General features: G+C 39.2%; 3 protein-coding genes and 1 long non-coding RNA gene across 9 annotated transcripts; 2 read left to right on the top strand and 2 right to left on the bottom strand.

The window, feature by feature from the left end:
- Positions 1 to 77,116: 77,116 nt before the first annotated feature.
- Positions 77,117 to 110,896, top strand: OSMR (oncostatin M receptor). The gene is made up of 19 exons (XM_075079850.1): positions 77,117 to 77,345; positions 79,969 to 80,100; positions 84,350 to 84,446; positions 88,473 to 88,636; positions 91,294 to 91,453; positions 93,020 to 93,301; positions 93,924 to 94,053; positions 95,358 to 95,515; positions 97,650 to 97,786; positions 99,015 to 99,174; positions 99,699 to 99,775; positions 100,201 to 100,417; positions 101,040 to 101,222; positions 102,407 to 102,508; positions 102,959 to 103,138; positions 105,182 to 105,346; positions 106,899 to 106,977; positions 107,262 to 107,334; positions 108,345 to 110,896. The coding sequence occupies exons 3-19, from the start codon at positions 84,374 to 84,376 to the stop codon at positions 108,777 to 108,779; spliced, it is 2,775 nt and encodes a 924-aa protein (XP_074935951.1). The 5' UTR covers positions 77,117 to 77,345; positions 79,969 to 80,100; positions 84,350 to 84,373; the 3' UTR covers positions 108,780 to 110,896.
- Positions 110,897 to 114,567: 3,671 nt separating this feature from the next.
- RICTOR (RPTOR independent companion of MTOR complex 2) lies at positions 114,568 to 210,392 on the bottom strand. Its single transcript, XM_075079849.1, has 38 exons — positions 209,935 to 210,392; positions 209,711 to 209,758; positions 191,960 to 192,057; positions 183,673 to 183,737; positions 171,251 to 171,382; positions 170,169 to 170,232; positions 165,769 to 165,895; positions 164,843 to 165,012; positions 164,527 to 164,594; positions 163,525 to 163,592; positions 160,841 to 160,923; positions 160,116 to 160,203; positions 159,085 to 159,175; positions 158,881 to 158,947; positions 158,697 to 158,777; positions 156,231 to 156,331; positions 153,681 to 153,843; positions 153,167 to 153,268; positions 150,643 to 150,689; positions 144,243 to 144,378; positions 143,469 to 143,668; positions 142,386 to 142,512; positions 135,448 to 135,612; positions 134,874 to 134,950; positions 134,679 to 134,757; positions 133,711 to 133,820; positions 130,475 to 130,562; positions 129,610 to 129,702; positions 128,630 to 128,736; positions 127,755 to 127,984; positions 125,951 to 126,980; positions 122,520 to 122,697; positions 121,205 to 121,286; positions 119,590 to 119,823; positions 117,970 to 118,122; positions 117,113 to 117,236; positions 116,090 to 116,228; positions 114,568 to 115,923 (listed from the first exon to the last, which is right to left on the bottom strand). Exons 1-38 carry the CDS (start codon positions 209,981 to 209,983, stop codon positions 115,849 to 115,851), a joined length of 5,139 nt encoding a protein of 1,712 aa, XP_074935950.1. The 5' UTR covers positions 209,984 to 210,392; the 3' UTR covers positions 114,568 to 115,848.
- Positions 210,393 to 219,645: 9,253 nt separating this feature from the next.
- On the bottom strand, positions 219,646 to 287,790 carry FYB1 (FYN binding protein 1). 6 transcript variants are annotated; one of them, XM_075078525.1, is made up of 20 exons: positions 287,701 to 287,784; positions 270,054 to 270,160; positions 264,239 to 265,385; positions 247,511 to 247,691; positions 245,714 to 245,763; positions 244,570 to 244,589; positions 243,738 to 243,784; positions 242,179 to 242,296; positions 240,355 to 240,511; positions 238,002 to 238,146; positions 235,113 to 235,141; positions 233,198 to 233,267; positions 232,502 to 232,642; positions 231,773 to 231,804; positions 230,586 to 230,694; positions 229,106 to 229,211; positions 228,617 to 228,779; positions 224,061 to 224,094; positions 222,475 to 222,506; positions 219,646 to 222,359 (listed from the first exon to the last, which is right to left on the bottom strand). In XM_075078525.1, exons 3-20 carry the CDS (start codon positions 265,356 to 265,358, stop codon positions 222,337 to 222,339), a joined length of 2,577 nt encoding a protein of 858 aa, XP_074934626.1. In that variant the 5' UTR covers positions 265,359 to 265,385; positions 270,054 to 270,160; positions 287,701 to 287,784; the 3' UTR covers positions 219,646 to 222,336. The 6 variants fall into 6 exon arrangements, with proteins under 6 accessions (XP_074934626.1, XP_074934624.1, XP_074934625.1 ...); XM_075078523.1 differs by lacking the exon at positions 270,054 to 270,160 and having other exon boundaries at positions 287,701 to 287,790; XM_075078524.1 differs by lacking the exons at positions 270,054 to 270,160; positions 287,701 to 287,784 and adding an exon at positions 271,166 to 271,319.
- Positions 247,185 to 251,641, top strand: LOC142050159 (uncharacterized). Its single transcript, XR_012657934.1, has 3 exons — positions 247,185 to 247,472; positions 248,452 to 249,135; positions 250,862 to 251,641. It is a non-coding gene; the product is annotated as an uncharacterized LOC142050159 (long non-coding RNA).
- Positions 287,791 to 288,358: the final 568 nt, after the last annotated feature.

Here is a 288,358-nt window from a genome sequence, read left to right as displayed (position 1 = left end):
AAAGTGCTGAAACATAAGTTCCAGCTCACGCTGTCTTGGTGAGCTGTTCAGAAAAATTTATATAGGCTTTCCACTTATGAAGTAATATCTGTGAAAGATTTTCATTTGCCTTGTGAGGAGAGGGGATAGTACCCTCACGGCTCAGGCAAATAGGTGAGATTGTGATGAGAATTTCTACTGATGTTTTAGAGGCACCAGATTTTTTATGACACAGTTTATTCTTTTTCATTGCTGTCATCATCAAAAACTTCTACTCATATCACATGTAAAGCAAAACCTCCTTAAATGTAATTTTATTTTTTTTAGAAGACTATTCTGATAGGGTATTTTTTTCTTAATTTCATGCAGAGTAACAGAAAATATTTTATGTTTATGATGGCTGTCTCTCCAGTCTGCTTCCACAGAAGGCAATAAAAAACTTCGCATTGTCATCATATTGGTACTGATAGAATATGTATTTAAGAATATCAAGTTGCCTTCAGGATTTGATGTTAGTACTAAAGGCTTTGTTCAAATCCTCAACATGGAAAAGGTCCCTTTTGAATTCAGTGAGCTTTAGATAAGCTGCTTGGACTCTGAGGCCAGAAATTTTTCTTCACTAACATGGATTCATTAATTTTGATAAGTACCAGCAAAGTAGGCATTATGTGTTCTCAGTAGGTGAGAAAAGTTGCACAAAGAGAATTTTTAGTGATTTATTGAAGGTAACAGTGTAGATAACAAGTCTGTGACTACACCAAAGCTCAGCATTTTCTGGTGAAAACTAGGCACCTAATTTTTTTGAAATTAATAAAGTCATGTCTCCTGCAACACACTGTATCTTGAAATCCATCCAGAAGAGAAGCTCTGAACTATAAAAGCAAATGTGCTGCAAAATATTCCTTCTCTTCAACTAATACTTTACAGGCCAGGCCTGTAGTTCAGACACCCATTTCCAGGGTGACCTATGTGCAAGCTTTCCAGTTGTACATATCCTTCCCATATTCGTTATGATTACAGCACTGAACAGTTAACGTCTTCAGTAACTTTTTCACTTTTTCAAAGCGTAACTTTAAAACACAGCATTTTGTTTAAAGGGTGTGTTTAGGTCTGCTAAACCAACAGAAATTAAAGGTTTTGGAAACCATGTCAAGCTCACTGTATAGACTGTGCACCACTTTGTGGCTACTTTTGCCTCTTCAGTGACTCACTCTGAGTTGTTTTTTATTCCTAAAATATAGATTTAGCTTCAAATTGAGTTCATCTTGTATGGTCACATTTGCTGTACTCTGTCTTCAAATCTGGAAAATATTTGTAAAATAATTTCTCTTTTCTCTGTGTCACCAACTCTTCCCAGAAAGCATTAGTGTATCTTTTATTTCTGTTTTCAATTGTAGATAGAACTTAGAAGAGAACTGTTAGTTAAAAATAACTCTGTTATGAAATCACTTAGAGAATGGAAATACTCTTGTCTTGATTTCCAGGCCCAATGGTGATGTTTTCTTCATGGTTTCGTGTAATCGCACAGAATAAAGAGTTTGGGAATCACCAGTGGTTAGCAGCATCATAGTGAACAAGGACAGCTAATGCACACCTGCTTTAGATACATTGGGAAGTGCCCTCAAGCATGAACATCAGAAACTTAGACATGTTCTTTAAGGAAAAAAAAAAACTATTTTCCTGATATCAGGAATGTGGCTTTGTTGTATTAGGAAAACTACAATGTAACTGCTTCTGTAATAGTTCAAATTGCTACAGAGGTATAATTGGCTCCAGGTATAATGTTTTAAATGCCAGAACCAGGAGCATTATTATTCACTGCAATTCAGGTCAGCAGCAGGTGCATTTTCAAATACTTAGCCAAAAATATAGAGTCTCCAGAAAATAAGTGGGAAACATTTTTCTTTCATAATGGCAATTAAATCTGTCTTGAAATCCACAGCCTGCTTGACTACTCTGGGCAGATTAGCTCCTCGCACAGCTTCTGCAGTATATTATAAATGAGCAGTAAGCTACATCTCAATTTTTGTTATTACTTTCAATATTGTGTGTGGCCAGCCCAGCAGTACAGTATGCATTATAAGCACCTATATCCTAGCTCACTCTCACCTCAGAGGCACTGGCATCAGTGGCAGCTGGACACTCTCCACATCTTTTTGGACTCAGGGAATATGTTCAAACTTCTGTTCAAGCTGAAGCAGTACCTCTCAAAATATGAGGTTCATCTTGTGTTTATTTTGACATCTAGATGGCTAAGTGCAGAAGTGATGTAAATACTGATACGGCTTACAATTGGGTTTGCTTACCATTTGGCAGACCATAATCGCAATGTACTTGTCTGTTACATGGCTGTCTCTTACTGCATGTGGCTACGCCTGCAAAGCACAAGCCTCTGCTGGTGGTCCGTTTCATTCCCACATACTTGCTTCATTCCCCCCTTCATGGTTTTAGAGTTCATAATGACTCACAGCTCCTCAATTTTCCCCAAACGCCTCTGTTAGGGCATGTTTTGTGTGTAGCTGGTCACGCATATTAAGAACATTGTTTCCACTTACAGTTTCCACTTCATTTTGATTGACCAGCCTCAAGCAGCAATGGAAAGGCTTTCCCCAGATGCTTCTTGATCTGCCTTCTGTCATTCTAACCACACACTTTGCCCACTGAAGCTATGGGGATTAAATCACTAGCCATGTTCTTTATTGACCCCCCCATTAAATCTTACCCACATGTCCTTGAGCGGTATTTTATTTCTGAAGTTATTTAGCTTCTTTCTTTGTCTTTTTAGTAAGTGACCAAGTGTCACTTCTACATAAACCAAAATATATTAAAATGGTATATCCTAAACTTTGGTCTTCTGATTGTAAAATAAAGGAACACACATTCCTATTCCATTTCCCTCCTCAGATTGGCATTAATGTCAGTGTTCTCACTGATATTCTGTTTGTCAATGCTCTGAGGTAGTTCAGCTATCAAAGTTTTTGTGGATACCATTATCAGCTGCTAGAAAAGCTTGACTAAAATCCTCTTGCAGATTAAAGCAGTAGCTGGTTTTATCTTTATTTATCGCAAGCCCCACTTTTCTTTCTACTTCCTTGAAATCTGCAATTATCCTTTGTATCATATTTTCTTTCTTCTGTAGGCAACAAAATCATTAGTAACATCGGAAGAACAGGTGAAGATCATCTAATTTCATTCCGTCGAGCAAATTTTATAATAGTGCCATGACTCCCAGGACACCTTAAGAAGACATGAAGGAGTCAATCTTTCTGTCTACTCCCACTCTTATTTTCCAGAAACCACATTGCTATTCAGCTGTTATCTCTTCTGTGTAAGGGATGGCTATATAAAAAGCCACAAATGTGAATTTATAAACTGTAATAAGCAGGAAGTTTTGTGATTCTTATTACTATCTATTTCAACACTTTCTAAAAAATGCTGGAGAAACATTATTTTCGGTCCAACAAAGTCAGTTTGCACAGTTTCTAAGATATCTTATCCCACCATCCTGCAAATTCCTTTCCATCATCCTCTCTACTTTCAATAATTCAGTTCTAAAATTCCCAACATACTGTTCTTTGTAGTTACTGAGAGTTCAGACCACCTCTTAAATCTCTTTTAAATTTATAACCTACAAACAGCTCAGCTGTCTGTTACATGTCTATACTGAGAAAGTCATTAAAGAGTTCCCTCCCTCACTCTGTCCATAACAGCATTCTTGCATTCTGTCCTTTATCACACTCATAGTTGATCTTGTCTCCATGTGTTGTAGCTCTCATAAAATACTCCCACATTATATGCATTTTCCTCCTGCTCGACTTGGTCTACCAAATCCTGGAAACCCTGCATGGTCCTACAATCCCTTACGGTTTTTTTTCTGGCCTTATCACACTTAGCATGAGACCAGCTTGGAAGTTGTATTCTCACTGTTGCATGTCTGTGTCCAGTTACATTCCCATGAGCTGTTCAATGATCCCTTGTTCATTTACTTGGAATTCTCCTAAATTATCTTCTGTGGTTCAGTCTGTCATGAAATCTCCTGGAGCTTGTTTTTAATTGCTACCTATTCCAGCCTGTCTTTTGGTATCTCCAGGATGATGTGTTATATCTGTAAGTTGTCTACTGAATTTATTTATCACTTTTGTTCTATCATTCTATGATCAGCTCTTATGCTTCTAATCTTTGGCTTGCATCTTGAGACAAAATATGCAATCTGATTACGAGGAACCACCTCTATAGATAAATGGATATGCCTGAGAACATTTTTATTAAGAAACTTTCTGTGCTATTCAACTGTATGCTTAACTGTGACAATTAATCTCATGTCATTGTTAACTGTTACATGATAAACATTAGATTCCTCTCACTGTCTTCTACATCTTCCTTTTCTACTTTGGTATTGCAGCCACCTTTGCAAGATTCTTGAAGACTGTATCACAATTAACACAGAATTAATACTTTATGTTTTTAGGTATTTCTTTGCCGGGAGCACATTTATTTATTCCTGATGTACTGGATGTGGTTAGAGATACAGCCAGTTTGCTTGGTTTTGCCGTCAAAGCTTACAAAAGTTGAGAATGTCATTTCAGTGGGTTAATAATATTTCAGTGGACCTATAGACAGACATAATATCCTCCTCCTTGACCTTCTTCCAGCACCCTTGTTGCTACAATAAACAGTAGTACTGTTTCCTAAGAGGCAGCAGTAGCCTTGGACATCTTTCCCTACATTTGGTATAGCCCTTAAGGACCACCTGGGAGGGTTACCTTTTTTTCCATGGCCGTGGCACCACTCACCATGAAGTTTATTTCCATTAAACAGTTGATTGTCTTGTCTGAGTAAACCAGCATGGATTTCATAAACTTCATAAATGGCTATCATGCACATGTCAGTCTATATTTGCTGCACTATAGTTTGGAGCACTCCTGGCCTGGATGACAATGTTCCTTGTATGCCTGATAAGGATTACCATGCACCAAAGAGTATTTCTTGCAGCAAACAGTAAGTCTAAGCTTGAACAAAGGCCCAAGTTCACAGAATTTGAGCACCTACATCCTTGCACTCCTTTGAAAATTACAGCCAAATACAGCACTGAATGCAGTTGTCAGAGTCTTCGAGACATCTCACAGAAGATGTACTTCTATGCTCTTTTCTGTCAGCACTTATTATGTCAGAATAAGAAAGAGATTGTCTTTTACAGCAGATGCTATTACAAGGTTCTTTTTTCTTAATAAAATCAATTGCAATTGTTTAGGCAAGAGACAGCATGCTCTCATCAATGTCGCGTCTAGAAGTCTGTGGGAATTCCTGTAAAGTAAAAAAACCCCTATGTGTCCTTTCAAGAAAAAACGGCATGAATGCCTTTTTTTCTGGATATCTGTCTGTATATCTATTTCTGACTATGCATATATGCAGGGTGATATTGCCAGTGCAGGTCTAATTTAACTATTAAAAGGAAACTGTGACTTAGAATTTCTCCACAGAATGTTTTTATCTCAAATTCCATTGTTTGTAATACTAAGGCACAGCCGTACTTTGCTGCTGTTGAGATGCCAGGATCACAGCTACAATGAAGTAGGAAGTGAAGCACTGTGAAGAAAAAGGAGGCTGCCTGAAAAGGATTGATTCAGCAAATTATATAAACAAGTTTTAATTCAAGTGGATACTTGGTTTCTTTGTTGAACACAGATGGATTTAAGAATAGAGTTAAAACATAGCTCTATTCTGAAATGCTTTTTTCAGTCAATATCTCAAAGCTGATAATGGTTCTGTGGGATACAGAAGACTACCAATTCTTCCTACAGTAGCCTGAACCAAGTTATACCCCAAAGTTGCACATGGAGAGTGTGTTTGTCTCCTAGGCTTGAACTGGAGAGGATGTTGAAGTGTTTCCTTGGCTCTATCTCCACACTGCCCAAGTGCACAGAGTTTTGCAAGACTCCTACAGGTAAAAGTAAACAGGCCAGCATTAGCACGAGGGGCAGCAGAAGGAAAAGCAGCTGCCTGAAAAAGCCTTTACCTCACATGCCAACATCTGAAGTTCCCAGGGAATATGCTCCGCTAACATTCTGTACTACAAAAGCTCTCAGATTTTAAAGGAGAGAAACCAGTGAAACTGAGGAAAATTCTGAAATGGGTAAGTACTTGGGATGCTTCCTATGCCATTTTAATAGGTGCATTTCTAATGGATTCTTATTGTAAATTATTATACAGTAATACAACCACAGGATATACTTGATTGCAAATCTGGCCCCTCCAGTTTCAGAATCATTTCCATAGGGCAACAGAGGAGTAGAGAAAAAGAGACCTTGTAAAGAGTAAGACACTAGCATGGAAATTAGGTCTGGGCTCTGTTTTACAAACTTCCACAGCTGTAAAGCTTTGACAACATCACTGATGGCAAGTACTACAGCACTCATCATTGAGAATGTGTAACTCCTTCACCTAGACAGAAATAACAGGTTTTGTTTGAAGACCCAACACCTTTTGCTTGCAACAGACCTAAGAACTGGAGGTCCAGAAGCTAACACACAGAGCCATTACTACTGGAGCTGCTTAGAGCTACCTGAGAGGAAACAATGAGAGGATTTGTATTTACCAGGTTGGTCACAGCCTCCCTCTCCCAATACTAGTACCATGTAGTGGGACATGTTTCCTGTCACATGATGGGGGAGTCTACGTATGTTTACCTCCTATTTCTGCTCATCAGCGTCTCAGCTGGATCCATTTGTGTCTAGAACAGCTGTTCTCATGAAAAAATGGTCTCCATTAATAACTTAACAGCCTTAAATAAAGCACCCAGCATGTGACCTGGGAGCTCAGCTCATTCAGATTTGAGGACCTTTCCTATGTCAAATGGGGCAATTTTCTTCCATTTCTCCTGTAGAAGTTATCCCTCCTCATACAATTATTGAATAGTTTTTGGGCAAGAAAAAGAGAATTGCTTCTGTCTCTTGAGGCTTTTGACACAATGCTGGAGCACTGGGATTCCTGTTCCATTTCCAAGCAGGTATTTCGGTATTTTATGAGAAGTAGAAAAACTTGAACAGTTTAAAATATCAACCAGTGTAAAATATCTTCTTTAGAGAGCAGTGACTAGACTGCTTAGCTGGGGAATGGCAGGACTAGATTTAAATTCTTTCTTTAAGTAATTTGGAGTAAGGGCATAAGACCAATTCTTCCATTTACAGGGACCTCCTCTTGCTGTCTTACTTTTGAGTGAAGCCCAATGCAGAGGCCTAAATGCCTAATGCTAGACACTTTAGAAATGTTAAAGGCAGCAAGTCAAACACAGAGATTTTAGGCAGCTAGACAGCTACAAAGCAACTAACTCTGCTGTAGAAGTTCTTGTTGGTAACATGGTACTGAAATATGGGCCCTAATACATAGGCACCTACTTGTCCTCATAAATTTAGTTGCTGTGACTTCAGAGGCTGTGCTGAGACCTTTTCCCTTATGCCCCAGTGAGATTCTGCATTGTGACAATCGGATAGTATTTTCTATTGAGACTGAAAATTTTCTTGGTGTCATTGTCTGTTTAGTGGATCATGATTAAAGTCTCAAGGTGTTGCTGAATGCAAAATAATCACAGGGAATGAACGACACTCATTGCCTTGTGTGGCAGTTCAGGGCAGGCAGTCTTGAGATACTGGAAGATAATGGAACTGCAGCTTATGTAACTACGCTGAAATTGTTTTCTCATGTATGATATAACTAAGACATATGTAGTGTTATGGCTGTAAATAGTCTTATTAATAACTTATTGGTCCAAAAGTTTGAAGGTAAGATTTTTGAGTGAGCTATTCTTTTTACATGCCCAAAAAGCTTATCTGCTTTTTCTTGGCTGAATCAAAATGAGATATTACTTTCCCCTACAATTCTTGCCCCATTTAGTGTAGAAATTCTATGACAACTATTGATGAAGAATTATGGTATATAACTAACTATATTATCACTTTTGGAACTGTATAAAAGGAATAATTCAGAAATTTGTAAGCCTATTGTGCTAAATAGGGTGTACTGAAGTACATTTGAAAGTTATCACTTCAGAATAAGATTATCTGATTAAAACAACTCAGGAAAAAGGTTTGTTCACTGTCTAGGTCATATAAATAAGCATAAAGTCTTCGTTTTCCTTGGCACTTTTCACAAATACTAAATAAGGAAAACAAAATATAGGACGGATATCTGTGCAAATCCTCATCAAGTCAGGTATGCTATTGTTCAATATAATTAGCACTTAACAAGGTAGATAGGTAGGCTTAGTTATGATTCTCACCTTGCTTTACAACTGCTGTTTAGAGTTGTTTTCTGTGTGCATGCTCCTAATGCCTGTATTCACCTCAACAACCTTTACATGCTTTTAGTAACCTCATTAAGAGCCTCTAGGCACCAAAATATACTCATGATTCGTTATGCTGTAGAAATATCCTGGATTAAGTGAATCTACCTTATTAAGTACCTTAGTAGCCAAGTACCAAAAATATATGTAGGCAATGGCAACTTTGAATCTTTACTTTGTAGCCCATAAAGAAACCTTATAAAAGAGACCACTTTTTAGAGTCATAAAAGATCATGTAAACTCAAAATGTCATCTGAGAAGCTTTAATAGCTTCAGAATATTGCAGTTATGTGAACTGAACATAAAAGAGCTACAGCTAATATTTGTGTGCTGTTTGGCTCAAAGAATATATTTATTGCAAGGGATAGGGCAGGGTGCTGAATCAGATGAGGCTGGAATTACAGCCAACAAACAGGATAAGCATTCACTCTCAAAGATTTCTAGAGAATATCTCCGAAATAACTAAGGGAAAAGAGAAACAGGAAGAAAAGGGAGCTCTGCCAGTCACGACAAGATTGTTTTGTAGAAGGAGCAAACAGGATTAGCTGTAATGAGATTATCAACTAATTCTGTGAGGCAACACCCACATAAATCAACAGACAAAGGGAAGGGAGCTGGACTTTGCAGTAATTGTTAATAGGAGCAACATATCAGTAATAAGACTTCCACTCCCCCAGCCCCCATGTGGAATACTGTTCTAGTTGTAGGACTATAATTAAAACTATAATTAAATATGGTGTCTAATAGTAAGAGTTTTTCTGTCCAGCATATGAGGGATATTGGAGCTCAAATTCCTGAGTTTATACAGGAAACTTCTTTAAAAAGTAGCCAGAACTAACTTTTTAACAACTTCTATTTTGTCAGTCTGCTCAAGCAAGACAGAAGGACAATGTTCCTGTGTTGTTCCTTTTCTACAAATCACCATTTGCTCTCTGCTTATTTTCCTTATACATGCAGTAAGCCATCAAAACAAAGGTAAATGTGGTTTCTATCGGTTACCACAGAAACAGCTCCATAATCAGGAGTGTAAAACCCATGATAGTAGAATCTCCCCTTTTTAGTGAGAGTCTACCTGTATCAGAGTCAAGCATGTGATAATCTCTGGAGGAATAAATTATCCCACCATCATTCCTGCTACTGAAGTCTTATCTGATCTCTGGCTTTCCTTTTCCTGTGTTGCCACTGGTGGACTCAGAGTTCATCATATTTCCTGTGCTATTTAAAGAACTTCTTGGGCTGGTACATTATTTTAAGCCTGCCTCTGTATTCTTTAAAATACCAGCAGAAAGAATTTACCCTGCACAATTCATAGTAACTTTACAGTTCTCAGTTCATACAGAGAGACCAGATTTGGCATATTACATAAATATATACAAGATTAGGTTTGAAACCAGAGGACTCTAGGCCACATAACGTTTTAATTTTCTGCCCACTCTTCAAACACACTTTCCATATTAGGGAATCCTGCCACAACTGCTTGGGAAAGTCTTTGAATACAACTTGGGATGTAGCTTGCGTAGCATGCTGAAAAGATCCTGTTGTAGCAAAGGATGTAGATATGATCGAGGAACATGAAAACTGTACCTTCTGAGAGCAACTGACAGTGACAGCAAGTTGTGCCAGGACCATTTGGGTCCAAGACCTGCAGAGTTATTTCACCCATGTACACCTGAGATCTTCCACCACAGTTATTCTGCTTCTGCTCAGTAAGAAAAATGTTACACCCTCATACCAGGGCCCCAGAAATTATTTAGCCCTAGGTCATTTTCACATGATCTATTTTCTCCTGTTGAGTCTAAACAAATAGAATGTCAACTTATGAAAACTATTTTTTCCTATCAGATAGGCAGAATTATGGCTCATTATTTATCTGATGAATTTGCAAGGGAAAGGCTATGGAAAAGATGTAAGGTCACTCAAAAAAGCCAGCAGGACTCCTTAGTGCTATGTGTCTTGGATCACAGGCTTCCTCTTTTGAGAGAGAGTAGCAACCTACATCCACAGGGTTTCTCTCAAGCATGATGTAGTAGAAGGATATATGACAGGTGTTTACCAAACACACTTGGTTATGAACTTTCCTCATATGAAAGAAAATCTACTTTACCCTTATTCATCCTTGTATTAAATTTGTTTTCTCATTTGCTCTTTTAACCTTCTGTATCTATGGCATTTAAAATAAAAAAGTAAACAAAAGAGCAGCTGAACCCAAATCAGGTCCCCGGCAGCTGAGTCCCAGAGTTGGAAAGAAGCCAACTCAAGCAGATTCATGGGTGTGTAAACAAGTATTGGTAACAATGAAACAATTTTTCTCAGCTATTCCCTTTGCCTAGGAGGCATGTGGTTCAGCTCGGTCCACAGACCCCACATCCTTCAAGTGTTAGCACAACCTTGCGTGTTAATTTCTCAAAAATTTGCAAGGACAGTGATATCCAAAGATAAGCTGTAAGTGATCTCTTCCCCACTAACATCTTATATGTGCAGGGACAGCTTCCTTCCCTTGAGCTTTGACAACCACAAATCCATAGATGCTCTCCAGGCCCACATATACAGAATCTCAGAATGGCCGAGGTTGGAAGGGACCTCTGGATGTTATCTGATCCAGCCTCCCTGCTCAAACAGGTCACCAGTTGCCCAGGACCATGTCCAGGTGGCTGTTAAAGTCTCCAAGGTTGGAGACTCCACCACCTCGCTGGGGAGCCTGTTCCTGTGCTCAGTCACCTTCACAGTAGAACAGTGAAGTGTTTCCTGACATTCAGATGTCACCTCCTGTGTTTCAGTTTGTGCCCATTGCCTCTGGTCCTGTCACTGGGCATCTCTGGAAAGAGCCTGGCTCCATCTTCTTCAAAGCCTCCCTTCAGATATTGATGAAATCCCCTCTGAACCTTCTCTTCTCCAGGCTGAACAGCCTGATCTCTCTCAGCCTTTCCTCATAGGACACATGCTCTAATCCCTTAATCACCTTAGTGGTACTCTTCTGGACTCTCTCCAGTAGCTCCATGTAGGTTCTACCAGCTATTGCACAGGCTTTTTATTTTCAGCAATAGCTAATGGCACACGATGGGGTCAGTGAAATGCTATTTCCCATCACAAACATGCTGAAAAAGGTAGGGTTTCTAGAATTCCCTCTTAATTCATCTCAGCAGTGGAAGGGAGCGTTAAAGTGCCTTCCAGTCCCTGATGGAGTGGTCTATTCTCCAGCACTGCCGAACCCCTTTGAAAAACTAACCAACCAACAACCCTCCCTCCAAACCGCACCAAGCAACCCCACAAAAATACCCTCACAGAATTACCTCTGAGAATATTCTTGCTTTGAAAAGACTGTTTTGCAGAAAGTTCACCTACTTCTTCATTCTGAATGTTCGTTACAAAAACTCCAAGAACAGAGGAATCATGGTGCACGTTTCCAAGTAGGATGCCTTACCCTTTTGATTGAAACTAGCTATAGCATTTATCAAAAGGGAAAAATGTGTTCTGAGGTCCACCGTATTAAGTCCTGCCAACATAGTAAGCTTCACAAGTCAGTCTAGTAGATGTGACAAAATCTCTGTTCTTCGCAATGTTAGACAGGGTAGCATTATCTTTACTTTTTTGCACTGCACCATCAAAACCAGAGGCATGAAAGTAGGACCCTGCAGGTTTGATCTACACATTCCCAGTGCTACAACTTGAAATCTTCCCTAGCACCTGCACCAGGTTTGATCTGGCGAGCTGGATGTCATGGGCCCTTTTTCAGAGGACAGTGTACTTGCATGTCATGCTTCTCTTTTTAAAGGGACAAACCCTTTTCTCTTTCAAAAGCTGACTCTCTCCTTCCTTTCTGTTTAGGATTAATCCATTCCTGCCTCCTAGCAACCACTTGCCATTACAACTCTAGCCAAGATGGCCAGTAAACATCCACTGTGTAAGTACCTAACGCAAGTGGAGTTATGAACTGTTTGTAAGTACTGTTCTCTCTAGCTAGTACACCCTGAAGGTCTACACCATGTAACCCCCTGTCAGCATTCTCAGGAAAGAGATCTTGAGATTATCATCAAACACAGCAACATGCTGCTGACTGATAAACCTGTGCTTGAGTAACTAGGGAAAAACATTCTCTTCCCTTGACATACCAAAGGCAGATCTGAATCTGGACTTGCTGTGGACTCTATGAATGCCATACAGTGACTGTTAAGGAGCTGGCAGAAGTAGCACCTATATTCATTCATTTAACCAGAGCACCTACATTTGGTGCGTAGTTATTCTAGGATCCTTCTATAGTCAGTGGAGAGAGGCACCTATGGAGAACAATTTAAACCTAAATCTGAATTGGTCTCCGGGGTTGTCAGTTTCCCTTTCTCCCCTAATTCAACAGTGAGTTAAGACAGCTAGATATCTGACTTGGGCATCTCAGCATCTGAAGCTAGGTAGGGGTGAATCTGCGTATACCTCAGGAAATCCTTGTGTTTCACCTATGTCATTATCTCCATGTATGAATAAGTAAAAGATATATAACTAGGCTGGTGTCATCTGACATTTTCTCTGCATAATTTGAACCTGAACTAAGCAACTCAGAGATGCAATTTATGTCATGCAAAATTGTGGTCAGTGTAGGTGCTACTGAAATGTGAACATTTACATTACACAGTTTATTTAACTCCTGCTGGGAAATGCCCTCTAATGTTCTAACCATGTGTGTATGCAGGAGACCGGTATCCACTCTGCTTATTTTACTGATGAATTAAACTCATTCAGATAATGACAACTGTGTACCAAAACAGTCCTTTACACTTTGTCTCCTAACAAAACTTTCAGCAGAAATATTGGCTTAAGAAATTCCTGTCCCTTGCCCCATAGTGTAGTGCGGAACTCTATTGTGCTAACACTACTGTCTGTGCAATCGTGTTATAATCTAGACCAATAAATAAACTTAATTTGGAAGAGAAGCCTCCAAAAACTGAAGATATTTTAGGCTGAAGACTGCATTTGAGAAAGCACTACCCATTGTAATAAATACCAGGGTTGTTGTGTGGACAAATCTTACACTTCTCAGCTGGATCCAGATTAGGTTTACTCATTGGTTTTTGGCAAGTGAACACTCAGGTCACACAAAAAAACATTGTAAGCAACATATAATACGGTAAACTGTATGTGGAATACTCTGGAGAGCTCAGACAGGAAAGGTGGGATTCATCTCACTTCATGTTACACCTCTGCAGGATGGATGTGTGCAGCTGAAGATGTTGCCCTATGCCCCTTTACAGATAATGGAGAGAAACAGACTTTTAAAAACATGATTAATTTCGGATGATAAGATGAATTGTGCTCTGCTAAGTGCCTGTTTCTCACCATCGACTGGAAGGAAATGTGGAGTGACTGGCTCAGCTGTGGTCATTTGTATTGTAGACGGCTATGAATTCCTCCCTGTTTTTCCTGGAAGACATTGTCACACTGTTGGTTTTATGTGTGTCCATATGCACATCACATGCATATGTGTATACATATGCACACAATTTAATTCATAGACAACATACATGTCAGTATGTGTTTGCCCCACGTATAAGCCCATTCCCCTCTGATCTTCCTGCCAAAGAAGATTTCTCTTTATAAAGTGGCCATGGTATGTGCTACAAATCATGTATGTTCTTCAAAGCTGAGAAACAACAAAAAACCAAATCAGGCTTTCTTCTCTTGCCCAACCCCTCCATCATCCTGCCAGCTAGCAAACAGTGGAAGATTCAATTGCTAGCAGCAGCTCTCTCCTTGCACTTAGTAGTTGGAACTGGCTAAGCACAAAATCAAAGGAGCACCAGGTGTTTGAATTAGCATAAAATCCAGCCAGTCCTTGGATGTCCATGCTCCACAGGCAGTTTAAGCACACCTTGTAAGCCCTGTTAATGATGTAAGAATGTACAAATTCCAAAATCCCAATGTTCTCCCTTTAACTAAGAGGAAATTTTAAGTTAAAGAAGTTAGCTAACAACCATGTAGTGAGTCAGAGGTTGTTTGCTGTGGACACTGTGTTTACTGTATATTCTCCTTGCCCAAACATTCATATCTCTGCTCTACACACTAGGTCAAACTAAGTATCTTTTCCTATGTCTTGTGGATTAATCGACTCATTGCAGTCACATATATCTAAAGAGGTGAAGGTGCTAGGACTTAGCCAGCCTTGATACCTAGTGGCATCTCTTCAATTTGTATTATTCAGCCTGTCCTTCACTGTTGCTTCTCTCTCACCTTGCAGACACTAAATGTGTTGGACCTGCAAGAGTTAATGGCATGAGAAAGATTCTAATACAGTTTCAAAACCAGTAACTCATCATATTCACAGGTTGTCCAACATATGGACATTCCTGGGCCCACCTAGCAGCATTCTACATTGCTTCAGAAATACAGAGGATTAAATAAAATTCCAGTCTCCTTCCTGCTGCTTTTCTGTTTCTTTGGACTAAAACCAAACTCTGCAGCACACAACGTATTGCTTGTCAGAGTGTTTTCCTGCCAGAGCAATTTGCAAACTCAAATTATGCATCACGACACTCTTGCAAGGTGGAAAGGAAATTCAAAAGCTGGCAACAAACCATCACTTGTTGAAGCAATCTCATGTAGGTCAAAGCTTACCTTTGGGCCTAGGGATTTTAAGTAACAGGCTGTGGGAACACTGAGGCAGAGGACAGGATCTCCGTACCCCCACCAGTGTGAATGCGAATGGAGGCTACTCAGTGCTTACAGAGACTTGGGCATCCCTCAAGTTTGATTATTTCATCCTGCAGTAAAGCCATCTGCTTTTGAGAAACCAGTCTCAAAAAGCCAGACTTTTGCAGTATTTAAAGCAGGAGAATGGCACCTACATCTGCAGCTCCCATGTGAAATCCCACAGATACCAAACTGACTCTTTGGATACATAAATACTTTTTAAAACATGACCTTAAATAGGGCACATCGTATACAAATCTCAGAGGCCGTGATCCTCCATCCCCTGAACAAATACCTTGCCTCCAGAACTGTTTTCTATCCCCTTGTATTGTTCCCTGTCGTCTCCCTGCAACTTCTGCAGACACTGTGGCACCATTTGGGCAATCTCTAGTGGTCGTCTTCTCTGCCAGTCCAGTGTTTCTAATTTCTATTTCTTCCTGTTTTTGAAGTGGCTTATCTGGCACAGTGTTATTACAAAGTTATTATTTGCTGGCCCAGTGAAAGTATGATTAAAGCAAAGAAAATAAGCAGGCTTTGGAAAAAGATGTAATTTAAATCCTTGCTGATTAATGTCATTCCTCTGTAGACTATCATTGAGTTTAGAATGAGAGGTGGGCCTCAGTCAGCTTTAACATCTGGACCCAGAGCCACAAGATAAATTCAGAATAGTTTCTGTCTTTTCAACAGAATAATCACTCAATTTTTTAACACTAATTCCCAGAAATTGGTACATCCAGATTCCTGAGAGACCTGTGAAGTAAAACTCCATCTCTGTATCCAAGCAAGAGTCCAGAACCCTGCAGCTTTGCAGTCATATGATGCTCAGCAGAATACTACCTCCTGAGAGGACCCTAGGTGATGATGCTTCCCAAAGTTACGGAGCATATCAGAGGGGCAGTCAGGAATTGCCTGCTGGTGAAGATGAAGTGTAAAACACCAGTTCTCCTACTACCACTACCTCACCTGAAACTCACCTCTCTCTTTTAGTCAGAGTTTTAAGCAGAAGGAAAATCTCTGAACTGACTGAATACAGTCCTTTGGGAACTACCAAGTTTATTCATCAGGAATTATTCTCAGCTTCCCTTCCTGGGAGGAGCAGGAGGGAAGAACCTAAAGGCTTTCTGTAATTGATTTGTGATGGGTCAGGTTCACAGAGCATAAAATAAAGAGCCTTCTATTAGACTGAATTAACCCAGTCACTAGTCCAAGGAAAAGCAAACAAAGAGCTTCCCTTAGCTCAAACACTGTGGTATTCTCAGCCTGTGAACATTGACTAACTTGATATTATGCACATATAGCCAAGCTCTGGCCTTCCCCACATTTGCCCTTTCAGTGGCCACATCCTGGCTAGCCCTTAATGTGCAAACCCAGCACGGCCACCCAGGCTGGGAGTGTGAGAATAGCAGATGCAGGAGGGAGAACAGCAGCTGTGGGCAGCGTGGAGAAGCACACCCCACAAATGGCATAAAGTGCTGGACAAAAAATGCAGACTTGGAGAGACCTGGAATCCTCCAGGTCAAGGGAATTCTCTCCCCACCAGCTTGGCTGGGAGCCACATTCCTACATTCCTGGCTGTGCCATGAAACAAGGCAGTGTTGTAGAGGCAAAGGCCGAATGCTTTGTTGTGGGTAATGTATGTCAGGACAGCTTGAACAGAAAGCCAAAATTTTACAGTTCCTCTGCTGGCCATATCCTGGGACCTGAAATTAAAAACACTTAACAGATGATTACTAGATTAAGTTATTCTGTAGTCTTTTTTGATATAGCCCACTGAATATTAAACAGTTTCTCTTATACAGAACTGAATTTGCTTGGATTAAACTACAGCCTTCCTTCTTGAAATATTTCTGACTGGATTTAAGAATGAATGCCAAGACACTGAAGCATCAAGAACAATTTTCTGCTGAGACTGCTAGAGAGATATTACCTTGCAAACCAAACCCTGAGGATCACAATTGCTTCACGCAAAATACGACAAGAGACTCACGCTTCCATCAGCAGTTTATATGGCATTAAAGCTGGTTTCTTTCATGTGCTGAAACAGCAGAACAGATAAGAAGTAGGAACAGACATAGTGTACTGGTATTTACTATATTTTAACCAATCATGTCTTAGGTGAATTACTCACCCACCTGTTTTCCAAGAGGTGATAGATATGGGAGTTTGACATTTGGGGATGATGTTTTCATGCATTGATGTGATGGCTCAGACACACAGGTAAGGGAAAAATGTAGAGTCTGGATGCATTGCTTCAATATCTTCTCTGAAAAAAGGCCTTTCCCTCTTTCTTTATAAGCCAAGTGTGCACTAAGGAATACATAGCTTTCCACCATCCACCCCCCTCCCCACCAGCATCCTACCATATAAGTCCTTCCCTGGCTAGGTATGTGTAGGGGGAAGAGGAGATACATCAGAGTGTCATGGTAAAACTTTCTGATTACCACACAGAGAACCTGGAACACAGAATATTTTATAATTGGAACTTGAATTGCACTTTTTCTTTTGGTATAGTGTCCATAGTGGTTACAGTCCAGGGAACAATTAGATTATGTTTATACTGTTAAACTACATAGTACCAGGAAAATTCTCTGCATGTTGACAATCAACTGTCTTCACCATTCAACTGTTAAAGCAGTTGAATGGTGGGGTATGGCTTTATCCAAGGCCAAGTAGGGCTCTCCCAAACAATTCCCAGCCATGCTTCCAGGAATCAGTCCCAACTGGTAGTCTGGATACAGCTAACCCATTTTGGAGGTCAAAAGAGCTTAACAGCTTGGACACAGCTATGCTATGCCAGTTAAACTCAGTGCCAAAGAATGCGTTTTGTTTCCTAGTATAGCAAGTCCCTAGTATACATTTAGCCTGAGAAGCCTGGCCTTGCTATGCTGAAGACAATTGATAGACATGAAATATTAAAAGGTTTAGCTCTCAGCTGCTTTTTTCCTTTCCCCAGTTCCTTCTATCCCTCTCCCTGCAAAATCTGTCTATATGCTCATGCAGTGGTCCCAAATATGCTAAAATCTGTGTGTTGTTTGGGTCCTGATGGGGAATAGGAGGTAGATTTAGGTCCAAGGAGGGAAAAAGAGAAAAAGAGAGACAGGGAGAGAGAACTGTTGGCAATGGCAATTCTGAAAGAGCATGAGTGACAAACAGCAAAAATCAGAACGGATGTTTCTGGGTGTGTGAGAAGTACAACTGCAGTTTCTCTTTAGAAACACATCCATCAGAGGCTCATTTACCATAAGCTGAGCCAGCCAATTGGAAATCTCTATAATAATTCATTTTTGTTTTTCTCATGAAGTGGACAATACAGGACAACCTCCAAACTTATATGTTTTTTCAAAAGATTCCCTTCAGTTTTTCAGTCTGAGGTGACTGGATCACAACTTTTGAAGAAAGTGTGTTTTCTGAAACAAGAGATAAACCAAAGGCCATTCAGAATCCTTTTCTTCATGGAAACCATTCTATTTCTGTTAAATTTGATAACAGCTTGTTTTTACAAAATAAGACATTGATGCCAAATTGGAGCTAGCAATATCATTTAAAGAAGTGTCACTCTGGATATAAACAGGAAATGTTTAGAGTGCTGATCCAGTGATTAATGAATGTTTCCACGTCTATATAGCAGCCAATTTTCCCTTTCCTTGGAGATTACTCTATTACATAAGCTACAGAAGGGCCAGAACTTTGGTCCCACATATTGAAGTATATGAAAAATAGCTTTTCTGTGCAAATGCTGGCATGGTTTTCTCTCTTTGAAATCAATTACAGGCATTCTCACTTACTCCAGTGGGAGTGGGAAGGAAGCCAATGTCTGAAAGGTTTTTTGCTCACACCTTTTTTTTAGGACCAAAGCAGTTTTCTTTTGTAAGAATTCTCAGCCTTCCCTAAATTCATTCATAGACACCACTCCTTAATAGTCTGGCTATAGCTTAGTGAGAAACCCCTTACTTTCCTCTCTCTCAGACATCCTAATATTTTTTCTGGCTGGGGAAAGAAGGTGAATTTGGCTGAGTAGCTCTGAACCCTATTGTATGGATCTAGCCAGACATCCACAGTAGTCTTTTTCGGCTGCCCATAATCTAAATACATGTTAAAAGGGAGCCTAACAACAGAGCCCTCTAATTGTCTCATCTAATTGTCTGACCAAAAAGTACCAATTTATGATAACAATAGCACAGGACAGAACTTGTTAGCTAGTACATGCTGTCCCCAGATCAGCAAACCATTGAAAAGAGAAAAATAAAGGAGTGTGTATTTATGTCGCCTTCTCTATTCTTTTTGCAAGGACATAGAAACCTCAGGGACCTAAGGGAGCCCAAGACCTTCAGGACAGCTGCTTAACTTGGCACTTTAAGTTGCAAGCCAAGCGTATCAGCATTTGTTTGGTGGAGTTTCTGAGAAACAGAAACTGCACTGACCAGAGCCTGTCTAGGCAAACTGAGAAGAAAAATCAGGTGGAAAAAGAAAAACATGCTAGTGCTTTTCTAGTGAACTCATAGACAAGTTTAGACTTACCCTTGAGAGCCAGCCATCTATTCCTGAGCTTCTGCAAGGTGTCAAGAGATCTCTGCTTTAGCTGGAAGCAGCAGGAGTGAGGAGGACTCCAGAGGAGACAGGTTTACAATTCAGCATTTGGTTTCCTTTCCTCTGTTCTTTTTGGAGAGGTTTTTCTTTGGTTTTATCAAGCACAAGGCTTCCTTCTTCCTGCTTTTGCCATATGCTGGGCATCCAAGCCTTCCAGTAGCCCTTCGTTGTGTGAGGAGGAGAAATCTCTGTAAAAACATTCACCTATAACATAAAGACCATCTGAGGTAATAACTTGGCAGAAAGACTCTCTTATGTAAGAGGAGTTGCCCCAACCTAAAATGTCTTTACCACATAGCTTTCACAAATGAAGGGTGTTTAAAGTTAATAACTCACTGTGTAATAGTTAACTTGCAAAAACGGGATTGTTCATATCTGAAACAGGTTGCCTTAGGGGAAAAAAAATAAAAGGTGTGGCATACTTAACCTTCTTACCTAATGTTTAGTAGACAGGGAAAAGCAATATGTAATATATAGCTTTATTCTGTGGAAATACGTGATCATGTATATATTGTGTATTTATTGTGTATATGTACATAGCAACTAAATACTTTCATTAAGGATATGATCTCAAGTTTGCTAAAGTCCATGAAACTGCTATTGACCTAAATGACTTTGGATAATTACTAGACCCAAACACTTAAATTTAGAAGTCTCTAGTAATGCCCATACTATAAGGACTTAATTAAGGCTTCAGGCTTAAGTGAGGCACAAGTACTCTGAAAGTCTGGCTTATTTCTTAAGACTCATTGTCTCAAACCACTACTTCTCTTCTAGTTCTAACCAAAAGAGTACCTCACCTATTTGAAAACAATCCAAGGCCTATGTTGTTCTTTGCTGTGACACTGACTTTCATTCACAACCAAGTAAATAAACTGAACTCAGTGTTTACCCCCTTCTTTTTTTCCTCGTTCTGCTTGTGTGTGTGTGGAATGTGTGTGTTTTTAATTTCTTTACTTATTTTCTGATCACTTTGTACTCCCTGAAGCCACAGCTTTCAGACACAAACCTGTGTATTTCCATTATAGTCAGACACTATACAGGGAACAGGCAAACTTTTGCTCTCCCTGTTCAAAGAGATTAGCTATGTTGTCATGTTCTGTATCATAATATGTTTTTGAAGTACAGACAGTAGTTTGCTCAACCACTTGCCAGTAGATAGCCAACAGTTTAATCTTGCCCTTCTCATTTGAGCAACTTGTGCTATCCTGCCAGCATAGTTCTTAGTATCACAGATGTAGGAAAGACTACAACTGTAAGAGTCTGACTATAAGAATATGGCTGCATTACTCTATATACAGACACACATAGAGTTATATATTTGGGAAAAACAATAAAGATAAGTCTAGACATCTGTGCAAAATTTACAACCAAGCCCCAACATCTCAATATAATTAGGTATTTAGGTATCAGTTATTTCCTTAATAGTGCCAAATATGGGCAAATGATATATATATATTAAGATTGGATGCATTTATTTGGGTCCTTTCACAGTCTAATTGTAGCTTGATGAAACTTGAAGCATAGACTATAGAGGAATGGCATAGACTGTAATGGAAACAATTTTATTTTTGAAAATCAAAACACTACAAACTGTCTGCAGTCCCAGAAGTCTGTTTGAGGTCTAATCGAACTTAAGAAGGTCTTTATTCTGTCATTCCTTAAAACAATGCTAAAGTGGATTTTGGGTTTTTTTCAGGCCTCTGGTTCAACTATTTAACTTTCCTTTCTTACAAGAGGTTTTGGAAATCTTTCTCCATTAACAGATCTAACTTTTAACGTGAACAGAGGCAATAATGTCTCTAAAGTTACATTCTTTGGGAGAAATGAATGAAATTTCCATTCACTCATGAGGAGTGAACGAGGATCATTCATTCACAATCCACAGTTCATGAAGATCTATGCAGGTTACTCTTCACTGCAGGAAGTCATTCATGTACAACTCTACATCAGATCTGTTAGCAAAGAACGTACATCTCAGCAAGTACGTCCTCCCTGTGACTGCCTTTGGTAAACACATGCATTAATATAACTGTGTAGAGAGATCTTCACACTAAAATACTGATCTGACACCTATATCTATTTGTAATATGGAAGACCTGGGATGTCAAGTTTGCCTAACGCAACATACTGCTAGAGACCTAAGCTAGTTCCATTGAGCTGATACATGAAGTCTATGTAAAATCATCTTGGGAAACAGATTTGCCAATTTCATACCTCCTAGCAGAGTACTCAACCCAAGTCAGGTTTTAGCTCCATATGAGTTAATGAAAATACAGAAGTATTCTGTGTTGGAGTATTTGAATATATTGCCAAGCATTAAAATATTCCACAATTAAGTCTTTACAGTACTTTATGCAGAAAAGAGATTGAAAGCACATCCTTTTAGAGGGTCTTTGAAATGTATTATAGGTATTTTGAGTTTTCCTGTAATTTGAACAGTAATTTAGAAAAGCAAAAGTGGTAACATAACAGTGCTTTGGATATATTTTTCAGGGTACAGTGAGGGCTGCCTGATCCCTAAGGGAAGGGGATTCAGGACCTGAGCACAATAAAAGGATGACAGAGCAGAGGCCTCATTAGCCAGAGCCCAGACCCTACATTGCCCAAGCAAGCTGAGCAGGAGAGGCTCAGGGATGGTAACCGACTTCAACAAAAGATCCAGATTGTCACGTGAGTTCATGGTGATATGGAAGATCTGAGGTTAAGCCAGGAAGTAAATCCACAGGTCAGGACCAGGATTGGATGTGCTGAAGGCAACCCAAGGCAAGACACAGATCACAGAGCAGGTCCACAGTGACAAGACAGGTCTGAGAACAAACAAGGGAGTCAATCTGCAGATCAGGATCAATGGGATCCACTGCTAGGCTGGGCTGTGGCTGAGTCAGTATTCCTGCAACATACCTCCAGCAGGGACTAAATCCCTGACATTAGCTTAAATGAGGCACTTGGCTCCAAGGGCAGGGTGTGGGTGGACGCCCCAGGTGAGGCAATTAAGGCCTATGACTGACAAGATCCAGTCTCTGTAGCCACAGTCTTGAAGATTAACTGAGTAATTCAGTCTGTTACTCCTGAATCTGCATGTATGAAGAGATGGTTCCTCCTAAATCCACCATCTGCTAGTATGGTATATATTATATGTATAATATTTAAAATCTGTATATTATCAGTACTTATATAATGAAATTATAATGTAATTTTAATATAATAAAGGTCTAATCTAATTTTTCCTTAATTGTTTTTGTACTGAAGCTTTACTAACTGCTGCTCACTCTGCCTTCTCCTCAGCCTTCATTCACTCTCATACTGACACTATTGGAAGACAATTAATTTTCAGTAGCAAAAGAAAACATTTTTTTCTCTGTGCCCTTAGAACACTGTTCTTAGACCATACCATTGTTACCAGTGCATTAAGCTTATCTGATATATTACTGTTCATGGTCAATCAGCCATGCATCGCACAAGAAAGCTCTTCCATCAGTGAATACTTGGATGGAGGCTCCAGCCAAAAACCGGTTCAGAAATAGAGGTGGTACAACTGGTCACAGCTATTGCATGCTCTGGTTTTGTTGTATGCTCTAAAGAAGTGGGTTATGAAGGTATTCAGCCATGACCCTGATAATGAAACAGGTTCTCCAAGACAGAAGCACCACATGTAACACTACAGCATGGATGAACAGACAAGAAAATGAAGGCTCAGAAATAAAAAATTTCAATGAAAGATTATTTTAGCTTTCTCTAAAGTTCAAAGAATTTAAGAACATGTTTTGTGTGTATACAGCTTTGTAACCCTTGGTCCTGTGTTCTTCCTAGCATGTCTGGTTTGAGTCTCCAAATAATTAAACAGCCTGCTACTTCACAGTAGGATTTACAGTCAGCACTCTCATTTCAGGCTCTCATTCAGATTTAAACTGAGTACCACGAATGTAGAGTCCTACTTTGGAACTGTTAGAAAGATTCCATATATATTGACATACAGATACACACCAAGATGCTTCCAGTTATACCAAGCACCATCTCTCTTTAGGCCACGTGTTTCTCTGATACACACACATTAATCTAGAAGGCTCTGTGCCATGCCAGTATGCACGCAGGCTGAAGGTTCTAGGAACAGGAAAACTTGCAGATTTGTAACAATAAGAAAACTTTTTCACAAGATAAATGGTGGAATTGAGGAACTACTATATTCTTCTGCATGCTAAACCACTCAGAAGGGGCACTGCGGAAAGGTTACTGACCTAGATACCTATAATAGTGTTGATTTCCACTTACACCACAAACAGCTGAAGAAGGATAAGCAGAATAGTGTAAGTGCACCTTAGTTAGCTATAGCCACCCATTTTTCCTGTTGAATAGGACCATCATTTTCAGTGGATGGTTTCAACTCTGGAAGCTGGTGGCATTTTGTATGACACGGAGATCACAGCAGCCTTCTGTTGTTAATATGTCTCTGAAGTAAAATGATATTCCTGATTCCTTGTTAGGAAATGATCCAGAAAGCTTGTTTGTTCTGGCAGTGCTTTGCATGCAAGTTAAAACTTAGCTACCAATCTCCTCACCTTCCTGTCTCAGCAGATTTGGTATCTGGAAAGAACAATAGCCCATCAGTGGCTACAGTCTGACGCTCTTTTCTGATCTGGAGAAATTAGACTTGAACCCACCAGCAGAATGTTTTTCCCACAGTTATGCCTTTTATTTCTGTACTTGGTTAGTCTGGTGATTACGTTTTGAGCATGCCCAATTTTATTAAGTACAGTTAGTCATGCTTTGTCTGTGCTTAGTACCCCAAAGTTAGGTGAACAGTTTCATCTATGTGTATACCTCAGTTTCCTATCAGTATAAAATAAAAAGGAATTAGACAAAGACAGGTTGTCAGCTAACACCTATACTCCACATAGAGGTTAAAAAAGAGACCAAATACTTATGCTTCTTTGCATTTCTATGAAACAAGTGGAGAGGAGAAAAGTTAAGTTTTTCCTGTATATGCTGTTGAGAAAACCACTACTGTTCCCTACTCTGAGAGCGGAAGACTACAGAGGCAGTAATAATGGACTTTAAATTGCAGCTGCAACAATGAAGCTTAAATCTTAAGGAAGACTTTCCTCTAAGAAAAACAGTGAAGCTCTAGCATGACTTGGTTACAGAATCCAAAAGTGGAATCTCCACCTTTGTAGACTTGTAAAAACAGGCTATGCAAATATCTGTTAGGAATGATAAATGTTCTGTCTTGAGGAGGAGATGATCTTACCCTGGGAAAAGGAGAGGGACCAAACAACCTCTAAGGGTCTTTTTGCAGGTTTATTTTCTGATTCTTTGTATTTCAGCAGAGATTATTCATGTCCTGGAAAATACGGTTTATTAATGGAGGTTAAAAAGAAGTTGATCCACTAAATTTGTGAAAGAGATTAGAAACTCCACAGGGTCACTGTCTTTTAGGATATACCACAAGGAGGAGAGTTCACATTTACCTAACTGTCGGTTTAATCTATCAAGGGTCCAGGCAAGTATTTGTAGTGGGAAGATATACTTAGAAAAAATTAAAGATAAAATGTGGTATGGAAACATTAGTCATTAGAGAGCTGATGGCATATCTCCACACCAGCACTTAGGGTGGCATTTACTTTACTATTATTCCATATGAAAATCTGACCTCAGCTGATGTGTAGGTCTCCTCTATAGCCAGTGGGAGAAACAGATGGCTCTTGGGGGTGACAGAGACCATCATTCTTAGACATGTCAGACTGCTATGACTACTCCTCTGTTGACTGGAGAGGAAACTGACACAAACACCGACGACTATAGCCGAAATTATGTAAGACGAATTTCACCCTTGAGTTCTTTACACTGATGTGTTTTCTGAAGATCAGAGTATAGTTAACTGCAGCGAAGAGTCTTTGTCCTTCTTTAACTGTATGAATCAAAATAAATTCCCCCTGGTCTTGGAGAGCTCCATTTATCAGTCAGTCTTCTCCAAAATATCAGATTAAATAATTACCGTGGTCCCATCCAGACTTGAATTCTATTAATAAGAAAAATTTGCAGAGGCCAATTAGGTCTCATAGTTTCTACAAATGGGAACTAATGCACAGAGATATTAAAGATCAGATTTTCAAATGTAAGGGCCTACACTGGCAGTAAAATATTTTTCATAACCTTATAATTTGTGTGTGGTAATACATACACAAAAGACTGAATGTATATTCACATTTCCGGGGGTTGATTCAGATAACACATTCTTTGAAAGACTTGTTATTCGTACTGCCTTCTTGTACAGATAATAAGCTGAGCAGGGATGCAAGATATTATAGATTTACAGGAAGAACTTAAAGTGGCTAAAAATGCCCAGAAGATAAAATTAAAGAATATAGAGCATTCATATTAAAAAAAAAAATTCTATTAAAATAAGCTCATGAGGAGAAGTCTCAGCTTTTTTTCATTAAACAAAAGATCCAAAAGGCATTTAGGGAAGAGCTGTTGTAATGGTTCTGACTTACAAACACATGAAAATTAACCTAAACTTTGCATGTTCATTTATGACTTCCATTTGTTCCATTTTGCTTGTTTCTTTGCTTGTGGGTATTGATATGTAAGCTTGGAAACAAATGCTTTTAAAATAAACTTTTGTCATTTTTTTTATGGACTACAATCATAGCACTGGAAGGAGGATAGAAAGAACTAAAATGATACAAATCCCATGCAGAAAGCTGCTGAGAAATGCTCTGTGATAGTGAACTCCAGCACCTTTGGCTCCCTCTTTCTGTATTAATGAGTTACATGAGATCGTAAGTACAGCCAGTGCCTGTAAGCCACTGACAGTAAGCTGTCGGTGAACCCTCTCTCATCATTCTTCACATCCCTGTCTCACAAGTGCACCAGCTAATGATTTATGAGATTAAATCAGCTGAGACTGAAAAGATGTCTACCCCCAAGAAGAATCTAGCAGGTACTTGGCTGAAGTTAGTATCACCAGCTTGACTGGCCAGAATGTGTTTGTTTAAAAGTATATTTGAAAAGACCTAATATGCAGCTCACCATTTTGTAGCATCTGAATGAAAAAGACTTCATACACTATGTTTTGTCCTCTCAGAGCCAGATGTGCTGTAGTTATGATTAAAACCCATCTGGAATTAAATGCTACCCAAGACAATACGGCAGTGACACAGAAGTGGATGCCTTTGTAAAAACCCTACCAAAACACTGCTCATATGTTCTAAGTAATGCCTCCAAAGTACAAACACTTTTGCCTCTAGGTTGGTATTGTCTACAAGTTTCCTGGCCCTGAAGATGCAGGTATCTGGATAGGGAGTACAACACAGTGGAGGCTGTGGGCATAAGGCCAGAGTGGAGGAAGCTTCCCAACATTTCCCAGCCAGCTAGCCTCAATTGACATTTCCAGTGCCAGGCCACAACGCTGCCTTTCATTCACCCTATGAGCAATAGTTTGTTCAGAGTACAGTTTCCTTTTTGCACTGTTTGAGGCCAGCACAGGACAGAATTGGCAGAACGTACTGTCTGTATGGGTGGACAGGCTGCCTTTACAACCTGTCCACCCAGGCACACTGAGAATAACTAGAAACAGCAAGGCACACGTGCTATAGTGTGCCAGGAGGTCAACAGAAGTTCACATGATACAATGCAGAAACAGGACAGATTTCTTGTGAATCATGCTTTTATTTCCCTTCATGGTGTGGCACATGCCTTACTAGAATGTGGACTGCTTCCCTTCCAGCAACCAATGCTTCTTTAGACTTGCTGATGAGAGCAAGTTTCTGTTGCTTTGGAAGAAATGGGTAAGAAAGATGACAAGGTAGCATGTTAACTTATCTCAGCATTTTATTTGGCTTCATTTTCCATGGGAGACCTGTTGTACTCAAACATTCAGAGATGAAAATGAAGTGCCTTGCTTTTTTGTTGTTGTTGTTGTTGTTAATTGTGGTATCTCAAGAGAGCTGTACTACAGACAGAAACCAGCTAGCAAAGGGCAGAGACAGCAATCAGGAATGATTACACCATACAAAAATGTCCGTGGCATAACATGACTTAACTGTGATTCCACAAATTACAGATGAATACAGAGGCAGAAAAATCAAAAGCAGAAAATACACTGTACCCTTTATACTCAAATCCCCCAAATTTTACCAAATTCCTCAGACCAATTCCAGATGTTTACAGAAACTAGCTGCTGCTTTTTGCACTTCATCCCCTGAGAAATGTGTTTAGGGTAGAAAAGCTGACTGGAGAACTTCAGATTAAACATATACTCGCCTTAAAAGTTCAGATAGGTCATATTTACTGAGACTCAGAAACCAGATTCCTACACCAAATGTGCTGATGGAAACAGGTTGGCAGGTGTGTGTAATGAAGAACAGAACATTTCAAAGGACGTACAGAACATTGAGGTTCAAAGGGCTGGAACAAAATGACCTCTAAAACTCTACTCCTACTGAAAAGGGTCATGTATGCAAAGGCCTGGAGGAGGAAAAGGGAGGCAGGGAATTTTGCTCTCAGTGTTTTATTAGCTGACTCTTCTTAGTGATGGACTATCAGCATGTGCTTGAGCTGAGACCCGCCCAAGTGCTAGACACAGTACCAGAAATACAGGGTGTCCTGCACCTTCATGCATTTCCCAAAGGCTAGGGAGAGCTGGAGGCTCTCTGCCTTTGCTGTGAAGCAAGCTTATGTAAGACAGGAAAGAAGTTTGCTCTTGAATTAATGAAAAGAGCATCCAGACACAACTTGCCTAGTCTGTTGTACATGTTGGACACAGTTTCTCTTTGGAGAAAAAATCCTGGAGGTTTCATCACTTGTGTTTGATCCATCTAAGAAGGAGAACTACACTGTCATATTTTTCTTATAAAAATAATCAAAACCAGCAAACAGCCCAACAGAAACACTAGTGAATTTGCTTTACCTCCTCATTTTGCTTTAACTTTCCTGATAGATTTGCTTTATTTTAGTGCTGCAAGCAAAGCAAGAACATGCCTGGCCACCTCACAGCCTGGGGTAGGGTGCTGAGGTGGGAGCCCACAGTGCACACCCATAGTCAAAGTCAGGCAAGACAAGCAAATGCTCTCTCAGGCTTTCCCTGTTTCAGGTTGGGATTGTGCCTGGCTTCAACCTGGACTGTGGCAGTTTTGTCAGTTCAGAAAAAAGTCAATCTTTGCCTTTAAACCCTGCTATTGCCCATCCAAAACCATTTACTACTGCTTGAGAGAGCCAAGAGTCAATCCTGTTTTAACATTTTCCCAGGATCCTGCACTGGCATGTTGCAAAGCATTTACATAAAAGGAACAGATGATTCTTCATACTATTGAAAGGTAGAAAAGCATTGCAACCTTTTGTGTACAGACAGTGAAGGGTGGGGTATCTCAAGTAGTAGCATCACTCTAGAGTATATACACATCTAGAGTATATACATATCACCTCTAGAGTATACACATTAGATACTACAAGAGGCTTAGAAATCTTGCTCTGAGGGCAGCTGGGTACTACTGCTGCAAGTATCTTCCTATACACCATCTCATGTAAGCCTTGACACTCAGAGGTACGTTGCCTCCTTCACCTTCTCCATGTCTTACTGAAACCAGCCTAAGTACAAAGTCACGTCCTTGCCAGAAAACTCTCCAAGCTCAAGGGCTTGAGGTTCTCATGTAAAGGACAAATCTCAGACAAATCTGGTCCCTGAAAGGTAGTTGCAGGTTTCTTTCAACTCTGTTTTGTTATGGAAACAATTCTGAAATTGTACTTCTGGAATTCCCCCGAAAATGAAGAAAACTGTTCCCACTCAACAGCAGGGCACATAGAACGTCTAGTAAAATACTTTGCAATCCCTCACAGCCTACACAAAAAGCAAATACATGATGTGTCTCTCAACAACTGGTAAGGAACATAACATGAAAACATATTATGATTACACAGCTGGACATGACAGGGCCATAAGTTTCCTAAGCAAGCTATTAAAATTGTAAGGTCAATGCTTGTCTCTTCATCCTGTCATACTGTTCTTTCACCCCAGTGTTTTGTCAACTGAGCCTTTTTTTTCCCTTGAATAATCTTATTGAAAATAAAATGCATTAAATCTAGGTGTAGCCTTGTCTGCAGTTTAAGAAAACCTTTGAAGAGGTCACAGAATCGTATCTGCTTAAGAACTGCATGAAGTATCAAGACCAAAAAACCTTGGCCAGCCCAACAAACCCTGCAAACAAGCCCGATGCCACCTGCCAGGAAATACATAGTGGCCAATTAGGTTGCTACAGTAACTGCTGGATTTTTAGCACTTGGCTCCCGTACTCGTTTTCAAAACAACCACTGCAACTGCATGACACTGTGAGTCTCCCCAGTGACACATAAACTCCTCTCAGTCTGCAAATCCTGCAGTTTTTCCTCGGAGGTTCAGAGCTGATTGTAACTGGGCCCTTTCATCAGCATCAGGGTGTGATAGACAAATGGCCTAATTCTCACTTATACCAAAGTGCTTATGCTGATATAGGCCCTAATATAAGTGTGATGATAAAGCTACTTACAATGGTATAACATTGCCCTCTTCTAATACTGAAACAAGCCTTAATGATACAGCTGCATTCACACTACAGCAGTCTAAACTTGGAAGTTTTACTGGCAGAGACATGCTGGTTAAGAGAGTGGGGAAAAATCATCACACACCTCTCTGAGAACTGTGCTGGCAGACACCCCAGAGGTGTCCCTAGAGAGACAAAACAAGTTTCTGCAGGATAACTGTAGCTGCCTGTGTATGCTCTCCCCACATGAGAAGCCAGGTAGTTGAGTTTAGCTCCCTTTCACTGAGATTCACCCAAGGTCTGAAGCCACAGTCGTACCAGCCTAAAAGTCAGCAAAGCTATTGAATTCCAGGAACCGGGAAAGGCAGTAACAGCAGAACAATTCTTGCCAGTGTACATGTCTTTTCCCCAAGGAAGGAAGCATACCACTATACTATAAGTAAGGCCTGAAGACCCTGGGTTATACCTCTTTGATTATAACAGGAAAGTTAAAATAGTCCAGAAGTTGGGGTAGTCTGTCGCTTTACTCTCTGAGTAAAAGTGATTGCAGTAAGAGGTGCAGTAAAAGATCAAAAAGATCAAAACAGTTGTTAAGCAGATCACTTGGATATATTAAGCCATAGGGATTTATTAGGTGGTAGCAACAACACTATTGTAGGAGAGAGTAAAATTTCAGATTCAGGCCATGTCAGGGAAGCTGTCCTCGAACAAGGAAGGGGACTTTGAAAATTGGAAAATTTGGACACCCCTTTGTGACTCAGAATCTGGGGAGGCTGCAAAAGCCTCCCTACTGCCTCACGTACAATACTCTGTCATGTACATTTTTCCTCCCTTTGTTTTACAGGGCTAAAATTAGTGCAGAGAGTGACTGTGGAAAACATGTATGGAAATAAGGAAACTTGGCTGAATATGAACAAGTTGTTTGCCCACTTGCCTGTTGCACTCTCAATGAAACAAAATCAGAAACCATTAACTTTAGGTTTTGATCATCCTACTAGACACTCTATTTCTGCAGTATCTCTTGGCACAGAGGAGGGATAACTTTTACAGACCAAAGTCAGGCAAATAAGATGTCCAGTGTGGAATAGCCATAAACTTTATGGTGGTGTTTCATTTAGTATTTCACTGATGCTTTTTTATAACAAGAAGTTGAGCATCTGAAGATTGCAAGATCTCATCATAGGATTATGTTTTCCATCCAGTTCCCCCTTGTCTTCCTACTGCCTGCCCTCCACAGCACTTCCCAAACACATCACTTTCCCCTCTTCCCAACTCACTCTTTGCCTTCACTGCTGCAACAGTCTTGCATGGCTCCTTTCTCCTCAGCACTCACTACTACCATAATATTCCTAGAGAGCTTTCAGGGCCATGAGTGCACAAATAGGCCTTAATTAGCCTGATCAAGGCTTTATTCACTTCCTAACAGATATGTTCTTCCCTTCCACTCCACCTTTTCTGTTCCTCTGAAATGGTCTTCATCATCAGATCCCTTCTTTTTCCACCTATCCCAGTGTCCTCAAATTCAATGTTTCCTTCTCCTTCCCAATCCCAGAGCAGCCAAGAGCTGAAAAGCCATGTTTTCCCCACAAATGCATGCAGCTTAGATTGCCTGGCCAACCTTGGGCTAAAGTTAAGACTCTTAAGATCTTTTGTGGACTTCAGAAGCACTGCTTGGAAGACACTTGCTGTTGCAAACTCCCACAGTAACAGCTGTACTACCATTTGCTTCTTTTTTTCTCTGTCTTGGCAGATCTTATAAAACCTGCAGACAGGAGCAGCTTAGTTCTTCCTACTTGTTTTTTCCTCACATACATCAGAATGATAATAGAGCAGGCCAGCTTTCTTTCAGCTGCCTCTGGCATTAAACACAGCAGCAATCTATGACAGCGTTTGTCATTGAAGACACCTGTGCAACTAGAAACACATGAGAAGCAGGTATGAGAAGACAGCCATCACAGAGCTTTTATTCAGAGGAGTGGAATCTTGCCTTCTTCTAGAAGTGCCTAGACTATATACAGGGTGCTCTACCCTGTCTTCAGTAGAACAGAGTTGAACGTAAATTTCTGATCAAAACCAACCAAACAAAAACTGAGTAGTACCTTTTCAACAAACATTTTTGTTTTTGAAATTTGCCAGGTTTAAAGCTACCAAACTGGCTATTACCAAAAAAGCTGGAGGGTTAGAGGAGGAGATATGGTTACTGAAATGCTCTCTGGCACCAGCAAAAGAGGGGAAAATCCCTACATTGTTGGTTTTACTTTCCTCCTCCTTAGTCAGTTCCTTCTTGCTTTCCACAATGAGAAAAAAAGGAATTTATTCGGTGGTCTCTTATCAGGACTGGGATAAAAAATAAAAACAAGAGCTGAATAGTCTAACTAATATATTGCAAGCCATTCTTGGACAACCTAGGTATGGCAGTCCAACAGTAGCTTACAATATACTAGTTCTTGGGAACTCCTCTACAGTTCACAAGAAAGTGACTGGACAATGCTCTTAGTGATATGAGTTAGTTTTAGGTAGTCCTGAGAGGTGCAGGGAGTTGGACTCAATGATCCTTATGGGCCCTTTCCAACTTGAGATCTGCTATGATTCTATGAAACATAGGAGCCTAGAAGTTAAACGCTACATTACAGAAACCACATAGGCTAAAAGGCTTTGTGCAGCCTCTTATCAGTTCTGGTACTTGTGGATTGGGAAAAGGAGGAAATTAATGACTGCACAATCAATCAAAAGGTGCCAGACAAGGTTTCAGGGCAAATACACGTCTGTGTTACAGCTCTGGGCACACAAACCAGTGGAGACAGGGAATGTTTGTGCAGTGTTTCACTCCCCACCAGCCCACAGCTCCCAAAGGCAAGTTCCACTGGGGAAAAGCTGTTTAACAAAGGACACAGATTGACCCTGTTTCAGCACAGATTTCTGTGAAACTATCTGCAGCAGTCAAAGGAAAAACATGCAAGGCAGAAGCCCAGGAAAAGAATGCAAAGTCAACATGTGGGTTAATTTACTGGGGGGTGGAATGGGTGGTTTATGAAGTCCCAATATACTGAAGTTTGCACTTAACTGCTCAACAAACACAGCAGTGCAGTGCTTTTGCATGCTTGTTTGCCAGTAAGTGTCACAACCAGGATGCCATATCTCAGAAGGGAGGCTGAATATATATTCTTTTCTTTATATCTAGCTGATGGCTCTCCTGCAAATTACGAGAAATGCGGCACTTTCCTTTAAAAGCAAAGATGGAAATAGGCTTCTTGTCAGCAGAGAGACACTAGAACTCCCATTAATCTCACTTTCTTGCCACTAAAAAGCAGAGTTCAAACATCCTGCAACCTCTACTGATAGCTAATAACTTGGCTTTCAGAGAGCTGAGAATAAAAAAAAATAGAATTCTTACTGGAAAAATCAATGTGGCCCTTCCCCTTGATTGTAGCTTCTGTGCAGTGTATATATTGAATGTAAAGACTTGCACCCTATTTTGACAGCACTCTATAAATTAAAAAGCCCACTATAGGCATCTGCAGTATCTACTGCTTAGAAAGTAGACGAGATTCTATTTTTTGTGTACTGCAAGTTCTTAGAGAAGGGTGTCTCTACTGCTCCATACATAACAGTGCTTTATTAAAAAAAAAAATATGAATAGCGTATATATTACATAACATTATATATAAAGAATATATACAAAACTATGTTATGTATATGAAACTATAAAAAGCTATAAATAGCTTTCATGTGCCTGTCCAGTTGTTGAACATTAGCCATTCACACTGAGTATTTGCGAAACTGATCCAGTGACAGAAGAAAATCCTTCAGTCCCACTGTTAAAAGTGTTCCTGATAACTTTTGTATGTACTTTCTCTAACACGAAATCATGTCAGTTAACCTCAAAAATGCACTTCTGCTCTAATTATGTAGGAAGAGAAACTATACCAGTAATTATTTGTAATTCATATAGTATGTTTAGCTTTACAAGTGTAACACAGCACTCTCAATACACACATAATTCTTTAAAAAACAGATCAAAGGATGATGGTAGTGATACATGAGAACAATAATAAATGTAAATGCTGACAACTACATCTATAAAAAACAAGTGGTGAAATGCTCATAGGAAACAAGCACAAAAGCCATGGGAAGGTGGCCTGACCAAAGCAAAATTATTACAACCTGGAAAACCCTGGATTTTTGTTAATTATTCTTTAAGCCTTACTGTCAGTTCAGAAAAGGCGGGTTTTTTGAAAGCATGATTTGATACTGATTTGTAATATGTGCTGTGACCCACAGGGTAAAGATTGATTTATAACTCTGGCTTCAATTTTGCTAGCCCTTCACAGAGGATTAGGTCTGACTGCCACCAGTGGGACAATAGCATTCAGTCAGGAACACCCCAAAAAAGGTCTGTACACCCAGAGCATCAGATCCACTGATCTGTGTCTGTGGTAGCTTTCATTCCTGCCAGATGGGAATAAAGTGCATTTGCTGAACAGGGTCGATAATCTTTCAAATACACACACCTGTATGTGCTTACACACATTTACCATGCTTTCTCCAAGGTATCAAATCTAAGCCTTGAACTGAAGGCAGCTACAAAGAACCAAAATAAATATCAGAAATTAAATTTGTGACATTTATACAAAAGCATTAACACCTCTGGCCCAGAGTACAGTCAGCTTCTCCATGCTACACAATGCACCCTTTCCATATGATGTCCCACAGCCCCACAGCTGCCTGGTCCATTAGCTTAGGCATGTTGTTTTCCCATCACACAGCCACTGGTCATAGGGTGTTTCTGGAGGAGCAACATTTGCATCGGCTCTACACTTGACCTGGATTGAAGAAGTGCTACTGGTACCATGCTAAATCCTTTCAACCTCCTGGCTGTCATCTGCATAGCTTGAGAGGACACCTTTTTTAGAGGCATGCCCTGGAAATCCCACCCAGGCACAAGCTGCCAAAGCAGGTCCTAGCCCCTCAGTGGGAACCACGGGGCTGGACGGGGCCAGCTGGTTCAGGTCTCCAGAAGGTACATTGGGACGCTTTAGAGGGTCACAGAATAATTCCACATTTGGAACATATTCCATAAATACTAGGAAAACAAAATTATTTTCCTTTTTTTCTAGGCTGCTGTGGTACCTTGTGCATCCTCTTGCCAGTGTACACTGAACGGCCCTACCCGACTGCTCTAGTGCTTGGATTATGTAAAAAGGATTATGCAAATTCTTAGCCTGTGCCATTGCCTCACCATCCATTTAAAACTGGGGTTTAAAAATTTTTCCTTTTAGCCAGACTTACCTAAAAATCAAAGTCATGTTGATGCAAGTTTGATTTTGGAAACCTGCCTTATTATCAGACATCTTTTTCATGCAGACAGCTGTAAACTTTAATGTAAATGTCAATGGAAAGTTCATTCCGGTGCATACTTACTTGTTTCATGTACTTTTAATTTTATTTATCTGCACAAGGTTCATATTTTCCTTTATGCACTTAAGAAATAGGCATTTCCTTGTTTTCTTTCCCTTCACATTAAGTTATACATACATTTGTACAAATAATTTTTTTTGTAATAGCTCTTCTTTTTCCCATAAAATTCAATAATTTCCACTTTAAAAATTAGAAAAAAAACCCCACTGAAAACAAGCTTTAACATATTTGGAAATAAGTGTTTCTTTTATTAGGTAAAAGCATTAGGGTGTCTCCAAGGTACTACAAATAAAATAATTTATAGTAAATGAGATTATTATTGCTGGGAAAAGGACCACTTAATGCCATTCTTCTGTGGGAAAAACCAAATCAGAGTAACCCAATAGGGGTGCTCAGAAACATACAGCAAATACTTAAAAGCATCAAGGATCCAAAACAACAAGTGAAAAATACATGGTGAGGCAGCATTTTTGAACAGGATATGTGTGTTCATCCTTATCTTAAGGAGGTAGTCTCAGTGTCCTGAAAAATCACAATAGGAAGCCTGTTTTATCATTGGGTTCTTCCAGTTTTATACCAACTTGTCCAAAGGAGTTCTACTAGCATAAATGTGGAGTAATGCAGTGTTGAGCTAAGCCTGGATACACAGACCTGAAATAGAAAGTATTCAGCATTAGGAGGATGTGAATTGCTGTCTGGAAATCCCATAAACAGACCTGTGTGGCTGCCCTGAGCAAAGCAGTTGTGTCAGGGTAAATTTGGCTCAACATACTTCTGTAGCAATCAGCTAGTGATTGCTCACCTTCCAAAGATAGCACTACTACAAAATTAGTAACTCAGCTATACAGCCACATAGCTGAACTGTTAAAAATCCAAAATGAGCCTTGAAAATTACAAACAGGTGTATAATATTCACTAGATACAGACATCAAGGAATAAGGTTGATCGGTATTCCCTTTCCTTTTTGCTTTCAAAGTATGACAGTCTCCTCCTCCCACATATGTCCTCTTGATGCCCTGCCAAATGTCTCAGCTGCAGTTCTCAAGTCAAAGGGGATGATGGCATTTGGAATCTGCAAGACCAATAGTGCAGTAGGTTCTGTCCCCTGGACGTTGAGGACCAGTCCCTACCTATTACAAAGTACATTCAGTCTGAACTCAGTCCCATCTCATATCTGTGCTTTCATGTGCTCTCTTCTGGCTGTCTTGGATGGTTCATGAGGCACTGTGTAGATTCAGGCTATTTATTACAAAAAACTACAGATCTGTCAAGCTTCACACATCTGAGGTTCATGCTTCCTTGACATTGCTCCTCTGTCTTACCTACTGAAGCATTAGATGGAAATTTCTCTGGTTTTGACTTTCCACATGCTTGTTAGTGCAGAACAAACTGATCAAAGCACAAGAACATGGAGGTGGAGAAGTCTGAATGGGTTCTGCTGGATCTCTTCTATTATTCAGCTTATATTGTGTGAATACCTATTCTAATGTTAGGATTAGCATAAAAGTTTCAGTTTGCAGAAATTTTTGCTCTTTGCATGCAATACAGAAGTGAGCTAACTAATCCCCATGAGAACACCATCTTAAAGACAACAAAGCTAAGAGACAGAGGGATTAAAACTAAAATGCAATACAAACATTTGCTGACTAAATAAATGGCCTTACTGACTTTAGGGATGCGCTTGAAAGCTTCTCAGGTGTCTAACAGCTAAGTATCATTTGCACTTATAGCTGGGTTTCTAAAGTCATTTAAACAGCTCATTCGATTCTAATTTTGAGGTTAGGTAGGGTAAGGATTAGATGGAACAGTTGAAAAATCTGGCACTAAGAAATTAATCCAAGACCACACTGTCAGGACTGTGAGTGTACAAACAGGTCTTAATTGCTCTGACCATGTTCACCTGGGACCTCTACCCTTTGCCCAAGACCCAGGAGCTCCATGTAAGCTCAGACCTGGGCCTTTCACTCCCTGTCTGAGCTATGATGTTAGTGTACCTACCTTCAGCCCTACCTCCTAGATGACTCTTGGACCTATGCTGTAGCCTGGTTTACAGTCTTGTCTCTGGTTCTATCTCCTGCAGCTCCTGACTTGACTCCCTGGATGGACCCTGGGGGTCCACCCCCACCGTGGAGCTGTGTTGAGCTGTTGATGGAACCAGTTATCAGCAGCCTTATTCTGCTCAGCCTGTTCATCTGTGATGGACCTGTGCTCTGGTGAGAGCACAGCCTGTGTTGTCGTTGCTCTTAGTTTGTCCTACCTTGCAGAGTGGCCTACTCTTCACAGAATCACAGAATGGCAGGGGTTGGAAGGGAACTCTGGAGATCATCTCATACAACCCCCCTGCTTGAGCAGGCACACCTAGAGCAGGGGGCACAAGAATGTGTCAGGTGGGTTTTGAATGTCTCCAGGGAAGGGACTACACAATCTCCCTGGGCAGCCTGTTCCGCTGCTCTGGCACCCTCTGTCTTGCTGATCCTTGACACACAAGACAGAGCCAGATTTTAGGGATCCTTCCCCTACTAAAACAAGTGCATGTAAGATCAAAACCAAAACTAGTCTTTTTTATAAATGTTTGCTCATTTCTGTTCAATGCATTGGGCCAAACTGCAATCTCAGCATCTGCATTGTAAAAGCAGAGAAATTTCCTGAAATTCTCCTGTATGTAATGATACTCACATGAAGTCAGAATTTGTCCAGAATAGCATATAATCTTATGTAAATAATTAAATGAACAAGGAATATGTCACTGATAAAATAAAAAGTAACAGCTCTATTTTGAAGGCCTGTGATATGGCTTCCCCACACATTTTTTTCAGGTAAAAAGAATTGATACAAGCTTTGGGAACATGCAGGCCACTAAAATATAATGAGAAAATACTCTCTGTTGGTTATACAGTTGAGAAGAAAATCAAGGTAGTACGTAGAAAGGAGGGAAAAGAAAAGCACTTACAGAAAACCAAGATGCAAAAGATGATCAGAAAAAGTGAAGGCAGTAAGTAAATTAATAGAACCTGCCACAAATTAACAAAGTCAGGATCTGATTTGGCAGGTGGAGACAGTAGTGGAGATCAACGCAGTATGATAACACTTTCTGCCCTGTGCATCAGAGCATGCAGAGTAATTGTGCTGAAATTCAGCTGATGAAGAAAAACACACAGAATATGTGGACATAGTGACTGCAAAACATGCAAATTGTGCCACAGTTCTTTCCAACATAGAAGGTAAAAAACTTATAGAGAAAAGCAAGTTTAAACACTATTAGAAGTACATTTTCACTGAGGGCATGTGGGAATTCAGCTATAGAACTTTCATTAAGTTTAATTGGTGTCATGGTGTTAAGTCTTTGTGCATCAGGTTACTAATGCTCTCTATGAAGAGTGGATTTATGCTTCTGAAGGTGCATTGAGGAAGAGAGTGAAAACAGTGAATTCACCAGTAAATTCATATCATAGGCTCTGAACACCTAAAATCTTTTTTCTTGGAGCATATATTATTACTGTCACTCAGCTTCAACCTACATGTTACCAAATGCCATTTACAAGACAGAAACATATTCTGTATGTTGTTAATAACTCGGAACCAGGAAATTAGTCAAGAAGAAAATTCTGGTTTTTTCCCTTTCATTTTTTACTCAGAGGATTCTTTTTGCCTTTTCTTGTCATGCTCATGAATTTTATTAATGTTCTCCCAATGAATATTCCCCATGTGGAGTAAGAACTCAGCTGAACACTTCAAATTAGGCCCCAGTTTGTCTAGCTAAGTTCAATATGTTGACTCCTCCACTGTGACAACCTAGGGGGCTAGTGATTTACTGGCTCCAGAGGATGCCAGTGGAAAAAAAGGAACCTTCCCAAGTTAGCATTCCATTTCATTCTCCACAACAAATAGATGAAGTGTTGGAAAGCACTTTGACAGGGTTGTAGCTTCAGAGAAAGAGCCATCTGAAGTGATTTATAGGGTGAATATATTTAGCACCATCAAGACTTCTTGTTTTTCTCAGGTTACATATCTGTCTTTATCCTGGCTGTCTTCATCTATCCTTTGCAGGAAGGAAGTGTCTACTGAGCAGATGAACGAGAAAGTGTGAATATGTGTTATGCATATGCCCAATATGCAGTGTTTTCAGCAAATGTCTCTTCTCCTTTTAAAAGCTTGTACGTTTCTTGTGTTTTATTTCTGATCTGAATATTTCCTTTTAAAAAGCTGAGAAGTCAACTTTTATGAAATGAATTATGAAACAAAGTATGTGAATTCAGTGACAGAAGACCATATTGTTACAGGAATCTGTCTGCTGAGAGATAACTTTTCCATTTCCAGAAAAAACATCTTCAGATTTCTGAAAACAAGAAACTGTGAAAAACAACATAATTTTAACCACATGTAGTTAGTGCTAGCCAGTGGGAACAGTCTGGAAGATATGTAGTTAAATTCAGTGTGTCAGACTGAGTTGTCTGAAAATGGTACTTGGCACAGCTCGGTTGAATCAGGATTATGATGAGAGATAATTTGGAAGATCAATGCCCTTTTGAGGAGAAATTTATGCAAGCCCCTTTATGGTTGATATACCATCAGCCTTCAAGACTGCATTACTGAGGTTGTGTGGCACAGACACTATTCCCGAAGCCCATGCTATATAAGTTTAATGATGACTAAAAAGAAGTAGTATAGATGACAATTTACACAAAGGAGACACTGTAAAATTTTACTGATAATTATTTTCTGTGGGACAAGGTGAATGTCCTGTTCAGGATTGCTGAAATGTAGAGCTCACATCAGTGTTTTATGAACGTGTCAGAGCAAGGGTCTAATGGAGACTTCAAGATGCCTCTGTGGAGGCTTCAGGAGTTTGAGTTTGGCTAAGCTTTAACATTTTTAAGATGAAAGGACATAAACTAGGAGAATAAAATTGTTTTAAAGTAGATAACATCATATTGATACAGAATAGTTATTAAGAAGGTTTATAAGCCTTCTAATTATCTTGATGTTGGATTCAGGCTTACTGTTACTCCAGCAGCGTAGTGGATTTCTGACATGCAACCAGTTCCACACACTCCTCAGATTCATAAAAATGCACTCTCTCTACCATCTCTGAGGTCTAGCTGGGGGTGTGCTTCGTCCTTTTGTCATCAGCTTTCTAGTCTCTCTGGATCCCTTTGTTCTGTAGTGACATAAGGGCAGGAACTGGTCCCATGCCCTGGGCCAAATGGCAGTGTCCACACTGTACAGAGCTGGCTCTGGGTCTCCTTTGTGTTCCATGTGGTGATTATGTGGTTCTACAACATTTTCTGCATGTTTTTTCTTTCAATTTAAGATATCTAAGAATAGAAAAAGGTCTGTGTTTAGGGGTAGGGCTTCAGCATACAAATGCCTATTGAGAATAGCCTGGCACATGCTGTCGCCTGAACCATAGCCAGGCACTATTTCAGAGGTGGCTAGCTGGCACAGGCCAAAACTGTACCAGAGTGTGCTAGCAACTAAGCAGCAGCTCAGTGTTTGAGCTCCTCTCCTAAGCCTGTCTTGTTTAGAACAGAAATACAGTCTTAAACCCTCTCTTTTGCCTGCTCCACCCCATACTGCACGATTTCCCCACCTTTCTGTCCTGCTCCTGGCAAGCACATTCAGGTGCTTTTTGAGAAGGGGGGGCCATCAAAAGCAGACATTATTTCTGTTACCTGACCTACTTCTCCCAGGAGAATGCTCTGACAAGACATAGTAAACTGCAACCCATGTAGGCTCAAGAATGGACTGAAGGATATTACATTGAATCTGTCAGTGGCTGTTAGGCACTGTCCAGATGCAATGACAGGCTCAGGAAGTCATTAAGCTGCCAAAGACCAACAAATAGGACAGTATACCAGGCAGAAAGTCACGTTGTTCTAGCTCTTGCTAGGCATCTGTTACTAGCCCCTGTCAGAGACAGGATACTGGGCAAGAGGTCTTGTCTGCTTAACAGGCTTGTCAGCATGACAGTTTGTATTCAGAAGTCAGAGTAATGATTTGACCTTCAAGGGAGGAGGAAGAATGGGAAAATACATTCTTCATCTCGCATACCACGTTGGTTTTGGGTAGCAGAATGCTGAAGAGATGTCTTGGGAAAGCTTGGCTCCCAATTTCACCCAGTGGATAAAAAATTAAGCTTTGGTCTTATTATCAGGCACATTCTTGGGATTTTCATGTGTTTATAGACACTCTTAGGAAACAAAAGGGTTTTAAATACATGAGAGCCGTAATCTTAAATTCTCTGTTATAATCTAATTATTTCTAGGTGTTTTGCATACAAAGGATGACTAATTTCTAGAAAATCATAACCTTTTTACAGACAATCCTTCCCCAAAGGCAAAATACATCAAAGAAATTACATGTCATAATTTTTTACTTGCATGCACTCATGCAATGATTCTAAGATATTCACTTGGTACTGGGGCACAGCAGAAAAGTGTGCATACAATAATCTTTCACCTTATAATAATCCATGCATTTATTTTTCTGCAGAAATAATCTACATTTTTTACCTGAGATATTTAAAAAAATTGTCACTTAAAAAAAAAAGACATGAGATCCACCCAAAGTGACATATTGCTATTAATTTATAATAATTTTGCCAATACAGACTTAAGAAAACCTACATGAGAGTAAGCTGAGGTTTATTTATTCTTCACTAGGTAGTTGTACTTCTTTAGCTGCATAACATCAGGCTGCAGAGCCACAAGTAACATCTGTGGCTGACATGGCCCATGAAGCTCATATTTAATATGGGAACTTAGCCCAATATACAATTGACTTTGCAAAGTCAGATACTGGTCTTATTTTAAACTGTCTGAGAGAAGAAAGGAAAGACTCAATATTTAAGAAAAACAGCTGTTCATTATAGCCATTTGCAGACCTTGCAGGTGACTTTATCTTCAATATTGACAAATGGAGGCGTGCTATGACACATGATGGGGAGTATTTACTTTAAAAACAGGGGTCAACATGTGGCACAGTGGGGCAGGGACTGGGTGCAGACCTGGAGTGTGCCTCTGGCAGGGCTCTGTTATTTCAAAGGCAATGCTATGAGGTACAAATACTCCCTTCTTGCCCTGGCTGCAATAATGTAGGATGACCACTATCCTGCTCAGGGCCACATGTGCAGATGCTGCTGATTAAGGGAGCACAAATGAGACCAACTAGCTGCATGTGGTGTGTGGAGCAGGAGAGAGGCCACAGTGCTAAGCCCAGTTTTATGAGAATCTGTTGTATAAAACTCGTGTATTTCTGTAGTTGGGGGACAGAAAGGTAACTGTGTCCTTGATGGGACTAGATAGCCTTGATCCTGCAGTGTAAACCAAAAATGGAAGAAACTGGGGCTAGATTTTTAAAAACATTTTGGTGACTTACTTTCATGGTCTTCTGTATTTTTCAGAAGGCATCCATGCACTGAAGGCATTTACCATGCTCCAATTCTTATGCATTTTAAGAGTCTAGCAGCAAATGTCACTGTCCCTTTGGTTTACGCTCTTTCCTTCTTTCCCATCTCTGAGTCACACTGTCATAGGAGTTGCTTTAGGTTTTGAATTACCAGCTGCAAAAAAGGTAAAAGGAATTGCACTTAACCTTTTCCTTTAACTAAATTCTTAACAGGGCTAATGATTAGGGAGGAATAAAAAGCAAGTTAGAACCACAAATAGTATAGGCAGGTGTTTGCTGGATATCGTGCCTGTCTATCTTCAACACCGCCAGCTACCCTGCTCTTGTCCCCAGATTATCAGCCAGAGGTCTCCAAGCGTGCCAGCTATTTAATTCCCTAAGAATGTATGCAGGAGAGAGCCAACTGATAACACACTGCACACCACTTGTCAGCCCAGAACTAGAACAATGTTTCCAAATACTTTGTTATTAATAACTTGGGGTTACCTGGCTGTTATAAGAAATGCAAAGGTCACACAATGTTCAGAGCTTAGTTTTCAACAAAGCAAGATTTAAACTTCAAGTTAAAAGTTATCAACTTTTCTAACACCCAGAAATTGATTGATTCATCATTGTCTTTTCTCTATGAAATAAAGATGATAAATGATACTGATCATAAGCAAGATATCTGGCAATTTTAAGTTGTTTCAGTCAAACTATTACACACCTTCATTTTCATTTGCTGCACATTAACAATTCAAGGAGTGTTGCCACACCGCTGTGGTTTGTTCCTAGTTTTGGCGAAATGCCACCTCCATTCCTGAGAGTAAAATAAGGGGAAAGCAAATTCTATTACATTCAATAACTGATTTCAAAAACTTCAAGATTTGGACTAAATCTTGCAATATGATAGTGGGACAATCCTAGAATATGAGACCTTGTATTGCTTGCGTGAAAATCTGTCCAGATTTGGCCAAATTACAGACTAATAGAAATACCATATATAGGAAAGTTTAGGAACATTTAAGCAAGGTCTGAACACAATGCAGTACCATGCAAACACAGTTATTTGGATCCCAGTGCAGACTCTGAGTGGCACTGCATTTGCTGGCACCCTTTGATTATTGCTGCCTCAATTTCTGCACAAGCTATGTAAAGCAAGCAAGCACCGTCTTGTTGTCCACCTTCAAGCATTTTCCCTAATCAGAGCTGGCAGAAAGCCTCGTTCTTAAGCAAAAAGACACACCATTGATTTAAAAAGTTTCATAAACATGCATCAGAGGTTCAGAAGGGAAATGGAGAGACAGTGCCACTTGAAAGACCAGCTCAGTACTGGAGGAGGAAAAGACTACAGGGAACAGTTGAGAGAGCTATTTCTCTCTACTAAAACACTAACAAGTAGTGATAAGTAAGCTGTCTGTTCTGTACTGTTGGTATGTTACTTTACTACAGAATTAGACAGCTCTTTGGCTCCCTCATCACTCTGCTCCCTGTGAACCTCTACACATTTGGACTAGCTGCCCTTGGCTGCGCTTAGGCAAGGCTTGACTATAGTAATGGCATGTTTGTTTTTCACATACAGTCCTGAGAATTGGGAAAAAAAACCCCTTATGAACAAACTGCAGCCAATGATATGGTGTGATGAACAGCTGTCAATGTTTTACAAAGTTTATTCTGACTCTAGCTTCTCTGCTTTGAACATGGTGACAATGCAAGTTAACAAAACAAACTCAAGAGACTGCAAACAGAAGGAGGGAAACAAAACAATAAACCTCTTATCATGAGTACTAAAATTGCAAAGAGCTGCCCTCAAATATGGGACATTGAAAAAAGGTTGAGAGGGGAAAACACCGTTTTTCTGTGCAAAATGTTCAGTGCAGCTCTCTAAAATCAAGCAGCCCTAAAGATTAGGAGAGGCCCTTCACAAACAGCTTCTAAAGTACACAGCCTTCTGTGTATTTTAAGTACACAGAGATACCACAAAAATTACTGAAACTACTGCCAGAAGAAGGCATGAGGTCATCTAGGTCCTTTCCCTGCCCATCTATAGTATATATGTCACTCAGTGATACTTGTCTAATTCTTTCTTCGTTTCACTGATAGGGATTCAACAGTGTCCTAAGCAACTTAGTCCAGAGACAGACAAACAAAATTTTACCTAACGCTTTGTTGTGGTTTAGCGGCAGCTCAGCCCCACACAGCCGCTCGCTCACTCCCCCACCGGCAGATGGGGGAGAGAATCAGAAGGGTAACGCTCGTGGGTTGGGATACGAACAGTTTAATAATTAAAGTTAAAAGAAACAACAACAGAAATGCGATGGAAAGGAGAACAACGAGAGGCACAAAGCCCCGGGGGAGGGGGGGAGGGAGGGGAGAGGGGGAACGAACTGCCGAAATGAACCCCACGCACCGCAGCGGCCCGACACCCCTCCCCCAGCCGCCACTGTCCGCCCCACCCCCCGCCAAATATACTGGTCACGGTGTCACGTGGTACGGAATGAACCTGCCATTGGCCAGTCGGGGTCAGCCGCCCCCGCCATGGCCGCGCCCCCCCCAGCCCCCCCCCCCCCGCCACGCGGCAGAGCGCGGGAAGCTGGAAAGGCAGCCGACCCCCACGGTGGGGAGAATTAACCCCTTCTCAGCCAAAACCAGCACATGCTTCTAGCACATATCTCCATTGTTGCAATTCATACCCACTACTTCGCGTCCTCTGTGCGACATTTTATTCCTTTCCTCTTTTCTGCAAATTTGAAGCTGTAGCATGTCTCCCCACAGTCTTTTCTCCTCCAGACTAAACAACCACCTTTCCTCCCATCTTTCCTAACAGGTCATGTTTCAGACCTTTTGACCTATAACTTTACTGCAGTACTAATTACTCCAGGACAATATTCCCTGAAATGATGCAACTCAGATACAAGGTTAGGCAGGTTGCCCAGTGGAAGCAACTAGTCATTAGGTTAAAACCATGCTCATGTGCTGCTGACTGTCATCCCCAGCCTGCCAGTTTATTTGTTTTAGTCATCTATTGCATCTCATCAAGAACTTCTCAATCCTCAATAGATCTGAGCAGCACGTAGTATTGAGGGGCCACACACCTCCTACTGGGACTTCCCATAGTCCTTTGTGTAGACTTCTAACAGCACTCAGTTGCAGATGAAGCACTTTGCAGGCTTGACAGGTACCTAGTACATTCTGACTTCCAATGGACCTGGGTTCATATGCTGTTTGTGTAAAAGTGCTCAGCAGCAGTAAGGTGAAAAAGCTGATCAAAGGATGTGTTGTTTGTTTGGGTTTTTTTTTCATAATTTCTCCCTGACATCTTCCCAGCTCCCCAAGAGAAGAGTTGAACCTCACTGTTGTGGTTTGTCAAGTTCAACAGCTTTTCTTGTAGTCTTTGTCCTTTTCCATATTAGCACACTGACATTTTTCATTATGGATAGAGATCAGGAATGATCACTACTATAGTCTTAGGTAGTTCCAGTCATGCAAGCAATGAGTTCAAATGGGTTGAAGAGGGGAAAGAGAAACACACAGAGTTATGAGAATGAAGCATAGGTAGTGCCATGTGATAATGAAAGTAACGGATTTATGGGACGTGTTGGATTTAGCCCTTTGGTTGGTCTGACAGACCAAATAGTAGAAACTATGTGCACAGAGTAGAACCAGGACCAAAACATGTGGGGGCTTTCTGCTGTTTCAAGCACTGCCTTCTGATTCATGCATTTTAGGCTGTCTGTGCATTCAGAAAATGGGAAAGCTTCTTCTGACTTCAGTGGTGGAAGACTTTGAGATCATTGGAAGAGTAGGTGGATAGAAGATATTTTTTGTTGCACAGGTGAGATCTTACTTGTGCACTTCTGTGGTCCAGTACATAACTGCAATACAAAGCCAAACAAAACTGCTCTGAGACGGTCAGCTTCTTTTTCTTACCACTCAGCTGCACTGAAACATTTTCTAGAGGGAAGCCAGACCAAAGGAAAGGAAACATGTTATTATACATTAAAACAGAGTTTGTTTTCAGTGGCTGGAACAAGTCTTTCCCAGGAGACCTTCCCACAACCTCTCTTCTCTTTTACCACACTCATTTCTTCATGACTTTCACTTGCTTTGTGTTGGAATTTCTAAGCAAATTATTACTTTCAATTTTTCAGAAAAGAAAAATTGTTTCCAAAGGTGATGCTACTTGAACCCTCAGACTCAGTTCTCTGTTAGTCCAGATGCAGAACAAAATCAGAAAACTCTAGTTATCCTAAAGGTAAATGAAGATGTTCCCATATGGTGGCTACACTGTATTAAGTATACTTAATCATATATTGTAAGGTTTCTGCACAGCAGAAAATACCCAATGTTTTATGGGCGATTTCTCCTAGAACAACAACCTATGTGTCTGAGCTTTCCAGAGGAAGGAAAAGGTATTGAGAATCTCTAGATATCCTGAAGTCAAAGCTCGTCCTAGATTTACTGTGTGACAGCTCTGACAATCTTGCTTGAGAACAGTTCTGCATGTTTTGGAAAACTCCTGAAGCTTTGAGCTTTTGGAGGGGGGAATATGCTCAGGGAATTGAAACAATTTTGAAGAACTGTTTCATTCTCTGAAACTTTTGAAGCTTTCTGAAGCTGTTTAAGGGCAAGACAGGCTTTTGCTGGGAGTTATGTGTCTTCTAAGCATGATCTGAATCTCTCAATTGTGGTCAGAAGTGATAAATTTAATGTTCAAGTGGGAACAAGGCAGCAATGCTTAAGGGCATTCCATTTGGGAAACAGCAAAAGTCCAAAATAGATTAGGAATCAAGTAGAGCTGAGAATTGGTACTGGAAACTGTTGGAATGTAATGCACATTTTTACTTCTAAAATAAAAATGGAAATATTGCAGGGTTAACTTTTATAGCTTCTTACTGTCTTACTCCTCAGAGTCTGTAGGAAAAGAATTTGTGAGTGTGTGAGAATCAACCCCTTTGCCTCCACCCACTGAGTGGAAAAAAGCAAGAAATATGGCTTACAGAAAACACCAGGACAAGGAAGTGAAACCTGTATTAGTAGCTGATGGGAGGGCTCTGATGTACCTTGGAGGAACCATGAAATACTACCTTTCTGTAGGATTTTCTCAGAAAGCTTCAACTCCTCCTAGGTGTTTTCTGGCATGGGGAGAAACCTGTAGGGATAAAAGCTATGCAGGTGCCTACATGCAATGGGAGGACATGGTCCTAATTATACCTCTTCCCTGAATTTGTATGCAGGCTAGCTTCACTAGCATTATGTGGTCTGTGGTTTCCCTCTTATCGTGCACTAGGATGGAAAGTGGAATCCAACAGAAGTCAAAACAGGCTCTGTTCTACGTGTCTCCCTGCAGTGAGGCATCACAAGCTCCAAACTTTTCCAAAAACAAAAAGTCCTTTAAACAAAGCCATCTCACAACAACAAAGGACTTTGATTCCTTGTTGTGACAAATTTCCTGGGATGAGTCAGTTAATGTTAGTGCCAGAGCAGCAAGAAAAAGAAAATGGTGTAGGTACCTGCACTTATCAGCTGTAGTTTAATATTCTGCAACAGTAATTGAAGAGCCTTTGACTATCTACAGCCAAAAAAGTGCTCCAAGACATAAGTATAATAATGTGATGTTTCTTTCACTTTTCAAAGGCAATATATAAAGGCTTGCATTAGTTGTACTCTAACATGGGATCAGGGCTGTCATTTTGGAACAGAGTGCTCAGAAGTACTTAAGATTTGTCGACTTATACTTCAGATATTTGAAAGATGGAAAAGGTAGTTATCCCTAAACTTTGCATTATGAAACCATCATTTAGCAAATTAAAACTCCTCCTTCTCACATCAAACATTTAGAGAGAGATTAAGGCACTGTTATTTCACTATATCAACAGTAGCATTACTGTTAGTCACAGCAGTGCAAAACAGATTCTTCAAAGTTTCCTAATATTCCTAAAAGTGCTTAACAATCTCTCAGAAACCAAACATTCTGTGCCATCTCCTCCCTAGATTGTGCTGGTTAGCCATAACTTAGCAGGCCTGGACAATAGAGACACAGAATTGGTGTTCAGTCCACCAACTAAAAAGTCATGAGCTGAGCTCCTAGGAGTTGTGGAAGGTAAGCTGCATGGCAAACAACAGGTGTTCAATAAACTCTGAACACTCAGACAGCAGTCATGACTGTGAATATGTGGGTTCCTCCTGGCAGAATATCACACATAAGAACTCCATCCCTAGAAACATTATGTGGCAAGGCAGAAAGCATTTCTAAGCACCAGCCCAAAAGAAAAGACTCAGTTCAGCTCTAGAACCAAATGAAATATAGACCTCAAGGTTTGTTTTAGCAAAGTCTCTGGATACGGCTTCTCAATACAGCTTCAATGGTTGATATACCTGGGCTGGTACAGTACTCTCTGCATTTCTGTGCAGAAAAAATCAGATTTCAGAAGTAATTCACATGGATATTTCTTCAATGTGCTCCACAGTACTGTGGAGCTGAAAGCCCACAGAAATCCCATGTGTATGTTGAGAACTAGCCCAATCCATAAAATGTCCCACAGAAGTCAATGGGACAAAATGGCTTCTATGTTACTGTAGCATCCTCACTGATGGCATTACTTCCCCCTGTTTATATGGGAGGCCTTCTGAATTTCAGATTGGCATCAATGGATATGGATTGTATAAACCTGGAGGTAATAGAAATGCAAGTATATTCAAAGCTCCTCAAAGCTCTAAATGAGGCCCAGGGATTTCAAGAAAACATTTAATCCTGTGTTAAAAACCTGAACTCCACCTTTTCTAAACAGCTGGGGAATTAAATTACATTCCTGCACGAAATCACTCCCTTCAAAGCCAGTCATCATTAGCCCCAAAACAGCTGAGGGATTTCAGCAGGTCCCGCTGCCATAACCCTCCCTTCACTGCTTCTTCTTGGGGAAATCTAGTCAAACTCCCCCACATTTACCAGATTAGCCTTTTTTTTTTGTTGGTTTGTGTGGGTTTTTTTTTGTAGGCTAGTGCATAATACTTATCCTCAAATGCTCAAACAATCCTGAAGTGAACAGTAGTGTAAGTTTACACTGAAATCTTAAATTGGTCCTGGTGGACAGGAAGCTCAACATGAGTGCCCAGTGTGCTGCTGCAGCCAAGAAGGCCAACAGGATGCTGGGTTGCATCAAAAAGGGCATCACCAGCAGAGAGAAAGAAGTCATTATCCCACTCTACTCAGCGCTTGTCAGGCCACACCTGGAGTACTGTGTACAGTTTTGGTCCCTGCTGTACAAAAAGGATGTGGACAGGCTGGAAGGGGTCCAGAGAAGGGCCACCAAGATGATCAAAGGACTGGGAAGCCTGCCATATGAGGATAGGCTGGGAGAACTGGGTTTGTTCAGCCTTGAGAAAAGGAGGCTCAGAGGGGATCTCATCACCATGTACCAGTACTTAAGGGGTAGCTACAAAGAAGATGGAGAGTCCCTTTTTACACGGAGTCCCACAGAGAGGACAAGGGGGAATGGACACAAGTTGCTCTTGGGGAGATTCCGATTGGACACCAGAGGGAAATTTTTCACAGTGAGGACAGGCAACCATTGGAATAATCTCCCCAGGGAAGTGGTTGACTCGGCCACATTGGACACCTTCAAGAGTTGTCTGGACAGGGTGCTGGGCCATCTTGTCTAGACTGTGCTTTTCCTAGAAAGGTTGGACTAGATGATCCCTGAGGTCCCTTCCAACCTGTGATTCTGTGATTATCCCCTTGTGAAGACCCAGTCTAAAGCATGAACCACTAGGTGACTGTGCCCAAATGGCATGTCTGCTCTCATTCACAACTTTGAGGCTGATGACACTACTTCAGTTCCCAAGTAGGGCAGCCACAGCCTCCAACAAAAGACCAAGAAAAGGATAATTTTCTTCAACACTAAATAAATTTGACACAATTAAAGAGAATTCTTATCTTTATGGACAAGAAATTTTTTGCTTCTGGATGCCAAGGCCAAATGATGAGTTATCTTACTGCCTGCAAAAGTAAAACTCCACTCACTATCACTTGCAGCCTAGCTTTGGTATCAGAACTAAGCTGTTGTATCTTCTAGATCATGTTCACTTTTCCCCTTTGCATATCATATCCCATTCAATACTCTTCAATTCAAAATATACCATCTTCAAAGAATATCAGTAGAACTGCCTATTTTAAGTAGCATTGCTTCACTGGACACAGGCTGAGTTTCTGAAGGTCTGAAATATGGCATGTTTTACTGCTATTCAGCTAAGGCTCTACAAAAGTGATGTATGTCCTATTTCTGGCTAGCAGAGCCAATGTCAGGGATCCCACCAACCTCAGGCAGAAAAGGCACTTAGAGAACTCCCTGTTCTACCCCAGCTGTTTGCTGTACATGTACGGTACAAGCAGACTGCTCTCAGGTCCTGGAGAAGCTACACATCCCACATACAGGCTTTGCTCCTTTCCCAGGGAATCCACTGGAGTTTCTACTATCTTTCCCCAGGCCATCACTTTCTACCCACCTGTAGGGAGATCTGTGCCCAGTACGAGGCAGTGGTTTTAGCTCTGTTTAGATACATCCAGAATTCTGACCATCCCACCCCACCCATCCCATCCCATCCCATCCCATCTCATCCCATCCCATCCCATCCCATCCCATCCCATCCCATCCCATCCCATCCCATCCCATCCCATCCCATGCATTTTTTCTACCCATTGCCTTCTTATATGTGACAGTAAACCGTTTCTCGTCACTTCAAAGGCTGTTGCCTCCTTATTTATCATTCCTTCTACAGAATCTAAAGGCTGACTAGTTTGAAATACCAGTTTCCATACATCTTACTCCATTTTCAGATGAGTGTTCTGAACTTACATGTGCAACTATGCAAGTCTGTTCAAATCCCTTTTAGCAAGGTCATCTGCTGCTGATGTGTTGTGAGTACTGTTCACCAGTATGGCAGAGCTTTTCAAGGGATAAGAAATCATCCATAACTATTGTGTTAGCTTATTTTACTGCTGAAAATTATATTTAATTGTCAGCAATGCAAAACTAACCCAGCTACAGAAAAAAACATTGAATTCTGTTCTGCCTCATATGTCATCAATAAAGCTGTCATCTAAATCTTCCCTTTTTGATTTTCGTCCCTGGAGATCCTGACTGACCTAGAAGGAACTTAGCTTGGCTTTTAGAAATACTGGTATGTTTGAAGTTGTGAAGAAGGGCAGATGGAATGAGAAGAAAATCCCACAGAGCTCTTTTTATAAAGACTTTTCTAGTGACAGCTGGATTTAAAGCAAGCCATTGTCCCTGTTTCTGAATGTTGACAGCAGCAACACTTAGCACGTACCTGTATCTGCTCAGATGATAATCTGCAGAACAAATGCTATTAAATTCAGATTCAGGATCAGAAAAAATACTGTTAGGTAGTTATTACTCCTTTTTGAGACTAATGTCTGTGCTTCACTTCAGCAACAAAATAAAAAACATATTAGAAAAAAATAAAGCTGTATTTGAAGGAAAGAATGTAGGGAAAGGAGGATGTGCTCATGATGTAAACACAAGAGACTATTCTATAAAGAAGATTTTGTTATAAAGGAATGTTAGAAAGAAGATGAGATTTTGTTTAAAACCTACATTTTCAACACTTATTTATAGACACTTGGCTACTCCCATGCAGGCATCTTTCCTGCTGCATTCATATGCAAGGAATAAGGCTTGGGTGTTGGGTCAGGCATCGTCTAAATTTATTTTTTTCTTTTGGAATCACAAGCATTCTTAATCTCTTCAGACTTGAATGGCTTCGTCTTTGGAGCCATTTTCCCTCCTCTTCCCTACTACTGAGTGCCCTCCTGCTTTTAGATTTTGCAATAGATTTTTCAGGTCTCCTCTCCTCTCTATGCTTCTTATCAGAATGCAAAGTGTAAATCTCACTTGCTGCCAACTGAAATTTCAATTAAGCCACAGTTGGGCTTTTCTTTGAACAATTTTCTTGTATTTCTTATCCCAAAGAGTCTCTTACAAAAAAAATGCAGGGGATAGGATAAGGATTAAGAAACATTAGGATCTCTGCTGCTGCCCCTACATTTCATTGACTCTTTGTCCTTTGCTTGAGCCTTGTGTGTTACTCTTCAGGAGAGTGCTGGTTCCTTGAAATCAGTCCAAACTGAGAGATATAAGAACACTATCAGAGTGTCTGTGGAAAGCTATTTTGTCAAGATCTTTGTATAAACTTCATTTTCGTTATATTATTTAGATGTCCTGAGTGTTATAAAAGATCTTTAAAAAACCTAAGGTTCTCAGGAACCTCATTTATTTCAGTTGGGTTTCTCCTGGTTGTCTCTTTGGACAATGAGAATGATTTGATTTTGCTGTTCCATAGAAAGTTTGTAGCCATTTAAAGGTGTTCCCACATTTCTTTTTTGCAATTACTCTGATGAATAAGGAAGGCCATCTCCTTCACAGAACAATTTGAGAAAAACGGAACTATGACACAGTCTGAACAAGTCTACCCAGCTCTAGTTAAGAGGAAACTGAATGGTGCTCATTATATCAAGAGTAAATTGGCAAGACTACAGCAAAGTAGTTCCATTAACGAGTTTAGCCTTGCAACACAGTTAAGCTGCTGGAATGTGCATTTGTGCTATGTTGCCAAAACAAATTACACTCTGGTATAAAAGTGACTATTGTTTTTTCTGGTACTGAAAAAGATTTAAAGACTTCAAAGCTTAATGATCACAGTCCTTTTCAGATAAACCTGTCTTATGACAAAAGAGAGAGAACGAACTTGGTTGCTGGTCAGAGAAAAGGTCCGGATCAATCAACAACTTTCTCTGAAACCTGTACTAAGTCATTTGATCTATTCCAGTGAATCTGACTGCAAAAAACAAATGGCTAAAGCCTGGTATTTAGAACATTTCTAAATCCTGGCTGCTCCAGTGTAGCAAAGTTTCTTCAGTATAAATAGAAGATTAATTTGTAAATTTGTAAGAATCAGAAGCTGGAGGCTATTTGTCAGAAATAAACATTTCTCATGCTGAGAAGAACATAACTGAGCCTTCATGTTCATAATACAGACAGCCAGTGAAGAAATGCTGAAGGAAGCAGAGCTTGCAGAGACATTCACTAGCTGGAAGCTCAATGTCAGGTCTTGCAGTAAAACCTACACTCAATGCTTGTCTGATCTGGTATGAATGTTGTTTTCCAAGAACCTTAGGTCCCACGGACCTTAGTACTTTATAGAGATTTTGTTGGTAAGTTACAAAAACTTCTTATCTACAAAGATTAAAATTGAGAAGGAAGGAAACTTGCTCAGGGTCATGTAAGAAAGCCATATCTCCTAGAGTTGAAGCAAATCCAAAAACCATCAATCCTTAAATATAACCCTGATTTCTCCCTCTATCCATAAGAAAACACAGGCAATAAGGTGAAAATCAAAACACCTGCACAAGGATAATTGAAATTAGACCATATTTGCTTATTCAAATATCAGAAAGGTATTGTGTATAGTAGTCAGCACTCAAAAAGGGTTAATAGGTACATTAAAGGAATGATAGAAATATTTGGTGAATGAAGACCACGATTCCACTGCAGAGAGATTTATGCTGCATATTTAGGTGTATTATTTTCATGTTGGTACAGGCAAGGAAATTAAGACCTAGGAAAAGGGAAAGTTTTAGTAATGCTGACTACCAAAAAAGGTTATATTTGTATGGTTAAAAATAAAATATGAAAAAAATGCTTCTAGAATGAAGATACAAAAGAAACTCATGTTTCTAAGGAAAAAATGGAAAATAAACATGACAGACTTGTATCTTTATAATGGGGCAAGGAAGTTATATGGCTTTACATAATACATAGGCCTTACTGCATAGAAATAGTGTCTGCCTAATGCTGTAAAATTAGAAATAAACTTCAAGTCAATTTCTTACAGGAAGCATTTTAAAAAGTGAATGCTGGCAGTATAATTTAAAAATTAGCTTACCTTTTGCCTTCTCCTATAGATTAAAATATTTCCTATATGTATTTTCTGGTTTTTCCACAAAAAAATACATGAAAAGAAAAACAAACACTTGTCATCAGTATGTTTGCACTTTTCTCATTCAAGCCCCACATACTAGTCCTGAGTGCCATGTACTAGCTGAATGCCATGTACTGCCCTTCAGGAGTGCTCACTTATAACTGGCTTACAAGTACTAGTGCAAAACCAGGAAATTAATTCATTCTACTATGGTCTGATGCGTAAATGACTTTCCTTTTTTCTTTAAAAATCTCACACTTACTCTTTTATCAGGTTTTAAGAGGTTCATAGCATCATAAATCTCTTCTACTCTATGGCAAGTGGGGAGAGTGGCTAGCAGAAGGATTTTGTGACTAATTAAACAAAAGCAGATAATGCCACGCCAGCCAAAGTTTGTCTTGGGTTCTGCTGCTTTAAAGACAGCCTGTGGTTATAACAAGGCTGCAGGCTGCATTTCTTAAATAGTGGCATTGACTCATGCTGAAAAAAATCTCCATTCTCAGCTCAGCCTCAGAAGAGAGAACAATGGAGTGATCTCACATCTGTTTATGGCAAGAAATTCTGCATCTTAGTGTGCAGCATGCTTAGAAGCAAAAGCAAGCTCAGTAACTATAAGGCTACCATTAGAACAGGGCTTTGAGAAGACTTTGCCCCACTGCAATCTCAGATCTGACACACAAGTCCCAACTATTACATGTATTTCTCCTCCATGTGCTCCTAAAAGAGAGGTCCAGGTACTACAGTGAAGAAAAAGTCTTTACAAAAATCATAATTCTCAAAGCTATTTTCCAAGCATAAAGATTGGACCAATTAAGAACAAGACAAAACTGGGTCTATGCCACATGGGACTTTGAGAACTTGGGCAGTTTCTCCCTGTTCCACCTTAACCATCCCTGGACCTGGCAAGACCTGATTATGTAGAAAGAGGCTGCAACCATTTTGTCTTGTGCTGAAGATAGATAACAGCAGATATATCTTTCATGGCTGTACATTGACCTTCTACCTCTGGCTTTCCTGTCTGCCTGTGACTGAACCTTGCAAGGAAAAATTGTGTAGGCTTCTGCCTATTTCTAGAGAGTTTTGTGCTGCCCTACATATGAAACTGTGATTTCATGTGTACAAATGCATTTTCTCATAAAGCAGAAATTCTAAATTTGGGTAGATGCTGAGCTAGGTAGCCAAAGAGCTGCTGTGAAGGTGCAAAGTCTGAGAGTTACTGAGGAAATCTTATTGCAGAGGGCAAGGGATCCATTCCTGCTTGATCTTGATTCTTGTGTGACTGCATTGAGTTGCATTTTTCTTAGATAAAAGGAGAGAAAGGCTGCATTGTCCCTGTTGGACTGAGATAAAGACCTGAACACAATTGTCAGAAGGCTTCAGAAGCTTGGTCAAATGCACAGAAATCCTGCTGTGACTGGACAATTTGTGACAACCCTGCTGAATACACAAATGTCATGCAAGATCCACAACTTCTGGCAGCACTGCTCTTCTCTCTTAATGTTTTCAGTTTAGAAACAGTCATATCCTGTAGCGTCTTCAGGTTCATTTTTATCTCTCCTAATCACTCAGGCACGTGCAGATAAAGATGAGACTTGACATTTGTGTAGAGGAGTTTTACTGCAGACGGAAAATTCAATCATTTCTGGCAGGCCTTACTATTCCTAGCTTCTCGTAAGATTTGCAGGTGACCTGTTACACTTCCTTCAACCCTACTGTGGCAAATAAACTGATACAATACTTCCCGCTTTAGCCTGGGATTACTAAATGCTTGCAGTGCTGATTTGTGGAGACAGACCTGCAGTTATTAAAGGTCAAATTAATACCTTATTTGAGAAGCACAATCAACATGCCCTCTGTATAGGTTTGGATTTTCAACTCTTAAAGAAAGCTGATCAGCTCTAGTATCACTTTCCTTCACTATTACCAAGCTGTGTCTGCGTCAAAGCACAATATGGCCATTGGAAAACTCTGCTTGCCTTGTCACTTCATCTGTGTACTAACAGGAAGAAACTGCAGTGTCTTTTGCAATTTAGCATCTCTAATCTCACACAGTACAATCAGACTATTGTTTATACAGTCCTGACTGTGGGTATTTTTTGTTCGTGCTTGAGTTTATAATTACAGACAGAACTGGCTTCCCTGTGCTTTAATGTTCCAAATGCCTTCAATGAAATCCAAACACAGCTGCCTTGTTCCAGTGTGCTTAAAAATCCTTCTGGTCCAAACTGCTGGTAGCATCTGATACATTTGTTAAGCACTGAAAAGGGCAGAGATATGGAGAATGGGGAAAGAGAATCAGGTGCTGTACAAGCTAAAAATCCTTACTTAATAGGCTGAATCTATGTGGAAAATTATATAAAGGAAGTCCTTTATTGCTCACATGATAAAGCAGGCACTCCAGGTAACTAATAAACAGGACTGGAAATTCTCCTGGATAAGAGGGAACAATCCAGTCTCTGATGTTCATTCATAAAACTGAAATATAAAATGACCCTATAACTGGTAGAGCAAATTGAAAAGGCCTGTGCAGAAGAGATCAGCCACTCTGGAATTATTGAAACCTCACACACCAAGGAAAAGACATATGAGAACGTTCACTATATAACACCGTAGAAGGTACTAGTGAAGGTCCATAAGGAGTACTCATCTTGGAAAATTATAATGAAACACTTTGTAAACATTCAACCTACTAAGAGATTGTTTTAATGGTTAGGAGATGTATCCTGTGTTAGAAGATACACGCTGGATGCCTTCTGCAGATGCAGAGAAAACATTGTCAGAATTTCCAAAACTTATACCAAATTGTTTTCACCATGAACTAAGTCCTTTTATTTTAAACAACAGAGAAGATTAATCACTAAATTAGAAGCAGAAAATACAAGCCTTTATCGGACCTGCTTATTTTCCAGTATGACAAGCATTTGTCTGTCAAGATGAGTTTTATACCTATAGACATACATAGAGCAATACATCACAAGTACTATTTTACCAAACTTAAAGAAGTTATTATTAGAAAAAAAATACAGAAGACTAAAGATTAAGAATGCAAATTATAAAGTTTCCAGGAGCTATTTATTATGTAGCAAAACCCCCCATGCTCCCATAATGATGAAGGATGAACTACTTTGCTAAAAGTCTGGTTTAACACAAGAAATAAATGAAGAATGATAATAAACTTTAAAAGGGGACTAATTAATATCAATTAGAAGTTAGCAAATACATACAACTGATAAGGAAAGCAGAAGACTATAGAGATATCTGTAGCTACCAGGATGAATAACATGGAAAAGAATTCATAACTGTATTTGAAAGAGAAGAAACTCTCTCAGTGTAATAGTTCTAGTTCTGGATGGGTTTAATCCTTCTAGAAGACTGGTTGAGGAGAAATCCTGCCTCCTGGTACTTGTTTCTAATAAAGCTTGGAAGAATAGGGGAATTTCAGAAACTGGAAGAGAGACAATGTTGAGCCAAAACCACCAATAAAATACATACTTACTAGAGATAAGAACTAGCCACTTCCTAGGTTTCTAAAAGCTGCAGTCAATAGGAATCATAACTGGTTGAGGACTTTTTGATGGAAAATCGTCAGTCATCAGTTTTCCAGGACTGGATGCTATCTCCTACTTTCAGAAAGAGTTTTCATTTAAAAATAAATATAAAATCACCTTTGTGGGTTACACAGAATTAGGGGTGTGGCAAGTAAAAATGAAGGTAAGCAGAGAACAGCCACAAATCACTTGGGTGAGCTGTATTCCTTCAAACAAGAAATAGAAGTGGGTTCAGATGAAGAAAAGCAGGGAGAGTTTCTTAGAAACAGCAAGTTTGAAATGAACATGGGGACAAGTAGACAAGGAACTCCATAGAAATGTCAGAGTCATATAGTGACAGGGCAGTAAAGCTGATGTGACAAGGAGGAGAAATTCAAACAGAGGGAAGTAAATAGTAGTACTGCCTCTAGGTGCAAACTGCTGAGATCAATGTCAAAATAATACAGTTCTACTGTCCACATTTTCAAGAGATTTTGAGGGACTGACAGGCTATAGAAAGGTAGCTCAAAAAGCCTTTGACTGGTGGTGGAAATACCTCATACTGAGGGAGTTATTACACCATGATAGGGCAATTCAAAGCAGCCCAGAGCATGGATCCATTCACTTCTTACTCCCAAAGGATTTGAATGTAGCGTACAAGTCATTTACAGATGTCCTGAATACCCATGGTCATAATTACAGCCTAATGGTTCATTCGCACTGAAGGGGATTAAAATGACATAGAAAAAGAAACAGAGATGACATCTTTTAATATCCTCAAATTGTGACTGGTGATTGTGACAGCTGAAGACGTATTTTAGCCAAAATACAAATCATGCATCAGCGAAACCTGGATCACACAAAATTAAGAAATTTAAGATTTTTTAACCCATTAGTTAATACATATTTTGAAGTTTGAATATAATCCTGCAGATTAAAATCTTTCCTGATATAATGATACTCTTTACAATTGTTAGTTCAGATACCCCAGATGTTGTTCTCACTGTTTGCTGGTCATCTTAAAACATCTTTATTTCTCCTGTCTCTCATCCATAGCTTCCTCCTTGTCCGACATTCACACAACTACACTCCATTTTCACTGCTATATGGTGAAACATCCACCATTAGGTATGCCATTGGGCAAATTTCATAGTAGCTTTCAAGGCATTTGATTACTGCACATTACCACAAGGAAAATGTGCAGCCATGGGCAACCACAACAGAGTTATCATGATCCTCTGATCCCTTCCTGTGAGTCAAAATGAGCCAAACCCAGTGCAACCACAAAATCTTCAAAGTACATCTAAGCATCTAATAGATGCTCAAAGGATTAACAACATCAACTACACAAGAAAGAAATAATTTGTCTCTCATCATTTCTTTTCTCCTCTCACATAGGATGCTTGGGATAGCTACAGGATAACATGCACCGAGGCCAAAACAGAAAACTGATATCATCAAGTTGTCACTCATGTATTTTCATGTTGGATTTCTGCATCCTTCAGAAGATTTTTTGGTGAACAGAATTGTGTGAAAGCAGATGAAGTGGCATTATGGTCAGAAACAGTAGATAACACAGGTTTACCGAGCAGTACTTTCCTTTTATGTGGACTGATCAAATGAGGAGTTCTCATTTCTCCTTCTGGGATAATGCCTCACAAGCATGAGTAAGCAAAAGACACATTTTTTGTGTGTTTTTTTAAAATTTATTTTTTTGCTGTTGTTCTGGTTTTTTTAATACAAAAGCTATCACTTGCAATGATGTAAAAAGGAAATTACATGAATTTGAGGGTACTTCCTGTTTTCTTTCCTATGGCTGCTAGGAATAAGAACAAACTATTATACATATAAAGTTATAAGCTGGTAATTGGAAGGTCATTCAGTGTCTGGGACAGGAGACAGAAGTTGATAGTGAAGCAGTGAATCAGTAATAATACACAAAGGATTGCCTAGCTGATCAGAAAATCATATGGAGTATCAAAGAAAAGAGGGGGAAGATGTTGAGGAGAAGTGAAAGAAGAGCATCTTCCACATGGTTGTGTCATCAGTGAGTAAGACTTGGTGTTTCAGTGATATCAATGGGTTTAACAGGTAAGTTTTGAGTCATAAACCACGGTAGCAGCAATCATGAGCTCCTTGGCACAATCTTGATGCTACCATGTACCACAGAATATGAACAATTTCTAGTGGAGATAAAGACCCACTACCCAATCAGTAAAAACAAGCTCACTGTGTGACCCATTCAGTAGAAAAAACTCAGCTAAACTAGTAATTTGTCCAGTTCTTTTAACTGATATTTAATTCACCATATTACTCATATATTTTCCCAACCTTAAAACATTTGCTGGTAAATTTGATGGCACTCTTAACCTTCTCAGAAATTCACTACACTTGCCATGCTCTCTTTTTCTGAGATAACATCACCTAGTCTTTCAAGTCAATGACCTAGGAATTATCATTGACTACATTCTCCTATTCCTTTACCTGGAGGTTATGTCTAAATTTTAAGCATCATCTCCACATGACATTTCTACAACTTAGCCTATTCTAGCTATATAGGTAGCTAAAACTCTTCTGAAGACTGCTGTCTCCCATGTTAGCCACTAAGAAATTCCCTTTCCAGCCTTGCCCAGCTTGGCCTGCTCATATCTATCCAGTACACTATTGCCAGCATTTTGTCTTTGTCTTTCATTTTGACTGGTTACCTTTCTTTCTGTATCACAGCACTGACTTCCCTTCTTTGTGATATCAAATATCTTTTCTTTCAAGGCCTTTCAGGGACTAACTCAAGCATAGACAACCTTGCTGACCCTTAAACTAGAGGGCTAGGAACCACAAGACACTTACCATATCCCTCAGAGAGCTAAGTGGAGAAAGAGTATAGTTCTACAAAGATGACAGTGGCTCCCAAGGAGATCCACTATTCTGTCTGTGGTTTGGGGTTAAGTTGGGTCCTAGTATTATCTCACAGTGCCAGCTTCAGAAACCCTTGCTGGCTTTCTTTCTCCCACACAGAGGAGCCAAGACTGCTCAGCAGCCTGTTTCAGCCCAACCCTGATGACATGATATAGACTGAGAATGGAAGCCACGCTTGAGCAGCTTGAGAAATGCATCTGGTGTGTTTACTTCCTCAAAGCACCTTTACACTCAATATCATAAGATTGTTGACATTTCAACCATAGCTAGACTGTCATATAATCCTGCTACTGCTATTTATCATGTAACAAATATTGTTTCTTCATGCTTCCCTTTCTGCATATAATCATCAGCTGTCTTTCACTTTAAATTTCCATGGCTGTTTGGAGTTTACATTTATTTTGTCTAATATTTGTGCAGGACCTGGCTTAGAGGAGATTGAGGTTCCAGGAGAGAGCTTCCACAATAATTTAAATACTTACCTATTGCTGACTTTTTCATCAGGGTGTCTTACCACTCAAACTCCAGAGTACTTCCTTATGCAGCTTTCTGCATGTATCTCTTGTGATTACACTGCACAACATGTGTGGACACTGGCTCAGTAAAACTAGCTTAATAAAAAAGCTGAAGTAGGAGTTATTTGCTGTTCTAAAGCAACATCATCTTGGTTCACACTGGTATATCCACCCAGTTCCTTTCAGTTGCCATTACTTTCTTGCGGAATACTACTGTTACCTTTCTTCTGGTCTAAACATACCAGAAACAGTTTTGTAGGGGTTGAAAACGCCATAAAAAGCTGGCATAGGTCTGGCAATTTTAAGAGTAGGAACCCTAACAGAACACTACCAAAGTAGATCTAAACCAGCTCCTTGCTTAACCCCGTGATGGGACAAGCAGATTATCCTGGAACAAGTTACACATATGAGCTGTGAATGCTGATATGAGCTGTGTGCTGTGATTCTTGGGATTTGGGCAGAATTAGCTTGCTAAGCGATTGCACTTCTAGCTCAGGGCAGAGCCTGGCAGCAGCAAGCTAACACAAACGTTCCTGCACACAAAGGAGTAGGCTGCATCACACTGAGATGCCTGAAGCTGCCCTTCACTATAGAAATAGATTGTAGTAAAGGGCTTAAATCTACTACATAAAGGTTTTCATGGCCTCTCACTCTCTTCAATTTCCCTCTGTTGTCTTCAGCTTTTGTGCTTACCCTGTGTCTCAGAGCAGACAGGAGGTGTTTTGCTTGCAGGCACTCAGCTCTCAGCTGGTGTTTACAGAGCATTGGTAACTTCTGCAAGCCATTCAAGGAGTCAAAATCTACAAAAAAATAAAAAATTAAATAATTGAAAGAAGGAAATGGATTTTTCCTACTATCCATTACTGCCTGGATGCTAATAGCTTTATTCTGCCAGTGGCTGAGAATCTCCTGGAAGGAAGTGAGTTCCCTCATTATTTTAATGTAATTTGAGTGCACTCAGTGCTTTGCAAAGGCACTTGACACCTCACAGGAGCAGATGCTAAATGCTCAGTACATTAACCATCTGACTGTTACCCTCAACCTTTTTGATAATTGGGGTTATTTAAAATGGCACATCCTGCTGCCCAAATATTGATAACTCCTCTCCTGACCTCTTCTAAAGAATATAAATAACTTATTAATCATCACTTAGTTATCTTCTGCAAATAACAATACATGAGACAGACACTTATCTTGAGCTTTTTATGTAAACAATGTTCTCTGTCTGAGAAACTAGCAGTCTGCTACAACCTAATTTGGCAACAAGAAATTATTCCATTTAACACTTACTAAGTAGCTTCACAAAATTGTCCAGGTAGTTCTGAGTTTTTCCAAGTGGAACAGCAATTTTTCACTACTAGACTCAGCTTTCTTTTTTATGGTAGACGGAAGAAGGAATGAGGGCACATTAATCATGTATTTTCAGAAATTTTTCTTTTTCCATGGAAGAAAAAAGCTGACATTGAGGATTTCTTTAATGTTTGGTAAGTATTTGGAGACAGTGGTTTATTGGTATACAAAACATCTATAAACACACCCCTGTGGTATTCAAGAGTGCAGTAAGAATGAAATAAACTCTAATTTTCCCAAATTAGAAGCAGCCAAACTCTGTTTACCCTCAGCTACGCTTCTGAGGGCAAGGCAATGTACAAAAAATAAGAAAAGTATTTATGTTGTTTTGTCCAGAAAGTACCTTGGAAGCTTTTCTATGTTGACTTTTACTTGGTTGAGTATGAAAAGTCATGAATCGGAAAAGCCACAAAAAGCAATGAGATTTTCCCACATTAATCAATGCATCAATGTGTCAATAAACATATGAGGCTGTGGAAATTTACAGGAATTTGCAGACCTCAAAGTCTGAAAAACTTTGATGTATTAACCTACTGCGCCACCTAGCCTTGCCTGGAGGACATTATCCCCTGGAATCTGTTGTCATGGAATAGTGTATCAAGTGTATTTAAATATTGGTTATGCACTGAAATACTGCCCTGGTTAAAACACTCTAGTATGAGGGTGACATTTTTCTAGCTTGTGTTTCTTGTCTTGGAAAGCTTTATAGCTGAATCAGAAAAGCTACCCTTGTAGAAAAAGACTTGATCTGCAAGCTGCTTATATCAGCAGAGAAAAAAACTTCATATTGCTAGGTGATACAAGTCCAACCTTGTGTGTGGCCTACAGCCCAGTGCAGACACACCCTACATCAGCAGAAAAGCCACCGGTTGGCAGCACTTATTTTCCTCAGGGAAGCAGTGTACACAGTGAAGACGACAGACCTTTCTCTAGTATAACATGTATCATCATCAGAGGCTTGCTGATACAACACTAGGGCTGGAAGAGCTGGTGTATAAATACCCATAATCCCCTGAAGCATGGCCAATGCTTGTGAGTATGCTGACAAACAGCCCTAATGACGTATTTTTTTGGCTGTTCCTTCCATAGAATGCCTCCTCCCTAGATAATGGTCATTATCTGGCACTATCAGCCACAGAGATCCCAACTGCTGGCACTCCACAGAGCACCTGATTGCTGGGTGCTCTCAGTCAACTACTACAGAATGTGCTTCTAATGCCTCCCTTCCACAAGATAGCCTTCCTCAGCCTTGCCTAGATGCACTGCTCAATGCAACACTGGCTTTGCCACAGGGATTCTTTTATTCAGCATGGCAAGTAGGAAACACTGCCCTAAACATCAGCCATCAAACCACTGAGCCTAATGGTCCAAAGAATCCAAGCTACAATCGTCTTTAAATAATATAGTCAATCTTTTATACTTTACATCGTGCATTCACATTATATAATCTTCTGTGAATTTATTATTAATATCTAATTGATTATTTACTTTATTCATTCACTAAATACACATTCATGTTTCAACCAGTAATAGCGCTAGTCATGGTGTATAACTTTAATGAGGATCTCAGCTTTCTGAAGAAAGAATAGGTGACACTAATGTACCTAAAATTTCAAGACCTGCACTGCAATTTGTTCTTTCTTTAAATCTCATGTATCCTAAGCCAGACTCTGAATTTGGGGGAAAGAGGGAAGAGGTAACTCATTAATTCTCAGTGGTGGGAACTTGGGTTTCTCCTTCTGGCACATCCATATAACACCCAGCATTTTTCATTTTTGCATTAAATGCATTAGGTTTGTCATCCAGGATGTCTCAACACCTTATAAAGAAAGAACTGTTGTTGTTGATGAGGTATTTTGAGTTATACAGCATCTGAGAAACCTTACCTCCTGTTCTAGCGCTTGATTATGCTTTCCATGAACTTTCTACTGAACAAGAATTTTCAGGAACAAGGCTTGCATACAGCAATCCAAAGCCAAGACATGGGACAAAACAAACACCATTTTTTCATTTACATCACCAAAGGGCTTACAAGCCCATTTCCAATTCATTTTATTGACTATTGTGAACTGACATATAAGCAGGTATACAAAGGCAGAGTTACCATTTGAAGATGCTGCTTTCAGTTGCTTATTCATTTGTAAAACTCAGTTGGGCTGGAATTTTCTAAGCCAGTTGTCTCTTCTAGGCTGCTGTGTGTTTTGTTAAACTTCAGTCCAAATGACTTATCATCTGAGAATGATATTTAAAGGAAGTCTGGAGACTGTTTAAAGCTGTTCCACTACCCCCAAAACAGTGGAAATCCCCACACTCATTTTAAATAACTAGTAGAAAAGCCTGAAAGCATCTGGCTGCAGCAAGACTGTTTAGCCTGCTAGTTCAGATTTCCCAGTTTGGTCTACAGTAGACATACCCTGAAAATGTGTGCAAACCAAATAATTCTTTTATGGGTTAGAATAGCATAACATTAATTTGGGAAAGTGGAAGACCTGTGGAAAGACTACTTTTTTTTTTTATTAGGAAGCCAACTCATCCTGTGGGAAACAGTCCTTTGCCTCAGTCTCAGTTGTGTAACATTCTGGCAGAAAAGCACGCCTGTATGCTATTATGTCCTGTTGGTGGCTTCTTGTGTCCCAGAACTCAGGAATGGCCTTAGGCTAGTCCCATGCCACAAGAGGAACTTTTGTAGATGGGTAACCTATGTGTCAGCTCTTGCTATCTGCTATCTCCAACTGGAATGCTGGATTTTGCACCTGGAAGTGTTACTGTCCATACACTGATATGGCCCCAGAGTTCATTCTTACATTCTTGATTTTTGCTCTGCAAATGCTGGGCAAAAGGAACCTCATCCTACTCTATTACTGTATTCTTGCACTAGTGCCTTGTCTGGTTCTCCTCTGGTTACCTCAGTTTCATCTGTGATGAATAATAATAGGTATAAGCTAGAGGTCCTTTACTGTTAATGACTTCAGTGGGAAATACCCATGATTTCTCCATCAGATACTTGACAGAAGAGTTTACATCTGCTCTTACACCAGAGTGAAGGTCCATAGCACAGCAAGAATCCACAGGCAACCTCCTTCTTCCGGATATGCCAAATTCCCTTATACAGCCACTCAAAACAGGCTCCTGTATCTGGACATGAGAGACAGTGTTGTATATATGGCTGGAATAAGTGCAATCTTTATGTAACCATAAAGGTCACCAAGTAGCCTCGCTACCATTATAGCTGATGTTCTGATCACACAGACAGAAAAAAAAGCACGTATCCAGGATATTTGAGCACAAATCTCAGTGTGTGACAGTGGAACAACTACTTTGTTCCAGCACACTGGAACTGTGTTCCATCCTATCCTAGAATGTCCCACCACACTCTCAATATTTTATTAGTCCAACACTCGAAATACGGAATGAATTTTAACCTGCGACTCCCACATAAGTAAAAATGTTTGCTCTTACTGTCTCTTCCTCCAGTTTACCACAAGAGGGTAGCAGAGAGTTTCTCGTAAGTAAAACTAATCTGAAACTAAACCCCAAAGTGTCTCAAATTTGGGACTCAAAGAGTGGATGTTTTTGACCTTAATCTCTATGGGATGAGCTAGTAAATCACACATTCATCTAAAGAACCTCTTAGGCAGAAACTAATTCCCTCTCTGGATTCCCATCTAGCTATCCATTAATCTGAAAGTCTGAATAGACTTGGCATCTCTTCAAATTCCCTGAGCATCTAGACTTCATATGCACAGAATTGTTTCAGTGTGAGGAGCATACAGCCTGCACAAATGCTCTGAGGTCAAAAACTGGGTGGGTGAATTGCCTGGAAGTTCATTTCTCAGGGTACAACCACTGCATGATGCACATATTTTTCCCTCATGGGAAGATGTTGAAGACACCCTCTTTTAAAATATGAAGCCACACAATCCTTTTACAGCCTAGTGACCAGAGTGCTCAATCCTAAAGTAAAGAGAAGGATTCAATTCTCTCTTCAGCTGAAACAAGTTCAAATGCATGCTTGGAACCACCCCAAAGAATGACTAAAGGCACAGATTTAAGGACGGCGTAAACGGACACAGCCAGAGTTAAGACTATGTCATTGTACAGAAAGACACAGGAGCTCATGAGAGTTGGAGTGGCAGCCTTCTTGCGCCTTGTGCAATCTGGCAGGAAAGAATAGTTCTGGGAGATGAGCAGGTCAGAATTTGTCTATTCAGAGGAGAAACTAGGACTTTTAAATGTATTTGGAAGACGCTGGTCTCTAGATGCCAAACCACCTCACAGGTTAAGTGCCTAAATGGCGTAAGCAGTCATTAGAGATTAATTTATTACTGTGCTCAGCTGAACCCAACTGCATTTCTAATACCACTAGAAAATTTTGGTAGCATTGGCATCTTTAGTTTCCAAGTAATTTAGGTGGGGGAAAGAAGAGAGATTGTTATTAAGATTAAATTGATGTACATAAATTGGGATTATATGACATCATGGATAAGGACCATAAGCAAAAAGATTATAGAGAAAAAATTTGCTAGCTTCTGAGCTGGATTTGAATACTGCAGAAAAACTAAGCAGCCTTTCCACTTGATAACTGGGAGAAAATAAATATAGATGATCTACAGAAAAAGTGAACTTTCATGTATCTCAGTGTTCACTGGGGAAATGGGCCTTGTGAATAAAACCAAACTGAAATAACGAAGCACTACATAACAGTGTATATAAATAAAAAAGTGACTTGAAGTTACATATTATTCCTAATGTTGATATTTCCTTACATTTCACTGCTTTTTCATCTTAGTAATAATTGTTTAACATTTGGATTTCTATGCAATTATTAGTTAATGGCAAATAACCAATAACTTTTTCTTCAGTAATCCCATAATTTATTTATGCTACTGTGCTTTTAATTGTCTAGAATGAACCTACACTGTTATATATTAGGTGAGATCATATCGGATTATACATATACAACACCTGCACCATCTCTTGTTAGGAACTACAATTATTACTTGATCAAAGAGATATGCCTGGAGAAGAGACTGTTGCTGGAACCACACAAGTTTGTGTACAATACAGTGCAATTCAATACAAGCTCAAGCCTTGCCCTTTACAGTGACCTACCACAGGCACAACAGAAATGTCTACAGAAAACTCAAAGCTTATTTGTGTAGGACATTCAGGATGCACCCACAAAACAAGTGTGGACAATTATGCCATTCCTCCCTCCTACATTTCATGAGACATTTCAGGCTGGCAGTGAGGAATCCTAGCTTGACTCCAAGCTGAGAAGCCTATTGAGAAGCAAAGGATTTTAGCTCAGTGCAACACTAACATGGCTGTACATTTTCAATTATTTTCCTCTGCCGCTGTGGGATGACCAAAAGTATTCTGAGAGGAACTCTATGGATACTGCTGAAAACCTCTTGTCATTCTGGTTGCACTAAAAAGTACACCTGAAATTGTTCAGTCCAGTGCAGTTCAGCTCAAGAACACTTGACCATCCTTTGCTCTGAAAGAGTATTTCTGCAACTACTGACTCTAAATAAAAATTGTTCCTGGCTGGAAATTAAATCTTGCATGAGGAACACTGTTTTTGGAAAACAATGGTTTGCTTTACTTTGGGTTTGGAAGTTGCTACTGTGCAGTCAGAAAGCAGTTTGAGTTAAGAAGGAGCAATATCTTGAGTGGAGTTGGAAAGATCTGTCCTGGCTGCTAGCAGTCAACAATCTGCCTGAAAGAACAGAAGATGCCTAGGATTTCCAAATTACATGAAGCTTGAGAGATAGCACATCAGAAAACAGGATTAAGATTCAAAAGCATCTTGACAAATTACAGAAATGGTGTCTTAATAGGGAAAGTACAAGGCTGTCATCTTAAGCAGAAATAATTGAATACACAGGAAAGAGAAGAGCTGGCAAGATAAAATGATCTGTGGCTTACAGTCCATCACAGGTGGATCTGAAATAATGTTCTGCTTCTGAGGAGATGGCAAATACACAGACCGGTAAGAACAGAAGTGTCATCTGTAAATAAATAAAGGCTCCTGTTGGGAGTGCCGTGTCCTCCATTTCTTTAAACGACTGAGAGAATTGAGCTTGTTTAGCCTAGAGAGAGCTGACCGGGTCCTGTTATTAACCTTCAATATTTCAAAGGCTACTGCAAGACAGAAAAGAATAATTTGGTCTCAATTAGTTTGTAGGCAGACAGTAGTGGGTACAAAGAGCTAGTACGGACTTTTTGTTTACATATGAGCAAACTTTTTACCACTAGGGATAGTTAGTTAGGTCCTAGCCAGAGACTGCCTTAGAAGGCAGTGGAAGTTTTTAAGAAAAAAATCTGAGAATCAGGATATGGATGTGATTCATCCTGCTATGGGAGTAAGGATGGCCTCTTTCACACTATGTTAAATATAAATTTACAACTGAAAGGACTTCAGGCTTTTTAATACAAATTATTGTCTTTTAATAAAAGAGTCAACATCTCTGGACAAACTGTCCAGAAACTAATGCGTATGATGACTAACTGGTACCTGAAACTCTTGAAATACAGAATAATACTTCTGCTTCTACTTTAAATAACATAGTAAAGGAAAGTCTTCCATTGCATTGGTTAATGAGTAACTTTTAACTACCCTATTTCTGTTGTTTCAAGTCTTTAATTCAGTGCCCGACAATGGGAATTCCCTTTCGTACACTGTTTCCAGATTTTTTTTGTTTTCCTTTGAAATGGTCCTGTTAATGTAGATTGCATTGTTCCTTGTTCCAATGGCTTAGTTTCTTCCTGGAAGGATGGAGAAAACAGAAAATTACCCTTTTATTACACATAAGGGGCACATTTATTGCAACACATAAGTCAGCATGGGTAAAAATTACTAGTATACCAACATCAGTGGTAGATTTTCTAAATGCTGGAAGTAGATTATGTAATGTTACAAGCATATGGTTGAATACAGATCTCAATAGAGAGAAATTAGTTTTATATGCCAAGAGGCTACAAAAACCTGACCTGTGAAAGGAGAAATATTCTATTTTATGTACAGGTGACACTAAAATATTGAAAATATGTAATTTAAATAACTTCTAAAATTAGTATGGCTAAAATGGAGAAAATTTAAATATAACTTCAAGCTTAACATTACAAGCAGCAGCCTCTCTCTTCTCTGCTAGTCAATTTTTTCATTCATTTATCCCTTATTTATTTAAAATAAACAAATAAATTAATTAATAAAGTTGGGACTAAAATATCCTGCTGGGTTTCATGTCCAGTTATATTATATAGCACAGCAGCAAAAGCTAGAGACAGTCTTTGGTCTGAAAACTTACAAGAAAAAATAGAAAAAAGCAAAAAGGAAACATTATTACTTCCAATTAATGAAGGAAAACTGGCTCACAGAGATTAAGTGACATGACTTTTCTTCCATTCAGAACACTAACCAAGCTATTCCTCCCTCTTAGGCCAGGTTATTTTCTCTGTCTAGCCAAGTATCAGCAAATAGGATTTGCAAAATATGCAAAAAATCTTAATATTTTCCCAACTTGCTTAATTTTTTTATCCCAGAATTCTGCACATGTGAATTCTTAGCAAGTATAATCCTACTGAATTGTTGGCTGAATTATAGGCTCCAGCTGATGATGGAGGATGCTAGGGAGAGGCCTAGTTTAGTGTAGCTCACCAGAACGCCAAGATTCTACAGATACAAAAGCTTGAAACCACAACTGTGCTGAAGCAGGAACACTGGGTTGGGAAATGGAGAATCCCATGATAGTGAAGGCTGGAATTTTGTGAATTCTGCTACCAGGAGCATGTCTCCTTCTCTGCCTGCAGATCTGCAACTACAGAATAGATTCTCTGTCCTGGAAGCAGATGAGGGCCTGGGAACTGTTTAACAAAGCATCAAAAGGGCCAGCTAAGCCTAAGCATGCATATGGTAAATCATAGTGGGAGGGTCCCTGTTATGGGGGACAAAGGCTCTTATCCACTGACCTACTGCCTAGGAAGGTCTTCTGCTTGCTGGGGACTTGGATCCAGGGTATTGTGGAGAGACTACTTAGGCTTGCCTGCCACTAAGACTAGTATCCCACGCTGATCTTCCATGTGGGCACCAATGATACTGTGAGGGGAGACCCTGAACATATTACATGTGACCACCTAGCTCTGGAGGTTAGATCCAAGGGCAAGGGAGCTCAGGTGGTATCTTCTCAATCCTGCCAGTGAAGGGGAAAGGTGCTCTCAGTGAGTGGAGAATTTTGTGGGTCAATACACGTTTGCACACCTAGTGTCAAAGTAAGGAATCAGCTTTCATGACCAAGGGGCACTTGCTGAACATTGACTGCTAGGAGGAGATGAGAGCAACCTGACTAAGTGGAGCAAAAGAATCTTTGCCAACAGGTTGGCCATTCTGACAAGGGCTTTAAACTAGGAATGATGAGGAGAGAGATGATGACTGACAATGAAGTGAGGGAAGGTGGACTGGGTTGGCAATCAAAGGGTGCCCACCCCAAGCTTATGCACACAAATAAGGCAGCTGAAAGGACAGCGTTAGAGGGGAACCTCTCATATTTTGGGGGGGTAGTTTTCACACCCAGTGTCCACCTGAAGTGATGCTATGCTAATGAACAAACAGGAGGCATTAGAGAGCTCTGATTGATGATGCAGCACTGTGATACTGCCTTTAATTAGCAGCAAGGAGACTGTAATACTGTGTCTAGTTTTGGGCACCCCAGTTTAAGAGAGGTGTTGAGAAACAGAAGATACAGCAAAGGGGTACCAAGATTGTCAGTGGCCTAGAGAACATGAACCAGAAGCCTGGTTAATTTTTGAAAGAGGAGGTCAAGGGACCACCTAAGGGCAACCTAGAGCTACCTGAAAGACAGTTACAAAGCAGACAGGCAACTCTTCTTGGTAGTGGCAGATGGCACAGGATAACATGAGGCAACAGTCACAAATTGTGGTTTGGGATGCTCAGGTTGGCTATTAGGAAAGCTTTTCCCCTAGGAAGGAAGTGCAGCACTACAACAGGTCACCTAGGAAGCTTCTGAGATTGCCTTTCTTGGAGGGTCTCAAGACTTACCAGACAGGTTAAGTCCTCCTTTGGATGGGAGGTCTGTTATGGCCCCTCTTTGTGTTGCGGATGGATGATTTAGACCACTTAAAGAACCACCCTCAAAAGTATCAGCAAAAGTGGATTACTGAAATATGATGTTGTAAAAGTGCAACTTAAAATTCAATGGCCAGGTTCATTCTACGACTTCCTGCACAGAGGACAAAACAATGATTCAAAGTTACCACGACAGAATTAAAGTTACCAATATAAAAATCTTCGTGCACTACAATACCAGGTTATGCACAGTACTGGTCACTCACCAAAGATCTGCAGTTGGTGGGAGGTCTCTCTGCCCAGAGGAGCAACCTTGAAAGGTGTCCTAGCTTGAGGGGAGATTGCCATGCAGTCATCTACTTAGCAGGGAGAGCTCAAAGAAAGCTCACCTAGGCTGTCCTACTTATGGCATAAAGCGGGTGGCTTGTAGTCAAATTACACAGATGGGGAAAATTACACGAGACTCCTTGTACGCACAACTTTCTTTGTTCCATGATAAATGAGTCTTGGAAAAGTTACTTACTATTCATGTGTTAATCACATGATCAGTGTTCTGAGTTCCCATGCATTGATACTCACCATGTCACTCTGTTCCTTTGTGGGTTTTCAGAGAACAGATTGGAACTAGAGAAGTTCTTGGCCTAATTACAGCTTAGGCCTTCACCTCATCTGGAGCCTGTACCCAGCTACCACTAGTTTGGTTAAGGAGTTGAGTGCTCTGCCACACTTGGTCATTTTGTTCAGGTACTTCTAGCCAGGCACAGAGACTCTGCAAGAATATACATAATTCAAAATAAAGCAGTTAATTATTGTTTAACCCACAGAAGAGCTAGCTAGGGTTTAATGAGCTATTAGGCTAAGTATTAGTATACTTGCCACTCATGTTAAGCTACTCAACAAGTATTTGCTGGGCAGGCAGGCATGAGTCAAAAGGGGAAGGGTCACTTCCCATGGATCTCTGGAAAGGATTCCCAGCACCACCAAGTTGCCATCCTTGACCAGCTCCACCACACTGATAACATGACACAGCGATTCCCAGCTAGTCCCCAACTAGACTGGCTAGCTAAGCTTCCCCAGGTGATTTTTTCCTTTAGGATTTTGTAGCTTTATATGCTGGTACTTTCCCTCTGAAATCCTTGAACTACCAATGGTTCATGTCAACAGCCCTACTTCTGTCTGTATGTTCGACTTTCTTATCTCTCTAGAGATGTTCTCACAGCAGTCTGGATCAAGGTTATGCAGCTGTGCCTTGGATATATGTACACAGACAACTAAGCACCTAGGAGAGGTAGAGCAAAATTCAGAGCTATGGTTACAGAGAAAAAGGGTCTCAGGTTGGATTAGATGTCTTCTTCTAGGCCTTTCCAATCTACATTGCTATGATTTGGTATATCATAGAATCATAGAATGTCCTAAGTTGGAAGGAACCCACAAGGATCATCAAGTCCAACTCCTGTCCCTGCACAGGACAACCCTAAAATTCACACCACGTCTCTGACGGTGTTGTCCAAGTGCTTCTTGAATATTGCCAGGCTTGGCGCTGTGACTGCCTCCCTGGGCAGCCTGTCCCAGTGCTCCACCACCCTCTGGGTGAAGAACCTTTTCCCAATATCCAACCTAACCCTCCCCTGACACAACTTCCTGCCATTCCCGCAGGTCCTATCATTGGTCACCAGAGAGGAGAGATCAGCGCCTGCCCCTCCTCCTCCCCTTGTGAGGAAGCTGCAGACCGCAATAAGGTCTGTCCTCAGTCTCTTCTCCAGGCTGAGCAAACCAAGTGACTTCAGCTGCTCCTCATACAGTTTTCTCCTCTAAACCCTTCACCAACTTCATGGCCCTCCTTTGGACACTCTCTAGAAGCTTTATATCCTTAATGTACTGTGGAGCCCCAAACTGAACACAGGTGAGGCTGCACCAGTGCAGAGCAGAGCAGGACAATCCCCTCTCTCGACTGGCTGCAATGCAGTGCTTGATGCACCCCAGGACACGGTTGGCCCTCTCGGCTGCCAGGGCACACTGTTGGCTCATGTTCAACTTGCCGTTGACCAGAACTCCTAGGTCCTTCTCCGCGGGGCTGCTCTCCAGCCTCTCATTGCCCAGTCTGTCTGTACATTTAGGGTTGCTGGGCCCAGGTGTAAAATCCAGCATGTGCCCTTGTTAAACTTCATGCAGTTGGTGATTGCCCAGCTCTCCAGTTTGTCTAGAGAGTGTCAACAGCTCCTCCCAGTTTTGTGTCATCAGCAAACTTAATTAGTATTCCTTCAAGTCCTGCATCCAAGTCATTTATGAGGACATTAAAGAGTACTGGCCTTAAGATGGATCCCTGCAGAACCGAACTTTTGCACCTGACTTAGGACTTTAATTTCTGTAGACACTGTGACACTCAATACATTGCAGTGCCAAATTTTTTTTGTGGATTTACCTTTGTTCTTTTCTTTCTGTTTCAGTTCTCCTGCCTCAAATGAGAAATCTTATCATTTGCTTTTTGAAACCCCTTCTGACTAGGTATGAAAATTCCTTCTAGACATTATGCAGTACCTTGTTAGGTTTTTGAGTATTAATTAGTAACCTGAACATTTTTTCTAGATAGCAGTGCTAGCACACTAGCTAGATACCACACTTCATCATATGTTCTTAAATCTGGAGCATTCAAAGGATAAGCTATTACATTGTTCACTCTGGAACTTCTGGATTATGTGGATCAGCGTGCAAAAGCAGCATCAGAGATTATTGCTGCTACCCAAATAGAGAGGCAAGAGAGGGCTAAACATCTATAATCCACAGCCAAGTTGAAATGATTCAGAAAATGTTAAATATATTGATAGATTTTAACAGGTATCTCCAGTAGAGGCCTAAAAGAAGAAGCATTTTCAAACACAGATGAGGGAGCTTAAAGTAGAAAAAAGAGTTAATATATTACCTTTAAAATAGTATATGCAAAAAGTTTCCACCTCTACATTAAAAGTCAAAAAGGAATGCAATAACACCCATTCAAAATTTTAAAAGTGCTAGAACTAAGCTGTCTTAATTTATTCCATTTAGTTTTCATTACATTATATGACATTTTTCCTGTCAGATCCCTTAATGTACAACTCCCCTTGTTTAATTTATTGCATATTATTCAAATTCTACTCTCAAACATAAAATTGATAAATTTCCAGTAAGCTTTTCTAATTATACTGTCTAAAAAAATTAGAGGTAAGAACTTATCAGCCTATTAAAGAGAACTGTTAATAAGCATAGGGGGGAGAAAAAAACCCAAAACAACAAAAAAACACTATGCCAAAATTTTGGCATCCAATTTTAGATATCTGTGATTTGCATTTTCAGTAAAAGCAAGCAGTTAGATGACGTTTCATGTACATACTCCTCTGAGTTCTGACACAACACTAAACATCTGGTTCTAGTGCCTACAGACTGGCGTGCAGGCAATGAAAAATGAGTAACTGGTGACCCTTTGTGAAAAGTTCAGTTTACATGACTCACAAAACATGCACAGGAACTCTGTGGAAGAAACAGATGTAATTCTCAGAATAAGGTCTCGAAGAATAAAATTATCCTTTGACTAGAAATTGTTTGCTTGACTAGAAAGCAAAAGCATCATACGAAAATGGAAAACCTGACTAAAGAAGCAGGATGTTACTCAACACTGGGAAGCATGAGATACCACTGCAATACAAAGAGGCAGGGAACAACTGGCTAGACAGCAATTCAGAAGAAAAGGATCAAGGCACTGAAGGGGATCACAGGCAAAGTGAAAGTCAGCAACACTATGCTGTTACAACAAAAAGCAAACTATATATCATAAGGTACAAAAGTAACATAGCCTGTAAGACAGAACACTTCCCAGCCCACGTTAGTTCGAGGAAAAGCAAACAAGCTTTGATAATTTGAGAAAATCCAAAGGACAGCAAGGGAAACAGTGTCTTAATAGATATGCTAAATTTAACCTACACATGTAGCTTAGGAAAAAGACAAGAGGCAGAAGACCTCTTTCATGTAAAAGTGCTATAAACTGGAGAAATCTTAGCCACAAACACCCTGAAAAGAATAAGTAACAGTTCAAACCAAACTTTGTCACAGCTTCTGATGGAAGCAGTGACCGAGGCAGAGCTTGCAGCACATAGCACCTCTCTGAATGTCTCACCGAGGCCTGTCAGATGGGGCCCCACAAGCCTGCAGGGCAGGGCAACAGACGCAGCAAACTCCTCATCTCCCTTCCTGCCTTATGGTCCTACGACTTTGGGAGCGGAGAGTTTGACTTTGTGAACCATAACCTGCCTTAACATAGTTTCTGAGTGGGATTTCGTTGGACAGCTGCATCCGAGATGGTGGTGCAGCACCAGGCCGGTTATGGCCTTGACCCTGAGCCCTCCTGCAAGCAGCAGGCCATATCCTCGCTGCGTCTGCCTTGGTGGCCAGAGCGACCCTCCCGTTCCCCAGAGCCACGCCGAGGAGAGGCGGGAACCCCGGGGCCACAGCCCCAGGCAGACAGGCGTCTTGGAGACATCACGCCTAGGTGCTCTTTTTGACCAGCGTGGGACTGGGAGGAACGGGAAAGCGTCTGTTTGATCAAAGTGCCCGTTCTCTGCTCCTCACGGTCCTCTCAGGCAAACCCTGACTGTCCTCCCTGCTTGGCCACCCCAGGGTCGCCCCCTCTCCCCGGCTGATCCCCGGCCCCGCAGCCCCTTCTCGCCCTGGCAGCACCGAACCGGCCCGGCCTCTGCCGCCAGATCCCTCCTCGGCGGGCACCGGCTGCTCCTCAGAGGGGGCAGATGGCGGCAAGAGCCGCGGGAGGGCGGAGAGGCAGCCCGCGCCCTGCCTTCGGGAGGGCTGCCAAGGGAGCCGGCCACGCTTCCCGGAGCTGGGGAGAACGAAATTCCCGAGACGCTGCTCCGCGAGGTGGGAGGAGGCACCGCCCTGCCCGGGGAAGAGACGGCCGAGGAGCAGCTGTAGCTCTTCCCGGCACTGGCGGCACGTCCCGCTGGCCGCCAGGCGGGACCTGTTTCCCTCCTGTTCCTGAGGGAGCTCCCTGCTCGGCGGCTGCAGGTGAGTTATGCCCGTCTCTCCCCGTCGCGGCAGCCCCTCGTTCCCTCAGTAATCCCCCCTTCCCCTATCCTCCCGCGGGGGAACCCCGGCCGCCCTCCCCGAGAGGAGTTTAGCCTGCTCCGCTGCGGAAAAGCCCTCTCCTCCACCCCGGCGCCTTTTCTGAAACGCTCTGTGGAGTTTTTACTTTGCATTTATGCCTTCTGGCGCCCGTAAAGCCCTCCTCACCCTTTGCCTGCCCTTCAACCCCTTTTTTTTGCAGGCATCCGTCGGCACGGCGGGTGCGGGAGCGCTGCGGGAGGGGAAAGAGCCGGCACCTCAGCACCGGCGTCCTCGTACTACTCCCTCATGCTCCAGAAACAGATTGCCGCGGCAGCGCCATCACTTACTGTTGAATTTAGCGCGTTTTATGACACACCCACACACCCCCAACCTTCCCTGCTATCAGGGTGTCACTGCTTAACTACAGCGTAAAAGCTGCTGGTTTGACCTGAGCAAAAATTACCGAAGTGAGGTACATCGTGGGATGAGGATGCTGCTCCTGCCAGTGATTAGGTTTAGTTTTAATGTCTCCTGTTCATGCTACTTCGAGAGGTGTTGACTTGCTCTGAAATGCAAGCCCAGACCTTTAAATCCAGCATCATAGAGAGAAAAAGTGTCACTCTTGCTTTCTTTTAAGAAGCTGAAATCTGTTTTTTAATCTCAAAACCGTTGGAGTAAATGAGAAAACATGGTAAGTTCCAGCGTGGTTCCTGCATTCTTTGGAGTTTGACTGGTTTTTTTTGGCATAACCTTTTTATCTCTCTTTTCATCTAAATATTGCATGCCTGGACCAGTCCCTACTCCAGCGGAGTAAACCAAATCCTAACAGCATTACAAATAGATCATGCCTGAAAACATGGTAAAATTGTTCTTCCTGTTGGAATGAGTCATGCCACCACGCTATGTGATTCCTTCCCTACAATGGTTAGCATTTGCTTTCAGATAGAACAGGAGTAGTCTTACACAGTTTGTTGAGCACTTCACATTTTTAGACCCTTTTTTTTTTGTTTAATTGCTTTTTTGTTTGGACTGCAGCCTTCACGGGGCCATGAAATGAATGATGTTTTCCTGTTTTGGCAAAGGTTTTTAGAAAACCAACAGCATGCATCAAAGAGCTTTCTATTTATCAAAAAAAAAAAAAAAAAGGATAAAGCTATCCCTAAGTGATCAAATGGTTACATGCCTGTCAGACCTTAATTATAGAAATTCCTTTCTTCCATGTGCAGCTTTTTAAACTTGTTGCTCACCCATTAGATCGTAAAGGCTTATTAGGAGCTTTCAGTGTTTTATATATACAGACTTATTTTTTGTGCTAAGTGTAATTGAAACTATCTTTAAAACTGCTTGGGAGAAGAAGGCCTGAGTACAAGGACTGGAGGAAGGGTGCATCCGCTTTAGAATTTGGTGTCTCAGCTATTCATTTTTTTCAGAATTCAGAATTGTTGCAAATTAAATTTTCTATAAGGTGTGATGTTATTTTAAAGAGGGATATATTTAGGTGTAGGATGCTTTGGCAGATGCTACTTTACCAACATTCAATAGGTTTCCGATGGCTTGGTGCTGTTCCTTGTTTCAAGTAAAGCTGCCTCAGTTGGATGTCAGCTATGCAAGGTGATTTTGCAAGGGATGTCATATCGGGAACTGCATTAATCAGGAGAATGGAGGCACGCTTCAGTGCAGAGGTTTTGTACAAATCATTGACTTAGGGCATCCTAGCTCATTTTGGCACTTACCTAGTTATCTGTTTGCTTAAGAGATAAAAACACCTCCAGAGGATGAATTAGTCCACCTATGGTCTGGCTTACCTTCTAGGGGTGCCTCTTTCACATTGGTGGCTGTGGAAGGGGTTTATTAGGTTTTGACACCAAACACAGCAGTTATGTTAGCGAACTTGTACTGTGTGGTATAAACTTGAATTGTGATTACTACCCTCAGTCTGTCTGTCTATGAAGCAGAGGGCATGAGAACATAGGATGAAAGATGTGATATAGTAGTATTATTACTGCACTTGCCTCTCTGACAGTCCGCTTCCACATTTGGTTTAGGAAAACTGGTTCAGTCAGAAATGTTTATGATTTAGTGTCCTACGTAATACTCTGCTTTAAATGGATAAAGTCATCTGCATCCTAGCAGCTGAAAAAAATTCTTTTCTTAGCCTGTGTACAGGCTCTCACTCATTTGAGGATGTGGATTGCAACTGGCAGTTGTTTTAAATAAGCAAAGCAAAGGGCACTGAGAAAGGAAAGTTGTATGAAGTATGATTTGAAATATGTTGCTTTAGGAGGGTTGATACAAAACAGATTGACTCTGTGGTCAACTAATTCTAGATGTTCATAGCAAGGGCTTCCTTTTGTTACTTTTTTTTTTTAGTATTCCAGGTACTGCAGCAGTATGTGCACTGTATAGCTCCAGCTCCCAGTCAATGACTCCTGAATACTGTGAGCCTGATCTTGAAATAGGTTTCAGTTGAATTTTGGTGCTTTAATGCCTTTGAAGAGAGGTTGTATGAAAAGTTTATCTTAGGCATGTTTAACAGATGAATAATGGGATTTTCTTTTTCCTCTCATCTACGGCGTCACAAAAGCATTGGCCTGGATGGGACTTCAGAGATCATCTAAGCCAGCCTTTAGCTCTGCAGGAGAAACAGTTTACCTGGAGATATTTATTTAGACTATTCACAAACTACCTACTAAAGGAGATTTCATCTCTTCCCAAGGTAATTTGCTCCTGTGATGTCTCCACTGCTTGAGTAATTGCTTTTAATTGTCACGTCTCTGAACAATTCCTGCTGCTGCTGAATATTATTGCAATTGCTGTCAGGTGTCTAAAATGGTCTGTTCTATTGATGTATCTATCAGTACTGATTAATTTCAAGTTAGGTCTGGGAATCCACCTGTATGTGTTTTGTCATACCCCAGGTTACATTTTTCCAACAGGAAGAATTACAAGTAGACTATATATTAATGAATTAAAAAAATCCTATCAGTGATTCATGCTACAGACTGACAAGAGTAAGCAAGTCTAATTTATTTCCCCCATAGATGCTGAATTTTTAGAAGGGGGAAGAATATAGGGAAAAATGAAAAATTGCTTGCTTAGCTAAATTCTGTAGCTCTGACAGATCATTTTGTGTCCAATCATCCTCAATTTGCTGCTTAGTATTATCCTCCATTTTATAGATCATTTCACAGTGTGCCCTAATAACCAGATTCATCCCAGAAATTAGAACTGTAACTACTGTTGTTAATGATGGCAAAGAACTAGTGCTTAGGGGAGCGATTATTTCCTTCTATTTGGCACTTATGAGGCCAAATCTAAATTCCTGTGTCCAGTTTGGGCTCACAGTATAAAGAACGCTGTCAGACTGGACTGACTCCAGCAGAAAGACACCAGGAGGCTTTGGATGCTGGAGCACATGTAAGAGTCACTGAAGGAGCTAAGTTTGCTTAGCCTTGAAAACAGAAAGGTAAGGGCAGCTTTAACTGCAATCCTTACCTGACTAATGGGAAGTTACTGAGAAGACAGAGCTAAGCTTTTTGCAGAGGTGTACAGGAAAAGGGCAAAAGGAAATGGGTGCAAATTATAGCAAGGAAAATATAAGAGAATAATATAAGGCAAAAAAAGAATATATTCATATACGGAGAATATAAGGAGAAAAAAACCTTCACAGTGAAGATGGTTAAGCACTGGAACAAGTTGCCTAGAGAAGGTTCTTCAGAACTCAGGTGGGCAGACGGCTCTGTGATTCTGTGATAGACCAGAGAAATGCCACTGCAAAATTATCTTAATGACAAAAGTAACTAGAAACGGAAAAGTACTCAAATTACATGTCTGCAGTCCATATTCAAAATCACTGGCACAAGAGCCTCTTGTTCTTACCTGCAGTTCATGGAAACAAAGTACACAAGTGTTCCAGGTTGGAGCACGGTGACAAAACATGACTTCTCTTAGGCTTAAAAAAAGAGTAGGGATTCATCCTCAGATAAAGAATTTTGGCATATCTAAACCAAGCTATTCATCAGAGCAACGGTCGTGATTGTCACTTTTCTTGTGGCATTTGATGGTTGCTTACTATTTTACAGAGGTAGTACTTTGCCTCTTTTGGGTGATGAATTATTTAGATACCTAAAAACCTTCTCTGGCTTCCTGTCTTTGATCCCTTTGTTGTTCAGTTATTTCACTTTTGGCAAGGCTATAATTAATCTATTACCGTCATGGGATTTTTTTTAGATTAAATTGATATTTTGTACAACTGTTTTGATTCTCTTTTAATCTTTGTAACCAAGACAGAGATTTTTAAATTATGATTTTACAAAAGTACTTAATTATTGATAATACAGAATAAGTGCTTGATGTTAGTTGGTAGTAATTACTCTATGTGATTAATTTGTTAGTCATAGGCAGACATTTCTGCATAAGGATGATTTAAGTCAAAATATTACTTGTGTATTAAGGACAGTATTTTTTTTTTATACAATGTTTCATTAATTTAAGTTTACTTCATATTCTCTTTTGTTAGAGAGTTCCAGAACTTTTCCCATGAAAACTGGTTCGATGCAGTTGTGATACATTTATCACAGTTTATTTTACAGTATTAAACTAGATCATTAACATACTGAATAATGAAAAGCTTTGTAGCTGTCCAAAATATGTTTCTATTCTGATGGTCATTTATTATATTATACTGCCCTTTAGTAGCCACGTCATTTGTACTGTGCATCAATAAAAATGATCTAGGCTGTGCCATTAGCGAGTTGACAATGTAAATGACTAGAGAGAGAGAATTAAGTTAGACTTTTTTTTCAATACAATAGTTGAAATTGCCTCTTTGGAGCAGAAGAGAGTTTAGATTTGTTTTCCAAATAGGAAGTAATTTAAACAAAGTCATGACTTCCACAATACTTTCCCACTGTATTTAATGTTGGATTTAAGTGATACATGACAAATGAGGCAAATAGCTTTGTGTCCAACCCCAAATATGTTTACAAACTCAGGAGTCCTGTGGGACCAGGTTTTCATCACTCTGATATAATTAAGTCAGGAGGTATTCCACTGAACCTAACTGACCACCCTTGTATTAAATTGGTGTTAGAGAGTCAACTCCTTTGACTTTAAAGGCAGTTTTATTTTAACTTTTTTTTTTTCTGAAAAAGGGTATGCAAGATTTGGCTTTGTGTCTCAATATTAATTTCATATAATTCAAAAGAATAACAGTCTACTAAAGAGTTACCAGAAGTTTTAACATAATCTGCGTTCGAAGGATGTCTTTTTGTGACACTCACTTGCCACTCGCTGCTCTACAACAAAGAGCCATTCTATCATGTTTATTCCAGACAAAATATATAAAATTATTTTCACTTTTAGATATTAAATTTGATTGGGTGATTTAAAAAGTATAAACTTAGAAAATCTATAAAGAAGCAGGTTTCGCCAAGTCAGTTCTTGGAACAGTCTATTAGTTCCATGTGAATTATGCCTAGGTTCTCAAAAATATTTTGATTCTTTATTCATGTTGATTTTAGTGTTCTCCAGATACTTTTGAGGATATTGGTCTAATGGCAAGGAAGACTGCAGAAGCCTATGTTAGGCAAGGCAATGCTTACCTTCTAAATACGGGGCCCTCCATGTGAAGCATTGGTGCTCACAAGGAAAGAGTTGGTATACACTGCCACGAGGGTAGTTGTTGTGAGCGTTGAACCCTGGGTTGCAGTGCTGGACGCAGGACTTTTCTACATTTCCCAGGTGACCTTTAGAAACATGAAAAAAGAAAAGGTTGAAATATTATCTTTTGAAATTTCATTGGAGAAATTCAGAGCTTCTTAAACCCAATGAATTTAAGGCAGAGTCATTCAACCTACACATCTGTAGCTCTGAGGTATTAAATTTGAGGCTTTCTGCGAGGAATAAATTCTGGAGTGAATTCCTGGCCCTTCTGAAATCAGTAAATGTTCTGTCCTTGGCTTTAGTGGGGACAGAAGGTCATCCTGGTTATCTGTCCTGCTATGCAGTTTCAACTTCTGTTTTTGAAGCAGTAGAAGACTCCCTTTGTCAGTATTCTACACGATCTGCAAATTTAAAAAGTGGAAATTAAAAGTTAAAGATAGTTTTATCAATAGTCCTTTTCCTGTTGTTTGGACTCTTGTACCCTCTGTGCCTGAGTGCTTTTAAACATTCTGCTGCTGAATGTTTAGGTCTCCCGTCTACACAGAGGAGTTTGCAGGTGATTCCTGTCTTATGAGATCTGACATAGGATCAGCCCCTTGGGACTAGGCTGTTAAGTCAAATGGAGTTTTATCCTGTGACAATGTGAGTGTAAAAGCTGTAAAAGGAATGCTACATAGAGCTATGTCGTGCTTGAAATGACAGTCCTAGGAATGGAACTTGCTAAGACTTCGATATGTATATTTCAACTCCAGTCTAACTAAAGCCCTCCATACAGCTTCCTGAGTGCTGGCAAAGGGCAAGTCCATGCTTGCCAAAGTTTGCTGGATTAGTCAGTCAGGCTCCAGGTGGAGCAGAAACCACAATGCCTTTTGCATCTTCAGTGCTTCCCCCCCACCCCCCACCTTGTTAGGATGGATATCGAGTTACGTGAGCAGGAGGAAAGCCAAAATCTATCAGGAAAAACTTTTGTTTAAATATTCCTAACTTTTGTTTAAATATTCCTTAGAAATAAGTGGAGGGAAAACTTTAAAGACAATGTGTGTTGTTTAGATTAAACTGAACTTTTTAAGTGTGGTGTATTTTTCGCTATGCTGTATTCAGGTCCTAAAAACAAAAGAGTTTTTTCATTCCTTATCTTTCTTTGTCTGTTCTTCCTGAATTTCTCTTAAACTGCCTGGAGTCTCTGTGGTTGGGCTTTTATTTATTAATTCTTCAATACAGTAATATTATCTGGACTATTGTCTGACATGCATTTCTCATAAAAGAAACAAATAAATAGAAATGTCTCCTTTCCTGGTAAGTCTTGTGCAGGAAAAGGCGGACGAATGATGAATCACTTCATGGTTCTGGCAGTACTGCTTCTCCTGAGGACTTGCTACACTACATACTCACAGCAAGGTAAATGTCTGAATATTTGCTTTTTTATTTGGAAGCAATCTACAACAACTGAAGCTTTGGACTTGCTCATTTATAAGTCTCCTGTGATTAAGCAACATGTTACACTCTTAATCAAATGATTCTCTTTGGTAAGGTGATGAAGCAACTTGTATAATTACCTTTTGTAACCCCATCATGCAAAATTGCCTATTGAATCAATAACTTGCAATGATGTGAAGCCAGAGTGTGTTTATTTATCTGCTCCCCCTCTGTCTCATATGTTTTTGATCTATAATCTGTTGTCTTCAACTGGTTTATTTCTTCTTTGATAACTTTTATGCTTTTCTACCTCTTCCCTTCACTTTCTCTTTTTTGTCTCATCTATGAAAACTTTAGCACTTCAGTTGTCTCTTCTGGAACCACAAGGTTCCAGGACCAGATTTCTATTTCTTACACTTCACATATGTATCCAATATAAAGAAAAAAGCAAATATGCATACTTGGAAGGATCAAAGTTGAATATAAGGATAACTTTCCAGAAGGCTGTGTATTTCAAGGTGAATGTACTGCTTGCGCACTTGCTGCTCGCAATAGCATTGGGCGTGACTCCATTAAAAGAAAAAAAAGGAATTAATTTTTTAAATTTACTTTTCTGTGACCACTGTTAAGAAGGCAGAATTTACTGGATTATAGTCTGTGTTATAGAAGTTGTATTGCCTTAATTAAGTTGGTGAAGGAAGGAGAGGGGTGGCGTTTTGTATAAATGTTCTTGTTACCATACTGAAGGTATATCTGTTTCAGACTTTTTTGCCTCTCTTCAACCTTGAAATTAATGTATTGACACTCTATTCCCTCAAGGTGCCTGTTCATGAGTTTTGAGACTCTATATACCAATGCCCCTAGAGTGGCAAAACTTTCTAATGCAGGCAAGTCCGAACAGTTACTGCATTACAGTAACTTGGTCACTTGTTTTCACATGCAGTTGTTCAGGAATAAAATTAGTTTCTCTTGAGTTAGCTTTCAAGTTAAAACAAGTCTTGAGATGCCTTGATTATTTAACTTTGCTAGGAGGAGAAGATTTCTACATTAGTAAATTATACTATATTGTTTCTTCTGTTTGTTGATACTGTGTGTAAGCCTTAACTGGTAATCAAGACTGTCTTATGCCAGGCTGTGAGGAAAACAAAATTGTGTGAGTTGTGAAGTGATATGTCATTCAAGTAAAAGGAGGTAGTGGAGGGGCACTTGTACAGATGGAGAAAAAACAGAAACTAATGAGATCTTTGGGTTTTTTTGTCACGTTAATTAAATGTAGCAGGAGAAACATTCTCCATGGTGGGAAAAGGGATGAGATTTTAGCTTGGACAAAAAGAGGTAGATGTAGAGAAGAGAAACAAGTTCATCACCAATGCAACAGGCATAGTAGTGACACTTGCAATTAGAATTGGCTAGGGAAGGAGCAGAAAAGAGGATAGGGAAATTCGGAAGATACACGGGGGTTTCTTCTAATGATGCACCCTGAAAAAGGAATGGGTTTCTGACAACTGGCTGGCTTTTCTTTTAGGCTTATTTCTTTCCTTTCCCTGGGACTCTTACTTTGTGCCTGTGAGTTTCTTTGAGAGACTAGCTGGGTCCCTTCCTTTAGGTTTGTTTATTTGTGATGGGCCCATCTGTCTCCCCCAGTTGCTTCAGCACTGTAGAAGGAAAACAGAAGAACAGCAAGGGTCAGAGCTTTAGATCAGCCACCTATTTGCATTTGTGCAAAGAGATCCCCTCAGAGGCTTGATACATGGTGCTTCAGGTAAAAGGATGGAACATACAGGTAAGGTTGACCAGAAAATGAGCAGCTAAGATTAGATACTGGAGAGGAACAACAATACAGTCAATTCCTTAGCATAACTGGGATTTTAACAGCCTTTATCTTGTTGTGTTGGTGAAAGCTGGTAGAATGTGGGGAGATGAAGTGTGTCTTACCTTCCCAAAATAACATGAGATACTCAGCTGGCACATTTAATTTTATGGCTCACTTTGTTGCTTTGGTTGTTCTGGCTCCTTGCCAGGTCAGTCCTTGGCAGTGAAGCTAACAATATTTCTGTTTTCCAGTAAAACCTAAAATTGCTTCTCCCTCATCGTTTACGCAAGTGAAATTTATCCCAGGCCTCCCACTTTGTTTATTCAGTTCCAGACATCTACTAGTTGTCATAGGTGCTGGATTTCTTTCTGGTAGTATAAAACTGATGGCCATTATTTTTCAAAAGCAGCAGGTATGGTTTTTAAGGACCATGTCATAACCATAGTTAAAAAGGAAATTTTACTTCTGCACTTGAAACATCTTTCCATTTACCTTACAGAAGACACTAACACTGTCAAATTCTGCTTTCATGTAATTTACACATGAAGGTGATTTTCTGAAAGAGAAAACAATCCTTTCTTTTAGCAGTTTTTTGTAAGTTGTTATTAATGGTATGATATGTACTTTCCTCCATTTATTCTTTAATAGGTTGGACTTGTATAAACAACTAAGCTGCTAATAATTAATAAATATGCTTATAAAGTATTATTTGCTTCCTTTGATCAGGGATTGTTATAACTGCTGCTTATCTTGAGCCTTTCATTTCCTACAGTTAATATAAAGATTCATACATAGGGAAACTGCTGCACAGAAGTTAGTGAAGAGTAGGAACCATAGGATAAATTGCAAAACAGTTTGGATATCTGATTGGTGCCAGAAGCACCTATCAAAATGTAGACTCTCAAACTGAATTTCCTGAATGCTTGCATTCTGCCAGTAATATTCTGTAAAAGTCACATATAATCATTGGGTCAGTGGGTGAAGCACATCTGGGAGAAATGACTGGAGGTAGCAGTGTTGTGAGAAGGAGGTGCTGAGTTATCTTAATCCAGAATGTCCCTGAGGACTGTGGCTGTAGTGGGGCTGGAATGCCCAGAATGAGTTCTGTTTTATTAGAACATTCAGTTATTTCTGTGATTTCTATATTCTGCTCAGTGTAAGCATTCTGGCCATTTAACAAGCAGAAGCATCTTGGAAAGCAACTGTGGCAAAAGCAAAAGCCTCAGTAGTTGGCCATTTCAGTTCTCTGACTTCATTAACAACCAGACAAGTTTAAGGCATTTTCTGTTGTTTGTTTGTTTATTTTTAGGAGAGAGAGAAGGTACAGATCAGTGAGTGACATATTTCACCTCTTCCAATAGTTAGTTTTTTTCTGAGAGGGGTGACAGCGAACATCTGAAACGAGGGACCACTTGTAAGGTGGTCTGTAGTTTTCAGCAGCCTAGTCTTCTTAAGGGGCCTTTTCTTTCCTGACACCAAAATGGACTTCAGTCTGACTTTTAATTTTATTTTGAGTATTAACTCCAGACACACAAAAGGATGGAGGTGCCATTAAAACTAGGTGTCTAATTCCAGAAGAATCCACAGCCCTGACTAAAGTACCTAAGCTGTGTAGAGCAACCAGAAATGTGCATAATACTAGACTGTCTTCTGAGCCAGCTAGTGGAGGGAAACTATTAACCTATCCTGTTCAAATATGTCATTTGCATTAACTAATTTAATCTTAATTAGGTGATTTGCATTAACTAATTTAATCTTAATTAGGTCAGAGAGCAAAACTGATCCAAGATTTTTCTGCCTTGATGATGAGGCAGCTTGCTGGGGTAGGGGTTTCTTGGGATTCAGTCTCTGTTAATACATTATGTTGTCCCTCTTCATAAGACTATGAAGGGATGGATCAATATTCACATAAAGTAGCTAGCAAATTGAGGGCGTAAAGAAATTAAATAGCATACCCAATGTCATGGTGGGGTGCTATTGAGTAGATACAGGAACCTCATTTTAGCCTGCTGATGCCTTAAGATGAAAGATTATCTTTACTTTTGATATCAACAGCATGGGTCTTGATTGCTTTTTTTTTCCCCCTTCAGAACTGTCTGGTGTGGAACCTATCATACCTCTAACCACTGTTGTTTCAGATCTGCTTTGTAGCTTCACTAAACATTAATATTTTTGTGTCCTTTTTGTGCTCCTAGAATCCACTGTGTTTCCAGTAACATACCTTAACATTACCAAGGATTTGGCTCTTCAGCGGCTACTGGTGGAATGGGATGTTGGCAAGCCAGCACATGATGCTGGGCTGGCAATGTCTTTTGAAATACAAGTTTGTCGAACAGATGAAAATACTACTGTGTGGACAGTAAGTGTATCTTAAAAAAAAGTATATTAGTTATTGACAGTATAAAGGAAGCTAAAGGAAAAGAAAATATTCAAATGGATATGCATCTTTGCTGTATAGGCTTACAATGTACAACATAGTCTTTACAAAACTATATAGAAATACCTCTGTATTTCGCCATATGCCGGACTTGGTCTAATGTTATGCCCAGTTTTTGTGCAAAAAAAAATTGGCTCAGATGAAGTAATTTCTACCCATGCAGAATGTAGATATGCCTTGCATATCCTTATTGAGGGATTGTGGTGGGCAGACTTAAGAGATCTGATTCTGAAGGCCTGTTCCCCTTTCAAGGTGCAGGTCCCCTAAGCAGCATCCCAGAAACATCCCTTCCATTGCATCTAAAGGCAGTCTTTTTTGTAGCACGATTACTGCCCTTCACTAAGCATGAGTCATGTTGCTGCAACTCCTCTCACCTTATTGTCTCATTGTGACTGAACCCTTTTAAGCCCTGTGCTTGGCCCTTGTTAACAGTTACCTTATACCCACCTCTTCCAGTTAAAAAAGAAGTGATGACTCTTTTGCAAAGTGCCTATCCTGTTAGTTTTCCTTAATACCTAAACCAGGCAAATTTTCTGAAGAGGTGGAGATTAACTAAACCATAGACTTAGGCCTGCTCTTGATGTTTTCCTCAGTTTGTGACTTCAGTGTGAGAACTTTTGTCTCTAAAGAAGTCTCCAAATACTCCTTTGGGTTTGACAAAATCTTTTGGGAACTAAATGCATGTTTTAGGCATATTATAACCTATTCTGAGTCATCTACTGATTGAACTATGGAAGACTGTGAAATTCATATGCTAAAACTTAGTAAAACTGGAAAACTTCTCTAGCTCATTTAAAGCTGCTATTTGTGAAAAACACATAAAGCACAGAAAGGCTTACTTTTCTCAAACCAGCAGTCAATAAAATAAGATGGGTACTGTTAAGAATCACAACTTACTCTGATCAGCCAAGTTGACATTATTTTGTCTCTAAGTTTGAAGAACTGTGTCTTCACTGCAGATGAGGTCTATGCATTCAGATTTTGACCACTTCGATATGTGGGGTAGGATTTTTAGCACTCCATGGGTAGACCTAACACTGAAGTCAGAAACAGGGGCCGTATAGCTAGAAATAATTAAGTTGTTTTTTGCAGTATCCTTCTAACAACCTCTTACTAACTTGTTGGAAGAGAGGAGGTGTTTCTTGAATCCAAGGATATTGTCTGTCCTGTTACTCATAGTAAACACAACAAGGAAAACAAACAGGGTACTTGGGATGCCACTACCACACAGGAATGTATTTGCTTCTGTGTTTTTCTGAAGAATGTGTACTATTACAGAAACTCTGTGAGTCTGCTCATACCAAAGCACGGATTATATAACTTGCAAAGCAGGGCATGATCAGTGCTATAACTAAGAAATTAAACTGTAAACTGATTGCAAAGATTTTGTTAGAGTGGTGGTATTACGAAAGTGCAGGTGCTGCTGATGGAAAGCAGTAATAGAGAGCAGTTCTCCGGTTGTCAGTGTGAGCCAGGGCTCTGGTACAGCTCATACAAGCAGCATGGATCTATATGCTAAGAACCTGGTACAGTTGCTTTAAGTAGTACTGAAATATATGTTATGTTCTAAAATGTATTCATAATTACAGGTGATTAACAGAATTTTTTGAGCCATTTTTTTTCCTGCTTCTTATGGGCCCTCAAGCCAGGGGGTGTTCACACATAGGGTACACTTTCATCTGTCTGTCTGTGTGACTACATGGTACCCTAGTTAGTTTGAGCTGCTATGCCTTGTATTGCTGCAGCTCATTTAGTGCCCAGGTGGGCCTTAGTAGGTACATGTTGAGGGAAATTTGTAGGGTATCTTCTCTTAGAAAGCAGCAGAACACTTTCTATTTTTTGCTGTTTGTCTGCATTTATATAATTCAATATAAAAATATCTGCCAAATTACAGAGCATTTAGGTCTGTATTTAGCATTTTTGAACTCCATTTTATATTTTAGGCTGTCCTTCCATTACCTTCCTGGAGCTTTAACAGTTTTGGATGTATTTTTTCATGTTTCTTGCATGTGCATATTACAGCAGTCAAGCATTTTTGGGAAATCAGCAGATATTTCCTACTATGCCTGTCACTAATGGTAGTACTGTCCTCAGATGCTGTGCCTCAGAACTACAATGAGATATCTGCATAAATCCTTACTGTCCAGTGCAGATTCTTGCTGTAACTCAGAGCCAGGGATATGTAACCCAGACCGTTAGGCAAGGTGCACTGGCAGGCAGCAGCAGCTCTGCATGCTATTACTCATGTAATAGCAGGCAAAATAACCCACTGAAACTCTCTGAGAGGGAATCCATTTCATGAGAGGCAGGGCCTGACTCACAGATATGTGGTCAGAATCAAGTAGTCTTGCCAGCACATCAGTCACTCCACTACTGCTAGTACGGATTTGTAAGCAGTTACTTAGCTTTTTTACTTACTGTGAGATCATATGTATCCTGTAGGATTTCAGTGATTCATTTTTCAAAAGCATTTTCCTCCTTTGAGCTTTCTCTCTCACTCGCTGCTTTTGATTGTACTTTCAAAAAGACTACGCATCGCTGTGTTTTCAATACTTTGCCTTACTGGCCTTTGTTTGTAGGGGTTTCATAATGTGACACTTGGTAAATCAGCAAAACCTCTTCATTGGATGTGGGATTCAGACTTACCTTTAGAGTGTATGTCACACTTGGTGAGAATCAGGAGCAAAGCAGAAGTGTCAAAAATCTGGAGTCGGTGGAGTCTGTGGGAGGCTGTCGTGGGTAAGCAAAACAAGACTTTGCAATATTGGTTTTATTTTTGTCAGTACAAAGCTAGATTGTAATTCACTGGTGACTGTAATAGTGAAGTCCAGTTCAGGAGAGATGGCATCAAATCAAGAATCCATTTTGAACTCTTTCATCTCTAAGCACTAACCAACTCTTTTTTTTTTCTGACAGTAATAGCAATGCTTCAGCCATTGTTTTAATTTGCAGACCATCTTCCTAAGCTAGTAGATCAAAAGTTTTAGAGGTTTTCTTGCTCACACATTAAAACAATGGAGTACACAGAGTGGCATGGGGTTTTAGATGGGCTCTAGCACAGACTATCACCAGGTCAGATGCAGCCCTGGCACAGACTTGGGGAGAGGAGGGGAAGTGCATAGCTATGGCTACATCATCCAATACATGTGTTGTTTTTGTCTGGGGTTCAGAGCTTTGGTTACTATTAAAGAAGCAGAAAGAGAGAAGCAGGTCAGCTCCTTATGTCACTTGGAATGAACTTCTGTGAATTGTATGAGAGTAAACAGGGAGTAAATCAATAATGTAATTAATGATATCAAAAAAACCTTTTTTTTAGGTTACAGTGTCTTACTAGAACAGTTTGGTTTCCAGATAATTTGGTTTAAACAAAATATGTAACTGCTTTAACAAAAATTACTACAGGGGTTTTGTAAAGAAACACTTTTCTTGTTTGGAGCAGCAAGGGCTTTTAGTTATGGGAGATATAATGGGTTCTGGGAGAAGTATCACAGGTCTGTATACTTCGATTGTGGCACATAAATTGCTCAAGCCCCCACATTATGTAATGGGAAATGGGTGCAAGACTCTCTTCCTCACTAACATCACTTTTGGAGATTTTTTTTTCAACTGAAATTGAATAGGGATCAGAGATATTTCTGTGTCCAAACTGATCCTGCATTACAGACCTGATGTAGAGCTCTCTGAAAGATAGTGACTCTAGACTTCAGCAGATTTTTGGATCAGATTCTTGAAAGCAGTTTTTATCCAACCTATGCAAAAGCCTGTGAGCCACTTAAATCCCACTAATTTTTGCATCAGGCAAGGAGTCCAACATTGAAAGCCATAGGGGTGTGATTCCAAGCTGAGTATCCCCTTACTGATCTGATTCATTCAATGTTGACTCCTCTTAGCAAAGCTCTGCATGAACTTCAGAACATGGCTTTTTCTAGACCCCTGCTCATAATCTTCAAGAGCAGGCATTTTGGCTGTAAGCATCAACCTGTTCGTAGGTGCAGGAGGTAGTGTTAACCTGTAAAGGCAGTTCTTGAATGCACACTCTTTGTTTCCCTTAAGTGAAAGGCAGTGAGGTGGATTTAGTCTCTTAGGTAGTTCGTTGGACTGCGTTATATGATTCTGGGTTTAAAAGAAATATAGGTATGATTATATGTGAAGTTGATCTGTGTATGGGGAAGAATACCAGACAAAAGTCCAGGAATGGAAAATGTAATGTTAGCAGATTCTTGTATGAATGCTTAGTCATGTGTTCTGGTTGAAGACTGCTGCCATGAGCAGATTTGGAATGTTTTATTATGTATTAATTTGCAGGCATGGACACTTCAAGTAACAGTGAACCACAGATCTTTCCAAATGAAAAAATTGTAGAGGAAGGCTCTGACATCACTCTTTGTTGCATTGGAAGAAAAGGTCGAATCATAAAGGAATTCTTTCTAGTCCCAGCTGTTCATGTTTTCAGTCACACAAACAGTCAAGTTGGACTTCTCACTGTGAAAAATGTGTCACATCAAGGGGTGCCTCACATCAGTGTGTACTGTCAAGAGTCTTGCAATGAAGAGCAATGCTATGCTCATTCAGTTTTCTTTGTGGGTAGTAAGTGAATGATTTCTTACAGTTCTATTTTTCCTGTTGTTATGAAGTCAAGAATGGCTGTGGGGAATGGGGGGAGAAAAAACCAAAAGCTTGCTGTAAATTGTCATCGTCCTGTTACATCCAGCTGAACTCTGTTTAATATCTGACTTCAGATCTGTACACTTGCATATACAAAGCATTAAAGAATAACATTAAATATGTTCAGATTAGTTTCATTAATTGATCCTAGGACAAGTGACTCATTTTTTAAATATACCTACTCATTTAGGAATTCAGCTTCATTGGTAAAATTCATGTGGTAAAAACTCAGCACAGTCCTTCTTTTGAAGGCTAGTAGCAATTTTTACAGATATAAAACAAGACAGATTAAATTAATGAATGTAGGAATACAACAAAAAATAAAAACATACAGAAGTGTTTGGATTGCAATTAATTTATGGTGTTATCCTGATTTTTATCTGCAGGGTGGTCATTGAATAAGTATAATTGAAATAATATCTGTAGTAAACCAGACTTTGTACATATCCATTATTTCTAGTTTGTTAACCTAGTAAAATGTTGATGACTTTTGTCTTCACTGCTGTGCTGTTGGTGTTTTTTGTTGTTTATTTTCTCTGACAAGAACAACCTGATACACCTAATGATTTTTCCTGCCAAACTCAAGACATGAGAATACTAACATGTACTTGGAGCAAAGGAGGAGAGACCTATCTTTATGGACATCGTTTACCAAAATACACATTGTTTGAAGAGTAAGTCTCCTCATTGTTATATTAACTCTGCCCTGTGCTGTACAGAACAGTCAAGTTCTTTCCTTTAAAATCTGTGGAAATGTTTTTTTATCCTTGTTGCAATTAGCTGCCTGCCTCTTTCCAGCTTACTGGTCAGCTTATTTAACAAAGTTTAAGCAGTGCATAACTGCTCTGAATTAGACTACCTATAACAAAGTTGTGGGTCCATCAGACCAGGTTCTGCTTGATAAAGCTTGTTCTAACCATTCTTTTGGGTTAATTTGTTTGGATAGCTTTAGTAGGTGTGAAGACACCTTGCAATCAGGGTTTAGGTAACTTAAAAGTATCATGTAATTAATAGGTAACACACACAACAGATAACTAGGATTTAATCAGCTGGTAGGCTGAGCATTAGTGTGTTCACAATCCATTGACACTAATGCTGACTAGAACTGATGATTCCCTGCTAACCCTCCATTAGCATGATTAACCTCCCCAGTTCTTTTTTTTTTCGGGTTTTATAAATTTACATGCTGGTGTTTTTCCTTCTTGAGTCCTGGAGCTACTGAATCCTATCTCAAAAATCCTACTTCTGTCTATAGTTTCTATAATTTCAGCTTTTTTTTTTTTCTTTTTCATAAAATCTCTCTGAAGACTTTCTCACAGCTTTTTCTTGGCAGTCTGAGCCACGGTTACACAACTGTGGCATATCAGATCTGGCCCTGGACTCCTTGCTACAGAGGTATCTAAATGGAAAGGAGAGGGGCTTTATGGCAGGGCCTGCAGAGAAGGGGGAACTCATAAAACATGACAGATGCCTCATCTTCACCACAAACTTTCATCGAAAGATCTCAGCAGAAGGCAGATTATTGTTGTGTATACCGTTATGGTCTCTGCATCATTCACTTCCATTAAGACATTATGATGGTGATTTAAAAATGGAAGGTTAGAAGATGCACTTGAAGTTACTGCTTCATTTAAAAGCATAATGGTAGACATGTGAATGGCTTAATTCTCGGCAAATAAGTCCCTAGTTTAGAGTTTCCATGAGGAAATCACTAAAAGCACTTTATCTGTATCTTGAAAGGATAAAGTAAACTTAGACTTTGAAGAAAACTTTCTTCTAATTTTAGAATACCTATATTCATCCTACTTCAGACTAGGGGAAAGAACTGGGTGGCTTCTTATAGTCCCCCTCAACCTTATTTTTTATGAGGCTTTATTGTAGTTGGCCATCAAAAATTTCTACATCTATGTCAATTGTACTTTATGGAAAAATGTCATTTGCTCTTTTTTCCCCTCTTCTCCCCCCTCTTCTTTGACAGGTTTTCCCAAAAAATGGTTCCATGCACAGTAAGTTGTTCTGAGCAGTGCTCGTGTTCTTGGAATATAGGCCAGCAGAGGATATGTAATATCACAGTGACTGTGGAAAACCCACTGGGAAAGAAAACTGCCATGGATGTTTTTGATGTAACTCACAGAAGTAAGGTCTTTTCTATGTCTTTGTTGAGAGTTTTTGTTGCAGGCCTTGTCCTCCTTTTGATCTTAATACTTGAGTGCCCCAGTTTAAAGTATGGAAGTCCTTGATTTTTACCTTCACAGTTGGTATTAGTTATCTGTCCCAGTGCTATAGTTATCTGCTGTCTCTTCAGTTTCAGCTTTGCAAAGTTGTATTAATGGCATAAAACAGCTTCACTCTAAAGGTCAGATTTGGTCATTGAAATGACCCCTTAACGTTTCAAAATCTGCTGCTTTGCTGAAGCTGGTTCACATATAGGAAGCAACATGATACAAGGATATAAAATGGGGCATTCAACAAAAAGCTCTGTGTAGGTTACTTGGGACTTCAGTCCTTTCTCCAAAATATTATTGCTGATGTTATTGTCTTTCCAAAATAAAATAGAAATGCACATTTTGAAAAGTGGGTAAATAAAACTATTAACACCACTCCAAATGAGATGTGATACAGGAAGAGTAGTTCATCATCAGTGAAATAAAACAGGTTATTCTGTGAGCAGTAACTGATGGCTGTGGTTCCTTCTTCCCTATTAGTTGTGTCCTTTATCACAGTGTGCCCCAGGTCCCGTAAGTTCCTACCTACTCCTGCCTCAAAACACCTGGGTATTTCCTGTGTCTCCAACAGTATTTCCAGTTCTCCGTGTGCCCTCTAGCCCCACCACATCCTGTTCCCAAGGTCCTGTGACCACCTTACCTGTTTGAAGAAGCAAGAGATAATATGTGCTTCACATGTTTCTGAAGCTGACAGGCTGATGGACAGGGAGGCTGCTGGTGTAACTGCTGCGTTCTGGCAGCGCCTCCTTCCTCAGAGGCACTGATTACAGTTTTGCTAGACATGCTTTTTCATATGACTTGTAGGACCATATGTTAAATGTCTGTCTCTGTTAAATTTGTCCCAGAGAGGCATGAGAGATCAAAAAGTTGATTATTTGATTGTTTGGCAGTGGAAGAAACAGAGCAGGAAGAAAGTGGAGGAGTAAACTGACAGGTTGTGTGAGATGACACAATATTATAAATGAAGTTTCATGGGAAATGAGGCTAAAGTAGGTTACATTCAATGTGCCAAGTACAGTGAAGTTTTACTACAATTTTCTTTTTCCAGTTCTAGTGATCGTTACGATTTAAAGAAATGATACATAATATTTATGACGAGTTAACCTTTTAAATAGTGATTGCTGTAAAGTCCTTTATGTTTTCTCTGATCCTGGACATACCTGAGATAGAATTTTCCTTCCTTTAATGGATGTCAGCAAGTAAAGGACAATTGAAGTCCATCATTTCCAATTTTGCATGTGGAGCTGGGACCTTCTGTATCAAAAACACTCCTTTGAGTCTGGAAGTCTTCAGATTGTAACTCGTGGTTCATGAAGTTCTAGGATAATGGCCAAAGCTGTGAACATACCACTCACTTGCATGTCTTTATTCCTTACAATTGGACTGATAGTATGGGAGAGTTTGAGTTCTGCTGCTCTTGCTTAATACTGCTTATGTAGCAGTAATGATCTCAGAAATCTTTTGGAAGTAGCAGCATTGGTACTGTTTAGCAGAGAGTAGCTACTGGCAGGAGTTAATGTGAGAGTTGTGAATAAAATTTTTGGTGAAGAAGCTGGATTCTGGGGTGTAGAAATGTGGCAATCGTTACTCACTGTGCTACATCAGGATCCTCCACCAGGCCCTGAATTAGAGAATTTTACTGCATTTGCAATAAAAGCCTCTGACTCTTTCTTTTGTTCTTGCTGTTCTAAAATATTTCCAAGTCAGTACAAGGGTTTTTTTTTTTAATCATGTGTAACAATTACTTACATTTACATTCTGAAATTAATGTTTTACTAATTTATATCTTCTTCAAGGCCAGGTCGGATGGTGCTTTGAGCAGCCTGGTCTAGTGGAAGGTGACCCTGCCCATGGCAGGGAGGTTGGAACTAGATGATCTTTGAGGTCCTTTCCAACCCAAACCATTCTATGATTCTATGATTCTCCTAGACTGGCAGAAATATCTGTATTTCTGATTTGCTTTTACTACTCAGCTAAAATACCTTAAAATACTTTTGCATATATTTTATGTTTTACAAGAGCTAACTCAGATTTTCCATTGGCAGTTTATCCTGCTGCACCTTTCCAGCTGTGGGAAGAATGCACAGATACAGAAATCACATTATATTGGAAACATCGAAACAAAGGAATTGAACTCTTTTGTCAGACTGAAGTGCTCCAACCCAATGGGAAAGTAGAACTGGTATGAAACCTGAATTTCATACACAAAAACATAGCAAGCATCTTTTTGACATGAGATTAAAAAATAAGTCCCCAGCAGTATGAATACACTATAAATCTTTGAGCATGTTGATGTGTCTGCTGGATTTGTTTGCTCCCAAGCTCTACACTGATGATGTAGGTCATGTGGGCAGCCATTGCTGGCACGAATTCATACTCCCAACACTTCCTATACTGATGGCTGAAGTGTACAGTGTGACTGGTCTGCATATGTGGCTCTGTCCTCTGCTGGATGGGTTCTGAGACTTGCTGAAGTAAATTAAAATACTTATGGGTCTTATAAATACTGTTAGCTATTGCTATTCTTGATTTGTCATGTTTTAATACTCATAATCTTACGCACAAATGGTGAGAGGTGTATTGAGAGCCTTTTTTATATTAGTCCAGAAGGCTTCTGCATACTGTTGACTATACTTGATGGTAGTATGTCTGGTTTCTAGTCAGGGAATCCTGAAACAGTTTTTCTTCCCATCCTCTTCCATCTCCTTGAAGATTATTTGAGTAGACTCCTTGTCTTGTTCTGCCTCTTTCACAAACGGTGAGGCTGACTAACTCTTTGCATGCACACTATAGTTTCTCTGTAGCCTTTTTCTTATGAAGGCAGCGTGCCTCTAGCATATTAAAAAGCATTTTGAAGGTCAGGGTCAAGCTGCAATCTGTCTTAAGTATTGCTCAAGAGCTGTTAGATCAAATGGCTGCACAGTTGACCACTGCAGGAGGCAGTTCAGAGGAGATGTTTAAAAGCATGCTACTTTTTGCCTATTACCAGAATTCACCCTGTCTCTTAGCACAGAGTGGGAGAAAGGTTGGGGAAAAATGTGCACAGATCTGGAACAGCATCCTACCTACATGAACTGAGTAAGAGATCCAGACTGTAAGGAAAAGATCTCAGTAAATTCCTTCCTTGATGTAAAGAGTAGTCAGTTGACAGGTTATGAGTGATTCCCACTCAGACTTTTATACAACAGCAGCTTGCAGACCTCCTTTTAGATCTCCCAGTCTTTTGATCTTGTGCATATCTTTTCTTTCTTTCTTTTTTTTTTTTTGGACTGTTGTTCCATGATTATGTTTTCCAAGTCAAGCTTAACTAGCTTTCATAGGATCTAGGGGAAGAACTGTTTTTTTCAGACAAAAACCTCTTGCTAACAAAGCTGAACTGAGTTTTGATTGTTCTGTTTTTGGTCTTTCAGCATAATAGTTCAGACACGCATCTCCATTATGCCAGCATCACCCTGGGTGGACTGCAGCCCTACACCGAATACACAGTTAGGGTACACTGTGGTGCAGCTAAGCATTTCTGGAAGTGGAGTGAATGGAGCGAAGCCCTGACCATCAGAACAAAGGAAGCAAGTATGACTAGCCTATTGAGAAGGGAAGCCTGAAGCATGTTCTTCGCTTGCCACCTCTGTTTGCTATTTGTTGCTACCTGTCTGGTGTGTAGCTACAGCAGATGCCTGTTACATGCATGAAAGTAAAAATGGGCTAAGGGAAGTTTAAGAAGGTGGCCTCTTAACTCTTACCCTACCTGCCAGGCTCTGCCATTTCAACCAGTGGATGCAGTGGGAAATCCAGATGAGTGGGAGGATGGACAGACATAGTTACAGTGGTCTGTGAGGGCTGGAGGAATGGTGCAGAGGTGGCAATAAACACCTGAGAACTGCAAGCAAAGGAAGGTTTTCTAGAGAAATGAACCAGACATTCAGAAAAAAAAGAATGAAGGGAGAAAGAAGTTAAAGGATAATGTTTTGACATGACCTGGGAGTGATGGAGAAAAAGGGCTTTTGGTAGCAGAATTTCTTCAACTGGGAGGAAGCAATTAAATGTTTGTTCCTTTCTGCACCTAGAGCATCTTTGTTTTGCTATATTTATTGCAGCTCCATCAGGGAAACTGGACATTTGGAGGGAAATTACACCAGTTCTGGGGGGCCGGAATGTGACCTTGTTCTGGAAGGTAAGACATAGGTACAGAAATTGGAACAAAACCTTTCATAAGGGGGTTGGAAGCTTCTCCTATGAACTTTGCCAAGTTTGTGGGCACTTAACAGCAATTCAGTATGAAAATGTCTTTTAAGAATCTAAGACAATTATGTATAATGTATTTCAGAATGTATGCAGCTGTATGATGGTGTGCTGTCCTGGCGTTTCAGACATATACTTCTGTTTTTCTAAGTATCGTAACAAGACAAATGCTATTACTAAGATTTCTGCATTTCTATTTCAACCAGTGTATGTATCTGTGTATGGAAACAATTGTTTCTATTCTTACAGAAATAATATATCCAATTAATTATTTAAAGTTCTAAATGCTCTTTTCATATTTTTTTTTTGCAAAATTCACTAAGTAATTGGTGTCTACCCCCATAACTTTTTCCCCAGCAAGCACCAAGTTTTCGAGCAAATGGAAAAAGTGTTTCATATGAAGTAACCTGGGAAAAAGTAGAAGGTGGCTCTAAGCGTGAAAGTATCTCCTTTTCACCAGTCCACAACAGCACAAGGATTTCCATTGATAACGATTCCTACAGAATCAGTATCATGGCAAAGAACAATGTTAATTATTCACTTCCTTCAGTATTGATCATCCCTAGAGCTACAGGTAACAGTAGGAGTATTTTCAATTAGATTTCCATTATGAGAATTTTGTTTCTATTTAATTTAAGTGAAGTGATAATTTATCATTTTGGGGGAACAAATTAACCTGGCCTGGTAACTCACATCACTGATATCTGGAAATTATTACTGTATTTTTGCCTACAGGGTTATAACTGTATGTATGTTAAGCTTAAGTGCCTTGAACCATCCCTTACAAGGGAAAGTCTGTTTTGCACAGAGTCTCTGCAGAGCAAAACACATTTAGCCTTAAATTAGGGCCTCAGACCTGCGGCAGGTGCTGTGAAGGTGCAGCTAGTGCCTCACAGGGAACTCCTGTGTGTGATTAGCCTCTTGTGACTTCCTGTGTTTGACTCCAGGTTTCTGCAGCTGAGTACTTTTTATGAATTTATAGTAATAATTACTGGATGTTTTTTGAGTTGTCAGCTTTCAGCATACAAAGAGATCAGCTTTCAGCACATGGAAGATCCCATACCTCTGATAGTGAAGGAACACAACTATTTTATTATTGTTTTAACAGCTTAGCATAGCAACTATATTGATCTTCATTTATGGATCTGAGGTCTCATGCAGGAAAATGATAGAGATTCTGTTTTGTTCATTCCTAGGCACTGAAGAGCTTAAAGAAGAACAGGTCAATGGTACAGATGATGGCATTTTTATTTCCTGGGAGCCCAGACATACATATGACAGTTATATTATCGAGTGGTGTAAAGTTCCGATGTTGCAGCCATGTGATTTGCAGTGGAAGAGATTTGGACCCAACATTTCCAGTGCTCTGATCAACTCAGGTGAAAGTCAAACAATTTTTCTTTCTGATGTATGTGCAGCAGTCTTTCCTGATGTGGGCATAAACTGAATTTAGGAAACAAATCCTGTGGAATATTGAAGTCTGTGCAGCGCAGGTGTAATTCTTCAAAGGCATGTGGCATCATGTTTTGCCTAGCAAATGAATTGAAACTACAGATGTGCCAGCACCATTAAGCCTTGGAGGTCAGCATAGTATGTTAGAAAAGTCAGCATAGTATTGTAGGAAAAAACTTTTCTGAGTAGCTTGTAGTAACATCTTGAAGGAGGATGGTGAAGTTAATGAAGTTAAAAATCTTTTAGCAGGAGAGATGCAAAATGGAATTCTGCCTTATCTATAACATGGGTCAGAAGTTTGGACTCAGGCTGTTTAAGACCCACTGTCCACTGAGAGATTTAGTGCTGTTAGGGTGCCACAAATAACATGTCTCGGCACCAGTCCTTGCTTAGGACCAGTTGTATGATTTTTGTCCCAGTGGTGGACATTAGACTTAAATCCTTTCTGGCTCTGTGAAATTTGCTCTGATACACTTCCACAGCTGCAAGAATATAGCCTTCTTAGAGTCTCTCAAGCCGAGAGTTCACTTTGGAATGAAACATGTCTGAACAAAATGTGACTGAATGCATTTCAATATGCAGTAATAGAACTGCACTTCAATTCACACAAACACATGGGAGCCTGCATTCTTACTGAAGCAGAGCGTGGTAACACATGGAAAAAATGTTGTCCGATTCTTCAGTGGGTGGCACTTGGTTAATCCGAATGGGAGTGGATGTCAGTGAGGATAAAGTGGAATCCTGATGCATGGGTATGTGTCTACATTAAATGGTCCAAAACACAACCTTTGCCTGTACCAGGAACGGAAATGAAATTATCTTGCTCTCTGATGAATTTGGGGTCTATTGTGCAGTCATCTTGAATACTTTAGGGCAACAAAATATATTAAAACCCGTCTTCGTTTGTCTCTTTCAGACAGTAGTGTTCAGTTCACATTATGCACACTAAGAATTGGTTTACCCTGTGTCTCCTTCAGTTGCTTTAATAGCACAATAGCATACAAAGATGATTTCTAATGGATTATAGACCTCTGTAGAAAGCAGTTAAGTAAAATCAAAACCAAAAGACAAACCATAGCCTATTTTTGTAATCATTTCCACTATTTTCTAGCTGCTTTTGTTCCGGGGGTGAGATACAACTTCCACGTCTATGGATCTGTTGCTAATAGAGCCTCCTTACTGGAGAAGAAGACTGGTTATCTCAGGGAGCTACGTAAGTTGGCAACATATTTAGGGCTTGTGTATTTGCTAAATTCATCTGTCACAAACAGAAGAATGCCACAGCCTTCCGCCTGCAACTAGCTAAAAAGGTTTTTGCTGTGTTGTTTCTGTATTATTGGTGAAGCATTTAAAAGTTGTACAACAATGTACACGGCCCTACGTCAGGGATGTTTGACTAGTGCGGTGACCAGGTAGAGTCCATGTTAATTAGAAGACCTAACTAAAGCTGTGATTAGCAGTCAGGGCTTTGTGTATAACGTGGGCTGTGTGAAGGCTCTGTGAAGTTGATAGTTTTTGTGGAGTGCTTTGGCTTTGTTCGGCTTTTAAATACCAATGAGATATGAACAGAAACACCACGTGGGAATTTAGACATTTTTCAAGTGAGATGATGAACACTTGTGAAGAGTAATGGCATGTTTAACTTGAATTTCCTTTCTTCCAGCTCCTCTGCTTGACCCTATTGTGGAAAAAGTTGAACTCACTTTGAATGCGGTAACACTGTCTTGGGATTCTTATACCACAGATGAGTCACAATCTGGTTTTGTAAGAGGCTACCATGTTTATGTGTCGCCTATACAAGAAGACTGCCTTTTGAAAGGATCCAAAAAACATGTTCTTCCAGGTAACTGAGCTCTGGGATTTAGGAAGTGCTGTCCCTGAGACAGGTGAAAGACTTGGTGCTGATATTGCAGCCCCTTAGAAAGCGCACATTAGGCGGGCAATTGGCTTATTAGGCAATATATAGATTTCAACACCTGCTGCTTTTGATTCCTCTCTAATGCTTGACGTGCTAATGGGCAGAAGTGGGTCCTGGCTTTACACAGCTTTACAGCCCCTGTCCTGTTGTCTGTAGCTCCTTTAAACTCCAGCGTGAGCTCCAGAAAAGATTCTTGCAGTACTGTGGGAGGAGTCAGGTTTCTGCCTCTTGTGATCTGAGTTCTGGAAGAATTTTGAAAAAATCTGTTTGTGGTCTATTTGGATGGGAGTCATAGGAAGCATGTTAGTTTTGCAAGGATTTGGGGTATTTTAGAAACAGATGGGATACAATTTATTTCCTTCAGAACTGGAGTATTGTGTAAGTTCCCCATTTAAATTCTTTTATAGTGAAAGTATTCGTGGCTGTGCTCTACAGTGGAGTTTGTTCAGCAAAACCGAGCTGTGGGGTGGCACAAAGCCATGTTTAAACTTTCATATCTGATTTTCCTGCTCCATACTCAAAACTGCTCCAGATGATTTTGCTCCATTATAATTTTCAGGTGTTTCTAACATATACAAGGATATACATTTTTTTTTTCCCTTGCCTCTTCTTCCAGCTGGGTCATGTCCTGTATCAGATCATTCTGCTGATTACACTACTACCAGGCTGAAAACCTTAATTTGAACTGAAGGAGGCTTATGTAGGGGTTCCTGTCAGAACTAAACTAACCATAGAAGCACCATAATTCTGCAAGTAATCCCAGTTAGACTTTAAAATGTTTAAATAAATACCTATAAATATCTAAAGGGTGGGTGTCAGGACAATGGGACTGGACTCTTTTCAGGGGTGCCCAATGACAGGACCAGGGGCAGTGGGCACAAGGTGGAACACAGGAAGTTCCAGCTAAACATGAGAAAATATCTCCATTCCTGTGAGGGTGCCAGAGCAGTGGCACAGGCTGCCCAGGGAGGCTGTGGAGTCCCTTCCCTGGAGACATTCAAACCCCGCCTGGATGCGTTCCTGTGCCCCCTGCTGTGGGTGTGCCTGCTCAAGCAGGGGGGTTGGATGAGATGATCTCCAGAGGTCCCTTCCAACCCCTGCCATTCTGTGAAATCGAAGATTTCCTGCTCCCCAGTTTGAGCTAGCAGACAAGGGGTGTGGCTGGGAACAGGAGGAATAAGTGAACCCTTTTCTCCTTGCGGTCTGGGAATTGCACAATAGAGAGGCAAAAGAGGAGTTTTTCTGGCAGAGATTTCTTGCTTTCGATTATTTTCAAAGAACTTGACCTAAGCTCAAGGGCTACACGATTCTGGTGAAAAAGGAAATGGCAAAATCCAATAATTCTGGTTAAAAAGCTCTAGTAAAAGGAAATTAAAATAAACAGTTGCAGCTTTTAACACCAAGTTGTTAGGTGGTCTGCCAGAGGATGGGCAATGCTGTGGACATTCCAGTTAGAAGGGATGTGAGTTCAGCCCAGTGGCAATGAGTCAAGATGCATCATCCTTCTCAGAAGACAGTATGCAAATTACAAAGAACGCGGGTTGCAAATGTTCTGTTATTTCAGTGATCTAGCAGTCTCAATTAAGCTGATTTTTAACATTTTGAGGACACCTTTCAATTCTTAGAGGGGGCTTATAAAGGTGGAGAGAGACTTTTCACAAAGGCCTGTAGTGACACGACAAGGGGTAGCCATTTTAAATTGAAAGACGGTAGATTGAGATTAGAGATAAGGAAGAAATTTTTTTACTGTGGGGATGGTGAGGCACTGGAACAGGTTGCCCAGAGAAGCTGTGGATGCCCCATCCCTGGAAGGGTTCAAGGCCAGGTTGGATGAGGCTTTGAGCAGCCTGGTCTAGTGGAAGGTGTCCCTGCCCACGGCAGGGGGGTTGGAACTAGATGGTCTTTCAGGTCCTTTCCAACCCAAACCATCTGTGGTTCTGTGATTCTATCTTATCTGTTTCATTTTAGATGATTCAGTGCTATGTAAATACACAATTGAAGACCCAGAAGAAAAGAGATACACCGTCAAACACCTGTCGCCAAACACAAAATACAAACTAGCAGTTAAAGCATACACAGGTGGAGGAGAGACTCCCATTGTTAACTTCATATACATAGATACACCATTTAACTGTGAGTATTGACTGTGGAAAAATTCTCTTCTAGCAGAAAGATGGGATGATTTAAAGGGTTAGACTAGTATTCCTTTCTCAAGGGAGAACATTTAATTCAATGTTACACGCACTGGAGAAAGGAACCAACTGAGAAACGAAATGTGCATACCAACATGGCATTTTGATCCTTTTAAGTAGCTATGTGTTTTTTATTTTAGAATGAAAATAATTTTACATCCTTATTTAAGTCTTACTTCTTTCTGGGAAATAGCTTAATATATGCACATTTGCATGACTAGTGAGTCCTGTTTGCTAGAATGCGTTGTAGAATTGCATTTGGATTTAACTAGTTTTCTAATATGGGAAAAACTACAGACCTCTGTGCAATTGGGTTATTTCTGTATGGACTCTTGAACTTCTAATGTTGATTCTTATTCTCATCAGTCTTTAAATCCATTGGCAAGTTAACTGCTTCATAAGTCAGTAAGAAGGGATTGCTGGTTTGAGCATTGTAGTTTGCTAACTGGGCAGATTTGATCATCAAAGCAGAACAGGAAATCGCTTGCCTGTAGTTCTGTTCCCTTGAAAATACCACTCAGCAGTTGTGGTTGTGAAACTTTCAATGCAAATTGGAGGTGCTTGAAAAATGTTGGGACTGAAGATGAAGGGGGAGGAGTAGGAAGGGGTGAAGCATTGGTTCATGTAAGGAGACTCATGTTTTAGACTAACTAGCAGAACAATGTCTAAACCCTCATGCTATCCTCACAGAGGCAATTCTGCCTCTTACACTTGTGTTCCAGCTCCCACTAGCCAGCATTCTCTTGTGCAGGCACAGACATTTGTACAGCCATGCAGAGAAACAAAATTGAGGCTTCATTAACCCAGAAAAGATAAAAGGAGAATGTAACATGTGCCCCTTCCCTGCTGTTCTGTGTGGTGGGGATACAGAAACTCGCTGGCACAGGGCAAAATGGCACTGGCCAGGGCCGAGGGAGAGCGAGTACTAATTAGTGCTCCCCCTTGGCCTTGTTATAGCCTCAACTGTTTGCGAAAAAATGTAGCCCAAGGCTGTGCCTTCCAACTAGAAGGAAATGCTGAGATTCTTGTGTCAGCATAAATCCTTGGAGGGCATGAACACTTGTGTAGTGTCCCTCTCGCTATAGTCCATCCTTACTGGAGGTACAGATGTTCTGTCAAAGTCGCATGGTAAAAATCTGTTGTCTTTGGGGATCTGCGAGAAAATGTAAAACAAATAGTTAAGTAAGGTTATCATTGTCTTAACTTTGGGAAATTTACCATGGTAGTTAAGGTGCCAGTATGAGGGCTAATGAAAAACAATCTAGTAATAATTCAATTTTGGTAAAGAAAATGAAGGTCCAAAGACTTACAGCTACATCCCAGAGCTTCCAGCAAAACTGTCTTGCAACCATAGACTACACAGATTTACTGCTGAGTTGGTGGCAGGTGTCCCACATAGGCCTGATGTTATTTTCATACCAGAAGCTCAGGCTGTGTTGACTTTAATGGGTGAGAAGTTGAAAACAAATTTTTAAAGTATTTTTCTTTCACAGCAAACCTGCTGTACCTTCTAGTCCTTCTAGTGATAGTACCAGCAGTAATAGCAGCTATATGCCACTGGAAGATGAAATGGTAAGTTATAATCTATTTTTCTGTTGTAGACAGAGAACATAACTAGCGTAATTCACAAGCCACAGCTGCAGCTTGTTGCTTCCAGCCTGTTGTAAGGCCTCATTCATTTTTTTCCCTTTGGCTGTCCAGCTGTGTGGATATGTTGTAAGTATTTGGCTTGCAGCATTTCTGAGACACTCATCATCTGCTGCTGTTTCTGTACACATCTACGTGTGGCTTCTGCTGGTAGCTAATGCTTTGATGAGAGAACAAAAACATTATTTGTTTTGCTCTTTTATTTCCAGGGTGAAGGAGCGCTGCTGTCCTGTAATACCTAGTCCTAGCAAGAGCAAAGTACTGTCATTCAAAGCGTTTAAGGTAAGATCACTGAAAATCTAGTATTTTTAATTTTTCCATTCTTTGATTAGTAAAGTTTCAGAAAAATATTTTTCTTGTGTGGACTACATTTAAAAATGAGTGACACTCATTATACAGATATTAACAAAATTTAGTATCATTTAGTTGAAAATTCTCCTTTGGACATTCACCACTCTGCTGTGGTCAGTTTGTGTTTTGCAGTCTGTTACTGAAAAAAGTGAAAGCATAATCGGAGAATAGATGAAATCTTTCGATACAGTAGCTGATTCTTCCAGTATTACTGTTCAAAACCCAGCACCATCTAAACACCACAGACCAGACAATACTGCACTTCACTGCAGCCTGTGAATGGTATCCACCCACTCCTCCTGCCCCACTAGCCTCTCTGCTGTAGGGCACAGCAGAGTGATCGCTTGCTGGCCCTTGGGAGGAGGCAGGGTGTTCTGCCAGGCCTGGCTGGGAGGAACGGATTGGCAAAAGGCCTTTCACTTCTTCTGTAGGCCCTTTGACCTGTGAGCTGCTGCTTCTGCGCTGCGTGCAAGGGGGTCACAAAACTAGGAGCATATCTTTACCCTGGCACACGTGGGGCTGCTGCTGTTTTTGCTGCTCGTGTTCACTGAACACTGGTACCGGAGGGAGGGGTCCGTACAATCTAACAGGCCATGCCGCTGCCTTCCAGATGCTAGCGGTTCAGACTAAAAACTGCGCGCATCAAAAACCCAGCGAAGTCTGTAATTAGAGGGAGATGGTTCCTTCTTCAAATGTAGTGATATTGAACTTACTTTCTTAACAAAGCAAACTCAAATAGTTGGATAAATTCCACATAAAATACAGCTTCCATTGAACATTCTGTACATATGTTTTCCTTCAAATTCTGTTCATGTATTTGAAAAATCCAAACTGAAAAAAATTATATGACAACATTAAAAGTGCTTGAAGCAATCACTCCCTTTCCTTTACTCTGGACTTCTTTCACTGAGTAATTTTTTTGTTTTGTGATTCTCTTGTAGAGCGGTTCTGAGAAAGTATTGAAATTAAGTGACTGCATTCCTGACATGCTAGCCGTGGACACTAAGGCCGAAGCCCAGAAATTACATCCATGGAGCCAGTTGCCTTCAACACCAACAGAAAATAAGACTGATGGTCACAATTCTTCCCAGATCTGCCCTGATGAAAAAGAAGAGAGAGACTTTACACCTACGCCTACATCTCAGACTCATACTTGCTTTGAAAATTTTTCTTATTCTTCTCATCTTGCTGTTACATTTGATTCCTATCAAAGACCGGAGATGCTAGAAGCAAGCACGCCAGAAGTGTCAGTAGTGCTGTACCAGCCACACTACTACTTTGATATTTTTAATGAAGATGCTGCCTCAGCACCCAGAGAAACAGCTGGCAGAAAGGCCAGTCTGAGATACATTTCACAAACAGATGTGCATGCCTAGGGGAGAGGCTTTGGTGGACTCTTCTCCATTGAGTCCATCCAGTGTTTGGTTACACAATATAAATAAGAATTTCTAAAACCACAACAACTTCTCCTTTTGACGAAGGCTTCCACAAGCCCAGCTGCCCTACTTCTGTTAACACTGAAAAGCTCTTGCTTCAGGACTAGTTTAAAAATACTGAGTTGTGCACAGGAATGATGCTTGCTATGGTTTCATCACAACTTACTGGCATTAAATGAGATTTACAGGCTGTTTTGTGGCCTGTATTATGTAGGAGGTTAGATCACAATAGTTTCTCATAGCCTGACACAAAAAACTACCATATTTTGCAGAGATCAGAAATTTATTCAAGAAGTAGAGAAGCAAGTGTCTGTGCCACTGTGTGCTCTGGCTCCCCCAGCAGCTGTGGATGGAGCGTTACCCAGCTTCGGAGCCTGCCTCAGCTCAGTGCCCCTCAGTGGAGTGGGTGGTATTTTCTCTCTTACATGGTGTGAGGAACCCAGATGGAAGCGTTAACCGCATTCAATGTAGAGTATTACGGAAAGATTGGAAGGAACCCTCGGAGTGTAGCCTGTGCACCAAAAGCCAACCATTGCCCTGCTTTTACGTCATCTGTCTTCTAACTACTCGTGGTGGGTGAAAGCACAGAAAACAGACTGTTATAGTCCAGGCCCCTGTTGGTGGCCTGTACCGTTACCCCGTCGGTGGGCTGCCACTCCCACTTCTAGTAACTGGGGCTCCTCACACTTCTGCCTTCTCTGCCTGGAAGACTGAATAACCCTTTAAAATCTTAAACAAAATCCTCTTAACTAAACAAAAACACAGGGAGTTAAGTGGAGAGGAGTTAAGTGGAAGGGAACTGTTTTTCCAGCAGGGCAGCTGTTTGCAGTGGTGTTGCCATGGCAGCGTGTCTCAGCTTGTGCACATGAACTTCTTTTGGCATTAACCCCTGCGCTTACGTAGCAAGCCCCAAAGAGCCAGGTAAGCAGACAGGGTGGTCAGATGGGTAGGTGGATGAATCCCTTTTTGTGAAGAACATCATATTCAGGCTGCATATCAGCTAGAGCTTCAAACAACAGTTTTGCATGTACTTAAAAAAAAAATATTGCAACACTCAGAATCCCAACTTTAGGCAGCGGTGAATTTAGCCTTCCATTTCGAATTTGAAAAATTGTACATTTGTAATGAAGCAGAAGTTGGAATTGTTTCTGAAAAAATCTCATCGGATTAACCTTAGTGCACAAGGAACCCTTTGGTTTTACCTGATTATGATGCCATCTGGAATCTTTCACAAAAAACTTCAGCTTAAGAGCATAGAATAAGCAGTTCCCAAAAGCGAAAAATGAAGTTTTTTGGTTTTTTTTTACAATTTGATATTCAGCTGATTTGTTAAAATGCAGTTAGTCATCTTCCCTATGTTTAACTAGCTGATCACACTTCTAAAAACTAAGCTACTGCAGGCAGACATGAGTTTTGATACTGGAGTACCACATCTAGGTTTTATACTGTTGCTTACAGATAGCGTTATAATGTCTATGAGCTGCGCTGCAGCCGGAAAACCCACAAGACCGTACGCAGACTTTGGCTGAGACAAGCATTGATTGTAGACGGAGAGCTCGTGGGGCAGGCAAAGGTGGAGCGCAGACCCTGTACTGATGAAACTTCGTTGCCCGGAAACAAGCAAACGCTTTACTAGGTACCAGACTGCTTGGCGAGGTGATGAGAAGTCACGTCCTCTCTATCTATAAACCCTTCTGCTTGCTGGCTTTGGTGGGTGGAGTTTCATGAAGCTACCTCTGTTTTAAAAGCACACAAACAGGATTCCAAGGAGGATGACATCTTTGTGACAGTCCGGGCACTAGAACTGAAGATTAGAAAAGTATTTTCGCATGGGTGGGGAGGCATGTATGATTTTTATATATTTTTAAGTATTTTTCCATCTCCCATTAATGGTTGAATGAGTTCAAAACTGCAAAAGTTCTATCATTTTTTTGTTTATAATTCAACTTTCACAGCTGCTGTTAAAATGCTAGTACTTAAACCATCACATAATGGAAAATTATTAATTCTCAGTATCAATATGCTAAATTTTAAAAATAAAAATGGTGTACCAACTACTAAGGGGTGCCCTTCTATTTTTATAAGGCATCTTACAAAGCATTAATGTAAAATATATTTTTTACAAAGAATGCTTCAGGTTGTTTGTTCTAGTTAATTAGTAACTTATAAATAGAATTCCAACCCAGTTCTAGTGCCAAGAGGTACAGATGAGACCAGAACTACTATAAGAAGTTTAAGTACATTTTATTAACAACGCATCCCTTTGATAAGATTACGCTTCAGGAGGCTTTTAATGCCCATTGACATGAACTGTACACACTATACAAAAAAAGAAAAAAAAACACACACAAAAAATCAAGGTGGGCAATACCATTTTGGGACAAGCCTCTTTAAATTATACACAGCTCAATGCAATATTCTTACGGAAAATATATAAATACTTTTTTCTTTCTATGTTACAGGTATACAATATAAATCAGATTTCAATGTCTGTTCAGTGACCTACAAACACTAGAACCTCCAAATATGTAGCAGCGTTTTACCAAATAAAAAAAGACCACGTGGGACAGGGAGAATAAGTCTTGAGATTTTCCTTGATCCCTCCCCTCCTCAGAATTATTAATTTAGATCACCTCTTGTAATGCAGTTTTAGGGATGCTGACAGCCCAGTATTGGAACAATTTTTCTATTAAATCTACAAAATGTCTGTCTTTCCCTCACCAAGACATGGCATCTTCTGCTAAAACACCCTATTCAGTGGCAAAATGGCATGTTACGCTTTTTGGCATAAATTACATGTCTCAAAACAAATAGTGTATTTTACAAAGCAACTCAAGCGAAATGTGCAATTTCTGCATGCTGTGGCATTGCTATCCATTTATGTTACAAAAATAGTCCAAATAAAATCACCATTCTTTAATGAACATACAAATCTCTTGAAAACAAAAACTATCCATAGAACTAGAGAATCAGGAGTTAAACTAAAACCAAGGAGATGGGGGGCTTCTAGTGAAATGCAGACATGGCTCCTGGCATGTTCCTGAAGCTCTTTTGCAGTTCTCAGATTTTACTCTCACCTAGCATACCTTTAATAAGCACATGATGACAGAAGCATAACTTGAAGAAAATTACAGGACCTGCTTTCAGCTGGCCCCAGTGAAGCTCCGAGTAAGTTGCCTTCTGTGCAGCACTGCCAGGAGGTGCGCAAAAACCTCAGAGATGCTCCAAAGCCTGGCAAGAATTCTACTGCGACTGCTCAGCTGGAGCTCGGGTTCACTTACAAGGTAACACCAGCTTCCTGCAGTCCAAAAAGCCAAATACCAAGTCCGGCACACAGACTAAGAAAAAGCAACAATATCATCTCTCACTAGGCTTTGATAATTGCCTGTTTCTCAAATAGCTACCTTTCTCTTCAGGCACCTAGTAAAGGTCATACAGGGTTTTTCAGTCTCTCTCTGCAAATTACAACTCTCATTCAAGACTATGACATATGTTTCAAAATCAAATAATAACAAAACACAAGCAGGATTCTCACTGACACCTTTTTAAATGTTCATAAGGGTAGTTTCCCTCAGCGTGCCACGCCACTGTGCCCTGAACTACTGAATACTTCAGCACTTCACTGGGTCTTGGGAAAAAACAACAAAACCCCATGACAGCACACTTAGGGTAAGTCTGTCAGGTAAAAGACCTGTCAGATGAGGAAAAGTGACTGTGGTTTCAAATAAAGCATGCCGAGGGCCCAACATACAGGTCAGGCACCTCAAAACCTGGCCATCTCCAGCTCCAAGTGATGTCTACAACAGCTGCCAGCATTCAGCATCTCTGAATTTTACACAACTGAAAAGGTCTCTCTAACTACAAAAGGACACTCACAGCACCCAGCTTTTTCCTCCTCCCCACTCAGGGGAGAGAAACAGGCCTTCAGGGAAGTAACTGGGAGCCCTTCAGTTAGCCCTCTGCCCTCTGGAGAGGGCTATCCCCATCCACTGACTGTAAAAGCAGACTAAGAAAGTTAGCCAGCTAAGGTAGTGGACTAAATGTGATTGGCTTCACAGCTAGCCTCTCCTTCCCACAAACGCTTTCACCCCAGAGGCGGTATTTTGTGTTAGCATGCTGAATCATTCAGTCTTCTTTGCCACAACAACCAAACTGTATTTGTATATAGTGTAAGTGAACCCTATCAGCTTTAGCAGTTATTTGACAGTACCCCCAGTCATTGGGATTGCAAAAATTCTAAGCAGCTGGTCTGTCAGCTTCCCTTGAAAGCCCTTCTAGGAGAACTGGAAGGATTCTTTATTAGGGTTAATATAAGCACAATTTTTATTCACTACTGTTTTCTTTTGAAGTTTTATCATGAAGCAAAAAACCCACCAAACCCAAAATAAGAACTTTGTCTGGGGTATTTAAAAAAAAAAAAAAAGAAATTGATAGAATTAGAAATTCACAGTTTATAACTAGGCCAATATAAAACTCTTTCAGTAACAGTATCCCCTTCACTTGCCTACTAAAACAAAACATTAATGTGAGCTTTATGTAAATTAATTCTAGAAACATTGTTATGTACAGTAGACTTTACATCCTTGATGCATACTTGTTGAAATCTACTGACACTCAAACTTTCAGAATAGAAATCAGGTTTTATAACTGATTTTGCAGCCCTAGTTAGTACATCAAGTTTCTGCTGTCATGGATCCCCACACAAGCAAGTCCTTCAGGACACATACGCGTTTCAGGATGGAGATTCTTTCAAAAGTATATTGACATAGTTTTTGCTTACCATTCTGTAATCAGAGGTCTTCCTATGGTGCTTTCTACATTAAGTGCTATGGGTTAAACCAGTAACAAATGAACAAAGGTGTTTTTGTTTTTTTTTTAAATACAGGTGATAAAACTTGTTTATTTTGCTTTAACTGCAGAAAAATGACATGGAGTTGTCTGAGGTAACCCCATCTAGTTATTAAAACAAATCTCCTATACTCTAGCCTAACTGAGGTAGTGTTTGAAGCTATTGTATGAGATATGCTAGCCCCATTTTTGGGAAAACTACATTATTTCCTTTGGAGTTTATACCACTATTTGGTCTACTGTGATTGACATTTTGGTTTTACAGAAGCATTTATTTCTTATGACCAGAGAAGTCCAATAGTTACTGGTGTGGTATGTTTTCAGAGCATTTCAAACATGCCTTGACACATAGATACATTATTTGTATCGCTGACCATAGAAGAGTAGAATTGGTTTCTTTTTGCTCCTTCTTTCAGTGGGAACTCATGAAAAGATGATCTTAGGAACTAAATTTGACTATGAGCGGTGACTTGCAATCTGTTTTATGAGAATCTGATGGTATGCAGTGCACACAAGAACTCAGTGAAGTGATAGCTGCAAAGCAGTGCTCATGTAGCAAGATGAAATTTTGGCTAAGAACAAATAAATTCTACTTTTCACTAGGAATCGCATTTCACTGTTCACAGGACTACTTAATGAAATCTCCAGTAGCATAGCTAGTAAGAACAGAGTTATGAGCATCAGGATAAATTTCACTTATCTTCACTTAAGTATTAATCTGACAATTATAAAAAATGGTAGAATTGAATGGATAAAAATACGTTCTACTTAGTACAGTCCAGCTGAATTATTCACCTATATCAAAATCAAAGGGTAACCCCTTCTATTACAGGCATTCTAACAAAGGTGGCCATGCTACTGTATGTACACATTTGCATATATTTGTATTACCTTTGTATAAAGGCTTCTGAATCTTTAGGTCCATGATTAAAGGTGATGGGGATTCTTGCTTTTTTCTTTTAAGCTTGCACTCATTAATCTAGAAACCTCACTAGTAAGGTGACAGAGGCAACTATTTCAGTCATTAACAGTCACTGTATCATTCAACTTTTGCAACACATCTTAAATACCAGTACAAAATTATAGTACTGCTGCTCCAAAACATGGTACTTAAGGCTTTTCACTACAATTATTAGTACTATCTGATACTTGATCACTCATCCACTGGAAATTCAAATAAACCTTTGCTTTTATAAAAGGCTGTTTCCACAGAACCTGGAAAACACTCATATTATGTCTTCTCACAAAAGCAGCAATGATTAAATGTCTTCAAGTTTAGTTTATACGATATTCACTTATCTGATACAAATCATGCTTTTTAAAGGATTTTAGTTAAGAGTAAGACCAACATTTGTACTACATGAGCATGAGCGTAGAAACTGCAAACACATGCATATCATTCAGGGAAAAGAGTCTGATTTCAGCATTTTAAGTTTAAATGATTTGTTATTTTTAAAAGCAAAAACTGTAGTGAAAATCCTTAACTGGTTCAGATAAGATACATGTACATAAGTGTAATGAGATTGGAGAGACTGCTAATAGAATGACTCAATAACTACAGCAATATTAAAATAACTTAAAAGAAACCTCAGATTCAAAGAGGCTTTTCTTTCTGTCTGAAGTTACAAACCCCAAAGTAGTGTTATAAACAGTACAAAAACCAACAGAGAAGGGCTAACATTAATCCCCTGGTGCCCATGATTACAGCATGGCTCCCCATTGCTGGCAATGGAATGCACCCCCATCTCTGATTCCTGGTATCCAGGGTTTAAAAAGCAAGGCATCATTCTGCTTCTCTGGAACAGAATCGAAGTCAATCAAAAAAGATGTCTCTGCATGTTGTCCTGGCTTTTTTTTTCTTTTTCTTTAATTTATGGTAGAAAATGAAATGAAAACTTGTGGAGGTGTTCAGTGCTTGGCTCTTGCATATACTGGTAATTACTATTATTAAAAGTATGGTAATATTTCATATCTTCCCAAAGGGCTCAAAAGACTGGGGCAGTAACTGGTTGAGGAAGAAAAAGTTTTCAGTTCGGTCTTCAGGTACCAGTAGCTTCTGGAACGGTCTAGATCATGATGCTCCAAGCTTTTTATCCAGTCAGTCTGAGGTTGTCCGAGGATTTCAGAAAGTGTATATGCAATGTACTGCATGAGACAGAGGTCAGGATTCAGCTGATGTATCGATTACAGGCTGTTTTGTTGGTGTTGCTAAAATAGCCTCTGCTTCCTCATGCATCTAAAAGAAAAAGACAGATTAATATTAACATTGTTACAAATTCTACTAGATAGACATCACAAAATGGTTTCAAGACATAGCTGAAAGCATCTTCTATTCAGAATACGAAAGCTGCACCCAACTGGCACATTTTGGTGCATTCAACCCATCTGAGCCCTTCACTTACTTGTAAGAACTGTACATCTTGAAATAGCTCCTGAATGAACCTTCGAGATGGAAGTCGAAATGTACAATGTGCTAACAAATAGGACACCTCAGAGTAAAGGCATATGTCATCAAATGCTTGGGGATACTTCTCCTTAATTCTGAAAAACAGAAAAAAAAAATTTATAAGTCTGAACAGATTTCCATCGTATTTTAAAAAACTGTTCAATTATATTTTGTTTGTCATCATAAACAAAGTAGAACTCTTCAGTATACGCACTATAAATTCTGGATCTGACGAAGCAAAAAAAAAGCGCACTATTTATTTTGTACCAAACTGGAAGAAATCTGTATTAATGAGATGAAACAGAATTATTATTTGAAAGTTGTACAGAATTGCTGAGATCACCTTCTTAAAATAACAGATGTAGGGAGAGAACAGTATATCAAAGCATTGGCATCCACATGTATAGCAGTAATAAAAAATATGGAAAAGCTAACCTAAATAAGCATTTTTGAAACTAAAGAGCATTTCTGCATTTTCTTTTAGCAGTTGCATGTCAGTTTCCAGTATCGGTAGCCCAGAAACCTACAGGTTTTACCATAACATTTGGTCCTTGGATTTATATAAATTCCTATATTTTCACATGATTTTTTTTATAAATTAATTCCAGTAGTTGTACTCTTGCTCAAAGCAGATTTGTGTTTCTCAAGAAGTTACTTTCAGTTTCTTGTTGTGTTTATCTGATATATTTGGCACAAATAACAAAAAATAATTATAATTTCTTTTTTAAAGATACATGATATACTGGGTATGTAATGAAATATCACTACAGTTGAATTACTGATTTTAAAAAGACTGCGGAGGAGTAAGAAATTGAAGACAGAGCAAAAATATTAAAAGGAGAGTTCTTTGCTTAGCTTATACATTACATTCAATCATATCTGCTTGACAACTTTTGGAGATGTCAGAAATAAGGTTAGTCACTATCCTAGAAATCTTAGGGCTACATGTGTCTAAAACATCTAAATGTATTGAACTTACGTCAGGAGTCCAGTTTCATGGCCCTTCGTTCCTACTGAACTACTCAAATTGATCACTAAACGTAAGACCTCTTTCCGAAGAAGTATTCTGCACACTGGTGTATCATCTGGGATTGATTTTACTCCTGGAAAAACAAATTATGCAATATGGATTTTAAACAGTCTTTGATTGTGCTGATCTTATTCTACATAAGTCTGGTTTAGCATTCCATAAACACACACGCAAATGCCTGCACATGTATTTATGTACGTGATCTGAACTATCAGCAAACAATTCCACTGAAATTAAAACTTAAAACCCCACTATTTTCAAGAATTTTAACAGAAATTAAAAAAATGTAAACTACCATTTAATTGTACAGGAAAAACCTGTACAATTCAATTACAGTGCTGTCTCTACCAATAAATCATGTTGCAAAATGGGCGAGTGATTACCTGCCCTGTTTCTATCAGATGCTGAAGAAGTTATCAACCAGCTACTTTGTGATAAATGATGAAAATTCAAAATGTGAAACACAAGCCCAAAAAAGAAGTGTCTTTCTCTTTACAGAAATTCACTAATTTTTTTTTTTAATTTTTTTTTTAAAGCAACACCAGTGTGGGAAAAAAGGCAATCAATTTGCTTGTAATGTCAGATACAGAGCTATTTAATTACCTGCAGAAATGCTGTACAGCAAAAAAGAAAAGAGTTTAAAAGTTGTTCTCTCATCTGGAAATGGTTACTGTTTTTACTTTGTTTTTTAAATAAAGAGCATTACTTTGTTGCAGTATGTATAAATGAAGTATTATCTTTCCACAATACCTAAAAAATACTCTAAGAGTTATAGTCTTTAATAATCATAAGGCTTTCAAACTTACCTAGTACAAGCTCTGTACTCTTGGTGCTGCTAGCTGAACCATGGGATACTGCATCACTACAGCCTGAAATTCCAGAAAATTTGGAGGAATGCACATCTAAGTGGTTGTGTATGGTCTGCCCACACCAGTCAGTATATGGAATGTCTGAAAAATCTGACAAACAAGATGTTGCATCTTTGTTATTCACAATTTTCCTCACTTCAGATGCTTTTCTTATTTTTCAACGATGGCAAGCATGCAAGACACTGATGCACTAAGTACTGTGCATATAAACCACCTGGAAACTAGATGTTGGATTTTTGAAAAAATCATACTCAAAATGTCTGAAAATCAGGTTTTTTTAATCTTAAAAATACTTGAGTGAAAATAAGCAACTCCTTTGGACAGTGCCGGAAGCCTGAAACCTGTCATCACACATAAGCTCTTATTGGTATGTCTGTGCTCTATTTTATATAACTTAATGAAGATGCTCTTGCATATGGGTTTTTGTTTTGTTTTGTTTTGTTTTTTCATAAAATTATCACAGGCATTGCAGAAAGGGCTCTGATTTCATCAATAGAAAGATGTGACAAGCAAGATACTTCTGGGAGGTTTCACTATCCACAGCCTTTGGCATTTTTTATTTAAAGAGAGAAATATAAAATGCAAGTTTTTAATTGCTGCACAGTTAACACAATCACAGAACAACATAGGTCTGAAGGGACTCCTGGAAATCACCTTGCTCAAAGAGAGATTAGGTTACCTGGAGAGGAAGCTAGGTTACACGGCGAAGAGTTTCCTCTTATGTTCAACTGGAATTTCTAGTCTTACAGCATATGTTTGTGGCCTCCGTTCCTTTGGCTGTGTGCCTCTGACAAAAGCTTGGCTCTGCCACACCTGTAATCCCCTTTTGCTGTTTGAAGTCTACAGCTGGGGTTTCATTCGCCATCCCTTCTCGATACCGAACTCAAGCTCCAACTCTGCTCTCTAGGCCATTCATTACATTTTGTGCACCACCCCCCCGCCAACAGTACTCTGTGTGTTACTACCTGTATGTAACACTGTTGTAAAATGGTGCAGATTCCTACTAAGCATCCATTATCTTGAGTTATCTTTTTATTACAGACACTGCAAAAAGGCATGTAAAACTGCAAGCTCTACAGAGGAGGTTAGTTAAAAATACTTCTGAATCTGATCTGAATCTCAAAGTATGAAGGAAGATTATTAAATCCCAGAAATTGCAGCTCAACTTCAATGGACTCCTCAGATTTCCTTTGTTTTGTTTATAGTACAGACTTGCTCTGAAGTCAGACTTCTCATTAGTTTGACAGCAAGCAACAGTTTTCAGGATGTGGATTTTAAGTACTAAATAAGGTTTCAAATTTTACATTTTTATAAGCTCTCAGAAATATTAAAAAAAACCCATGCAGGCACCTAGTCATACTAGCACCACTAGAAATCAGAAAGATGGAAACGACCACAGAAATACCACTGGGGTGTTCAGTGAGCTTATTATGGAGAATTAATTTCAAGGTCAACAGTCAGTAAGAAAAAACCCTTACATGTTTAACAATTTTAAAGATTAACAAAATTCAATATTTTCATTCAGTTTTATCACACTTCCCCACAAGGATCACTAACCTGAACAACTATATGAAGAGTTCATTTTGTTGTTAGGCTGATAACCCAGTATTTGAACGCAGACACAGTAAAGGCAGTTCTCATCTGTGTGCTCCTGTAGCCCTGTATCCTCTGTATTTTCTAAAAACTGAGAGGCATCTGAACGGCTAGTATTCATTATTTCTGTGAGACTGATCTGCTGTCGGAGCATCTGAAAGGGGCTTTTGACAACATCACCTGTACCTGATGGAAGACCTGTAGATAAGCAATTAGACATCAGGAAAAAAACAAACCAACAAAAAACACAACAACCAACCAACATTATTTCAATTAAATTTCCCCTTTTAAGCTTTCCAAGGCTGGGGAGGGTGCATGTGTGAAGATCTAGAAGTTTTTCTGAGTAGTTAAGCTCCCAAGGTTGTTCGCATTCAGGAAGCAGACATCACTTTTTAGTCTCGGCTTATCATATTTAACAAAACATTGCAAAGGACAGAATTCAACCTCCAAACAAACATACTGAAGGAAGATATGTGGTAAAACCTGGCATTATATCAACATTAGTAATAGTAATACACATGTAACACTAATACTGTACCAATTTTCATAGTGTCAGACAAGATCAGTACAACAATATATCAGATGTTTAAATGACACATGCACCAATGCACAGAGAAACACAATTTAAAAAACTGTAACTTAGTGCCTTTAATAGGTATAAACTAGGCTCAACAATGCAGAATCAAGCTGGAGACACTTTAGAGGCACGCTCCTCCCTCAGTGGAAAATATCAGTGAATACAATTTTGAACACAAGTTACTTCACACTGAAACTTCGTAAACTACAGAAACACACTTTCAGAAAAATCAGATTTATGTATTAGATTAACAACACAAAGGAAAAAAAGTAAAATCAGTAAGGTGTGCCTATTTGCATGTTCAAAGTGCTTGTAATAAAGTTCCAGTTAACTAGGAGGCAAGACAACAGCTACCCTCTACTACTTTAGGACCAGTTTCAATGCTGCTTTTTCAGTTGTCCTACCGAAAAGGCACATATTGGCACCCTACAGATGTCTGACTGCTCTGGAGTAAAAAGGAAGTTCATTCCAGAACAAGCCAGGCATTACAGAGCACTTGAAGCAATTCTCTTGTACTGATCAACTGTCATGGAAACATCACAGAAGACAAAATTTATTTTCTGAAGTACACGCTTAGCTCCTTTATAGGTTCCTATAAGGGAAGTCAAAATATAATAGCTCAGCATGTGGCATACATATTATCTTAGCTTAAATTTTGTTACTTTCTTTAATGCATTATCACTACAAGTCATTGATTAGTGTTAGCTCATATTCTAATAAAAGATATGTAGACTTTCCTCCTTCATTTATCAGAGCAGGAGCAAGCTTATGTTGCTTTGAAGCAACATTACATTATGTCAGAACAAGTAAGACAGGGAATTAATGGTCTGCTATCTCTATCCTGAATCCAGAACATAGCTGTCAATAGTGAAAAAGCTAAAAATAACCTTTTCTATAAAGGAAAAAAATATTTTTTAAAAAAATCAACAAATAAACCAACACCCCACCCAATGTACAAATAAACAACTGAAAGGTACAGGAGAAGAACAAAATCAGTACCACCTGCATCAGGTGCAAAGACCCTAGATCCACGATCATCAAATGGAGGCGTGGTTTTCTTCTGGAAATACGGAGTTTCCTTTACCTGGAATATTCAAGTGAAAATTAAAATCAGCACAGATGATAATCATACACAAAGGAAAAACAGATTTTATGAGGAAATAAAATGTTGTCCATTTTGTACTTCAGGAAAAAGATCTAATTAGAGGATAAAATTAAGAATGGGGTCCTGAATGCTAAAGAAAAGCCAATGAGAAAAACATACATTTGTGAATGAACACTTATTAAGCAAGGCCTATGAACAGTAAGTAAATGCCAAAACAATGGTGACAGGCTGTAAGGAAACCAGTGACCCAGAAATGGCTATTAATGATCTGTCCATGATCACTATACACCACTGGAGATCTCAGGAGACGTGTAAAATGTTGCCTGTAAGATATCGTAGAGTTAAGAGGTGTCTCAACTCTACAAAAAGAGTTGAGAGAGAAGAAGTGAGGCAACATAAGTATGCCACCAACACTGAATAAGGAAGAAAAAGTAGTAATTTCATAAAGGGGGAACAGAAGCAGGTATGATGGAAAAATCTCACCTTTGTAATTTTTTGAGATTAGCAAGAAAGTACTTCAAGTTTGAAAGGCAAAAATTAAGTAAACTAAAGATAAGGAAGCCCACTTATTTACCTCTGACACAGACCATGTCCTGTTTTTGATAATTAAGTAACAGAATATTAAACCCTGTGATGCAGCAGTTTGTTAGAAGGGAATGTGTTTTAACCAGGTAGAAAGATGAAGGCAATTGGTAAGACAATTAAAATAATCTGTTTTAACTTAAATATATACATCTGTGAGGTAAAGACAATATAATTTAATGCTATGATGATATATATACAAATAAACTAGTAGTTATTCAAGATAATGGTAGCAGGGAATTAACTGTGCAATTATGCACATCATTTATGGTTGACCAATGAACACATCAATTAGTTGGCTAAAGAGGTATTAACAAATGTCCACAGGCTATGCTAATTTTAGTATAAAAAATAGCTGTTAACTAAAAATCTTATGACAGCATATTTATGCTACCATTGTTTAACACTCGCCTTACCTGGTCTGTGTCATTACTTCCCTAATCATACAAAACAGACTAGCTATTTTCTGTAAAAAAGGTTAGAAAAGAAACTCTTGTTCTCTAAAATGCATTCATTGGAAGTACATCTGTTTTTTCTCATTTTTCTAATTTATTTGGATGAAAATGCAATAGCTGACTAGCTTTCATTATGAAAAATGCAAATGAACCCAATAAGTTATCACACACATACCTGAAATATTTCATTGATATCCACTGGGAGAGCAAGGCCAATGTAATCATCAGAGCTACCATATGTAGCATTAGAAACCATGGAGCGAACAGAAGAGGAACGCTGAAGTGTGTTTTGGTTAATAGGACTTAATAAATCTTCTTTATCTAATGAAACATAACTTAAAGCTTTCATGAACCTGTAACATTGAAATAAAAAAATCACAATCTTTGTAAAACTCTCATTCTGGCATATTAAAAGTAAAAACGACTTCTGACACAAAGACTATCCTCATCTTCCCATTGCAGACCCAGAGCTTTTTACTCTGTCAAATTACAGCTGTAGGCTCATTGCTTTTTTCTGTCTCATATTGTACCTTTTGCCAGTTCCTCAGGTAAAAATTTTTTATTTTCAAGTCCTGGGACAGGGAAAGGATGGAATGTCTGCTTGAAGGACTGCCAACTCTGCAAAACCACAAACTTTCTCCAACTTATCAGTCTTTGAACACTTAAAACCTAGACATGGTCAGTAAAGATTTAGGCTTTTAAACTACTAACTGCCTCATTTTGAAACGTACCTATACACTGAACATACCTTCTCTAGATATTCACAAACTCTGAGCTGAGCAGGCACATCCCTGCAAACGCAAAGCTTGAGCCTGCTAAGGTACCAGTGATGCTAGCAAGGAATATTTTTTTTTTCCTGTAATCTAAAGGAGCCACCCATTAGGTCACCCAAGAACGAAGGAAGAATTTGCTCAATGTAAATGCACAAACAACAAACCTGAACCTGCATGGTGAGCAGAGCTGACTGTGACAAGCAGCCCGAGAACAAAGAAAGAAACAGGCTGCGAAAATGAGACAGGAAAGAGGAGGCTGCAGAACACGGCCTACGTGCTGATCAGAGTCCTGATGATGGAAATTTCACATTTGGCCATCTGTCATTTTACCTCACATTGAAGATAAAACCCTATAAATTCTTATGTAGATGGTCTATATGCAGTAGATTAAAGCTTCCTAGTAAAAAGAGACATCGCAGGAACAGTAAATTATGTTACTGCGAATTATTATGTATTGGGAGGAAAAGTACAGTAAACATGATTTCCAAGATAAAAGTCAAGAAATAAATTTCCTATCATTTTTTGATTTAGATGGGCAATTAAAATTTCTTCTTATCCACCACAGGTTAACAGGTATATACTGAGATAAATTAAATTACCAAGGTTTGACCATGTATGATTCAAGACATTATTATGCAATGGGAACGGGCAGAACACAACTTACAGGTTGTCATTAGTTTTCTTGTTATAACTAATTCTGACCAATACTAGTGACAGAAACAGTGGTCTTAAAATAAATGTCAAGCCATACTTCAAAAGCTTGTGCCTAGGGAGGATTAGGGTGAATATTAGGAATGATTTCTTCACCAGAAGTGTTATCAAGCATTGGAACAGGCTGCCCAGTGAAGTGGTGGAGTCACTGTCCCTGGAGGTGCTCTAGGTGGTGCTCTAGGGACACGGTCTACTGGTGGACTTGGTAGCTCTGTAGAGCTGCTCTCCCACCTCTTGTTCCCTAGTCTGTCTGTACATCCAGGGTTGCCGGGCCCCAGGTGTAAAATCCGGCACTTGCTCTTGTGAAAGTTCATGCGGCTGGTGATTGGTCAGCTCTTCAGTTTGTCTAGATTTCTCTGCCCTCAAGAGTGTCAACAGCTAGTTGCTATGAACACAACTTTGCCAATGAAGCATGAACCAAAGAACTTTTTCCAAAGACTGATAGAAAAATAGCCTTTGCAGACAAAAGGGACAGTGTATTTCCAATTTATTACTTAAACAGCAGTTAAGGACAATATTAATCTGGAAGAGTAACATACTCTGATATTAAAAGGACCACAGTTACAGACACTCAGCTGTAATATGTTTTTTACGAAAAACATATATACTAGTAACTTTGTAGTCTTTCCAATCAACTATATTGGTACCAACACAATCTGTAATATATACTCTTGTAATATATACTTCTGCAATTTTTTAACCTTCTCAGAGATACGAGCACTCCAGCCATTTCAGTCCAATGTTAAAGAGGTCAGCTCAAATACCTGAGCCTAACCACTGATACAAGAGACCATGAACAACTAAGCACCAGGAATACTGTTAGTATTATGTTGTACGCAGAGTCTCAGGATGCAAGTCCACTGCAGCAAGGCTGCTTTGCATATCAAGGGATGACTGCAAGGAATGGTACAGCATGACTACAGCCACAACAGAACCTGTACTGCCACTGAAATGACACTGATTTGTTCCTGCATTAGCACAGGAAGCCAGTGACAGAGCAAGGAACTATCCAGGATAGTTCAGCTTAACTACTGAATCATCCTTAATTTAGTTTAGAACTAGTCTGACTGTGCTCATTAATTGAACAAAGGGAACAAGCCTTATCTTTTATGACATCTGTGCAGAATGGTGAAAGTATCAACAAATGAATGTTGCTCTTAATCAGGACAAAAATGCATAGTAATAAACAGGCACTGTATACACTCAACTGGGTATGTGGAGTGCAGTTCAGCAACTGGGCATTTGCTGTTCTGCGCAGTAAGCAGATGACTAATGCACTGGTAGCTTCTTCCCTTTGTCTCATCTGAGAGAGGATATTTAGGTAAGAAGAGAGAAAGTGTCTTTTCCCTTTCAATAGTAATGTGAAAATTCAATACACTAGCTAAAAGGAGGAATTTGGTAGAAAAGCTTTTAAAATAAAGTTATTAAACACTGACTGCAGGGAACAGTGTCAATGTCATGAGCTAGCTATCTTATGTAACTGTCCCATTAGTCTTCAGAACATCTAATATTACTCAAAAATAAAGAGGTGACACTGCCATCTAAAAATAAACACTTCAGAAAAAATCTCTGCCCTGTTGTAGCTAAGAAGCCAAACTCACATTCGTATCAGAGGTACCAGTATCTCACCACTAGCCTCAATGCCACAGTGAGCAGTAATATAGCATATTGGCATAAGTCCCTGCCCTAAAACCTCACAAAGTGGCACTGAGAAAATTCTCTTCTGAAATACAGCTCTGACTACATGGGCAATTTTGTGTGATTGCAACTTTAGTAATGTTAGCAGTGTAATTGCATTTCAAAAATAAAAAAGTTAAAACAGGAAGCAAATGTGATAAAAGGAAACATTCTCCTTTGTCACTAACAGCATTAAAGGGGCTGAGCAGAGCTATGAAAGGCTGGCTTCTCTGACAGCACTTAAAGACGAGAATTCTCATTCTAGTATACTATTCTCCTAATATCAATGCGGCTTTCAGTGAAGTTATGAATCATCCTGCAACAACTGCCACTTTCAGGTGAAGCTGGAAAAATATTAGAAAGATACATTTCTTATTTAATTGCTCAAACAGCTTTGAAGTAAGAAATAATATTAATATTAATAATACTAATAATAATCTCTTACCGGCTTGGGGTTAGCCGAGAATCCAGGCTGCCAGACTTCATGGTAATAGTGTCAGTAAACAGCACGTCCTTTGCTGGAGATGCTAGGGCTTCTGAGTGAGACAGTGAAGGATGCATCCTCTGCTGTTGTAGGCGTTTTAGTGTAGCATAGCCAAAGGCATCTCGAGAACTTGTGTAGCTAAAGTTATAATCAGCAAGACTTTTTATTGTAGCAAGAGAAGGAGCTTTAAGAGACTGAGCTCTTCGAGGAAGTGTATGAGAAGACCCTGGCGGTACCAGGGATACAGAGTTGGATTTTGAGAGAGGCAGGTGGTTAGACTGCGGTGTTGAACAGTGACTTGGTTTAACTGTTTTTGTGCTTACCACAGTACTCAAACTTCCACAGTCAGTGTCTACATTTGTAGTGTCCACACCTACAGTCTCCCTTGAAGGGCTAGAGCTCATTGAGCTTATGCCACTTGTTGTGGTATCTGTATTAAAACTTAAGCTACGACTCTTGAAATGTGTTTGTGTAGCACCATCTCCTATTAGCCTTTCTCTGCTTGTGTTTTCCCGGTGAATTTCATTTCCAAGACCTTTTGGCAGTTTCAGATCATTTTCTCCAATACTTGGGGTACTATCAGTATCTTCCATGTGCTTACTTCCAACAAAAGAAGTTTCTAATCGTAAAGTCTGGATTTTAGGAACTTTGAAAACGGGGTTGAATTCTTCCCCAGCAGGAAAGTCTATGCTACTGGAAGGTTCTGTTACTGTACGATTTCGCCTCAGGCCTGATTTACTGTCAGATGACGCCAGCTTTCCTCCTTTTGGATCACTGCTACTTCTGTGTTTTTTATTAGGTAGAGTAAGAGAGTTTAGAATACGATTTTTCACAAGTCTGCTAGAAGAAAAAAAGGGAAAGGGACTACGTTCTTTGTCCTTTGAAGGTCCAGGTCTGTCATAAAATATTTGTTCCGCATCCTCCGTAATATCTAGGAAGAACGTACTAGTGGATGTACTACCAAAACGGTCATCCTCCATGATGAACATACCTGAAATTATATGAGACTGTCACTGAAAATGGACATTCCTTCGAAGTCTATAAACTATGTTGCGAAAAAAGTAAGCAATTCTATAGAAGCCAAAGTGGGACACTACAATTTACTGCAATTTTAATTCAACATTTTTTCTGTAAATTAAATATCTTAAGGAATACCCAAGTTGACGTGCTATTGCTTCAAAGCAAGCCGTGCTATCTTATTTCAGTGCAAATATCCAGCTACTAGGATTACAACCAAAGCTATCCTTTAATGATATCTAAATACACTATATTTCTGGATTTAAATTCCCAATATCCACAGCAAAGTTAAAATGTATTAGATACTCAAAATATACAAGAATTTAAATACAGCGATACTCTGTGTGTGCGTGTGTGTGTATACACATAGAATATGTGTATTTATAGTCTAGAATATTCCTTTGAGGACAACTAAGTATACCTACATACCTAAGCATGGATATTTCCGCAGGGTATAAAAACAAGCTGCCAGGACTTGATATAAAAAACTACTAACTTAGCCTGATGTTAAAAGTTCTTACTTCTACACCAAATGCAAACCTAAGACACTGTTACCTTCCCTCGTGCTTGTCTACATCTCTCTGAATGCAACTGTCTCTTCTTTGTTGGCAATAACACCTCTATACCATTTGACTGAACTTCATCTGGCCAAAAGGTTGGTAAGAATACCAAAATGCTGTTTTGTCATGGGTTTTGGGGGTGGAGGGTGGGGGTTGTTATTTGTTTTGTTGTTGTTGTTCTTACTTACTTGAAGGAGCAGATTCACTTTCACTGTTATGCCTAGAGCTGGTAGACTCAGAGTTCAAGCTAAGAGTGCTGGGTATAGAAGAAAGTTCATTGCACAGCTGCTCCATATCATCAGGGACCACTGGCCAAGGCTGTCTACGACTGTGTCTCACTGCATCCCAGTTGTGATGCTTCAAAATGTCACATCCTTGTTTAGTTTTGGCTATTAGACCAAGCACGTAGACACAGGTTCTGTATTTAATGTATATATAGAAAAAAGAGCAACAATAATAGCATCTCATTTAACTAAACTTATTTCTCTTTGGAAAGGAAACAGTTTCAAAACAGTTCAGCAGAAACTTCACAAAACTGCCAAGTAGCTTTTTGTTCATTTTTATTTGTAAAACAATGGAAGTTTAAGAAATGCACTAAAATATCTGAGAACAATGCACTATTCAAAACTAAAAACTAATTATTACAAGACCCTGGTTAATGAAGTAGAAAAGCCCTTTCAAAAAATAAAAAGGACAAACATTAATGCAGCAGCAATATTAGGCAAAAGAGCATCAGTTTATGCTTTTAAAGATTCAAAAAAATCACGGAATAGTAAACTGATTCCAACAGAGATGTAAGTAGCATATATTTTAAATTTTTTGTAAAGGAAGGAAAAAAGTAGTATGTATCTTTTTTCATAGGTTTAATTTGCTTACTGCATGTCCTTCCAGACTTCCTGTACAAATCTGTGATTATACAGGACTGAGATTATAGTTATCAATTATCTTAAACAAGTGATTTCCAAGTGAGTGCAAAACTATATTAATAAAATGAGGTAAGGCTATTTGAAAACCTATGGCAACTACCATCTGTAAATTTTATGTAGAAATCAGATATACGTACCCTCTAACAGAGAGAACCTCACAATGTTGGGCAAGTGCCATTATATCAGGAATTACATTCTCCTCTTGAAGCAAGTTAAGACCCCAATTTGATGATCCAATATTGCCCTGGAATAAAAGTTTGTCAAGTAAGTTTTGATTTTGATGTGGTCTGCAGCACTATCAGTGTAAAGCTTTCAACATTTTTGTTTGTTGGTAATAGTTTCAAGCCACATTTTCTCAAAGAAATTAGAGATATGAGGACCCTTTTTGGCATTTCTAGCCATGCAAATGCAGAAAAGGAGTCAGCATACTATGTATAATACCTAAAACTGCTCACAGTTAACTACTATGTATTCCTCATTTTACCAATTCTACTACAGCCAGCAGTCTGATCTTGGTTTACTCATTTTACATTCCTCTTACACAGGCTTTTTATTGCATACCTACAGTATCTTCCAATAATAGTCACCTTAGACAAATGTCTCCCCAAAGTTTATTTTGGAACAAGAAAGAAGCAGATGAACAGTTGAGGTGGCAAAGCATATTTAGAAGTGTAACTTTGATACGCACAGACACGAGGTTTTTGCTGATCCCAAGTACCAGGGGTGTCATGACCATATCAATAGTGGCAGCTAATTTGAATTTGGGACTACCGCAGTAAATACATAAAAATCAGACCACAGTAACTTCTAACTACTGGTTCCACACTAACATCATTGTTACATGTGACAATCTGTTCTTTTTATTTGTTAAAAAAGAAAAAAAAAGAAAACAAAAAGAGCACAACTAATTAAAAAAACTCAGAACAAAAACAGTGCAGTGAACCATTTTCAACTGAAAGTCCAGTTAGAGTACAGAATGCGAACTTGGAAAAAATCACACACATTCTATGACAAAAAGCCTAATTAATGATTCTATGGGATTTTGCTTAGGTATGTCAGAATCAAAAGTAATAAAAGAACTCAAACAAGTGCAAAAAATTTGTAATTTATTACTAACCAAGGCCCAAAGGGCTGCTTTCAGCTGCTTAATTCCTTCCCACTTATCCAACATTGGGGAACGAACAGTGTAACTTAGATCTGTAACAATACTCTGAAGGAGAAAAACAGAAGAAAAAAAATCAGTTGAAAATGAAAAGGAGACCTCAGTTAAACAGGTTCTCTTGCATTTTTAATAAAAGTTAAAGTACTAATTTAAAGCATGCACCCTAAAATGAACAGTGGTAGTTCTGTAATAATAAGCGTAAATTAACAGCAATGGTAATGCAACTAGAAAATTTTAATGTAACCACTGATTGCATAAATTCAATTCAGATTTTATAAAGAAAACAGATTAATCAAACTAACACTGCAATATGTACGCTTTGTCTTGAATTTTCAGCTATCACATTCAATTCATCACATCACCTTGCAAACCAACATTAAAAGTGAATTCATTTAAGCAACCATGAACTGAATTAGGGTTTGTTTTCTTAGCTTTTCAGGATACTAGAAAGACTATTTTATTCCCTCATACCCACATTTTTGTATGCATAAAAAGACAGGTAGAGTTTTACTTGTCAGTATACAATTCACTCAGACGCAAAAATTATTTCTATTGGTGAGTTGCTTTCCATTCTAAGATTTTGCTAGCCATTTCAGAAAAATATTGCAAAGTATTTCTCTGATATTCCAGTGTCAGGAAGGAATTTCACGTGAGACTAGATGGCAAAGACTGTCTTCACAGCTTTTTGGCTCATATAACTTAAGACATAATCAACTTATTTTGCAATGACTGTTTAAATGCCATCTTTTTAAAAACATATTCAGAAAGGGTTACAGTACTCTTGAAAGATTTTGAAGTTATAAATAGTTGTTATCCTCACCTGAGACTCCAGTAAATGGCAGCCCGTTTTATGGTGCACCAGTTGGCCATACAGGTGAACTGGCAGGTAGACATGTGGCCGCTGTAATCTGGCAGAAAGAGAAATCATATGCTTTCCCAGCAATTCTGACACTTCCTTTCAAAATAAAGTACACTGTAGTGTAATGCAATGAGTTACTCTTGATTTTTTTCAGACAAAGAGGATTCTTTTGGACAATTTAGAGTAGAATAGACTAGACTATTTCAGCTGGAAGGGGCCTACAATGATCATCTAGTCCAACTCCCTGACCACTTCAGGGCTGACCAGAAGTTAAAGCATGTTAAGGGCATTATCCAAATGCCTCTTAAACCCTGACAGGCTCAGGGCATTGACCACCCCTCTAGGAAGCCTGTTTCAGTGCTTGACTGCCCGCTCAGTAAAGAAATGCTTCCTAATGTCCAGTCTAAACCTCCCCTGGTGCAGCTTTGAACCATTCCCATGTGTCCTATCACTGGATCCCAGGGAGAAGGTATCAGCATTTCCCTCTCCACTTCCCCTCCTCAGGAACCTGTAGAGAGTGTAGAGAGTCGCCCCTCAGCCTCCTTTTCTCCAAACTAGACTAACCCGAAGTCCTTAGCCGCTTCTCACAGGACATTCCTTCCAGCCCTTTCACCAGCTTTATTGCCCTCCTCTGGAGGCATTCAAGGACCTTCACATCCTTCTTAAACTGTGAGGCCCGGAACTGCCCACAGTGCTCAAGGTGAGGCCGCACCAACGCTGCATGCAGCGGGGTAGACACCTCTCTTGACCAGCTGGTTATGATGTGCTTGATGCACCCCAGGTTGCAGTTTGCCCTCTTGGCTGCCAGGGCACACTGCTGACTCACACTGAGCCTGCTCTCAACCAGCACCCCCAGATCCCTTTCTGCAGGGCTGCTCTCCAGCCACTCCTCTCCAATTTATACTTGGGCCTGATGTTACTCTGTCCTAGTTGCAGAATCCAGCATTTGGACTTGTTAAATAATTGCCCAATGCACCAACCTATCTTGATCCCTCTCTGCAAGGCCTCTTGTCCCTCAAGAGAATCAACAGCTACTCTCAGTTTGGTATCATCAGCAAACTTTCTAATGGTGCATTCAACTCCTGCATCCAGATTGCTGATAAATGTCTTGAACAGAACTGGCCCTGGAATTGAGCCCTGAGGAACACCGCTGGTGACCGGCTGCCAGCCAGATGTAGCCCCATTCACTACAACCCTTTGAGCTCTGCCCCTCAGCCAGTTCTGTACCCAGTGCCCTGTGAACCTACTCATCCCATAGTTGGACAACTTGTCCAGAAGGGTGCTCTGAGGGACAGTATCAAAATCCTTACTAACACCCAGAACAACTACATCCACCGCCTTCCCTTCATCCCCTAGGTGGGTGACCTTATCACAGAAGGACATAAAATGAGCTAAACAGGACTTTCCCTTTCTGAACCCATGTTGACTGTGCCTGATGATTGCATTCTTTAAATGCCTTTCAATAGTACCCAGTATAAACTTCTCTACAATTTTTCCAGGAACTGAGGTTACACTAACAGGTCTGCAGTTTCCTGCATCTTACCTTATGCCCTTCATGGAAATTGGAATAACATTAGCTAGCTTGCAGTCAGCAAGGACCTCCCAGAATTCCAAGACCTTTGGTAGATGATCGAGAAGGGTCGTGCTGTAACATCTGCCTGCTCCTTCAGCACTCCGGAATGAGTCCCATCAGGCCCCATAGCTTTGCGAACATTCAGCTGATACAGCTGGTCCCTTACAACTTCAGTGTTCACAAATGAAAAGTCACTGTTCCCACACTTGTTCTCTGACTCTGGGGACTGGGCAGCCCAAGGTCTATCAGTATTATTATAGACGAAGGCAAAAAAAAAAGCTTCTGCTTTTTCTTCATCCTTGTTAGTCAGGTGACCATCTTCAACAAGTATTGGTCTGATGTTTTATTTAGACCTCCTCTTGCTATTACATGCTTAAAAAAGCCCTTCTCATCTGACACAACACGGGCCAGTTTCAGCTCTATTTGAGCTTTGGCCTTTTGGGTCTTCTCCCTGCATATATGAACCACAGCTCTATAATCTTCCTGTGAAGCCTGGCCTTGCTTCCAGAGATCATACAATTTCTTTGTCCTCTTGAGCTCCATGAGGAGGTAGGTCCCTGTTCAGCCAAGCTGGTCTTCTGCCCTGTTTGCTTGACTTGTGGTACAATGGAATCACCTGCTCCTGTACTTTTAGAAGGTGGTTCTTCAACTGACCAGCACTTGTGGACTCTTAAGCCCTCAAAAGCAGATTCCCAGGGTTCTCTGCTAATAGCCCCCTGAGTTTGCTCTCCTGAAGTCCAGGGTAAGAACTCCGTTATCCTTTCTTCTCATTACACTGAAAATTTTGAACTCAATCATTTCATGATCACTGTCACCAAGTCAACCACCTACCATCACATCTGCCATGCATGAGTCCTCCTCTATTCACAAAGAGCAAGTCTAGGAGGGCATCTTTCCTAGCTGGCTCACTGAGTACCTGCGACAAGAAGTTCTCCTACGAACTTCAAGAATTTCCAAAACCTGCTTGTCACAGCAGTATGGCGTTCCCAGCTGATGTCTGAGAAGTTTAAATCTCCCATAAGAACAAGGACTATTAATCCAGAAATTTCTCCTAATTGCCTACAGTATGATTCACCAGTGCTAACATCCTGGCTGAGCAATCAGACGTAGACACCCATTGCAACATATCCTTTTTTTCCATCTCCCTAATGCTCACCCAGAGGCTCTCAAACACATCACCACTAACTGTAAGGGCTGTACAATCAAACCTCTCCCCTACATGGAGTGTGATACCTCCACCTTGCCTGCCCTGCCTACCCCTTCTAAATAGCCTGTAGCCCTCCATTCCCAGCACTCCAATCATGCGACTCAATCCACCAAGTCTCGCCAATACCAATGGTATCATAGCTGTGGGAACTGACCAAAGCTTCCAGATCATCCTGTTTATTTCTCATACTGTGTGCATTGGTGTACAAGCACTGCAGATATGGTCCTGAGCATGCCATGCTCCCAGGAACAGGGTAAGTGTTCCCACTAGCATTGCCACCCTCAGGCAATGCCATGCCAACCCTTGGCTTACCTAATGCAAGCCTGTTGGTATTGCTTTTGACCATTGCTTCTAGTTTAAAGCTCTCTTGATCAGTCCTGCCAGCTTATGCCCAAAGACACAGTTTACCAAATTTACCTTTGGTTGCTCCGACGGACATAGTTATCACCATCAACAGGTTTGCGGTATGTTGTAAGCGCTTCATTAAGTTGTTCTTCAATCAGTTCAACATACTTTAAGTTATATTCCTAAAAGACAACAAAGGTAGACACAATACATTTAGTGGTTTGTGTTTTTATAGTATGGTACTTCACAAGGAAGGAATAATTCAAGTGATCCTTAAGGAAGGCTGGATTTCTTTATGATCTGAAGGTGGGGCTCACCAAAATTGCTGCACTTCATACACACAATGAGTCTCCAGAGTTGACAATTGTTTCCATAATTATGTAAGCGAATTAGTTAAAAAGGAAAGAAGGAAATAGTTCACATCTGACAAACAATCTCAACAGACCACCAGGCATTTCAATATTCCTAGAGAAGCGACAACTTATAAGTTAGTCAAGAAGTTGCCAGCAGAAATGAGACCAAGCACTTACAATCTATTATGAAAACAAAATAACAAATGAAGAGTCTTATTCTAGTCATGACAATGATGCATCTTTCTTAATGGTCTTGTATTCCTATTTACTTCCTAACAGCATAAAGCTAATTCTATCTTCATGAGCTCTAGATTTAACTTTAATTAGCAAAAACCAAAGGTAAAAGGTATCTTAAAAAGTAGTATTCCTTTACACACTTCTCCAGCTAAGACCTTACACAACCACCTGTTTATAAAGTCACTACACTCCTGAATTATTTGCTGAAATACCAAAATTATATAAGAGGCCTGGCTAAGTCAAAAGCACACATGTACAGAACAACTATAGACCTGTTAGTCCCTCTTGACCTTTTTCAGCAAAATCATAAGTTGCTGACGCAATAAATGTATTGAGATTAGTAATACACATATATGGACATGCAATACTTTTAAGAATTTTTGACCTCATAAACCTGCATATTCACCCTTCCCCCTCCTAATATCAAGCACTTTTTATTCTTAGCATTACCTTTTGCCACTTTTCCATTTGTTTGGTTACATAACCTCTTTCATTGAGATATGAAAACCCCTTTGGGATGGACAGAAATCTGTAAAGTAACATCAGACAATCAGTGCTCCACATAAACAAACCACGTAGTTGGAATAAAAACAAACATTTATTTGTTTCCACAGTGTAAGGTCAAACAGCGTTTTCAATGTTTACCTTAGGAGTAGAAGCAAACCCTTGTCTCCAAGATGAGAAAGAGCTGGTTTCATTTGGATAAGGGCATGAAGATTGGCCTAAAATATTTAAAAATGCATAAGGAGTATCTGAGCACTATATAATTCTGAAAACTACAACAGTTAAAACAATCTGCCAGCAATGAACAAGCAAGTTTTTCACAAAAGGAGGTATCCAACAGCACTAACCTCATCCCAGTATTATCCACTTTAGGCACCTTCTGTCATTAAATATATTTTTATCTATCTATATATAAAAATATATAAAATATATAAAAATATATTTCACAAAAAGTATAATGATCTAAGTGACTGAATTAGTCTGAATTAATATTTAAAAGTAGGCATTATCCAGTAGTCTAAATTTTCTTGTCATTAATACTGCAATATTTTCAGCAAGGGGTCTATAAACTATTACGAAGTCCATCAGTGACAATCAGGAAAGGAAACCATCAGTAGCTTCTTGCATGCTTTTAGTTTGCTACTGGTGGAGGGGGTGGGGAACAGCTTACAGAGCAGCATACCAAAAAGAGGTTGAAAAGGGAAAGGATGCTCACCTTATCTTCACATGCCTCATCTAGAATATCAAGTGCCTCGGATGAAATAGTTTTATTTTTATCATGTAACTGGGTCACCAGTAACTCAATCCCCCAGTTGCTGAAGAACTCTACATTTGCTCTCAGTAATACTCGTAAGTGTTTTGTGGCGTACAACCTGCAGCTCTGCAAAAGCAAGGAAAATGCTTTTCTGAATGAAAGAAAAATAGCTAGTGTAGTTAATGATTTATCACTTTAAGAAATACATTTAAATTATAATCTTTTACAGCAGGTAGCTGTGAATGTGCACCTTATGTATTAAAACTAGCCTATTAGAGAGCTATTTCTATCTTATCAAATGAGAAATTTAAGCCTGAGATCTCAAGTAATCCAGTTACTGCAAGTCTCCTTGAAAAGCCCTTATCAATTTGTCATTCACTGTGATGGCATCACACATTCATCAGGATTAGCAGGAAAAATACCTTGTAAATGCCCAGTGCAATTGCATTTACTTTTATGTATGCAGTGTTTTGCAAAAAAACTTTAATAAGCAAACAGTAGAACCACTGGGGAATTTATTTTAATGTATTTTAAATTGTTTCCCAGAAGTATCTGATCTTCAAAGCTTCTTAGAAAACCTTCTAGATAGAAAAATGCTATTTTCTGTAATAAGACAGTTTCCCAACACCTAGTTTACTACTACAAATTTCTCCAAGTGACAGCACAATGCAGTACTTTGTCAGTGCCTGTACTGCTGATCACAATTTGCTAAATAAACAGCATAAACTGATTAACACCATTTTCTATTAGAAGAAGTACACAGAAAATAGAAGCAAACAGGCTTAATCGACAAGATTTTGCAGTGTTCTGGAGTAAGCACAGAATAACCCTGACAATGTATGCTTACTAGGAAAGGTGTTATCCATACTTAGACAAGCATAGCTGGAAGAGATAAAATCAGGTGCCCACACCTTTCTTCAAGTGTTCAGTCCCTACACCTTTAAGGCTACGATAGCTATAAATCAAGTAAATTTTCTATATGTTAAAATAGAAATTATCTATGTTGGGATGCATGCGAATATCTGTACTCCAAGAGACAGGTGAATTGGTCCAGGTTGGACAGCACTACGTAGGTTAACAAGATCTTCCGGGTTGTTTTTTTACCTCCAGAAATACTTGGCAAGCAGGACTTGGAAGAAAATACGAGGAGGAAACGTGAACATGCTCGGTTCATTTCAAAAACCTTGTCTCATTATTTCAACTTCAAATATCGTCTGCACATTTCTACTTATTCGATATACAGACACTTATTTTTTGGAGAGGAGCCAGGAATGAGATAACACACGTACCAAGACAGACTGTGGAACAGTGATTTGCAACTCTGATCTAGGCTGCACAGCTGTTTTGAAATGGCTTGCATCCCATTAGTGGTATGCCTTGCATGTGGAATAGACAACTAGCAGCATATTTATTAAAGATGAGAGCAAGAGCTATTATGCTGAAATGATCACATGATCTAGATGCTAAGCCTACAGAATAACACAACAAAATGCAAGCAGAATTCAGTGCCAGGTAGTTCAAGTGTTAAATTCTGTCTGTGAAGAACAGTCATCACTGCTGTAACTACACTGTGGTACAGAGAACAAAAGATAATAACGGTCACTATCTGAAGTACTTCCTGAACATGCATTAGTCTATGCAAATAGCTTGTACAGAACAAGAACAATTTTTATTTTCTGTTCGGAGAAGGAAAAGAAGGAACTCGTGAATCTGATGGGACAATAAAATGGCAAAAAAATTCACTGCAGATAAATTTGAAACAATGAGCTAAAGTGAAAAAATAATCCCAGCTTTATACACAGAACATGCTGAGACAGCTCTTTCCACCCAGGGAAAAGATGTTGGGGCTAATATTAGTTAGTTCTGTGGAAGTGTTAGATGGAAGTTCAATAGCAAACCAAAACCACTGAAGGTAAACAGAACAAAATGCATCAGTACTGTCACTAGGTAAATCCATTGGGTGCTGACATCTTGGACACTGTGTACAGATCTGGTTTTCCTACCCTGATCAGAAAAAAGACTAACAATTAAAAGGGTGTAAAGAACAGCAGAACAGGATTTTAATTAACTGAAGGTATAAAAGGGTCTTTGAAACAAGGAATAACTCAGAGTAAAGACATTCAAACCTCAGACCTGGGGCTGCAAAACCACTGCATGTATTTCCAACAGTTCTAAAGTCTTCAAGCAGGGCCACAACCTTTGTACAGCAAGATCACCTGTATGCATTTTCCAGATCAGAGGGGTAAAGCCCTAGAATGTTTTTATTTTTGATGAGAACTCATCTTCTACACTGGTTTTCCTATATTTGAGGAAACAGACATTCTCTTCATGCATGAACTACATGAAAACATAGATAAAGCCCTGTACTAAACCCGTCAGAATATTCTTACTTTTACTATTAAAGGTCTTTGAGATATTTAGAAGTGAGGAAGCAAGTCAGAGGCCAGTATGCTCAGCTGACTACATACAGTTCAGCATAGATGCTAGTAGATGTACGTCTACCCCTTAGCCACCTATAAAGATAAAATTTTAGGTCATGAACTGCAGCAGTTGAGGACACACTGGCTACTCTGCTGTTTCTACCATAAGCTGGCAGAAAGGCAGCTGAGGCAGTATTAATTTGCTTTATTAATTTGCTTTAGCATGAATGACCAAAGCACATATGGAAGTAGGTTAAGATGTGCTTCTGCTTCATTATTTTGCAAGGCTATTGCTCTGTAAATGTTTTTGTTGTATGCAGTCACCCCAAAATGCTACTCTCCCCTTCTAACACTAGGCTGGCTACAGAAATTACTTTTTCTTGTTCAGAGACACTCATTAGCAAATGGCTAACAAACCTGCTTCACAGCTCTGGGTAGCTTTAAAAGATGTATGAGGCTATAAACTCAGTTAACCCAAGAAAAAGAGCATCTTCAGCTTTTGAAAAAAACATATAAGGTATTTCATTAACAAACATTTCAGGGAATTAAAATTTCTGATTGGAAGAAGACGGAGATGGTCTTTCTCCCTTACAAAATGCAGCTTTTCAGAAATTATGTCCAGTTCCGTAAATTTTTACTGCTTTTAAACAGAATTTAGAAGACAGAAGCAGCATATAGTATCAAAATATAATTTGTCTTCTGGATTATAATTAATACAAACCCCTCCAGAGGCTCTACTCATCCTACGAGGTCCTCATCAGAAGTCCTTGAAAAGAGAAGGTAGAAGGGCTTGCAAGTGCCTTATCTGAATTGAACTGCATGTTTGTTTTTAATCTTAGGAGTCATTTGTCTAAGGTGACAGAATGTCAGTTCTGTTAATATTTAAGAATATATTCCCGTTATGGGATAGAGCAGCGGGTCGTATAAACTGCACCAAGTTTCAATTTTTTCCTATCATGCTTGCTAAATACAAAAGAGTAAATTTTGTTTTGGTGTTGCCAATGATGCTGTTTCATAACTCCAGAACATAAAACCCAGGAAGCGGCAGGTATCTTCCCCCAACATCTAAACAGAGGTACTTCGAAATCACTCCTCAGTCAGTGGGGTACTGCCTGTGCCAATACCTGTCAGTTCAGTATTTCCATATTCTTTCAGGTGTCTTATCCTCTTGGATTTGAGAACTATTTCCACCTCACATGAACATTTTGATTTCTGAAAGAAACTTGTAGTTTTGCCAGTTGCAGTTGTTCAAAAATATAACTTACACCACTAAAGATACTGTTAATACCAGAATAATCAAAAGGTTTTATTCTTTGGATTAGCTTTTTACACTCTGATCTTCCCTTGGGAGCATAAACACCAGAAACACTGACGACAAACATTTTGTCCAAGAGATGATACCAGCAGTATTGTGTACACCAAGCACTGCCAAAGGGTTCTTCAACAGAGTCAACATCTTGTCTTTTTGTCAAGTAGTGTTAGTGAAATTTTCTCTTCAAAATCCCATCAGTTTAGTTTCCACCATAAGAACGTATGTGGTTGGGCACATGGTAACACAAGAAAAGAATTTCTTAAGGAAGCAAATAAGTTTTATCCAAGTATAATCTGTAGTTGATGCAAACACAGACCCATTTCTGCTGGTTGAGACAGCCCATTCTATTTGTGATTTTCCTTTTTTAGATGAAATACACAAAATATTACCCTATGAATTCCAAGAATTCCAAGCAGGTCAACTCATTCAGGAAACAAAACAGCCTGAAGTAGTTTTATCTATCCCTCAAGGTTCCATATGTTTCACAAATGAAGTCAAGCTCTATTTAAGAGGTTCAAACAGTAAATTTTCCTTCCTTCTTGGTACCCTGATTCATTTGGTAAAAGATTAATTTAAATTTGTGATGAACAAACAAGATTTAATTTTTTAGTATTTCTTAATATATCATAAATTCTTTTAAAAAAAGAAAATATTGAAGGGATTGTCACAGTATTGCAGCACACAAAAATCAGGGTACAGTTTCATCCAGTGCAACACTGAACTCTGAACAGTAGAACTTAAGTCACAACACATCTCAGCTATGAACTTGCCTGGAGATCACTCTGGTTAGAGACCTAGTATACCTGAATACACAACACATTAGGGACTATTGACCCAGACTGTGCATGTATGAGAAAGATTACACTTACTTATAGAGCAAGTCAGTGCTCAGTTGAGAAGACAGATCCTAGTCATTTCTATTCTTTTACACTTTGGGAGACTGCCAAAACCAGTTAATCTCTGCTGTTTCCCTAGACAATGTTGCTAGATCCATACATTGATGCGAGACTGGGAAACAGAAGCATTAGAACTTGACGGCCACAGGCTACTAATGTGGGCTCAGACCATAAAGCATCATGAATGTATGAAGCTATCAGTGTATCTGGCAAGAAAGATCTCTAACTCTAGAACTAATTATTCAGGTTGGAGCTCCAAAATTTGCGTTCTTAAGTTTCTGAGCATGCAGGATGTCCCTTAGCTTTGCTCAAAGAGTTCAACATCTGTCAGGATCTGGCATTAAACAGTCACAGTAATGCCAGCAATGAGATTATGATCTCTAATCCTTTTCACAACCCCAAACAGACCAGAACTGAAATGGGTAAACTGGGGGGCTCTACAAGCATTCTTAATTTCTAAGGTGCCAGAGAGTGATGTCTATCCTATTCACATATGAAGTGCAAGTGTTTACTACCTAGTGTTCATTAAGCTGAATTACAAATAGGTGGAAATTTTACTTTTAGTTATCATCACTAAGGGCAGCAGTAGCTCTCAACTGCTTTCTGGCTTTGTATGTGCTTGGCACAGTATGTTAAGACAATATCTGCACCCCACTTCAAGCAAGCCTGCTTACAGCTAGTGATACCTGTACCAGAGTTGAATATTGTTGTTCCCCCCTGCCCCTGTCAGCTAAGATTAAAAAAAAAGTAGAAAATCAGGTCTTTCTGAAACATTTGGCAGGAGATCAACCCATTCCTACTTACATAAAGCTTCTGGTGTAAGCAATGGATGCTTGAAAACATTTGGAAGTATCGATCTCAAAATAGAATTTAAGTCTTCATACCTTAGATATCAGAATCAAGAAAACTTCCCCAAAATCTAAGCCACAAACAATAATTAATAATAAAATGCCTCAGATTATTAGCGTAACTGTATACTTCATTGAGGAGATTATGACAGCATGCCTGGACTTTTTCCTAAATGTTAGCTAGCTGCATTGGGAAGAAACTGAAATGCTGGAGTGCTCTTCCCCCAGGTATGGCCCTCTTTTATGAGGTAAAAATAGCTGGGAGGCTGTGGAGGGGATAGTACCCATTGACACAAAATCTTAACAGAAACAGCTCAATTGAATTCCACAATCTAAATTGCTTGTAACTAACAGTCATCTATCAGGAGCTTAGAGGTCTAATAAAGACGCAGGCATGTGTCCTCACAATAAACTAATTTCTATTTCCTTGCTAAGACTAGGCATAAAACAACTTTGGAGAAAGGGTATCAAAGTCACCACTTTATTGAAAGATTACTCAAAAATTATTCAGTAGGGAGCTTCACCCTCTTTCAATGAGGCACTCCTTCAACCCCAACTGTCTTCATTACTTTTAGACTTCACTCTTTACCCATAAGAATCATGTCTGTGATAGTCTCAGAGAAATATCCTCCATTTCTTTCTTTCTCTCTCCATTTCCAAAATACAATGACACATTTAATGCTAGCATATACCTTATTCCCACTTGTGTACACTATAGAATATATTCTGCTTTATCCAGGTGATGGAGGAATAGATCTCCCTGAAGTCACAAAAGGTCTTTCCTAGTCAAGATTTCAACTTACTGTAATTTCCCCGACTTCAATGTTTGCTTGTCTACTATGTTACCGCTGATCGATTTCTCTTTTCTTAGAAGTTCAAAAGCTTCCTTTCCCAAGTCTATGTAAGTGTGTGTTTTATTTCCACTCACCTTCTTTGATTTTGAAGTATAAATCCCAACACCTATTTCTGAATCATGCCCTTGTTCTAGGAGCTATAGCTTGTACTCAGTTCCACCACAGTAACATCAATCATTAGCAAAACAGCATCTACTGCTGGAAGGTTAACCTGTGTATTACTGCTAAAAATACACATTCTGTTTGTGAAAACAATGCCTTCACAATTGATTTACTGACCTAGACAATAACATTACACTTGGTTTATGCATTTGAAGACTTTAACTGCCTTCCTACATGACAGAAACCTCTACTTGAATGACTTAATTTCTTGAGCACAAATAACAATACACTGTGTGAAGCTCACAGCAAATTCAAAAGCTACATGAGTAGGAGTTTCATTTTTCTGGATACAAAAATAAAGACCTTTCTGGATATATAATAGCTTAAAAATAAAGTTGTAAACCTTGCATAACAAAATGAATGTCTAGTGTCAAATAGCAATGAAACGTAAGTTGAATCGAACTTACATCTGTAGCTGCTGTCAGGATTTTAGAAAGGATGACTCTTGCTAACCCATCTCTGCTGTAATCCAAACTAGAAACAGTCAATTTCAACAAGTGATCCTGGTTCTTCAAAGAACAAAGGTTAAGAAGACTGAGGGGGGGGGAGGTGGAGAAGGGGAGAGAGAAGAAAAGAAAAATTAGTATTTATTCTATCAATAGTTTAAATTTAAGTACTTTGAATTAGCCTTTAATTTAATGCAGAATAGAAAGTTCCCATATGAAATTGAGTAACTTTAAGCTGTTACAGTTGTCAAATGGGGACCAAATAATGCACTAAATTGCAAGGGAAAATCCCCAAATGAACATTTTTTATAATTTTTCCATAATAATTTTATCAGCATTTTTAATTAGTGATTGTACGAAAATTACTGTTCATAAAGCTCTGTGAACTATTCCTCATTGTAAAACATTCTGTGTAGAACGCTTGCCGTAAAGTTAGTCCTATTAACTGTCTAGATTATATTGTAAGCCAAATTTTATGAAGCCAATTAAAAAGTTGCATCCTAATAATGAAAGAAAACAAATAAAAAAACCAGAGTACAACAAACCACCTTATTTTTCACTTAAAGTTTACTGTATTTAAAATAAACTTGTATTAGCCAACAGCCAATTTACTCCCAAAGGAAGGAAAGTTCATTTGTACCTGAAAAAAATTTTGAACTTCATAGCTTCACTCAGAAATACTGGACTGAATTTTAGGTACAACATGTATCACCATATTTCACAAAGAGTGCCAGTTTTTGGTGGTTTTTGTGGTTTTTGGTTTGGTTCCACCTCTGTCCCCCCCCCCCGTCCCCATCCTCTTCCCTCCCCAATCTTACTATTTTGTGACACAATCACTCTTATCTGCTCAGTAATGACAGACTAAAACACTCCTTGATTAAAAAAAAACACTGAAAACCCCCACAACTGGGGACATTTACTTGTAAGTAAATCAAAAGAACTTTAAAGTTTTCAGCTTCACAGATGGTGGTCTTCATGCACAGTTTACAATTTTCATAACTATTGTATCTGTAAGCACAACTCAAGCAGAACAAAAACACTCACCACTGAAACACATTACATTTTTCAAGCATTTTCACTCCATGGGGGTGACAAGACAGAGTACCAAAAAAGAGAAAGTAGTGCTGGCTAAGGGTATTTAGTAACCCATTATTTTGAAGGCTACGTTCAGGTTTCATTCCTGATGAAGAGTTGAGCCAATGTACAATATCTTTAACCAAGTCCTCCAGGTAACCTTGTCCATCCTAACAAAATGAAGAGTAATAGCATTTACTAGTAACAGAACCAGGTGTCTCCTCTTTACTGAAATCCATAATTTTAAATATCTTAAAATGTGTAAACACAATACAGACACAAAATAGAAATGCTAGCTGGCAAACACAATTCAGACTAAAGAAAAAGGTTCAAGGCAAATAAAAGAAGTTTAGCTTGGAGACATCTTAGGACCAATTCTATTCTTACCAGGAAAAGGATTATTCAGTGACATTTTCCTCTGGCCTGAGGCATAACACTCTTTAGCACACAAAATGAAAGGAGTTAGAGAAAGGAAGGATATACATAGCAAAAATTTAAAAACCTCCAAACCCTAAGTTGTATTTAATAAAGCTGCATTCAATAAAACTTCTACTTAAACACAGTCTTCCTCAGCATCTCACCTGGACAATTCACGGTATTAAGTTTATTTTTAATTACACTGATCAGGTTAGATTTAACACCCAAAGTCTACGTAAGTCTTACTAAAATTAGAACTTTTCCTCAAAGTGGCAAACAGCAGCACTACTCATTCTGCCTCCAGTCTTGTAGCTGAAAATTTCTTACCTCTTCTGATTCAAGAAGAAATTCGGTAAACTGACAACCCACCACAGTGAGCTGCTTAGCCTTGGCATAGTCCAGATCCAGGTTGGCATACAGTTTACTGCTAGGCTTGTAGAAATATAGCAACCTCCTTACAAACCTACGGAAAGTAAAAAAGATTTTGCTGTTTTTCAGCACGACAAGGACAGTCTCACAGTATGCAATGATGCTGGTAGAAAAGGTATGTTATCACTAAACTAGCTTATTGGCAATAACTCTTCAAAAGGTATTAAAAGAGTAGCAGGTAGCAGTAGTGAGTCTGCCCAGACACGATTTCAGAGATGCAGCAGTACTGTGCATTATAAAGGGTTTTCTATGCCATGACTTAAAATAAGCAAAGGAACTCAAAATCTTATCAAGTTAGAAGCTATAGCTTCCTTCTCATGCTTGCAATTTATTCTGCTGTAATTTATCCTGTGGTGAGTTTCAAAGACTATACTATCTAGACTAACAGAGAGCTAAAAAGGAATCTGTGACATAAGTTTTCTTCACCTATAATAGTTAACACTGCTGTGAAAAATACCTTTTTCTGTTCTGCCACGAAAAGGCCATATTTCTTCAGCAACAGTATTTTTTCACCTCATGTAAGCATTTCTGAAGCACAACAGAGTGACTGCAAATGCAGACTCTCATTCAGACTTTCTGAAATCATGATGAGCAATATAGCTTGAGTTTTGCACTGCAGGAATATGTCTTCAGCAAAGAGCTTCCCCTCACCAATTCTTAGCCAAAAAACAAACACATATTTGTGCTTTCAAATAACACAGAATGTTCTGTCTGAAGGTAGTTATGTCAAGCATTATGAAAACTTAGCCCAGCACTGTGCCTTTAGTTAAAAAAGTGAGACTAAGCCACTATCCCCAACTCCAAACGCAGGACCAATTATGAAGGAAATCTGAGGGCGTCTTTAAATTTTATCAAACAGAATGTATTTTATTCTGGGTTATTAGCAATAAATGTATATTACATAGGAACACACACATTTATATGTGTGTGCATATGCGTTTATACTTACGTGTGCATGTATGTATGTACATGTACACAGCTATACACACACATTGCGTTAACTGTATCTCTATGAAACGAAGGAATCTCTATCAAATCTCCATCAGAAATATCTAGAATTTCAATTTAAGAGTCATAATACCATCAGAACAACACTAACAGTAAAAAAAACCCCACAACTTATGGACAAATAAATGTACTTACACTTCAGAAACAAAGGGGCTGAAAATCTTTTTATGATCAGTAGTTAAACTAGAGAGATTCAGGACTTAGCTGTAATTAAACAAGAGCAACAGCACAAAACCAGATGTTGTGGTTCAGCCTCAGCTGGCAACTAAACAACACGCAGCTGCTTGCTCACTCCCCCCACCCCTCTGGGATGGGGGAGAGAATTGGAAGAGTAAAAGCAAAAAAAAAAACCACTCGTGGGTTGAGGTAAGAATAGTTTAATAATTAAAATTATAATGATAATAATTATTATTATAGGAATAACAATAACAATGATATAATAAAAAGGAAAAGGGGAAAAAGAGAAAAAACCAGAAACACAAACGATACAACCACTCACCACCCGCCAACTGACATTGCCGGTTCCCGAGCCACAGTTGCTGTCTACCCTCCCTGGCCAGCTCATCCCAGTTAGCATCCTGGGCACGACGTCACATGATATGGAATATCCCTTTGGCCAGTTTGAATCCGCTCTCTTAGCTGTGCCCCCTCCCCTCCTGGCTTCTTGTGCACCCGGCAGAGCATGGGAAGCTAGAAAAGTCCTTGACTAGTACATCTGTGTGTTATCCACACTCTTTTCATACTAAGTCCAAAGCACAGCACTATGTCAGCTACAGTGAAGAAAATTAACTCTATCCCAGTTAAAACCATGACAGTATCCACCCCTTATTCCATATCATTTACATCATACTCAGGTCCCATACTATCCAATAAAATTTCAATAACCCCTACCTGCTTTCTCATCCTTTAATAGAATATACAGATTTCATTTATCATTCCCCTAGTCTACGGACCACCCCTGTAAAATGTCTGTGAAATGTCCATTGAGTTCATTTAGTCCGTGACTTTGGGCTCCATCTATTGTAGACTCTTTCAGAGAGGTGCTGTGTGTGGTGCTGGATTGTTGCATGCTTAGGTCAGTCCTTGTTCCATCGCCACTGCACTGCTAGTCCTTGTTCTATCACTGCTGCACTTTGCTAGGTTCAATGAAAGATCATTTTTATATTAATTTGGGATATTCCCACCATTATACCATTGATAGACCATATAGCAACCATAGTAGTAACAACATACAACATTATATAGCAATTAACAACATACTATCCAGTTCATTGGCTGTTTTCACCCAAAATCAAATCCCCTAGAGGCACACATTGGATTTCTCCATCCTCCGACTCCAAAACACTAGGGGTTGACCTTTGGTCTCCCCTGGTACTTTCTGCCAGAGGCTCCAGGCAGGGCCATTCTCCCCAACTGTGGTGTAGAGCACATTCTTTACATCTTGTCCTGCCCAGACTGGCCCAAGAGCTACTGCATGAACTATCTCCTGTTTAATTTGTTCGAAGGCTTGTTGTTGCTCAGGGCCCCATTTGAAATCATTCTTTTTCCGGGTCACTTGATAGAGAGGGCTTACAATCAGACTGTAATCTGGAATATGCATTCCCCAAAATCCCACAACAACCAAGAAAGCTTCTGTTTCCTTTTTGCTAGTTGGTGGAGACACGGCTGCTATTTCGTTGATCACATCCATTGGGATCTGACAACGTCTCCACCCTCCGTTAGATTTCCGCACTGGCTATATGGGACTGTTAAAGGGTGAGTGGGTCTTGCTGATCGCTGCTTGGCTCTTCAGTCAGTGAATGAGCTCATGGATGGGAATCAGGGAGTCTCGGTTGGTGCAATATTGCCGCCAATGCACCGTTGTGGTGGCGATCGGCACCCGTTGTTCTTTGACCGTCAGCAGCCCCACAACAGAAGCGTCCTTCGAGAGACTGGGCAAGGTAGACAGCTGTTTAATTTCCTCCGTCTCCAAGGCAGCTACACCAAAAGCCCACTTGTACCCTTTTGGGTCCTTGAAATACCCTCTCCTGAGGTAGTCTGTGCCAAGGATGCACGGAGCCTCCGGGCCAGTCACGACGGGGTGCTTTTGCCACTCATTCCTGGTTAGGCTCACTTTGGCCTCCAATACAGTTAGCTCTTGGGATCCCCCTGTCACTCCAGCAATGCTGATGGGTTCTGCCCCTATATAGTTTGATGGCATTAGGGTGCATTGTGTACCGGTGTCCACTAAAGCTTTATACTCCTGTGGGTTGGACGTGCCAGGCCATCGGATCCACACAGTCCAGTAAGTCCAGTTATCCCTTTCCTCCACCTGGCTGGAGGCAGGGCCCCTCTAGTCTTGATCATGGCATTCATAACTCACTTCCTGTAAATGTGACTCAAGAGTCTCTCTGTTAAGCTCAGGAACAAAATCAGCACTTCTACTCCTCTGTCTGGGGACCTGCTCACTGGAAGTTGGAGCAGCAGCTTTCCTGGAATAACCTCCCTGAGTGATTGTTCTTCCTTGCAGCTCACGTACCTGTGCCTCTAGGGTCGAGGTAGGCTTGCCATCCCACCTCCTCATGTCCTCTCCGTGGTCACGCAGGTAGAACCATAGGGTGGCCCGTGGTGTGCATCCCCTCCTTTGAGCCAAAGGACGCTTATTCCTAACAGCTGAGACACTACTCTCTAAAGGTGGGGAGCAGGACATACCTTCTTTGAGTGGCTGGACCTCTCGGGATAGTTTCTCCACAGCACAGGCTAGCGAGGAAGAGATATTTATTTCATAATCCCAAAGTCTGTCAATCACCTCCACCACTGTTGGTGCCTCGTCCCCTCTGCAGGACACTACTGCCAATGACTTTACATCTGATGGTGGTGCGCTCTGTACAAACTTCTGCCACATGGGTCGTGTGCACTCGGCTTCATCTGGATCTCTGAATGACTGTTGATCGTCCAGGTCACCATAAATCACCTCAAGCACAGCTAATTCCCTTAGATACTGGACGCCTTTCTCCATGGTTGTCCATTTTCCTAGGCGACATACAATATCTTCCTTGAAGGGATACCTTTCTCTCACACCGGACAGGAGCCGCATCCAGAGCCTGGGGGCTTGTTTCCCTTTTCCAATTGCTTCGTCAATGCCCTCTTCCCCAGAGAGGGATCCCAGTTTTTTGGCTTCTTCTCCCTCTAATTCCACACTGCTGGCCCCATTATCCCAGCGTTGGAGCAGGCAGGTGACAATGTGCTCACCTGAACGATGGCCGAAATCTTTTCACGTTATCTCACAACTCACTCAAGGATTGGGTAGTTTCTGTTTCTTGTACGAGTTCTTCCTCTTCCTCCTCCTCTACTCACGATGGCCCTGCTCTTCCATCATCTCTTTCTAAACAATTTGACTTTCTCTTCCAAGGTTTCTTCTTGTGTATGGGAGCAACTGATACTGGCACAGGTTAACCCTCTGATTCAGCTGCAACGCTTGTCACCGGAGTTAGAGTAGCTGCAGTGTCTGTCATGAGGGTTTGAGTGGCCGCAGTGCTTGCTGCTTTCCTTGTCTTTGTCTTTTTAGATCCAGGGGCCTTCTCTTCCCCTTGGGGGTACTGAATACTGTTAAACAGGACTCGGTAGGCATGGGCCAGGCCCCAGCACATTGCAGTGGTTTGTATCTCTCTAGAATTGCCTGGGTGACAACATTCTTCCTCCAAATATTCTACTAGTTTTTCAGGATTCTGCACTTGTTGAGGGGTGAAGTCCCAATACACTGGGGGTGCCCACTGTCTTAGGCATTTGCCCATACTACCCCACATACCCTGCCACGCATAGCTATTGAGCCTTGGGGCAGATCTCTGGATGATATTCTTAAATTGCTTATTAACCTTAGACACAGCTGAAATGGTCTGCCAAAGCAATAGCAACAGATTTATCTTAACTACCCAAGGATGTTCAAGATACTGAAAATTTGTTGTAATGAAGGAGGAGGCATTATAGAACATGGTAGCTAAGGTATCATTCTATATTTCCTCCATAAAAAACCTCTCAGAGGAAGAGGTATAATTGCTAATTGTCTCCATGAAGTGGTAGCCGAAGTACGGCTTCCATGCAAGCCCCAGATAACCGATAACGCTCATGGCCAGTGTTTTAATAACAAATCTCCTAGTCAAAACATCTCTAATCACTGCAGAACACAGCAAACTACAAAAACCAGCAGCAACAGTACTTCACAATCAGCATGGTATAGACTGGACAAACCAATATTGAGAACCGATGAATCAATGCTGTGACCAGCAACTGTTATTATCTCAAACCCTTCATGCCCCACGTTGAGCACCAAAAAGGACTGTTGTGGTTCAGCCTCAGTCGGCAACTAAACACCACGCAGCCGCTTGCTCACTCCCCACTAAGTCCAAAGCACAGCACTGTGCCAGCTACAGTGAAGAAAATTAACTCCATGCCAGCTACAACCATGACACCAGGGAACAGGAACACTGTTCCAGTGGGTAGGTAGAAAGGCGGGTGTGGGCATCACAGCCAAGACTGCAGACACTGCTTTAGAAAAAGCTATGCTACAAATCACCAGGTTTGGAAAATAATCCTTTACCACAAAGCACAGATTGGCAATTAATGTTTAGGGAAGAAACAAAAAACCAACCAGAAAAAATACAAATGAAAAATTAGATTATGGCTATGATTACAACAGGACTACCACTTACACTGGGAACACTTACAAAAGTAGCCTGATTACTTTTTAGAAAAATTTAAAATGGAGCAGTGTGAGCCTTTCAGCATATGTTTTAGCTTTAGCTTTTTACTCAGATTCATGCAGAAGTAGCTTTCCACACCTATGCATACAGAGCTACTGTTCAAAATAATCAAACCAGTTTCTTAAATGGATGTTAAAAGGGACATCCAAGAACTAATTAGTAACACTACTACCACACACACAGAAGAGTAATATTAATGCCAGACATGAAAGGTAAGAGCGCTGTATGGTTTTCTGGTTTTTTTTTTCCAAATCATACATGCTTCCCTTGCCATTAATAGCAACTAGAAATAACTTCCTCTTGATTTTTGATGAAAGCTCTAACTATATAAACTGTGTAACTGTAGACCTGTCAAAATTTGTCAAGTGCTGACATCAAACACTACTGTACAAAATATCAAAGAGGTAATACTTTAAGGTGGTTTTTTTGCTGCTTATCTATAGATTAAGTTTTAGAACTGTAACATATCCAAGGAATAGTTTATCACAATATTAAAAACCAGTTTTTCCAAATTTCTTTCTTCAAAAGAAGTCTAAATAATTTTTACATACCTGTGCAACTGTTCATCTTTATAGTTCCTTAGATTTACATTTGGCCACTAGAAAAAAACATCAAATATAGCATTATATGAAACTTGTACATCAGTCCTTGATTAGTCACTAAAATTAACTCATTTCTATTATAGTTATATTTACCTAATAATTAGGAGCGTAAGTTTTCTTGCATCTAATGTTACCTATGAATAAACCTTTTTTTGTTGAAAAGCCCACACTTCTTGCTCGAAGAACTGTTGAATTTTTTTCTAGAGAAGGACAAGGAATGTTGGTCACATGCTATGTGTACAAGGGCACAATTCTAACGAAAACAGCAAACTACGAAGAGCTAATGAAAAAAGTTTTGCTCAGTTTCTTCTCTGCAAATGGCAAAAAAGTTTTGCTATGCATAATAGGGAAACGTACTTTTTGTCGTTTTTACTATTAATCAGTTTTGTTTTAAAAATAACCATTATTCTGTTATAGCTCACTGAATACTGTTTTAAAAAGCAGTATTTAAAACTCCTCTGTTGATACTTCGTAAGATGTTTTAAGAAAGATCAGATGAAGTCATAATACTCTCTTCCGCACATATCCTTTCTTCCTACATTTTCCTCTGGTTTTACAGCCATCTGTTGTCTCTACGGTTTCAGGTTTGTTTTTGTTGCTACTAATAATTATCTTCTTGGAAGGGAGGGAAAAAAGTGTATCAAACATTCTTCTTTCCTACCAAAGTGATAGAGTTCTAAATTTCCAGTTGGTGTACTAGTATTAAGACAGACAGAGCACTAATTAGTTAGTAAAACTGACTATACCAGTAACAATGCCAGATCAAGTATGAAGTTCTACTGCCAACAACAAAAAGCCCCAATTCCTCCATCCTAACTAGTGCCACTTTTGCTGCTCTTTTAGCAACATAGACAGTAAGCTGAGCAAGTGAAAACAGCAGTAAGGGACCACATGAGATACAAGTAGCGAGTTGGTTAGAAAGCTGATGCTCGACAGCCATAATGCTGTGACAGACGTAAGAGGGAGGCGAGCAGCCACATGAGAGAGTGAAGTCCAAACACTGGAATCTGGATCCTGCTCATCTGAGGACTAAAGGTGGACCACTCTGATAGCATTATCTCAGTTTATGCTAGTGCTGTGTAGTTTAATAGGAATGGAGGTGGTTAGAATTAAACCAGAAAACACACAAACTTCTCATTCTGAAATACAGAAGTCCCTGATTTTGAGACGTTAGCAACCATTTGACAGGACATTAGAAAATATACTGCTGTGAAGGTCTGAAATAGCAGGAAAACTCAAGAGTTTGACCTAAATTCCAGGTAGAAAATAACAGGAACAACGACAACAACAAAACCACAAACAACAACAAAACCAAAACACCTCAGTGGTCAACTACATAAAACTTCCATTGTCAAAGTACTACACAGACCAATTAATAGTGAGATTCTGGAAAACAGTGTCTTGATAATACCTTTAATACTGAATGAAAAGGTAAAAATATCTATGATTAATAAACATAGGTATCCAGTAACCCAGCAAATCCAGTAATTGCAGTAAAAAGCCTGTAAACCCAAGAATTTGGTGGAGCAAAGCTACTGTCATATATATATTCAGGTCTTTATACCAGACAGATTATTGCTCTCTCAAGTTTATAGGTCCCTGAAAAAAATGCACAGAATATTTAGTTTCTTTTTTTTCTTTTAAAATAATCTTGATTATGATTGTCACCATTAATCCTTTTTTGTACTTTTACCATCTCTATAACAAGACAGTAAGAAAATGTTACTTGGGGGTAACAACAGAGGGATAGCTTTGATACACAGCACGACAGGAGCTATTCTGGTTCGAAGACTATACTGAGTACTCAGAAAGTTTTCTTACTCAGAGAAAGCAAGTTTTCTGCTTAGAAAGGAAGCAGTCTCTTAAAAGTTGTGCGTTAAACATAGTGAAGATAATACCCACCCTGTCAGAGACAGTTTCTTTATTTTGTAAGAAAAATTAATTTTGTAATGAACTTGATACTATGGGAGTATTTGTACTAGTTTAACACATACTAGCACACTACTGAAGTTTTCCTATGTGGCTCAGTCCAAGCATCTGAAGTTTCATCTATAACATATCTCCTCCAGCCTTAATATTCAGTTCACATTATATAAAAAATTCTGCTATTAAACTGAACAAGGCAGTATCCTTGTGTAGTTTGGACTGAAGTCTAAAGTATTAGCAGCTTTAAACTCATTACAGCTAATTCTGTAAAGTCTTTTTCAATACAAATAAAGCAATACAAAATCTAATACATGCTTATTAAGAAATTTGTGAATTTAACTGTAGTGTAGTTTTGCATATAGTTTAAGGGCTGTATACACAGACTATATCAGCACATTAAACCCAAGAGATGCTAATTTTCTGAAATAAAACAGATTATGGAATGTAGCATGGAATTCATATTAGAAAGTCAAAACTCACATGTGAAATGGAGACTTTTTTTTCAAACAATTTCATAAAAATAATGCCACGCCCTTTTTAAGCTCACCTTCAGTATGGTCCCTATTAGATTCCAATTCCAGTCAAGGTTCTCTTTATGATTGAGAACTTGGCTGTCTCGAAGATTCATTACAAGCGCTTCTTCAGTATCCTTGAATACAGACGTGAAAAACTACAGTAAGTTTCATGGCATCATTTTCTTCAGTCTTGTCACACGATATACTTGCTGTTTATGTAACAATCGTTAAAAGGGCTATGGCTCCACAGTAATTTGCATTTGAAGTGAATTGCATGGTTATAATACTGCATTAAGAACGCAATAGTAAGAGATCACACTTGGTCCTAAAGAGCATTAAAAGTTATTGTAATTTCACTCAATTTCTAGAAATGCAATATAGTATCCAGAAGTATCTAGAAGACAACTTAAATGAAAAAAATACTACAAATAAATCAAATAAATGGGTCTGAAGTAGATGAGAGAGTAAAGCTCAGGGGGTACAGGATCTAAGTTTCCAAAATACAAAGTCAAATCCAGTTTTGGAAAAAATCAATAGTGATAATACCTTTAAAATAAAGATGTCTTTCTGCACACGGTACTGATCCCTTTTTTGGTGGGTTGAGATCGCTTTCTGAATAATATGATCTAAATGGAGGCTGTGAGGTTTAGGTCCTCTTTTCTTCATCTCATGAAAACGTTTTAGGCAGTTGAGAGCAGCACTTGCTCGCCTAATAGAAAAAATACTCTAATCAGTATTTGGGAACTGTTACCCAACTAAAGAGTGCCACTACTATATCTTAAGTAAATAAACACAGTTCACGAAAGAACTGACCAACGATTCCAAGGCAAATAAAAAGGAAGTAATTTTCCTGATACAAAGTTTCATACATCCATAGGCCTCAGTCTTGTACTGAAATTATACAGAAAATTATCTTTCAGAATTTCTAGTACTGAAGAATGAGCCTCATTGATACTTCTACTCTGTAATTAGTGATGTCTATCACAGTTCACAGAAGACACTGTAAAGTTTAAAGTTGATAAAGTATTGTGAGATGTCACAGTAGATCAACATTCTGCAGTAAAGTTGAGTTTAGAGGGCTTGCTCCAACTTTGACTAACAAAGTACTTCTTGTAAATTCTCTTCCTCCCCAGAGGGTGGCAGGAGTATCAGTAGAATATTTCCTGCTTCCTATACCTGAACAGTTCAGCAACAGAATGTAAGAAGTTTTCCTGGAAAAGATAGGAAGCAACAGAAGTGACAGTTGACAAGGGCAGAAACAGTTAATTACAAAATAGTGGTAGCAGGAAAAACAAAACAAAACAAAACAAAAACCAACCAAAAAAAGAAAACCAACCAGCCTGCTGAGCAACTAAAATACTGAAGTGTAAAAAGGAGGCAAGTATTATGTAAATTTAATCCATAACAGGGTTTACTGTTTTTCAGAGTATGGAACAACACAGACTGTTGACCAAAACCAAGATCCCCAAATAGAAAACCAAAACTACTTCTATAAAATCACCTTCTTCCAACAAAACCAGGAATTCTTACTGCTCTATCAGGTATGTCCACAAATGCCAAAAAGCAAAAAAACCACAGGTAATCCATAAACGTATCCCTTCTGCTCTTCATCCTTCCTCTCATCCCAGAGCTTTGACCAAGCAAAATATACTGCGATGGAGTTTCAGAAAGGTCTTTTTGAAAAATAACTGTGTTTTGACATATCAAAATCTTCTACTGACATAAAAAAAATCTTCAAAACTATGAAACAGAAGAGCACTACATTCCTTGAAAGCACTCCACAAGCAGCATTTATAATTTCACAGTAGCAATTCAGAAAGATTCTGTAATTTAGTACTGACAACACAATGAAAGACAAAATAGAAAGTTATGATATATTTAGCATAATACTGATCTGATAAGACAGATAAGGAATAGCAAGCGTAATGAACAAAAACATCTCCTACAATTTACCATTAGAAAAAAACCCCAACACACTCAAATGTCTTCTACGAAGAAATGCGAGTAAGAACCCTGAGCTAAAGAAACACATTTTAGACACATGAATCAATTCAAGTATTTGATTTCTTTCCTCAGGAGGTTTAAATTGTTTGAAGTACCCAGGAGATGGTATTTTATGACAAAGCACTTCAGAGCTTAAATTGCAAGATTAGAAGTACAGAGAAATTCTAAAAAATGAATAAAATAAAATAAAAAAGCCCATAGGTTTTTAAAATATCAAAACTCAGGTATTTCTAGTTTAAAGAGGAATAAAAAGATTCTATAAACATTTTTTTCAAATCAGATGACTAAACGTGCCTCATTTCATTGGTAACATGGCTGCCACACAGTTCCCTAATACTGCTTAACTACATGCCACTGCAGAATGCTGCACTAAATTTAAAATTTCTGTTTATACATTCTTATGTTTAAATGGAACTGAAAGGAACTGAAACAATTATCAGTGCCAACTTCAAACAAAAGCACCAGAAAGCTTTAACATAATTACTACTCTTACAATCACCATTTTCTTCTGACGAAAAAATTTAGGAAAAAAAAAACAGAACACCAAAACAGCTCCATGCCAATATTATATCTTTTGCTCTTGCTCATGCTAATGATGACTCACTGATTTGCTCTATTACTATTTAATTAGCTATAGATAAACAACAATAGAAGAAAAAAATTGGTACAGGCTATTTTAGTTTTGAAAGCTTAATTGTATCAAAATGCCAAAAAAAGTGTGAAAGAATGGAGAGCTCAAATACATAGAACACGTCTTGAATGTTACTTGGTCAAATGGTGCCTTAGAGTTCATTTAAGAAAAAGCCTGTGTAAAAATCTTGCAATCTATGTAAAAGTGTTCTGAAATCTATCAAAACTTTCTTTCCAATTTCTAAATTGTATTACTGTAGGCACTTTTGGAATGATGCACTGGAAACTATTTCCCTAGTAAGTGTGACAGAGCATTTCTGTATGCAGGCATTTGTTTGCTTTTCAATAAAGACAGCAGGAATTCCGGCCACCAGAAAACTTGTAATGTAGGTTTTCACTCAACTGTAGGGAGTAAAGGATATTTAACTATTTCTGCTTTTAAGTGTAACTTAGGATTCTTACAGTCTTTTCTCTTTCATGATGTCAAAAGATGCTGCCATGTTCATTAGCGTTGGTAAGCAGTGCAGGTGATGGCTGTGAGAATGAGGAAGAATTGTATTTGCCTAAAGAAAAAAAAACAAAAAAAAACAAAAACAAAGCAACCAAAAAACCCAAAAGAGCAGTTAGAATTACTTATTACAATATTTTCAGCCATCTCTTTAGCATCAAGATTTGAGACTTTCACAAATGCATGACAACAAAACTACCTTTTGTATAACGTCAGAGCAATAACTACACATACTGTTTTGAATATATGATCTAACTAATCAATCTGAAATACAATTGAAAGTAATTAAAGACAATTTTACATTTCAGAGCCTTCTATTCTGTATTGCTTGCATTGGTAGCTTTTTAAGTCGTAACATGGAAAAACATGAAAAGCATCAGATATCCTTAAGTCATGTGTATAAAAATAATGAAAAATATCTAAAATCAGAAATATAATTTAAGCTGATTGTTTCTATTTAAAACCTTTCTGCACAAAAAAAATTGATCTGATTATTTAACATAACTTCTTAAGTTACTAGGCATTTAATTACTTTTATTTGGGGAAACATAGGTAGTTCTGCAAATATTTTTGGGGATTAAAGACTAATGAAGATAAAGAAATTACTTCAATCTTTTAAAACTAAATAAAAGAACCAATACTGGTTCAGTATTCTGACAGTCATTTCTGACTCATGAAGCATCTCTGCAGAAAACCAAAAATACACCTAATGCTTTGCAGCACGCAAGAGTACTCCAGAAACTAGAAAAATAGCATACTTCAGTACAGATTCCCCTTTTTAAACTACACATCTGACTGAGTAGCAATTATTAAAAAAAAAAAAATCACAGAAGAGACTAAGAGTAGATTTGTTGTGGTTGTGACCCATGCTGCTGAGCTGAGATGTTGTAAATCACTGTAGTAATAAGCAATCCTATATCTGAAGACTGTGATCTTGTTTTCTGGAGCATTAAGCACCACTGAAACGAGTCGATAGTCTGAAGATGCAGACTATGTCTTATAACCCATATTCAAATTTTTATAAGACAAAGTTGTATTTCACAATCTTACCATATCTTATAAAGTAGTTTATTTGGAAAGAAGATTAAAAAATCCACAAGAACACTGATAAAGAAGTGCTCTGCTGCATATGCTGTTTTTGTCATCAGGAGAGGATGTGAAAAATAAAAGAACTGTTTTGCAAGAAAGCTAAATCATATCACTACACATATGACTAACAGCTCCTCTGGAGGCTGAAAGTTAACACTGGAGTGTATATGAAAACGATATCATCTCTATACCAAAATAATTTAGGTTAAGAGAGATAAGCTACTGTAAAAGATGTTAGGTAGAGGTAAGTAAAATGAAGCAAGGTCCCTTCAGCTTCTCTATAGCAGGGGCTACCCACAGCAGTGCTGATCCATCAAGTTGGGAGCTGCCTGAACGAATAGTATCAAGAGCCCCAGCAGCATCAAGCCGAACATAAAAAGTTTCATCTGTCTAGTCGATGAGGCGGATAGCTAAACATGCTGCCAGAAGGCTATCATCGTTCTAAGGCAAGCAAAAATCAGCAATGGTCATTCTCCCAAACACAGTAACTGATGGGCGAGTTTACCGGACTCCAGCTTAAAAACACAACTGGCTACTGAGGCAAGGAAATGTATTGGTGAGAGTTTGACCTGAGTGTTATCCTTGGAGCAGAATCCCTAGCACTTTCAACAACTTCCTATAGATTCATACTCTTTTAAATATATGAAGTGCCAAATGATGTAATGTAAATTAACCCATTATTCTGATTAAAAGTAGATGTTCCAAGTTCGTAACACAAATTCAAAACTAAAAAAGGAAATCACAGAATGGCAATATTTATACACACATTTAAGTTACATATATCTAAATAGCCTTTTTGGCTTTCATGGGCCTGTTCATGTATCCAAGTGACATATTTTGAAAATTCCTGTTCATGGAGGGTGTATCAGTTATAGACATTACCTAAATTCACAGAATCACAGAATGGCAGGGGTTGGAAGGGACCTCTGGAGATCATCTTGTCCAACCCCTCTGCTTGAGCAGGCACACCCAGAGCAGGGGGCACAGGAACGTCTCCAGGGAAGGGACTCCACAGCCTCCCTGGGCAGCCTGTGCCACTGCTCTGGCACTCGCACAGGGAAGCAGTTTTTCCTCATGTTTAGCTGGAACTTCCTGTGTTCCAACTTGTGCCCATTGTCCCTGGTCCTGTTGTTGGGCACCACCGAAAGGAGTCAAGTCCCATCATCCTGACACCCACCCTTTAGATATTTATAGGTATTTATGAGATCCTCCCTCAGCCTTCTCTTCTCCAGGCTGAACAAACCCAGGTCTCTCAGCCTTTCCTCATAAAATACCTACTTATAACTAGCTACTAATACTACTTACTCTCAGTGATTTTTTTTTTTACTTACCATGTGCAAAAGTTCTCCTAAAAGGATAGTTGCTCTAACAGATACATGGTCATCACTACTTGTGATCACTTCAACCAGACCCTTCAAAAAAGTTAAAAAAATATTACATTTGTTATAACACCTTCATTTAATGTTTATTGGAAAAAAGTAGCAAGCATCTATTGAAACTTAAGTCATTAGTTACCTCTAGAAGTCCATTGGTAATAAAAGCTGAAAGCACTAAAGCCAAATAGTTATCCATGAGGTCAGGCCTAAGGAGGAAAAAAATATTGAAACAGTTTAGAAAGTTCATTCCTTATTGTGTCTGCAAGAAATAATTGTTGACAAATATTTTGTCAACACCACACAACAAAAACAAGGGTTTTAACTAAGTTCATTAAATGCTCACCTTGACCTGGCTCGATGGGGTAATATAGTTTTAGCTTCAGCAGCTACAAAGCCATCAGAAAGTCTCCAGCAGTCCTGAAACCTGCTTGGATCTAGAGCAAGAAAATATGGACAATGGTAATTATAAACACTGGATTTCAAAACGTTATTTTAATGGCTGTCAGAAGGTAAATAATAGTTTTTGCCAACGAATGTTATTTCAGGTTTAAAGTTGTAGGAAATTTTGTGAGAAGGGATCTTTAACAAGTTATTTAACCCACACTCCTGAACAAAGCAAGCCTAACTTCAAAGATAGTATAAAGATTTTATCTAAGTATCAACCAAAATAATGGCATTTCCAATTCATAAACACATTAAACTTGTTCAACAGAGAATACTGCAACATGTACAATTTTTAAATGTACATCCATATGTCACAAACTAGCCAGTTTGCAACACATAATGATTTATTTACTTATAAATACAGAACAAGGATGAAGCTTTTATAACAACTGCATGACAAAACATTTATAGCCAGAGTTTGGTGAAGAGAATTGCGGGAACATTAAAGGCTGAAACTTGCTCCTTTTGGGCTCATACTCTTGCACTGTGAGACAAAGCAGAGGATACTCTTGAGTTTACAAAGGAGTAATTCTAAAGATAAAAGACTAACTCTGCTAAATATAAAGACAGGAAAAAGCATACACTTGCCCTAGGGAAAGTAGGAGTCTGCTGAAGTGCAGTGGAGATAGCCAGCAGATACATAATATATAGAAAAGACTCTGCTCTACATCAGTAATGCTTCTAATACTTCAAAGAAGTCTAAGTTGCACTAATATATGTACAGTCTTGTGTAAATGCTTCATTACGCTCCACTGCTGATCTTTCATCAAACTTACAACACTTAATGGTTGATAAAGAACTTTAAACAGGACTTCAGAGTACCCAAAGAATTCAGTGATGAAACAGTTAATATTGATGCAATTTACAATATAGAGGAGTAGTGAATGGTTTAAATTTGTAGAAGAGCTTAAACTGGTTCTAAATACTTACCTACACTGAGAAGTGCCTCAATAAATTCTTCTGCGATAACCGGGAGAGGAAGGCGAAATATATCATAGAGAACTTCAAGCAGACCTCGCTACCAAAAAAAAACCCACAACAAGAATTTTATAGATTTACAAAAATTGTCCTTTTTTTCACTGTTAATATTGAAGTTAAGATTTCTATAGAGTACTAAAATTGGTGTATTTATTTCAGTGTTTCCTTTTTTTGATAATGTGCTTATTTTCATAAACTGAAATCATCTGCAGAAGAGAAGGAGGGAAGGGGCTTGCTCACTTTAGAACTATGCCTTACTGTAATTTCGAATTCTACAGAAGCTCAGGCTACTTTGATAACAGATTTTTAGAATAGTTACTGTTGCCACCATCAAATTCTTGTTTGAAGAGGTAACTGAGAAGGAACATTTTATTTATCTCGGATTCAGCTCCCATTATTATGCTTTAAACTTGTAATTCCAGCTACTGTGAACTTGCTTTGACTTGTGACCAGAGTAAAAATTGATTTATGTACTTCTCTCCCACATTCCTTCCTCTCAGACATACAGGTTGTGCTTCTATTCTCACAGGAATTTTATAATGCAATTATGGACTTGAACTTGGGGGTCAAATGAACTGGAGCCTGTGTTTAACCACTAAATTCTTAAAATGTTAAGAATATGTTAATTAACACATCCAATATTATTCCTATATCAGTACTAAATATTTACCACCTACCCGTATTTCCATATTTGGTATACAGAGTACCCCAATAAGAGACTGAATTCCAGAATTTCCAGGTTTGCACAGGCTGATAATACCTAGAAAACATGAAATACATAATAATATTCCCTCAACCAACCACACAAAAAGCATCAGACACATTGTTAAATTTGATTTCCAGTTTTAGTACAATCGCAGTTGACAAAAATTAGTAACCATAAGTATTTTCACCTTTATGTCATCTCCTTTCCAATCAACAATATTTAACAAAACTTTCTAATCACAAAACTTTGTTTCGTCATTAAAAGCTATAGCTACTTCTGCCTTTTCTACTATGAAAAGTATTTTCAAATTATGGGCAAAAACATTTACATGGAATAAAAGACAAAATTGTCAATAAAGGCTGGATCTTAAACCTGAAAGACTTGCAACATCTTGGCAGAACTGTGAGAATTTTCTCCACCAAAAGCTATATCTTAACTTAACAAATTATTCAGCTCCTTTTACCCTTAGGTAAATTCTAAACAACAAGTTTAAACACACTTGGAATAACATTCTCAGTGTATTTTCCCCAAAGTGACCAGCACTCACTGCCGTAAGTTTCAACACAGTAGATTTAACTTTGCATAAAATCCTTTTACACTGTATTTTTACTCAATTAGTTTAATATTTCAATATGAAGAGGGAAAATCTTTAAATTGTTTCTAAAGGTTACAGAATACCACCTAAAGCTTACACTGATTTTCAGCCTCAATTTATATAGTCTCTCCATCAAAAATGTGGCTGCAGAGATGGTAACCTTGCTCATTTCCATGACCACTTCTCTTCATACTTCACAAAATAAACTAAAACTTCCAGAAACATGCTATCCAAAAAACAAGTTTCTCCAAAATGCAACTTTAAATGAACAGAAAGAATCCAGGTTTGCACACCTTTCTGTCTTACATATCATCAATAAACCTAACCTGCCATTCTTTAAAAATTACTGAAAGATAAAAAAAACCCAGCTACTCCTCTATTACAAATTCAACTTTAATGACATGGGCTTTATATGAACTTGAAGGCAGTCCTCAATTTCAAAACTTCCATGTCACAAAAACTTAAGACACACCCATATGGCCACATCCCAGTTGCAGTATAGGAATAGATTTGTGTGCATGTGGGCATTGCTGCATGCCCCAATTTTATCTCTAAGAACATGACTGCACATAAGTATAAAGGACATTTAAAAGATGTGTAGATGTGGCACTTCATGGCATGGTTTAGGAGACATGGTAGTGTTGGGTTGATGGTTGGACTTGATGATCCTAGAGGTCTTTTCCAACCTTCATGATTCTATGACTCTTATGACATAGTAACCATCAGTTCTGAAGAGTAACCCAGTCCAGAAGAAAAAGAAGAGCAGAGCAGCAGAACACAGCAGATAGTACGGACAGGCAAAAAACCCACCCAAAAAGCCAAAACAAAAACCAAGAACACCCTCAAGCCTGGTTTAGCTACATCACCTTCAGGAAGACACTGTAAGGACATTTCTGTAGTAAAAACACTTAAGATGTTAGTCTCCAATGTAACAAGTAATATAAAAATGGATGAACGTAACAGTGAAAGTGCCATGGCAAGTAAAATGTTGCTAGACAGTTGTTTCTTCAGACACTTGAACTTTCAGGCATATGCTTTTTTTGAGAAACAGCTGTGTTTCAGCATATCAAAATCCTCTACTGACATAAAAAAGATCTTCAAAACTGAAAAGAAGAGCACTGTTTCTTGGAAGCACTTTACAAACAGCATTTATAATTTGGTTTTAAGTGTCTGAGTAAGGGAAGATTCAGCAACATTCCCATCAGAAACTGCCTCCTAGAAGTTTCAAAGTTGTCACAAACTTCCCATGCTTCCTATCCACATAAAACATCTGAGAAACTATTGAAGGATACCTGGGTATCAAATTAAGCTTACTGATCATTTTCAGAACATTAAAAAATAAAGCACAGTCTTACAATGAAAAAGGCTTTCCGTACAGTCTGAATCTTTCCTAAGTACAGCCTGTGAAAATCCTACCCAGAATTTGGTAAATGATCATATAAACTGCATTAGTTTATTTGCAAGATAGTGTCTTGAAAGAGCAGTTCCTGAGGTAGTACCTTCATGTTAGATAACATATTATTTCAAAGAAAGGATTGAGAAAAATGCAAAAACCTGTTTTTTCAATCTAGAAATGTCTTCTCTGTGAATAATCCCAAACTATGTCCATCTGCAATTTTTCTTACGGCACCTGGTAAAAGCAGGTGCTAATAAAACTATTCTGTTGCTAGCTCTTCACACAGACAAAAGGATTTCTTATTTACAATGGCAGAACCATCTCAAAGGCAGATTCTTATGATAGTGTTATTTTCAACAGCCTCCCCCCATCAAATGTCAAGTACCACCATCAAGGTACAATTTACAAGTTATTCTATAAGGGGCGGGTACCCGTGGGAGGGGAAGCTGCATCTTGTCCCTAGAGTTAGTCAAAGAAAACTATGTATGCATCCTCCAGGGTCACAGTATCAAAAACACATCTTTGTAGTCTCCTTTGTAGGAAAGTATTGATAGAAATTAGACACATCAGATGAGCCAGATTCTGTGCTTAAACATTCTTTTACACTAGAAAGTAAAACTCCCCTTCCAATCATCCAGCTTCAATCAAAACCAAAAAATCTTACCTGCCCATGATCGAAATGCTGCCACTATTCCCATTTTGCTAGCCAGGAACCGTGCTTCTCTGTCTTCCCTGTCATTAAAACAACAAAGGTCACAATACAGTTAATTACTATAGACCAGTGTCACTAACACCGCAAAGAAAAAGTAGTTATCTGAGAGTTTAGATGAGGAAGAAAATCCAGGGTAAAAATAATAATCTTTTACATATACATACATGTGTATATATATGTATTATGCAATGTGTATACATACACACAAAAAGATCAGAATTTTTAAATATTGTTTTCCTTTTTCAGGGGAGTTTCCATGGTAGGAGGATAACATCACAAAGTAAACACCTACACGTGGCCAGATGAATCACTTTGCGCCTCCACTGACAGTCAGTCTACAGCAGGGACCTAAAGATTTGGACCTTATTAATTTACTCAGACTTAATTATCTAATGCCATTTGATAATTAAAAAAACCTGAATAATTCAAGTCGGAAGCATTCTCGGGAGGTCTCTAGTCCAAACTCCTGCATGAAGAAGTTGTTAGCTGTGACACTAGACCAGGTCATACTCAAGGCTTTATCCACTTGGGTCTTAAAAACTCTCAAGGATGAAGGCTGCAACACTTGACTAGCCTCACAGAAAATTCTCCCTGTGCCCTTAGATCAAGTCAGAACCTCTTGTTTCAATTTCTCTGTTGCTTCTTGTTCTCCCACATTTCACCACTATGAAGGGCCCTCACTATGCCTTCTTGATAACATCTTCAGAGGTATTAGAAAGGCTGCTACTTGGGGCAGGGTGTCCCCCAACCTTCTCTTCTCCAAGCTAAACAAGCCCTTTTAAATCTTAAACGCTGACCGGTATTTTAGGAAGTTGCATTCTAACCTACTGTATCAAACTTCAAATGTAGTTTAGTATTAAATCATTGCTTTTATTTTCACTTTCGAAAGAAAAGTAGTTTAATTCCAATAACATGAACACAACTGGTAGCACAAGTAGCAGCACTAACACTTACTTGAGTTGTCCTTCTGCTGTGTCTGGATTATGCCTGTAGTGAAAATCTGTGTAAGGAGCTAAAATTCGCTAAACAAAAGAAAGACATGCATTACTTTCACATGACAATACAGTTAAAAGGGTCTTGCCCTTTCCTCAGTCCCACTCCAATCTGTCATGTTATTCCTGCTTTATAAATCATTACACTCTTAGCCTAAAATGTTATATTTTAAACATTTGCACTAACCTGGAGGGTGAAATCTGAGATGAAAACTATGCATTTTTATTAGTAATACAATGTTTAATTTCTGTTACTAAACAAGTTAAACTGAACCCACCTCTAATTCTACATCTGCTCGCACATACTGTCGCGTCTTTGGATGATTAATGAGGTGCAAAACTGTAGTTATCAGAGCCTCATTTATACGACTTAGCTGACAATCAATCACATTTTTCAAGATGGTACTTAAACCACCCCGAAGAGCCACCACCTCCGGATTCTGAAGTGCTAAATAAAGAAAAACATGTCACTTTGGCTGGTGAGAGGAAAGAAAACATTACACAGCTTCCATATATGACAAATTTGTTGTCTCTTTAGTATATAAATCTTCTTCTTCCTGAACACTGCTGAGGCACGTGTAAAGCTTTTAATAGAATAGAATGACATTAGCAAACGTGATTCCAAACATTGCTGAAGTCATTTCTCATTGACTGATTTTGAAAAAAAAACTTTAAAAATCAGCACGCATATGCAAGTATAGGGAGTTAGCACAAACCACTACTCAGATAGCCTTTACTTCGGCACAAATACCGACTTCCAGAAGCCAGACAACCACAGTACCCACTGCAAAAATTTTTCAAAGGAAGATGTTTTGTAGTTTCCTGAACTCTTGTACATTTGTCAGTATCTGACGTATGGAATTCTCCCTACTTCCAATCCATTCGTTTCAGAAACACCAGCTGCAGCAACAAAACTTTAAGGTAAATAAAAAATTGGCAAGTCTTAAAGGAAAAACAGGACTTGAAATCTTCAGGTACTTCACTTAAGAGATTTTGACTTTAAGTTAAAGTGATTTTGTTTTATATCAAACTAATGATTAAAACAAAAAAAAATGACATTAAGAACATTAACACTTAATTCATTATTTAAAAATACACTTAATTATTTGAATACAATCTATTTAATACGAACCCACAGAAGAGAAACTCCTAGATAACTGATGACAAATATGCAAATTTTTAAATTAGCTTTCATTTTTCTTACCTAGTTCACAGATAATGGCTATACATGCTCGAACCATTCTGTCTCTTTCTTGAAGACCATCGTTTCCAACTGCTATCAAAGAATTAGTAATAGAACTCGGGAACAATGAAGCATTCACAGTGATCATCTGCCAAAAATGAAAGAAAAAGCCCTCTGGTTTCTTCATGATATTTCTCTAAGTATACTCACAGATTCACCAGCATTCTGTTTCCTAGATACAATCAGACAGAGCACTCCATATATTACTTAGTTTTATCTGGCAAATCCTCAAAACTATTTCTTTTGTTCTTGAAATTCTTCATTTGTCAATTTACTTTACCATTCCCTTTCTGCTTTGGCTTTTTATTTTTATATTATTTTATCATAACAGAAAAGCATTAAAAAGATGCCTGTTGCAGAGAGAACTATGGCCACCTTTTTCATATTTTTTTCCAAGAATTTCTTTACCGACAAAAAATACTATTCAACGACAGAGATTCCAAACTCGTCCAGAAGATTCACTGCAGCAAATTCTTCAATACCTGTTCAACTGTTCAGTTAGCCAAGACTAAATCTCAATTTTGTAGAGGTATTCTTAGATTGTTCCAGACTACAAAAATGAACAGTCAACAGAAGAAGCTGCTATAGTATTTGGAAGGGAACTGTCAGTAGCACCCCTATATCCTCTTGCATTGTACCTCATCTTCCCAGAACTGCAGCGTAGTTCAACTTTATAAGCTATATAGCTATGGCAGAAAACACACATACGCACCTTAAACCAAAAAGCAAAGATGAAAACGAGACCTGCACCCATTAATCAAGTCATTCTTCAATTAAACGGGAAAAAAAAAAAAAAGGAAAGAAGAACATATTTTTAATAGCCAGTGCTCATTTACAGTACTGCAGAAGTCCTGCATCACGGAAATCCTCAGCTGCTAGTTTAAGACAAGCAGATTTTCAATTAACAATATAAATTAAGGAACAAGACCCTGTCCACACATTAAAGGCAAAAAACCCCACTCCAAAACAACCTACCAATACCACCAACTCCTTGCTTTCCCTAAAATGAGGTTTGGACTACAAAGGCTGAGTAGCTGTTTGCTCTCATTATATCATAGTTTGTGAAAATTAAATATAATATCCTCTGCTATGAACACAAGCAGCACTAAACAGATGTATTACTAAGGAGGAAGTAGGGTTTTTTGTCTGACTGCTTAAAAAGGGAACAAGGTAATGTGTTATAACCCATTCAACCATGTCACTTTTTTTCTACTAATAAAAGTGAGATGTAAAAAAATACTCAATCTCTAAAGACCTAAAAACTTAAGGCTAGTTTTCCAAGGTTTTGTTTAATACCCTTTTTGTTTCCAACAAAAATAGATTATCTTCACTATTTTTCCAAAACTGTTTTGTCCTATATTCATTTTACAGCACTGTTAGATGTCTTACAGGTATCTGTTCAGACAAAGCGGATTAATTGTTCTACTCTCTTTTCAGAAGATGTTAAAATGAGAAGAGAGCAACTGTTGTGACAAATATATTGGAACACTAACAGGTTTATTTTTAAGATGTGTTTTTGAGAAACTTCTTGTCATACATAATGTTGTCACCCACAAAACAGGAAGCTTTAAGATAGGACTCTAAAGAAAAAAACACACTCTTCCCCACCCACACGGTCTTTCACTTTTATAATGGCATGAAGTAACAAGAATTAGCCATAGAATGGGTGTACCAAACCACTCTGCAAAATTATAACCTTTTTCCTACTGATATTGACGTGTACTTAGTGTAAAGACTCAAGCAGCCTCTTACAGGCGTTCTGCTTCATTGTTTTCTTTGGTTTTAAGATATGAGAAGGCAAGATTTCTTTCTTCTAATATTAAATTACAAGTACGTTAGTACAATAAATAAAAACTTTTGCATTTGCTTTCGTTCTGCTCTAGGTATTGAAATGTAGTTCCAAAGACCAAGGACAGGTATGCAAGGCTACTTAGAAGCAGCTATAATGAATTAAGTTACAAAAGACTATGAACTTGGTCTTTAAAAGAGGAAGAAAGAAGGTTGTTCATATTCTATCAAACCCTGAATTCTGCTTTGAAAATAAAACATCCTGCCTATTAAATTATGAAAAAAAAAAAAGGTCTTACTGACTTCTATTAGATGGAAAAATGCTTTCTTAAGAAACTTTATGCCACACTTTTCATGGCTGCTAAATTGCAAAGCTCTTACTAGGAAACGTAGAGGTGATTATAGTCAAAAGAGACAGTTAGCACTCAACGCCTTCCAAAAAAATCAGAAACCAATTTTAAAAAATTTCAAGTTGTTTTTTCTTTTCTCTTCCTATACTACTTCAGCCTGCACATTTTTTAAACAATTTTATCATTAAGGGCCTTTTATAAATCCATAAAACAGGATATTTTATATCTTGTTCTTCTACTCTATGAAAAAGAAGAGAAGAAAGCAAGGAGACGTTTTAATGTTGAAGTTTTATGTTATTCTATTCTATTCTATTCTATAGCATTTTTGCTATTAAAGATGAGGTTAAAGAACTGCACCCAGTGTTTGAAACTGAAAGCAATGGTTCTGTGATGCTGGTGGAACCCAACCCAGTTCAGCTCTTCTGCAGTTCACAGTAAATTATCTCCTGCACTGATGAATTAACTCTGTTTTATTTGCCATTCATTCTCTTCTTCTGGACTTTTACATAATCTTTTAGGGATCCTAGTATCAAACCGCTGAGTCTGAGATATTGAAGGAGATGGAGAGATAGGAAAAGGGCAAGAGCAGGGTAACAGAAGGCAGCGTGAAAATACAAAATGTACCATTCAGGATGTGTCTCACAATATTACTTGCTAGAGACAGTTTCTCATGTACTGACTGCTCTATGCCAATGCATGCTTAACTGCTGTAGCCCAGACAGGACATGAAAAAGGTGTTAACTTTACTGGTAGCCAGGTTGAATGACTTTGTTTGTCTGACAGTGTCTTTTAAGAAACAAGGATGTTCCAGGTAGCAAAAGATGTTAGGAAACTTCTTTCATCAACATATTTCTCAGCATTGGAGAACCACTAGCATCCTTGTACAGCATATACATCCCACGCATAGCATCCTTGTACAATGATGGAAAAAAAAAAAGCACTGGTGGTCACCAGTATGATTTTATAAACGCTATCTTTCAGGACAATTTTTTCAAATCAAACTAATGGATTTATTTCTCTTGCTTCCTCTTGCTTCGTTCAAGCAAGACAAAAGTCTTTCCTCAGCTAGGAAATGCTCAAAAAAGCCCAGGAAGAGTGAGGACAAATTTCCAGTCCAAATACAACCAATTCATTATAAATGTGTTTCCATTCCATCTTCTGATTTAAATTATTCTGGCTCTACAATGAAGCTCTTTTTTTAAAGCAGATTAGCAAAGACCTTTTATAAATTGCAACTTCCACAGGGATATATTCCTTTATAGTTGTGGGTTTTGTTTGTTTGGGTTAGGTGGTGGTGGCGATATTTAAGCTTTAAAACTTGCTTTTTTGTTGAATTGTTAATCAAGCATCAATTGTTAATTAATAAGACAGAACCCAAGTGAGCTCATGATAAGAAAAGAAAATGCATATTTTCAACCTAATTATATATGTAAAAAATAAGTATACACACAAAACAGATTAAACACACACAGTGCTCCTGGGGAACCATTCTTCCAACTACTTCAAACTTTACTCGCGGCTTTGGTAGTTTTTCCTAAGATGCTCAGTGGAAGTAGAAGAATATAAGCATGACAAAGAATGGGGAAGTCCAGTACAAATGGAGAATACTATGTTGCCTGAAAAAAATACCTTCCATAGCTGTACATGCCTATTGCTCTACAAAGAACTTGAAAATACAAATGCACAGCTTCAGACGTCTCATATCCAGGGGTACTTGTGTATCTGAGAAAAGAACTGTGGACAGCATCAACCTCTGTGGATAAATCAATAAGGCTAGAAGCATTCCTTCAACTGATTATTCCAGCTATAGCAATTTTCCTCATTTCTCAAACAGAAAATCTCCTATCCTTGATTCACAGATGCTTAAACACACTACACAATACAGTTAAATCATTAGATGAAACTTAATAGTATGATTCTTCTATCCTTGCATCCACTATTTGCTAAGTTTTCCTCAAATCTGGTCCAGTATAATCTCTATCAAAGGAAAATTAACAGGATTTTTCTAGCCCGCTCAAGATTCTCAGTGGCAAGAGACTAAAATTAAAACAAGTCTCGGCACTACCCTTCCTCCTCTCTTTTGAGTTATCAGCTGTAATTTCTTCTCACATGATAAAAGAAGGTAAGGTATTAGAGAGTGTGTGAAAACTGCTGATGGGGAAAACCAGGAGTCAGCACAACTGACTGGCATAGCTGGTAAGACTGTATATAGTTAGATTTTACCTTTCTGACTAATCGAAGTGCTTGTGTTCTTTCTACTTCATTACTCTGCTGTATGTCAATGCACCTAAAATAAGTTTAAAAACAAAAAAACAAAAGAACAAAAAAGTTTTGTTTATAACAACATTAACTTTCACCTCTCACATTAGTATTTATGAAATTGAATACACAGAAAAAAATAATATGACTTATTGTTTTAAAATTCTGCCTTTCAGCAGGTATACTCGTTATGATTGGTCAAGTAGCTTCAGTTTATATTTTTTTCAGTTATCTCCACTTTAACAAATCCCTAGAATGTTCTCAAATATACAATGGCAACTCATAAGGGCTTCAAATATTTTCTGGGCTAGCTGCATTTGTCATTGCAAATGAGACTAAACAAAGTGTTTGTAACATTTCACACCAACACATTTTGTGTGCGTTCTCAGAACAGGAAAGTCCTTTTGCTCCAACAAAATTAAACAGCACACTGAAAGGGACTATGTGTGTCTATTTCTAAACAGAAACGCACGTCTACATCAGTATATTAAATCCAACAAGATTTTAACAAAGAAGCACTAGAAATGCTAATATTTATATCTACTCATCATGCTGATCATATTATGTCATTGTTAGTTTGCCCTTTGGTATTCTCTTGTGTCATGGGTTATACTTAGATTACAAATTCTTGGGCATGAACTATGTTTTAGCTCTGACTATTCTAGGGTCTCTGAAGCACCACGATAATACAAAGAATCATAACTACTCCTACAAACAACTTAAGATATGAAAATTACTGATGTTTTAACCTTATAACACCATAGATTAATTTATGATTAGTGGCATTTATGATTGAAAAATTCAGAAATTTTTAGATTACTCATAGTATATCATATGTTAGGATAGCATTTTATTGGATTAGCTGGTGTGATGTATTATCCTTCTATTTTTAATTGACATTATTAATATTGAAGAAAAATGGCTTTCATAAAACTATGTATCAAGAATGTAAGTGGATACGAAAACACCTTCTCTCACCTACCTTAACCATGCAAGAGCAAGTGATTTACAATTGTATAATTTACAACAAGGAAGAGAAAAATTACCTGGCTATCAAGTAGTCCACTTTCAACTTTAGCACCTTCTGGAGAATACTGGAGTCTCGAATGAGATAGCGGAGGGCTCGCAATCCTGCTGCTCGCACCTCTTTTGCTTCATTTAGTAAAGCTAACCTCAGACTACAATGAAGAAAACAAAGGGACAAACAATTATTTAGCAGCAGGTAGACTTCACCATCTGCCAGGCAGCTACTACCTACTCATTTAAAATAAAAAGTCTGATTTTTAAAAAGAAATGTTCTGCATTAATTTCTGTCTTTGAGATATTCACCTGTACAGCCTAGAAGGCAAACCTTCACCCTGCCAGCAGATGCAGACAATGTATTAATCTGAAGAAGGTACAAACCAATTTTTTTTCCTCCTCAAAGAACAGCTTGTACATCCATGAAATGATACACGACCAAGACCTGTACACAACTTGTTATTTGACAAAACAGCTGAGCACAATATTAGTACAGGAAAATTAGCAGGTAGGGAGGATTTCCTCCACTACTAGACTGCCAACGCGTAAGCATGCATCCTCAAAACAGTATCTTGACACCTAACAGAGACAAATTTGCACCTTAAGTAACTATATGCACCATTCACTAAAGATGTTATGGCAGCATGTTATGTTTACATGAAATATGACAGTCATAACATAAGCAGCCCCACAAAGCACAGATTTCTACAGATTTCATTTTAACATATAACCAAAACTTCTCTTTAGCCAGATTTTGAAAGCATTTTGCTCACAGCAAGGTGAGCTTTCCTAAACATAACTGTCATCATAATGTAATTTCCTAAATTCACTATCTTTACAGGCAGAAAGAAACAAGACACTGAAGGCCTCCAGAGATGGAGTTTGACAGTACTAAGTGACACACTGTCCTTTTGAAGGCCCTCAATGGATTGTCCCTTTTCCTTGACTACACAAGTCGGGGAAAAGCCCCAACCTCCCAGTGACATATTTTAGCAGGCTTCTTTCAGTGGACATCTAAGACTGTAAATACTTCAACCAGTGATACTAAATTTCTACCTATACAAATGGATTTTTTTTTTTCTTTTCCTATTCTAGGATCGTCATGCATGGTAATCAGCTACTCTAAGGCCCAAAATCTTCTGAATCTTTCTGCAGATTATATTGAATTGTGTAAAAGTCACTGTAACAGGAACCTACTTCCAGGTGATATCTAGACAAAGTAGAAAGGTTACAATACTGTATGCAAATAAAGATTACATTATTATTACTTTCAGCACCAGGTAGGGATTTACTTCAGGAAGATCATCTCTGCTGTAATGTCAAATGTGCTTCTTCACATAAAGAGTTGCCACCAGTTACCTTTATTTATTTACTTTAGGCTCAGCTAGAAGCAAATAAGAAACATATTCTCAATACTGTGAGGTTAAGAAAAATTATTCCTCTAGAAAAAGCTGTACTAGAGGAGAGATTTATTTCCAAAGTCATTCAAGAAAAGCAGACAAGTAACTCTCCAATTGTGCTGCATAGATTGGTACTCTTTAGATGCATCATGCTTTGTTTCTAGTTTTGCAGCTTTGCAGAGATGGAAGTCTGAGGGATAAGCACATAAGACTCAGTTCTACTCAAGGGTATTTTTCTATTTAGACTTTTACCTCACAGTTTACAACTGGTTTGAAAATGCCAGTTTAAGACTTCACCAGAGTTTCCTTTTAGGGCAGAAGTTATCTGTTAGTCATGCAAATGGTGTTACTATCCATGACGTTTCTTATTAAGACAGTCAAATACTGAATCTGGATATTTTCCCCCCTCATCAAGTAAAGTACATTATTTTATTAGTTTATATTTGAGGGGAAAATATTTCTTGAATGGCAGACCAAAACAATCTTTAGACTTATAGTTTCTCAAAAGCAATCAATGTGTTGAAAGCTTGTTCTACAACTCACAAGAGGAGGATATTCTTAATTTGAAGATAGAAGTTAATTCAAGAATTGGCAACAGCGAAGCCAATACAAAGTACAGAACTCTCATGAGATTAAACACCCAAAAGCAGAATGTACCAAAAAGGGGTGTGTCAGTATCTTTAAATAGTGAGAATGCAATGAAAATACAGAGATAGCCAGCAAGATAAAACCTAAAATAAAGGCCATAAAAATCCATAAAGGTCTAATGAAAGCAGTGACATACAGAAGTGTACAGGGCTGAACAAAAAAAGTCCATTAAAAAGCAAAAACTAAACTGAAACACTCACCAGTCAACAACTAAGCTGCAAAAACCTGGGAGAAACTTGACCTTATAAATACAATGAAGATATGCTACAGCAGGCAGAGAAAAAAAATTTGTACAAAACCTATATGTATGTCTACGTGTCTACACGTTCTGACTTCTCAGCTGTACTGGAAAGGGAGAACTTGAAAAATTAAAATGGGACCCACTGGATAAGCCAAAAGGAAAAGGAGAAGCAATGAAGCAAATAAGAGACTGTGATGGTTTTGGCTGAGAAGGCATTAATTCTCCTCACTGCAGTGCCTGTGGTGGTTGGGGACTTTTTCAGCTTCCCCTGCTCTGCTGTGTTGGCAGGGGGCTGGGAGGGGCGGGGCCACGGCCATGGCAGCTGACCCCGACTGGCCAATGGCAGGTTCATTCCATACCACGTGACACCATGACCAGTATATTAAGGGGGGCAGTGGCGGCTCAGGGAGGTGAAACATCAGTTCGGCAGGCGGTGAGCGGCTGCATTGCCTGCGGTTTGTTTCAGCAGTTCATCCGCCTCCCTCCCACCCAACTTTCGTGTCTCTCGTTGTTTTCCTTTCCATCGCATTTCTGTTGGGGTTTTTTTTTTTTTTTATTTTAATTATTAAACTCTTCTTATCTCTACCCACGAGCATTACCCTTCTGATTCTCTCCCCCATCCCACCGGTGGGGCAGTGAGAGAGCGGCTGTGTGGGGCTGAGTTGCCGGCTAAACCACAACAGTCTTTTTTGGCACCCAGCGTGGGGCTCAAGGGTTGGAGATAACAACAGCTGTTGGTTCTCGTTTTTGCAGTTTGTGTTAAAGATCAGGGTTGGTTTGTTTAGTCTGCTGTGTTCTGCTGTGATTAGCGATGTTCTGCCTAAGAGATTTGTTACGCAGACACTGGTTTTCAGTTTTATCCGGTATTTAGGGTCTTTGCTGAAACAATTACTGTACTTTGGATACCACCTTACTGAGGCAATTAGCAATTATACCTCTTCCTCTGAGAGGTTTTTTATGGAGGAAATATAGAATGATACCTTAGCTACCATGTTCTATAATGCCTCCTCCTTCATTACAACAAATTTTCAGTATCTTGAACATCCTTGGGTAGTTAAGATAAATCTGTTGCTATTGCTTTGGCAGACCATTTCAGCTGTGTCTAAGGTTAATAAGCAATTTAAGAATATCATCCAGAGATCTGCCCCAAGGCTCAATAGCTATGCGTGGCAGGGTATGTGGGGTAGTATGGGCAAATGCCTAAGACAGTGGGCACCCCCAGTGTATTGGGACTTCACCCCTCAACAAGTGCAGAATCCTGAAAAACTAGTAGAATATTTGGAGGAAGAATGTTGTCACCCAGGCAATTCTAGAGAGATACAAACCACTGCAATGTGCTGGGGCCTGGGCCATGCCTACTGAGCCCTGTTTAACACTATTCAGTACCCCCAAGGGGAAGAGAAGGCCCCTGGATCTAAAAAGACAAAGACAAGGAAAGCAGCAAGCACTGCGGCCACTCAAACCCTCATGACAGACACTGCAGCTACTCTAACTCCGGTGACAAGCGTTGCAGCTGAATCAGAGGGTTAACCTGTGCCAGTATCAGTTGCTCCCATACACAAGAAGAAACCTTGGAAGAGAAAGTCAAATTGTTTAGAAAGAGATGATGGAAGAGCAGGGCCATCGTGAGTAGAGGAGGAGGAAGAGGAAGAACTCGTACAAGAAACAGAAACTACCCAATCCTTGAGTGAGTTGTGAGATAACGTGAAAAGATTTCGGCCATCGTTCAGGTGAGCACATTGTCACCTGCCTGCTCCAACGCTGGGATAATGGGGCCAGCAGTGTGGAATTAGAGGGAGAAGAAGCCAAAAAACTGGGATCCCTCTCTGGGGAAGAGGGCATTGACGAAGCAATTGGAAAAGGGAAACAAGCCCCCAGGCTCTGGATGCGGCTCCTGTCCGGTGTGAGAGAAAGGTATCCCTTCAAGGAAGATATTGTATGTCGCCTAGGAAAATGGACAACCATGGAGAAAGGCGTCCAGTATCTAAGGGAATTAGCTGTGCTTGAGGTGATTTATGGTGACCTGGACGATCAACAGTCATTCAGAGATCCAGATGAAGCCGAGTGCACACGACCCATGTGGCAGAAGTTTGTACAGAGCGCACCACCATCAGATGTAAAGTCATTGGCAGTAGTGTCCTGCAGAGGGGACGAGGCACCAACAGTGGTGGAGGTGATTGACAGACTTTGGGATTATGAAATAAATATCTCTTCCTCGCTAGCCTGTGCTGTGGAGAAACTATCCCGAGAGGTCCAGCCACTCAAAGAAGGTATGTCCTGCTCCCCACCTTTAGAGAGTAGTGTCTCAGCTGTTAGGAATAAGCGTCCTTTGGCTCAAAGGAGGGGATGCACACCACGGGCCACCCTATGGTTCTACCTGCGTGACCACGGAGAGGACATGAGGAGGTGGGATGGCAAGCCTACCTCGACCCTAGAGGCACAGGTACGTGAGCTGCAAGGAAGAACAATCACTCAGGGAGGTTATTCCAGGAAAGCTGCTGCTCCAACTTCCAGTGAGCAGGTCCCCAGACAGAGGAGTAGAAGTGCTGATTTTGTTCCTGAGCTTAACAGAGAGACTCTTGAGTCACATTTACAGGAAGTGAGTTATGAATGCCATGATCAAGACTAGAGGGGCCCTGCCTCCAGCCAGGTGGAGGAAAGGGATAACTGGACTTACTGGACTGTGTGGATCCGATGGCCTGGCACGTCCAACCCACAGGAGTATAAAGCTTTAGTGGACACCGGTACACAATGCACCCTAATGCCATCAAACTATATAGGGGCAGAACTCATCAGCATTGCTGGAGTGACAGGGGGATCCCAAGAGCTAACTGTATTGGAGGCCAAAGTGAGCCTAACCAGGAATGAGTGGTAAAAGCACCCCGTCATGACTGGCCCAGAGGCTCCGTGCATCCTTGGCACAGACTACCTCAGGAGAGGGTATTTCAAGGACCCAAAAGGGTACAAGTGGGCTTTTGGTGTAGCTGCCTTGGAGACGGAGGAAATTAAACAGCTGTCTACCTTGCCCAGTCTCTCGAAGGACGCTTCTGTTGTGGGGCTGCTGACGGTCAAAGAACAACGGGTGCCGATCGCCACCACAACGGTGCATTGGCGGCAATATTGCACCAACCGAGACTCCCTGATTCCCATCCATGAGCTCATTCACTGACTGAAGAGCCAAGCAGCGATCAGCAAGACCCACTCACCCTTTAACAGTCCCATATAGCCAGTGCGGAAATCTAACGGAGGGTGGAGACGTTGTCAGATCCCAATGGATGTGATCAACTTTCGTGGTTTAGCCCCAGTCAGCAACCAAGCACCACGCAGCCGCTCGCTCACTCCCCACTGGTGGGATGGGGTAGCGAATAGGAAGAGTAAAAGTAAAGTAACTCATGGTTTGAGATAAAGACACTTCAATAGGTAAAGCAAAAGCTGTGCACGGAAGCAAAGCAAAGCAAGGAATTCATTCACCGCTTCCCATGGGCAGGCAGGCGTTCAGCCACCTCCAGGACAGCAGGGCTCCATCACACGTAACGGTTACTTGGGAAGACAACCGCCATCACTCCCAATGTCCCCCCTTCCTTATTCTTCCCCCAGCTTTATATACTGAGCATGATGTCATATGGTATGGAATATACCATTGGTCAGTCTGGGTCAGCTGTCCCGGCTGTGACCCCACCCAGCATTTTGTGCCCCTGGCAGAGCATGGGGAGCTGAAAAAGTCCTTGACCAGTGTAACAGCTACTTAGCAACAACTAAAACATCTCTGCATTATCACCACTGTTTCCAGCAAAACTCCAAAACATAGTCCTATACTAGCTACTACAAAGAAATTTAACTCTATCCCAGCTGAAACCAGGACATCAACAAAATAGCAGCCATGTCTCCACCAACTAGCAAAAAGGAAACAGAAGCTTTCTTGGCTGTTGTGGGATTTTGGGGAATGCATATTCCAGATTACAGTCTGATTGTAAGCCCTCTCTATCAAGTGACCCGGAAAAAGAATGATTTCAAATGGGGCCCTGAGCAACAACAAGCCTTCGAACAAATTAAACAGGAGATAGTTCATGCAGTAGCTCTTGGGCCAGTCTGGGCAGGACAAGATGTAAAGAATGTGCTCTACACCACAGTTGGGGAGAATGGCCCTGCCTGGAGCCTCTGGCAGAAAGTACCAGGGGAGACCCAAGGTCGACCCCTAGTGTTTTGGAGTCGTGGGTACAGAGGGTCCGAAGCCCACTATACCCCAGCTGAAAAAGAGATATTGGCAGCATATGAAGGGGTTCGAGCTGCTTCAGACGTGGTTGATGCTGAAGCACAGCTGCTCCTGGCACCCCGACTGCCGGTGCTGGGCTGGATGTTCAAAGGAAATGTCCCCTCTACACACCATGCAACTGATGCTACGTGGAGTAAATGGGTTGCACTGATCACCCAGCGGGCTCAAGGAGGAAACCCCAGTCACCCAGGAATCATGGAAGTGACCATGGATTGGCCAGAAGGCAAAGACTTTGGATTATCATCAGCGGAGGAGGTGACATGTGTTGAAGAAGCCCCACTGTAAAACAAACTGCCAGAAAATGAGAAGCAATATGCCCTGTTCACTGGTGGGTCCTGTCATCTTGTAGGAAAGCACCAGAGATGGAAGGCTGCTGTATGGACTCCTACACGACAAGTTGCAGAAACTGCTGAAGGAGAAGGTGAATTGAGCCAGTTTGCAGAGGTAAAGGCTATCCAGCTGGCCTTAGACATCGCTGAATGGGAAAAGTGGCCAGTGCTTTATCTCTGTACTGACTCCTGGGTGGTGGCAAATGCCCTGCGGGCCTGGTTACAGCAGTGGAACCAGAGCAACTGGCAGCACAGAGGCAAACCCATCTGGGCTGCCGCATTGTGGCAAGATATTGCTGCCCAGGTAGAGAATCTGGTTGTAAAGGTGCGTCATGTGGATGCTCACGTCCCCAAGAGTCGGGCCACTGAAGAACATGGAAACAACCAGCAGGTGGATAAGGCTGCCAAGATTGAAGTGGCCCAGGCGGATCTGGACTGGCAACATAAGGGTGAACTATTTCTAGCTTGGTGGGCCCATGACACCTCAGGCCATCAAGGGAGAGATGCAACATACAGATGAGCTCGTGATTGAGGGGTGGACTTGACCATGCATGTTATTGCACAGGTTATCCATGAATGTGAAACATGCGCTGCAATCAAGCAAGCAAAGCGCGTAAAGCCTCTGGTACGGGGGACGATGGCTGAAATATAAATATGGGGAGGCCTGGCAAATTGACTATATCACACTCTCACAAACCTGCCAAGGCCAGCGCCATGTGCTTACAATGGTAGAAACAACCACCAGCTGGCTGGAAACATATCCTATGCCCCACGCCACTGCCTGGAACACTATATTGGTTCTTGAAAAACAAGTCCTATGGTGACATGGCAGCCCAGAGAGAACTGAGTCAGGCAACAGGACTCATTTCCCAAACAACCTCATAGCCACCTGGTCCAGAGAACACAGCACTGAGTGGGTGTATCACATCCCCTATCACACACCAGCCTCTGGAAAAATTGAACAGTACAATGGACTGTTAAAAACTACACTGAGAGCAATGGGGGGTGGGACATTCAGGCACGCAGATACACATTTAGCAAAAGCCACCTGGTTAGTCAACACGAGGGGATCTACCAATCGAGGTGGTCCTGCCCAGTCAGAATGCTTACGTACTGTGGAAGGGAACAGAGTTCCTGTAGTGCACGTAAAAAATATGCTGGGCAAAACAGTCTGGGTTATTCCTGCCTCAGCCAAAGGCAAACCCATTTGTGGGACTGCATTTTGTCAAGGCCCTGGGTGCACTTGGTGGGTGATGTGGGAGGATGGAGAAGTCCAATGCGTGCCTCAAGGCAATTTGATTTTGGGCGAAACAGCCAATGAACTGAATGGCATAACGCAAATTGCTATATAATATTGTGTGTCATCTCTGTGTTGTATCAATGATATCAGAGTACAAGCCCCCGAATCCATGGAAGATGAACTGTGAAACAAGCAAAGTGCAGCAGTGATGGAACGATGACTGACTCAGTATGCAGCAACCCAACGCCACACACACCATCTCTTCTGCTCTGAAAGACTGATACAACAGATGGAGCCCAGAGTCATGGACTGGGTGAACTCAATGGACATTTTAATGGACAATTTACAGGGAAGGTCCATAGACTAAGGGAATGATGTCTGTGTATTATGTTAAAGGATGGGAAGGGGAGGGGTGGTGGTTGGTAAGGTTGCATTGGGTGGTATGGGACCTGGGCATGGTGTAAATGGTATGGAATAAGGGGTGGAGAATGTGCTGGTTTTGGCTGAGAAGGCATTAATTCTCCTCACTGCAGTGCCTGTGGTGGTTAGGGACTTTTCCAGCTTCCCCTGCTCTGCTGCGTCAGCGGGAGGGGCAGGGCCACGGCCAGGGCGGCTGACCCCAACTAGCCAGTGGCAGGTTCATTCCATACCACGTGACACCATGACCAGTACATTAAGGGGGGCAGTGGCGGCTCAGGGAGGTGAAACATCAGTTCGGCAGGCGGTGAGCGGCTGCGTTGCCTGCGGTTTGTTTCAGCAGTTCATCCGCCTCCCTCCCACCCAACTTTCGTGCCTCTCGTTGTTTTCCTTTCCATCGCATTTCTGTTGGGGTTTTTTTTTTTTTTAATTTTAATTATTAAACTCTTCTTATCTCTACCCACGAGCTTTACCCTTCTGATTCTCTCCCCCATCCCACCAGTGGGGGAGTGAGCGAGCAACTGTGTGGGGCTGAGTTGCCGGCTAAACCATGACAGAGACCAACAGAGGTACCACAGAAACAAGCGTTTTCTTCATACCAAGTCACTGCTTTGGAGGTCTGCATGAAGACTGCTATCATAAAGCCTTTTTTATTACACAAAATGTAAGTTAGAGTAAGAAGTGAAAATTATGGAAGAACTGGAGGAAATCTTTCAGTAAGTATTATCAGCAGCCCACCAAGTTTCACATCTAAGTGTTTGGGAAGAACATTAACACGAACTATCTGCACATATTTGCTAGGCCCTGAATTATAAACGGTAGTGGCCAAGATGGATAAAAGGATTGCAAAGAGCATCCAAAAGACTGTTTATGATCTTAAAATAAAACTACTTTAAAATAAAACTGGTTAGTGATGTGAAGCAACCATAAGAGTTTACACAGAATGTATTCTACTAATCTTTTACAAGAAGTGATTACAATAGTGTGTAAAAAGGCATAAAGTGCTGCTGAAGGTTACATTAAGGAATATAAAGAGATTATAAAGTGATGAAAAGTAGTTTCACAAATCAAATTCTGAAAAGATTAATTCAAAGAGTACAGGTAAATAGAAGAATTTCATCCTGATAATTTTTTGGTCCTGATTTTTATCCGGATTCACAACCCCATTTTGTAGACGTTCTTTAGCACGCAATTCTTGATTTGGAGGAAGCGGGGGAGCAGGAATACAGACAGCAGAATAGTGTCTATTAATGAGAATAGGATGGCATTATGAGAACTTCAAGGGAACTTAAAAGTTATCTATGAGCATCTAGTTAACAAGACGGTGAAGAAATTTTGAGATAGATGTGACAATGCACATCAACATAAAAACTGTTATAAACCCATACATGATTCTAAAATAGCCATGAAAATTATTGAAAATTATGAAAATTATTTTGATACGCTTACTCCACATGCATCTGTGGCTGAAAGTGCCAAAAAGACATGATGACTGTGTAAGAGAAAAGGTAAGTGCAATACTATTTGCCCCAATATTTTTAGTGTCACTGCAGAAATGAAAATAACTTCCTAAGACAGCATTAAGACTAATAAAAAGTCTGGAAGAACTAACAAAGGATGGAATAAGAAAGGATATTCACTACCTATTAAATGATCATTCTTGCACCTTTTTCTAAAGCATCTCATCCATTCACTACAGAAAGATAACCATGGTTTTGACAAGTCTTTGTTTGATCCAAACAGGTAACATTCTGAATTTTGCTTTAGCGGCCAAAACCCCTTGGCACGTTACTAATAGACCTCAGAAGTTTGAGGCCTACCAACACTCCATTTTCTTCATGGCTCAAGGCTTCCTCTCATCTGTCAATGGTATGGTGCTCTGGGAACCGGGAAGACCCATCTACACTGGGAATGGCAACAAAATGTGTCACTTATCTCCCTATGCTGGCAGGAAGAAACTATAATCAGGCACTTGGACTAACAAAATTCTAAGAGAGTGTTCTAAAGAACACATCTCTAACTTGAGAATAATTGCAATTATTACAGATTGCAACTGTCTTTGGTTTGGGAAAAAGTCTATCAAGGTTACTGACACCAAAACGTAGAACTTTACAAGAAATCTATAATTACTCTTGAAATCATTAATCAATGTTTAATGCTTTAAGGTTAGCCATTCATACTTCACAAATGCAGAAAACTCGAAGTATTTCTTGTATACAAATAATTTTTCATGTTTTCGAAGAAAAACAATTTTGTTCTGTAGAACAAAAAGGTTTCCCTATGGAAATCTAAGATTATGTTGGGAACATCAGCAAAGCAGATTACAGAACTTGCATGTTATCTCCAAAGGAATGTATGTACTTAGCCTACCTGAAGGTCATTTCCAAAATTAATTAGTAAGTTCAGTATTTGCTAGTTAGTCAGAATGGCTGTATGTTGATAGCAAAATAATCTGTGAACAGACTACTAGTGCTGAATGGCTGTAACTCTGCAGAGCAAAATTTTTAAGTTTGGCTGAAAAGTCTGTATTTCATGAAAACTATCAACCCTATAAATACTTCCAAAGAACAACCGATCAGCACGATTATGGCTGGTAAAATGTGAATACCTGAGTGGCATCCTTGACTTTGAAAATTATCACTATAGCAGAATAACCTATATATATGCATAAAAAAATTGTTTCTTATGTACATACACAGAACCGCCATTGGAATGACCAAAGTAACAAAAGTAACCAAGATTATATGCCTGCTACATGTCTTTTTGGTTTTTTTGAGAAGCCATTTTTGTCTTTTTTCTAAGTAGGAGGCTATTTTTCTTCATTCGTCTGCCGAGAACATTTTTCTCTCTTCCTTATCAATATCTGTAATTGTGTTTGGATTAGCAGCTCTTTCTGCAAACTTCTTCCTATAAAAACAAATGCTAGTATTTGCATAACCTTTTAGACTTATATTTTAAAATATTTGGTAAAGAACTCTGAATTGTGAAGTTATACTCTTAAGTGACGTTTAGTTCCATCATATAGTACTATAATAGGTTACATAAATAAGATCAGAAGATAACCTATTAAAGCTTACAGCAAAATATGCATTCACAAAATTATACTATTTTTTTTTAATTTTTTGTTCTAGCAAGGAAAATCAGTTTAAGAAAACAACTCACAATATTTCCACAAGAAATTACAAAAGCTTTCCCAACATTTTAAAGAGTGACTAACTTTTTAAAGCTTGGCTTCTTAAGTCAGGTAACTAAATGGAAAGAACACAAAATCATATTAAATACTAGATCTTAGTTGTTTCTGCCACCAGTGCTGAGACTCAGGACAAATTTATCAATGTCTGTGTAAAAACACAGGCTTCTGGAAATGAGCATGTACTTACTTTTGACTGTCAGAAATGGCAACAAAATGTAGGAAAATTCCACTTGAAAGTACATATACAGGGTATTTTAGTAGCAGGGGAAGCAATGCTACAAAGACACATTTACACACCAACTTAACATATATTTATCTTTAAATCCTGATTCTACATCAAGAGTACGCTCTGAATTCTGTAGATGCACATTTTTACTAAAACTGCTTTCTGCAAGTACTGAGATATTTACAGGTATTTTTACATCTATGAGGAATATAATAATAATGAAGAAATCCACACTTCTAACTTGGAGGGGTTTTCCCCCTCTCTTTGCCCAAAAGCAAAGATGTATTTCTTTGTATTTCAAAAGCAAATGTATTTCTGATTTTACTCATTAAAATATTTGTAAAGTGTATGTTTGCACTACGAAATCTCAGACACATTAGAAATACAAAATACTAGCTCAAAAGTACAAATAAAGTTTATTTAATCACACCTAAAGCAATTAAAGCACCCCAGTATTGCTCTAGTGGTCCTTACTACTTACCATATTATGATGCTGTCATATGTAAAACCTAGCTTTTCTTCAGCATGGCCAGTATTAGAAAGAAGCTGGAAATAAAAGATAACATCTGTTATTTATAACTCTCTAGAAATGACTACATAAAACTGCAAATTTCTGTCAATGCTTTAAAAGAAACATGAGAAATTTCATTCATGGCAAGGGGAAGAGTACCAACTTCAAACTTCCCTGAGAATTTCTGCTGACAGTATTCTGTTCCTATGTACACCAGACACACACAAATCTGTGCCCTCTCACACTACAGAAAAGCTTGCACAATTGTGTAAGCTGCCTACCGGTCAATTTTTCAACTCCAGATTGCTCCTCTTGTTGCCTTTAAGCTCTTTTTCGAAGAGCCACTAGTTGGACAATCAGTAACCCAGCAGAGATGAAAGACTGAAGCAAAGCACATCTCCATTCAAAAAGAGGGCTTGGGTGAGAGTTTTGAAGCAAAGATTGACGCTGATGGTCCACTGTCATGTTTTGCTACAGCAGCACAGGCATGGGGGGTGGGGGAAATCAGAAGGCACTGCCAATGGTAACTGTCCAGTAACTGCCATTTAGCCTGGCCTGCAATTGGATTCCTTAGAACTTGTACCTCTGAAATATCAGTGCAAAGGTTGAATTTATGCACACAAAAAGACACCTATAAACTGTCATAAATTCTGAACATATCGGCCATATCTATCCATTTTGAACACAAGACTGAAGATTTACAAGCACAGTTTTTATGTCCAAAACCAATCTCAAAACGAGCAATCTAGTGTAGGCCAGCACTTTAGCCTCTTAAGTCTCTTTTGTAAGAAGAGCTGATGCTGCTCTCCTTTGCAAGCATAGAAATCCCTAGTAATTTCATTTACTACCCTTAGCTAAAATTATAAAATATTTTATCACATCCAAACCCCAAAGCACTTTTCCAAGCACTTCCAAAAACTCAAGTGACTAATACCGATTGCAATAGCTTTGCACTTTGTCCTCTCTTTTTGAAACAGGCTTGTCTTCAATTCTGAGCCAGCGCAGTATTAACAGTTTCTGCTCAGTAAGGAGCTCAGGAAGTGTTTGTGCTAACTAGTGAATACCCCTGCTCTGAAAGTATTAAAATACATAAAACCCTGTGCCACATTCTTTATATGTACTTACTGCTAACGTAAGAAATTTATAATAAACTAAAACAGTTAAATTAAGGCTACTGTAAGTTGAAATAGTTAAGATGTTCCATATTCCCATCCCACTGTTCCCTTCCACCTGGAAAACCACCATATTGCACAGAAACTCTGCTTTTATGTAAACCCATTTCATTAGCATGATCATTTAAATTTAAACAATACTTAGGATTATGCTCAACAAGTACAAATTCTTCCAAGGTTCACATTACATTAAGAAATTATTTTTCACATTGTGAGAAATACACAGTGATAATGCTGAAATCCAATCTTGTTAAATTGGCCTAGATCAGCTCCACATTTGGGCTCAAATAATCTAAGTTGATTCAAATGTTTAGGATTTTGCAATTTTCTTAACAGTGGCTATAACAAAAGATTATTATAAAACATAAGGCAAGTTATTACATGAACTCTTTTCCCCAACCTTTCCAATTTAAGTGATAATAAAACTAGACAATTGGTGCATTAACAGGTTATGACAGTATGTCACTTCCTAGCATCAATCTATTTTTATGCCACTTTGTTGGAATGCCTAAGGCTACCACTGCTGCTTTAGCATTTCTATTGACATCTTATGATCTGTAAAAATTGGCTGGCAAAGTGTAAGCAAAACAGTGTGAGAAGATAATGAGTAAAACTAGTTCATTGTTCAGATAAATACATCAATAGTTGTTTAGACTCATCATCAATACATCTAAACTTCTCCCCATCATACCACCCTAGACACAAATGAGAAATCCTAATTTAACACACCAGATTATCCTCAGCAGTCTTTTTTCCTGCTTAAAAAAACCCAAATAATAGAATTCTAATTCTGATATAGGAAAAACATTTGAGAAAGCTGCTATTGTGCACATTTCTGAAGCAATTCTCCTATTATTGCACTTACCATTGGTTTGCATCCTAAGCAGTCCCGAGATGAAACTAAAGCAGATTACATGTTTTCAGAACCCACCTAACTCACTGAAATTGCTAAAGAGCATTCAGTTCACTGGACCAGCTCTAGTCTAGCTGTCAGTAACCACTCTTACCAATTACATATAATGTTATTATTAGCTCCTCAGTACCATTTTCCTCTATACACATTCCCACTCTGCACACCCTCACTGATGTAGAAAAAGCTTGACCTTTTCCTGAAACTCAACCATAGCCACGTAACCTGATGATCGTTACAACTTGATGACAGTTTAACTGCTGCGTAGATACAAATTTCTGAATGTGATAATTATTATCAGAGTGTTTGATGGTGTCTGTGCATACATGTGAAATATTTTTCACAAAGAATGAACAGAAAAAAATGGCTAAATAACTACAAGATTAGTTACTTTTGCTATTAGCTTACTCCTGATCCAATGGGCGACCATTACTCATTTATTGGCTTTCTTTGCCATTTACACACAGTAGTGTGCTTACAGGTTTTCCAGCTAGAAAAGGTTTTAAAAGATGAACAGCAAGATCAGAATTCAAAATGTTCCAGTGATTTGAAAGGAGTGCCCAAACTCAGTAAGAAAATTCAATTAATAAAAGGAACAGTATATAATTTCCTTCAGGGTACCACATATTAACAGACACTTAAAAACTGAAAGGAGTCCAGCAGAGAAATACAAGATGTCCAGAAAACATTCAGAATGTTAAATATAAAACCAAATTTCAAAAGGAAAGCAAGATCTATAAGTTACAGCAATCTATAAACTAAATGAGCTAATGTGATGTAATTTAAGAAAAAAATCAAACAAGCAAAATTGGGAATTTTTCCCTTTGGAAGTACTAATAGGACTGCATTACGTTTGAGACAAAAAGACCTTTTTTTCCCCCCATTTCACAGGCTGTTCTCAAAACTGCATGAAGAACAAAGTTTTGTGTGCCATGTTTTAAGAGCAGACAAACAGTATAGCAGAAAAAGTATAGCAGAAAAATGTATGAGACAGCTAAAAAACACACCCATGAAGGCTAAGCTATTGGATTTATTTAGTCTAAGGGTGAAAAAAAGTGGCAAAAGTATGGCAGGATTGATATATGGGGGGGGGGGGGGGGGGGGGGGGGGGGGGGGGGGGGGGGGGGGAGACGGGAAGTCATGGAGGCTGCTATAAAGAAGATACTGTTCAGCTGGTCTCAATGCTTGGGGTATTTGCTGAGTTATAAGTGTCTGGTCTTAAATATATTGTAGGCAAAACTTTGCTACTTTCTTGTCATTTCACCTTCAAACTACAGTAAGCAGGTCGCTGATTCTGGCCCAAATGCACTGATTTTTGTAGATGGCTAAACTCACAAAGCCAAGTAACTGTCATATGTTTGACTAACATTTAACAATTAATTCACATGTCATTGTAGTCTAAGTCTGTAGGCAAGCAGTACCAGCATACTAAAAACTGCTTTTTTTGCCTACACATTGCTACATTTCACTGAAATGGCAAAGGATTATCCTATCATGTAAATGCCTGGAATTATGTAAATACATTTTATATTTTTAGTATGTATCTCATAACGTATATATAAAAATATATACACAATACTTTTATATATTTACATATACACAGAAACACAGAGCATACTTGCTTGTTAAAACTGCCAAGAAGTCAACTCTAAAATTCAAAATTTGTGCAGTAATAGTCAATTAATGGGAACAGCACTGATTCTTTGAGTGCATGCTTTAATATAAGGACAAAACAGTACTTATGCTAGGCCAGAGAGTGACTAACTTACAGTGAAGGTTTTTTTCATGTTTACTGTCAGCTATGAGTTTTTCATGCTACTTGGATGAGTCATAGCAATATGAGTAACACATCAACATGTCTTGGAAACAGTAGCTCAAAACAACAAAACCACAGGAGGTCAACAGCATACACAAGTTGAGTGCACACTGAGACCATTCAAATTTATATTCAACAGAATAGCCACAGCAACTATTAGGTAAAAGTATGATATTATTCTATGCATGCACAGTGTAATTATTATACTGTAATTCTGGAAACACAGTTTGAACCATCACTGGTAATATTTATTAGGAGACTACTTAGTAGGTCCTAGTCTTAAGAGAAGCCCCTACTGAAACCGTGGATTTCGACCCATTAGCTCTCCAGTTTGTTCCACAGCTGAGTGTCCCTAAGTAGATGTTCTGTTCCTATCTGCTACTTACTTCATGAGATTTCAAGTTTTGCACATAGTGGTATAGCTATCTGGATTAATGTTACAGTCGGTCAATACTGCATTCAGATTCTAAGATACTTGGGTTTTACAAAAGACAGCTGAGACTCTAAAATGATGGACTGTAAATCAAACAGAGACTGAATCCATGAAAGCCTCTACAGCCCCAGACTCAATCCATATCCTAGTGAAATTTAGCAGCATGGTCAAAAGCTAACAGATATACAGAGCAGAATAGCAGAGCCTCATTAAATAACAACAGAATTAGTTTTGAGCAGATTGAAAATATAACTTCCCATATCACTGATGCTATTCTGTTGCTAAATTTAAGCTGAAATTAATTGTTTCATTTTGTCCTTAAACAAGCACCTTTCTTCTTGAATGAAAAATATAAATTCTTGTAACAAGATCTGTGGATCTTTTTTCCTGTTCATTATTTAAATGTTTTTAGGTTTTAAAAGGTATAAGGACCTCTCAGAAGCTAACAGTGGGATAAACCACATGTAATAAAGGATTCTAAATGAATACTTCAAATCCAGAAGTTATTTTCCACTAAGGAAATGCAATCGTACAGTTCCTTCTGGTTTTCAGTAATTTATCACTTACTAGTTCTCCTGGGGGTGGGGAAAACCCCAAAGTAGTAACCATGATGTTTTGGTATTAATCAGCAGAAGCTGGGAAACTTCAAGGTGCTTGCCTTATGTAGCTGACCTTATAAAACAAAGATGGGTATTCCTACTCAGCTTACTGAAGCCAAAGACACATACCAAGCTTGTGAACTGCTGTGACAACTGAAAGTGTCACTATGTACTAGAGGTCAAATCCTCAAACATTTTGCAGGTCAAAATTCAGGTTAGCTTAAATAGTGATACAGATGGTTTGAAAGGAAGATTATTTTTGTCTAATACAGATTAGGCAGTACATCATAAACGTTTCTGCCCACAAAACGGCAGCTTCACTTACTAGGTGATGAGCAGAAGGTGAGGAGAAGAATTTCTAAGTCTGCCACTGCTGCAGTTCAGAACAAACATACCTTTCAATAGCCTGAGTACCACCAGACTGGGAATGCTAATTTCTTGGAGCAGAAAATTACAGCACCTCTTGGGCAAGAACAACCCACGTTCTTCAGCCAAAGAGCCAAGAACATTAATATTGAAGGTTTTTACTATGAAGATGTACTAGCTAAAAATTGATGAATGAAATGCAAGCTTTTGGAAAATATCACAGCATACTTCGCACCATAAGTATGGGTGCTGTGGGGACTGGAATGATATTAGTTAATATTACTCTTGAAGGAAAAGACAAATGAAAAGGGAGTTACATCTTAGGCACGCAAGCCTCAAAAAAAAAAACCCCACACACCTGCCTTATGGTATCGTGCTTGCAGATGAAGTAACAAATCCTGTGTCTGCTGACCACCATTATTTTAATACTTCAAATAAAAGTATTTAGTTTCTGCATAAAATCCTGGAGTCTAGCTCAGTACTAGTTCACAACTTTTTAAAGGGTGAATCCTTTCCTTCTCCTTAAATAAAAGGGGGTTGGGGGAACAAATCCCATCTTAAAAATCCAGTGCTTTTTCACGGAAAGAAATCTGAACCTAACATACCTCAGATATTTGAAGTTAATTCAAAACTCAATGCCTACCATTATCTCTGTCAGGAAAGTCTATGTTAACTTACATTGCTTGTTTCCACATGAATACAAACATTTTGCTTTCCCTGACCAAAGAAGTGGAACAGTATTTCTTCCAAATGCAAGATTTGCCCAGTCTTTGAAGGAAAAATCTGGGGCAGTAGGGAGCAACTGCTTAAACTGGTGCCGACATTTTCTTTGAAGTATAATATTCCTAGCAGGCAAGTTAAATTTTTTTACAGATTTTTCTGTATTATTTTATCAGAAATATGCTATTAAAAAAACTTCAAAAGGTCCTTTTCCTGTCCATAGGACAAATTACCCAGATAACTAGTAGCCTTTCAAAAATGAATCATAAAATGCAAACATTTATAAACAAGTCAAGTTCATCTTCAATATAATTCCAAGACAGGATACAAACATCCTCAGCTCTTAGTACATCTATCTTCCCCACACACCTACCTCACAAAGGGGAAACCAAGACTACATTAACTCACTGTAGATGACCAGAGTGCAAAACAGAAATAAAACCGTCTCCCCCAAGCTCCAGGCTTTCACCCTTAACTGCTGGAATGAGACACACAGACCTGTTCCAGCCACAAGACAGGCAATACAATTTGCATCTTCTATTCTCTTTTCATAGCTGCATTTACAGTTCAAACAAAAACAGGAAGAGTTTTCAAAATCAAATGTACAAGTTATATTAACCTCCCTGGAATATCTGCATAAGAGCAAGTGCTAAATATTAAATAAAGTAGGAAATTCCCTTATATACAGTCAGTCTGATTCAGGATCAAAACCGGGTTATGAACTACAGTCTCTGTCTTCAAAGGTCATATTTAATTTTAGCAAGTTGCTTTTCACAAGTTCATCATTTCTTGCCAGTCTTAAGTCTAATTTATGAAAGCTTTACTTGTGTTTTTGTAAGTATTTTCCAATTTTAACACCAAGTAAGTATAAAGAACAAATTCGTCAAATATGGAATTACAGAATTATTCAATTTTTCAAAACTATCTTTTAAAAAGATTTTTTGGCTCATCCAATTTCAATATGCATACTTACTAATTTACCACATTTATAGGTGTTTAACATCTGATTTTCAATAGTAAAATCAACACTGTTTTAATATCCATAAATTCAAATATTGACTTTTCACTAGGAATCATGCATCTGCAAACCTAATCCAGCTCTTTAATTCTAAGGCAACTAGAGAATTTGGAAGCACTCAAATTTAAATGTTTCCAGATCAGCACAAAAAGGAAACACAGCTATGCATGGGCATTTTCTAGCAGAATAAAGGGCTTTCTTGCAACACAACTAGAATCTCAGTAAAACCAGCAGCATTTTGTCAATGGTGGATCTCTGACAAGCTGACAGACACAATGAGGCAATGACCCAAAGAAAAGGTTTCAGTGTAAATAAATTCAGTTCCCCAGTGATTGCTATGCACCTACATGTGTTCTGAGCCAGTTCACTGACTGAAATGCATTTTCCCTTGCCTTGACAAATGGGAAGCTGGTCCAACCACAACCATTCAGTATGCTACAAACACACACCCCTTTCCTAACTCCCTGCCCACCTGTCCTCTCTGCTCCTCTCCACAGGTTCCTCATCTACCCAAAAAGTGGTACTTGCTCTCCTTCTGAAGGCCTTTCATAGCCTCTTTCTTCTGCCTACAGACTCATCCTGCAGTAAGTTTTTAATTCTCTCCTCCTGCCAGCTCACAATGACAGCTTCCAACACATCTATCATACTTCCAGGCAAGCACCTGTCACATTCCCATGATTTGTGAGCACATATTTGGAAAAAGCACCTCAAAGATAAGCAATACAGACCACTTCTAGAAATCACCCCTTAAACCTTTTTCACTACGAAAACTACAGTGAATGTTGACAGTTGCCATTCGCTTAGTGTGCAAACCATTGCATATCACTCTTACTGATACAGTTCTCCCCCTCACCACACTTTACCAGTTTATATCCAGAGTTGGGCATTTCACATTTTTGCTTCAATTCCATGGAGCAGGAACCAATCTTTAGCTCTATTTGTACAACTTAACCCATCAATTGGGAGATATTTCAGACTTCTAAGCACTAAAATACTACAAAAATGTAGCCAGCAGGACATCTAGACAAACTTCAGCATAACCCTGCATTCACATATTTGCTTGTCCTTATTTGCTCCTTTCCTCTCCCATAGTATGTAGATTTCAAGTACTGTTCTATGATATTAAGCTGTTTCATTAATCTCCCAGCCAGTGTTTGACAGAGCACATAAAAAACATTTTGCCTGCATCATCACTTGTTCTTTGACACCATTTGAGCTCTTACCTTAGTAAAATTATTCAAGTGACCTAGTTTCCTCATATTTGAGACGCCTTGTAATTTGGCCACATTTTGAAGAATCTCTCTCATATTATCACAGGGCTCTGCAAAAGAAAACAGGTTATTAGCAGATACAGTTGAAAAAAGTCTAAACAAGCATTCCACATGCAGTTTCCTAAATATAACACATATTCTCCTGGTCTTAATTAAGGACACAGATCATTTTTTCTCACCAAATATCAATTTGATTTATGCTTAGAACCAATACCAAGCATATCTCAGTTCTCTAGAATAAATGCTGAAGACCATGGAGGAGAGACACTCCTATTTTAAAGCAGATTTTAATCAATAACTTACACTTACAGTTGACAAAGGAATCCATTTAGTGCCTGAAACTCCTATTCTAACACTTCGTAACTGAACAGCTTTATCCTTAATCCCTTTGTAATTTAAAGACAAGTAGAAAACTTAAAGACAGAGTAAAAAGATAGCATGTTACTCCCATACCACATGACTACTTTTTTCTTTCCAGACAAAGGGTTGGTGGGATTTTGGGAAGGCAGGACTCTTTTCTGCTCTCCATATTAATGTCTGTTCACAATCACCCTAAACTTACTAGAGGATTAGGACTTTCCAGCGAGATGGACAGTTACCGACAAGGTAAACAGGGGAACTAGGAATGTCTTCTCAAGGGTTCACCATCCCAACATAAAAACCCACAAATCAGGATTCAGATACCGATTGATGACCCACCCTGCATTCTGCTAGGAAATGGGAAAGGACTACCAAACATGTTGGGGAGAGACAATATTACCCTGCGTTTCAGAGTAACGTTGGGACTTGAGGCAGAGTGGGACAAACAACACAGAGTGGGGCTAGGCACAATGCTGCACACAGAGCTGCGGTAACAGAAACTGCAGTAAGCCCTGTACGTGCCGGTGTTTCAGCAGTACATTTTTCAAAGGGAGAGAGGCTTGACTGCAGAGTTCTCATGCAGTTTTGGATTAGACATTGCGTGATAGGCACTATAACAACACTATCAACTGCAGTGTGGTTTGAAATAAATTAAATACCAACAGGGAGCTGGAGATTTGAGCTGCTAGAAATCATTACATCACCAAAGAAAAAATCGCATTACATAAAATGAAGTCTTTAGAACATGCCTGCAGAGTCCAAACACCAGACAACTGAAAAGCAAAAGATGGGCTGTGTGTGTGGTGCCCCACACTAACTTCAGTGAATCAAACTTGCTTCCTTCTGCAGTATGAACAGCTACAGCTGAATTTGTGGTGTACACATAGTCTTACTTCTCTGTTCATCCTGAAAGGATATTTGTATATTTTTTCATTATACAAAGGAAATCAAGTGTCAGAGATGTAAAAAAACCACCTTTTCACCACCTCGCTACAAACCAAGCTGAGGTTTTTCTTTTAATCAACTTGTGTAGTTTAAAAACTTTAAAAAGCAACAGATTTGAAAAAGCAGACATAACTAGTAATCTTATCAGGATATATGCAGACCATATTTGCAAAGACACAACCCTGTACTTGCACTATGTCCTGGTTTGCTGGCTGTGACTAAACCACAACATACTACCATCATGAATACAAGACAGCATTTAAAGATTAAGACACCTACAGGAAGGTGCCTGAATTAAGGTGTGTAAACCTAGAAATCCATTGTAGTCAATGGAGATCTCTTCTATCAGCCAATTAAGTGGAAAACAATTACCCTGACTAGCTGCAAGATGCCTACTGAAGGGTAAACTGGATCAATTTTATTGACTATGCTGCTTACAATGAAACTCCTCCACATGTACAGACATGCTACTGCCACACCACATAATTGTGTTTTCAGACAAAACAGAGATTTTGGGAAGACAAAGCAGTCTCCTAAACATGGGCATCAATCTCAGCCATCACCAGCTTGATGTACAGTATCCTATTTCACAAACCTAAGTCACAGCATTAAGCAAAGTCAGCTGTCAGATACACAGCCACAAGTACAGACAGAGCTACCTTGCATTGCAGAACAGTATGCATAGTGAAACCAAACATCCAATAACTTTGAATTTAAATTGGAACATATGCATGCGGCTCTTTGAACCTCCCCAACCCAGCGGGGGGCGGGGGGGAATCTTTGATATAATGACAGAAATCAGAGACAGGAAAAACTCTTATTAGATCCATCCCAAATTTAGGATTCCCTTGCATAGTTTACCTTTCCAGGGCTTAACTCAGTTTGAGAAGTTTGCAACAGAACAAGCCATAGAAACAATGAAGACAAGTAGGCTGGGATAGTTATGGCACTACAAATAGTTTACACCACAGCATGTAATTTCAAGGGAACATAACAGGAGAGGAAAGTAACTTCCTCATAATTTGGTTTCACTGAAAAATAGAGTTTGGCTGATTTCTATGCTTTGGCCTGCCTTGGGTAACGGGTCGGAATTTCCTGGGCTCACACCACTTCTGGACCCATTACTGTACACCATTATGGCACAAGAAAGATCCCAGGTGAGCAGCCTTAGAGCTCTCCAGACTGTCCTACTTCAATTCCCTGGAGAACAAGCAGCAACAGTAAGTTTCAAAAGAGACTGGAAATATGGTCATAAGATTTAAGTTTGAAAGTGCAGATGGCTCAAAGTTAACCTCTACCAAAACTAAGCTCACTATATGGACAGGAAAGATCACAAGAGAGCCCAGGAAACCTCTTGTATGTCACTGGTGATGAACATTTCTCTTCAGCTACCTGATAGAGTAGGCACTAACTCAGATGTGACCAAGGTGTGCTGTGCAGAAAGGCTGCCAACTTAGGCGTGAAGAAACCAGAACACGACTATGCTACCGCTTCCCATGTTAACAATTTTGTAGCAATGGCAGACCTTTATAACAAGGCTGCTTAATTAAAGTGTGCACTGAAAACATTTTACATGTGTATGAAAAGTTGCAGTTAAAGCAACTTCTCCTCACATGTCCTCCTCCTGCTGAGGAAAACTCTCATTTCTAAAGAGACAGAAAAGTTTGAGGAAAGCCATCTTTGTAGGGCTTAGCAGAGCAGCCAGGTATTTCCCAGAAGCTTCACTAGCAGCTATGTGATTTGAAGCGAAGTGTGGACTCCAGTTTAAGATCTACAACACTGTGAAAAAATTAAGAACAGACGTTACCACTATCCAACGATAATACGAATACAGCAAGTTAGATGACTCACACTTCCATTATATCAACAACACTACTGCTGTAGAAAAAACAATATAGTAAAGAAATAAATACCCTCTAATAGTACACTACCTCAGAAAAGAACTAAGATTACAGAAGCCTTTTCAGTCAAACCTTGTCAGTTCAAGTCTTGCTTAAACTTCAGAACAACCTTCTTACAAAAAATCTCTTCCAAAAAAGTTAACAAAAGAATTGTGACATATTAACTTCAAGGAAAGACTGGCTATCCTGTTTTTCCTCTTCTGGAAAAGGACCATATACTAGAAAGAAGTAGAAAATTTACTTAGCCACTCAAACATGACTCATTGTTATTAAAAATAGGCTGAGTAGAGAACACAGTAAGCCCTAACAGAACTTCATGTGGCAGATGTAAAAGAGTTTAAACACGGTAATGTGTAACGTGACTTCACAAATGGAGATACAGTATCTTGCTAGTCTGTCCCTTACATTAAAATGGGCTTGAAAATACACTAAATGCATTCTGGATTCTACCAGCTAAGCTATATGGCTTTCCTGTAATCAAATATCAGACCCAGCACTGCATATCTTCCTGCCACACAATCTCATGCAACAGCACTGAAGAGCATGGATTAATGCAGAAATGGAGAAATATGACACAAAATCAGAGACTGGTCTCCCAAAACAAGAAATATCATGGCCTTACATTTCATTGTCAAGCTGAACAGCTCATGTTGGTGTTGACAAGCACTTTTGGCATTTTTTTAGGTTTTGCTGGGGTTTTGATTGTGGGAGGGTGGGGTGTTTTTTTTTTTGGGGGGGGGAGGTTGGTTGGGGTTTTTTTTGGGGGGAGTGGTGTGTGAGGGTAGTTTGTCTGTCTTTTAAGGACCCCAGTTCAGACCACTGCTGCAGAGATTTCTTAACTCTGACTAACCCTTACTCTTTAGCTTTTCCTGCTTTTCTATCTGAAAAAAGGACAAGTTACTTGTTATAATTTTAAGACCCCTCAAAAGTCTATTCTTTCCTGACTTACCTCGTTCATTACTGAGATGCTGACTCATCTTGAGCTGGCCCACAGTGATAACCAAATATCTTCATGTTCTTTCCCATGGTGCTTTGGATGTGGAGTTGTGCAAAATGACTGAGCTGATCTTATGGCTTTCTTCTGCCAAAAGGTGCACAACCCCTTCCCTTATCCCTGTCCCTCTATATGATACACCCTACCCTTTACACTACTCCAGCACCCATCAATTTCACATTGAAATAATTCCATTAACTGAGTCAGAATCCTTCTCATTCTTTTGGCTATGTTAGTTTTCTGCTGGGTTACCTAGTCAAACTCAATATTAAGGTCTTACGAAAATCCACGCAAAAGTGGCTGTGCCACTGAGCCATTCACAAGTAGAGTGGTGGAAGAAGGATGTACCCCTTCCAGAAGAAACTCATTAGAGTCAAGACTTTTTTTTTCACCTACAATTTTACACGAGGCAAATTGTCCCCATTAATGTACACAAAGCCACTTTGCCTCAAATCTCATCTAAAAAACTTGTTGATACATACAAAAATTTCAAGCCAGCACACTTATGTTCTGCAACAACAGCTTAACTTGCTGATATTACCATCTCATTTTCTGTGTATCTGTCGTCTTTATTTCGACAGCAAGCACTTTGAAGTATCAGATATCTTTGTTTTGTGTACTTCTGTTACACCAGTTTCTCACCCACAACTGTTTGTACTGAATAACACACAGTACATATAATGATGATCTTTCGCACAGAGTGAAATTGCTGTTTTTAAATCCCTAGCCTTAAGAATTCTGTGATTCTCTATGTCTTGAAGTAATTAATAGATGCATGTATATCAAAAACCTTCAAAGTTGTGTTGTTTGCTTTTAAACTCTCATGACCTTTTACAGCTTGACTCATTTTTTTCACTCCTTCAGGACTGTGACATTGTTTTTCCCCAGTGAGAATCATGATGCATTCTGACAGATCCCATTCTCCAGAGAGAAAGAACACCACAGAGCTCCAGCTACACAAAACAGCTAGTGCTCCATCTAATGCAGGAATGAAACAGGAAAGGAGTTGTCACTCGTGCTAATATAGCTATTGCTGGTCCTGACAGATTTAGCAGCATTGTTTGACCACATTCAGTATGCTAGCAGCATGCCAGTTCGCTATTCTGTTATGCACATGTGAATAAAAAGCAAACACAAAGAATGGTAGGCTTTAGCACACAAATAATTCAGTAACTCAGAAGTGAGGCATAATGAGTTAAACTGAGGAGTGTATGTTTTGTATGCATCACTTGGTAGATGCTAGGACAGTAGCTGTACACAGTAACCAATGTACATACAGTAAGTAAACTCTCAAGTGAGAGACTGCTCTAGCAGCTGCTATCACACCTGTTAGAATCACAGTGCCAAAAAGTGACGTAAGAGACTAAATACACCTAAAGACGTCTCTTTAAGGGGGAAATTGTACTTCACTACAGCTAAGCATTTCATCACTGACTAAGAACACAAGACATACCTTCCTGTTACTGAAGGAAAGAATCACAATATATATGGATGATCCTGGTAAACTTACTACACACCTCCACATTTATTAGGGTTTTTTAAAGTCTTAAGTGCTATGCAACTGTGTATTGCAAAGCTGCTCTTAGTGGCTTGTTAAACTACCTGCTGCCAAAACGACGGAAGTTGAGTGAAACACACACCAATTAGAAACATTAATGTACTGTTCTCCATTTCCACTGAAACAGTAATGAGTTACTGGTTATTAAAGGCAATGAAACATCAAAAATCAGTTACTTAGGTGTCTGTGTAAGCCTAGATGACAGGTAATCAGTCTGCTAAAACACTTTTAATCAACACCTTTAATAATGAAATGAAACACCAATGAGAAGGCATATCCTGCCATTATCAACTTGCTAAAAAAAACCAGGACAATTATGTCTCATACCATGAAGTATTCGTAATTTACATCTAATTCAAAAATATGGAAATTGCACAGAAGAAGAACACCCAGGTTCTGAGAACAACGGAAGAAGAGAAAGCTACGTAAAAAAGCAAACTGCACAGCACAGAGATCACTCCTGAATTATTTGTATTGACACATCAACTCCACTCCACCAGATTCAAAGAAATCAGTGCATGAACACTTTACATTCAGCCTATAATTTTTAAAAACACAGTAATACTGGATTAGACTGAAGGTATGTCTCAATTTATAAGGTAAAAAAATAGAAATAATTGTTTGTAATACCATGTTTAGGTACTTACTATTAGGTTGAAAAAATGTGCTATATACTAAGCCAGATACACATGATCTATAATAATTTTTAAAATTCTGTTATCACACTTGAATCAGTAAGGTGCAAAATACTTTGCACTGATATAGTGTGATGTATAAGTTTTGCCAAATAATCCTCATAAATTTTAGATTTAAAAAACCCACAGTGTATAAAAACCTTAAAAGTTGAGAGCATCCCCTTGAAAAGTACAGGTGACCAAAACCAGTGATTTCTGCAGAACGTACCTAGAGATTTATTTAGTTTGATTCCTATAGCTTCCATTGGCAAACCATATATAAAGCATTTCTTTTTGAATACAACAGAGAAGTTTCAGTAAGTTTCAGAAGTTTCATGAAAACAGAAAGAAAATAAAAGCTGAGAACTCAAATTTTTTTCACTCTTGCTGCTTGAGAAAGCTATAAATAGATGAAAGTGGATCAATAATATTTTAAAAATAACACCTCCTCTCTTTTATGACACTCAGCAAAGAAAGTAAAAGAACTGTTCTTCTTCCTACATCAATCAAGTAGATATTAACCTTCACAGTTACAAAAATGTCTATTAACTAGAAAGCAGTGTAAAAGACAGCGTATGCAAGGTAGGATCCAGGAATCACTAGAACCTAAGAAAAGAAGATAGTCTGGTATCAGGATTACACTTAGGAGTCTAATCCTTCCTATTTTAGTTCTGTACATCTAGACTTATACACACATCCTTCTGTAAGTAAACAGAAAACAAAAATTTAAATACCTACTGTGACTGTATAGATTTATCGTCTGCAGATGTGCATAAAATATTGTAAATTAAAGGATAATTTTAAAAATATTCCTCAGTATGGATAAAGGTGGCAGGAAATATACCTTCTGCTGTTGCAGACAGCTTGAAGCACTGACCGCAGTTAAAAAAAGGACCACTTTCCAAATTACTGTTTTACAACATTATTTCTAACCAAGACACTGAGATTATACATGTATAAAGGCCATCCTTAAATCCTCACTCTTGGAATTATATTAATTATTCCCAGCGTGTGATCTTGCATAGAAATTTGTAGACAAGAGTTGCTTTACTGCTAAAACACCTGAAAAACATGTTTTGTATTTGAAACGTTAACAGCTTCCCTAGCATCTAAAAACTGTAGTAATACTATATAAACAGAAGCACAGAACAAAGCTGAAGATTGGCCACATAAATTATTTTGGATTGTGAGAGACCAACTCAAAACACCTTTAAACTTCGAACACAGAAGGAGAAAACTGAAGGACCATTCCAAAGGATAACTTGTCTATTCATACAGAACAAATGTTTGATTTAGTCCTCCATTTAGATTTACAGCTAGGTCATCAACTCTCAGGAAGACATTATGCTAATGCCAAGAATCTTAGCAATCATTCTCGGTATACACAGTCTTTATGTACTACATAATTATTCCCCTACCCCCTGCCCAAGAAAAAACATAATGCCATCTTTCTACAACATTACACAACTATAACCACTGCACACTAGGATGACTAAAAGCAAGCTGAGATTATAGTCTCCTAATAAAATTTCGCTCATTACCACTTCATAGTAAAACAGAAATATAAATTATTGCAGAGTACACAGTTAAAACTCTAGAAGAACTTGCTCTAAAACTTTCAAAAGTTTAGATGTTTAAAAGAAAAAGGGAAAGAAAAAAAGATGACAAAAAGAACAGAGACTCAAAACACTGGAGGCTGGGGAACGCTCCATAGCAGCATGACATGTTCGTTTGCCCTGTATTTTACTCTCTCCTCTGCACGAATTATCAGCTACTGTCAAAGACAGGACACAAGGCTGGAGTGACCCTATACACCTGTTCTTATGCTCAAAAGCCAATAAAAGGCTGAAGGATAAGCCTTTCCCAGATTCTCAATGTTAGTTATGTTGTTATACAAATCAAATTAAACCCTTATTCACAGCTGATGTTCTGGAAAGTATTATTGTACTTTTTTAGAAAATTACCTTCAATTCCTCAAACCCATTTCTTTTCTGCCACCAATTCTAGAAACAGAAAACTCAGGACAGTCACAATCTTAGATGCTCTTATAAAAGATATACTGTGACTGCTTCACATCATGCAACTACCATTTGATGAGTGTTATCAGACAAATCTCCTTTCAAAACTACCCAAAAGAGTTCTGATCGTGTATTTATCTGAGTATTATTGAACTGACAGGCAAGTTAATAATATCATTGACATCAGAAGAAAATTTATGAAAGGGAGAAGTGTCATCCTATCTATTTTCCCAATTAACATTCTGATTCTTCTCTGCATCATTTTAATTCATTCAAGAACCCAAAAACATTAAAGTTGTCCAGTGAAATGGCCCCTACTGACAAACTCCAAGCTGTCAGGAGGTAGCCACCATCCCCAGAAATTCCCTGTTACATGGAGTGTCATCTAAGAAGAAAAAGCCTAGCAACATTAGCAGATGGAGGACCACCCAGTTTGCCAATGAAGAGATGAAGGGTAGTTTGGCAAGACACAGGAAGAGCAAAGTAATAATGTCCTCAAATTCAAGTATTAATAAAGGTACACAACTATAAACTACAAGTAATTCACAAACAGCAAAAAAACTGCAGCAGGAAATCTCTAAACTGTGGCAAATGTGCAATGTGGTAACTACCCCCCTTAACATGATATAACCAGAAGATTTCAAAATAGCACATGCGCTGATGATGCTTAGGATCTCCAGTCCCTTGTACTAGGGACAAGACAGGTCTCATCCATCTGTAGCTATGACTGTTCAAGACTTACTTCTTCTCTTGAAAAGGTCATTTTCAGAGAAGAGATGGGAAGCACCATATTTATAAGTTTCATAACAAGACCTAAGTACAATTCTTTAAACTCAGGAATCACCTAAGTCATTGGTCAATTTCAACTTGAACGAATCTATCCCTCTGAAGTAACAGGCTAACCTAAAATACTGAGCTGGAAACACCATGTTTATGGAAACATCAAAATTTTTTCCGCTTTTTTTTTGTATGTCATAAAAAAACCAGTAAGTCTATCCATGAGAATCACACATGGTTTGCATGAAGAAGGGGATGAACACATTCTAAATTCTCCAGATATGAGATTGCTAAAGCTGAATTCTGACTTCACTGATACTCAAGAAGGTAACCAAGGAAAAAGACTACTTACAGATTTAATTTTTCAGGCAACAGCTGTTCTTGATAGTCCTCTATTTTTATGCATTAATTACTTTTAAATATGTATATGGTTTTATTTATAGTCTGTGTACGCTTCAAGCAGGAAGACAATCTTTTATGCAGGGGAAGAAACCGAATAAAATCCCTGTATTGTTCACCATACATCTCATATAAAGAGATTAACGAAGTTATTCTTTGTAATCATATTTTTCCATAAATCAAGGCCGTATTGTTTTGCTTTAAATACCTTCCCTCTATGCAGAAGTATCTCCTACTAACCATTCTGCAGTCTTAATCAACAGCTGTATTTCATTTTGCAACAAATGTAACTTATGCAAATGGCGTATAGAGATGTACCTCTCTCATTTTAACTAAACAAGTGCTAACTGATAGTAGCAATTTCAAATATAGGTGACTAACTGTCCTAGCTCATCTTTAGCACTTTCCTGCCCATTTGGTCTTAGACTCACAACATTATTCAAAGGATCACTGATAAACAGCATGACATTTCCTTAACCACCCATTACTCCAATTGAAAGGGAGTTCAGAACCTTTGTGCTTTTCATTCTATGTCTAAAACAATTCAGCATATTTAATTTCTACAGAAATAAAGAAAAAAATACGAGTTTTTAAAAGTAGCTTTCTGAAGTGTTTCCAGAGCAGCTACCTGAATAAGTGGCCAGATGTAGCCAAAACTGTTGCAATAAGTAGCACTTGGACTAAAAGGAGCTTAGAGAAGTCTAGATAGTGAAAAACAAAACCAGTAAATTTAGAAATAAATTCTCCCCTTTTAGGAAGGCTTTCATAAAGGTTCTATCACTTAGACAAATTTATTAATGAAAAATGTTGACTCCAAGGATATTGCTGTTCAGGTAGAATTTGGGAGAAGACACTTCCTCATAATATTTAGTTACCCAAACCTATTCAGGCCACCGTTGAGATGCAGCTTGCTATACTAGAGTAAGGACATGAGTTCTACAGAGCTTTCAGGTATGTACTAAAAGTAAATTCAGTCACATCACAAAGAAAATACAACTGTAAGGAGAATTTTTTTTTGTTCTTTGGCATTAGGTTTTTTTTACTGGGTTTTGTGTCTTTTTTTTAAACTATATTTTGTCACTTATACATCTTTACCAGCATTTCTTCTCTTCACCAGATGCAAGGATTTGGGGAATACACTATTCACTAATCATGCTCTGAAGTTTTGTTAACTCCTACTGTTTTCCTGATGCATTCTACCCAAATTTGCCATCACCTCAACAGACGGTTGGCAAATGAAAAAAAAAAAAAACACACGTCTGCGCTAATAATACAGATTTTTAAACCAGAATAAAGCAAAATACATTTTGTTGTGAGCGTAAAGTTATGAGTGCTCCAGTAAAGCAATTTGTCAGATATCAGGCAGCGCTTGTGTAGCAGTGTTATGGCACCTTTCCTTCTGTGTCAGAACCCATCTCAGGAGCACAGGAGTGCTGCTCAGTGTGTGCATTCACCTGCACTATGGTATAAGCATCTGCCTACCTGCATGCAGTTAAAAAACACTTCCAGTGAAGAGCAAACCCCTTATTTTATCTAGTCTCTTGTGTAGTTATCAAAGCCTCAAGTCACATTCTTATGTCTTAGTTGTAAGAAGCTAGCTGGTTTTAAGGTAGATGACTCATGCCATTCATTATTCAAAATGTCTCAGGCAGGAGCCTCAATTAGTATGAAAAAGCTTATCTGATTTTTCAGTACATTCCCCCAAACTAGTCAGCCATCGTTTCAACATCAATTCTCAAGCTGTCCTGTAACCCTCTCGAACACTGATCTTCTCTGCAGCATTTGGGTTTCTGTGGATATAAATGGTTAGAAAACAGCAGTTTTTCACTCTAACTGGATATTTCACTTCTTCCCACTTTAAAGAGAGAAACTTTATCTGATGTTGAGCATCTCTTCTACATTATTAGAGAAAAGGGAGATTGCTAGTTAATTGGTAAAGTATGCATGAAGATCATGAGACTGGGCAAATAAGTGATGTATTTCTTTCTGGGAAGGCTATTGTTGACATAGCTTCCTTATTTACTGTAATTATGATGAGGGGTGCATTTCTTTAGACAGCATCTATACTGGATAGTCTCTGACAAAAAAAATCCTGAAACTAATCATTGCATTAATCTCAAAGGGAGGGGAGGGGATGAAAGGGACAAAAAACCTGAAGAACATTTATGACAAAGACTAAAACATTTACATCAAGAAGGCGGCAGAAACTAGAAACTGCTGCAGTACAAAAATCTCTAAGATTCAAATGACAAGGGGGGGGAAGCAGAATACTATAATGTTGTGGAAACATAGCACTGCTTAAACACCTAAGAAGCTATTTATACCAATCCAAATCGCAGAACAATCTCTTCTGTCAAATATAAATAGAAACCACAAGATATTAGAACAGTCATTTTATTCTCTGCCCTTCAGAAGTGCTGACATTTGTTGACCAATCTGAACCACTGCAGCAAAAACAAAAAAACAACCCATAAAAACAAATTTAGAGATGCTGTACACAAAAACTTTAAAGACAGTTATGAACACAGATCTTGACATGGTAGTGCCCAGCTCCTACAGATCGATACCTTAACACTAGGTAAGCGCGTCGTAAGGTTTTAAAGTTGCCTTTATTAATATTTTTCCTTCATTAAAAATGCTGCTCCTGTTTTCAAGAAATATTGTATGCGCACACCATTTTCATAGTTCTGACAAGACTTAAGATTGTAAAAGCAGTAATACCTTAGGAAGCAAAGCCAAACACCAAAGCGTTATTAATCAAACCAGGCCAGTGCACTATACAACTCCAAAACAACAGTCAACTAAAGCACAAGCGCAGACAGGAAAGCTGAGCATATGCCTTAATTTTGGAGCACATATACTCAGCACCTCTAACCCTCTTACTTTTAAAACCTACTAAAAGGTTACATGTTGCCCAAGAAGTTAGCAGGCTACCATCTTTGATCACTCCTCCTTTAGTGTCCCTATATAAAAAACACCCCCACATACAAGAACAAAGCAGTCTGAGAAACGTTCTACAGCAAGACAAGAGCTTTCTCCAGTTGTTTTTAAAGTTGCTCCTTTATATCTCAGAAGAACTGAAAACAAATGTTACTAATTACCTTCTCGCTCCTATTAAGGCTTCTGTAACAGAGTCACAAAGAAGGGAGCAAAAAACCAGCTATTGCTCTGTGTGACCTGCTCTAACACAAGCATCCTGCTATAGTTATCCACTGCAACGATGGCACACTGTGGAGCAAGGGTGAAAGGACCCCATGCATTTTATTTATTTAGGTATTTTTAAAATACTGTTTCTACTATGCAGTGGAGCCCCACTTCTCCTGTTTTCAAGCCAGATCATGTATCACAAGGGTACACAAAGAACTTAAAAGGCTTTCTGTAATGGTCTTGCCATGTGGAAGAACTGCCTTTGAGTCACCAAGTATAAACCAGCTACCATCTCTGCACAGGTTCCCCACTATCTCACTGCAAGCACTCCAAAAGGGGTTTTTTCCCTCCCCCATTACTTGAGCTCTCAGTATCAGACAGGTGTGCCGCATCCCTCCCTGCTTCTTCCATGCTGATGAAGGAAGCTGGAAACAGCACGGTCATCAAATCTCAGGCTGCATTTGGAAACAGATTTCATCCAGCCTTACTTGACTATCCTGCAAATAACCCTTAAAAATGCCTGACATTTTTGTGGGCTGTAAACAGCAAACAGCATCTTGAGATGTTTGCCCTGCATGCAATGCATTACCATTTGCCATGAGGGCACACGGAACCAAATACAACACGGTTTACAGTGATGCAAGCACAGTAAGAAAAGTAATACAGTTCAGAACTCTTGAGGTTAAATGGAACTTCTGTATCTTTTATTTCTACCTACGTGATAGAAGGAAGTGATGGAGAATGAAGGCAAAAAAGGAGAAGGTATTTTTTCAGACAACACTAGCCAATTTTGTGAAACCCTCTCTCAGGGAGAGAAATAAAGCCAGTTTTCTCTGCTACTTTATTCGTATCTGTCTCATGTTGTAGCTAGAGGACTCAACATTTACAAAGTACAGAGAATTGGCTGTACAAGAAAAGCTGCTAAATCAAAGCACTATCTCGTAATGAATGTTTATGAATAATAAATGGAAGTACTGATGTTGGAGATAGGTACATTTCAGTTAATTAAAGAGTACAGTATCAGAAAGTAAAGACTGTTACCCTCAAAAAGGAAAAAATGAAGACATACAGACATGAACAGCACTTGACCATCAGCAGCTGACACCCTTGTATCGCTCCGAAGCTTCAGTGAGCGAACAAGCTCTGAAAAGTTCCTAACAGCCACTGCAGGCTCAGAGCTACAGGAATCCCCTAAAGGATGGGCATTTAAAAGAGCCTGACTACAGATAAGGCCCTGTAAGACACAGCTCTCAACTAGGCAAGTTCTAAACTACTTTGGCCTTCACAACCCAAAAGCAACAGCTGAAACTCCAACAAAGGAAGGTGTTGGTCACCCAATAGGGTAAGGCAATTCAGTTAGAGAGGAGCAAAGAATGTAGCAGCAAACAAAGTGTGGATTATACAAGCCTTTTACAGTGCCCAGAGCTTTGGGAGGTATATAAGCTTCTGTAATTCAGCTTGGAATACCTGTAGAACAGTCAGAAACAATTATGGTAAAAGCATATAATAATTATATCACAGCTACGTGCACAACCATGACTGGACTCAATGCAAGAATTCCTACCAAATGCACTAACCTGGCTGGTAACTCCAATTGTCCTTTCTGGCCTTAACAAGTTACAAGCTTGATTTCAGTAGTCTAATTAAAACAATCTGCCTCATCTCATTGCTAATTCCTTCCAGATGACTGCAGTGGGAGTCGCACTGGTGGTAAGTCTGTCCTCCTTTTCCTTGTCTGTTCTATTCTGAGCAGGTGATAGAACACAAGGCTAAAACCTGAGTATGCCGAATTCCAATTAGTAATCGCAATTTTGTAGTCAATAGAAGACACAACATGTGACCTTAAGGCGACAAAACAATGAGTCTAATCTGTATCTGAACGTTTTATCTTACTATACCAACATTATACACAACAATATTTGCTCTGGGAACAATTTTTCCAATGTTGTTTTCTTAAGGAAGTTGTTGTCTCAAACAAAGATTTATCAGAATCCTCTTAAAAGATGGGGTACAGCCAGGGTCGAGTTGCCCAGAAGTTTAAAAACCAAACCAAACCAAAACTAGAAATAGCAAACCAGAGACTTTAATATCTTTATCCAGGCTAATTTTGTAAGTAGAGAATTCACACACACAATGCATCATCATATAAAACCGCTTTCATAAACATTATTATATGTAATTTAAAAAGGCAGAGCACCAAGAAGCTCCAAAGACTAAAACCCTACTATACCAGCCACGGTAAAAATATGTAAGAGAACAACATGGTGTTTTCCCAGAAAACACTGGCAACCCTCAAATTACAGCTACAGAGAAAAGAGCAAACAGCGTGGAGAAAGGTAGATCACCTCTACAAGCAGCGATGCACTCCCCCAGCCTTGCTGCACAAAAAGCCACAAAGAAGTAGGACTCAAAGCAGCAGAACAGGGCTAGCACTCTCTTAGTTCTGAAATACTTAGTAACAGCACTGGCCTGCTGCATGGAAAGAACGCAGTTAGTATATAGTCCACAGGTACGGACTAGTGAACTTCTGACATGTATGCTAAGTCATGTTCGTCATGCCATCACTAATAGGAACCTGTTTAAAACTAGGCAATACCAATATAATTTCGTATGTTTGTAATAAAGAGGCCACTGTAACTAGAAGCCTACGGCTGAGGCGCTGTTTGTGGTGATTCTCTACTTTGCCCAAATCAGATATTTCACATTAATCAACCCAAAGTTCAGTTGACAGGGTAAAAAAAACCCAACACATTAGAATATTCTTTTAACTCAATGAAAACGTGAGGCCTGTGGAAAACTACATTATCTACTCACAGCGAATGAAAACAGTGTATTATTAATACAGAATTAGGGTAGCAATCTAAAATATTTAAACTAATTGTTTATATAACTATTGTAACAGCTGGAAAAACAAACATTCTTTGTGTACAGGGTAGAAATTATCATCTAGCTTAGTTAATGTCCTGCTGAACCCTTTTTAACTTATTACTTTGTTTTCTCTTTAAAATGAAGTTAATACCTACAATGGATAGCTATACAGCTATACAATTACGTCAGTCAGCTCTGGTTTCTCTGACAAAAAACAACCCCCCACTTTTTGATAAGGGCTTCACAACTAAATTTAAAGCGGCTTCTTATTCAACTGCAACCACCACAACAATAACTTTTTTTTTTAAACAGGGGCTATATCCAGTCACAGTGCAAAACACCTTTTTTTCCATAGTACTAAAAATGTATTTTGCATCTTACACCCAAGAGCCTCTTTTACAACACAATACAAATAAAGTAACTATACCGCCACTAGTACAGATCTTGTAGAATCAGTAGGTGGCTGAAAATACCTCATGGCAAAATCAATATCATAATGACAGTCACCTATCGAATTGAGTAAAAGATTTAAAACAGGCCACATCTAGAATTACTACTCCAGAATTTGAATTTTGTATATTGTTCTTTCACATCAAAACACTTCCGTATGCTACGCAACATAAACAAGTTACCAAAGCCATTCATTAAAATCCTGATTCTGTGTATTTCATAAACAGATAACTCTGCTTGCAGTAATAATTGAGCATGTGTCTGAACTGTTAAGGCCTTTGTCCCACATTTTGTTGATGAAAGTTTCACTTGTTTTAATTTTAAAGACAATGTCTCACTAAAGCAATCATGTCCATTTGGATATAGGGTGGGAGGAGACATAAAAGCCTGTTTCTTTAAACTGAAAAAAACCTCGGCGGTCTTCCCAGGAACTTGTCAATATGATATGTATACACAGAGATAACCTTCAGCCCATGGTAAAATTGCCTAACAAAAAAAAATCTAAACACAGATCATACTGAAAAGAAGAATTAGAGGCGCAGTTGTTGTTACAGCCTCTTACTAAGCTGAAAGCTTTACTGATGCTGCTAATATTTGTACTTCCTTTACACTTCACAGTCCACTTTTACCTCATTGGTTCTGTCATTTCCCTGCCTACTTCCTCATAAAATGGATCTATTCAGAATAGCAGTAGTCCTGGATCTCCTGAAGCAGAACAGTTATACTACAAGCACCAACTTTACTCCTTCCCCTAGACCAAAATCTTCTGCCCCCGGGGAAGATCACTGCTTCTAGCAGGCCAGCTCGTTTTCTGCATTTCATTCAGATATTTGGGAGAGCCTGACTCGTGCCTTAGCCCTCAGCAAGGCAAAATGAACTACATATTTGGCCGATGTTACTGTCGCTTCCTTCCTCTCATTCCCCCACCCCACCCCCCACCTAAGAGCAGTGCAGGATATTTGGGGCAATTTAACAAGTAAACGGGAGATGAGAGCCCTCCGGTCTCACAGCAAGCGGCTCAAGGCCAGCCTGCCCGGCACAGGCCGGGGTGTACGAGCAGGGGTGAAGGCTAGAGCAGCCACCGCCGCAGCGCTCTCCAGAGCCGCAGAGCCCGACCCCCGAGTGGAGCGGCGGCCGGAGGCGGTCCCGGCAGCGAGGCCGAGGGGGCGCGGCGCCGGCGACCCCGCCGCATGACGGACGCTGTAAACAGCCTCGCCTGTAAGCGGCCGCCTCCTCCGCAAACAACCGCGGCAGGGGCCGAGGAGCCTCTGCCCGCACGCAGGGGCTTCCCTCGCCTGTGGCCGGCGGGGGGGGGGGGGGGCGGTCCCGCGCTGCCCCGGGTGCCCCCTGCTGCCCCGCAGCCGGCGGGGGCTGAGGAGAGGCTTCCACCTACGGGCGGCTCCGCTCACTGCAGGTGGCCGGGCAGCCCACCGGCGGCGGCCACCGGCACCTCGCTGCCTCCTGGCCTCCACGCCGCCACCCGCCGAGCCACCGCGGCCGCCCCGGAGCACCAGGCCGCTCTCTGCTGCCGGCTTCCCCCGGCTCGCCACCCCCCCCCCGCCCAGTCTCGCTACGCCGCGGCGCGGAGCGGGCGGCGACCCCCGGTCCGTACCTCGGCTGAGATCGAGGGGGACGTTCTCCTCGCCGCTGTCGTTCCGACCTGCGGGGACGAGGGAAGAGTAGCGCGTTAGGCTGGCGGGGAGGAAGGAGCCGGAGGAGGAGGAAGGAAGGAGGAGAGAGGAAGGAGGGGAACGGAGGGGGCGGCTGGGCACCGGCGCGGAGCGGGAGCCGGCGGGTGGGACAGCCGGCGCGGCGGCCTACCCGGCAACCCCTTACCTCGGATGCGGAGGTGCCTCAGCGAGCGGGCGCGGAGGCTCACCGCCATCTTTACAGCCCGCAGTCACAACACCGGAAACCTCGCCCGTTCTCGCGAGGAGAAGCCGGCGGAGCGGCCGCCGTGGCCGGCAGCCCCTTCCCTTCCTCCGCCCCACCGCCGGGAGGAGCGCGGGGGCGGCAAAGGCGGGGCGGCTGCAGCTTAGCCACCGTCAGCGTCCCGGGTCGGGCGGTGGTTGGGGGTTCCGAGGCGGGTGTTTAAGTGCTAGAGGGCGGGTGGCAGCTGGCCCTCCTCAGCTTCCCCGGGAAGGTGGCGGAGGGCTCCGCCTGCCTGGGCGCACGCCTGGGTCACTCTTCCAGCCGCTTGGGCGCCCACCCGCCGCCCCGAGCCGCTGCAAGCCTGACCGAGGGAGAAGCACCGGTCTCCTCAGGACCTAAGGCCGTTTTCAAGGGCCTGCTCCGCAGGCGGGGGTTCGCCTGCGGCGCCTCTCCTCGGACAGCTCAGCCCCGAGAGGCCAGCGCTGAGGGGACAGGAGGGTGGCGGGAACGAAGGGGCCCCTGACGGGGCTTCCCCCTGAGGGGCGAAGTGCCTCCTTCTGAAGAGCTTGCTCTGCCGGGAACTGGCTTCCTGCATAACTGGTCTCTCGCCACATCTGAAGGTTTTGGTCTGTCAAGTGAATTTTTTTTTTCTTTTGGTTTTGTTTTTATGAGGTTTCCCACTTAGTTTTCCTTTTTAAAGCTGCACTTGCCTTGTGATAAGATGGTAATTCACGTGGATGCGGCATGATCGTTGGCTTTGTACACCGGATGTTTTCTGCACTCCGCTTTTTAATATGTGAAGTAATTAAAAACAGGAAAAAATATTTACTGAGTCTCTCCGCAGTCCCAGTTTCTGAGCTATTTTTTACCTTGATATTTGTTAAACTTGGCTAATAAGTGTGTATATATATATAAACACCCAGCCTTGAAGTCTCACTGCAAGAAACAGGACATATATTTACTTGCTCTTGTCCTTTTTAGGCAAAAGTTTAAATAAGCAGGTACACCTTCCATTGTGTTCTGACACTTGAGACAGCCGTAGCTGTAGCCAAGGCAAGTGCTTGTACTCAGACTTTGCAAATTCTCAGGAGCAGAACCAGCAAATCATAATCAAATTGAAGTGTAGAAGTTGCCAGGTGTATAAAAATACCTTCACAAGCTCAGGTAATAGTTTTCCTGTTTTGTAGTAAATAATATTCCACTCTGAGTTTTCCCTCCTCTCGAGGTCTTTCAATTCAGCTCCCGCATTACTCATAAAAATCTGGTTTTATGAAGTATTCATGAACATTCAGTTTCATCTCAAAAATTGTAAATTAGTTTTTACAGTGCAGTGATTGGTGCACTTCTAAAACATTAATACTAGTTTAGGAGATTAAAAATAATTATTTGTAAAGCCAGAGTAGAAGAACTTTCCGGCATATCAGTTCATGACACACGTATGAAAATCTTGTCTGACTAGGATTGTATCAAGTATATTTATTTTAAAATACAATTTTCAACAACTTTCCTATTTTGATTTTTCCTTATTAAATATGGAGCTAATGTTCTTGAAGAACCCCACATTCTCAAACTTAAAGGTCTAAACAACAAAATCGCATCTGTCCATAACAGAGGACCAAAGGTATCAAACTTCCTTAAATAGTTTCACCAATATGCCTCTGAGCTGCCCTTTAAAATTTCATGTCCAGGGTACCCTTGACTTCCTAAAAATGCCAAATTAACTGCTGCTTGTGGTAGTAATGTTGTATCCTGCTTACTACGAATTCTGCTGGGACTAATTAATTTCACATAAGCGTTGAAGGACCACTAAGTTTTGGTCCACTATTTAACTTCTGAATTGGATTAGAATTTGTAATATGCATGTGAAATGCGTTGGACCCTCATGTTAAATGTTGGCGCCATATAGCACTTATTTTTTCCCTTACAGATACAAAGTCAGAGAGACATGATATATTTAAAAGAACCAGAACATCATCTTCCAGCAAGAGAGAAGAAGAAAGGAGTAACGTTTAAACTCTGGAGTACTCTTTTGCAGCTATGTTTCTGCAGATGCCTTTTAATAATAAAAATATTTCACTTAACTCACTGGGCTCCACTTTTCTCTTTCTTTTTTTTTTTTCTTTCCCTTAGTTATATTTGAATTATACAGACAAAATTGAGGTTGTCTCTGATAATGACACACAAAATAATGCCATAATATCAGTTATAAGTTGTAATCCACAGGGCTCCATTGAAGGCAATTTGAGGTATAAGTAATATTTGCCACAACTGGGAAAAAAACCCCAACATTACATTTTAAAGTTTTTGTTATGGTGAAATGGAAAATAGCAAGTATGCATTAGTCTTAAGCAACTGGTAGTCTTAACTACCAGTTAGATACATGGGAGCTCCCCACAAAAGAAAACCAATAAATGCATGCTGCAAATTGAGTCTGGCCCTTAAAATGTCGTGGTCAACGCTGGTATTAGGAGTCCTCGCCCTGTGAGAGTAGAATATGTTTTGAGATCTATTTTTGGAGTTTTTCCCATGTTCTGTTCTCCCATTACTGTGGAGAAAGAATCACAAAAGTTTAATTAAAAAAAATAAAGGTTCCTTACCTACCTAATTTTCTACATATTTTCATCAGCCACTGTTGCTCCTGAGTATGCAGGAGGCGAGAAACATGGAGGGGAAAAATAAAAGCTATTTTGTCCGTTTGGAGGGGGGAAATTAATACCAAAGGGAAAATTAGTTTCTTCACTGGTCTGATGGCTTGTCTGTGTTACCGATTACAGTTGATCCAGTGTAAGGCAGCCTCTTTGATTTATTGTTTTTGTCATTCAGTGTCTAAATCACTATATATCAAATTAAAGAAAAGGTATTGTAATGGCCACATGGAGAATCAGACAAGTTCAGTTTTACTTCTTAATTTATAATTTCATGGGAATATAGCTTCTCTGTATAGGTGAGTGTGTCTCCTAAAGCAGGGGACGCAGTGTGAAAGCAGTTTCCAATGTGAGCTGCTTGCACACTTCCTTTCCCAACTGCACAGCACAATGTATGAGCACATAGCTACAAAACTCGAGTGTCACCTGGAGGTGTGCAGAGGCAGGTTAATTTTGAAACCATGTTAAAATGTTTCTGCATGAAGAAGCTGCTTTGTTCCATCCTTTTCCAGTTAGAAGATAGTCCCTTTTTCCTCCTCAGACATGGGATTTTGCCAGTGACCACCTCTTTATACGCCAAATAGGGTTTTGCAATATTTTGTAGAGAATATTACTATGTGAACTATAAACGTCCAAGATTTAACATCTAGTATGAAGATCAAAGAGAAGAGCTTTCCACTTTTTGGGAGTCAAATGAAGAAATATTGGGTATGAGGGACAGGCTAGGGGCAGAGCGTTAACTGACTTAAATTGTTTAAACTCTGTGGAAATGGATATGGATGTGCAATTTACACCAGCTGCAGCCTGCCCTTTATATTCATGTAGAAGGAGAGAAAATATAAACTTGAATCAAGCTATGCAGATGAGAAATTAATCTATTGAATTCAACTGAGCTCCAGCAATTTTGTAGTTGTTGAGCATTCTATTTTATCCAAAGGTATTTGAAACACTCTTCCTTAATTTACAATATCATAAAATAATCTTTAAATAGATGATAAATCCTGAATGATGGTGGGACAAAGAGGAAGAGGAGAAAATCTAGTGAATGAGATGAAAAGATTAAAAAAAAATCATTGCTTCTTCTGCTCTCTCTATATTGTTAGCAAGAATTTTTGTAATCTCTCTATTTGTTTAATGTTTTTCTTCACATGAAGCCCATCAAACTGCTTGGGAAAGGGTAAGACATAAGCTCTATTTTCTGCAGCCAAGAAATATTGGCAAAGGAGGCATAAAAAAGGAACATATAAAGAAAACATCACTGATTGAATGTAGTATCTCAGAAGTTGATCAGTGGCCAAATACGATAGATGAACAGGTCTGCGCCACAGATTACCAGATGTTGGTTTGTCCATTTGATATTGCAGGAATCACTTGATCTGGGTTTTTAGGTCAAAAAATCTCAGACTGTAAACATGTCTAGTGTAGCAGCGTCTCAGATTCAGGTCAAGAACAGGTGCTGGTGGGTATTTGGTTTAGAAGTTCTACAGTTTGAGGCAATGAAATCCATCTCATCAGCACATTTTTAGCATCTGGACAAATGCATAATATCAAATTGCATTATTGGCAGCTCTGTACTACCAGTGGTCACTGAAGGAATGCACAGGTACTAGAGCAGACCTGCACAATGCCTGGCCTATGGGCAGCCGCGCACGGATATTCTCAGACCTCCAAGCGCTACACAATGGGCGTAAAGCAGTAAGAGCCTGCATGCCACATCTCCATCCGATGATACACAGCAATCTGTGGGAGGATGCATCTGCAGCCCAGGGCTTGTGTGCCTGTTGTGCAATGGAAGGCGCTAGGATCTGCTGGGGAGAGGGTTTTGCTGCAATATTAAAATGACTGAGTCTTCAGAGGATGTGGGAAAGGAAACAAGGGGAAAAAGGCAACCCTGCTAGCTGCAGCTTAATCTACATGAATCGAAGTCCATTAACGCACCATTCCTGAGATTTGTGTTCAGTGTCTCTATAATGCAGCAATGAGAGAAATAGGAAAGGTCCTTCCTCCTGCATATAAGATCAGTTGCCTCCTGGGAACAGTGTCTCTTTGCCCTGGACCCTGCCAGAGGATCTGGCATAATATGAATGTGGCCAGAGCTTGGTTGAAAACCTAGAGAATTCGGGATATCAGGAAGGACAGAGGTCTTGAAACACAAGTGCATTGTGAAAGCATGGGTATTGTGTTTTACACACATCTGCTCCCTTGGGTATTCAGCTGGCTCCTGGAGTCACATGGGGAGGGCACTGGTGACAAGCAGATACTGTAAGAACATGCTGGTCCAGCTTTGGACAGCCTTGCACCAGTCCTGAGCCAAACCCATCTGGTTTGACCAGCGTGACAGCAAAGACCATCAGGGTCCAGTGCCCCGTGGTGTTGGTTCCCTGGCACTGCATTAAGTGACTGGTGCAGATGCAGCTCGAGTGCCTGGGCTCCACTTGATTATAGGCAAGGACGCAAGAGCTGTGTTGCCTAACTGCTCAGTCTGGGACAGCACAGGGGATAAGTCAAGCAAAGAGGACCCTAGCGTGTAACCACTAGGTTTAGGTGGATGCTGAATATTTTTAGTTGAACTTTTGAGCCATGTGTTAGTTTTTTGATTCATCGCTTTTGGTCTTGTGTTCCCCAAGCAGTTTGGGGAAAAAGCAAGGGGCAATTGGCAGTTTGCTCCCCAGGGAGGCTGTTTCCACCGGATTTGACTTTTGGGGTATGATCCTGGCTGATGTGGTATAATCCTGATATATTCCTATGCTAGCCTTTTCAAATACAATCCAGTAGGTTTATTTCTACATATATTGTTATGGAAAAGGAGGTCTATAGATAATCCTATAAGTATCAGTAATACAGTTTACAAAAGCAACGTGATTTGGCTAAAGGAAAATGATTCCTAACAAAATTTTCAGCTCAGTAAATACTTTTTTTCTGGAATTGCTCTGATTTTGGAATCTAAGTTAATTAATTAATATCATACCCTTAAAGCCAGCTAGAAATAAAGACTGTTAATAAAAATCTGAATTGATTGCAACTGGGTAAAATGTTAGTATTTCTTCAGTATCCAGAAATGGAAGAAATTATTAAATGAACACAGAGTGCATAGCAGAAAATTACGCAAGGGTAGCAATAAGTAGCATACTAAAGCAACAACAACCAGCTGCAAAATAACAGGGTGTCAAGTGATGCAACAAGTCCTCCTGATTAACTGGGCAGGTTGCTAACTAGATTGTTAATTAGCGCAACCTCACATTTAGGCACCTGTTCATGTAAGATTTTTCACAGCGTTCTGCACTGCATGATCCTATTGAAGCTGTGAAAAGCAACAGGTGCTGAGTTTAGGTATGGTTGCCGTATTAATTAGACCTGAGGAAAAAACTTTAAAACGCAGCTGTTAAGGCTTCAGTCTAAATAAACTCCAGTAATAGGCCTGAAGCTGTGTGTAAGGGTAATTTATCATCATCTGAGTCAAAATCTGTGTGGCAGCAGAAACTATTTTTTTTAAGCCTTCATTGTCTGCTTTTTTAAAGCTGAAGAAGCCCATTAATGTTTTCTTTGGGCACTAGCTGACAAAGGCTGGCTAACATTTTAATAGCAATGGTGTTACGCATCATGGTATCCATACTGAAATATCTGGATATCCAAGATGCTCAGCAGTCAGTGGATGTCATTAAAACAGGCTTCAGTCTCTTATGCAGCTGATAGCAAGCAGCTTGCTGTGAACATTCCTCGCAGTGTGAAAAGGAGCAGAAAAAGGGATGGGATAGAAAAGATAGTTTTGTATTTATTTATTTAATTTAAGCAGGTGGTAGTAAGAGTTACTTATATATAGAACCCCAAGTTAAGTACTTAAAAAAACTCCCACAAATACTGAGGGCAGAAAGAAGGTATGTTTGGCCTGATTTTAAATGCTACGGGATAAACAGTGTAGAACTCAAAATAAAAGAATTGTAAGTCTTCTCAGTGGTTGGTGAGTCATAAAACCTCTGCTGGTGTCACCCACAGAGTTAGAAATCTTGAACAAAAAATGAGCATTTAAACAGAGCAGCTTTTAAACATGGGATAAAAATGAAAGTGCCAGGGGCAGGAATGCAGAAGTAGGGGAGCAGTGTAAAAGGATGGAAAGAGAAAGGAAAAAGGAAGCAGAATAGCAAAGACCAGAACTCCATGGCCAGAGGATCAAGGAAAACAGGAATAATTGTAGGGGAGAGAAGGTAATCGAGAAAGCAAGTAGCAGTACAGAGAACATCTCAGGCAGTGAAAGGAGGCACTGACAGCAAAAAAAATAAGGATTTCTTTGGGTCAATACAGAAAAAGAAACTAGGCTTACCTGTGTGGGCTGGAAGGTGTGTGACAGCATCGTCCAGGGCAGGAGGACATGAAAGAAGCTGAGATGCAGGAGAGGGGAAGGGAGCTTGGTAGGGTGTCCCTTCTGTCAGAAGGAAAATGGGATGGGAGCCCTGGATTCTGTGTTTGTGTTTTGTGTACATTTTCCAAGTGAAGTGCACCCACACGCAAATGAAGGAGCAGGCAGCTTTTCCTGCTAAGAACTTGAAAATCAGGAATCAGGCCAAAAAAAGAATTAAAAGGCAGGAAAAAAAGCCAGTGCTGATTTTTCTTTTCTTTGTCTGTCTCATGATGCTTGAGCTGTAGGATTTGGCGATATTACTGAAGAAATGCAAATTGCATAATGGTTCTTAAAACCCTTGGTATCCATCTAATTCACATTTCATTCAAATTCATGGTGACATTTTGCATACTTCCTTTCTGCCTGACACTGAACATTTTAAGATTAAGCAGTATTTATGTGTCTATGTGTTAAGAAAGAAAATAAACATACAGCTTTCCCTATTCTTTTCATCAAGACCCACAATATAAAAAGCCTTGAGCAAGAAACTTTGTATATTTAATAACATCTTAACGCTGTCTCTCAAAGTGTTTTGGACGGAGGCAAACAGAGATAATTTAATATTCTACAAATGTTCAGGGAACAGGTAGCCAGAGTGAAACACAGGGGAGAAAGGCTTTGTGAGATCATTGTAATTTTGCTCCACCCAGGCAAAGAAGGGGACCTGGGGCTACCACGCTGCTGCTCTGCATGAGGCGAAGACGTGCTGTGGAGGCATTCTGCAGTATTGTGGCCAACATGAGTGGCACAGAGATATATTCCAGCTGGTTGGGATCCTGGAAACTGCTTAGGGTGACTTCAGCTGCACTACTAACCTGTTTATTAGCCAGGCTGAGTGGCCAAGGTGGAGGGCTTGGAGGGCTATGCCATTATCCTGGGTTAGCGGCTTCTCATAAATAAGTTAATTCAGAATTGACTGAATTCTGAAGTTTCTGAATTCTGAAGTTTTTTCTGAAATTGAAGAACAAACAACTGAGTTTGGGTGTCCCAGCCTGCATATCCCCAGACCATATACACTTAGGAGTTTAATTCCGGCAAAAGCCGTAGACCTGACTCAAACCCATGCCACCAAACTTGCTGTTAGCGTGGGATTTGGGAGACAGCAAACAATAGAAGTGGAGATAATAATGTAGACCATTCATTTCTAGATTTGTCCCCAGTTTTTATTAAGTTTCAGAATATAGTCTAGCTGGTTTAAATGAGATTTTAAGCAGTATCCCTGATCTGCCCCCTTTTTATTACTGTAAACATGGTATATTTAAAATAAACATTTTGGATGCTAATACTTTTTAAACACAAGAGGTTTTCTATTTTCTTTTTATGTTTAAACACAAGTAGAGGCAAAGAAGAGGAATGGAAAATAGTGAGAGCCCTAATCTAGGAAAGTACTACAGCCATAATTAATTTAGCTTTAGCAGTTTGGTTTTATATCCAGGATTGATGGATATGTGCCACAAATTGTCCTCTGTTTGTGCTTTCCTTTCATACATTAAAAATGGGGAAAAATATTTTCCTGTCTCACAAGATAAATTAATTACTATTCATGGGCATCTGAGATATCATTGTGATGAATGCCACGAGAAACTAATAGTTCTGGGTGCAGCATAGGCTTGGGAAGATTTGCACTAAATAAAGGAGTGGCCACAAACTGAATGAGCAGGGGCGAACAACTGCCTTTTCTGTTAACTCTCATCCAGCCCATGCGCTAAATGAGGCGGGGATCCTGTGGAAAAAAGTACTGAGCCATCATGTAATTATAGACTGCACGCACAGTTAAAGACACATCCACAAAAGGAAGCAGAACTGTGGCTGTGCAAATACAAACTCATTTCTTGCACCTCCTAGCATTTAAGCGCTTCACTCTGTAGTGAAGCTGCATGTAAAAGACTTTCCATGCAGGATGGTGTGGGGCTGCTATGCAGAAGTCATAAGGGTATCCTTTTACAGGTCCATTAGTTTCCTCAGAAGTTGTCTTGTTTGGCATAAGATACGCACACACACACAGACACTCGCATGCATACACACACCATGCTAACGCCTGTATCTGTCATAAAGTAATGTAGTGGTAAGGGCAAATCTAGTGCCCACAGTGAATCTAGGTTCCTCCACTGAATTTCATTCCCCTTACTAAAGCACTGATCTTCACAGTTGAGGTGGATTATGCAAGCAGATTGCACATAGAGGGGGGTTTTGTTACCACCATGGGAGGAGTAGCCAAGGGATCTGCAATTATGTGGATCGAGAATATAAACCTCTTACACAGGAATGCACAGGAGATCAGCTGCATTCCTGCAGTCCAGAGCCTGTGGTAACAGCAGAGAAATGCTCTAAAGCTCTTGAATTAGAGAAGTCTTTTTTGCCCTCCCAGTTTGTGTTTTGCTTAGCCTGTTTACTGGGACAGTGTAAAGGTACAACACAGATGGAAACCAGCTCTATTTACCTTAACTGGGGTATTCATGCTGAAGTCTGATTTTTATGTCAATATTTTGATGTTTTCACTGTTGAATGTTTTAGCAGGCACAGCCAAATACTCCTGGATTATAGACTGAGTTTGGAGAGGGAAAAAAATCAAGAGAGGGAACAGCTTTCCTTTTCTTTCTTTTAAAAGATAATAGAACGAATTACAGGTGAGAAACCCTTTAAATACAGTCTTTATTAAACTATAGATTTTCCCATCTAGAAGATTTTCTGCTTACATCTCACTCTCTGGATAGTAATTACTGACAAACAAATGCCACATTGTAGCTGTGCTGCCTTTGCAGCAATAATAAAGTTGGTTTTCACTCTGTCAGCTGCTCAGTGATAATTTTCAGAAGTTATTTTTCAGCTACTGTTGTTCTAGTTTGGCAGAAGATGGTGTACCCACATTTCTTGTCAGGAAGCATGCTTTTATTCAGAAGAAAGAAAAAATGCATCCAGTGAATGACATTGGTAAAATAATTAAAAGATACACAATACCAGCAATTTTTCAGAGTAGTACCTTATAAATACATTTCAACACCCTGTAACAATCACATTATATTTGACCTATGCAAACAATGCACAGAGTTTTAGCTTAAAGTATCTTATGATTATTTCTTTTGATGATTTAATGTATCATAAGACCAATTCAGTCAGTATAATCAGTAAGGAAACACAGTACCTACAACACATCAAGGCTAAGAACATGGAAAAGCTATTTTAAATACATGACCAAAAGATCTTACAAATAGTAAAATTCACTTCTTTTTCAGGGGTTCAAAAGAGGTTTGTGTTCTACTGAAATCCTTTAACACAAGATAAACTATATTCAAAAGGAAAGTTCCTTTGTCGGTCTTACTGCAACACGTGAGGTTCTACTATCAGTCAAAACTAAGACAAGATTGGACATATATGTTAGAATTCAGCACAAACTCTTTCTGAGATAATTAACTGTAAAGTATAAAACTATCATATTGTTAACTGACAAGTGGTTGTGTATTTCTAAATGTCTGTATCCCCTCTCAGTTCTTTGGCATATCATTAATTTGATGCAAATTAGGCTAATTTGAATGCCCCTGAAAAATAAGTAAACCACCAGCAGCTATAGCCAAATGGCCAGGCACATTGATTGTACTTAATATACATGGCCATGTTTTAAGTTTGGGTGCTGGTGCTGACATTTACACATAAAATTGGTATTTGTATGCCTGGATGCTGGTTGAATAGAAAATACAGAACAGGAAAATCAAGTTTGCATATAGCTTTTCAGTGTATTATCAGTGATTTTAAATACAGTATAAAATAGCTTATAGGCTATTGTCTCTACAGTAAATTTTATGTTTGATATCCCCATAGCATTATACCTCCTCAGAGACTTACTGTGTTTTGAACTACCAGTAAAAGCCACTTGTGTAAGATCAAATCTCAGCTCCATTGAAGGTAAGACCAAAACTTACTGACTTCAACAGAGCCAAATTTTTTATGTTTATAAGCTAAACCGGCTAGCTTGCTACATTGCACTGGTTTGTACAGTGTACCTTACTTCCCTTGAGGATTACAGAAGACTTGATGATCAAGGGGAGTTGCTTGCACTGATCCAGCCACATTGGTTGTTACAGGTTTTTGATTATCTTGCACTATAGCAAAAGCATCACACATTACAAATACATGTTCTATTTTCTGCACATGCTTACCCGCTTTATTGGGAGTTCAATGTGAACACCTTTTGATTTCCAGTGAATTCTGATATATAAGTGCAAAGTGATATTTATTATTATGACTAATCCGTTCATTTTACTTTCATTTGCTACTTGCTCATTCAGATGACAGCATCACCAATGATCTTTAGGAATAAATGTTTCTACAATGGATAAGCATGGAAATGTTTAATTTCTATACTGTCATTTAGCCAAGACTAGTGCATAATATAGTACTTAGAAGAAAAAGATTTTATCAAAATAGTGTGATGAGTACAAATATGTATTTAATCTAGAAGTTATTTCCAACCAGTTTATTGTAAGTTTATAGGTGCATTTTAATGCCTAAATTACTATAGTGACAATAACAACATACTTTCAAACTGAACAGAAATTAAATCTTAACCTAAATGTTCTGAATATATTTTGAGCAACACTATACTATGAAGTAGACTCTTCTATGGTTTATATCTCAGAGTGCTTTGTGTAATATAACATCCTTACTATTTTACTATTACTATTAGTCTAAAGTACTTAGAAAATGGTCAAATAAATTTTAGAAAATGGGATTCTATAATTAGTACAATGTAGAAGAAACTTCAGCAATAATGGTATGTGGCTGTACATGTCAGTGTAGCTAGCGCTATTGCAGGTAGAATGGCAGGTCAGCAACATGTTGTCTTCTCTGATGCCCACTTTTGATTTCCTGTTTTCACAACAGGATGTTATCACCAAAGGAAGCCTTTCTTTTCAGGATGCTGCCCTCCCTGGAGTGGCAGCCTCTGCTGTTTCATAGACCAGAGCCAGAGCAAAACCTGTTGCCAGGGTTTGTTTTCCTCTGTATCCTTCATAAACCTGAGCTGGCCTCTTTGGGTATAGCTAATTGAAAAACTTTTTACATGGACTGTCACTGTGGAAAATTGTAACCTTAACCTCAGTTCATATTCCCTGAATTTTAGTTGCTCAGATAAATGACAATATGAAAGTTGTACAAATCAATGGATGACAAAACCCTGAAATCCTAAAAAAGGTTAATTATACATTTAGAAGAGTGTAACTGATTAACTTGTAATCAGCTTTAGTGACTTCTCTTGCTTTCACGATTAATTAGGAAGTCTGAAATAGATTTTGATCTTCCATGAAGCTCTTATTTGCATAGAATTCTACATCAGTCATTATCATAGATGCAATCTGAAATGGAAATAAAATGCAAAAATATTAGTATTGTGTGGTACTTCGACTCAAGGATAAAGTTATTTGGTGTAATTGAATATAGTTATTGTATTGTTTGAAATGTTCAACATACCATCACCAATATCATCATAAATCTCTCCATCACTGTAAATTAAAAAAAAATGTATTAAATATTGAGACATCAAATATATATTAGTATTTGCATGCAGATACAAAATAGTGTAGCAGTATGGTGCAGAGATGCTATCCAGTAATTTGCTAATTAGAAAAGCACAACCTTTGTGGTAACAAAACAGTGTTGAGCAAGGTGGTCAGGTCAAAGGATTTTCAGTGAAGGGTAGAGCTGGATATATTTCTTTCTAATGTGAAAGGCTTGCTTTATTAAAAGGTTGGTTTTTTTAAACTAATCTTTAAAGTAGCTATTTGAAATAACTTAGAAACATTTCCACAAAATACTTACTGATTTTTTTTAAATGAAAACCAGAAAAGATGAGTAAAAAAAATCAGTATGCCCTTGAAATTCTTATTTGTTTTTGTACTTGGCAATGCCATAATGGCTTTGGAAAAGCAGCTTTTTAGACAACTGCTTGAGCAAGTCCAGTGGGGAGCTACCAAGATGATCAGGGGGCTGGAGCATCTCCCTTATGAGGAAAGGCTGAGAGACCTGGCTTTGTTCAGCCTGGGGAAGAGAAGGCTGAGGGAGGATCTCATAAATACCTATAAATAGCTGAAGGGTGGGTGTCAGGATGATGGGACTGGACTCTTTCCAGTGGTGCCCAACGACAGGACCAGGGGCAATGGGCACCAGTTGGAACACAGGAAGTTCCAGCTAAACATGAGAAAAAACTGCTTCCCTGTGCGAGTGCCAGAGCAGTGGCACAGGCTGCCCAGGGAGGCTGTGGAGTCCCTTCCCTGGAGACATTCAAACCCCGCCTGGATGTGTTCCTGTGCCCCCTGCTGTAGGTGTGCCTGCTCAAGGACGGGGGTTGGACAAGATGATCTCCAGAGGTCCCTTCCAATCCCTGCCATTCTGTGATTCTGTGAATTTAGGTAACGTCTATAAATAATACACCCTCCATGAATAGGAATTTTCAAAATATGTCACTTGGATACATGAACAGGCCCAGGGAAGCCAATAAGGCTATTTATATATGTAACTTAAACATGTGTATAAATGTTTGCAGGCCTCAGTTCTAAAAGTGACATCTGATTTTATAAACATAAAGCCCACTGAAGGAAATGGAAAGGATTTGTCTGACAAGAGTTTTGGATTAGAACCTAAACGCTAAACTCCACGCAATTATACAGGGCAAGGCTGAGCCAAATCTGCTCAATCCCAATAAGACTGAAATAAAAATAAACCTAAAGAAAAATTGGTCTATTTTAGTTAACCATTTGGAAAAGGCATCAATACAGTTAATCACATTAATGTGCAGTTCAGTAATTGTAGTACCAATAATGTGTAATTTATATAATTTTTCATGGTTTCAACCAGAGTTTATGGTTAAGCAATGAGGAAATTTTCAGCATGGATATATGTGACTAATTATTGAGAAATCTAAACTCTATAAAAATCACTCCATTTGCAGGACTAGAATGACATATTAAAATAATTACATTTCACTTCTATTTAGCAAACAATTTAAAGCAAAATTGAGTGTTATAACAAATTTTTCAAAAACATCACTTTGTACTTACTTCTCAACTAAATTGCTTCTCAGAACGTAGCCATCTGTAAAATGAAAATAGAAAAGTATTCAAGTTAAATTTAAATATTCATGTTATTTCTTCTGTTGCTAGCTCTAATGAAATGCAGTTTTTCATTTTCAGATATTTCAGGTGGAAAGACATAATAGATGGATAACAATGTACGATGCCTAGGTACTCAAGGAAAATTTGCTATGTCCAATTTTAGTTTTAGTTATTCTTATCTACTTATTTAGTATAATGTGATGCCTCAGATAGGGAATCAGAATGCTAAAGTAGCTCCAAGAATAGTTAGATGTCTACTGCGCCATGTACTTTATGTATTCATAAAATGAAATTTCTCTTGTTTTGTTGCAAGTTTCCATTGTGTACAAAAACAGTGCTGAAAGGAGAAAATAGTGATACAGGTTATACAAGATTAGGTTTTCATCTTATATTTTAGTTTCCTGGTTGCATGAGAGGGGTGTGAAACAATAGGTATTAACACAAAATATAGTACAGTTCACAAACTATAGCACAAAAATATTGTATAATAATAACCACATAGTAACATTTATAATAATAAATAACAGAAATATGTATAGTTTCCTACAGGGGAAAAAATGTCTTTTGAGATGTATACACCAATTAGTTATCATTAACTGTAGCTGTTTAAAAATTTTTAACTGTATCATATTAATAACAACTCTTTACATAGATAATGGAAGTACCTTAGAAAAGCTACTGACTAATGAATTATTCTATTACTCTGTTGCACTGCTAATAAAATCAGATAAAACTGTACATATTCTTCTTCAACTTACTTAATCTCTGGAAAAAATTACTTGCTGTCTTTGGTAAAAGTAATCTACTGAAATACTTGTCAATCGGTATAACATATGCAAGCAAAGAGAAAACCATAAAAATAATTACATATTTGTAGGTAAAAATTAGTATGTTGGTACAAAATTAGGATGGTTCTGAAGGAGAAACAGGATATTGTGTTATATTTGAAATTACTGTGTGTTTCCTTCTTTTATTCGTTAGGAGGTTTAAATGGTCACACTAAAATGATAGTTCTTTAGTAATTCATTCAAAATTCATAGGTTTTAGAATAAGTTTGTTAGCTTGATTGGTAAAGTTTCTTGAGTTATTGGAGCTGTTACTACTCCATGTACATAGAGGAACCATTATATAGTACAGAAAGTATAAATTTTCTGCTAGTCTTTCTGGTGATGATCCTTCAGGTCAGTCTAGATGAATCCCCAGATCTTACTGTTTTACCTTAAGGAATTATTTCTTCCTTCACATGAATTTTTCTTTTCTGATAAACAAGATGTGAAAGCATCTTCTCTTTTTTTTTTTTTTACCGCACAGTAATGTCCAGCTAAAGAACCTCATATTTTGTGCTAAGCTTTTTTTACATCCAAGCCCTAATTTTATTCTAATTGAAATGGCCCTTTTTAAAATCTGTAACTTTACAGGTAGGGGAAATGTTCCCTTGTAAACTGGCATCAGACAGACACAATGAGCTAGTACTGTTCCCAAAAGCTGCTGAATTATCACAGTCTTCAACTGGCCAATGTTTTGATATATAAAAATGTCCTGTGATGCCTATATGGTATACTGGGAAAGCTATCTGACAAGAATAATATCCCAAATAGGCCTGCAAATAGTAATAAGTAGCTAATTCTTATATACAGCTTTTCTTAATAAAAAAAGTTTGTGTAATTAATTTTAAGATGGCATATTTCCATCTTAAAATAGGTAGCTATCAGATATTGCTATAAATCTCAAATGTAAATAAATTTTTTTTCCAGAATATGCTTTATTAATTGCTATATTAAAAGCAGATTAGTGATTTGCTCTGCGAAGGACATAATACGTTAAAAATGCTGCATTTTTTGAGAAAACTTCTGTCTTGTGCTAGAGCTGAAGGTTGCCTAAGAAGGCATTAATTTCATGTGATAATATTTTATGTGACACTAATCTGCTTTAGCTTATGTTTAAGACTTAACTGTTGCATGAATTAAAAAATTGTTCAACGCATTCAATATTTGATTGCAGCTATGTGAGATGAAATTTGCTTCATTTGCCTGTATTTATATCTTCAGGGTCATGAAGATTTGATAGTTACAAAAATTCTGTTATAACTCTTGCTTACTAAAAATGTTAAACTGCAGGTAATCTTCAATAGTCAAATAACCCAGTGCTACTGAGTTTCAGTCACCTGCTTATTCTCTGAGGCTGATTGCAAGTCAGTACATGTAGGGAAAGCTCTGTTTATTCAGGATATTCTTAGCCAGGTTGTCTTCCCTCAGAATTTATTATCTGGGATAAAGGCATGGAAATAGATTTTTTTCTTTATATTTTTAAAATTCTCTTTAAGCAGAGTCCAATAATTTCCAGGACTCCTTAAGTCTCACTGGGAATCATTTAAAATAATTTGGCTAATCTAATCTTCTCTGTTTATTCTTTTAATTTTCTCACATGAAATACATGGAAGCAAAATTTCTTCGTTTATAGTCATGGTGTACAAACACAGTGTGCTTGCAAGCCAGATGTGCATGTGCCTGTCCTTCTACTGCTGCAAAGCATAATCCAGGTTCTTCTGACAGTCCCTAGCCCCTAAATATGTGGGAGATACAGCCTCTGCTAATCTCACACTTTTTCAAAATTACTTATCCAAAATTACACATCCAAAGTTTCAGTTTCTAAATAATTTATTCATATTTCTGTGGCTTGAGTAATAGGGAACAAGGCAACAGGCCAGCACAATCCGTCTTGATTACTTAGCACCACTGAAAGCTAGGATACATCAGGCCAGCTGCTCTCTGACAGTGTAAAGGAAGCTTGGAGGGGACACAAGTCACATTTTTAGGCACTGAAGTCCGTTTATATCCACATGTTTAAGCAAAATGTATGAACATGAATTGAAGAGTTTTGTGTATTTCAAAAGGTATGTGGGTCACAAGGCAACAGTAAGAAAGAATTTGAGAAGGTAAATGAGAATCTGTTCCTTGTTTCGCTTTTGAAATTTCAAATCATTTCATGACAATTAAAATAAGTGATAGCAGAATACATTCCTAATATCAGCAGCCCTTACTTAAAGGGGTGAGAAGACACTGTAATATTATTTTTTATTTTGTTTAACGGCTGGTAGAGGCATGAAGCTATGGAAGTGCTTCATAAGTTATCAATCAAATAGAAGAATTAATGTGCAAGAAAATAAGAAAAACATCTTTAATGATTCATTTTCAGTCTACCTGGCTTTCAAAAGGTAAAATCATGGATTCAGGTTATGAGGAGCTAGAGCAACTAAAGCAAATAACCAAAACTGTCATGCACTTCACTGAAGTAGGATTCAAACTACACTAATTAATGTGAAAACTGAGAGAGATCTATTCAGATGTTTTCAGGGAGGATATTTTTGTTTTGCTCGTTTATGCATTGCAAAGCAGTTGCTCCTGTCAGTATTTGAAAGGCTTTGAAGACTATGTGAGGAAACCAGCCAACATGAACTACTTTCTACTTTGTTACTAGCTTGATTCAAAGAAATGCAGCATTGAAAGCTGCTCTTTGGAAAGTGGCTACACTAGTGCAATCCATATTTTGAAAAACATATGGGTTGTTATGCAAGAAATTCTTCCTCACCCTGCAGGCCTGCCAGGAAGAAGGCTATACTCCAGACTCTTAACCGTTGAGTACAGAGGGAAAAAAAGAGAAGTGACTGAATCCCCCTAAGAGGTTTATTGTATTGGACTGTCTCTTACATAGGTCAGAGGTAAAAAGTAAAGGTGGGTGGAAGGATGTTGCTACTTTGATTGTAGTCTGTTCCTACACAAAGTGACTTTCCATTAGGAGTTTTGAAAAGTATTGTAACAGAAGCACATTAAGAAATCAAAACCAACAGTAGATGCTCCAGACTTCTTCAAAAACGCAAAATCTTCTGCCAATGCGCATCCTAGCCAAGGGTTTCAAAGAAGCACTGAAAGGCCTTGCACAGTTCCCAAAACAGGCAGGCATGCCAATGAGGACATATGCCTTGGATCAGCTAGGGGCTGGGGGGAAGACTCCTAAGCAGTTTCCTCCCTCCTCCCTGTTGAAAAGATTAGACTCCATCTCTGGCAGTCCAAAGTAAGAATTTGCTATTGATTTTCCCTTGGCTGTGATCAACGGACAAGTGCTTCCCAGAGGTACAGCAAGGATTTTACTTTTACTAGATTCTGTAGGGCATCATAGCTATGCTCTTTTTGGCAAATAGAGGGAGGCAGAAGCAACAAAAACATCTGCTAATCTTAGTTGATGCAAAGCAAGTTTTACATAATTAAGATGTCCTTTTTCTCACATTTGTTATCTCTTGTCTATTGGACTTTTAATTTTTTTAAGGCACTCATAAAACACAATAATAAAATAAAAACAATCTACCTCTTGTCAACCACCAGCCAAGGAAAAAGGCAAGGGTGAGGCTCTGTTTTAATATGACAAGAAAGAGGGTTTTTTACATGTCCTGACTCAATTATTCTCTGACAATTTGATTTGTACTACAGCTTTTTAATAGAACTTACATCTTCCGTCTTCATTCCTGCACAGGACCTTGGTATCATCTGTACTTTCTATAATTTCAAGAGTCTCCCCTGGTTTAACTTGTAAGTCTTTAGGTCCCCATCTTTTCTGGGGCAAATCCTGGACGGTGGTGGTAGAGTAAAGAACTTTAATTTCACCTTCAAACTGCAAAAATAAAATAAAGAGATGCTGGTTAAAAACCATCAACATAAAGCTTATCATCATGCATTTTTTAGACCACTATATTCCCATTTATTACTACATTTTTGAAAATTAGGCAATTAATTTTTAATGCAATGTAGTATGTGCCCATGCTTGCCATTTGGACTTACAAAATGCTCAGACTGCAATTTTTACAAGTAGTAATACTTTACCTTTCAAAGGCAAAATAATGGATTATTTGCAAATTCGGGGATGCAAATTCGGGGTTACAAATTAGAGGACATGATAAAGGTATTATCATCTTTCGATTTTATATGAACAAAACTTACTTTGAACCTTTTCCTGAACTCTTTCTCTTCTTTTTCCCTCTTTTTAAGCTTTTGTACATCTTTTTCATCCGGTTTATGTTTTCCAAGGCTTGCTGATTTTGATGAACTAAACCAAGAGGTTACAGGAAAAAAACATGAAATTAGCAACACGTCTGGGGTGTTGACAATGCTTCTGATAATTTTAGTGAGATTTTAGTGTAAATGCATTTTCTTCATGTGTCTTCAGTATGGTTTTGTTGCTCTACAAAACTAATGTGAATAATAAAATACAGATTTGATTTAAAAAGAAATAAAAATTGGAGTTGTCTTTCCTATTCTCTTTTAATGAGTTCTGATGTTAATATATCTATCATGTAAGTGAATATGGAAAATTAGTTGAAGTGTCTGGCTGCTACAGCAATGAAAACTTTACATCTACTGAAAATAATTTAGGTAAATGATACCCATCACTTTAGAATCTCCATACAAGGAGCAATTTTTGTGAAGTCTATGGATCTTTGGGCGACAGGTTGAATAGCATGTCTCGCTACAGAGGCAGCTGGAACATCTTAGCCTTTTGTACAGCAGTTGTGTTACTCCTATATTGCCATAGAAGACCTTGCTACACCAGGGAATCTGCATTACATGACCCATTTCAAGTTCTGGGTTTTTTTCCCACATCCCTAATATTGTTGACTTGTGCCAATGAGCATGTAAGAGTTTCATGTCCTAACTGCCCTTCCTGATGCTATACCTGGCAATTTAACGCCTGACTCGACTTTTTGATCCTTCCTGATCTCTGCAGGATCTGCGGATGACAGTCTCACTGATGATGAATGTGTGTGTGTGAACTAACCTAGATTTGGTTAGGAGGGCCACGACTTTTCCTTTGGTTATAAAGTTCAAAGATCTCTCCCTGTTTTACTGTCTCCAGACTACTTTATTGTAGTGCACTTTGTAGCTCCGCCTGAGTGGAGTTAGTGACAACAGAATGTGACATATTGCAGTCATCTTCACAGATGCATCTGTGCTCATAACACATCTGTGCTCCAGAGATGGCCATAACTTCCTGGTACAGGGATGAAAGTTTTCCAAGTTGAACTTTACACCTCCAGATGTGTTTTATACTTATAAACACAGGGCACTATCTCCTTTTAAAATACTGCAGCAGCTGGGATCTAGTACTTGTCCTAACAGTCCCCAGATTTTGATAGGAAGCGGACTGCATGCAGAGAATCAATCTACTATGAAGTATGTTTAGGCTGTGCATTTATTTCTACATATTGTCCATCAGGGACTGAATTTGCTGAAATTCAAAGGGTGCTTATTTATTCCATGGTCTAATAATTATTTCAATCTGAAATGGACGCAGGGAGCATTCAACTACCATTGTCAACAGTAGGGTTAGGAGAATTACAAACCCTGACACTAGCAAATAAAGCATGTATTAGTAGCAATATGCCTCTAGTAAATACTTTGAAAATGTTTCACAATGTATTACAGATTTCTAATCAGGGGGGTAATTCCCATTTTCACTTGCTTGAGGTCAGATGGTGGAGGAGGGAAATCTGAAGAATCTACATCATCATAGACATCATTGTCTCCATAATCTGAAACAATAGTGTTTAAAAGGATGGAAAATTATTATGCGATCTTTGAGTAGTGAATACATTGTGTTACAATCTATGGTAGTGTAGCTAAATTGACAAGAAATTGCGGCAAGTACTGTAGCCGTTTATTGTCTATAGTAACTCTGGGTTCTCAGTTTTGCACATTGTACTGTGCAAAACAAACACCAGCCAACCTTTTCAGAATAAGACTCTTTATTAATAAAAACAGGTATTCACTGATATTTTAATCTTCTTAAGCTGAAGCAAGTTTTAGCACATGTTGGCTAATGCAATAGCCTTTAATCTTCATTTTAATTAGTCCATTTCCCACTGTGTTGCATCAAAGTATTTTTTGGGGGTTTGATGTTAAGGTACACTTGGGCAATTCTGTAGCATTCTGGTCAATGCAACATTGCTTAGAAGTGGATATGAATCACACGTATGCAGGTTTTTAGGCCATCTTGCAATGCCAAAGCCGTGAAAAGAATTCTTACCCCAGTAATATACTTTGAATCACATTCAGCATATTTGTAGAGAGGAAGCAATTGCTGAACTCATCAAATCAATGGCTAGAAAAACCACAGTAGGAAATAAAAGGTTTAGAACTCAATTCAGGCAACAGCCTTAAAAATTGCTAGAACTTGCTTTTTATTCAATGGCTGAGCTGATGTTTATGAGCATATGTTATCTTACAAAGACACTGCAAGTGATAAAAATAACAACAAGCATCTCTCTTTATTTTTGAAGTCTTGCATTAAGTGTTTCTTTCCAGGTGTATCCGTTCATACTTAATGTCATATAAAATGAACTAGTGGAAATCTTACACAGAAAAATCGTGACTTCTTAAGAAATACATTAAATTGTTTTCTGGAGAGCTTGTAATGTATTTGTATCTCCTTGTCTGTAGCCAAATCAGTCACAATATTTGAAATTGTTTTGCTGGACCTGGGTAAGAAACATGAAATCCTGTTTCCTTCCTGGGATGTATTTTTGTGCCTAGCATGATGCAGAGTAATACATGATACAGAAAAAAGGATCAGGAATCAATATGGAGATTGAACAATATGCTATTAATTACCTTTTCCAAACTGCTTTGTTGAAGGAGACATGCTGGGGAAAAAAGACGCTCATTAAGTATTTATGTCACATTAATAGGCCTTTGCATCATTTAAATCATGTAAGAAATTTGCAACACAAGGGGTCCAAGTAATCTCCAGACATTTTGAAGCTCCACTGACACCAGCAATACCCATGGACTAAATGTCTTTTTACCACTGAATCAAAGTAAACTGGTTCAGAACTGAATGAGAGAAGATGGTGGTAAAAACACCAGCTGCTGATCTAACCTCTAGGGAGGGTGGGTAGAAGAAAATCTTTGCATTTTTCTGTTTGGTATATTATTCCTAAAATTTGGATTGATGGGGCTAGATTTACCAGTTCATCTCAGCTACAGGTACATGTACATCTCAGCTAGATGTACTGATAAGCAAAGTACATTTTACTGAGGATAGAGCAAACTTACATCACCAGAGTGGCACAAAGATGATGGATTATTTTGATGCTCTTCATAAAAATTTTGTTTGTATATTTTAATTACCAGACTTATGCAACAAATACAGCTTGTTAGGAGAGAAATTATATTTATGCAGGTGAAAGAAAGGAGGTCAGTGTTTTTGCAGAAAAGTATCATCCTGAGCTGCAATTCGATGCATGATTCATTAGGCTGCTGTGAGAAAGTTAGTAGCATGTGATTAATGCTTTATTAGAATTAGTTAATGTGCGCTGTGATTTCCTGGCAGACTCTTACAACAAATCTCCATTATCTTCTGCCCCATTGACTTTGGTTGTTTTTTCTCGTACACTTTTCTTTTTGTCATCTTTGACCTTTAGCCTCTTCAAGATTCCCCAGGACCAGATACCATTCTTATCTTCATCCTGTGATACAGACCTTTGGAGTATGCATGCAATTATCATAATGTAAAATGTAACATTCTTTTTAAAAGCTCCAGCTGAAGTTCTCCATTGATGTACATAACTCTCCTTAATGCCAACAATATATATACCACAAAGTAAGGACACTTACCTAAATGCTAAACACTAAAATGCTAAACTAGAAATATGCATGTTAGGTCATTTGTAGATATTGATATATGTATGTAGGTATAGATATTAATCTAGTAGCTTACTGTTTTCATGTTGTTACTCAGCAAGCTAACATTTTAGTTTGTTATTTTCATTACAGAGCTATTCTGTCTAGTTGGCGATTTGGGGATTTTCATGATTGCAGCTGCTATTGCTGACATACCAGAATTAATCACATAACAAAACTTCTCCAAAAGACCAAAGAACCTTTTTTTTAGCTTCACGAATCCGTCCTGATCCTGATGTATATCCACTTGCTGATCATCCTAATACTTGTTAATCATTATGCCTAATTCGAAAATACAAAAAACGGAAACGAAAACACTGGTAAAGAAGCAAATTTTAAAAATTATATACGTACCTAGTTGCAGCATCTTCATCATCAATCCCATCATAAATTTCTTGATCAGAAGGAGGTGGTGGGAACATCTCTTTAATAGATCAAACAGTGAATTAATTTGTTTATATTTAATGCTGCTGAATAGGGTATTCATTACTGGTCTCTTAAGTATGTAAGGTGTGTGTGCAGGTTTTGCAATATCCTTGCAAATGGAATCTTTCTGTAAACCGGCACAGCCTATTTATTAAAACAGTGATTTAGACTTATCCCAGTTGGGAATGCCATTGACAGCATTTAAATGTGGCACTGCCGACCACAAGAGCATGAATACTGAAAACAAATGTATTTAAACTGTATTTGACAAAATTCTAAATGGCTGATTTTGGCCCAGTCATTATGATGGCTGATGAGTTCTAAGGTTTTGTGTGTGACTTGAGTGATGATTGAAGATGTCAGACAAACACTCTCAGCAAGTGACATCTTGTGTTCATCCGCAGAAGCCAAAGGCAACTGCAATGTAAGCTCCCCATTTTGGTATCAGTTCTGACCTTTGAGCCCCACCTCCACCAGTGCAGAGTTAGCTCAGTTTCCATGTCCAATTCTAGCCACCGGTCATAGTAATCACTGAAATCTGTGCTTAGCTGGCAGCAGCTTCATTCAGCACTGCCAGGGGATGCTTCAGCCATGACTATTATCTAAACTCTAAGCTGAGAAGATGAGCTGTGCTCTTGTGATCAACAGAGAATGCTATGTAAATATATGTGCTACCAAAGGGGAAACTGAGTTTGAATGTGTGTTCTTTACAGTGTGAAACCACTGCAGTCATACTGGCTAGGACTCCAGAGAATCACTGAAACTGAAGTTCCCCTTAACTCTGTCAGCAGAATTCAGCTTTAGCTGGTAGTATTAGTGGCTATTTCAGAACTGGATTTCTCCTGCACAAAACCTCCTGGCCATATTAATATTTTGCCAATTATATTTTGGTTGACAGCTGGCTGAACACAAGCCGACAGTGTGCTCAGGCAGCCAAGAGGCCTATGGCATCCTGGCTTGTATCAGGAATAGTGTGGCCAGCAGGAGCAGGGAGGTGATGGTGCCCCTGTACTCGGCACTGGTGAGGCCGCACCATGAATGCTGTGTGCAGTTTTGGGCCCCTCAGTACAAGAAGGACATTGAGGTGCTGGAGCGTGTCCAGAGAAGGGCAACCAAGGTGGTGAAGGGTCCAGAGAACAAGTCTTATGAGGAGCGGCTGAAGGAGCCGGGGTTGTTTAGCCTGGAGAAGAGGAGGCTGAGGGGAGACCTTGTCGCTCTCTACAACTACCTGAAAGGAGGTTATAGCAAGGTGGGGGTTGGACTCTTCTCCATAGTAACAAACAATAGGACAAGAGGAAATGGCCTCAAGCTGCGCCAGGGGAAGTTTAGGTTGGATATTAGGATCAACTTCTTCACCGAAAGGGTTGTCAGGCGTTGGAACCGGCTGCCCAGGGAGGTGGTGGAGTCTCCATCCCTGGAGGTATTTAAAAGAAGGGTAGATGTGGTGCTTGAGGATATGGTTTAGTGGTGGACTCGGCAGTGATAGGTTAGCGGTTGGACTTGATGATCTTAAGGGTCTTTTCCAACCTTAACGATTCTATGATTCTATGATAGCTGTGCTGTTTTGTGGGGTGATTTACCTTCACACACATACACAAAAAAGTTTTTCATCTTCTGGCATGCTTCTGAATCACAGTATTGAAGACAAAACTTTCTTACCCACCTTCTCATAGGTGGAAAGAAAGTTAATTTGGCCACTATCCCTCCTTGTCTGTTATCTGTTAGCTAACATTTAGCATGCTTATGGATAATTACTGCATTATTTGGAAGCTGCAGAGGTCTGGATTTGAAGGCAAGCAGTACAAAGAAACAACTCTCCCCAGAAAGTAGACGTAAAACTTACTTCCATCTCCACTTTGACCACCACTCTGACTGCAAAAGCAAGTGAGAGACATATTAGAGAAAAACAGTCATTCTTTGGAAAAAGAAAACACCATGATCACCCATCACTTTTGCTGTTGTTAGTTCTAAACTTTTTGGCTTTGGCAGTCATCTACATTGCCAGCTGAGCACTACAAACTCTTCACTGGAAGTTCAGGCACTTGCTTGTGTGTTCTATATGGGCAACAGCTAAATGTGCCAGTTCTTTTTTCCTCTTTCTTTTCACCACACACACACTGATTTCTACAGTCAAATAGTAATTGCATTCTCTAAAGAAAACATGTAACCTAATCCGTAAGTGAACTAACTCTTAGATAAGGAAAGATTAACTTTTAGTAGATTCAGGTAAAGCAGGAAAAAATACTCTTTTTTTTTTTTTTCTTTTGAAATAATTCATTACAAATCAGAAAAGAGTATTTTAAAATATCATTCACAGTAATTCAAAGTGTTATAAGAGAGACAGTTATCAATACTGTCTTTAGTTAATGTAAAAAAAAAAGGGTAGTATTTTATAAGTAAAACTGTGAAGCAAATTCTCTATTTGCATAAATCAATGCAGATATTTCGGGCCAATGAAGGTGCACATTTTCATACAAGCAGAACATTTGGTCCTAATTTCAGTAATTGTTAGCAGCTGTTAACAATTTCCAATAAAGTGTCATTTTCAAGGAAATGCAAACTGATGTCTACAGCTATGACAATTTACTATATTTAGAGTATATTTCATATCCTTAAACTAAAGTAGAAAATATGACTTAGGAACATGGGATAATTCATGTTGGAAGGGATCTGAGGAGGTCATGTAGTCAAACTTGATGAGAATTAAAATATAATCTGACTGAACTCTAGACAGTGCATCCACACCCTTTAGATTCATCTCTTATGAGGGGATTTTCTTGAAATGAAATGGTAAACAAATGAATTTATTGCTGAACTAGCAAAATAAATAATTGTGTGATGCTTTAAACCTCTAAATGCATGTTTCTAACATTTCAAGGATTCCATATTATCGCAGTGTTCTAACAGTAATTGAAAAAAACCTGATAGGTTCACAGTAGCTGAGATTATTTCCAGGTCAGGGCCTTACTTAAACTTATACATCAAAACAAGATACTTGTTAAAGTCTTGTGCCAAGAAATCCTGAAACACAACAGCCCAAGTCAATTATTAATTTTGGAATATTAACAATAGTACCGATAATGAGATAATACTATGTGGTCAAGAGGTTTTTTTTAGTATGACATTCTTACAGTGGTTTCAAAACATGTTGATGTATGTCAGACCTTCCAGCAATTCATGCTCATGAACTGAAGTGAATGCTATTAATCACCGGAGAAGATCAAAATGTCAAAATACAGCTTAAAGGATTTAACAAATCGGAGCCATTCATTCATCCTTCCTAGTTCCTTACACTGTTGTTTTAATATGCAACAGTTTAAGTATTCTTGTTTGCTTCTGAATGCAATAAATTTTCTAAATTCTTTGCATTGAGGTGGTTAATGGTAATGCTTGCCATAGCAAAGAGGGTTGCCCAAAGATTCTTCTGCAATGAAGTACCTAATGCTCAGATAACCTGAAACCTAGAACAAATAAAGCGACTCTTCTGGCTAGGTTACGATGTTGAGACAAATGTGCATGGAGGAAAAATGGTATGAGCAATCTGGGAAAATATCAGATGCAAAACTATATTGGTTGCTTAAAGAATGCCAGCCTGAAGGCAGATCTTTCCAAGTGATGTTTCTGGAGCTTATCTGGATGTTCTAGCAGCTGAGGATCAACTGCATGCAGTGGCCAGCCAGCTGTGTTCCCTTTATTCCAGCCTCTAAGTTAAGGTACTGGGAAGCAGTAAAATAAGGTGTAATGGCTAAGTGTTTCGAGATGATTGTCCTTCACATTAAAATTCACTACACCCATATGCCAATCTCTTATCTGAATGCTGGGATATGTGTTTCTCACATCAGGACGTGTAATGGGGAGTGAACACTGGTTTGTTTTATCACATGACAGAAGCAGACTTTTATGTGAGGTCAGGTAACAGGGGTACCACCGTCATGTTGGGCCATGTGATAGCCTTGACTTTTGTCACAAGATCACGAGGATGCTTTCTTGCCAGCAAGTCTGATATGCTGCTGGAGATGGCACTTCCTCAGCTGCAGATCTATTTGACATGAAAAATATGGCATATTGAAGTAGAGAGTCAGCAATGTAGCACTGCATTGCAAATACATGTGATACTGTGACATCGAGGAGAAGCTTCTGATAAAGTGAAAAAAGTATAGCTCATATACTTCTCATGGGATTTTATAGGCCTGATTTTCAGGACTAAACACATTAGCCACACTGTCTTCTGAAGGACCATCCTAGCCATGCTTCCAGAATTCCCTTCTTTTCAAAAGGAAAGAGGTAGTAAGACTCATAGTTTAAGAGCAATGAGTGTGATCAGGAGTTCCCCAGTGCAGTGAGTGTTTACATTGCTTTTAGAGTCTTTTATTCTTGCACGTTAGAAAAGGCAATATGTGACTTCAAAAGGCAGAAGAAGAAAAGAGAGGGAGGGAAGAGAATTGCACTTCCTGCAGGTGATGTTTTGCGTTTTGTTCTCTTTTGGACTGCAGTGCTGTAGTTCCTCTTCCCATAGTATGGATTCCTCCTGAGTATGAATGCCTATAGATGCTGGATTCCAGAATCCATTCTTGTTTTCTGACTACTTTAGTTTGAATAGCTTAGTTACATGTTTCTGGCATAAATGGCTGTTCTTCTGTGACAAGAGTCTGCTTTGTTGTTGTAAAACTTCCCCTAACTAAGCTGACTGGGGTGAATCATCCGTTGCTTTTCATGTATTCTTTATACATACCTGCTAATGCTGTCCTGCTCTCCAACATCATCATACACTTCTTGGTCACTCTCTAGATTTTTCACAGTAGGTCTGGTAGATGGTTGTTGTTTTCTTCTTAAAGAATCATAATCAATCTCCACAATAGTTGTTTTAATGTATCCATCTAAATGAACGAAACCATGTGATTAGGCAGAGATAGTTTTAAAGCTTATGGTAAAGGCATGAGTTTAACAGAAGTTTCAGAATCAGTGATTGAATTGTTTTGTTTGATCTTTGAAAACTTTCAGAGAAATGTCTCATTCCAAGCAGCCTCAGCCTGAGTCTACACAAATCTCAGATCTGTCTCAGATCTCCCCCCCAAACCCTCCTCAGCTGGTGGCAAGTTAACTTCACCTTTACTTGCTTCTCAGCTACGGCAGAAGAATTTGCTGTGCAGACTCCATGAATCATGGGGCAAGCTCCCTTTCTCAGCTAACCTTGGGATCACTACAGTCTCATGGCATATTTTAGGGCAGTCCATTGCATGAAGATTCTGACACGTCATTAGGAGGGAGAAACATTTTGTTTGCATTGATTTTGCTTCAGATGGTAGACATGCTGCAGCTGCATTGCTATCCTCTTGTCTGTGGATCTTCGCTAAAAAGATCCGGTTATACCCCTGGGTGCAATGGCTCAGGAGAAACCTGCAGCAGAGCAGTTGGCCTGAGATCGGGAACTCTGTCTCTGCTGAGGGGAATTTTAGACAGGCATACTGCCTATACAGAAGAAAACAAGAAAGGATTTTCTCAACGGTGAAAAATGCACATGGATTTCTTGAAAATGGAAAATCTCTGACTCTGCTACTTCTGAGTTAATCCAGGTTTTAGTGTGCTTCACCTCAAATCTCTAATACACTGATTTATTTCTTTTATTGAAATAATCAGAACTGATTTTCTTCTGTTGTTTGGTCTTCTTCACAGACTGTTACTCGCCTGTGAACATGTGAACACTGAGGGCTGAAGCACTGGTGAAACAAATTAGGCTGAACTGTTGACGCTTGTCAGTGAGAAGCCTTGTACAGCTTGCAGTTTTGCTGAGGCAAGAATCAGTTTATGAAAAGTAAATTAATTAAATGTAAATTAATTAATTGACTGCACATGCTCAAGAAAATTTTTCTTTTCTCAGTCCTCACTAAGATTTGTTTTCCTATGTACAAAATGATCCATGCAAAAGGTTTATTTAGAAACTTCAAAGTATCACAGAAAATTTGATATTGGAACCTACCTCTTGAGATCATCTTGGCCAGTCCCCCTGCCCAAGCAGGATCTAATAGACCAGGTTGCGCAGGACCATGTCCTGTCAGGTTTTGAAGATCTCCATGGAAGGAGACTCCACCATCTCTTTTGGCAACCTGTTCCCTTGCCCAGTCATCCTCACAGTAAAAAAATGTTTCCTGATGCTCAGACAGAATTTCGTGTGTTTCAGTCTGTGCCCGTTGCCTCTCACACTGTCACTGGGCAGCACTGGAAAGAGCCTGGCTCCATATTCTTTACACCCTTCCATCATATATTTATGAACAATTATAAGATCCCCCCGAGCCCTCCTTTCACCAGGCTGAAGAGATCCAGCTCTTTAAGCGTCTCTTTGTATGGGACATGTTCCGGTTCCTTAATGTCTTTTTACATCCAGTGCTGCAAAGTGCTCAGCTGGTATTGCCCAGTTCTACATGTGTGAACTGTCTTACTGAACTTACTGTTGTTTTAGTCTCCTTAAAAATCAAGTAAGTACTTTTAGTAATTTTCATTGATTTTATTGATCCGTCTTTTCATGCCTTTGCTATAACCCAGGAGCCAGATCATCAACCACTTATTGTGCTCGTAGATCCACTGATGATATTTATGCAGTTAGAGAAACATCTTGGATTTCAGACAAAATAAAATCTAGAAATCAGTTAGAAACTTTCCATAGGAATAGGAACAAGACAAACACTTAAAACAGGACCTTATATTCTCTGTTTCTATTTTAGGAACACCCATGTTATTTTTACTACAAAGATGTGAAAAAATGCAATCCTTGTTACTTGCATGTAGCCAAGTTCTGATGCCATTTGAAGGCTGACATGGAATTATGTTTCAACAGGACCATGAAGATCCCAACATATTGTTCTTAACTTATTCTGGTGCCTGTAGATATTACATTAGGTTGTACAATAACTTCCTACTGTGAGCTAAGCTTCACATGCCAGCTAAGGACAGAAGGCTGAGTTGTGATAATTATTTACTTTGGTGGCCAGTGACTCAACCTTGGTAAAGCTACTCCTTGGTGTAATGCTCACATGTTTGCTGTCATACAGTGAAAACATTCAGGAACACAGTGAAGAAACAGAACTCACAACATCCTTTTATCCTGCCCAGCCACTTTCCTTCTGGATTGTCTGTGAGGCGTATGATTTCAATCTCATCCCCCTGTTTGACAGTAAGCTCATTCTTCCCTCCCTTGTGGTCAACACAAGCTCGTGCTTGATGAAGGACTTGGATGGGTCCCATTAACTGCAGAGAAGAAGCAACAAAAGAAATCACAGCTGTGGAAAATGGAGTTCTTTCCCAAACATTCAGACAAAAAAGAAAATAACTGTAATGATGATTATTCATTTCATTGACATTTAGAATACTTTAGGCAAATAAACAGAAAAGCATCACTCCTGTCCCCAACTACCCGATTTAAATTAACAATCAGGAATGAAAATAGAGAGCAACAGCATAATAGTAGAGCAGCTGAAGAAGTGACTGGCAAAATGACAGAAATGCAAAGACTAAAAGCAACAGGTTAACCTATGGATCCTTTCACAGGTTCACAAAACAGGCACGTATTTAATTCCGGTGGGCAGCTCCATGTTCCAGCAGAACTACTCATATGAGTATGTTAATTAATGTAAATAAGTCCACCACATAATGTTCTGTGTTTACAATTCTAATCTATAAATGGTCCTACAAGTAATCACAAAAGATGATCACACTGTTTATTGAAATTCAGGATTTTCTTTGTGAGATCTTTAGTATATATTTTGGAGAAACCACTTTGGATTTTAGTATCTGTGGCTTTAAAGATATCTGTGATCTTGCAGAGGCATGTGGCTGTTGACAATTATAGACTAGCTCAGGAATATTTGTCCTGTATAGGTGGTAAAGAAATGGGGGAAAAAATGCAGTAAAATATGTTTGTTTGCATGTAAGAATAATAACATACTTTAATGGCTGTGAGACAGCAGTCTGCAGTCTGAAAGCGTTCAGTGCACTAATGCCTACACTTCACAGGAGTGGTCTGAAAAATAGACCTGGAGCCTGACAAGGGTCAGCTAACCCACTACTATTAGCTATTAGTATTTTCCTTTAATATTTGTTCCTCAACTCATGTCAGTCTCTCCACAGCAGACCAAGGCCATGGTGTGAGAGAATCACTGCGGCTTTACTGCGTACAGAGCATAAGAGGAAGGAGAACAAAGCTGCCCACTATGTACAATGACACTGAAAGAAGCACAGTGGAGCATTGTGAACAGGCATTAGTTAACAGAAAATGGCAGGTTTGTAAACTGGGGGAGCATGCTGACCACCAGCTATATAAAAATTACATAAACCAGAAAGAACTGTCTCATCATTTAGCCCCTAGGCTTTGACAGTGGCTGTAGCTCCCCTACACATGCCCTATTCCCTTCCTCCCTGTTTAGGCTAGAATTCCCTTTAGGTCTCTTCAGACCAAAACAAGGGCAATGTGTTGCAATATAATGTTGAAAACTCTTAAGGGCTGGGTACTGTTTTTTCTGACTCCAGTGAAGCAAAACCACTAAGCATATGGGATCCAATTCCCAGTTTTATTAAGGTCTTTTGATGCTCTTCTAGTGAAATAAATGCTTTTTAAACAGAAAAGTGAAAGGAAATGTTTGTAAGGCTTTTTTTAATAGAAAAAACATGAAGGGAATTTAACAAAAATTATATAAACACTGAAAAAATGTTTTTGCCCTCAGTACAGAGCCTGAAGTCAAGCATATGCCAAAATATAAAGGGGTAGCTTAAACCTTTATTCAGAATTTATCCAGGTGCTTGAACTACATACCATAACAAATAGTTTTGTAGCTAGCTGAAAAGTGTATTTTGAACTCAACAACGCTAAATAATGCTTCTAACATGTCTTTGGCCAGATTACAAAGCAAAAAGCTTACCTTGAACTTCTTCCTTATTTCCTGCTCTTTCTTTTCTTTTTCCTTTTGTTCTTTCTTCTCTTGGTCCATTCTTCTCTTTTCTTCCTTGTCCCGCTTCTTCTCTTTTCCCCTTGATGATCTGAAAGTGCATTGCCAAGACTGAATGTAGCAGTGAAGCAAATCTCACTAGAGCTTTCTTATCCAAGGTTAACAAAGAACTGCGTGTGGTGGAAGAAGACTTCTCCCAGCGAAATCAAAGCTACAGATTCTAAACCTATGTGTGGCTGCAACAGAGAGAGTAAACAGCCCTTTCCCTTATATTACATATATAATTTAAAGTGTCCTGAAGAAGACAGTACACCAGAAAAGGTTATTTGGAGGTAAGAGGCTGGCTCAGCATGTGCATATCCAAACATCTCTGAGCTTATTTTGTCAAGCAAGCTTAGAAACTGGTTGCAGTCTAGGTGTTGTGGCACTGGCTGCAGCTGTTAAATATTTACCCAGGCCATCAGTGGTTGATGCAGCCTAAACTGAAGCCTGAGCTACCACTGGACTGTGGTTTTAAACTTAATTACAACCTATTCCAGCAGTCTACACAAATGACAGTCCATTTTCTGCACTGCGTCATAAATGTGACTATCATGCCAGGGTACACTTCCTGCTGTGCTCATACACTAGATGGTACTGGGTTCTGGGCCCTGGGATGTAATAAGGACTGTAGCTACAATTCTGCTGTTAGCTGCCAACTGTTTGGCTGGAAGAGCTATGCTTTACAAACCCTATAGGATTGATTGAGTGAAGCTCTCTCCTCTTCATTTTCTTATACTTGTGCTAAACTGATATGCTCAAATTATGTTAAAAAAAAAGACCGAGGATCACTTGTTTTGGTTATATAGTTTTAAAATTATCTATTTGCAAAGGGAATTAAAAAATAATATTTTGCTGAAAGTCATTACATCTGGAATAAGGTATTTTTGTGTAGCAACTTTACATTGTTACTTATTCCAAGGGAGTTAGAGCTTTTCTTTGGCTATTGTCATACAGTGCATCCCATATATTTAGACATTAGCAGGGCAAGAGACTCCTCAAAATAAAGGGCTAAATGGCAGAAGAATGACCAGACCTCGTATTCTGGCTCTGTAGCTCTGCTGGAGGACTCAGGCCATGAGAACTGTAAATCCAGCCTCTTGTAGGAGTTCTAAATACATCTATCTAGAAAGCAAGAACAACAAAAGGTCTATCTGGGTCCCTAGTACCTAGGGACTGAGCTTAGTTTTCCTCCTGGGCTGTAGTTCCAAACAATGATTCAGACAAGTTCCTTGGATCAGAAATCAGACTTCTGTTACCTAGATCACAATATCCACATGGTTTTATTAAGGAGTTTTCCTAGCCCAGGGCATAGCAGATCTAAGTAGGAAAGAACCTGTGAACAACCTGATGTTCTCTAGGTGAAGTGAATGAACACAGTAATGCCTGGCAGGGACTGCAGCGGAATCACACTTTTGTGCCACGTGCAGTATCTTTGTTAGCAAGCTTTTAGTAGTACAGATGCAATAGGTTATAGAGTTTAAAATTACTACCTGATATCATTTATATCTTCATACATTTCTCCATCACTTTCTTGGCCCTATAAGAAAAATTCGGTTTTCAATGTCCTACGTACATTTGGAAAAACACGAAGAAACCGGGCCTGCTATGTAAGCTTCATACAAACTATATAAAAACATTTACAACTAAATGAAAATACCAAATTAATTTAATCATCCCAAACCAAGTTATTACATTATTCAAACCCACTATTATTTTTTTTTCTGACTTTGATTTTACAATACCACAATTATTAAGTCTTGGATTGTTACAATCACACTAGCACATTGCTTAGTCCCAAGTGGATTTTTTAACTGCAGTGTTAGTCCTGGAAAGCCTTTATCTGTGTTGATGATTGCACTGCCATGATGAAGGTGCCAGGGTTAGCAGTAGTTAAACTGGAATGCTGGGGATCTAAATGGGACTCACATTAGGGTCCCAGAGACTGTTTTAGTCCTAATAAGCCAGGTACTTAAAGACATGATATAAAACTGTACTTAACTAAAACAAGTAGTTTATTACTAGAATAGAACAAGGCCCTTTCTTCTGGAAAATTTCAGTGAAATGAAACGTCAGTGGAAATAGAAGGTGGTTTTGCGCTTTTTAAAATCAATTTTTGGTGTCTAGCCAGCTTTGATAATTAGTTCCAGTTTGCTCTGCTTACCCAGTTTTATTTCTGTCCTTCATAACAAGTAAGTGCTTCTACAATTTACTGTCAATATACTGGATTCATTCTGCAATTAATTTTCTAATGTGTTGAAGGGATTTTAATGATTTGTAAATTTGTGCTAGAAGGATAGGCTTATAATGGAGGATAACACTTACCCCCTCTGTATTTCCATGACCTATATGACAAAAAATAAAAACAGGGTATTTATTTTTTGCTGTACAGAAAACTATTAATTAAATATTTAGTACGTATGTTCACTTAATAGTGTAACTATTTACAAACTGCTAATAATACTAGTGATATTAACTAGAAATATGTGCAGGCTCCTGGCTTTTAATTAGGGTATGAATTAAAAAATCAGAGTTTTTTCAGGCTGCTTTTGTAGTATGCTGTAAACTAGAAATATCTACAAAATAGCATATTTCACTACATATTTTTAAAAGTGGAAAATTTCTTTTAAAGATTCTTTTGTGACATTGATGAACTTACCTATGGTATTTGTTTACAAAAATGCCTACTTATACAGGAAAGTAATTGTTAAAAACCTAATAAATCCAAACAGACCTCAAAAAACTTGCTTGCACAAGACCAATAGCTGTGTAAGGAGGCCAAAGGCTCTTTTGCTAAGCCAGCCTGTACCCTGGGCTGCAGGAAAAGAAACTGTGAATCTCCTGCTTCCTCCTTACTCTGCAGGTAATTAGGTAAGAAAAGGTTGGGCTCAGTTTCAGCTCCACAGCCCACATTGCTGTAAGCAGGGATGGCTAGCGCACTAACAGATGCATACTGTGCCTGGCACAGACCAAGTCGTCTCGAGGAGAGATCAGAGGGCAGATTCTTTGTGCCACAATCTGCTTCTCTGGCTGCTCCTGGTACAACATAGCAACTCACTGTCTCTTATTGAAGGCAGACCACAAAGCAACATTAAAAGCACAGTCAACAATTTTTTTTAATCAAGTATAAAACAACGACTGCTTCACAAGAGCACACAACTTCAACTCTGAAAGAGCAGCATTCATTTTGGTTCAGATTTGAAAATCTGGTAGTTTACAGTCCCAGCATATTTCTAACTAAAAAAAGGCAGGGAGAGGGGAGATATTTAAAGCAGTTCCTGAGAGTCTGTCGTATTAATTAGGGAACTGTTAGTGTTATGAGACAACCATCTTCATCCATAAAACTGCAGAACCAGCATAATAATTTACACAAGTCCCTCATGAATACAATATGCTTTTGCTAATCCTATAAACACAATATGTTTACAGCTTGGTATAACTGCCATTAACTAAAATACATGCATCTTACCCTGTGAAACAAATTCAACATCATCATAATTTTCTTCATGGTCTGGACTTCTGTAAATACAAAAAAGTGGACATGTGAAACCCATGAAGGTGGTTTTATGATTGCATTTTCATTCACCACTGTTCTGGTGCTTTTTTCAGCTATTTTGTACAATTGCTGGGCAGCTCGTATGTAGTAGTGAAGTACCCAGGAGACTCCCTGAATTGTTATTCCTGACTGTGACTTGGTTCTTCACACAGGGACACCTTGATCCAGAGTATAAAAGGAAGAAGGCACTCAGGTACCATGGAGATGAGTGTGGTATGAAAAATGTAATAGGCAGATGGGCTGACTGAATGGAAAGAATCTGTTGGGCTTTTTAACCATCTTAGCAGGTGCAGGCTTCTTACACAATGTACAAGCAGAACACCAGACTTTCGCACAATGTTAAATATAGCTCTAAGATTTGCTCCTTGACTTGTAGAGCTTAAAGTATAAACAAGAGACAAGAGAAACAGTGATATACGGTTAGATCAGGTAAAAGGTCTTTGGTGGTGTTAGATGTAAAAGTGCGGTAAAAATGAAAGAAGCAAGAAATTGAGAATGTAACTAATAATAACATCAGGGACTTTTAACTTTATAATACCTTCTAATAACTGAAAGAAAATTAGGGCTGAGAGTCATCATCAAAGAGGTGTAATCAAAGAAAGGGCTTAAAAGCAGAGAGTGGTATTTTAAAATTGGCTTGATGGAGAAAGCACCGAGACAGGGTGAAAGAAAACATGTCAGTACCCAGGCACACATTTTCAGCAGAGGGGAGAGTCCGGAGGACACGCAGGAACGGGAGAGCAGGACAACCTGGAGGTAAATTTCTTAGGTCCCTGAACACAAAGAGGACGCGCTTGCTTCCCGAGGATTTGGCAAGAAGGGTACGCAGAGGGCTCTGCGGGCCGGCCGCTAGATGGGGCGGTGGTGGTGGCTGCCGGTGGCCGCCCCTGGCGCGGCGGGGGGCACCTTTCCCTTCCCACAGCACAGCGGCACCAGCACCGCTAGACTGATGTTGTCACACCATCCGAACCGAAATACAGTATGCTGCTGAAATATACCTCTCTAATGCCCAATGTATGCTGCATGTCTGCCGCTTGTTGGTGTTTTCAATAACTGCTGGCCAGACAGCAGCTCATTATTCAGGCTCAGCTTGTTTCCGGTCAGTTTTGACACTCGGCCAAAGTGATTTTAACTCTTTGTCGCTGGGAACTTCCCCTTTTGTTTGCAGCTCTTCGGAGAAGGATAAAGAAAGGAGCCCCATATGCAACAGAAACTTCTCAGTGTTATCACAACAGGTCATGACGTGGCTCGCTGTGCACTTTAACAACCAGCATCGAGCTCGGTACCTCCGGCTTGCAAAGCTGCTTCCTGGGGTATCAACTGATAGGCCTGTGTCTCCTGGCCCTCTTCCCCCAGGAAAATGCAGGGAAAAGCTTCAGTTATTGACACAACTGTTTTTCTACCAGTGCGTGAATTCTTTGAACCCTTCTGGACTAAGAAACCCAGTGGGACGCTGTTCCCTCCCCTTAACAACAGGGCCGTAAGAAGTGTTGTAAGACAATTTAGGGAAACAGCTGACTAGACAGAGGGTTCAAGCTAATAAAAACTAATTCCAAACAGGCCAATGAAAAGGTAGGACAAGAAAAATGGCTTGGGACCTCACTCCCCTGGAAATGTGGGACACCTGCATCTTTAATCTGCTGCTGCATGAGCAATGTAATCGGCAGAAAAGGTGAGAATATAAAGACTTTGGGGTTTATGTTCACTTACATGGTTTCAGAGCTGGGCTTGATGTTTCTGGGAGGTAGGCTGGGAGCTGCTGGGGGCTGCAGAGAGGGGTGAGAAGCTGGTGGAGGAGGTGGCAACTGCATAGCAGAGTGTGGTTGAGGTACAGGTGGGGAGAGTGCTGCTGAGGAAGGTGCCATCTGTTTCAAACCTTCATTTTTATTGCCTGGAAAAAAAAAAGCAGAACAGCTGAGGAAGGAACCTTACTGTTTACATGAGGTATTACGATAAAATATCAGTACTGCACACACCCCAGAGCAAATATATTCTATTGCACCTGCTTCTTAGATATACTTGGTGCCTTTTCTTACCAGAGGCTCTTCCTAGAACATACTGCCTATAGAAAGCCTTGAAAATGTTTTGTCAAGACATGAGCAAGTCACAAAACCATCACTTTATCCAAGCTTTTGTGCTTTACAACTCAATTATAATTTAATTTTGTAATTTGCTTGAAAAGACCAGCTGCAGAGTTTCACAAGCACTAGTGTGGTCTTGCTGGAGTTTTACTCGCTCAGAGACAGTTTCAAGAGAAGGGATGAGAGATGAAAAGATACTTTGACATTGATTAAGAGGTGTATAGGTCTCTGTATGTCTTCAAATATGTTTGTAATGTAAGTTATAAAAGGCCGGACTTAATTTTCTAGCAAGTCCATACTAGAAAAGTTGCAGTTTGAGAAGCTACACCCTCAACAAACAGGTGCAGTCTTAAAAACAAGATGATGCAGTGCACCAGGCATGGAAGCCATAATTGCATGAGCGGGCTGTATTGCATGTGTGCTGCACTGAATTTGTGCTCCTTGTACAAGCCACAACCAAACCAGAGTAACCATTGCTTTGAGAGTTCACGTGAGGGAGAAGTTATTCAACACAGTGAAATGAAATCACTGTTTGGATGCCATGATGTTAAACACTGGATTTTGTTTCAGGTATCATTAAAAGCTACCCAGAAAGAATTGTCCTGGCTGTATGGAGAGAAGTCTAACAAAATCTAAGAAAGAGGAGAGCAGAAGGAAAAAGCAAATTCACACTTCAGTTAAAACTGACTACAATCGAAAAGAACCCCCTTTTCTTCTGGAGATCTCTTCCAAGTTCACAGCTGTATAGTGAAGATTAGAATCTTGTCAAGAAAAAGAAACTTTCACCACACTGGAAAAAAGTGGTTTAAACACAAAGCAACGACAAATATTTAGTAACACTTAATACCAGGACTGAAAGTTAAAAAACTACTAAAAAAGCTTTCTTTAGCTTCTTGGCAATCTGAAATTCTGTCCTTGGGATAGACAGGAGAAGGGGAATCAACAAGTATTAGAAGGATCTCTCATGTGTCACGTGGAAATCAAAGTGAAATTACCAAGCCTTGACAGTTTTTCTGCTTACTAACAAAGAACTAAAAAGTTTCTGGATAAATATGGCTTCAAGGCTGCTTGGAGAAACTTGTCACCATATGTGTCAACAATAGTGCATTTGAAACCTGTTAAGTTCCTCCATTATTTAAACAGCAAAGTACTAAAAGTCCCAACACTGCTGATTACACAGGTGAATTCTGTGGTGTTTTTGTTAAGGAACATTCATCTAGCAGAAGCCGACCCTTACAATTTAAGATACACCAAGTAAGAGTTGAACAGTATCACATATCTTTTTATTCATATATCTTTTTATCATTTTATTCAAAAGTATAGCCCAAGAGTCAATTAGAATAATCCTCTCACTTAGTACTGAGGAGGCTACAGCAGGGTTAATGTGTGCTAGCTGGAGGGAGCCCAAATGAGAAGAGAGAATGATTAGAGGTCTAGAAAACGTGAATTCCTGGAGATATTGAACAAATGGTGGTTGTTTAGGGAAATATTATAAGATTGAGGGAGAACAAAATGAATACCTAAGGCTCTGGGAAATAAGAAAGGGATTTTTTTTTCTGCATTTCCATGGTGGAGAAGGCAAGAAGAAATGTGTTTTAGGGCTGGCAACATTTGTTAGGAGGCACTTTCTAATAGTGAAGGTGGAATTGCAGTGGCCTGAGGTCCATGTTGAAGGAGGATAAACTTACGGCACAAATAAGTTCTAGTACAGTTGCTCTTACCCTACATATAGGGATGGACCAAACAACTTCTTTACGTCCCTTCCAGTTCAATGATGACATCCTCTGCTTGTTGTCCTATATTTTACAAGACATCACATTTAAAATACTTGCCCCTATATTGAGCCCAACAGTTAGAGATCTACTGAAATATGATTTTGGCTAAGACTTGTCTTCCAGAAAGATGTGCCACTTATTTGAAGACGAGAGAAAGAATGTACCGCTGCAAAGTCTGTGTGGTTAAGTTCACTCACTGTTACAATCCGCATCTTATTGTTTTCTAAGTTCATCAGACTTCAGGTTCTATTTCTACCTTTGCTTTCTAGATCAAAAGACTTTTTATAACCACTGTTTTCTACCCGTAAGGCATTCATACCACTGAACTTAACCAATTTCTCAGATTCATTTTTGCTAACTTTAAAGACCCCACCTTTTTAATCGAATTTCAAGGCATTTTTTTTTCCCATCTAGCAGTTAATTTGTAGCCATTTCTGTAATCTCTCCAACTTTTCCAGCATTGTAAAAAATCTGGCACTGGAATTCTACAGAGCACACACTTGTTTGCCACATGCAGTGATGAAAATTACTAGTTGTTTCTCATCTGGCCATAGCTCTACTGATTGCATCCAGGGGTTTTAGCATTTTCTCCAATTGTCATCCCTCCTCTTGTTTTGAAAGTGCAGACACCTGAATATCAAACTAAGGCCCATTAGCAAAAAACTTCTATTCAAAACCTTTGGAAGTATATGAAGATTCCTTAAGGGTAAAACTCCAAGAACTTAGGGCTACCGGCTGACAAGCATTATGCAGTAGACTTTTCTGTACATCATTGTCCTCACCTAACTGCAGAGTTGTTTATGATGTCTAGATTTTTTTCTGAAAGCATTACACTACCTCATTTCGCAGGTATGGCTTACATATCTTCATTCTACACGTATATTTGCGTTTGAGTAAAGACAAACGTAGTTAAAATGAGCCAAGATTACACAGGATTTTACTCTTGTTGTATCTGAGTCTTGGAGGACTGTGTGTTTGTATTTAACTCTTCACAGTCTTTATAATCCACAGTCTTTGTCAGCTATAATCTCTTATTGTTCAAAAATCCCTGATAAAGATCAGTAGCACTGACAATCTAAGCATGTATCTGCAGTTGAATTCTTTTAAGCAGATTCTAACCAAATAAAGAAGCCAGGAAGAGTTTTTTTCATAGAAGCCATGTTAATTAGTATTAATTATACTCTCAAATTTTTGTGTTTTAACAGGGAATCCTGCATCAGTTTTAATGTGGATTAATAGGCTGGGAGAACTGGGTTTGTTCAGCCTTGAGAAAAGGAGGCTCAGAGGGGATCTCATCACCGTGTACCAGTACTTAAGGGGTAGCTACAAAGAAGATGGAGAGTCCCTTTTTACACGGAGTCACATGGAGAGGACAAGGGGGAATGGACATAAGTTGCTCTTGGGGAGATTCCGATTGGACACGAGAGAAATTTTTCACAGTGAGGACAGGCAACCATTGGAATACTCTCCCCAGGGAAGTGGTTGCCTCGGCCATGTTGGACACCTTCAAGAGTTGTCTGGACAGGGTGCTGGGCCATCTTGTTTAGACTGTGCTCTTCCTAGAAAGGTTGGGCTAGATGATCCCTGAGGTCCCTTCCAACCTGTGATTCTGTGATTCTGTGATTTTTGTTGCCCTAATACACTGTTGTGTTTATGCAGAACATGCACACGTTCATTATGTCATCATACAGCATTACGTCATTGTGTTTGTAGGACTAAGGTGACAATTCTGCCCAAATCTCTGTGCATAATACTTCTTACATATGATGTCTCTTGAGAGCTGAATCCAGGCAATAGGAAACTGAGCCAGGAAAGGATACCACATGTATTTTAGATTAAGTTCTTTTTTTTAAGCATAAAGGCTGAACAACCTGTCCCTTTTAATGTATGTACATTGCTGGAATCTAACAATAACTAAATGATCATCATATTAATGGAAACATTTTTAAAATTATTTTCTATCTATTAAAACTGACTCTTCCCTGCTTTAAGAACTGTAATTACCTACACTTACACTGGCTGAGACTGATGTGGGTGTAAACTGCTTTAATCCTAATGCTGAAAATAATGGGATGAGTTGGGTAGGAAGGTGACATTCAGTATGAAATGCTATTATAATCAGGCCCACAGAGCCACAGCTCTTATAATATTTCAGTAGTGGTTCGTTTCCTGTTTTAATGGAGCATTGCATTTTTACTCCAGTTCCATCTTTTTGTGTCTCTGAGACACCTAGTACTCTGAGGACATGGAAAGGCTCTGCGCTGGTAGTGGAACTGAAGTCACCTCCAGACACCCAGAACAAGAAATCAAACTGAAACTACATCCTGGCTTCACATGCACCCAAATCACTCTAATCACAGGAAACAGCATTAAGGACCATCACTGTGTGGTAGCTTTGACCACTTACACCTCAGTTTCCAAATAGCCTCTTGGATCTTCTTGGGACTCTCAGCTTTTTCACGTTCTGTGCACACTGAAGAAACAGATGCAGAAACTGAAGCTTTTAATAAAGAAATGAAAGAACAGTTGAAAAGGAACAAGTTCCTCAAATCCTGTGCAGCTGTATAGCAGCTAAGAGAAACTTGCCATAGAGACTGTCTATAGAAAGTACCAAATATTCCATTACACTGCTGCTCGTGGCATTAAACTATTTTAATCATGCCCAGAGCTGCAGCACTTAGAGCAGATCTGCGCATAGAACACTGCAAACCCTTCTCTTATGTTCTTGGGGAACTTTCTCAAACAACTGCCATAGGTGCAGTGACCAAAAGACCACCTACATTCTTGGAGAATGTTGATTTATCAGGAAGTTCAAGACATTGAAATTGTCTTGTTGTAAAACTTGTGTGTTTGACCCTTGCTATTCCTGGCTTGTGAAAGAGAAATACTGATACCTCTTTGGTAGCTAACGTAACATCTAGAGAAAGATCCCATCTTCCCTTCATGTCCAGATATTCTTTGTTCAACAACCTCAGGAGAAATCAACCTGTGTATAACAGTACTCTTTAATTTCCATGCATCTCCTGTGTGAACTCAAAGATAAACCAGTAAAAAGCCCAAAATAAGTACAGATTTTTGGAACTCATGTACTCTGTGTAGTTAAAAACAAGGCAGGATGAGGAAAAGGTATCAGTTCTCACCTTGCTAAATCTTTAGTGCTGTCCTGAGGTGCTGTATTACTCTGTCCTAAGATGCTAATACCAGAAATATGTGGCAAACTGAAGGGAAATCCCAGCAGTGCCTGGTGTCCTTGTTGGAGTAACACATGCAACAAATACTTGGTGGGATAGGAATCTTACGGAAACCACTACTTTGGCTGGAGTCAGTTCTCCCCAGTCCTTTCCAAAATCATAAAATAAATTGGACTCCTGTGCAAGGGTGATATGGGCTCCAGTACTGACAAAACTGAAGTAACATGTCTCTGTTCATCCCATCCCTAAATACCAGGGTATGTCACTACTTGGATGAGACATTGGCACATAGATGAAGAACAGTATCTAATTATCAATGAGAGCAGATCAGAAGCAGTCGAAGAAAAAAAAAAAAGAAAACTTTTTTGGCATTCATACCTGCAGTTCAACATCCACTGGATGCAGATACAAATCCAGACGATCAATTCAACCTGTACTGCAATAGAATGTGATTACCTGGCACAAAGCTTTTAACTGGCAACAATGACTAATAATAATTTTGATAATGTCCCTTGAAGTAGGAACTATCCCATCCTGGCAGAGGGTGGTCTGGCTTCAGCTATTCATATTTTTCTCACACCTTGGCTGGACTGCTGCAGTAATGTATTCTTGCTCTCAAAGTCAACAGTGCTTAAAAAATTCCAGTTAGCTCAGACAGTTGTATTGCATCTTATCAACAACAAAATCTTTTGCAAACGCATGAGCCTGGCCTCCAGTCGCTACACAGTCCAGACTTAACTGCAAAGACTTTTGTTTAAGGTATCAGGCTGTAGCATCTAAGCCATCCATTCCCTTGACCAAGAAATTTCTAGTCCAAGATTGTGTACTAAACAAAACTGAAACTGAACAGCAATGCATACCACACTGCCTTCTATTTCAAGTTCACTCTGATCGCACCTACTTCACCAGAAATACATAGCAATAGACATGTAAGAAATTTCTTTCCGTAACAAGGCAGTCTCTTGCACATACAGGGGAAAAACTATTTCTTCCCTTCATATCCTAAAAAACAGACCATGCCCCCTTTTTTGGCCTAGAGTATGGCCTTTGGCAAGACCTTATTCCCTTTGACCCTGATGCAGTGAGCTACTGATGAGGTGTTGACCTCTTCTGCTTTTGTTAATGTAAAGAAAACCTGACAATGATCAGCTACTGCAAGGAGATTCCAAATGTTCTGTAGGAAAAAATGCCTGGAACTTTAAATTTCTTAATTAATTTCTTCCTTTTTTATAAAAAAGGACTTCAGGATTTTTCAAGCAGTTACATAGTCAAAAGTTTTGCGTTTTGAAAGAAACATCTTTTTATAAAACAAAATGCTTTTGACCTACTCTGCAAATGCAACACCTGTTTTCAGTTTTACTGCAAAACACACCACCATTTCTACATGCAAGATCTGGGAAGCTTTTTGGGTTTTACAGAGGGTTTGGTAAGAACCTGCAACAACGTCTGCAGCAGCTGATCACCCACTTCCTACTTTATTCATGATGTGCAGAGCGCCGTTCTCTGCAACACTTCCCTAACCCACATATTCATTTAGATACAAGCCATGGTTTCAGATTTCACAATTATGCTGCTTTGGAGCTGCTCAAAGTAAGCAGGTAAACTTACAACATTACTGAAGCTCAATGCTTTTGATTATTCTGTTGTCAGATGTACCGTAATAACAGAGACACAAAGATTATTGGAGACACTGCTCAGACCTTGAAAAAAAGACCACAGAAAGTTTTTTATTATTACCCTCCTTGAGTCCAGAGCCCACTTTAAGAAATACCCAGGTACAGTCTTTTTCTTAATTTTCTTTTCTTTTATTCTCCTCATCGCTTCTGATTCTACTTTCAGTTAGATGGTAAAGCTGCTTTTCAGCCTTGTATGAAGGAAATAACCTCCAAAAAAATGAGGGTGTTTTGGAGGAAGGGAAAAGGGGAAAATTCCATTTTAAGACCTTTGCTGATTGTTGCTCATATAACATATAAAACATAATCAGAGCAGATGGAGAATTTGTCCAGTTTTAAGCAGAACTTCTCATTGATCTCAACTGGAAAAACTTGTTTCCAGAGCAGATACACAGACTACCTCAAGGGTATTTAATGTAACATGTAACACCTGTATAATGCCTTATAGTCTCAAAATGACATAGAGGGGACATATTAATTCCCAGGCCACATATCTGGTAGAGGGTTTTTCCCATTCGATGGGAGAACGTAGAGACAAACAGATGAAGGATAAACAACACCTGAAAGTAAGCATCTAAATCTACATTTAAGGTTGCAACTGAAAAATATTAAGCATGTATGTAATCGTACTCCCAAAAGAAAAAACCACACGTTTCATCCAAAGTACTTTGGTATGTAAAAGCTTGCATGACTGAGTCTTGCAGTGACTAAATGTGAGGTTAGATATTCAGAATGTTTCGTCTGGGCAGTGCTGACTGGCATAAAGAAAGTGATTTCAAACTACAAATGTGTAATCATATGCAGAAGCCTATCCTTATCTAAAGAGGAATACAAAATTAATTCCCAGTTGAACTGTAGGTGAAACTTTTCATTGTCTGATGAAAAGCCTTAATGATTACTTCTTTTTTAATAAAAAATATTTATAAAACTGAGCCAGTTAATTTTATATAGCATGGTATCATTTAATAGGCAAGAAAAAAGAACAGCAATTGGAAGTATTCAGAGATGGAGGATAAGTAAGATAGCAATAGATTAAAATAGATTTTTGGTAAATCATTTATATTTAAAAGAGAGGGCAAAAGAAAATGTGTACAATGATGCAAAGGTAAGCAAAAGAAAATGGACTGGAACAAATTTACTTAAAATATTACTATTTATTTTCCAAACCAACAAATTGATGAAGGGGTTGATTATTTCTTAAACCTATTGTTCAATATGAAAAATAATTACTTCATACATAGCATGCAATTTTAGTTAAAAATTAATCATGGGAGTGTAAACACTGATATATAAAACATCAGCTGCATAAAAAATTCCCATGCAACAACGTCATGCATTCAAATAGTAGGGTTTGTACATTTTCTCTTCAGGACCTGCAAACAAGGAACACTGTTGTTCCAAATGCACACATTTTAGGAGGGTTCAGTTTTGAGTGGAAAGTGATGACCTTAGAAATGTTAATTAATAAAATGAACCTTTTAGGATAAAATTAATTGGTAGTATACTGTTTCAAAAGCTTCCTAAGATCTTTACTATGAAATGCTTAATATTTTTTGTCACTATTAGTATTGAATATTTACCTTAGTATTTAATAATCGAGATCAAAGCTTTCAGGAATGACTGGCTGTTTCCTATAATGAACGGTTTGGATGACTAACTTAATTAGTCAACTCACTAACTTGTGTGTTTTTACCCATGTAATGGGTTGTTACCCAAGTGATGAAAATTCATTAAGTATTTCTTCCTGTGAACCAAAGTAGGACTAGGAAATAAAAAGATGGAAATACTTGGCCCAGGATTTATATACTGTCTCAAAGTCAAATAATTGTGTGCTGCATAGGTTTTATACCTGTGAGCCACTAGGGAAATATTATTTAAACAGAGAATTTAAGACTTCCCACCTCAAAGAGAAATTTCAGAAAGTATCAGACTTTAAATGTATGAGAAGTATATGCCAAACATCCTTGTAATTATGAGTAAACAGACTACAAAGCATTTTTTTGACCTAGTGAAACACAAAACTTTTAGGGTTCGAGATGTGTTCTCCACTAATGGTACCAGCAACATGTCCACAACTTCATCACAACAATAATTTTGCATATCTGGGAAAAAAGGTGGGTTTTTTCTAGCTTTACCATAAAGCTGTCTATAAAGTAATATGATATGCTGGACACAATTCTTTGCTGCAATTAGTTGCAAAGTAGATTTTCAGCAAAATATGTACCAATGTAAAGAATGGGTAACTTTCACCCAGTTCATATTGTCCTTATCAAGCTCTAAATTAAAATTATTAATATAATTTGTATTCACATTATTTTCTGGGATATGGACAGGTTTCAGTATACTTGCAGCTTTGGTACAGCTGAGCTATTTGTATACTGTGACCCATGTCATGCAACCAAATGATGAAGGTTCATCAAAACGTCTTCTTCATGTGAATCTAAATAGGTGTAGAAAATAACAAGATTTCAAAAACTAAAACAAGGAAACAGCAGAGTTACTCAGTTCCATCAGTTTTACTGTTTTCTTTCTAGCAGTTTCCTTTCTGTGACCTTCCATGATAAAGTCATAGCTGTCTTTTTTGGCCCTCCTTATAAATTATCCTTTCTAACTAATTTTCTCAACACTCTTTCACAAAGAATCCTTTTGTATATGGTATAATCCCAAAGACATTGTGTTAAACCCACCCAGCACTGACCCTGCTGGTGTGGGCACTGGTTTCCAATACAGTGTAACACGTCATGAGTTTCATTCAGTCCTTTGCAGAAGTCCAGACCTATTGAGTGAATACGTCAGGCATATACTTTGATTCAAATCAGAAGTGGCCTCAAAACAATTCAAACCGCACGTCAATGTGTATTTGGAATTTATAGCAAGTGGTCATTTACGCTTAGTCAACAGAATTTACAGGGGCATTCGCATGGTTTATCTTCAGATATCTGCATCTTAGATTCTGAAGTCTCCACTCAGGAATGATTATAGGTGACTCAATGGGGTTTAGTGTTGTCTAGTACAGGAATGACTAGAACTCATACACAGAATATAACAAGTGTATATGTGAGAAAAATATATTTCTGTGCCACCATACTATGGCAGAAACAACTCATATCTTACTGTTAATTTTACTAGAATCAGACCATCTGGAAGGGAACAAGTGTGCCGCATAGGGTCTGACAAACAAAGATGGAGACTTTTAGGAGAAGATCTATGAATGTGCTAACTGCAGAAGCTATGACAATTCACAACTGAGAACTGTCCTCTGGTGCTTTATTAATGCATACACTTTGTTGCTTTACAACTGAAAATATACATTAAGTTATTTGAAAGATATTGCAAACTGCTGTAGCTAAGGAAACAATGAAGGGTGATGAATTTAAATACTAATTTGCAAGAGGTTTTTTGTGTACTTTTGCTTCCTAATGCACAACAACAACAAGTTGTACCCAGAACAGGCTTCTGCAGGGTAATAATAAATGTTGATTTCCCTCAAGACTTGGACAGACCTTCCCTACAACTTGGATTAATTTTATCTTTTTCTTTAGGCAGATAACTGGTCTCATTCATATTTCTAACAGGATGGTTACATTCATTTTTAAATTGTAGTGATTTATCTTTTTCAGTGCTGTAAGCCATACTAGCATTTTTATTTGTAGTTTTGTCCACATATTTTAGCAGAATTATATGGCAAATCCTCGACCAATTAAAGGTAATGCTTCAAAAACTTAATTGTGGCAGGGTTTCCTCCATAGTATTAATATTCTTTGCTGTGGAGGCTCTTAAAAAATCTGAACATTTTTCTCTGTGGCAGAAGCAAACTGAAAGCTTGTGTTCACTCTGCTTATTGAAAAATTTAGTCTTACATGCATATTCTGTAATTATGGTGCATGTAATTATAGCTGGAGAATGAAGAGGTGAGCAAAAAGACTAAGGGAAATTTAATTCAACTGGTCTTTTGGAACTTACAGGTTTAACTATTTAAAAAATGGCCAAAGAAATAATATTGAAATCAGAAAGGAATTCACACCTCTTTTCTGAAACTGACCTTATACCAATCCCATGCAACTCGTTTGGGTCAGACCCACACAGGTGATGTCATTGCACTTGCACCAGACTATATACATTGTGTAGGTTTTCATATGGTGTGGTTTGATGTTCACAATAAATGCACACTTTGACTATATTTCATCTGAGCATCGTTCTTCAGTTCTAGGAACTTCAAAAATTGATTCTCCAGTTTCTCAGAGGTGTAAAATATTTCAGTATAATGCTGCTGAATAAAGAATTGTTTGGGTTGTCTCATTTTCAGAGGAGGAGAGAAAGAAACATCCTTAAAGAAAGCTGAAGAGCTTTTACATTTGTTTCCACTAAAAACTACATACAACTACTTGTTCAGATTTTGCAGTTGCTTTCAAGCAGCTCCAGCAAAGTTAAGCTCTTGGCAGATATATGTGACCATAATTTCAATTTTAGTTCCATAGTTTTCAGGTAAATGGATAGGGGACCATTAATAATGGACATCAATACCATGAAATCTAATAAAATACTAGGTAAAAAGCCTTGATGGTCTTCAAATTCCCACAGTCTCACTTCAGTACATTTTTTGATCTTGCTTAAAATTCAGCCATTTAGCTATATAGAGCAAAGTCCATGCTTTATGTTGAACATAATTATCATGCTATTCTAAAACTATCATTTTGACACTTTCTTGAGCTGCACAGGGTTTTATGGCATGCTGTGGTTCACCTGTGCAAACAGGGGCATCACATCATTACACACAGCTACCCCCACCCCACCCTGAACAATGTTGTTTGATATCATAAGCTACGTTTAGTTTCATCTGTCTTAGAAACAGATTTGGCTGAAGTTACAATTCTTTTTATCCCCTTACACCTTCATACTGAGCTGTTGCATAACTTTATTGAATCAAGCACTGAGGGCAAATAAAGAAAACCTACATTGACCTTTTAAGTCCAGATTCTGCAGTGAACAGCCATGACATCCTGTGATAAAAAAAAATCCCCTGTTCTTCCTGTTCTTTTTAACTTTGGAAGCTGCTTGTTCATCTTGCCATCAAGTAAGAGCAACAACTGACTGGTTTAAAGGGGCTTGGCAAAGACATTTAAAACATTTACTGCCCTCAGGAGTGGTGATTGATAATTACTTTGCCAACAGAGTGTTGTGATAACTTTGACAATGCACCTCAATTTTCAATTCCTCCTTTCTCTCTGGTTGTCTTACCCAGCTCAGAAAGCCAAGTCACTGTGTGCATATACAATCCATCACAGAACAGAACCTCAACAAGGACTGCAGACATAACCATAACCCAAATTATAAATCATGAGAATTTTCTTACTATCTTCTTTTCTCCTAGATTCAGTAGTTTCCTTTTGCTTCTCCCAGTACATCTCAGAATATTCTCCCTAGCTGAAGCCCTATTGTTGATCATTCATGAGATGTTCAGAGGTGTTTAGAGTGCTAGGAACTCCAAGCCTTCAACTCACTTTCTGTGGGTGGCCATCTGTACACGCACGATACCACTGGGGTCAGTCCAGATGCAGTTCTCCTCTGAAAGCAACAGTATGGTTGTGGACCCATATGGAAAACTGTCAGTAAAATTATTTTGCTTCTCTTCTTTTTTTCTAACAAAGCTCTGTTTGCACTTTGGGAATTTATTACAAAACAGTATCATTAATATTATTTTCTTAATCTAGAAAGCACATGCATCTCATTGATTATAAGCTGATGTAAGTATGATCTACTCTCAGGGAAAATTTCCGTAATGGGAAGTAACATAGGAATTTACCAGAGTGCCATGTATTCACAGGCCCAGACAGGAATTTCTTACAGCCTGCCTTCACTGGAAATTAGTAGTGCAGCAATAGTCAAACCTTTGTCAGCAAGACACTTTATCTACAGAGGTTTTATCACTAAAAGTTTTTCAGGACCAGGTGAAAATTTCTAATCTGAAGCAAGGCCAGCACCAAACCAGTACCCCTTAGCATTCATGCAGGCATGGTGGACAGTTTAAATCCTTCTCCCACACATGATTAGGACTGCTGCATCTAAGGTAAGTCTGTCAGCCTCTAGCATTTGAAGTTGTTTCATGCCCAGTGAATACTTGGTTACGAAAAAACAGTAAAGTAACTTTCATAAGAAAGGATAACAACCAAAGAAAAAGGGGTGAATTGATACTTCTGAGAAAGCCAAGTTCAAACTCCTGGTTTAAATCAGGTGGTACGAAGTTTTCTGCATCCCAGACACATGCCTCTAAGACAAGTACAAAACTGACATGTGTGGAGCTTTTCTCTTCTCAAAGGAAAACACATAGCCTAACATTTGCCCTAGTACAGATGAAAACCCCTGAAGGTTAGATCTCAGAAATCTTTGTTGGATGGGAAAACCATTTCCATTTGCTTTTTCTTCTTTTTACTCAGCACCTGAATCACAGCAGGAAATTAAGCAACGATGGCAAGCTGCTGTTTGAAAGGACAAAGTAGTGAGCACAAAGAATTTGTGCTGTGGGGGTGGCATCTTCCTGACATGACTTTGACTCTTGAAATGACAGTTAAAAAGAAAAAAAAAAAAAAAGGAAAAAATTTGGTTTAACTGCCTTTCCAAAGCAGGTAGATTTTGTCATTCAAGTTTAATATTCCATGAAATCCAGCAGCAGTAAATAACTTTGTTGAGCTGAAAATGAATTTGTTCAGGATTCAGTATAGAACACCTGGTCTCTCCACCAGAACTGTTCTATGAAGAGTTCTGGCCACAAAGAAATGAGCTGCATTAAGTAAAGCCAAGCAGAACATCAAGGTCTACATGCCAGCTCTACAGAGCAAAGCTAAAGTTCAGGCCCACTATCAACAGCTTCGTATTGATGTGGTTTCTAAATCTCTCAGTCTTGCCCTGACCCAAAGACTGTGAACTAGAGAAGATCATGTCTGCTCCCTCAGTTCTGCTTAGTTGGGTGTGTATTTTGCAACATGTTTGGAGAACCGCTTGTGCCACCATACTGGGCAGCCCCATCTCTCATGTTCCCAGTGCTTATGTTCTCATTCAGGCCAGTGGCTGAACTAGTGCTGTTTGGTGATAACAGGAGATCCTCCTTCTAGCAAAAATTATGGTATTTTCCCTATAGCTCTGTTCACAATATTAATTTTAAATGCATAGGGTAAATATTTCTAACCCTCAGTTTTAAAAAGAGGATGAAAAAATGCTTCGTGTCTATAACTGCATGGGAACCAGAAAAAAGTTTAAATAATTGAATAACAAACAAACAAAATCATTCCTCCACTAATTATTTAGAAATAAACCAAAATATTTATTTTTAAAAAAATAATGGCAGGGCTTCTCGAAGTTCTAGCTAGCAAAGTTTTTATTGTTTTTGTTTAATAAAAAGATTTGCTGGTGTCATTTGCTGAATATGCTGTCTTTCCATTTTGAGACTGCTCTGGGCACTTGAGTAAAGCCAGTCATGCTGAACAGTGCTTTATGGAGAAGAGGCAGCTGCACTGACTCTTGTGTATTGGCATATTTCTTTTAAAGAGATACACAGATTTATACCATTTGAGGATCTGGTCCTGATTGTGCATTTATGAGAACACTTCCCTAACCGTAGGAAAATCAGAATGTAGCAGCTGACAAGAAAGTACGTTTTATGTTACTGATACACTCATAATTTTTGAGTGGAATTAATAATAAACATATATAGTTTCATGCACACTCTCTGTTTTTGGTGTGGCTTTTTGTCTTTAGAGAAAGTCAGCTCTGAGCTTTTTCATCTGGTCATTACCCCATTGAATATCTCCTGTCTCAGGCAGACCAGTCTTATGTGCATTCAAAACTGCTGAATTGCGAGCCATACTGTATTCTAAATATGGAAGGCACAACAACAAATTTTGTAGCAATTAAATTACATGAATGTACCTGATGTTCTGCACAGGCACAGTGTGGAGTTAGTCAGAGCATCTACCTTCAGCTACATTAGGCATCTAACTTTAATGCTCTGAATCACACCATTGGGCATCTCCCTTTCCCACTGACTACACTGAAAATTTAAGACTCTAAGTTTAATCTGTTTAATTAAATCTAAGAGAGATGGTTAAGGCAGACCAATGCAGGTGAAATGCCCCTCATTATCAGAAATTACTTAGTTGTGTGTATCACCTGACACAATTAGTTGCAGGACATAACTGGTTAAAATTACTTCAGCTAAAAAAATATGTAAGGATTGAATATATTCTTTGCTTCCTGAGTTCAATGCAGACAGCAGTGCATTAATAAAAACAAAAAACAACAAAAAAGTAAAAACCTGACCCAAATACAAAAATTTAACACAAGAATACATTTTTTTATTTCTGTCCTTGTTTCTGTCATGCACTGAGATCAAGAACAGCTTTCATCTGGACCTATACAACCTAGAACTTTGATTTTAATATGTGATCAGAATTTCTTCTGCAGTCATAGTACCTAGCACCTGGTGCTTTAAGAAAAAAAGAGAAAGCCTCCTTCAGCTACTATAAAACTTGTATTATAAATATGTCAGTTGGCATCACCCATTGCAACTAGAGTGGCTAATTTTAACTTTTTAGAATTGTCAAAGAGTGCCTAAAAGCTTTGGAGAAAAACCTTAACCCAAAAGTTTGAAATACAGGTGATTTAAGGGAGAATTAAGAACATTCAGAACCTTCTCAAAACTGATCTCTCCTTCAAGGAGGTGACAGTGGATATGTGGGTCTAACTTTAGGAACTACATTTTTATAGGAAAGTTTCAAGGGCATACTTTGATGTTGAAACTTGTCTCACGCGGTGAAAAGAACCTGTTGAAGCAGAACTCTTTGTGGGAGTGGAGTCACAGTAATTTCTTTTATTCATGGGGGTTTGTGTCCTCCCAGATATTTGATATATATTTACAGAAGTTCTCATCACACACAAGACCGTCTCAAATTTTACAGAAACCTAGTGACAAGCCTTAATATTCATGCCTGGATTATGATCATTAGAAAGTTCAGAGGCTTGGTGCTTCACAAAAAGAGTGAGGCAGAGCCTCAGGTGCTACTAACTGCCACACTACTGAAGTCATGCAAACCTACAGAAAATGCCAAATCCAGGAGATGCTTTTGGAGTCTGGGTTCAGATCTGTGTATAAAATTGATGCAGCACCACATGGGAACAATTGATTCTGTAATTTTGCATAGTTCAACTTTCTAAATAATCTTTCAAATACAGCGACTTTAGGGTCGTGCTGTGATTAATCATTGTGAAAGGCAAAAAACCCAACCAAACAAAAAAAAAAACACCCAATTGTGGTTACTACAGGTTGTATTTCATTTTGCTGGCCCTCAAGCCGTGCCCAGGAAGTTACTGTCAAGAACACACATCAACACCTTATTTATAGGAAGTCAGGACTTAAATGTCTATTGAGAATAATACTTAAACTTGCTGACACCAGTTATAACTACATCTAAGTATTTTTGGAAAACAAATAAACCCAAAAAAGAAAGCATTTATCCTACATTTTATCACTAAGGGAGGAAGAACATAATTTTAATTTCTGCCTTGTATGGAGGAGACACCAGCATAGGTAAAAGCTTTAAGGGGCTGTCTGATACACAGGTCTCGTGTTATTTCTGAATAGAAGAGGAGATTCCACCTGAAATTAATTAGGTACTAAAGGCATAAAAAGCTAATACCTAAGAATGCAAGAACAGAAAGGACTCACTGTCTTTTGGGCTGCTCTTCCGGAACCTTTCCAGGTCCACGCTGGGGGGTCTGCTGGGCTTCTGCGGGGGCTGGCCCAGCTTGAACAGGGGGGGCAAGGTTTTCCGCTTGGGGGTTCCTGAGTTCCTGTCCCCATCCTCTTTCTCTTGTGATCCACCTGATGGCCTTCCTGCAGCAAGCACTGTGTTTGTCTTATGGAACTTAGTTGAAGAGCTTGATTCTTCCTGGATTATTTTGTTGAGGAAGATGTTCTTGGCAGCATTCATTCCCTTTTCTTCAGTCTTTTCCTCCACAGTTTTTGGGGTGCCTTGAGGTGAGCTGGACCAGTGGCCAGTAGGCTTAAGAACCATGTTAGAAAAATGACTGCCTGCAGCTTCTGTAGCGCAGCTACTATTTTCATCCATTTCCTTTGCTGCTTTAAATGAGTGTATATTTGTTTTAGGGCCTGATAGTCCCTTTTGCAGAAAAACGTTTTTATTAGAAGTGTCTTCATTGTGGGAAATCTCATGGGTTACGGAAGGCTTCTGTGCAAGAGGTGGTTTAGAGAAAGGAGGCTTGGGCTCATTTTCTTGCGTTGCAGACATGAACTTTTCCTTAACTCCAGCTACTTTTGAAAATGCCGGTTTTGCCTCACTCTCCTGTGGTGCCAAATTTGAATTTGTTTTTGTTCCCAGAGGATTTTTTTCTTTCTCATGAGGAGCAGAGTTAAGGAACTTGTTCACAGCAGATTTTGGATACAGAGGCTTTGGTTCTTCTTTTGCCAGGTCACTGGTTTTGGTGGACAGTTTAGTGATTCCAGCTTTTCCATCATTTTCTCTGTTAGTTGCCTGAAGCTGAACCCCAAATCTTTGTGCCACTGGTTTCAAATATGGAGGCTTTGGATCCTTTTCTGTTTTATCATCAGTTGAAGGCTTGACCCCCAGAGGAGGCTTAGGATGAACAGGTTTGTGAAAGGGAGTGGGTCCTGAAGGAGAACTTGCGTTCCCTTGATTTGCAAATTTCTCAAGTGCTGCTTTCCTCGTCTGTAATCCCATATGGATAGGTTGTCCTGGGCCTTTGAAGGGTCGACTGTTACCAGAAACATCCTCTGTGGGGCTGTTACCTGTGTTAAATTTCGCCATGAGTGACTTCACATCTGCCTTGCCATCCTATAAGCATAAAGAAGAGAAAAAGAAAGAGCAGCAATGAGAAAGTCCCCGCTGCAATGTTCACACATACTGTACTTTAAAGGGTTTCCTGGTCTGAGGCTTGTAGTACTGCTGATTGGCTGTAGAGATATTGTAGCACATCTTCCTGTACGGTTAGAGAAGCTGAGCATTTTGTTATATCCTTGCTGTAGTTACACAATTTTTTAAAATTCTTAGTGCAGGTACTGCCTTTAGAGAGTGATCATACAGTTCCTTTTGGGCATACTATAATTTCTGTTTATTTCTGGAATTGGGAACTGAACTAATAAATATAAGAAAATACATGCTATAAAATTAATGTATCCCTAAAAGTATGAGTGTCCTGTAGTGAGAAAGAATGTACTAGAATTTGGATTATGTACAAGACTAGCTTTATTCCTGCCAGCAATTTGGAGAACTGCAAGTTCCTTTGTGAAAACAGAGATTCTTCTGGTTTGGAGTGTGTGTGTCAGTTTTTCTTTCCTTTCTCAGCAATTTTCTTCCCTGCTGCTGCCCCCACCCTTGCTTTGTCCTTGTTTCTCTTCTCCATTTTGTATCTGAAAAACTGTGTGTACATGGATGCAAATGAAAACATGTAGAGTAAAATAGGAAGAAATTACAATCAATACACCCAGATATTGTCAAATTTGGGGTGCGGGAGGGGGGGAAGTTGAACAATTCCAAGTGGATAAAACCCAGGTCCTTCAAAAATGTTTTAATTGAAACATTTTAATTGAAATATATTCATTAGCTTTCAGGACAAGTCTTTAATATGAACTGAAAGAAAAAGCTCAATCCATTTGAGTTCAGTAAAATTAAAGCAGTGCACTGAAGGATGGGGGAAAAAGGGAGTGAGCTGGTCCCACTGTGCTGGGTTCCAGAGACCCTCTGCAGCAGAGACTCCTTTCCCAGCCAGCAGCAGGAGTGCAGCTGCAGCAGATATGCTGGTCTATCTGATTCACAACTTATTTAAATGGGATTTGTTTATGTGTGTGGAAGTTAAAATGTAAAACTAATGGTATAAAGCAGGGATGTTATAACTAGGGAGGGCTCTGAATCATTTGTTTGGAAACAAAGGAATATCACTACAAAGCACAGTAAATAAGGGGGTGAAAAAAATTTTAGAAAGAGGTTGAAGAATGAACTGTGTCTTCCCTCAGTACAGTTCAGTGGGTGTTCAGTAATTTCTTTTACTTCATTGACAAGAGCTTCTAAATTGGGGTTTTGCTCCTTTTGCCTTCCATTTGATTGTATCACATTACATGAATTGCCTGTTATGTTGGAGTAGTTTTACCTGTGACTTCTGCAACTTAAAGGTAACTTTCCCAGTCTTTCAGTATCACCAAGAAATTCGGTCTTTCCAAACTGTTTGTATTATAGTGCAAAGTTACTTACAATAACTGCAGCCAAAACAAGATTGACATATATGAAACTTATCCCCAGAGTACCATATTGTTATCTCTTTTGCACACATAGGGAAGGGAGGAAGTACACAATTACTATGGAGATTATCAGGTTTAAATGATCTACTGCTGGTTGACGCATATGCACTCAATAACACACAAAATTACACAGCAGAGATACGTATATACATATCACTAATCACTAATCATTCAAGATTTCTCCCACAATACCTCACAAAGCACTGATTTTACCCACGTAAACAGAAAGTTAAGCTAATTGCAATGCTGGGGAGAAAAGCAAGGCCTTTTGCATCTGATCTCTTTAGACTTTGTACTACTGCATGCTTTTTTTTAAACTTCTGTAACAAAATCTAAACCATCAGAAATACTACAACTTTACATCAGTGTCTGCAGTCTTCAGAAGTTATAAATTACAATCTGACTAGCTGCTTGGCCAACTCAGCAGCTCATTTCTTTTGAAAGTTATAGCAGTATATTGATTCTACCTCTGCTACCTCTTCCATTGGAAATTTAAGAAAACATACTGTGCCAAACTACAGCAATGTGAGTATTCTGGACAAGAGATGTTCAGCATGTAGACCTTTTGGAAGCTGGAAATGTGGCTTTGAAGAAACTTTTCTCATTATGCTACATGGTTTCTGAGAAGTTTTCTGCATCTTTGCAATAGCAAGATCAATTACATTCATATGTGCTTTCAAAGGTACTGAACCATTCACTATTGCCAAGTTAGGACTGCCAATGGATTTATTTTAATAAATTTCTTCCCAGTACTGTGAACAAACCTTGCCCTGGTCATGCAGATTTACAAGCTCTTAATGAGTAAAAAGCTCCTGGGCATGTGGAAGGGTTTAAAATCAGTAATGTAGCCTGTCTCATTTACTTAGATTGAGTAGTAACTGGTAAAGGTAACACCAAGGATCAGAAGAGAGAAAGAAACTCGGTGAAATATTTCTGCTTCTCTTTTGTGTGCGTCACCAATTCCTGCTTTCATAAGCTCCTTATACTAGAAGCCATGTTGTGAATTCTAATGCACAACCTGACTGACCAGGTAGACAGATGGGGAACTGGGAAAAAGAGAATCTTCTATCTATGGCCCTGCTCATAGAGTAATCCCCGCAGCTTCTGTGTTCCCCTGCCCAGAAGCAACAGCAGTTACCTATTTCTTTATCACATACAATAGATTGTAAATCATGAAATGGGAACTTGAAAAGATTCTGAAGTGAGATTAAGTTCACCCTACCCTTGCCCTCTAAAGTGAAAAGTGCCTGTGGGACAGAAAAGTCTCATGCAAGATGTACTTGGCTTATTTTCTGGACTTTTTCTTTGAGCTCTATTGGGAAACTCAGTGCAAAATATATTGGCTTTTCAGCTTCTGATCTAAACTGGAAGCAGCACATGAGGTGCATGGTAACATTTGCTTTGATACAAGATGGTTTCATTATTCAAGTGTGTTTGCTCAAATATAGAACAATACCCAGGGTTTAGTTCCCATACCATAGATTCATCACCGAGATTTGTATATACAGTGCTTTCCCAGCCTCCCGCTGCCTCCAACAGAGACTCACACAGATGCCAAGATACACTTGCACAGAATTCTTCCACAACTAGATCTTGATTACACCTCAGTGTAAACAAATGCAGTTCTCCATTTTTTACAACATAACTGTACATTTCTGTACAGATATACAAGATGAGAACAGAAGAAATATAAAGGTTCCAACTGTATTACTCCTGAATTTACTGTGAATATTCCAGTCTCAGGCTAGCAGCCTGATCAATAAACACTTGTTTTGTTTTGGCATAAATATACACTAATTATTTACTTTCCAGTCTTGGTGACGCCAAAAGATCATTTCACTTCAGCTTCCACTTGTTGTTGCTCTTTCTTCAAACAGCAACACTGGATCAATGAAAGGAATAGCAGATGTGTGTGCATATGATCATTAATTAAGCAAATGAAATATATGTAACTGTTGACTGTACAAGGAATTGTGCAGTTCTTCAAAAAACCTGCAGATCTGATTTAGAAAGGAAAAAATCTATCTTTTCACTTCTTGCCTGTAACTTTTTCCTTTCTATTCCCAAGTGCTCGGTTCTAAACAGGCCTTTTAAAAACTCATAATCTTTTAATAGAATAAGATCTTGATGAGTTTGCTAGAAAGTAATGAAATAGTGATTATAAAGCTATCCCTTTAAGAAGAAAATTTACTATACTTATGAGTTCTGCAGTGAAATAGCCAGAAAAGGTGGTAACCACTAAGAGAATTGAGCTCTAACCCATGAATAGAATATAAGGAATAAGGAACTGGACAGAAAATGCAAGGAAAATGACATATGAAAGTTATAGAAAAATACAGATCTGAAAATAATTTGGCAACATTATAACAGCCTGATTTAACTTCTACTGAAGGTAATGGACTTGAGGGAGTTTAGCTGCTTGCCGAAGATGCTAGTGCCATTCTGAATTAGTGATTACTTATTGCTTGACTATTTCCTTTTCTAGACAGAGAGACTTCAGAATCATCATTATGCAACTTTGTTGTTTCTGGAAGAAAGAAATAATTTCCAAGTTGCTTTCTTTACCTTGATTCTAGTTATAATTTCTAGTTAAAGAAGAGTTTGTCTAATAGTGAGTGAAGCATTTGGAAAGTGGAGTTAAGATGTTGCAATACTCTGCACCTATGGATGTAGGTACTGGAAGTATGAAAAGAAGGCAGAAAGACAGCATCTGCCCAAATAAAAAGACTTCCTAATACAATGGTTGGTATACAAGAGAAAAAAAGTCCTCATCAGATACTAAATAATGAAGAGGCAGGCTATTCTGCTATTTGTTTGTTGTTTTTTTTTGAAGGCAGATGTCTAGGATGGGGAGAATAGATTGAAATCTGAGGGATTCCATGGTGAGAGGCTGATAGCCTCTGTGTTATCGTGAGAGCATAATTTCAAACATCCCTCTAACACCAGACAGACAAAACCAGCATGCTTATGAGGACATGCGGTTGTCAAAATTAGACAAGGCAATGTTTCAGCCTGATCACACTGTATTCTGTATCTTTTCTGTTGTGCATTCCTCTACACCTTTGTTGTCCCTCTCTTGTCACTTTTTCTCATCTTTTACCTAATCATAAGACCAGCTACATCATATTGCAGGAACATGAGAGGACAATATAGTTCATCCACTCCAGGTCAGTTTGAGACCAAGACAAGTGAAGGCATAGGGCTTTACCAGAACAGTCAGATGACATCCCAGCTTGGTCCCAAACTATTGCTGTCACAGGCTATGCATGAGGCCAAAGCATCTATCCATGCATGGTCATCTCTTCATCCTACGTCCTGATAAGTTAAACAGAAAGTTTCACTTTTATTTTCTTGCTTCTTTTTGGTACCTGTTTACATCAAAATCAGAAAAACTACCAACCATTGGCTACTCTACTTTCAACAACAGAAGTCTGGCAGCTTTACTTTTCCACCAAGAACTTTCCAATAAAACCAGACTAGTTAATATCCTTTTCTGAAAAAGGGCTATGATTTTTTTTTTTAACATGGCTTTATATAAGCACAGGGTTTAATGGTAATAATTTGGGGTCTTAAAATTTTTTTTCTCTTATGCTAATCAACAGGTTTTAGAATAATGTAAATTTTCTAGCAAGTCTGCTGATAAACGAAGCAGACAGATCCCTCTTCACTCAGAACCACATTCATATATAGTGTATACAGTGACTGCCTTCTGAACATCTTTGATTTGACTCTGGTTATTCCACTAAAGCTAATGTAACATCTCCAAGTCTCAGGGAAGAAAAACTTGAGTTCCTGCCACTGAAAAGTTCCTACTATTATGTCTAGAATTTCAAGATCCCGTATGATTTTAAAGGAAATTTTGTGCAGTTTTAAGACATTGAGTGTCATTCTGACTCACCACTGGAAAGAAAAATATCTGCCATGGCGCACTAGAAACAAAATACATACACTGATATCTCAATCCAGAGTATGGTATATTAAAAAATACCCCACCCACAAACCAACAAGCCACAAATAATGCAAAAGGCATTACCAGAAAATAATTGCCTTTAAGTGATACCATTTCTGTTATTCAAAATGCAAAGGTCACTTAAATTAGGACAGCTTTTAGTAAAATTTCAGGAAACTAAACAGAAAACTTTGAGAGAGAAAAATCCATTTAATCAGCTTGGCATCTTTTCAGCTATACAGCTAATTGAAAGTAAAATCTACAATTAAAATGTCCAGTTATATGAGGTTATATGTGATACCTTGTACAGATTCTATTTCTCCTGGAACTTTGCATGTTTATTTCTAAGACAAACATGTACAGCAATTTACCTGGATTCCTCAAAGCTTTCCAATATTTTGATACAGGCAGAAAAACTGTGTCCCTCAATGAGAAAATCCACGGGTGTATCACCTTAACAGCCTGGTCTGTTTGCTAAGAGGAGTTCTGCTTCTCAGTGAGGGTTTGCATAAGAATGCTGCTTGTGGGTTTCATTATCATGATCAGTAGAGAAAACTGCTCTCCTCAGGATATTAGGCAAGAAGTGGTGGGGGAAAAGGGAACTAAAATGTGTTCAGGCTTGCTGCTGCCATCAGCAGTATTCACCATGGCCTATCTAGAAGTATTGCATTTACCCCATATTGCAGAGGCCTGTGAAGCTATATTAGTGCATACTAGCTGGAGCCTTTACACAATAATGGCTAATGAAATGTGTGTGGTAGTTGCAACTGTAAAGGCAGGAGTGGATTGATCTCTTAGTTCATCAAACCAAGTCCCCTGCTACCTTTGAGAATCACTGCATACATTCCCACTCATCAGGTGGCAGCTAACATGTTTGCTTGCTCCCTCCTTCGCAAGTAGGATCTCAAGAGATTCTGCTGGCCAGTTTTGTAAAGCTTTTGCTATGTGGAGACTTTGTTTTAAAACTATGATCATACATTTCTTCTGCACTTCTATTTGTGAGTTCATTACACAAATCAAAGACTTTGATGGATGGTATAGGATAGGAAAACTGATATTGAGAAAACAAGCTTCACAAGAAATTCTAAACCCAAACCATGAAGATGGAACCCACTACTAAATACAGTTGAATGAATTTTCTGGAACTCTTCACGGGGATGAGATTGCAGAAGAAAAATTGTGTCTTTGAGCTTCATAAAAAGTTGTTTGACTTTTCCTCACTGTCTATCATTTCTCCTTCTGTACAACTTTCTTTGCATATTTTGAAACATTTTTGGGTGTCAAAATAAAGCACTGAAATTAAAACATTGATATTTCTGGCTTAATTTTACAAAAAATATCTGCCTTAGCTAGTTCAGAAGCTTTTTAGAGCACTGGATGGAGCTTATTGAGTTAAAAACACTGCTACATGCTTTATATTTGCCACTTGCCAATGAGAACTACTTTTTCTCTTACATAATGCAATATTTTTTTCTCAGTGGGAGAAATGCAGCTCTTTATGCTATTCATTCTGCTAAATACTGTATTGTATTTATAAAATCATATATCTGTGAAAAAAAAAGACCGTCACTGATGATGAAACGTTTATTATTAAGGCAGATTAGACTTTGTGACTGTTGCTATTCTCCCTGGCAGTCTTCACGATTGTTTTAAGGTGCTAACGGTAGCAATATAGCCATTTTGCATGGGTAAACACTGCTGCAAGGGTTCGCACACAGTATCAGCACTACACAAATCATGCAATGATCAAAGAATGAACTTATCTTTGCAACTCTGAATGTTAGACTGTTCCGGTCGTCTTCTTTTTCATCCAATACACAGAAATAAATATATGCCTAACTGATAGAATGCTGAGAATATAAATTGCAACAAACAAAATGAAAATAATAATTTATGCTGTGGAATCGGTGAAAATTGTCCACCTGCAATGTCTACCATATGCTTCATTTTACACTTGCAGGTGCAACAACTTCCTGGATCCTCTCTGCTTTTATCACTGATTTCTGTGAATGATATTTGTGAGAGATTTGCAGGAATTAGCTATTTTTAGGTGAAGAAAGAATCTGAAGGAATTAGTATTTTAAGGAACAGGACCTGCAAGCCTGAAAGCAGTTTATAGATATTTTGCCTTTTTTATTTTTCACAAAAAACCAGCAGCAACAACAAAATCACAAGATTAGGTTCAAGAAAGACAAGAATATCAATAATCATGTATAAGCATGCCATTCCAGCCTCTGTGTAGGCCAAAACCAGCATCTAAATCCCAGCATAGCAATAGTGTGTTCCTGTTCCCATAAGCAACTTTTATGACTGCAGACTTAAGTAGTTTATTTATTACCAGAGCATTTGTTCAACTTTGTGTTTCCATGTACCTTCAGGAAAAGTGGCTGCTTAGGACTTAAATTTGTCAAAATAGAACAAAAAAAAAAAAGGGGGGGGGGAGAAAAAGAGCTTCACTGAGTTTATCTGCCGTAAGCGCTAGTCCATCTTTCTAAAGTATCTGCCTTCTTCTGATGTTATCCTGTGCTCTGAAAGCTTTGAAAGGTCAGGCACTCCCATCTGAACACCTCTGGCTTTCCAATTCAGTGGTCACAAAGGATGATACCATAGTCAGGAAATTCTTACCTCCACAGCTGTGTCAATACCATTGTTGGAGGTGGCATGAACTGAAGTGATATGATAGAAAAAAAAAATATTTTTTTTCCCATGTTGTTCTTAACCTGCTTCATTTTATTGATCTTAGTTTAGTACATAATCCCAAGACAGGTGAGACAGCATAATAGAATTAGTAGCTAGTGAGGGTGGGAGAAGAAAAGAAGAAAAGATTGGCTGAGGCAGTTAATACATAAACGACTTACATATAGGAAAAAAAAAAGTACATGGGAGAGCACCTGTGGACAGGCATTGATATCATTAAAGCAAGTCTGACAATCTCCTTCCTAAGTCAGAACAGTGTTGCTCTGCATATCTGTAGTATACAACACATGCAAATACGTGGAGTCGTCAGCAAAAGAAAGTAAGTAAACGTTAGCAGATTTTTCACTGAAACTCCCTGCCTCCTCCTCCTCCTCACTGTCGTGTGACTTTTGCCTCCTAGTGGTGGACTAGGAGTAGCAGCAGAAATTAAATTTCTCCATCGATAATCAGTTTCTACATTCTTGTACTGATAAAGTTACAGACTACCTTGTTTCATGCTGCTCCTGGGACATAACATTTCAAGTATATGTTGAACATACTTCATATGTTATGAACCTCATCAGAAAGCAAGGCAAAGAGTTAGCAGTCCTGTCTGACAATGCTGTGCCACTCCCCAGAGTCAGGAGTTCTGGGTTAAAGTGCCACCCCACCACAGCAGTGATCATGTTACAACATTACTTTGGAAAGTACCCGATTTTCAGTAAAAACTTGGTATTCCTGAACACTAGCAGGAGCTTCTGCCTGCAATTGCTACAGCATGCTATGACAACAAATGTTTCTTGTAGCATCAGTCTACGTTATCTTTGTGTCTGCAGGAGGGCTAGGCTTCCTGAAAAATGTGCAGTTGCATTTCCATTGGGTTGCCATTTAGAGGTGGTTTTCGTATTTCTGACAGAAGTTTGAAGTGGTCATGAGCAAATTAGCAGTATTCTCTTGTGTCTAAATGCACTGTCACACTTAAGGGAAAAATTGGGCTCCCAGATACTGTTTGTGGACAGCTGAAGTTTAGAAATGCATTTCCACTATTTGTATTTTTCTATACTAAAGAAAGGTAGAATTGGCAAATTCAAGAAGGCAAACAATGCTGGCAGAGTCTCCTTACCGCGACTATGCTCTGTGAAGGACGTATTTCTGTCAGGAAGGAAAGCCCAGTGTGCTCCAAAGTGTCACAGTCAGGTACACGTTAAGCTCCTGGTTTTCTGCTTGGGTGTATGTGCAGTAATAAATCAGTCCTTCCAGAGCACAGTCCTTCCTGTGGACATCTAAAGCTGATGCAAAGCACCTGCCATACAAAACAATCTTACATGCAAAAAGCCAAAAGTCTTTCTTTCTGTGACTTGACCTTAGAAGATCTCTGTTGGCTCAAGCCTTAAGCAATTCTTCTCTGAATACAAAGCTTGTATGCAGGTATTGACTGTCACATTCGATCAAATTACTCACTTTCACTGGCCTGCGCTCCCCCCTCTATGCTCTGCCTCTGGGCTGTCCCTCAGTGCCCCCTGCCATATCACAGGCAATTCCCTGCCCCTTTTGCTGCAAAGCTCACTCATACAGGGGCTCAAGTTAAATAGGTTTTGATTTAGGCTCTTTTGGCCTGCAAGGAGTGCGGGTTTTGCCGGTGTCAGTGCTCCTGTGTTCTGTCTGCCTGGGTTCAGCAGCAGGAGTTCAGGGGGAACTGAAAGCAGTGCAGCAGCAGAAAACGCTTCACACCTAACGGGAACACCAGGTCTTCACTAAACCCTCCACAGGCACCATAAAAACTTCTTAGAAGTGCAGAGTTCACCATGATGGTCAAGATCCCTGATACATATAAACATGGCGCTGTGAAGCACAGGCTGGGCGGACTCACAGAGCTTGCCTCACAGCCCACAGCTTGTGCCTCATTGTCACAGCTGATCACCAGTGGTAGCTTGATTAGATGATTTAATGAGCTAAATTGCAGGCGATGTGCATGTACATTTGACGACTGAGTTTGCATCAACCAACACCTGGCCTGAGGTAAGGGAGATGTGGAAAGGATGTGTTAGTTGGCCTGGTGGCCATCTCGGTAAAGTAAGCAAGCAAGCAAGCTTGTAAGCTGGCTGGCTGGGAAGTTGCTAGAAGCTGTGTATAAGGGGAAATCAGTAGAGACTGGAGTGAGAGGGAGGGTGGAGGAGCGTGGCAGGGCTAACAGGAGCTGGGCATGAGCAGTTCATGTGGGGAAAGGAGCTCTGGCAGCTGGGGGGGGTGGGCAGCCTTTTGCCTGCCTTTATAATAGTGTGCTCCCTCAGCCCTCCTTGCCTGTGTCTCTCAGCAATATCCACATCTGTGCCCTGCCTTCCCTTGCTGTCAGCTCACGAGGCCTTTTCTTATGAAGGGGCTCAGCCTGTCATGGAGGGATTCAGGGCTGGCTGGAGCCAGGACAAGCCTGGAGGTAGCCATCTTAGCAGCTGCTGTCAGCAGTGTCCTGGCACCCAGGGAGAGGAGAAGTAAGGAAGCCCGCTGGGGGGGAAGGGGAGGTTGTGTGGGAAGAGAGGGAGCAAACAACTTTCTCAAGGAAGAAGTTGCTTCAGTTTCCTCCCTGTATACCCTTATGTAAATAGTTGGGCAGGGAATTATCCCCTTGCCCGACTTCCCCCTTGGCATCCCCGCCCAGCTGCTGATACCACGAGGAAGAGGAAGTAGAAAAGCAAGAGGAACAGACTGCTTTAGCAAAACACCCCTGACTTCTCTTTCTCCTCAACATGTCCTTCCCTGCCACTGCCTGGAAGGCACCAAATATGCAAGGACATGCAAATACCTTGCCAGGAGTTGTGCAAACCCTGTGGGGGAGAGAGAGAGAGGGATCGCTGTGGATACCCCATGCCTTCACACTCAAACTTATTGCCCTCCTTTCCTGCCCTCTTGTACATTAAACCCTCACCAGGTCTTCAAGTCTCACCTGCTTTTAGAGCAGAGAGGCAAAAGAAACTCATGTTTCCTAAAAAGCATCCCAGCTGTAGGCAAGGTCCAGCTCTCACTGTTTGCCCTTCTGCACAAGCTTGTGGGGGCACAGAGGACTCACAGCTGATGTCTGGTCTTCTTCTGGTACCACCTAGCTCAGTTATCATGAACTTTCTCTGGGAAGTAGCTGTCAAAGGGCCTTTATCCTTAAAAATCTCCTTAAACCTCTGAATAAAATGTTTCAGATGAGAGCAAATTAGACTCTGTTAATGTCATATGATTTCTTGCCATCAGCTCTGCAGCCTTTTCCTTTTAAAAAGTGGAAGATCACCCCTACTCTTGGTAACTATTGCCCAAATCATGTCAGAGGTGGTAAGGCTGCTTTTGCTTTAAAGAAATGTTTGCTTAAAAAAAATATTCCAAAACAGATTTCCATTTTCAACTTTCATAAGTCAAGCAATTCCTGATAAAGTTAGGAAAAAATGTTTTTAATGGAATGCAATTGACACCCTTCTGTACTTTATGTGCTCTCAAGTACCTGTCACAAGTAAGGCCAAATTTGAAACGATCTGAAACAGAGAAAATGAAGGCTTAAGTTAAATTCTCAGTTGCCTTGAATCTTTCACCATTCTGCTTCTGCACCCCTTTGCGGTGCTTCTGTGACAATTACCTGCAGTTATACCAAATAATGCTAATAACTTTAGAGTCTCTTCTCATGATCTTGGATTTTAACTTTTTAGTTACCATGTCTGCTGTATTATAAGTATTTTTATGTTCTAAAACATGACGAGGGAAAGATCAAGTTAAAAAAAATCAGTACTTTGCCGTTTAATCTCTTTTATATAGCAAAGATTTTATCTATGTTGCAGTGAAACCTTCCTAGCTTATTTTGTCAGGTCAGTTTTCCCAGGCAGTCACACAGCTAAAGAGTGCATATTTTTGCTGTGTATCATTAACAGGTTTCAGAAAATAGATTGTTACTTTCTCATGCAAGTCCTGTTGGCTCCCCGAAGAGCTGGATAAGGAAGGAAAACTCTTCTTTCCAGGCTGGAACCCCTTTTCTTCTGCTCTTGCACCAGGAATAACACAAGAAGAGTCCAACAAGGAGCTGTACAGCTCACCAAATGCCATATTCACCTGGGTGTGATATGGTATAACACTGATCTCTGATATCATTCTGGAATCTCTTTTTTGTAACTAGTGTAGTACTTTGCACTGGGGAGTATTTACAAAAATCTCTATTACATCCTTCATCTTTTAATAACAAACTTCTCAACAGATGAGGAATGCACACAACAGGAACAAATTTTACCAAGGCTTCACGCTTTCAAGTACAGTTAATCGAGCGTCAGATATTTCTGTCTACCTCTTATGAAATTTTTTCAGTTTCTAATCCTATGCATTGAGAAATTGCTTGAAAAATGTTGCTGATTCTAGTAGATCCATCTCATTTACTAAGGCCAGAAAGGGAAAGGTGCTAAGCACTTTCACAGATTTTGTCTTTCAGTAGCACTTAATGACCTCTGTATAGATTCTCTGCTCTCAGAGTTCATAAGCAGTGCAAACCCATAGAAAGCAGTTGGTGAAAAGTGATGTGTACTATCAAGAGTTTGTAAACTACTTCAAAATGAGATGTGGCACTAAGGGTTAGACCAGATGGTCTTTCAAGGTTCCTTCCAACTTGGGCTGTTCTGTGATTCTGTGATAGCAGTGACTCTCAGTTTTGCTTGCAGTTGGTTCTGTTGAAATACTACCTCCTCCCCACCTGAACTGTGGGATAAAGTTCCTCCATGCAAATAATTAGCCTGCTTATCACGTGGCTGAAGAGAGCCTTCACACAGGCAGTGTGCATAAGGTCCTGAGCTGTGAAAGGGAAGATGTATGATAGAAAAGTAGGGGAAGGAAGACAACACATTTCATGTCCAGCTACTGTCACTGTGCAAACAGAGTTTAGGAATCCCCTGTGTAGGCCTGGCATGCATTCTTTCTTGCTGAAGACCCATTCTACTTAGTTATAAATCATCGTTTATCTGTTTGCCACATATGCTATGCACTGTTTCTGCAACTCCTCCTGCAAGTCAACAGTTTAACCACATCAGTGGAAAATTCACAATAGAAAAAATGAGCCTATGCTGTCATGGTGTTCAGTCACCTTGACTAGCTGTACCTTCTGAGGAAGTAATACATTCTCAGTGTTGATGTGGAGCATGGGACACCTAACAATTACACTTTTAAAATGTTTCCCCAAAAGGCTAGAAGCCTGTGTAATGACCTCTACTATATTTCACTGCAGTTTGTAAAGGTGCCTCACCTACCTCCCCCCAGGTCTGCTGCTGTGGAAGTTGAAGGCTGTTCTATATGTGTCACTGAAATAGTACAGATTAAAAATATTCAAGGAGAGGAAAGAAAATGAGAGAAAAGGAAAGGGACTGTGTCATAGGAGGTGCTTTTCAATCCAGATCATTTCACTGTTTGAGGTTACAGGACACAGCATTTGTACCACGAACACAAAGAAACACAAGATTAGAGTAACTGCATGAGAGGAGTGCTTGGATGAGGAGTCCCTAAACTACTGTTGCAGTGGAGGAGAAGGAAGGTAGGAACATACTCTTCAAACATAGCTTCAGGACAGCTTGTTTGGTTAGAGAGAAACAAACAAAATACAAACATAGCATTACTTCTGTGCTACACGTGAGCAGAATCCTTCTTGGTCTCATCTCCTAGCAGTGCTGTAGTGCAAGGTCTCCCATATAAGCCTTTTTTTCTTTTTTATACTTTTCTTTCTGGACCATCTAACCAGTCACAGAACTGGTCAAACCTTGGAGTGGCTTTCATACAAGCAATCTCACATTCGCTAATGTGAATTTTCTCATGTGAACAACATATTTCCAAGGATTGTCAGACATAAAATCAAGCATCTGGAAAAATGTTCAATCCAGAATGTTAAAGTTTAATTAAAAAGAAATGCAGCCCTGTATCTGATTTCTTAGCTTAGTACAATTTCCGACATCAGTAACAAAGACAATGATGTGGCCTAAAAAAAGAACAACAAAGAGCATGCTCCCACAGCACAAACATTTCAAAACACAAAATAACTTCAGAAATGTACTAATGTTTTAATCAAAGACAATAAAGTTTGGAAATGAAAACCCAGTTTAATCCAAACATATTTAAAATGAATGTTTTGACAAAAATTTTCCTAAACTTTTCTGCCTAGGATTTGCGTAATGCCTAACATCCTTTCTATGGCCCGATCCTTTGGACTTCTGTAAAAGTTTATTTTGAATCTCAATGAATTCTGATCCCTGATCCTTAGCAAGTGATATCAGGTTGGTCACAAAGCCTGCTGGCTTTAAAGTGACTGGTTAACCTGTGATATAAACCCATAAACAAAAGAAATGGAAAGTTAGGTTAAAAAAGAATGCATTAATCTGTGCCTCTGACAATCACAGCAGAAAATCAGGATCAGTTTTGCATCTGCTGAGGGTCCTTTTGGTAAAGTCAGCTTAGGCAAAGGCTGTGCACAAACCCCATATTCTGAAGCCTTGCTGGTACACTCAGAGTTTCTTCTTTCAAAAAGAATATTTCTTCCTTCCTGTCCTAATCTCCTGTCTTTTCCGAGACTCTCCTCTCTTCTGCTAAGCTCACTTTTCCCCTTTTTACCCCTTACTTGGAATGTGCTACCTGGGAAATGAGAGGTAACAGGGCCATGTGTCCCCTCTTCCATCATACACCCGCCCTGCAGCCAGATTTTTGGCCACTTTTCAGCTACTGAGCTCAAAGGAAGCCTAATTCATGCAGCACTTTCTCTGTACAATTACTGTGTGTGTATTGTTTCTGTAGTGTAATTGCCGGGTGCTTGCAAAATAGCGACCTCTAATGGAAGAACCGCACCTGTTAACAAATCATAACAGCATAATTTAGGGACCTCTGAAAGTTATCTTGTCTGTCTACTCAGAGCAGGGCCAACGTCCCTAGATTGCTCAGAGCATTCTTCAGTTGGATTTTTACTAAATGAAAGGACGGAGAATCTGCAGCCCTTCTAGGATGTTCCAGTATTTGATTTCCTTCACTGTGAAAATATAAACAAAAAAAGGAAACTAATTGGGATTTTCCTGTTTTGCAACTTGTTTCCATTGCTTCTCATCCGATCCCTCTGCATCTCTGAGATGAGTCTGACACCTTCCCATTAGGTATTTGAAGACAGTGATAAAGTCTCTGCTCTGCCTTCTTATCTCCAGGGTGAACAGGCCCAGTTCTCTCAACCTCTTGTCTGTCATGTGTCCTAGTTCCCTGACCACGTACTGTGAGCACAATGAATTGGGTTGTTACTGTTATGTCTTCTCAGTGCCTGCCTGCTGCCTTGCCTCAGAGTCAGAGAGGTTATGCCTGCTTTCTTAACTTTAATAATGAAAATTTAGTTGCTTACCAAATCTACTATTTGCAGGCACTTCAATCTGCTGTTTACAGCGTATGTCGGAATAAGAAGGGAAATTCAGCAGGATCTTTTTCAGTTTTGCTGGCTCTTCACAGAGGCTACAGTATATGACAAATAAAATAAGGAGGCAGCATGTACCAGCCTTTCTCTTCCAAGGGCTAATGTGTACAGGGAAAATCAAATTTTTCATTCTGTTGTTGTGCAGGATCATACTGCCAAGTTTGTTGCTGAGCACTGGCTAGACAGAAAGGTAAGGCCAGTCTGCTGGACATCCACTAAAGGATGGGCCATTGAGTAGATTACCAATTACACAGGATACTTTTACTTTTATTGTGGAGGATAGGACAGCTACTGACTGTGGTGCGGAGAAGAGCAGCAGGAAGCAGAAAGGCACCAGTGGGTGGCTAAGGGAGGTCCATATGTTGAACTCTTCAATCTTGTGGGCTAGTGCATAAATTTGAGCCCTATCAACTGCTCATAGAGGCTGAGGAAAATAGATTTGATGGAAAACTCATGTCATGTAAGGAAGACATTCAGATCAAGGCAAACCTAGTGGTGGAATAATCAATGAATTATAGACTGAGGTCCAAAAAAGGATAAGGTGGGACCAGTCGTTGAGGGAGGACCATTGGGGGATAAACTGCAGGGCCTGTAAACACTCAGAGAGATAAAAGGGATTGTCAAAAGGATTTGGAAAATAGTTTAAAAAAATCTCTAGGAGATGGAGCAGATCAATGGTTCTGGCTAAATTTTTGTTTTGAGTGGCTTTGTACAGGAGAAGTAAGTGAGAGCCATGGACATGATTTCCAAATATTCTTCTTCTCTGAGGAGAATAAGAAAATATCCCTATGACTCATATTCAGATTGAAAATGCAGATGCCCTCAGAGGTTTAGAGAAGGGTCATGGTATTAGAGAGGTGGTGACACTTCTCCAAAAGTTTGTTGCACAAGTGACTAATGGGAAGAAAAGCAGTTAGAGATGTGTCAGCAGAAGTGAAAGGAGCCACCAGCCACAGCTGTTGACAGAAGTTGCACAAGATCCTCTGACCCCCATTTCATTCTGTGAATATGTAAGCCCCCCCAAATGATTAAAAAACATTTTGCCAATATTTGTGGATTGAATTTGACAAACTCCTTGCATGCCTCATTTTTAAGCATGTGTAATAAGTTGTTCTTATGAGTTTTCCACACCTTGCAGTGACCACATTACAAGTTGGGGGCCATTGTTCACAACTTCAGTGAGAGAACATGCGTGAGACTTTTTCTTACATTTCTGTGTGATTTTTCTATTCCTATTTTTCTATGTACTACAACTTTTCAGCAGCTGCTATTTCATTTCAGAATTCTGCTGTTAAGAGTCCTGAACTCTGACGGAGAATTACTTTTATTCTTTTTTAGTTTGTTGGATTCTCTTAATTGAAATACAAAACAGTATGAATGTTCTCTTCATAAGAAAAAAGAGCTAAAAAATGTGACTTTTTGTTGAAACAAACCCACAAATCCCATCAGGTTTTTGATCCCAGACTGTTGAATGAGGTATAGATGACTTACTAATAAGTATTAAAGCTTTGCATTTACAACTTACAAAAATAAAAGTACACCTTTAGATATCCTTGTGTTATCTGTCTAAAACTATGAGGAGACATTCACTATATACTTACATGAGACAGGTCTGGAATAAATGACTACAATAAGGTCTCATATCAATATAAATATTCAAATGAGAGTCTGTTATCAAAAGAAAAAGGATATTGGGGCAAATGTTGCTAATTCCCACATTTAAGTGTGACTGTAGAGGAAGGCAGTAGCTTTAATAAATGGTGACCAAACACAGTTTCAAGGAAGGAACCAAGGAACCAAGGTGTGGAAGATTTTTCTTGAAAGCAAAATGGTGTGGGGTTTTTTGGTGGGTGTGTTTTTGTGGTTTGGGGTTTGTTTTTTTTTTTTCCTCCCCCCAATTCCTTCTAACACCTTGGGTGCTTTAAAAAAGGAGATAGCTTGGCAATGCTGGAGAAAGCGAGCTGGAAGTCCTGCATTAACTTGTGTAACTTATTCTTTGTTAGAGTAGGAGAAGCTGACACATCAAATCCAACATTTTTCATGTTATAGTTCAGGTGGCAAAGAGAAACATTGGGGTAATTTTGTATCTTAGAGTGAAATAGATTAACATGGTATGTTCTGTATCAGCTTCACATTTACATTTGTTTGTGACTGTGATTTACCTTTATCTAATTTACATAGCTAACACATTTTCCTATCTTAGCTTCCCCACCTCTCCCCCAGGAATAGGAAAAACACAAGGGTTGTATGAAGGTTCAGCAAAGGTATTGTAGTTCTGAATTTTAGGGGTCTCTGCAAGGCTGTGTTTTGTCCAAATTGCAAAGTACAGGGGAGGGAAAGTTCAGAATTCATTCTGCTCATCTTAAAAATAGACCAAGATGTTGCCTGATTTCTGTGTGAATGGGCTGAGCACAGAAATGACTGGATGTAGAAAGTCCTGGCTTGCCAATAGTTTTCCTTAAAAATGTCACGGGACTCTCGTTAACACATTGCAATAATATAACGGTGGTGGTTGAACTTTCCATCTCTGTTTTGGTGGTGATTTGCTTTGTGTGAAGAGTGTGAGGATTCTTCAAGTTCAGAGAAGGGTAAAGCATCTGTCTAGCCTAGTAATTACAGCACTCACTCAGAAGTGAGGTAGACCTAGTTTCAATGCACTGCTCCAAACGCTGCTTAGGTGTTTTATGACATGACCAGAGGTACCTTCTTCCATCATGTCTGCTTTGGTCACTGAACCATTGAACCATTGGTATGAAGGTGATGTGGCAGTCTTTTCCAAATGGTCCTGCTAAATCTGATGAGGTGGAGAAGATTACCTCATTTGTGAGCCTGAGGGAATGAGGCAGAAGCCCTCTTAAATGGGGAATGGCTTACTGATGGAATGCTACAATTTTAAAATCTGATTAGGATAATTGCAGAACATGGGCTGCAGTAGACACTGCATTCTTAAACACACAAAATTTTATACTGCTCCTCATGGAGGTATCCAAACCCCTGGCTGTCTATTTTATAATGGATTTTTTTTCCAGTCGAGGCCTTCCCTACAATACAAGGAGAAAGGCAAAGACTGATTCTTAGAAATCAGCATCTCAGCTGGGCCACCTAACTGGGGGGAAGTGAGTTATCACTGGGAAAGTTTATAAGGAAAAGCAAGTTCAACCGACTGAAGGCTGATGTGCTCTTCCACCCTGTGCTAGATGTAGAAACCTCTCCTCTTTGGAGGAATTTCTCCATTCCTTATGTTCTGTGAAGATGTTGGCGCAAGTCCTGGTCAATGTTATATCTCCAGTTTAGGGAGATTTTGATCTGATATATCTCCTTGGGTACCTCTGAGTAGCTTTGCATTGTACAGTGTGGACATTCCCTTAAGGCATGCAGAGTTAGGTGGCAGATGAGTATCAACTTTGAAAATTCTTCCTAAAGAGTTGACCTAGGTGCCTAAATGATGGCCATAGATGCTGAAGGAGACACCTTTCAGCATTAGATTAACAGACTTGGTTGACAAGGAAAACATTTAAAATGTTAATAGTTAAATTGTACACAAAAATATTACAGTTGACAGTCTTAGGAAGCATGTCAAGAAACAAACATCCCTAGCCCTTAATATATTTCTCACTCCTTTCTGTCACTTTATATGCCTGATTCCTGTCTAAGGATAAATGCCTTATTCCACTTCTGGCTGTGTGTACTGTGACAAAAATTTGGTCCCAAAGGATTAATGTATTTTGACTATCCTGGAAGAAGACAAAACCCTTTCCAAGATGAATGCTACCGAACTACTGCACTGAGCCCTGGCTGAGTTATTTCAGGGCAAGTTATGGTACAATAGCTATTCTCCAGGAATTGGCTGTGTGGAGACTTTTTGTCTATAGTCATATGAAGTGAATGGTAGTCTGCCACAACATAAATGTGAAGTTAGTAACACTGATGAGGCAATGTGAATGTCCTCCAAACTGAGATACCTGGAAAATGGACTGTACCTCAGTTTTTAACTGCTGTTCTAGTTCCATCTGGATGTTATGACTAAATAGATCCCAGTTTTCTGGATTTTCTTTAAGGTCTTTTCTTTTTTTGTTTTCTTGTCATCTTTTTTTTTTTTTTTTTTTTAAACAAATGGTAGAATGAACTGGATCAACCAAATTCCTTGGTTGGCCATATCTGCATCAGAAGATTTATCTGACTTATCAAGTCTCAAAAGTTCTTTTGCTTCTTGTAGTGTATCTGAGAATTACCAGTATCATTGCAAGAAGACACGTATGTTAAGGGCTATTCCTGTAGGTCAGAAATCAACACGGCTTGTTTTGGCTTGAAGTCAAAGGAAAATGTAACCTTCCTTTGTGTTCATCAGCTTCAGTCTCACATGAAGCTATACCTGCTGGCAGCTATTGCTGTAGTTCTAGTAGTAGTTCTATCTAGACATGTGATATTACATCTAAGTGTTTTGGTTTAAACTTGGCTCTGTTATGATGGTCAGAAATGAAATAGTGAGCTCTATGGTTTGGTCCTCATTTAGATCTCAGGGTTCTGCAGGCCTAGCTCTGCTCCTTCCATTTCTTCCTGTATGCAGTAAGTACAAAGCCAGCTTCAGACAGATTATGCCCTATCTCAGGTTCAAAAGGTTCATTGGCCTTTTTTGTAGGAATAAATTTGTCTTCCCAACTGCTTCAACCTCTGTCTAATGTAAAACTGCCAGAAAACAAACTTCCTTACATTTCTCCTCACTCTAACTTCTTCAGTTACTTGCTGCTCTCCTCCTAATTTTTTTTTCTGTCTTCTCATATTGCTATAATATTAATTTCCACCCATACAGCATCAAAACAAAGAGCAAAGAATGTGATTTGCTTCCCTGGTGATGCTTCTGGGTTGCCTGTGATGCAAAGATGAAAGCACTTCTTTCCCTATAGTGCTATATAACATTGTCAAGGAAATATAGTAAGCGTATGAACTTATGGTCTGCATTACTTTGAATTGTCATTCATATTTGGATTCAGAGAAGACAACCTGGAGCTTAGAAAAGACTTAAACAAAAAAGTGAAACTGTTAATTGTTGCTTATGTTCAAACTGCATTTGGCAACAGCAGAATGTGTTCAACATATCTGTGTATTTATGTACTGTTTCCAAACAAACCTTTTTGTGAAAGCAGCTAGACATTTGAATCATGCTAGAAGAGTAACTGTGTCTTTGGCTTGCAAATTGTAATGTAGGGTTTTGCAGATCCATAGGCTCCATGTATATTTGGAGTCCTGAATTACTAGCTCAAGTTCTGTAACAACCAGAAATCAGCAAGCAACAGCACAGCAAGGTGCTAGTTTGGTACAATGTTGGCACTAGTCAGATCCCATTTATTCATATGTAAATCCAGAGTAAGTCAAGTGACTTCAGTTAAATTATTGGTGCAAACGCACGTAGTATTTTGCCCTTTAACACTTGATTCTACACAGTGGGATTCATTACAACAGAAATAAACAGAATAAGAAATATCTGTTTTATATTTTAAGCATAAAAAATATTGCTTATGTCAAACCTTTGAGGCCATTGCTTCAGATTCAGGAAGAATTTGATCACTGTGTAAAACAGAGGCAAACTAAACCAAAACGAGGGTGCCAGAGCAGTGGCACAGGCTGCCCAGGGAGGCTGTGGAGTCCCTTCCCTGGAGACATTCAAACCCTGCCTGGATGTGGTCCTGTGCCCCCTGCTCTGGGTGTGCCTGCTCAAGCAGTGGGGTTGGACGAAATGATCTGAGGAGGTCTCTTCTAATCCCTGCCATTCTGTGATTCTGTGAAAACCCTCCAAAGTTTGTGAAGCATTGTTAAATGTGAACTGTATTCTGTGTTCAGACCTATTTCACATTGCCATTTTTCAGGTACTAGTTGCAATGGGCAAAGTTAGACCTTTTTCCCCATGAAGATACTGAATTCAACAGCTTGGGTTCCTCTCTCAGTTTCATGAAATAACTTTTTTCTCTTGAAACAAGATTGACAGATTCAAGTGAAGAATACCTCTTTAGTAATAGTACCTTCAGGGAAAGATTACTGTATTTGGGCATATAAACCATGATAAAAGTATACAAGCTACTCTAGGACTTCTAAACTATTTCTCAGAGCAAAGATGGCCTGAAAAGCTATTCAGGCTTCACAATTTCCAACATTTATCTGTAAAACCACTTGTCTTGAAATTCTTGATTCAGCTTATTAACACAGTACTTATAAAAACAGACACATATATAGGGTTTGGAATTCTAAAGAAACTGTCTTTTTAAGGAAACAAATTCTACAGACTAGTAAAAAAACCCCAACAATACTGAAGGTTTACACATAGATGCATAAATCTTGAGTGGGTTTTTTCTTCTCTCTCTTTTTTTTTTTTTTTTTTACTTACAAAGTACTTCTGAATCAAAATAAGGTAGTGCAATTGCTTTCTGGAGATCTAATTAAAAGGCTTCACCCATTCCCATTTCTTGCTTGGTGTCACATTGACACTTGACTGTGAAATTCCTCTGGATACACAAATGAATTTGTCAGCTTAGCCTTGAACGAAGCTGTTTTCTCTTCCTTAATTTTGAATGCCAGAATCAGTAAGGCACATACAAACCAGTTCACATGATAAAGGAGCTAACAAAACTAAAAAGTTTTTTCATGGCCTCAGAAGCAGGAAGTCAGTGGCAAGGAACTGAATTGAAAACTATTAGAAATATGTTTAAAGTTTTACAGTCACATCGACTGAAGTTTTAGTACTAAATCTTATTCATCCATGTAATAAAAAGTAAATGAATAGAGCTCTGTACTTACCATAGTTTCAGGCTCTCTGTCTCCACAAGTCTGCTAAAGACTATGTACTGTACTAGAGAGAGTCAAAAATGTTCTTTGTCCTTCACTGTGCACTTCCTTTTTTGAAAGTATATGTGGTCTATCCAGCCTTCACAGGAAAAGATATCAGCAAAATCCTTGTTTTGCATATTATCAGAGACCTAACAGAATTTTAAACAGAATTTGTTTGGGATACACTGCAGCACTGAAAAGGATGAATAACAGTGAATGAACATTCATTAATTTTATGACCTCCAAGTTTATAATGAAAAACAGCTCTATGCTGATAAGAAAATTATATAGTTATGTTTTCACTAATCTTTGACTGAATTAAAACAGCCTATATATTTTGGTTTTGTCTTTCATACTTGAGGTTCCTGAATTTTCTTGTATTTAGGCTTCACTACCAACCCCAGACACATCTCCTCCTGGTTCAGATTTTCATGGATATTTAAAATCTGAAGTAATTTTCTTCCTCTAATATGCTGAACTATGCTTCTGACAATTAACCTTTGACTATTCAGCTCTTCATAGCTGATATTGTAAGAAAAATAGGGTTATCCTTGTCCAACAGGATGTTGAAGTTCTGTGCTGCTGCAGACTTCCTACACAAAAAAATTGAAGGAAGAAAGAATATATG

This window comes from Phalacrocorax aristotelis, chromosome Z (assembly GCF_949628215.1).
Source record: "Phalacrocorax aristotelis chromosome Z, bGulAri2.1, whole genome shotgun sequence".
In the NCBI taxonomy this organism is placed as follows: domain Eukaryota; kingdom Metazoa; phylum Chordata; class Aves; order Suliformes; family Phalacrocoracidae; genus Phalacrocorax; species Phalacrocorax aristotelis.
This window is presented reverse-complemented; position numbering and strand designations above follow the sequence as displayed.

Coding starts and splice junctions, on each gene's coding strand:
- OSMR (XM_075079850.1), top strand. CDS start 84,374: ATGATGAATCACTTCATGGTTCTGGCAGTACTGCTTCTCCTGAGGACT. Junction 100,418..101,039: donor GATCATCCCTAGAGCTACAG/GTAACAGTAGGA, acceptor GTTCATTCCTAG/GCACTGAAGAGCTTAAAGAA. Junction 103,139..105,181: donor CAAAAAACATGTTCTTCCAG/GTAACTGAGCTC, acceptor GTTTCATTTTAG/ATGATTCAGTGCTATGTAAA.
- RICTOR (XM_075079849.1), bottom strand. CDS start 209,983: ATGGCGGTGAGCCTCCGCGCCCGCTCGCTGAGGCACCTCCGCATCCGA. Junction 164,595..164,842: donor GAGCAGATGTAGAATTAGAG/GTGGGTTCAGTT, acceptor TCTTTTGTTTAG/CGAATTTTAGCTCCTTACAC. Junction 143,669..144,242: donor TTCTTCTTGAATCAGAAGAG/GTAAGAAATTTT, acceptor TCATTTTGTTAG/GATGGACAAGGTTACCTGGA.
- FYB1 (XM_075078523.1), bottom strand. Junction 247,692..264,238: donor GAAGAGCAGCCCAAAAGACA/GTGAGTCCTTTC, acceptor TTTTTTTTCCAG/GCAATAAAAATGAAGGTTTG. Junction 240,512..242,178: donor AAATAAGGAAGAAGTTCAAG/GTAAGCTTTTTG, acceptor TCTTCTCTGCAG/TTAATGGGACCCATCCAAGT.